General features: G+C 29.0%; 2 protein-coding genes across 2 annotated transcripts; both read right to left on the reverse strand.

Annotated features, from left to right (window-relative positions):
* Positions 1 to 21,598: 21,598 nt before the first annotated feature.
* On the reverse strand, positions 21,599 to 189,492 carry LOC107442483 (diuretic hormone receptor). The gene is made up of 13 exons (XM_087157248.1): positions 189,356 to 189,492; positions 95,544 to 96,546; positions 61,344 to 61,466; positions 57,164 to 57,261; positions 53,406 to 53,506; positions 51,349 to 51,469; positions 40,120 to 40,270; positions 31,057 to 31,138; positions 30,884 to 30,950; positions 30,185 to 30,270; positions 26,638 to 26,770; positions 25,412 to 25,453; positions 21,599 to 23,911 (listed from the first exon to the last, which is right to left on the reverse strand). The coding sequence occupies exons 2-13, from the start codon at positions 95,668 to 95,670 to the stop codon at positions 23,693 to 23,695; spliced, it is 1,350 nt and encodes a 449-aa protein (XP_087013374.1). The 5' UTR covers positions 95,671 to 96,546; positions 189,356 to 189,492; the 3' UTR covers positions 21,599 to 23,692.
* On the reverse strand, positions 103,954 to 105,072 carry LOC122269783 (general transcription factor II-I repeat domain-containing protein 2-like). Its single transcript, XM_043044538.1, has one exon. The coding sequence runs from the start codon at positions 105,070 to 105,072 to the stop codon at positions 103,954 to 103,956; it is 1,119 nt and encodes a 372-aa protein (XP_042900472.1).
* Positions 189,493 to 288,358: the final 98,866 nt, after the last annotated feature.

Genomic DNA, 288,358 nt, shown 5'->3' on the forward strand with positions numbered 1-288,358 from the left:
TTGTTGAACTTATACGAAAAATGCCGTACGAACCGCTAGAGAGCTGCAACTTAAGAGTTGAAATTTGGTATGCTGAAAAAGCAATATTTATTTATGAGTTTTCTGTAGAGTTTTCTTTTTTGAAATTCTAATTTTTTGACAGAAAATTATTGCAATTCTAGGTGTTTTATATATATATATATATATATATATATATATATATATATATATATATATATATATATATATATATATATATATATATATATATATATATATATATATATATATATATATATATATATATATATATATATATATATATATATATTATTTCTTTTATTTATTTATTTATTTTTTTGCATTACGTTACTTTTCGTTTAGTTGCACTAAATTTCTAAGACTTAGAAACTTGAAGCTTAAAGGGTGTCTAGAAAAAAGTACATGGAGTACAAAAGACTAAAAAAAAAAAAAAAAATTATAACACTCGATAATCAGTTTGAGAATTATTCATTGTTGAACTTATAGGAAAAATTCCATGTGAACCGCTTGAGGGCTGCAACTTCAGAGTTGAAATTCGGTACGGCCATCTTTATTTATGAACTCAACTATAAAGTTTTCTTTTTGAAATTTCGATTTTTTGAAATTCCAATTGTTCGAAAAAAAGTTATTCTCATTTAAAGTGCTCTTTTTTAAAAAAAAAAAAAAAAAATTGTCACTTTTTCTGCTTTACGTTACTTTTTGTTTTGCTGCACTAAATTTATAAGATTTAGGATCTTGAAATTTCGAGTGTATGTAGAAAAAAGTGCAGGGTTTACGACGAAATAAAAAAAATTAAGATTCCCCAATTAGTTCGTGAATTATTAGCTATTAAGTTTGTAGGAAAAATAATAACATGATTGGTCAATATGTAGTCCACTGTAGAGCAACTACGCAAGTGAAATTTAATGAATTGAAAAAGCCATTTTTATTTGTGAACTTAATGCAAATTTTGTTTCGAAATTCTAGTTTGCCCGAAGGTTACTGCAAATTTTAGTTCCTTTACGTGAATTTTTTCCACCTTTTTTTGCTTTAAATATTCAACACTATCTACCCATTGTTTTAGAATGTAGATTATTTATATTTTCATAACGAGATATTTATTTCTTTATTTTATAAATTCGCGCTCGAGTAGATGTCAATCAAAAGTAGCCACAAAAGAGAGAGAATGATTACGAGTGCCAGTTATAAATCTTAACTTTAAAAGGGAAATTTTTCAAAATGAAAAAAGAGTGATAAGAACCATTTTCTATTTAAAATGTTATAGGTTTCAACGAGTAAAATTGCTTCGTAATGAGTAACACATTTTGTGTTCTTTTGGTTATTTTATATTTTTTAGGTTCTATTGTTAGGTTAGAGTTTTTTCATTCAGATAATTCTTTCATAAATATAGATGCAGGATTCTTTTTAAAAACACATTTCGTTATTATTAACTTGTTAACAAAATGCTCTGACAGAAAGTTTCAAAAATTGTATATTGTGAAAAAAATATTCTATGTTTTTGTGAGGATATCGATGAAAAAAAAAACGATTATGAATGAGAAGCAATTAATTGAGTTTTATAAGTTTTATATAATAAAGTTTATATAATAGCTTACATAATAAATTAAATGCTCAGCGATTAAAATTTTTAAAATTAATCTTTAATGTCTTCATTATATAAAAGGCCAGTTCATCAGAGTAAGATTAAGAGTTTGAAAATAAAGATAATGATACCAAACATGACTAAAGAAATTAAAACTTCTGAAAAAATTAAAGCAGAGCAAATGTTCCTTTTATTTAAATTTAAATTTATTAAGAGGAAAAAAAAAACTGAAGAGTGTAGAAAGCATTGATGCAAAAAAATTAAATGTGACTAGGAGTCACTATATGAAATAGTCACTAAATGAAAAGTTACTCTATTGTCACATCGCATAATTAAATCTGTATCAAAAAATTAAGTGTGACATTTAAACATTTGATTTTTTTTATTACCAAATCATATTTTTTGGATGAATTTCATCTACGTTGAATGAATTTCATTTGGATGAGTTTCATCTACGCTGAATGAATTAAGTGTTGAATGAATTTCATCTACGACTATTAATTAAATCTCGAATTGTAAATCAATGGGTTTCTTTTGTAAATAAGAATCGACTTTAACACGTGAATCCATCATTGTTAACTATAAAAAATATTTCATATTCAAAAAAATGTGTAGTCAATTCTTTCTAAGGCTTTTCAGAGATTTATTCTTATCTTATATTTTATCTCCACAGAAATTCAAACAAATAATTGTTTGTTTTTCCTTTTTTTTTAAAAAAAAAGTTTAAATATTTTTTTTAAACACAAACTATCGTTAATAAGGAATTATTCTATCTAAATATTTAAATATTTTCAGGCATGAAGCAGTGATAGTGAGAAAGGTATAATTTTTTGTGCAAGCATTACTTTCAACTCAGAGTAATTATGATAATTCATTATCTAATTTTTTTTTTAGCAAATGAAATTTGAGCTTTACTATCTTTAAATATTTAAGGATAAATGAGAAAAATTTGTTTCAAAAAAGTAAAATGATCTACATTTGTTTCAGTACTTTTGATTATCCTATTAATGTTTTTATTTTTTTATTTTTTCTTAATTTATGATTGCAATAAATATCGATTCCATAAAGAACAATGTCTGTAATGAATTATACAAAATATAATATATTTTAATTCTTTTTGAAGGGCTAGTTGTTATTTACTTTTGAACACATGTTATATTTGGTATTTTTAACTTCATTTTTTTAAAGAAATTTTAACCTCTTGTAGTTTAGGAAAGAAATAAAAATTAAAATTTTTTTGCTAATTTAAAATATAAATATTACTCACTAAACTTTTTAAACTTCTCAGCTTTTGAAATTGACATTAGTAATAAGTGGCGTCATCTGTTATTTTATTTTTGAAAGAATAGTGTATTTGAGTTTCTACATTGATTTGTTGGAATAAAAATCTGGAATCTTATTTCAAACAAGTTAGGTAAATAGAAAACAAACATTTTTATGCCCTAAGAAATAATTTATTTCAATTTGATAGTTAAAATTACTTTTAAAAATGCAAAAGTTCGTGATCAAAATACTTATCATGTTTTTTGAATATTTAAAACTGTTCCTATTGCTTTTATTCTAAAATGTTAAACTTTTCTTTAAAGGTTTTCTTTCATATATTAGGATTAAATTATAAAAATTAATCTAAGATCTATAGTTTGTGCGACTTTATAAGAAAGAATAAATGCGAAGTAATTGTCCTCTTGAACGAGACTAACAAATAGGGAACGATTTTTACCCTTCTTGTATTACGTTTTTTTTTTTTCATTTTTGAAATCAAATATTGGGAGAAATTTGCCATCGTGGAGGACGTTTTTGATGGAACTAACCCGCATTTGCGTAACATGAAGAGGAAAACAACGAAAACCTCCCATGGTTAACCTTATGGCAAGGAGACTCCAATCCATGATACGTCTACCACTGTGGTCATTTTTACTTTATTACTATGGTTGCTGCGAACTGGGTGCGAAATTCGTTTCGATCAGTCATCGCTGAGATTCGAACCCGGTTAACTTCATTGGAAGGCGAACGCTCTACCCCCTGAGCCACCATGGCTCTGGTTATATGTGATTGATAATAGAAGAAGTACAAAATTAACGGGCCAGGAATTATCAGGGACACATGCATAGGGCAAAATCAGGAAATTTCGCTACTCTCCTCTGGTCATTTGTAGCATTTTTAACAGCTGCAACTTTTTAATATTTATGGTTACTTTTTTTAAAAATGGAAATTTTAAGTATTAGTAATGCAAGACATTACTTTTGAAGCATGCTTCAAAAATATTGAGCACTATCAGGTTCATTTAAAAAAAAAAAATATTTTTTGAAAATTAAAAAACTGTTAGTATTAATAATGTAAGACATTTCTTTCGGAGCATTTCTCATTGAAACGATTCATAATTATTGAACATTATCAGGTTCATTTTTAAAATGAAAAAAAGTTGAAAAAAAATTTCAGGAAAAAAGCGTGAAATAAAATAATTTTCAATCTTATGAAATATTGATAAGAATTTTTATATTTATTAAAAAAAAAAACAATAATAAAATCTGCAGGTGGTACATTTTCGACAAAAAAAAGAGGTGATTGGGTGGGAAATAGCAATTTTTTTTTTATAGAGGAGAGCGTTGTACCTTGAGGAGAGCAGCATAGGCCTGCCTCAGTTGGTGATTAACAAAAATAACCTGACAGAGTTGTTTCCTCAGCCACCAAGAATTAGTCTAGAGTAGTAACTTTAAGTTGAGATTTGTGGGAGCTAGAAAACAAAAGGAAACAATTGCATCGGAAAGTGAAATTTTATAATTTCACTTCTTTTTTCTTCTATTTTTTCTAATTGGGTACTTGCACTTCAAGAAGAAGAAGATTACGGATACCTGCACAAGTGATTGATGACGTCAGTACTAGCCAATAGTTTATAAAAAAGATTGCGTGTTAAAGTTGATCTAAGTTTCTCCACATAAGTTAGAATGTTTATTAACAAGAAGTTAATTATATCGCTGTATCGCACATCGAATTTGTTGAAATATAATTCTTTCTCGTCCAAGTCTCTTACTAAACTTAGATTTAATTTTTGTTTATGTATTTTATTGTAACTATGTTTTGTTTTGTGTGCCTGGCAATTTCCATGCGTAATTAGTTCATTTATGTTCTACATGGCTTCATGCCTGTCTTTGTGTTAGGTAAAAAACATATAGTGAAATAATTGAAATCTTTGTGAAAGAATAGAGAATGTGGCATCTACGAGAATAGATACTTGACGGGCTTGGCTTCCTTGAAATAGAAAGGAAAGAACAGTTGCTATTGTAAACAAATGCCGCGTTTCAACACCCAATCCGGATCGAGATACCCACACTACCTCACTTGTAGGTATCCCATTGATTAGTTGTAAGAACTAAAATAGTGTATTGAACTTTTAATTATGTTTTACTTAATGGTATGGTTGGTCCATATGAACAACTAACTGCAAACAATTTCACAGGCTGTTTTTTTCAATGTGTTGTACCTTGGTACGAAATTGCAATTGTTACTTAGGACTAATTCTATTCCTTGTTAAAACAGGAACGAACACTTTCCTTTTAAGAAATGTTATCATCTAGGAAGTAGATGAAAGAGAAACAATATGTAAATTGCCTGCACTTCAGCAAGAGAGTCTTCATTGCATCAGAAGCAATCACTCAAGTTCCCGGGGAATTTCAGTGCATGTGACATGTTCATGGACTAATCTGGTAGAAAAAGAAGCCTTTTTTAGTTTTTCTATAATGTTTTGTATTTTATATTCATTAAATAAAATTTATTTACTATATTTTGTTAATTTTCCATTTAGTACCAAGGTACAATACACTGCATCCCAAGTGGTGCTGTACTTTTTGGGATAATTTGCAAGAGTGTAAAAAATTATTTATCGCTCCTTTATAAAATAACACATTTTTAATTTTAAAGTGATTATAGATTCTTCAAATGGTAAATAATAAGTTATTACTTAGATTGCTACTATAGTTTTCAGCCAAGTAAAAATAAAAATATTTGTTTTCAAACTGTTCCAAGGTGTGACCGTTAATTGTGCCACATTGCATGCCCTTCTGCAGTAGAAATTCATGAATATAAGTTTCCTCAAGGAACAAGAAAACTCAAGAGCTACGTGTCATCAAGTATTCTATATTACTTTTATCACATTAATTCTATCAAACATAGACAAAACAGAAGCGAATAAAGTAATTCATATAATTATTAAAAAAATTATTATATGATTAAGTTTATAAATTGTTGCATTATTATATTATTTATTATATTATTGACTAGTTTTAGGATATGAATTTCGTCAGAAGTATTAGGCGTAATGTTACATATCGTATCTATTAACAACTTTGGTTAGATATAACAACATAAAAAAGTGTAAGAATAGTCAATAGTACTCGCGAAATTTGTTTGATAAGAAAGAGCACTAACCTAGTATTCAATAGTACTAGCGAAATTTGTTTGATAAGAAAGAGCACTAACCTAGTATTCAATAGTACTAGCGAAATTTGTTTGATAAGAAAGAGCACTAACCCAGTATTCAATAGTACACGCGGAATTTGCTTGATAATTAAGAGCACAGACCCAGTATCATATTTTCGCGTGGAAGAAATAGAGTTTAAGAAAAATTAAAAAAAATGTTGTGGAACTCACAGAATGACGCGGGAAAGAGGAAGCAATTTCGAACTTAAAAACTCAAAATCAATCACATGAAATCAAAATCAATCAAAGATTAATAAAGTAATAAATCAAGGATCGCCGAAACTAAAAGTTGTATTTAAGAGTGAGTGTACGTAGATATAAAGACATTTGAATGTTGAAGATAGTATTACATGATGTTGACAACTACAAATAACAATAAATAATGTAAGAAATTTTGCCTTATTTACGATTATAATATTTTATAATAATTATCGTTATTATTTGATTGTCCATATCTTTAGGGAAAAGTTAAATTTTTCATTAAAATAAACCCACTGCCTTATAAAAGCAAAATAAACTGAAATCGAAAATAAAAAGGAGTAATGCCAACAGATTTTGATTTCATATTTCAAACCAGCTGTCTCAACTTATAGAAAATATGCTTAACTATCTAAATTTATCGAAATTCGTGGGCTGTTATAGTATTTAAAAAAGAGGCAAAATTAAACCGACCGAAAATTTTGCTTAGTTTGAATTTCTTATTTATTTTAATTTCTATTTTTAAAGCTGCTACCATATGAAGCAGGAAAAATATTTAAGCATTTGTCAGCATTTTTCTATTAAATAAAAAATTGATTTATCGGATTTGAACAAACCCACAATTTAACTGAATCAAACAATTTATTTATTTTTCAGTTACATTCCCACGTTATTGTTTTTTCCAGAAGAATATTTACATATTATTCAGCGAATGGAAAACTTCTAATGTATTTTACTGTTTTCAGAACCCTACAACAAATTTTATATTTTGTTGCAGTAATGCTGAGTATAGAATATTTAAAAAAAAATTCAATTGTTCTTGGTAAACAAAAATTGATTTTGAAAGAACGAATAGATAATGAAAATCTAAGTATTCGGCCTAGAGCTAAGGCAAATATAAAGGGCTTTACACAATTTAGATTTGAAACGAATTCTAAAGAGAATAAAATTCTTCTTCTAAAACAACAAAAGGTTTAATATTATTATTACCTTTTGCATTTTTGGTGATTTGAATTTTCCGAAAAATAAAAGTCCTACTTCAGAAAAGAGAAAAATAAATTTTTTAAATGTTCCAAACGATTTGAAATTCAATGTAGACTAATAAGTTTATGAATAATGGAATAGTTTTTTAAGCTGTTGATAAAAAGTTATAAGTTTACACATAGTTACGAACAAAGTTTTTTTTCGTGAGGGCAAAAATAGTTTTTTTTTTGGTACGGTGAATGTCTTTCTATTAGCGAACACTGTTAGAAATTTCTCGGAAAAAGTGGTTAAATAGCAATTTATTAAATTGTCAATTCACCATATGCAAACAAAATAGTCAAATAACGATACATAAGATGGTATTCAAACTGTTAACTGTGAGAGAAACCGTTTATTAATTGCTTTCACCTAATACGGTAAAAAACCCCCGGAATTTTACTGCACCAACTACGTCCATCTAATGAAGCTACTTAGTTCTTAATTAGATTTGTACATATTACAGCCGAGAGGGTTATTCTGTCTATCTCATGACCGATTGATCGGGGATTCCAGTTCTAGCGTTGATATCACAATATTTTCCCCATTGCCTTCAACGCATGAAGAGTTTTCAGTCTACTGAACTCCTTAATTTGTGACTCTGGAGTATTAAAATACGATACTTTCATTAATGCATAGATGGCGTCCCCATTAAGCTGCTAAACTATCTCCGATTAAATTTTCTATGGTTTTGAAACCATGCTGGTTGTAAATGGCTATAAAACAATATTAGTTTTTTATTCGTAGTATTTTGTCAGTTTATCACAGATGTGGAGAAATTTGATATAGAATGGTAATTAATTGCGCAGTAACTTCACCAATATCATACTACAACTGGTGTTTAACTTTAAAAAAAAAATTATATAGTGTTAAATGAAAAAAAAAAGTTAAAATTTGCCATTTTCAGGTTAGCAATGGCAAATTTTATTTAATTATGAAACGCAAATTAAATTTAATCTCTTGATATTTTCTTAATATCAAGTATATCGTTAATCACTCAAAGACTAATTTAAAAACGAACGTAACAATTAGAGCAAAATGCTAATTTTGAATCGTAAAACGAATGTACAAATACTTAAAAGTAGCTAACATTTCTTTATATTTTCATGTTCGCGAAGAAAGTAGCATAATCATTCATATGAAAGTGTGATTTTTAACCTTTGCACAATATATTAATGCCATTTTGAAGGATTGTTGTTTCAGAATTCCACGAAAGTTTCTTGGATTCGGTTGTTGTAAACCACTTAGTCTATCATATAAAGGACAACATTTTTCGAGAGGGAAGTAACTAAATTTTTACTAATCATTCATGGATTTAGGTTAAAGGGGTTATTCAAACATTAAGAGAGCGAAGTTTGAATAATTTTGCTTTCCTTCTTTTTCTTCTCAGCTGAAATAAAAAAAATATAAATAGTAAATTTTCTCTCTGATACGTACTTAAGATTTTCTTTGAAAATAAAATTTTCCCTAAAAATTTAAATGAATAGATTTTTTTTAATTTGCTGGGAATTTTTTCATGTAAAGGGAATTTAGTGCTTTACGTAAGCAAGCATTACTTATATTCTCCCCCTGTCAGCAGAAATTAGCAAATAGCAAATCTTCGCGCTCCCTTTATAATATGCTTACGTTATATTTTAAGCGACTTAAGAAGGAAATAGCTCCCATTTTAATTTCTTATCATTTACTATTATTTTTTCTTAAAGTTCGATGGTAATACTAATTGTTTATTTGTGGTTACAGCTAAGTTGAACTTTTTTCTCGACTAAATGTACTGAATAAATAACGAATATATATTATAAAAAAAAAGAAATATTTAATAAGTTTCTGTGGAAAAATTCTCTCCCCCCCCATCTCTCTTTGTTCCTTCAGTCACGTGCTTCCTCCATTTTTGTGACGTTGGCAAGGAAAAAGGGCTCCCTGTGACAGTTGAGACGAGTTTTCTTTACTGGTAGATTCGTGTTTTACGTTTGTTGTGACGAAAGTTTAAAGTAAATTCAGAAGCGGAATGATAAGTGAAATAGTGAAATATTGAATCTTTCTTCCACAAAAGTTTGCGAGTTTAAGAATTATTATAGAATTCCATTTTTTATGTGTATAAAATGCGTAACATTGTTTTCATTTATACAAAATTAAGATACAGTTAATTTTTAAATAGCTTTAGGAAGGTAGGTTTTTTTTTACGTCACACTAGAGCTGCACAATGGGCTTTTGGCGACGGTCTGGGAAGAATCCCTGAAAAGGATCCGAAGACATGCCATCACAATTTTGACATGGATTAAATGACTAAATTTAGACATGGATCTAAAGGGGAAGGAAATTTTCTTCAAATCTCTGTTCTCATATTGCCGATCAGCGACCGATCACAGGATTCCGCAGATTTTACGTGCACGGATATCGCATGAACTCGGTGGGTCTTTGCGGAGTTGAGGATCGATCCCGGGCCCTGCTGACCTGAGTCCGATTCTCTAACCACTGGGCTACCACGGTCCTGAATAACTTAAAAACTATAAAAAGGCATCTTTTGATAAATTGACAATATATTATTTGATTCAGTTGTTTTCAGAATTACATGAAGTTATTTTGCAACAGCCCTGTATAATAACTTTTTTTATTGGTTTATCGATATTAAATTATACAAAAAAAAAACGCATTTAAATTGTAATCCAACATAGGTTTTACAATAGTACTCTCATACAGTCGCTGTGGCTCAGGGGATAGAGGGCTCGCCTCCCAATGAGGTCGATTCGAATTCCGTACCCGTCTCGGGGTGCATACACATTGAATACGAATCATGGTTTAGAGTTCCCTTGCCTTCAGGCTAACGGTGGGAGGTTTTCCTCTCCATGTAACGCAAATGCGGGTTATTTCCATCAAAAAGTCCTCCACGATGGCAAATTTCTCCCAATACTTGATCCAGTAGTTCCCTTGTCATCTGGATTGGGTTCAAAATTATAAGGCTACGTAGTTGAACATTAGTAGTCGTAAACCCAATGAATTGGGTTGGCAGTTCGGCAACGGTTATAAAATATAAAAAATAGTACTCGCATAAAATCACATGCATCTTTTCAGGAGTTTGAAATTTTTGAAACATTTACAAGAAATGATTTGTCAAGAATCTATAAGAAGGAGGAAGGAGTAGAGAAATAAAATAGATATTGGAAATTGAAACGAAATTCATCACCTTAAATCATTTAAAAAATATGTTTCACACTTTTAAACTTTCCAATTTCATTTAAGCGTTATATCTGCGATGACCAGTTTTAGTACCACTGCTTGCAATTAAAAAAGGCAGGCGATTTAAATTTAATAAGAACTTATTAGTGTTAAAAATTTAGCCATATTTATCGAATAGTTCTGTAATAATCTCTCATAACCCCTTTTTTCTCTGAGCAAATGTATTTCATTAACTTAATTGCATTCAAAGTAAGTTGCTGAAATTAAGAAAAAAATACTGAATTAATTCTTTTAAAAGAATTATATAGAGAAAAAAACATCATTTCAATCATCAATCAAACATCAAACAACATTTCTGCACTAAAATTTAAAAATATGATCGATTAAGAATGAATCATTATATATAATAATTGCTTTGTGGTTAAGTTCTGTTTTTAGTCGTTTATATTACTTGGTTTATAGTTTTTTAAATAAAAAATTTGGAATTTTTGAATGGATAAAATGGAATAATTGAGATTCATATGGTGTTTTGAGAAAATGAAGATTCTTAAAAGGTTTATTTACATGAGAAATAAAACAATTGTAATTCAAAAAAGTGATAAATTAACTTACCTATGAAATGTATAAGATCCTTCTGAAATTTTTTTGTCTGTAGAGACGAATACAGTTCAATAAATCATCACATTTTAAAATTTCTGACTTTTAAATTTTTAGATTTTTGACATCAAATTTCTTCCATTGAAATAACAAGGAGAAACAGAACGTAAAAAATTTTCTTTTAATTTTCCCTCTGGTTACATGTTTCATTTTGAGGGCAAAAATTATCTTGATGCCCTAGCTCTAATTATATTCCACCTCTATGGGTAGAACAAAACAAGACTAATCAGTTCTGAGCAATAAAAGATTAGAAATATGCAAATGATATGATTGTTGATATGAAAAATGCTTAAATAAGAAATATGCTGATGTTAACCATAGTTTTCTGATGCAATACTTTGCAGTGTGTTCTCATATTTAGCATGTAAATTATTTTATAACAAAGGAGACAATTGGGTACTTGCAATTCAAGAAGAAGAAGATCACGGATACTCACACATATGACCTACGACGTCAGCGCCAGCTGATCGCTTATAAGCAAAATGGCGCGCTAAAGTAGTGCTAAGTTTCCTCACATAAGTTAGTATGTTAATTAACGCGAAATTAACTAAATACAACGCCGTATCGCACATCGATTTTGCTGAAATAAAATTTTTTCTCGTCTATTTTTTTTCTTAGATTTATCATTTGTTTATATATTTCATTGTAACCGTGGTTTAGTTTCATTTTGTGTACCTGGCAACTTCGATGCAAAATTAGTTTGTTTATGTTTCACGCGGCTTCGTGCCGGCCTTTGAGTTAAGCCTCTTTGAAAATATTTTGTAAAATAATTGAAATCTTTGAGAAAGAATCTTTATGAAAGAATTTAGAATGTGACACTTAAGAGAATCGATACTTGACGGCGTTGGCTTACTCGAAATGGAATGGATAGAACAGTTGCTAACCGAAACAAGTGCCACGTTTCAACAACCAATCAGGATCGAGATACTCACGCTACGTCACTTGTAGGTATCCCATTGTGTTTTCTAATTTAGCCAATGATATTGTTTTATAATCGAAGCGAATATAATGTTATTTAGCATTTCAAGATTGTTTAAAATTTGAGAAAACAATTAAGTTCTCATCATGTCGCTAAGAATCTTTTGTTTTACAAGATGACAAAATTGTTCCGATTTTTAAAATATCATTTCTTTTCACTTATGTTTCACTGAAAATTTAAACCAATGAATTTTGAACAAAGTTTTATTTTTACATTCACATTACAAATTTTACAAACACACGATGCAATTACATTACGAGAAAAATACATTTACAACTATGAACTGAAAAGTAAAATAGATTTAATTTTTTTAATCAAATGTCGAAACAATGACAAACAGAAAATATATAAACATTATATACAAATCTTAGACATAACTGGAAATAATTGTCAAACATTGATAATTTTATTTTGCTGGTGTAATTCCTAAAATCAGAGTTCAATCAATATTTATAGTTACTAATAATTTAGAATCTTTTTTTTACAAAATAAGTTAGAGCGTAATATTTTTTTCAGAAACATGGGGAAAATACATTTAAATATTTCAGTTAACTTGTCTTATTTTAGAAATAAAAATAATAATGTCAAAGAAAATTTTCCAGTTTCTTTAGACCGAAGGGCTTTTAATTAGCTTCATTATCATTGACTCTAATTAAAATTCACTTTTTTTTTAAATTACACACATTTCATGAAATCATATACCATAGTTTTTGCCAGAACTTTTTCTCTTTTTTAACAGTTTATGCTTTTATTCATTTAATTCGTAAGGTTTTAAACTTTATGCAGTTAGATTATTTTATTCGCGACGAAATATAATAAGGCGAACTACATTAAATGATAACAATTTATGCTTACTCAGAAATTTATATAACATTTTCTTTTTGTGAAGTTAGAGTATTCTACGCTTTTTACGTGAAATGTAATGAATAGTTTACCTTTGCTTCTAACGAAACTATTTTTATTGTTTGCTTTTAAAGCAATTTAGTTTGACATATTTTAAAATTATTAACGTCTCATTTCGTGAATGAAAGGAGATTAAAAATAATTTTTATATTTATCAATTAAAAAAATTAAATTTGCAGTTAATTAAAACAGACCACCCTGAATTACTTTTGATCTAATGATCCGATCTTTACTTTCCAGGACTCAATCTTAGTGGTTTGACCTCGAACTTAAATATACGACTTTTTCAAAATTTTATTTCTCAGAAACTATTCAATCAATTTAGCTCAAACTTTTATTTTGCCATGTAAAACTGCATTATTTAAAATGATAAAAGGAATTGTATACCTTACATTTTAAATTTTTTGACTATTATTAAATAAAATAATAAAAAATAATAAATATTTACTAAAAGTTATTTATTGTGTAGAATTATCGTCGGATAAATGAATGTTACAATTGTGTACAAAAAAAAATTCCAATTTGCTTAAAAAGTGCTCGAGATATGACGAAATACGCAAAAAGGGAAATTCGCATTAAGGGGTTAAAACTTTGGACCGCTCTCATGATGAAACTATTTTGATCATATTTCTCAGATAGTGGCTTGTCCCTATATTTTGGGGTCAGAAATCTAAAGTTTATTCTGAGAAAGTACTTTTTTGTGTCTGATTTCGTAACTTAAATCTGCAGTTATTAATTAGCATATTTTTTGTTACCCCTTCGAGCTATTAAGATTGAGTCCTGGAATGTGAAGATCAGATCATTAGGTCAGTAGTTATTTAGAGTGGGCCTTTTATTGTTTTTGAACACTGTATACCAAGTCCGTTTTTGTTTAATGTGTCATTTTGTATTTGAGAGCTATTCAAATCTTTTACTTTGCTGAAAAATAACAATAATAATCTGTAAGGAATTATTTTTTCTTGCTAATGATAAATTGAAAAGTATATAATCCCTTAATTTGCAGAAAAAAACAATAATAATCTATAAGAAATTACTTTTTTTGCCTTTGATAAATTAAAAAGTATATAATCCTTTAATTTGCTGAAAATTACAATAATAATCTGCAAGAAATTATTATTTTTTTTCCAGTGATAAATAAAAAAATTTGTGATCTTTAAATTTGCTGAAAAATGACAATAATACTTTGTAAGGAACTACATGTTTTTTTCTAATGATAAATAAAAAAGTATCTAATTAAAATCAGATCAGAAGATTTGTGTTATTTCAGCAAAGGGTGTTTAATGTTTTTAGAAATAATAAAGTTAATATGAAATATGGTATACAAATAATAGTAACGTAATTTTGAGTTATTTGTATAGCACATTTAATTACAATTCTGAATTTGCAAATATAAAATTTGCAGTTAAAATTGAGTTCACACATTTTGCAAGTATAAAGATAAATTCCTCAGATATTTAAGTATTAGGTCATAAGACTTAAGTTAAAATCATATGTTTTACAATGTTTGTTGTAGAATATGCTTTCAATTTTGTTTCACCAATCTTATAAATTTACAACATTGCAATAATTTAATATACAGAAAATAATTCAAAAATGAATGTTAAAAGTGAAAATTGGGAATATATCAATACAATATGAAATTAGATGAAATATAATTGCAAATTAAAAACTTTAATAAGTTATTAATTAGTTATACTATAAAATAAATAAAAATAAACAGAAATATGCTATTTCTTGCGGAATGTAATTATGTGATTTTTCATAGTTTTTCTAATCTGAAAAAAAAACAACAGATTTTCATTTATTTTTTACCAATGTTTCGTACTCTCCAAAACATATTTGTTATTTTCTAATAAATTAATTTGTTAAAAAATAACATTTTGAGCATTATTGAGTAATGCTACTTTTATTTATTTGAAAAGATAAAATTAATGATTCTATGTACAGATAACATTGAGTCCACTAACTTTACAAAGATATAAATCACGGGAAGAGAAACTTTGTTATGGTTCCAGTTCAATTTAAACCTATTTTAAGCTCACAGTGACGTCGTGCATATTTTATAAAAAGCACAATTTTTTTTAATGAAAAAGTGATTCTAGTAGCATATTTCATATAAATTTTACATAATTTTTAAAATTTTTTATAATAATTAATAATTTTTATAATGACATAAATTTTTTTTTAAATGCACTGTTAGAAGTTTATCATTTTTCAGCACTCACAAGGGAAACTAGGGAAGTGTGACTCGCCAATTTTGAAATAAACGAGTGGGATGTATGCCTTATGAGGAATAATTTTAGGGGGCAACATTTGTTTCGGCCCATAGAGGGTCCTATGAGAGATAAAAAATAATTAAGTATGTAGAAAAATCGGTATTTCATTACTTCAATGCAGACTATTAGTTATTGTAATTATCTTATACTCCAATTAATTTTATGGTACTTTCACGTACTATATAATGCATATTTATTGTCAAAATTGATTTCGATAATTTTATATATCTGTAGTTTTTCAGAAAAAAAAATATTGGCATTTTTAAAAAAAAAAAATTTGGCATCAAATTTTTAAAAAAAGTTTTTTTTCAAAAAATTTTCCAATTTTAAAACCAGTAAACAGTAATAAATTTCATTTATATGAGAGTCGAAATATAATACGCATTTTACCAAACTGATGGAATTTTTTCATATTTAATGTGTATCCAAAAATGTGATTTACAAAAAAAAAATTTTTTTTTTCATATTGTTAGATCTTGCAAAAAAATCTGAAATAATTTATGTGATTACATAAAATTAAATTGCATTTATAAAAATGTTTTCAAATTTGTTTGGCGGGAAATTTGAACTTAAAAAAATATTTCAGTTTTCAATGATTTCTTTTTTTCTTGAAAGGTCAACCGTACTATATAAACAAAATTTTTAAGTATTTGTCGCTTTAATAGACACATTTTTTTTCTTGATTTTTTTTATTGCACAACTGGTAAAAAAATGAAGAAAAAAAAATTTCAAAAAAGTTTAAATTTTTTGCCAAAAAATTAACACATTATAAAAAAAAATTGTCCTGTGAATTGTTCAATATTTTGTCAAAACATTGCTATTTTTGAAATATTATTCATACAATTATCTTTATACCTGATATCCTAGCTAATGCCAACTTTTAAAGTTAAATATTTCAAAAATTAGCTAGGATATCAGATATAAAAAAAATAATATTATAAAGACAGCAATGTTTTGACAAAATATTGAACAATTCACAGGACGTAGATATCAACGGATTTTCCACTTAAAGTGACATATCACTTCAAATTTTGTGTATACAGTACAGTTGATCTTTTATGAAAAAAATCGAATTGAAATATTAAACACTTTTTAAGTTCAAATTTCCCGCCAAACAAATTTGAAAACATTTTTATAAATGCAATTTAATTTTATGCAATCACATAAATTATTTCAGATTTTTTTACAAGATCTAACAATATGAAAAAAAAATTTTTTTTTTTTGTAAATCACATTTTTGGATGTTACATAAGCTATACTCACAAAAAATTCCATCTGTTTGGGAAAATGCGTATTACATTTCGACTCTCATATAAATGAAATTTATTACTGTTTACTAGTTTTAATATTGGAAAATTTTTTGAAAAAAAAATTTTAAAAATTTAATGCCAAATTTTTTTTTTTTTAAAAATGCCAATTTTTTTAAAAATTTTTTTTTTGAAAAACTACAGATATATAAAATTTTCGAAATCAATTTTGACAATAAATATGCATTATATAGTACGTGAAAGTAGCACAAAATTAATTGGAGTATGAGATAATTACAATAACTAATAGTCTGCATTGAAGTAATGAAATACCGATTTTTCTACATACTTAATTATTTTTTATCTCTCATTGGACCCTCTATGGGCCGAAACGAATGTTGCCCCCTAAAATTATTCTTCATAAGGCATACATCCCACTAGTTTATTTCAAAATTGACGAGTCACACTTCCCTAGTTTCCCTTGTCAGTGAAAAAAAATAACAGCGCATTTATTGATTAAAAAATTGAGCTAATAACAAAACAATAATAACACTACCAAAATTAATAATATTTAAAATAAAGAAATATCAAATTAAGGTTTTGCTATAAAAATTTAATTTAATTTATTTTTTTTAGCAATTATTTGATATATAATTAAGGTTTCAATTTTTCAGTCAAATAAGCATTTAGTTAAATTTTTTTGATAAATTTAAAACATTTTTTTACTTTATTCGAATGATATATTAAATTCTGCTTAGGTTAAAATAATTTCCCTTAAACCCAGCAACGAAATAGAAGGAATGCAAGATAAAAGTTTTACTTGAGCACACACAATGCTACAATGTTTTTAGAAAGATTGTTTCTCAAATGTTAAAATTTTCATCATGAAATAATTTTTTTCGCTCAAAACGTTGTAGTAGTCACTGGAATAAATAAAATAAAAAGCACGTTACAAGTTTTTAACTTGTGTTTATTTAAAGGTATTAGAATAATTATTTTCGAGCGCTGTTAGTAAATTTTCGGAAGAAATGCTTAAATGACAATTTACTTAATTGTTATTTTACCATATTAAAACATAACAGTCAAATAACCGTAAATAAGATGGTTTTTAAACTGTGAGAAAACAGTGAATAGTGAGAAAACCATTTATTTACTGCTTTCGTCTAATACGGTTAAATAACCAGAATTTTATAGTACCAACTCGTCCCATCTAATGAAGCCACTTAGTTTCTTGCAACTGGGTACATATTATAGCCGAGAAAGTTTATCTCTCAATCTCTTACAGCGCAGAATGAGGATACGAGTCCCAGTTTTGACACCCGGATTTTTCGTCCATTCCCTTAAACACATAAAGAGTTTTCTGTGTCCTGCGCAGCCCAATTTGTGACCCTGGACTATTAGAATACGATATTTTCATTCATGAATAGATGGCAGCACCATAAAGCTGCCTAACACTCTATTTTCATGCTGGTTGTAAACGGTTAAAAAACCGTATAGTTTTGTATTCATGGTTTTTTAACCGTACTATTTGTAAACGGTATTAAAACCATAAAGATAAAATTTGACGCAAACTTTACTGTTAATTAGATGGACAGACTGCTGCTAGCTACTTTACCGTAATTTTAGAATGGAAATTCCAGCAGTGTATGATGCATCACGGGTGTATAGGGGAGTTTTGTTTCATAGCAAAGTATGGAAAAAAGTTTCAGCACTTTAGTTTGGCGTATTTTCTTTGTTTGAATAAAAAACAAAATGAATTAAATTATTTCTCACATGGAACACGATAAACATTCATAAAAAGACAGACATTTTCCACTAAAACATATCTACCATTGTGCACGTGACATACATTTAGTTTATACGCACAATATATTGATAATACTTAGAATTGAGCGAAAGGTCAAATAATACACGATAACAATTTCCAACATCATCAAAAGTCACACAAATTCTTTCCAAAATGTGTCACATTTAAAAAATGCGATTGACAATAATCTGTTACATTTCACAGCGATAACAAAGTTTACAATCACAATTTAATTAAAATATTACACCAGCACATACAAGTATTACGAATTATATTTAAATTATAAAATAATGAATAGCACAGTGTATTTTTTTAAAATCGGACACATCAATTGGACATGTAAGTAAGAATGTTAAATTACATTTGTATGTTTTAATAAAGCAAGATTAGACATAATGTTTGTACAAATATTTACTTAAAAAATTCAAATTATAAAATAATGAATAGCACAGTGCACTTTTTTTTAAAAGTCGAGCACATCAATTATACTTATAAGTAAGAGTGTTAAATTACATATGCAAGTTTTAATAAAACAAGATTATACATAAAGTTTGAACAAATATTTGTTTAAAAAATTGAAGTACAACAGTCTTCATTTATATCCTTCATTTGGATGTGATTTTTTTTATGCCTACAGAAAAATTAATTCAAGTATCCTATTCCTTGGAGTTTTCGAAAAACAAGCCAGTCTTAAACATCTCTATGAATTCATTGTAATGCATTAGTCTCAGAAAGATGATCAAAGATTTTAAAAATAAATTAAACTGATTGGAGATATAAATACTTTTTTGTGTTCTGTTTAAATAGGTGTTTATTCTCACCAAGTTTCAAAACAAGATATACATTTTGTCAAGTGCTGTACAAAATAACCTGTCGGGATAGCCTGGTTTAAAAGGGCGTTTGACCCATGTTCAAGAGGATCGTGATCCCTACCGACTGAAGGCTCCCCGAGTAGTAAATGGTGACTGGTGCACGTTAAATCTGGTGGGTCATAAAATGCCCCAAGTTCCCATAACAAATCAAAACCTTTAGTGATTGATCGTTCTCTGGTTCAGGTCAAAACTAAGATCTGTGAATGAATAAATGGGTGTATGAATGGGTCCTCCCTCTAAACTGGGCTGTGAAGTGTGTGCGTGACTGAAGACGTATTTTTGGTTATAGATGGCGCCACTGAAAAACAAGAAATGCACCCTCTGCCTTAAATTCGCTTGGCTTTTCCAAGCAGACTTGCTGGTATTGGCAAGTGCCATTAGAAACAACAACAAAATAACCTCCACTTCCAGCAAAAGGTACTTGCAACTAATCACATGGTTATGTTCTAATCACGTAATTGTGCGTGGAATCAATTTTCAGTTTAAATTTAAATGGATACCTGCAAGTGTTCATCACGCGTGTGTTTCGAGCCTCATTGGCTAACCTGTGCGTGACGTCACTTGCCAGTATCCAATTACGTCGAGTGAAATCACGGATAATACACACTCAAACAAATATTTCAAGCGGAAGGTTTTGACATACATCAAGAAAACAATATTTAGTAAATTTTCATGGCAGCAGAGCCACCTATTGACGAAATTCTTCAATAGTTTGAAAACTTGGAAAGAATAAGAAAAATGTGGGAAGCAGTACATATTATCTAATTTTTTAAAAGTGGTTTTTCAAATTGTTGGTCACTAATAAAACGCATTGAAATTAGGGATTAAACACATTGTATAGAGGGATTAAACGCATTGTAATATAGGATTAAAGCATTGATATAAAGAACGCATTATTCATCAAATAATTAAAAAACAGAAGTTATGAGATTAGATGTAAGAATTTAAGAGTAATCAGTGAAAATCATTTTCATTCAAAAAGAGTATATTTCTGCATCTATTTTCATAAAGATTTCATTTGAAGATAGTAAAAATGTGACATATTAGATGTGACATGTGACATATTAGATGTTAAATCAGGCATTTTGATAAATCGTACATTTTATCGCTTTCATTTTCTTATCACCTTCTTATACGACAGAAAGAGTGACCGCTTTTTATAGCTTATTAATATACATACTAATTATAAATTGTAATAATAAAATAATTACATATTATTAATGGAATTATTAAAAATGTTTGATTTGATTTGAAATAAATGTGCAGTTTTTATTTATTATTTTTTTATCGTATGCTCCGAAAAATAATATTTTATTGAATTATTAATTCTTGCTTTCATTGCTCATTTAGTTATTGAAATAATCACAGAAAACTTTAAAAATGAAATTACGAAGAGTAGCATTTATCAAAAACTAGAGTACTGGCTATATTGTTATTAATAATTTGTTACTTTTTTCCTCAGTTGTTAAATAATACAGAAGGAAAAACAAGAATTCAGTATTTGAAATTAAAAATTTTGCCATATGTATACACACCTCTTCTTATTCATTTATAAGCCCAAATTCTTAAGATATTCATAATTAGATATTCATAAAGAGTAAAGATATTCATAATTAATTAAAAAAAATTTAAAACTGTGTAAAATATTTATTGACAATGTAAACTTTAATTTTTATCTTAAAAAGAAGTTAATGATAGAATCAATATTATACATCTGAATTAGATTTTTGAAAACCACGGTTTTGAAAACCACGAATGCACTGATAAAATTTTAGTGCAGTTATAACTAATTATCACGTTATCACTCACCAGAAATAAGATTTCTTTGAACTCGAAAACCAAATGTAGGACATTTAAGAAAAAATGTTGCACCAAAAATTTAAACAGATTGCACTATTACATGGAGTGAAAAATGCAGGTTAAATTACCGTACTGGACGGTAATGGCATATCTGGTAAAAAAAGACACAATTCTGGTTAATAAAACCGAAATATAGATATAAAAACCATTCCTTTGATAGTTTTTCCTTTCATATGGTAACAGTTTTCCGAAAAGTCTGTTTTTAAAGATTATAGTTCTTATTAGCAGATATAAAAAATAAAAAATTGGATAAAATAATACAAAATTGGATGTAGTAAAAAATAGAAAATAGGAAAGTAATTTTTACCAAAAAAATGGTTTTTACGCAATGCTCTAAAGTATCATTATGAATTTACCAAATTCTACGACATTTTCCTAATTTATCACAGATTATAAAATCATATTTTATGGTTAATTTTACCAAAAGCATTACCAAAGCACTTCAGTAAAAATTAATGATTTTTGGTGTTCCTATAAAACCAGAAACACGGTAATTTTTATTATATTCTCGAAGTTTTGACCATACTTTTTTTTTCTCGGTGTAGAAATTACAGTTTAAATTTGATGCAACTTTAATATGCGAGCTACGTTGCGCGCGCACGTTGTACCACATTTTCGTAATTCTTAAATTCGATTCCACGACATATGGTTCAACTTGAACAGATACTTGGTCCAATTTAAATCTTTTTTAAAGTAGCAGAAAATTTGCACCTTATTATAGTTAACTGTTGTACTGATTTTTCTAAAAATATAGTTTGGTTTTGAGAAAAATTTGAACAAAGTTATTTTTTCCTCTGCACACATATAGTTGCGGTAGAATCATTTTTCATCATGATTTTTGTAGCATCATTCTTCGAAATTGTAAGAAGAAATTAATCGGAGTTGGACCTTTTAAGTGCAAAGATTGAACTAGGTTTAGATTACTGCTAATGTGTAGCAAAGGGAACCAGTTTTTCTCAATAATATTTTGTAGAGTTTTGTAAAAACTTGGACCGTCTTGAGTATGGCTGATAGGAATTAACTGACGTGATATCTATACAAAATAATTATAATTTTGACATTAAAGAGAAAGATTGATAGCAGGATTAACGCTTTGTTGGTGCGTTAGAAGAATTGTAATTTAGTTATCATATGAGCAAGCTCAAGTAAAATTCTTTGTTATTGAAATTAGCACATGTGTTAAAAATAATTTTTGAAAACAATGCCATAAAATTGACATTTTGGTAGAGTTTTGATAAAATTAATTAAAAGAAAAAAATTTCATTCTTTGGAAATAGGAAATCAAATAAAAATTAATATGGTTTAAAAGTAGTTTCACGTTAACATACATATCAGTTAAATAATTTAATATATATGCTAATAATACTTATATTTAATTATTAGCAATTAACAAATCAGGATGTAAAGTATTTATCCATAAGCTGAGAACCTAACGAAAATGCCTGCGACAAGATGGCGAGGAAGTTTTTAAATTATTCAGAAGAAAATTAATTACAAATAAAAATGGTAAATTTGTTAGTAATAACTTTTGCTTTGAAAAATAAGTTTAATTTTAGATGAACTGTTCAAGAGATGCCCAGAACAATTTGGAATTCATCTAAGGACGAAGAAACAGGCATTTATTTAAATGCAATAAAAATCCTCCAAGGTTAAATAAATAACAGGCTGAAGCATTGATGGCGTACTGTTGTTGTATTGATAAGAAAGCTTAATAGTCAACTATCTCTGTCCTTAAGCCAACTATCTCTGGTAACCAGCTAACAGGTGAGAACCGTATGTGATAAATAAAAAAAAATACTATTATACTTAACTTGCGAATTAATGTTTCAAGATTTCTTAAGTCATTCAATACTGATCTTAAAGGAATGTAATTTTTAAAAGAATACAAATGATTTAATTGAGGACGTTTTTCAAAACTCCATCACCAAGAAAAATGAAAAAGCCACAGTTTAAGCACTTTAAGCTCGAAGAATAGTAATTTTAAACTGAATTACCATTTTGCAGTAAACAATTATCTGGAAGTAACAATTTGATTATTAAAAATATTATTAAATTTTTTTAAAAAAAGGGCTAAACTGGCGAGATTTTGCCTCATGAATGAAATTTATTAAAATCATAAAGTCTCAATTTCTGCAAATTTCTATGAGCCCAGACAACAGCGCAGGATGAACTTTCAAAACGTCAAAAAAATTAAACCACAAAATCTTTTCACTTTAACATAACTGTGGCTTATTTTTATCTCAATGGTCTTCAGCATTTTGATAATTAGTATGGAAGGGGCCAGTTTAGAATGAGTAAAACTTTACCCAACAGTCAGGAATGACTATAATAAATAATAAAAATAACTTATTATTCGCTAAAAAGAGTTACTCCATGTGAGCTTTAAAAAAAACCTTAAAAAATGATATAAAATATATGCAATTAATCGAAGAATATATAAAAAGAAATGTAATGTACAAATAAATTAAAAATGCTTTTTTTAAAATCAAATTTGAGTTTTGATGACATCTTTTAAATAAAATCAATATGAAGATGGTTGTGTAAAATTGAGATGCAGTTTTTAGAAATGTACGTGCATTCCGCGAGAGGCGGGTCTACCTGTCGCGCTGTTAAGTCGTCGTCAGTCACAGCGGTTGCAGTTGGACTGCCAGTTGGTTGTAGTAGTTGTGGTGAAGGACACGCAACTCCCACGATTCTGAGTGCCCCTTGTACTTCTGTAAAGCTTCAGGTTATCTCGATCATACTGTGAGGATCGGTAGGATACTGAATATCTTTGAGATCCATGCACTGTACGACGAGTTGACCAGCGTCTCCACAAATGGCGCACTGATTTTTGCACCTGTGAGAAAAGTTTTTTTATTATGCTTAAATCTGTGGACTGGTCATGTCTATAAAGTTACTTTTGTAACAGATGTGAAATAAAGTTCTTACATACGGGTTTTGATAATAAGTTACTTTTTGTTTTATTTGCAGAAATTAAACGTAGATAATTAAGCACTGGAAATAAAGCATCAGCATGTACCTTGAAGTGTCTCATGGTTGTGATGTTAATGTTAATTATTAAATATTGAAAACAAAGCATCAGCGTGTAATGTAAAAGATTTCATAATTGTGATGCAGATATTAAACGCAGATCATAAAGCAATGGAAACAAAGCTTCATGCACCTTAAAGTGTCTTATGGTTGTGATGTAAATGTTGGTTATTAAATATTGAAAACAAAGCATCAGCGTCTAACGCAAAATATTTCATTATTGTGATGCAGATATTAAACGTAGATCATAAAGCAACGGAAACAGAGCTTCAGCACGCACCTTAAAGTGTTTCACGGTTGTGATGTAAATGTTAATTATTAAATATTGAAAACAAAGCATCAGCGTGTAATGTAAAAGGTTTCATAATTGTGATGCAGATATTAAACGCAGAAAATAAGGCAGTGAAAACTAGGCTTCAGCTTGAACCTTAAAACGCGTCGTAGTTGTGATGCAGATATTAAACTTAGATTACTGAACATCAAAAACAAGGCATCTTAAAGTGTCTCGTAGTTGTGATGCGAATATTAAATATAGATCGTTATGCAGTGAAAACAAAGTTTCAGCAGGAAATTTAAAGTGTGACATACACTGTAAAAACTTTTGGGGGATTGTTGCTTCCGTTTTTGGGGTTAAGATAAACTAAGTACAGAACTGTACTAACCGTGTAAAAAATTACTCAAAATAACAACTGTTTGAAAGAATTAGTGCGAACATATTACTAATAATGAACTTGTTTTTTTAAAGGAAATATTTTTGCAATGAAACCATAAATTGATTCTAATGTGCATGAAAATGTGTGTTGTCAGTAAATAAACAAACAAAAATGGATAAATAATTAAATAAAACTATAATTGTATAAAAGTAAATAAAAAATATAGTTATATGAGCTGTGAAAAATTTTAGCTTAAATCAACACCAGAAATTGTGGCAACTATACACCAAATTTTTTTACAGTGTAGTTGTGATGATATTAAGCGTAGATTATTATACATCAAGAGCAAAGCATATGAATCTAAAACTATATCATTGTTGTTATGCAGATACCAAATGTAGATCATTAAACAATGACAACAAAGCATCAACATGCATCTTTAAGTATCTAATACTTGTGATGTAGATATTAAACTTAGATTATTGAGAGTCGAAAACAAGACATAAGTATGTGTCACAAAATGTGACTTTGTTGTGATACAGATATCAAATGTAGATCACTTAGCATCGAAATAAAAGCCATCAGCATTCAAAAGCTACATTAAGAACATTCAGTATCTATAGTAGTTGAAATTTTAAGCGATTTATACATACCTCTCCATTTAAGAAACAGTACAATATTGCAACGGTGAAACCCTGCAATGAATAAAATGAATTGAAAAAATGACTTTGCAGAAAATTAAATAACTGAAATTTTTACTTCACAATGGTACATGAAATAAAAGAAGGTATATTCATTATAATACAATATTAGCTACTATCATCAACTTCATTTCGTATCATCTATCATTTTATTATTTTATAACATCCATGCATTTTAAATATTCTTACATACGAAGACTTTTAAGCAACGGAATGTTGTGATTAAGAGCTTTCTTTTGACGTAAAACGATTCTACTTTATCGATGTTAGCCTAAGGAGCATATAATTCCTTAAAATGTGTTTTATTGAAGCTAGTTGACAAATTTTAAATTTTAGAGCTATAATAGAAAGTAGAGTAATACCGGGAAAATAAGATTTAAAGTCTTGTTGGCGCTACATTTACATTAATTCCCGCTTTTTACTATGATTACAACTATTTTTCAAACCTTTCTTTAAATATACAAAAATAATAACGACTTTTTAACACTTTTAACAACGAGAATTTTGTTCTAAAACTTAATATATAAACGGCATACTGATTTTGTAATTTCTAAAGTAAAAAAAAAATTATTAAAATTTTTTATAGTTTTTAGAATTTCTCTTTTTTTTACCCTTTAGGAATTGCTCACTCGATTTATTTAAATTTTTTTTTTATTTTGGCAAAAATAAAAAAAATAAAAATCACGTTGATAAATTTGTATAAAAATATCAACATTGTTTTTTTGCAATTATTGACAGATGGTCACAAGACGCAGTCATCCTTTTCGACACCATTTTTATTGACACCATCTAAAAAAAACTTAACTAAACTCAGTGGCGTGACAGCCCATTGAGGGCCAAGGCCTACTGTGCCCATCTTAGTTTTCTTGACCTTGGGCTTTGGGGTGCAAGAGCAGATGTTCTGGTTAGGTGGTCAGCCGAACGCGAAACCCCCAGTGTTTAGCTCCCAAGCATGCTTGGTATTCATTGACACCATCAAAGTGTTTATTTCATAATGCCAACTTGGGGCTGAAATATCCTGTAACTGGGTATACTACATTTACATACATTAGATAATATTTATATACGCTAAATAAACTAGATTTCTATACGCTAGGGAACATTTATTTTCTGTATCATAGTGTCCAGTTATACCATTGGTCACTATATTAGTATATATTGCATTGCATATTGCTTACTTGTGTTGAAAGAAGCACAGCTTGTATGTAGGAGAAAACAACTCTTTCTGTTCCCTGTGAAGGGGTCACAATGACCAATACGTAAGTAATCCCCAGCAGAGGAATCAATACCAGGAGGGCTTTTGCTGCTTTCCTGAAATAACACATGTTAATATTTCTCATACATTTAAAATTTGTCTCTGAGGTAATTAAAATTTACAATTGAAAATAATTAATTATTTAATTAATTATATTCAATTAATAATACCGATTTAATAATGAAAATTTAATTAATTAACAGAAGATAAGAACTTAAACAGCTGAATAAAAAATATATAAGAGTTATAAGAACGAATAGTGAACTCGTATAATAACGTCCGTAACACAACGGCGATAGTAGCGCCATCATTTCTAGTTGGTTGGTTGGTTGGTGTCGTATTGAATCATATCTCATGGTGTGCTTGAATAGTCTTTGCTATCTCTTTGGCATTAAAGTGAATACAAATCCTCTTCTGTGGAGTAGTTTAAGAGGTGAGGGCCTGCAGCGGCTGCAGGGTAGATAAAAACATGATATGGTGTGAGTTCCACATTAAGACAGTTGCCACAGTTTTGATATTTTCTAGTCCCATCTGCAGAGATTTTCTTGTCTGTATGATGTTTTGTTCTTAGTCTGATGAGAGTGGTGACTGTCTTCCTGTCGATGTCAAAATTACTTAACCATTTCTAGTTATAAATGGAAATGAAAAGAAGACTTCGCAATTGCGAGTATCTGATTAACGAGTTTAAGTGAGACAGTTTATAGTGAATTTGAAATAGTGAACTGAACAGCAAAAAATCAAGAACATAACAGCAGAACCCCAAAAACTGAGCATTAGAACATCCAGAATAGAACAACCAGCAGTAGAATCGACTTTAATGTCAGGAGATGATTGGGCAATTTCGTCACTCAAAGTGCTGCACTGACGCTACAAGTCGCATCGCTTTAATTTTCCCTATTTCAAGAAAACAGCATTCAAGAACTGCGCATCCAGTTTTAGTCGCATGCATCTTTCACACGACTTTTCATTCACTTTAAATGCTTTCATGTTAATCATGTTGAACATATCTTGCAATGCAAGACACTTTCCTTCTTATATAACTATGAAAGGTACCGCTGCTGTAGCTGTTGCATTTTTGACCTCACACACGAGCACTTTTAGAATAAGAAACGTTCATATGATGATTTTTTTTAGTATATTACTACCATTAATTATTTGGATCATACATTGTTTAAGTGAATTAAACATAACAAGAAAAACTCCGATGCTTTTGTTTTCACATTTCCTTTGACACATGCCTTTAACCTCCATGAAACTGGTCACTAAATTGAAATTACACGTTTAGAAATATTATGCAAATAACACATTTTTCTTTAAAATGATTTAATTTTTCGTCGAGTACAATTTAAAAGCAAAACTTTTAGATTTGCTTAAATTATATTTGTAAAACCTTTCTCTTTTCTAAATTTTAGAATCTTTAGTTTGCTTACTCAATGCAATCAAGTAAATGTATTTTGTTTTAGATTTAACGTCGATGCAATTGCTTCTGGAATGAAAGAATATTAGATGCCATTTACATACTAAATCCCAGAAATTTCTGTTAATGACTTTTACCACATTTAAAATCCTGGAAGCATTATTACCACGTCAGACTTCAGCTGCAAGAGCCCATTTTACAGAAAACAGATGTTTTAGAATGAATGAATGAAATAACAAATGAATGAAATAAAGTAAAAATTGAACAATTATTAAAGTGTATTCATACAAAAACCATTTTGATAATTTTCCTTTCTTTGTATTTTAAAGTTTTTAAGCTATATATTTTTATTAATACAATAATGAAATACTTGAAATTAGTCGTTAAGAAAAATAATTGGAAAAATAAGTAAACTTTTTATTATAATTATGCGTATTTGAAAAATAATCAATTGCAAAATATTGATGTTTGATGCCCATGCAACGACTATGCATGAAGTATGTCCTTGCAAAGCCTTTGCACATTACAAAAAAGTTACGTATGAGATGCATGGAATTACGAGTGTAATTCCTTGTTATAATATTGAAATTCGTTAAAAACAACGTATAAAATCAAATATGGTGAAATAACCATTAAAACCAATACTCGTTTCAGTGTACCATTGTAACAGTCATTAAAGGGTGTCCACATGCAAAGACTTTGCCCATTACAAAAAAGTTGTGGGTTAAAAAATGAGAAGTAAGTGTGGTTGAGAAATAATTAGTTAGCATATTTTATTAATTAATAATTAAAATTGTATCTTTTATTTAACAAAATATTTTTAATTTTTGAAAATGTTTAATTTTCTAGATTATGTGTCAGAATGATTGTTTTTAATGAAATATAACAGAATTCGATAATTTGTTAAAACATTTACAGGATACTTACGGGTCTCGGAAAATTTTAATAGTGGTAGCAAAAATGGAATGTGTATCAAAAATTAAAACATTTTGTGATGATGACTCCAGATTAGTTTTTAGAGATAATTAATATGAAATATGAGAAATTAATATGAATATGATAATTAATATGAATATTAATATTCTACAGAGTTGAAGTATAAGTTATTCTACATTCATATTGCAGATTATCTGTAGTGAAATCTTAACTGCAAAAATATTTAAGTTATTTTAAAATGTTAGGTAATATCTCAGTAATTTATTTAAAAAAAGTTTTCAGCTATTGCCTATAAAATTACTATAATGTTAAGTCCCTTTAAATTCATAAATTTAAAAAAAACAACGACTCTAGAAATTTTAATTCTGTAGATATATTAAATATTGTAAATTTGAAGTTTTAATATACAGTCATTGTTTCAGAAAAAAATACAGTTATTTTATGTTGTTGTAAAGATGAAAGTCTTTCCAGCAATTCTTCAACCTTTTATAACGTCTTTGTTTGTTTTTTCTGTATTATAAATTTATTTCTCATTATAATTTTTAGATTTATATAGGGATTCTAAACATATATATCGATCGGAGATAACGTAAACTATCGATATTTATAAAAAATATGTATAAAGTACATATTTTACATAATTGTAATTATTTTGTAATTCAATAAAAGTATCAAAAAATTTTAAGTAAGATTTTTGCACAATTTAATTGCTTTTAAAAAATTAGCTCTTCAAACATTTATTACTAATTTTATTTTTATTAACTCATTTTTTATTTATTAATTTTTGTCTTAAAAATTGCTTTTACACAAAAACACTTGAAAAGTAACTTTTTGAGGTTGGTACTGTAGTAAAATATTGCAGTTTACAAACTTCTGAAGCTTTGCTGTTTTTCCACCTAAACAATTTAGTAACGGAGTCATCCAAATCACCATAGTTTTCGAACTGCCATTTTTTTAATAAATTTTTTGCAGTTTATTTTTAGTTGGGCACCTTATTACGTATCTTAATGTTACAAATTATTTTGAAATATGCGTGATTTGGAAATATGCCTGGGCGTATTCGTGATTCAGCCACCACTGTTGGAATTTTCAAAGAGCTGTAGGAATCTAGGCTTACCTGTATTGTTTCGATTCTGCTGTTGTAGCAATACGAAGCTTGGTCATCAAAACCCACATAATCTTACACATAAAAAATATGTTCACCTGCAATAAAAATGCATCATTCTGTTTATACAATATCTGATAATGAAATAGAAAAAAAAAACTTATTCTGTTGTGCTAAACCTAAACAAGGAAATTATACCTTAAACTTATCATGCAGAAATGAAAAAATATAAAAAATCTCAATTTTGAATTTTTTGTCGCTTACATTGATTTTTTTTGCACTACTGCACAATAATACGATATTTACATTATCATGCGATTTATACATTATCAAATGAAAATTGTATTATCATTCAGAATATTTTTAATAATTATAAAATTTCTTATTAGCAAACAAAATATTTTACTTTAAATATTTCTTGTTAGAAGTTTTTTTTTGCAAAAGATAATCAAATTCCAATTCCTTTATGCCGAGAAAGTTCCTAAAATTTTGTATGTGCGCAAATCTAGCTAACACAACCTTATTTGGTTAGTTTTTTAACAAAATAGTTCAAGAATCTTACATTGTTAGAAAGTCCAAGAGTCATAATGATCACTAATTAAGGTGTAAATACCATAGCTAGAATTTTTTAAAGGTTGAACATGTTTTTCTTTCATTAATGTTTGGTCAAAATATTCTTTAAACTTCTAACATATCAGAATTTACACTTACCACAAGAACAACAATGACTGGGCAAATGAATATGTAATCCGTGCTGTCCTTAGTTTGCCAAACACATCTGCAAGTAATTAATCACAACAATTAAGAGAATACGGGAAAAAGTAAATAAATGAAAGTATAAAAAATTGAATTCCAGAATAAGGCATAAATTATGTTCTTCTTACCCATCTGCTAAAGGGTCTTTTGAAAGATGGGCAAAATAAACTTTAACGGAAGCCCAAGAGCCGACAATTATTCCCGGAATTCCTGTAAAAAATTAAAGACCCATTAAAGTTATTGATTTTTCTCTATTATTGCATAGTTTAACTATAAACTATTGCTTATAACAAAAAGAAAATTAAGGTTCCTTTTTTCTTAAAAGTTTTGTTTTTGGATTCACTAATTGCAAATTACTGACTTTGTCAAGTAATTATTAACACCTGAATAAATACTTATTTTCATCTGAAATTGTATTAAAAATAGTTTTTGCTTTTAAAAAGGGAAAAGTTTTACCATGTTTTTATTAAAACTATGTGCTAAAAATATTTTTTTTTCGAAACAATTTTTTTTGAGTTTACTTAAATACTGGAAAATTTACATACTCATAAATAAGAGTGTTTTGCAGTTGTTTATTTCATAAAATATTTTTCTACTCATTTAATGCAAGCGTTGGAAAACAGAATATTTTGGTCATAATAGAATGACGATCTGAATGAAAATCTATATTCCATTTTTAAACTCTTGTAAAAATAATCGAAGTGAACAACTGAGAGCTAGAAGATTTACTCCGAGAAAAATCTAATCAAATTTAAGCCATAAAATCGGTACATTTAATTATAATACACAACAAATTTTCTTCAACATTAATAAAATGTTAAATCAAATTTTAAAATATTTAATTTATACGATAATGTGGTTCAATTTGGTATCACAACTGTAAAAAAATAACGACACAAAATTTAAGAAATTTTCTTCCAAATGAACATTTTATCAAATGGAAGTAATTTATGTTGAGGATACAAATTTAATCAAAGCACTAGGTTTAATGCTACATATCGTTTTTCTCAATGAATTGGAAATATAACTTAAAATAAAAGGAGTATGAGCAATGAGTTAGCCATCTTTATTAGAATTCAAACCCTGGAAACCTGATGGTCAAGGGCACTATCCCGTCATACAGTGCACATGATTTAAAAACTCGATTAAAAAACGTCGGAGCGCTCTCAAATGTACTGAAATGATATATGAGGGAAAAAGCAGTTTAGTCAAATATTTGTGAGTTCACATTTCGAGAAAAATCATGAGATGAAATGAATATCAAAAATAGGCGATTAATTACAAAAGATAGAAAATTGTTATCTCATTATTGCAAACTCTTACTCTTTGGTCAAATGCTACTTGACCAACAGGAGCCTATGCAATTTTGGAGAATGCAGTTCTCAATAATAATTTTTAGATCTGTGGTGGCGAGGGGATGGAGTAGAGCAGTGGTAGGGTCGTGGAGAAAGAGCACTCGCCTCTCAATGAGGTGACCCGGGTTCGAATAACCGCCAAAGCTATTCGATACGAATTCTACACCCAGCTCGCACAGACCAAAGTTTTGGCTTAACATATCCTCCATGGTGGTAGACGAATTATGGGTTAAAGTCATCTTGCCGCCAGGGTAAACTTGGGAGGTTATAGAGGTTTTACTCTCCGTATAACGCAAACGCGGGCTAGTTCTATCAAAAAGTTTTCCACGTAGGCAATTTTCACTCAATACTTGATCCAGGAGTTCCTTTGTCTCCTGGATTGGGTTCAAAATTACAAGGCAACGCAGTTGAAAATTGATAGTCACAAACTCAAAATTGCGTCGGCAGTTCAACGACACTTATAAAGTTATAAATAAAATAATTATTTGAAAACATAAAGTTAAAACTTTTTAGACAAATAAAAATGTCGGTGGTGCATACGAATAGCCAATTTATAATAGGGAAGTGCCTCAAGCTGGGTACGATGTCCTTTCTGGCTACTATGCATCTCGCAAACCTTATGATGCTACCTACCTAGCTTTAGTAACCTTTAGTAAACTAAAGGTAAACCTACTTTTTCTCTGAGTTAGTAACCACTGAGCTGAATTGTCCTATTTGTTAAGTCTAATGAATTTCAGGTTAATTTAGAATAGATTTTATTCAGCATTTAAATTTTTTAGATGAAATAAAAAGTAGTAAAAATTAAACTGAATGTTCTCTGAAAATGAAAAGAAAGCTAAAAAGGAATAAGAAGTTACTAATTATAAATTTAATAAAATAAGGTTTCGTTTTAAGCGAAAAATAAGAAAATTGTTTTAGATAATAATGTTTTTTCTAATTGAATTAAGTTCATAAAAAACTGTTTTATTATCAAGGTTTTTATTCTATTTTTGTAAGAAATATAATCTTTTTTTATAAACTTAAAAAAGTTAAAATAATATTGTTAAAACATTTTACGTTAGCGGGGCGAGAATTAATCAAAATTATTTTTATTCTGAGAATGATTTGACTAAGCAAATTAAACCTAAATAAAAAATGATTCAGAATGACCATCTAAATTTTTTAAAATTATTTTTGAAATTTTTGCCTTTTGAAATTCAACTATTTAATCTTAATTTTTTTTTAAAATAATTTTTTTCTAATGATATAATGCTTTAATTAAATATTAAAGACAAAAATATAGATAAAAAACAAGATAATTAGATTTAAATTAATAACGTTTATAAAAATCTGTCATCATTTAAAAGGATTAAGGGTATTTTTATTGTTTTAAATAAAAGAAAAACATTTTTAAAGTCAAAAGTTTTGATTGAATTAATTTGAAATTTTTTTATTTACTTATTTATAAATTTTTTACTACTTTAACAATTAAATTTTGTCTAATCTAATAATATTATTTGGTTAACGATCACTCGAAATCACTAGTTTAGTTTAAATAACGTATAACTCTTATTTGAATTTCTAATACAAATTAATTTAAGGAAATAAACATTGGTTCATTTGTAAGTAAGGGTAAAATTTTATGCGAAATAACAAATATGTTTTATGTAAAATGCCTCGAGGGATAAGATTCATTTGTTTAAAATACTAAATAAAAAGGGCTAAATTGTATCATAAACTAGCTTTAGCATTAATTAAAATATGTCTCATTAAAAAAAAGTTGTTGAAAAGGGAAAAAAAAACATATGATTCGTTTAGTGCAATTATTATTTATACAGATTTTAAAAGGCCTTACTGTTTCGTAGCAATAGAAAAATAAACTTTATTACTTTAAGACTCAATAAATGAAAGGATTTGCTGATTTATTTTATATGCTTTTTTTCTTATTCCGATTTCATCTATAAAATATTTTCAGTTCCGAAAAAATAAATTTTTTTTTATGGATTATTAAGAAACCGACTCTAAAACTATTACTGATTACGATACTAGAGCTGATTAAATTATTAATAAATATTTTATATAAAATATTTCATGAATAATCTTAATCAATAAAAATTAAATGAAAATATTTTACTCGTGTTTATTTGTCTCAAAAATATTAATTTGCGTTCCCTAATGCATATTATTGATCTTTTTTAAATTTCCCTTTTGAATGGGAGTCTAGTAAAAGTGGTTATAAGGAAAAACGCAATATATCAAAAGGGGTAAAAAGTGGCATTGTCGATTTAAATTCAGGATTTTTTTCTTCCTTTATACTGAGAAAAGAAAATGTGTTCAAAAGTACCAAAATATGGTAAAATTTACCATGTGTTTGGTTCCATGGGAGCATGAAAAAGATCGGTAATTGTTTTCGAAGCTCCTCGGTTATTAATTTGGTAAAATTAACCATTAAATATGGTTCAATAACATGTGATAAAATTTCCCAAATGTGAAAAAATTTGGTAATTTTATCATGATACCTTTGAGTACGTCTTAAAGAAGGTTAAATTCGGTAAAATTTACTTTACAGCTTTGTATATTTTACAAAAAGTGTGGTAATAAGAACAATAGTTTTGAAAACCAGAATTTCCGTCAAACCGTTACCATATAATCGAAAAAATTACCAAATGAATGATTTAAATACCATATATTTTGGTTTTATCAACGAGTATTATGATTTTTTTTTACAAAAATACCATTATCATTCTGTATGTTTTTTTCCAATGATTACCTGGAGAATGACCTTTCGTCATACAGGCATCTGAAGGGTAGATTTGTTTGCCACTCTTTCAGGGGCACTATATTCGGTGGGTCAACGTTGCTCCAACAGTAAGCTCAGATAGTACACAGAATCAAGGAACATACAGAACCTGTCTGATGCAAGGTCAGTTCCCTGAACCCTACGCAGCATGGTCTGCCCATCCTGTATGGTAATTTTACAAATATTTTTTTCCGTGTAGCACATTGATATTTGCATAATAAAGTGAATGTTTTGCTAAACTTGATTTTAAGCTTATTAATTGAGATAGTGTTTTACTTACACACCGACTTCAGTGCATTAGAGGTGTTGAAAGAAGAAAGTTAGAATTAGAAAAGAACTTTTTGTGCGAAAAAAAATTACTTTTCATTTACCGTTTTTCGCTGCTTTTTATTTATTATTTCATAAAAAAAGCACTTAAAATTCACAAAATTTTCTTTGTTTTTAACTAGATGTTTTCCTGCAAACATTTCGTCTAATTAGGAAGTTTCCTTCACTAGTTTATGGATACGGTTTCTGTGGAAAACTTTAAATCTAATGCTTGATACATATTTACACAGATGATTCAGAAATACAGCATAAAAAAGAGGGGTATGCGTGAATGAGTACTTACTCGTAACCAACAACACAGAGCAAGAATTCTTGTTAGACAACCAAACACCTCCTAGAAGAGAAACCTTCGCACGTGTTACCACAAACGATAAATCGGATCTTCTAGTAGTCCGAACATAGTGACATTTTCCTTATTTTTAGTTACTGCGCAGTTTATGTTCGGATTACAAAAATGATCCTTGCAAAGGCATTCTCTTTCATAGGAAGTGTAGATTAATCTCTGTATTCTTACTGAGTAAACAAATTCAAAATCCGTTAAAAAAATGCTGAAGAAATCTCAGATTGCATGGAGGTTGCATAAGTGTGGATGCAATATCGTGAAATATTTCAGAATTCGTGCTAAGTAAAAAAAAATCACACGATTTCGTAATTGTAGAGGAATCATCAGACTGAGACGATTTCGTAATTGAAGAGGAATCATCAAAGAGAGACGCTTTCGTAATTGTAGAGGAATCGTCAAAGTGAGACGATTTTGTAATTGTAGAGGAATCATCAAAGTGAGGCGATTTCGTAATTGTTGAGAAATCGTCAAAGTGAGAAGATCTCGTGGTCATCAAAGTAAGAGCTTTATTTCTGAGAGAGCAGGAATCAGTTAAATATAAATCAAAACAATTATAATTGAAATATTAATGTTATAGAAGATTTAGCAAAAAATATACTCTCTAGTCTAAATATTTTTAGAATTTTATTTCATTTTCTTTCAAATTCGTTCGGGTTCTATCAATACTGTTTAATATTCAATAGATTAGATTTTAGTATTCAATATTTAATATTCTATAGATTTACACAACGAAAAATTTCCTTTTTTTTCGTGCGATTAATTTTTTCGCTAGATTTCAATCATCAATAGCATTTTTTAATTCTTGAAAAGTCACAGTTTTTGGCGTGAATTAAGAAACTAAAGGAAGAAACTAATTTTATTAGACGTCACGTATTTTAAATAATAAATATTTTTTCTTTAAAGCATTTTAGATGAATAATCTTAACACTTTTGAAATATCAATTAAAAATATTACAAATAACAAAATAACTCCAATAACAAAAATTAGTTTCAGAATGAAAGAAGCACAAGTAAAATAATACAGTAATGTTTAGTATAATGAACAAATATTTTACTTTTCAATTATTCCTATTACTTGAAGTTTTATTTTTTTGTTGATAATTTTGTAATTCCTCCTTCTTTTTAACATTACAAATCTTCCGATCAGTAGTTTAAAATTCAATAAAATGTACATTTACATTTCATAAAAAAATGTACATTAAATGTATGTACATGCACATTTCATGAAATTTAATATGACTCTGACAAAAATATATTTAATTCAGAAAAATTTACAAAATTTTTGGAACAAAAATGTTTACCAAATATGAAGGAAAATTAGGTTTTTATCCTGGTAAACATACTGTTTATTTAAATAAATTTTTTTTAAATGTTAAACTGTTTGATGCATAATCTTAACATGCTTAAAATATTAAAAAATTTGATATATATATTTCTAGTAACAAGAATTGTTTAAACATCAAAACAACATTAAAAAAAACTAAAGTTTTTGAAAATGACACGAATCATATATTTTCCATTCTAAATATTCTTATTATTTAAAAGTTTCTCAAGTTCTATTTCATATGACTATGAAATATGACATTTTTAATTTAGAATTCTATGAAATGCATTCTCTTCTTTTTTTTTGTACGATTTTCCATTTACTGATCTCCATTTCCAAGAGCATTACCAATTTAGAAAAGATTAAAATTTTTTTAGGTTGAAATAAACAAACTCTTATAAATCTGAATTAGCCGATTAATAAGAAATGATAAATGTTTCTTTTTCAAGAATATTTTAATGGATAATGTAACCTTTTTTTAAAATACTAAATGAAGAAATATTTAGCCAATGTTATTTTTTTTGAGAAGTATTAGTTAAAATATTAATCAAAAACATTGAAGGAAACTAAACATTTTAAATAAGAAACAAATAAAATATTTTTCATCCCAAATATTCGTATTATTAAGTTTTTTCAAGTTTTTCTGTTCTTATAAATATGAAACATGAGATTTTTATTTAGAATTCTATAAAATACTGAATCTGCTTTTTATATCATATCCCATTTATAGATCTAAATTCACAAGGGCGTTTTTAATTAAAAAAAAGATTACAAATCTTTTTAATTTTTTAAGTTTAAATAATGAACTTTAATAAACCTAAATACGCGATTAAAAATATTTTTCATAATTTTAACTAGTTTAAAATACAGCATAAATTATATTTAACGAATGTCATTTTTATACGAAGTATTAGTTTAAATATTATTAAAAAAAATAATGCTTTTGGAGAAGAAACACAAAATAAATCTTTCATTCTAAATTTGCTTATTATATGAAGTTTTTTTTCTTCAAGTTTTTCCTGTTTCCCAAGAATAGAAAATTTCAGATTTGTTTGTTAGAATTTAATAAAAATCAGTATTTTCTTTTCGTGTGATATGTCATTTTTCCAGGATTCAGATAATATTTCAATTGACAAGTGCTTTTTCAATTCAGATAGGATAAAAGTTTTTTCGAGCGTGAATAATAGAAAACCAATTTTTATCTACGTGAATATAAAGATTATTCTTCAAATGCAATCACATTCCTTAAAATATCATTATTTATTGATACTAGCTCCTTTTCGGAAAAACTTCTTATTGGATAAATCAGGAATCGTTTGCTAGACTTTTCATTGGTACATCCTATTTTACAAACTTACTAGTTTACTTTATTATCGGAAACGATCTATTATCGGTATTTTTGATGCTTTCTGCGCTATAATTTCTAAATTATTGAAATAATTATAGAAATATACATAAGTTAGTTTTTACTTACTAAATCTAAACTGTTTGCATTTAATAAAAATTTTTTTTGAAGTTTTTTTTAACTCTACAATGTTAATGCTGGTCTGGGAGTGAAAGAGTTTTGTTGTTATACTCTTGATGTAACAAAAATGCGGGTTAGTTTTACTGAAACGATAAGGCTAATTTAATCTATTGACAGAGTTAGAACCTTGGTGGCTCAGGGGATATAGCATTCGCTTTCCAATGAGGTGAACTGGGTTTGAATAATCCCAGCTATGGCTGATCGACACGAATTCCGCACCCGGCTAGCACTGACCACAGTGATGACATAAAAATATCCTCAGTGTTAGACGGATTATGGGTTGGAATCCCCTTGACGTCAGGCTAACCATGGGAGGTTTTCTTGTTTTCCCTCTCCATATGTCGCTAATTCTGGTTAATTCCATCAAAAAGTCCTTTACGAAGGCAAATTTCTCCCAATACTTCATCTAAGAGTTTCCTTGTCTTCTGGATTGGATTCAAAATTGCAAGGATATGGAGTTGAACATTGGTAGTCGCACGGCGCCCAGACTTGTGCATCCATTTTGTCGGGTCCCAGAGCCCAAATCCCTGTGTGTTGATCTTGTTTGACCTGTGACATTGCTTTGTTGCCATCTTTTCGTCGCCAAGCCATCCCTACCTTGTTTCAATTACTTCGCTGAGTAAGTACGAGCTCTCATTTCAAGTTATCGGTATGTCCGGTATCGGTATTCGAGTTATCGGTTAAGCTAGTTATTGGTAGTCGTATACTCAAATTAGGGTCGGCTGTTCAACGATGGCTACAAAATAAAATAAAATAATGATGAGTCAAATATGGGTTAGTAGCATCAAAAAGTCTCATTTGACTTAATCATTTAGATTAAATTAGGCTAGTCTGTCCCAATGCACGAGTTCTGTGCTGGGTTCAAAATTACAAGGCATTGATAGTCGTAAACTCAACATTGGGTCAGCTGTTCAAGGTTGGTTATAAAATAAAATAGAATGGAATGCGTGAGTCGAGAGTTTTTTTTCCTCCTAGGTTGAGTTCATTTTCTTTTCATGGAGGTGACCCTGGTTCGAGCCCGGTCGTTAGTTTGTTGATTCCTGTATTACTATAAATTTGCACGAATTAAATTAAAACAGGAATCAACAAACTAACACATTGCTGAAAATATTCTCACTAATAGACAGCATAACGTAACCAATGCCGACCGGGCTGTGTAGGAGGCAGGGAACTGACCTTGCATCAGAAAGGTCCTGGGTTCGAACTCCGGGCAAGACATGGATTTTTCTTTCTCTCTCTATGTGTTCTATGTCTTTTCTCCTTTGTGTGTGAATGTGACCCGCCCTATAAACGGGTTGTGGTTGTGTGAATGGCGTGGCAGAAGTCGAATTCCTGGCCATAGATGGCGCCACGGAAAAACAGGAACAACCACACCCCGCTGCCTAAACAAGCATACGACCAAAAAAAAAAAAAAAAAACGTAACCAACATATTGCAAAGACACGTAACATTTATAATAGGCGCCGTTGCTTCATATTTCGCGAACAGAAATTAATGTAAAAGGGCGAATTCTCCATATTAAAAATATAAATAACTTACCCCAACCGATCACACAGTAAACATGAATTCTAACTACTTCAATGGAAAATGTCTTCACAGCTAGTATGTATAGATAAAGTCCTTCCACAAACATCCAAAAGAAATTGGTTACCATTAAATAAGTCAGACCAATAACCAACAAGCAAGATATCTGTTTTAAAGAAAGGTTTCTGTTTTAAAGAAAGGTAAAGGTAAACACAGTTTAAGCTAATATATTTTATTTTAAAATATTAAAAAAAGAAACAAATATTTATGGAAATAATTATCACTGCCGTAAAATAATTTAAAGCTTATTAAGGTAAGTTAATGGCTTTTCGAATTTGATGATTTAATCATTGAATCTTACAGTCTCGAAATCTCGTCAAACTTTTGCAAGAATTAAAGGTTTTAACGCGTGTTTAATGGCATTTCTTGCTATTAACTAAAAATTAAATGCGGGAATAAAAAATGTAGTTTCCTAAGCTTCTTCAATAATAGTAAAACTTAATGGACTAGAGAAAATATAATGCTTTTTTTTAAATATCTTGCGGTGATTTTACACGAGAAGCTTAAAAATGTTAGTTGTTAATTTCGTTTATAGGCAGTTTTTTTTTAAATTTTAAAGTCAATGCCCTTTAATGTAGAATTGTGCTTAAACATTGATGGGTTTTACTTTTTCTTTCAAAATTTCTGTTTCGAAATTTTTTTAAAATAAACCCATTCTTCACAATTTGCTTTTCAATAGGATTTTTTTCACATTTTATCTCAAAAATAAATTTTTTTAATTGATTGAGTTAGTGAAATAATATGCAACTTGGAATTTTAAATTCAAAGTTAAATCGGTCATAATACACTAGTAAAAACAAGTAAAAGAACTTTTCGCAATAAAAAAAACTAAAAAATAAAATAAAGCTAAACCTGACCAAGATATCATCCAATGCTAGACTAATTTACGGGAATACAAAAATGGGCCAGTATATTTAAAGTTAAAATTTGCTTTATTTCTATTAACGGCTGATTCATACAATTTCTGTAAATACTTCGTTAGCTAACTGAGCAATCCAGATAGCTACAAATGTTACCAACATTTTGTAATGCACTAGGCTAATTAGAAAAGTGTATTTATATTAAAAATATGTATTTTAATATGCCTGATACTTCTTAGGCTTATTACTATTTATAATCTGTCTATATGATAGTAGTTTGATTCGAAAAAGTACAAAGAATTACTCAATAATACTGAATTTGCTGAAGCATTAAATAAATTTATTCACAGTAGTCCTTTCTTACTCTAGGATTATTTCACATTTTTTAATTACAGTTTTTGAAGCCTAAAGATATGTAATTAGGATATACTTCCTAATTGGCCAAAATATGTGTGGTTAAGATGTATATTGTAACTAGCCTAAAAATGTTTAATTAATATATATTATCTAACTAGCCTAAAGATGTATGATTACAATATATTTTTTCATTATCCTAAAGATGAGTGTTTAAGATATAGTTTCTAAATAGTCAAAAGATGCATAAACAGCTGTAGCATAGAAAGGTTTTAGACTCAGTGTTACCCTCCTCCTCAAAAAAATTAAATTAATAAAAACCACATTGAATAATTCGAGCCTGAATTGATTTTTGAAATAAAATGGACTTTAAAGCTGATATTACATTTATAAATTGCCACGATTTTATTATACAGATTTTGAAGTAAACACTCTGGAATTACTGATTGAAAACTTAACCAAAAAACATTATTTCCCTTTATTTTCAACTTTTTACACTATTTACTGGTTAGTTAGGCTGAGTATATTAAAAAAAAAATAGTAAAAAGTGAATTGAATTTAGTTTACACTTTTTTTTGTATTCACAATTTTATAGCGTGTATGAAATTCATGTCTCAATTTTTATCTTTATTGGTGAAAAGAAACGAGGGAATGTCTGGAAATGACTCCATAAAGCTACAAGATAATCTGGAAATAAAATCCAAATGCTAATCTCAAGCAAAATTCGTATTATTAGGTCCTATTCTGTAGTGAGATGCAAATTCTTTTACTCAAGCAACTGTATAGAAATGTTAGACATTTCTTTACAGCATAAAAAAAGAAACGTTATTTCATTTTATTTTCAACTTTTATGCTATTTACATATTACTTAGGTTGAGTTTTCTGGAGAAAAAAAAAACTAAAAATGAATTGAAATCAGTTAAACTTTTTGTTTTGTTTTCACAATTTTACAGAGTGTATGAAATTCATGTTGCAGTTTTTATTTCTACTGGTGACAAGAAATGAAGGAATGTCTGGAAATGACTCCAGAAAATCACAGGATAATCTGGAAATAACATCTAAATGCTCATCCCAAGCAAAGCTTGCATTTTTAGATCTTATTCTACATTAAGATGCAAATTGTTTTACTCAAGCAATTGTTTGGAAGTGTTAAACCTTTCTTCACTGCATAAAAAAAAACTAACAAATTTAACTACTAATTTACAAAGTCGATTAATTCGATACGTTGCGTGAAATACGCATCTAAACCCACATTGGAGAACTCTTGATAGGAAAAATAGAAAAAAATGCTTGTGATTTTCCAAATAACTTGGCTCAGTGCTAAATCCTGCGGCCGCTTGTTATGAACAGCTATATTAAATTAGCCAATGAAATATATATTTCATCAAATTTCTTTTTTAACAATTAACCATTTCCTGAAGTTTTCCGATTTATGTAAAATCTGAAAAGACTTTTTGACATATTTCTTCCGGAGTTTACAAAATTGGTTTAATGTTTCAGTATTAGAAAATGGCAGTAATAAAACCATAGTCAAAGTGAATACTACAATATTTTAATTAACATTTGGCTACCGAATTGAAAAGTATAATACTATGTATTTTATTACATGTCCAGTGAATACGAAACCTCATTTGAACTTTGATGGTGTGCCCGTAAGCTTTCAATTGTAAATAGCTCTGTGTGCATTCCAACTCATTTGAGTTAAAATAATTAGGATGCATGAAAAGGCGTTCTAAAATAATTATCTTAGTTTGATTTATTATCATAATTAGCTAACACTAATTTAGGAACAGGATTTGTCGACCTTTGAAACGTCAGTTTATATGTTATTGAAATTAATGTGAGTAGTTAGTTTGCAAGTTTAATTTAATGTAGTTTTCATTTCAATATCAAAGAGAATGTGATTTGAAAATTTATTAGTTCCTTCCAAACAATAAAAACAAGTTGAAGTTTTAATTTTTATGTGAGATACATTTGGATGAATTTTACTGTGACTGGAATGAATAATAAAAGGAAGTTTAGTTCAGGATCAGCTTTACTGTGATTAGTATGAATAAAATGAAGTTTAGTTTATTGAAGAAAATTAGTATGCAGTAGTAAATTTAATTGCTAGGATTTTTTTTGTTAATTTAAAAGAGGCGATTATCTGCACTCGGACAATGACAAAACTGGAGAAAAATTGTATGGCAATATTTGAGAGAAAGATTTTGTGGAGTATACTTGGTGGTGCAAATGAAAGCAATAACTGGAGAAGGAGATTTAACTTAGAATTGTACAAGATTTAAAAAACAACCTGATGTTATTAAATACATAAAAATAAATGGAATGAATTGGATGGCCCATATGATTCGAAAGAGTGATGGCAATACTATGAAAAAGATATTGCTTTTTAGACCCACTGGAACAGGAAAGTTGGGAAGGTCGCGATTGAGATGGGCTGACTCGTTTGAGTCTGATTTTCTTGCAATTAATGAAAAGAATTGGAGATCGAAGATAATTTGGAAATCGTTATGGGGAAATCTTCAGAGGAAGGCATTGGTCCACATTGGGATGTCTGGCCAACTATAATGATGATGATGATTATCTGTGTAGATAAAAAGCTATGGATGGTGTTTTCAATATAAATGTAAACAATAACAATCTCGAGCTCGGCACCTGCTCTAGTTCCGGTTAAGAAGTTTGCAGCTGCTTACTACATGTTATTCTGATAGGCGATGTTTTCAAACGGATAATTTTGTTTTCATCAAAAGAAGTAAATTCGATAATTTCTGAGCTAAAATCTACCGTATTTCGTAAGATATTAAAGTTATTAGGTAATTCTGGGGAGTTTAAAATGAAAATTTGTTTTAGTTATCTATAAATATACTGTTGAAAAAGGTGACATGGTTGCTAAATTTTGAATAACTCGCTTTTTGGCAGTCCTGATTTGGCTTCTTTCCATTTGTTTATTACTGTTTGTTCTTGTTGAAAGCTGTTTACCATCTTACGTTAGAGTTAACACTTTTAGCATTGTAAACACAAGTATTGTCAGCATTGTAAACACAAGTAATAACTAATCAAATACCACGTTTGCAAGAATCTAAAAACACAATGATGCCAAATGGCTTTAAAATACAACGGAAGCAGTAACCCGGAAATTTACTCGGTATCCAGCTTGCAGCGTTCCCTAGTGTAGAAAACACCATCCATTTTCACTATTTTAAACTTTTTATTAACCCATCTCATTCTTGTCTGTTTAGTAATATTCGAGTTATTTCCGTTACTTTTGACAGTTATTTCACTTCGGAACTCTTAAGTATATGTCTAACCTACTTTTCCACTTAGTATGTCATAGTGTATTTTCAAAGTTCTGCCATATATTTTTTTTTCATACAATTTTTTTTTATTCTGCATGATTGGATTGTTCGGGGCTTTAGTTTTGCAGTGTCACAACTAAACAAAATAAGACGTGAGTTTTTTTTTAAATAATTTTTTTTCAAAATTTATGATACAACTCCACTAGCAAAACATAAATTTCGCAACTAAAAAGACAATCTTTCTTTTTCTTCGTTTTTTTCAAAGCATTGTGAATTGTAACATGAAACAGCATTTCGAATTCAGCTCGAAGAATTTCTGTCAGCTCTGTTTTGATAACATATGCTTTCAGTTACCCACTCGTTCATCAGCAATTTCTGTATTCGAGTCCCAGTGGTGAAAGAGTAGGGGAGAGTGGGGTCAATTGTAACATTTTTTACTTAACTATTTTTAACTAACAAAAGATCCAATATATTATTAGTATTAATTTACAGAGGAGTAAAGTAGACTATCCTCTACTAGAAAAAAAATAAATACCTTATTTTAAATGTTATTATATTAGTTATTAACAATTTTTGACAGTCGTGCACTTGTTACAATTGTCCCCACTTACGGGGTCAATTGTAACAGCTCGTAAATTCAACGAAAACATAGTTAATTATACATATTATCATAGTTGTGATATATTTTTTATTGATCAAAATAGTAGTGATATTTTAGGAGTAAAAATAATAATGAGCAGAGGTTTAAACTTTTAACTTTAAGGGGTTAAAAATTTTAATTAATGCTCTGAAAGGTGACAAATAAAATAATGCACATGCAACATAATATAAATGATATAGGAAACTATTGGTGGTTCTTAAAGAGTTAAGTAATGGTTTGTAAACATAAGATTATTTATTTTCAGCTGTTACAATCGTTCCTTTACTTATTGTTACAATCGTTCCCAAGGCGCCATTTCAGCTTCATTTGTTAAAAACAATGCTAGTTAATTAACAAAACTAATCTTTTTTTTTGAAAAGTTAATTAAGGTGTCCACTTACATATTCGGTTAATAATTTTTATTTGTTTAAACAAAATTAATTTGTTACAATATAATATTCTAATACCAAAAAAAGTTCTTACGTAGCGTGAAAATATCTTTTGTGATGTAACTCTTTCAAAAGTACATAATCATGGTTGCCAGCAGGGGTGTACATGTAGATTTATTAAACAGACCTTGTGCGCCACCTAGGAACCAAATCTAGAACCCGACACTCGAAATTTTCGCTCTGTTACAATCGTACCCTGTTACAATTGACCCCACTCTCCCCTACTCATACATTCATATTCATTATTTTAGTTTTTATTTTCAAATAAACAATGTTAATTCATTCGAAGTACAAAGCAGAACTTCGCATCTTTTAACTAACGGGGTTAGTAATTTAAAAGCATGAAATGTTCGTTCAGAGCGATTTTCCATTAAACTGTTGCGCCACAGAGAAAATTTCGTGAATTTTGACAATCCACTTATTCCTGGGCACAAACATAATTAAACTTATAAATACTTAATCTATAATTTTATTTCCTATTAGGCTCAAAATTCAAGGTGATCTAAAGTTTAAAATATTATAAAAATTTATTATGTCATAGGAAAACTATGCATTTTGTGTATAGATATATAATCATGAAATATTTGAACTGAAATAATGCTATAACAGAGAATTTGTTAATTAAGTATGATTATTAATCTTTTTTATTTCAACCAAATGTAAATTTTCATGCACGGTTTCTTAAAAAAATCATTAAATCCTGATAAAATTTAAACAGAATTTTAGAAACTTTATTTGATAAGAAAAATACTCCTATTGACACTTTTCATTTAAGCTCAAGTTTTGTATACATATACACTATCTAGCCATTAATGACTGGACACCCCTTGAACGGCAGGTGGACTCGTCCTGGCGGAATAAATACGGAACCTGTGGTGGGGGAAAGACCATTCGCAAGCAGGCGACGGCCATACGAGCGTTAACAGTGAAAATGAGTGGACGGAGAGAGCTAAATGAGGCGGAAAGGGGCATGATCATAGGCGCCCACCGATTTGGTCATTCCATACGTGCCATCTCCGACAAGTTTCAGATAGTTCAACAGTTGGTGACGTCGTGTTGAAATGGGAACGAGAGGGAGTGATAAAACCGCAGTCCCGACCCAGCAAGCCCAAAAGTAATGTCCGACAGGGATCGACGATCTCTTCGACGTGTAGTGAAGGCAAACCGACAAATGTCGTTGGACACTGGCGCTGCCAACTTCCGGGCTGCATCTGGCAGTGTTGCCAGTACGCGTACCATTCGTCGGGAGCTGTTTGCACAAGGATTCCATGGACGAGCAGCAGCACATAAGCCAAATATCTCTCCATCAAGCGCCCACCACCGATTTCAGTGGTGCAGAGCACGTCGCCAGTGACAGTAGAGCAATGGAAAAGCGTTATGTGGAGTGATGAGTGACGCTACACGCTGTGGCACTCTGATGGACGGGTGTGGACCTGGCGAATGCCCGGAGAACGGTACCTACCGGAGTGCATTGTCCCCACTGTGAAGTTCGGCGGTGGAGGAATTATGGCGTGGTCCTGTTTCTCATGGTTTGGCCTTGGACCCTTGGTGTTAGTGCGTGGAATCCTGAACGCAGAAGGGTATAGAGACATCCTGGACAATTTGGCGCTTCCTACCCTGTGGCAACAGTTCGGTAATGTCCCGTTTGTGTTTCAACACGATAAAGCTGCCATTCATAAAGCACATGCCATCACGGACTGGTTTGATGAAATGGGGGTGCAAGAGCTTGACTGGCCATCCCAAAGTCCCGACATCAATCCAATTGAGCATCTCTGGGATGAGTTGGAGCGCCGGTTGATGGCCAGACCACAATGCCCCAAAACCACCACTCAACTCTTCGCCATGTTACAGGAGGAATGTCAGGTAATATCTGCTGCCGAGTACCAACACCTAGTGGATAGCCTTCCCAGAAGGGTTAAAGCTGTGATTCGGGCTCGTGGCGGCCCTACGCCCTACTGACTTGATACTAGCACCTCATGTATACGAAATGAGGGGTGTCCGGTCATTAATGGCCAGATAGTGTATATTTAAAGGCAAGGAAATAATATGTGATGCATATTTTTTTTATTTATTTTGAAATAAACTCGTTTTAAAGCTAACTATTAAGCACTACACTGCAAAAATAATTGTAAATTCTACGGAACAAAACATAATTATTACAGAAAAAAATTGTTTAAAGATAAAAACAGATTTTTCTTTTTTTAATCGTTAGTCACGAGCCGCAAATTTTTTTCCGTCTTTTTATCAGACTTTCTCCGTATATTTGATGGTTTAAAGCTGTTTTTCACAAAATTGTTTCTCTCTGTTTTTTACTTTAATCATAAATGGATTAAAACTGTCATTTCAAATTGTAGTTTTAGCCATGCAGTTTAACTTACCGTAAGATAACTTGTATATTTTTTACAGATCCCTTTATAATTATTTACCATTTTATAATTCTTACTTTGCAGTACTTATTTTATGGTTTCAAACATCGCATAACTAAAATTGTGATTCAGCTTTACTGTCAAATTGATTAGCTACCTGATAAATATCTGATTTTAGATATAATTTTTTCGATAAGTTAAATTTTTCAAGCATTTTTATAAGGGTGGGTGACTATAATTGCTAAGTTTTCACAGTAAATATCGCTTCAATAAGACTTTTAAGATAAAGACTGTTTAAGATGTTTCCTTATAACTAAACACTAGAGATGCTGTGGCTCAGGAGGCAAAAGCGTTGGTCTTCCAATGAGCTGAGCGGAGTTCGAGTCCCGGCATTAATTGGTCATGCGAATTTTGCTTTTGGCTCGCTCCGATCACAATGAAGCCATAGTTATTTTGCAGAGTTTTTTTTTTTGCGTTTAAATAGCAGATCTTGAGCCGCGATGGCTCAGGGGATAGACCGTTTGCCTTCCTCTGAAGCGAACCGGGTTCGAATCCCAGTCGATACGAATTCCGCATCCGGCTTGCACCGACCACAGTGCTGACGTGAAATATCCTCAGTGGTAGACGGATCATGGGTTAGAGTCCCCTTGACGTCAGGCTAACCGTGGAAGGTTCTCGTGGTCTTCCTCTCCATGTAACGCGAATGCGGTTTAGCTCAATCAAAAAGTCCTAAACTAAGGTAAAATTTCTTCCAATACTGAACCCAGGAGTTCCTTTGTCTTCTGAATTGGGTTCAAAATTTCAAGGTTACGGAGTTGAACATTAGTAGTCGTAAACCCATAAAATTGTGTCGGCTGTTCAACGACTGTTATAAAATAAAATAAAATAGCAGAATTTTTTTTTAAAGAAATTAACAGTATTTATCTGCTTAAAAGAACAGGCATCCGCATTTAAATTGCAATATTTTTCTGTGAAGTAAATGGTTTTACCGGAACGGTACCAACCTGTTTACATAATTCTCTTGTGGGTTTTTTCAAATGTTGCTTTTACATCGCTAAGTATTGCAGATTTTTTTTAAAATTTAAAATTAAGCAACAAAATCGAGGAAAGTGCTTTCTTTCATATGGTTTTTCTTTCACACATTTTATAAAAGTGAGCTACTTCCCAAAGAAAAATGACCAATATTTCATAAAATGTAGGAAATAAAATTTCGGTAAAAATTGCCTTAAAGAGTTATGATAGGATAGATTGAAGAAACGAAATATGATAATGATTGACAGTGTTTTAGGTTTAAGTAAAAATGGAAAAAAAAACCTTTGATAGTTCCTATGATCTGATTTATGGAAAAGAATAAAGAAATTTAGATGTCTTCTTCGTGCTCGTGAAGTATTTTGCAAATAATATCAGTGGATCAAATTTAAGTACACATTTCTTGGTTAAATACACACTTTCTATTTTGCCGAAAGATTTTTTTCCAAAGATGAGAGTAAAATGAAAGTATTGATAATTTCTGTTAATTCTACTGTACAGTATTAAAAAAATTATAAAGATAATGAAATAAGTAGCTTTTTTCTCTCTGTAATTTAGAAAAACTTTGGGAATTTTTACATATTTCGATACCATTTTACTAACTCAAATGAATAATTTATTTGTAAAATTAGAATCCGTTGAAAAAAGGTATGTTTATTCAGAGAAAGTGCGTTTTCGTGTCTTATTTTGTAACTTAAAATATGGTCTGCACAAATTGATTAGTGTATTTGTGGTCACCCCCTCGAACCATTAAGATTGAATTCTGAAGCGTGGAAATCCGTTTATTAGATCAAAAGTTATTCAGGGTGGTCCGCTTATTTTTTTTGCTCACTGTACATTGTTCTGCATAAATAACGTTTCGCTAATCGTATAGTTTATAATGGAAACGTAATGAATATTGCAACTGTACTGAATGCAATGAAAAAATATGCTGTAAATGTTATATTGCAAATTCGATTTCGAATATGGCGGTAATGTATGGCATAAATAATTTTAAGTGTTATATATAGTGCCGTGTACTGTGCATTATCAATAATATACTATAATTGTATTGAATAAACTGTAAAAAATGCTTGGCATGCCATATGATTCTTTGTTTGGAAGAGAGTTGTGCATCTAGAAAATTGAAAGGAAATTGAATGGAAATAAATTGTTTCATCATAAATTGTATTGATAATAGTTTTGAAATAAATTGCATTGAAATAAATAATTTTGAAATAAATTGTATTGAAATAAATGGCTTTGAAATAAATTGTGTTGAAAAATCTGTACAGAAATTATAAACTATTGTTTCATAATTTATTTAATATCCAACTCATTAAATACAGAAAATAATTCAGATTGCGAGAATAAATCATAGCGTGTAATTTATTCCTTGAATGCCGATGCAAATACTTAAAGTATGTAAAGTACGCAAAATAAAAAACGACCACACTGAATAACTATTGATGCAATGATTGGATCTTCACTTTCAATCTTGTTCCTCAATATTATCACTCAATCTTATCAATTTTAAAAATAAATTAGATTTTTCAGGATTTATCTCAGATTTTGTATTTTGCCTTGCAAAATTATATTCTTTAAAATGATATAAAAAATTGTATATCCTAATATTCAAATTTTCTTTTGACTAATATTATATAAAACAACAACAGTTCTTACTAACATTTATATTTTGTAAGGAATTATCCTCTAATTTTATAATTAGTTGTGTGCAAACTGTTTTGAATTCGTTTAAAAAGTTTTCGAGATACTTTTAATTATCTCGTAGATACTTTTAATAATGTTAAATTTGAAATTAGTATTAAGGGGACAAAACTTTGGATCGCTCTCCTGACCAAACTATTGAGATCATATTTTCCTGATTGCGGTTATCCCTTATATTTCGGGGGACTGAAATCCGAATCTGTCATAAAAAAGGTAAGTTTATTCAAAGAAAGTGCGTTTTTATGTCCAATTTCATTATTAAAATGTCATCGGCACTAGAGGTAATCCTCTCGAACCATTAAGATTGAGTTCTAAATCATGAAGATCCGATCATTAGATCAAAAGTTACTTAGGGTGGTCAGTTTATTTTTTGAACGCTGTGCATTCCACGTATCAAAAATTTTTTGTTGCTTCACATAACTGGCCACTTTTAAAGTGGTAAAATATATTGATCTAAAAATGAGAAAAGAAGAAAACACGTACCTTTGTACCTTCTGCAGTTGGCCATGATTGTAAAGTAGCTGTGATGATCCAAGTGAGATCCAAGAAAAAATAAGTAGCCAAAAGATTCGTGTGGATATTATTTCGTAAGCAGCGAAGATTTCTGAAAAGTATCGTTTTTAAAAGCTTTAGCGTTCTCTTTTTCCCCACAAGTTAGCAAAATACTCCGAAGAGCCATTACATTATGACCACCCTGCTAATAACATGTAGGACCACCTTTAGCCCTCAAAACTGCTAGCACCCGTCATGGCATTGATTGCACAAGGTGCTGATAGGTAGTCTGAGGTATCTGGTACCAAGCGCTCACCAACTGGATCTGCAATTCCCTCACATTGCGAGGGGGTAGCGTGGCAGCACGAATTTAGTTTTCCAAGTAGGACCACAAATGCTCTATTGGATTAAGGTCAGGTGAATTTGGGGGCCAAGACATGACTTGAAAGTCACTGGAATGTTCCTCGACGATTCGACCCTTATGACATGGTGCATTATCCTGTTGGTAAACACCATCCCCAGCAGGAAAAACTGTTGCCATGAATGGGTGAACTGTTGCCATGAACCTGGTTTGCAACTATGTTCAAGTAGCTTGCAGACGTCAGGGATTGTTCTATGAGGATTATGGGTCCTAATGTGCCCCATGAAAACATTGTTCCTGGGCGAGAAACCATGAAAACCTGGGCGAGCCCATTGTTATAGATAGAGGGTGGTCATAATGTAATGTCTCTTCGGTGTATACTCTTCCTGTACTAAAAAAGGAATTGGCATATCAGTACAGGGTCGAAGTCAAAATTGATTTGGAAATTTTTAGTTTTAAATAATTGAATGAGAAGTTTTTAATATTATTCTTTACTAATGAGTGATACACTTGCGAAGTGATTTTTTTTAAAAATATTTGTCTCTAATTACACTGAGAAAAAAAGTATGGCTAAAACTTCAGAAATATGGTAAAATGTACCGTGTTTCTGGTTATATGGGAACACCAAAAAGGTCAGTATTATTATCGAGGCGATATGGTAATTATTTTGGTACACTTAACAATAAAATATGATTTTATAACATGTGATTATATTTAGTAATATTATCAAGATACTTTACAGCATGGCATGAAAACCATTTATTTTTTAGATTGATATTTTTAACTAAATGTGTAGCAATAAAAACTATAATTTTGAAAATCAAAATTTCCGGTAAACTATTCCCATATGAACGGAAAAATTACTAAATGATTGGTTTAAATATATAATATTTTGGTTTTTAATACCATAATTATTGTTTTTTTTAAAATTATTTTTATTTATTACCATGCAGAACGGTATTACTGGAATTTCTTTTCTCCGTGTGGTAGTATATTAGCAAAAAGTGACAACTAGTTGATTTTATACTTAAAACTGAAAATTGCACTAAACCATAAGTTTCTATATAATTCTTACTTTCGTAAACACGATACCAAAACATTTCTAATGCTATAAATGTCCAAAATTGCATATTCAAACATGATAAAGGAGCATGTTATTTATGAAGGGTTGCTTATATTATTTTAATCTCTAAATTTTTTTTGCAGTCATACATAAAAATATATATTTGAAATTTGTGCAAGAATAATACAGAATATCATTGATATATTGCGATTTGGGCATGAATGGGCTAAGTTACTCTTGTTATATGAAAAGTATTTTACTTTTCTATATTGTTTCAAACGTTATATATTTCCTTTAAAATGTAGGATTTATATCATTATATTGGTAAATGTGATTCCCATCATTTTCGAAACAAAATTGATGTTATAAATGTCAAAAAATGTTTATTATGATGAATGAAGTTCTTTATTATTGATGAATGGATTTACATACATTAATTTAACCTGGAGCATTTTTGTTGTAGTCATACATAAAAGTAAATATTGGAAATTGATGCGGAATCAGAAAAGATTTCTTCACTTTTATGAATAATGCGTGACTCTCTTTGCAGTATAAAATGAAAGCAATAAATTTTAACTATTCATAAAATGCACTAAAAAGTTTTTGAGTAACAAAAACACTTACTTAAAATGCAAAAAAATTGAAAGAGCAGCTGTTAGAGCCAGAAGGGACATTCCATATCCTACGTAATAAATTGTGCCTGCTTCTTTTATATCCCATAAAACCTGAAAGAGCAAAAATATGATATTTTATAAAGACAAATTCTTTTAAAAAAAAGAAAGAAAATCAAGTTTTAGAAATTTTTTTCACAATATTTTTGGAAGTTTATTTGCACTCGTGCAATGACAGAGAACCCTTTAAACTAGTCTATGATTATAAGATTAATAGTGCTACCGAATAGAAACGGAACATTTTAATAACTTATTGTTCAATGATTAGATTTTTACGTACGCTAATACTACTAAGATGCAGTAATTCAAAATTATCATTTTAAGTAAGCGCAAAAGATATTTAAAGTTACGAAATCAGACACATCTCTGAATAAACATACGGATTTTTCAGTAGATTCTAAGCTCCTCTCCCTCACATGCAAAATAGCCGTAACCTGGAAAAATCTGATTTCACCCTTATAGTGCTCTCTTGTTAAACGAGAGGCTCACCTATCTGACTTGATTCGTGGCCAGCAAGCCTGACTTTTCCCAGTGTCATTAGAAACAACAAATCTGGTTACAATAGTTGGGAGAGAGGTCAGTAGCTGTGACCCTTTAATGTTAATTTTACTTTTTCCGTATTTCGCCATATTTCTGTAATTGTTTTTCGAATTATAGATATTTTTTTACACACAAGATACTTTTTAATGTTAATTTTCTGGCTGACATTATTTGATTTAATAATGGTGCATGACTTTTTAAAATTTGATAACTTGGAAGCTATTCAACCGATTTCGTTCAAATTGTATAATTCAAAATTACACACTTTAAAATGATGGGAAAATTTGTATAATTTAACAATTAAAAATTTTTTTTCTATTATTATTAAAAAATAGTGAAAAATAACTAATTATAAAATTTTTTTCCCTTAAATGTTTTACATTTGTTTATTTTTGGAGAGGAATTTTTGTAATTGAGAGAAATTTTTTTTATTATTTGATTTAGAAAATCAGGGCATGGCAAAATACGCAAAACGCGAAATTATCATTAACGAGGCAAAATTTTCAATTGCTCTTTCGCCTAAACTAATGGCACCAAGTTTCCATTTTGAGCCTCTCATTTTGATTATTTGAAAGACGAAAACGCCGAGAGAAAATTTAGTTCATTCAGAGAAGGCATGTTTTTGTGCTTAATTTCGTGACTTAAAATATGGTCTATTCTAATTTATTATCATACTTTAAGTTAGGCTCCCGAAGCAGTAAAATTGAGTTCTAATACGCGAAAATCCTATCAGTAGTCAAAAGTTATTCAAGTTGCTTGTTTTTTGATTTTATGCACTGTATATACGCAAAAGAGTTGATATTTCAGAAGCATTTCAATCATTCGTAAACAAAGTACAACTCGTGCATGTTTCAAAACATTTCTGTCTAGGAATATTAGAAATATAACATTTTTGATGGTTTTCGGAGAGAAAAATTAAGCTATTTCATTTGGTTGGAATGTAATCTTGTTTGACACTTTATCTTCAAATGAGAGCAATAAATGTTTTTTTTAAAAGAAAAAAAAAATACAATTTAACAAATGCACAAAATTTCTTTCCAGCACTGTTTGAATTTTCCATCTAAAATTACGGTGAAAAAACCGGAAACAGTCTGTCTACCCAATTTAACTTAAAGTTTACGATCAGAAATTTTTTTGCCTCAGCGGTTTTCAAACCGTTAATAATTGGTATGGCATTCTTGACAGCGAAATTACTTAGTCATGTAGCCATTTACAGCTAGCATTATTTCGAAACCGCAAAAATCAACTGCACATTATTGCTCATTTATGGTTTTTCTTAGGCGATGCACATTGGAGTTAAGTTGTAGTTCAGTTGCGTTTTGTCAAATAAACCGAGGAATGTAGCTCATTTATTTGGTGGTGCCATCTATTGTGACACTTAGAAAATATTAGACTTCTTGAGCAGTTCTGTTCTGCTGTCATCTATGCGTGAATGAAGGTTTGGATTCCTATAATCGAGGGGAGATTTCCGTATCGTGATTAGCGGCAGAATAATCGCGAAGTATTGGAAATTTCCGGGCAGTGTCCCGCGAGAAACTGAAAAAAAAAACATCACAGAAAAGGACTAACTCGAAAGGTATCACTCGTAGCCACCCCCGAGCAAACATTTTTTTTTAAAAAAACATTTGCAAGTTTAAAATCTATTTGACATTTTGGCGATTGTAGTTGGCGAGACAGATCACGATGCGGAAATATCCCCATAATCCAGTTTCACCAATTGATGAGTTAAGGACGCTAGAAACTGTTCATGTGCTGAAGGAATAGAAGAAATATTGTGGATTCAACGCTGGGATTCAAACCCCCGATCAGCCAGTCATGAGCTTGACAGATTAGTACTCTCAGCTACAATATGTATGCAGCTGCTGGAAACTAAGTGGATTCATAAGGTGCTCTTAGTTGGAGCGTAAAAAATTCTCGCTGCAAATGAGCAAGAGTTAATGAACGATTTTTCTTATAGTTAACAGTTTGAACACCATAATTTTTATGGTCATTTAATTGTTTGGTTGAATATGGTTAAATAATAATTAAATGAGTTGTTATTTAACCATTGTTTACAAGAAATTATTGCCCAGAATTGTATAGTCATAGCACTGCAAAGAACGAGCTGTTATCTTAATTCGTTTTAAAATCCTGCGCTTAAACAAATTGATGTATGGAAAAAAAATAGATTTTTTAAATCTTACAAAAAATGTCATCCCTCTATTATTGTATTTAATTTTATACCATTTTGCTTAAGATTTTGTCAATAGATGGTGCAATATCAGAAGGAGTCTGGATTGTTTTAAAGATTATTTATTGCTATGTTTATTTCCATCGAATAAAATACAAGTTTCAGAATGTTAACTGAAAGATTTTAATACTGATTTTAGAAAATAGGGAACTTTAAATAATGTAAAAAAAACCCAACCTAGTTTTATTTTTTTAAAACATTTGATTAATATTGATAATACTTTAAAGGGAAAATTATAGAACAATGCGCTATTTCCCAGTTCTGTGTAGCAAGTGAAATTATTCATGCTTTTTTACTAGTTTCAAAATAAATTCACTACTGCTTACGAACTGCTAGATGAACTTATTCTGATTACAGGGAATCATAATGGAAGTAAATATAATTTTTTTTGTCTGCATTATATGGCATACATGATTCAGTAAATTCAAAACATCAATAAATTGAATAAATTTATAATTGATAATTTAATCAATTTGAATAATTTGAAGAATTTAATGTGTTTTTAGAGAGCATGTGATTTTTTTCATCAAGCTTCAGTTTATAAAAATTAGGGAAAAAAATACGAGAAATAGCTATATCATTATTAAAATATTATTATAACTAAAAGAATTAATTTCATTTAATGAATAGAAAAAAAAACAGTATTCCACTCAACTAAAGCTAAAAAATATTTTTATATAAATATCTGCAGCATTTGTTTATACAAAAATTATAAATATATGTAAATAGAAACGTAAGCGGAATATTCCTTATTCACATAATTTACACAAACTGAATCACGTCTGTCGGAAATAAAGTTTGATGGATAGCTATTCTCCTTTTGCAATCGTTTGCACTCTTGTCAGGCGTAAAATTCTCACTGAAGACAAAGCATTGTAATGTATCATTAGTGATACATGCCTACTCTTTCAGGTAGCACAAACTGCTCTGGGGAATGTTACCTTGATATGGGGTTCCTCTTCCTCTAGGGGTTTACACCTTGAGTAGTCAGATCTCTCCGCCCAGCTGCTGTTTTCGCCGCAAGATCTTGTGGCATTCTCTGTAACAGAAAATTAGTTCGGTAAAGTGTTCCTCGAGAAATGGAATTTCTGGGAATTGTTTGGTTTGAATCTTTGAGGAATGTACCACCTTCTATCTACTTGTTATGACATTATATTTGATTATTAATATATTGGTTAGTAACTTACCAAATATTTTTCAATCTTAAACAAGTATAATTTATACTATCATACGATATTTCTCTTTTTATAATCGAATTGATTGTTTCCTCATTTTAATTATAATATGAAAAAAAATCAGCTCTGGTAAAGAAATTGAAAAAGAAAAGAACACATTTAGCGCATTAAACTACTTAGAATTTAGTAATAAACATTTTTATATTTAGATCTACCAAAATACGTAACATTTAAAAAGTGTTTTGCCAAGTGTTGCTGTTATAAACAGAAGTGCAATCCGATAAAAATATATGGAGACAACTATTTATGAATATTGTTAGTAATTCAAATTGCTACCCTAAAAATTTAGTTTCTAAAATATTATATTAGTTTTTTGTTAATTTAATTATGAAAGGATTGTGTTTAAATTTTTGTATTTAAAGTTTTGAGTACTTTTAATTAAATTAATGAGAGGAGGAATTTAAATAAATGGTGTTACGTGCAATGAAAATTTTATGCCAATCTTGATCGTAACATTGCTAGCTATTACAAGACGTTCAAATATTTGCACAAGATTTGAATTAAATTAAAAATTAATAATTTAGTTTTAGCCACAAAAAAACAAACAAACAAAAAAAACGGTTAGACAGCCGACAGTTTAGGGTTAATAAAAATGTAGCAATCAAAACTAAACAATAAAAACTACGCGTTCAAGAATAATTTCAACAATAAAAACTACGCTTTATTGTTGAAAGACCATGAAACAATCCAAATACTGCATGAGACAGTTATTGGTCATGTATTCTCGTGTCTCGGTGGACAGAACTGGCCCTCTAGATTGCGTAATTTAACACCATCGGAATTCTTTTCATGGGTTTATTTGAAGTCAAAGGTTCATGCCCGCAAGCCTCCATCTAACCGTGTATCGAAAGAAGAAATTCAACGCTCCGTCAATGAAAATTTGCCATATTTATGCAAAGTGATCACGGAAAATTTCAATAAAAAATGCGATTTTGTGCCAGCAAAGTCTCGGAGGTCATTTGCTCGATGCTATTCCATACATAATCCTATCCTATGCATTATTGTTACGTTTCAATAAAAAATATACACGGTGGAAAGAAAAACAGTCTTTTCTATTTAATTCAAATCTTGTGTTAACTTTGGTATACTCTTTATATTCAAGAGGAAATTTATATTCAATATTTAAAATAATAATTATAAGACTTGAGTCACGATGACTCAGTGATTAAGGCACTGCACTGTTTGTGATGAAATAGGGTTTAATCCCCAATGGCGGCTTGAAGCCCATCCAGCTCCTGGTCTATGGGTACCAGCTTGTCTGGGAAGTAAAGGTGGCTTGTGCGCTGTGCAGACTACATTGCCACAATCATGCCGTTGGTCGAGAAATTTTAGAGCCGTAACCTCTATGACCCCCATGGTCCACAATGAGCTGCTGTGGGAATGCTTTACTTAATTATAAACCTGCGTGTAATTTAATCTTTTTTTCCCTCTAAAGGGGTTGTTGGAACATTTGCGTGAACTAAATTGGCAATTGCTAGGTTTAATTTGGCAATTAAATTAAGCATTTAAATACGTACAGGAATGTGATATTTAATATTGTAAAAATGACGCACATGAGTGTTAAATGTGAAGTTTACAGATACAATAAAAGCGCAGTTCCTTCCGGAAAATTGATTCTCGTTGGAAATAGTTAAATGTCAACCAGACTTCGTGTTTCTATCTTTCACTCTATGCTAGGTTCCCTCGAAGAAAGTTATTCTTCTCTATCATTTTAGTTATTTTTCCTATGATATTTAATATATATATATAATTGCTAGCCAGTATCACTTTGGAATAATATATGGACAACTGAAAATACACCAATAAACATCCTTTTCAACTTATGGCTAATACGTCGAGCATTTTCAACAAATCAAAATAATTCCCTAACAGTTGTGTAACCAGAACATTAAAACAAATAAATCGCTTAACGGGAAAACAGACTTGCTTCAAAATTAATCTCAACTCATCTAGTTTGCTTGCGAAGCCGGAATTCCGGATAATATTGACAAAGTAATATCAGGTAAAGCTGGTTTCAACCTTTAATTATCATGCTTCACTCTGCTGATGTTCATCAAGCCTTCAGATATTACCACACATTTCGTAGAATCATGTAGAAAGTAATAATAGGTTGTTAAAATCAAAGATTCATATATGCATTATGCATGGTTTCAGTGAGTTAACAATTGCGGTAGAAGAGTAATTAATATGCGTTAGTTGCCAAGGTAAATCTATGAAGTAGCGTATTATAGTAAGATTAAAAAAACAGTCATAAATTTTGAGTTGGCATATTTTTGTATCTTCTTGGAATTTTCTTTAGCATTTTTAATAGTTTCGTGGATTTTTTATTTAATTAATTTTATCCCAAAAAACAGAGATTGTTTTAAACATGTTATAGCTTTTCTTTTCTTTTTTATTAACCCTTTAACGCAGATGGGGCACCGGTGTCCATTTTTTATACATTTTCTTGATGCTCTAATTTAAAGCAAAAATATTTTTTAGATTTTTTTATTTATAAAAGCAGTTTAATACTTACTAAAAAATCTGCTGAACTATCAGAATTATATTTGTATGACAAAAATGTAAAATTAAAAAAAGAAAAAGGCAGTTTTAAATTTTTTCTCACTCATATTCAAAAATTATCAATAACTGATATTGTTAGTTAAAGAAATTTCAATAATGAATATCTGTTTGTTTTAGATCTAAATAACTGCAAATGAGTACAAATTTGAAAAATTATTGTTTGGAAGTTAGCCGTGTTTGGAGGATTTTACTCTTAACGAGGAAAAAGACACCGGTGTTGTACGCTGTATTTCATAACTACAAATTATTAAAATGTTAAATACGATATTTTTCACTTACTTTGACCTAAATAAATACGAAATTATGAAAAAAGTAAATATAAAAAACATATGTTTATTAACAATTCTGCGTCCAAGGGTTATGAGATACTCTTTTATATAAAAGTCGCATTATTTCTAAATGTGCTTTTTATCATTGATATTAAAATTTAATTTCAACCCTTTATAAAATCGCAAAAAGTATAGTTCCCACCAAATTCATTGGTTTTTAAATGTGGATGGAAAGCTGTTTTACCTCCAGTGGTTTGTGTTGCCATCTGTTGATAACTTCAGAAAATAGAAAAAAAAATGTGTTTTCTTAAATGTGGATAATAGTAAAGGTTAACGCAGCGTCAATAAGAGTTGCTGAAATTGGGGAACTATTTGCGTTCGTTAATTTGCCCATTTTTCATCGAGTTTATTTGAAATAATAAGCACAGAATTTAGAAATCTGGTTATTTATAAGCACGGAAGTTCAAGTTTATGGCCAATTCCTTAGTGTAAGCATAGGTTTTAAAAGTTTACACCGATTGTTTCATTAAAAAATGGTCTTAATCAAATTAATTTCAGGTAATGAGATAAATTTTTTAAAATATATAAATCAATCTTAACATCAAAAATATTTTAACAAAACATTATTTGAAAAAAATTTTCCTATAAAAGGTTACAGTAGTAAATGATTAGAAAAAAATATAAAACCATGACATTAAGAACTCAGATCAGAAAAAATAATATTTTTTATTTGGTTTCTGAAATATATAGTTAAAATGATTTCAAATAATTTTGTATGCTAATTAAACTATTTTAGCAAGATTCAACTAAGCATAAGTAAGCTAAAATATGATTAAACTATTTTAAGTTCAATTGTTTAATTGTTAATTAATGCTAAAAAAAGATTTACCCTTAAGAAATATTTTTAAGGAAAAATATTTTATTATCACCAAAATGTTGAGTTTCTTTTAAATTCAAATTTTACCTGCAATTAAATGTTTTTCTAATTTTGAAAAAACACAAAAATCTTAACAACCATCAAGCAAAATAGTAATCAGAAATATATTCAGACTTACCTAATGTATCATAAAGTACTCCATTAAATTCATGAAAACAGGGTACTGTAGCAATTGATCCTGCTTTGACTGGAGGCCAACATGATAAGCCATCCCACGTAGCATTACAGTAAGCTTGTTTATCTAATAATTGTAAAAAGAAAGATAAAATTGTTAGTAGATAATATTTTATTTCAATACAAAGCTTCATGGAAATGTATAAAACTCTATTTTAAAAGTATCATAAAATATTCATAGCATGTTAACAAGGCAAGAAATACAAGAAAAAAAAAAGAAAAGAAAAGAGAGTTCTGAATTCGAAATTACGATGAAAGGTGAAGTTAGTTTGGTGTAAATATTTTTTGCACATCTCTGCTTATTTAAATTTAGTAAAAAGTGCTGTTCTTTTCCATTTACTATGAAAAAAAGTAATTTACCATGTTTCTGGCTTTGTAAGAATACTAAAAAGCTCGGCAATTTTCACTGAAATGCTTGGGTAAGGATTTTGGTTAAATTAACCATAGAATATAATATTATATTTGGAAAAACTCCATTAGATGTAGCAAAATTTGGTGATTTTATCCTGATTTCTTAGAGCATGAGATTAGATGAGAGCATGTTTTAGAGAGCATGATTTTAGAGAGCATAATTTTAGATCAATATTTTTAGAGCATGATTTTAGATCATGATTTTTAGGGCATGATTTTAGAGCATGATTTTAGAGACAATAAAAGCTATTTAATTGGTTAAATTTACTTTTAAGTTAGTATTTTTTATCATATGTTGGGTAATAAGAACTATAATTTTGAAAAACCAGAGTTACCGGAAAGCCGTTGCCATATGAACAACAAAATTATCAAATGAATGATATACCATATATTTTGGATTTAGTATTGTAATTATGATTTCGTTTTCATCAGAGATGACACCACCACAATAAAAGGTAATTTTACCAGAATTGTGAAATTTAGACATAATGTGAATTATTCTATATGTGAAGTAATAACTAATTTATATTAATATTCATTTCATTCATTCATTTCAATTAGCATTCATTTGTGCTAAATGTATAAATATATTTGTGCTACTCCAAATATTTATATCTTACCTACATTGGATAAAAATAAAAATAGGAGTAATTCATCTGTTTCTTCATAACAGACAGGATTAACTTAAGTGAATAATCGAATTTTAAATATTTATTTTGTATGTATTCAAAAAGATTAAGCATATAGTAAGTGATTGTTAGGACGAATTGGCAGGAGGCGAGAGTATCTGCGTATGACAGGCGAGAGTGGAATACGAAACTAAGGGCCTTATCTGCCAGTGTAGGTATATAAATAGAAGATGATGATGTAATACATGAAAACATAGAAAAATAAACTTAGTTCATTTTCAGATATTAATGTTTGTGTGATTCCTCTTTTGTTTCATGGCAAATATCAATAATCAAGTTCGTTCCCTACATTTGGTAGCTTTACAACGTCATTGGTTCTCAATGATGTACAAACGTGTCCTTTCAGGTTGAGAAGAAGTGTTGTAGGCATGCGGATGACAAGTGCTTTACTCTTAATCCTATTGCAATTAAGACCCCGCTGTGTGCTATCATTTTATGGGGTTATTTCAAGCACACTGTTTATGTACCGGTGATGGTGAAAGCACTTTGACGTCTTGAACACATTTGTGGAACTTTAGGAACGTGTAAGAGCATAAAAAAATACAAAATAAATGAAACGAACTTAAGTACAGAATATTTAATTGTTGTGTAAAAAAGAACCACACAGTGAAAATTTGTTATACAAAAACTTGGTATATATTTTTTATTTAGTTTCATGCATCATTTATTGTAGTGTGTGTAATAGTTTCGAAAATGCAAATATTTTAAATCCAGTCATTCATTTCTGTTAAGTCTGTATTCTATATCAAATACACACAAAATACAAAAGGTTATTCATTATATATCACACATTTTACAATTTTTATTACAAATTGTTAGTTGACAAAGCTACCTATCAAAATGACAGGAGTGAATTTTAGGTACTTGTTACCATTTCAGAGTAACTAAATTGGTGTTTAATTGAAAAGCACCGTCAATGAGGTTGTTTCCAATAGTTAAAACCGTTGCTGTTCATAAAGAGTTGAAAAAGTTGATAGGTTTAAATAACGATACTTCTGACACCTTTTCTCAGATAACATCCCGTGTTCATTCTTTACTTTGCATCTTTGAGACCTTTCTGCACCTTTTACTTTGCACCTTCTTTACTTTGAGAAGATCAGTGAGACTATTTGCCCCATCTGGTGGAGTAATTCTGAATTTAGTATCTGTAGCTGATAACTGTGATAATAAGCAATATTTGATGTTCCTGGCCTGTGCTAATGAACTTTTTTTAATTTTACTATTGCTAAGTAAATTTTCTCATTTTCATTGGAAAATTGTGCATTTATTGTACTTACATTTGGAAACAAAATAATAATTTCAATAAGCTAAAATACAAATTTTCTAAGTGGAGTAACTTCATTTTGCTAGGCCTATCAAAATGAAAATTTTTTTTGTTGTTCCTTGAGCCAGTGTCAGAACTGTATCACAATCCGGACAAAGTACGCATAACCTTTGAGTTTCAGTGAGCAGAAAAAAAAACTTCCTTTTGAATTTTGCCATGTAAATATTTTTATTCTCTTAGTAAATTTTATTATTTTTAAATTATTCTAATAATTTATATTTTTTAAGCTAATCTAATAAAATATTATTTGGTATTTCGTTTGTGATTAGTTAGATTTTTATTTTAGCTAATATTGGCAGCTAGAAAACTTTATTAATAACATTTTAATGCAGGAATATCACACAACTTTCAAGCCTAAAAGACAAAAACTAATGGAGAGTGCTGTCCATGGTGAAACATAGAATTTTCTAATGTCGAACACATGATGGTTAAAGGTACGTTACCATGTATGTTGGATCAATTTTTCTTACCTTAAAAACTTTTTTCCCAGAAGAGTAAAGAAGTATACGTCTATAAACAAGTATTTCAATCGATAAACATGTAATGTTTTTATCACAAAATTTTTAAATAAATTAAATTACCAAATTGTGCAAAAAAAAAAAAATAAGTGAATAAAAATATTTAATTAATATGCAAATGTTGAAGCTTCTTTAGATTTTGGCTGTTTTCTTATACAAATCAAGAACTAGACATCAATAAGCATTAATATTTTTTTTTGAAGAACATGCATAACCTTCAACACCAAACCTCAATCACAATGAAAATATTAAATTAGTACTTCAAATAAAAACTAATGATTTTTTTTAAATAATGTTATGGTCAACAGCTTAGAACTAATAAAACAGTTATGTTTTTTTTTATGTGTACGATAAAAAAATTAAAATTAGCAGAGCTTAAGTAATAAAAAAACTTTAAGCTATATTACTTTCAAAGAAGATAAAATGTTAGAAACGACAACGGAAACTATTTTTGGAACTTTGTTTTTGAAAAAGATTTAAGAAGCTGAAATTTTCAAAGCTTATAGCTCAATGATAAGATAAAAACTTTTAGCAGATATTCTTTGAAAGGATTAGCGCTTTTCTTTGGTGTAAAGTATTTTTCTAAGAAAAAGAAAGTACAGAGTTATTTTCTAGAGCATTTATTGATAGTTTTGTTTTTTGCTCAATAAAGTGAAAAATACGTGGTTGAATAGATATATACGATTAAGGATTAGAAGCATGATACGTAGAGTAATGGGTTTGATATCACCCAAAAAGAGACTGTTTTTTTCGGGGGGGGGGTAATAAACGAAACTTTAGTTAGAAAATTACGCAAAATAGGCGAATTGAAGGTAAAGATGTTTAAGTTTTAACTTTTCTGCTCTTAAATTTTTTTCCCTACTATTTTAAATATAGAGTGTTTTTATGGTCTCCATGGTAAACATTTGAATAAATCTTGCAATGACAAATATTTTTGTTTAATTCTTTAAAAGATTCATCTCATTCTTCAGAGAACGCGTTTTCGGTTAGCTTCAGTCAAGAAAGTATGTAAAAAATTTCTACTCTTTTTTCTAAAGCACGCAAGAAGTCGAAGCGTTTTTTTTTCTTTCCTATGCAGGGTAAAATGGAAACTCTATTTCATCATTTGGGATCAGCGCCCTACCCATATATGGCAGTACTTTTACTTTCGTTACTTGTACCGCCGGTACAAGTAAAAAGTACGTACTTTTACTTGTACTTCGTTACTTTTTAAATTTAGTACTTTTACTTGTACTTTCGTTACTTTTTTTGGGAAAAAGTACAAGTATTTGTAACGGAAATGTTGAATGAAATCGTTAATTTTTTCTAAAACTCGATAACTTTCTAAAGGAAAAAAAAAAAAATTTAAAATAAAAAAATGCTGTCAAAATGCAATTATTTTGCAAAATGAATAAAAATATTAATTTGGAAATTATTTTCATTCATTTTCGAGTTATATGCATTTGTTTAATACATTTTAAATAAAAAGATGTTGGATTTTGTTATTACGTTTTTCAATTTTCTTTTTGGACTCACTAATAATACATTTTTGTCTTAATACATTTTTTACTAAATACATTTTTACCTAGTACATTTTTTACTAAAATTATGTTTATGCCCGACCTTGTCAAACAACGCCCAGTCAAATCTCTAAGAACTTCGGAACTATTTGTGCTACTGAAAACTATTATAATTACTATTTTAACTCTTGAAAACTCGAAGGTATTAATTTAGCCGCATATACTAAAATTCGTTTACAAATTTTAATTATTCCGTTTGGCAGAAATGTTCGGAAAATGATTTTCTCGCAGGACTTCAGCATTAGCCATTGTTACAAATAAAACTGTAGACTGTTCTGTTTCAAATTATACTGATGCACATTCAATTATTTTTTATTAGCTCAAAGATCACAAAGCTATCTGAAACCCCGTGTTTGCTTTGTTTATGTTTGTGCTTTTAAAACGCGTTTCTATAGAGTAAAACAATTTTAAATCAATGGTAATTTAAATAAATTAAGATAATAAATTAAAAATTAAAATCAATAGATAAAATTTCTTTTTCGTGCAAATCCATAAAAAGTTTCATATTAAAATTATACTTGATTTTAAAATTATATTATACGATTATATCATAAAATTATATTATAATATTCCTCCGAATTTAAAAATAAATTAATGCCCATAACTTTCAAAATTAAAAATAATTAAATAAATAAAACCAATTTTGCAAAACCATTGAAGAACATAAGAATATTATTCAATAAAATTTTAGGCTACTTTGAATTTTCGATTTCCTAGAAATGTACTTTTAAATCGTTACTTTTTTTGTTTAGTACTTGTACTTTTACTTGTACTTTTTACTCGTTACTTTTTAAAATAAGAACTTTTTACTTTTTACTCGTTACTTTTTTTAAAAATACTTGTATTTTTACCCGTTACTTTTTAAAAGTAACGTTGCCATATATGGCCCTACCACGATAAAAAGCTAAACTACTCTTTAGAACACGTTATCGTTTTCTTACACTATTTTTGATTGGATTTATAAAAATCTTTTTACTGGCTTGGTCATTTGCTTTCGTTTTAGTTCTACAAAATGCTTGGTTGTTTTGGATTTCGTCTTTTTGAACAATTTGTCTTAACGCTTAAAGTAAATTACGATATGTTTTGAATATTTTAAATTTTCTCTATTTCTCTTTTTCTGAAATTTATTTCAACGCTGAATAAAATACAAATTCATATGATGGACGTTGTAATTATTATTTATCCTTATAAACTAATAAAAGAATAAATGTGGATAAGCGTTATGGCCTTATAATTTTTACATAAAGGATTTGCGAGAAATTACACTGGGAAACAAATTTTTTGTTGCATTTATAAAATACTTCATCATGTCTAATTCAGGTGTGATGATTATAGCTCTCATGTTAATTTTCATCCTAAAGCTACATTTTTTTAAAAATGACATTTTTAGTGTTTTTCTTTTTTGTTGAAAAGTACAAGTATAAAAAATTTATGTATAACACGGGGTCACATAAATATTGCGACAAGCTTCTAGTGGAGTTAGTGCAAATCACTAGGATAAAAATTGTATAGGAACTCATGCCTGGAAATGTCGGAAGAAGCGAGAGGCGCTACCCTATTGTCTTTAGCCCTGATCATGATCACCAGCTCAGAAGCATACGAACAACTAATAATAGAGAAGAGCTCCTATAAGAGAAGTGAAATAAATATTCTTAAATCAGAATAATCCTAATTTTTGTTTTTCAAAAGATATTATTATCTTTGACATCTTTTTCTTAAAAATTATTTTAATTAATACGATTGAAAAACGTCAAAACATGTAACATGTATCGTCAAAATATGTATCGCATTCGATTTATATTTTGTGGAAATAATATAAACTAATGTAAACTGAAAACTTATGTTAGAGCAAAGCAAATTGTATTGCTCCAACATTAGTTTTTAAAATATTGGTTATTATATAAAATTATACAAAACTTTCACATGCGAATTTTTATTTAAAATGGACATTTATACTACCTTTTTGTTTTTAATTGTTTTTTTGAATAAGCAAAAAAATTATCATGTCATATAATTAAAAAAATAAAAGTTAATTAAAAACTTTAAAAAAAATTGAAGCGTTTATGGGTTCGACACTTTCATATGCAGTTCTTTTAGGGTAGAAAAACACTTTTGTAAAAGTTTTGATTTGATGTACAGCAACATTCCGATAATGTTTATTTTTTAACTCAAGTTATCATTGAATTGATTTTTTTATTTCATTTCATTCCATTTTTTAGATGATTGAGCAATCACATCTTAAAAGGGAATAAATTTTTAAACAAGTGAAAACAATCAGCAATTCGTAAAGTAATAAACAGAGAAGTTAAATTATAATATGTTCAAAATTTCTGGCAGTGACAGTAAATCTATTAACAGTTTTTGATTTTTATTATAAGGTGTGAAACATTTATTTTATTATTTTAGTTTTTAGTGTTTTCATAAATAGGTGAAAATAAATTATCTAATAACGAAGTAAAAAAGAAGCTTAATCAATAAATTTTTTAATAATTTATTCAGTGAGAGTAAGCCTAATTAACCCTATTCTAATAATACCTTTCTTAAGTTCGAAAAGAAATTTGCTTATTGTTTTGGTTTGCCATTAAATAATATACGGAAACAATATTTTTAAAACATGCTCATTCCATTAGTCTTTTACGCTTTTAATTGTTTTTTTTCTAAAATGAATAAATTAAAGAATTTAAGGAAAAGCTATTTCTTTATTTTCATAAATAGATAAGAAAAAAAATATTATTGTGATGCCACAATAGGCATTACATATTTTCTAGCTTTTAAATTTTTTGAAATTTCTGTTAAGATAGATATTCAACCGTTGGGACTGAGAGGCCCGAAGGCGCCAGTTGCCAATGATTCCAAATTGAAAGTAAATGAATTGTTCTTAACGGACAGTTAGGAGCATGGGAAGAGATCCATGGTTGGCAATTTATCGAAAGATAACATAGCCAAAAATAAAGCCATACCCCATAATCAATATTAAATTTGAAAATAATCAGGCGTAAGCGAATTGCCGAAAAGACTGCGAGAATTAGTTTGGAAATGTTAACTGAAACATTTTTGTGGAAAGAAATAAAGCATAAAGAGTTATAAAAGATTTTTGTTTTCGATTTTGTCGCGACAGTGAATTCATGAGTCTTACACTAGTATTGAAATAAAAAGTTAGTCGTTAGATTGATTGCTAAGAAAGGAATAAAATATTTATAAAATGTTTTAAATGTTATAAAAATTTTTAAAATAATTTTTAAATGTTATAAAAATTAAATAATTAGTTAAATTTAATTAAAACTAGATTGAGAATGATTAAAATAATAAGTTTAAGAAATTACAGAAATTTTAAAAGCTAGGAAATACATATATGTAATACCTAGTGTTGCATCACAATAATCTTTTTGTTCCGTTAAACAGCGAAATGACAATTTTTATGAGTTTGCTTTTTATCAAATAATCTCAAGAAACACCATTTAAAAAGACTGCTAATAAGAAAACAATATTAACATATTGGTCAAAAATATTCATAAAAGCAACCAGGAAATTTATAAAAATCCATCAAAGTTGTTTTGAAAGAACAGCAAGCTTTTAATAAAATTTTAGAGAGTGCTGAACTACAATACTATTCAACTTTATTGCTGTGCTAAAATGAACCATATTATCGCTCTTCCATGTTTAATTGACTATAGAAGGGTTTAATCTGATAGAAAACTTTGTTCAATTTAACATTTTATTAAGGCTGCTGAAAATATACATAATATTTTAAATAAAGTATCGATAATATGGTACAGCTTTGATATAGGATATATGCATCATGTGTAATAACAAATATCGATACATGATAGCGTAAAAGCATATTTCTTGAGAGTTTATCTATAAAAAGATTAAAGTTGTTATAAGATTAAAAGTCAAAATTCTAATTATTTTAAAGCTGCAAATGTAAAATAATGAAAAACAACAATGCAATAGCCTATTTGCATTTCATATGTTATTCAGTTCTTAATTAAGAAATTCACGCCGCGAATGAGTTTTTAGCTCTTAACTATTTGTTTATGTTTGCTTCAAGCTCCTCTTTGTATATGACTGAGAAAGAGAAAACCTCTTCGCATGCTTCAGAACCTGTTTTTGGTTATGTTTAGAGCAATGATCAAGCAACAGTATGAGGAAAATATTTAAGTTTTAGCTTCACGCGCAGTCAACAGTTATCTTAGCTACGTCGCAAAATGCAAATTTGACTAGTTGTCCATTGATACAAAAAATTGTTTCAAGAGATAAAATCTAGTTCAGATTCGGCTTTAACCAAAGACAAATTTATTATACAAATGAAAAAAATCTGCTAAGTATTGTATCAGATATTTTCTTTGAAGAATGTTGTCTTCTTAGGCAGTTAATGTAACATTAATAAATTATTTATAGAAAAAAAAGGATTTGCTGATAGTAAAAGCTTACTCGTTTTTTTTTTAATTACGAAACCAAACAACACAACCGATGTTACTATTCCTAACTTACAAAAATATGCGCTTACAAGTACAATTCTTTTCTTATTTTTTTCAGTCAAAACTGACATTTGATGTGAAACTTTAATTATGGAAACTTGTCACTTCTAATAAGTTTTCTTTGAGAATGAAAAAAAAAAAAAAAAAAAAAGAGTTACGTCTATGTAAGTTTCAGTCTACGACAAAGCAAGCGGAATCTTAGAATTGTTTCCCCTCCGAAAAATACCAAAATACTTTCTCAAAAGAGGAAAGTATACTTTACTTCTTTACACCTAAAATCCCTTTACCTGTCACGTAGAGTAGTGTAACTAAAGAGTAATGGAGGCTTCGTAAGAAAGTACTATCGTGGAATGTGAAAAGATGTTAGTTCTTCTTTTTTCTCTTATTTTATTTTTGTCCTTTTTGAACTTGAAAAATGGTGTGTGATGATTGTAAATTTTCCAAGAGGCGTAATGGCAAATTAACAAGTACAATCTTGTCACTCAAAATATACATAACATACTTTTCTAACATTTAAAAACTAAATTATTATTTTACTTAATAATTTTTTAATAAATAAAAATCATTAGTATAATCGGTAATGTTTTTATGTATCAACCATGAATTGAGTGCAGAAGAATTAGAGATTCAGAGAAGGAGAATTAGAGATTTAGAGAATTAGAGATTCGCAGACAGATTGGAGTGTAAAGGAATAGAGATGAATTAGAAAAGAATTAGAGATTCCCTCTACGTCTGCCTAACACTTAAGAATAGAATTAGAAAATTGTTATGTAGTTGCTAAGTGCTTTGATTTTTATTAAATTTCCTTGTTATTCTCTCACTTTTTTCTCTCTCGAAAACACATTAAAACATGTAAGAAAAGAAGCTTTTTCAATAAATTAAAAAAAATTCATAGCCAATACACGGATTCCTTAAATTTTCTTGCCGAAAACTATGCCAATGTATGCATGACACTAGCAATTTTGATTGTTTGACCGACGGAGGTGTCCTGTGAAGCTTGGATCTGCATCTTTACCCTCCACGCTCTTTTCCAATTTTATTATGTTTAATAAACACATGTACTTTAAAAATGAAAAATTCTTTTCTACTTTGTAGCTCCATATTTTTTAAAATAAAAGATATTTACTGGCTATCATAATTTAATTCTTCAAATAGCGTTTATCATCATCTTCAAGATAAATATTCCACAAATACTGCCTTCCTCAAACATCTTCAAAACTATTTCACCAAAAATATATGTTTTCAAATACTTTTCAGAACATTTCAGTTCAGATTGTCAGTTATAGTGTAAAGACGTAAAAGTTTTTGCACTTGACAAGCCACCGTGGATTGTGTAAAGTTGTTAGAATATTCTTCCTCTAATTTTACTTTTGTCCTCTTTGAACTTGAAAAATCGATATGATGATTGAAATTTTAATTTTTTAAGTGATGCAATATCAAATTAACAAGTACAGTATACATTTTTGAATTATTTTAATGAGTATTAACACATTTTAGTATCTCATATTTTTATGCGCATTCGAATCAATTTTGGCTGTATTGCAAAAATATATCGTACAAAAAACGAGCATATATGTAGTTATAGATTCACTTTAATTCTATCAAATTATTGTTACTTTTTTAAATTTTATATAATGTTTTGCATGATTACTATTGTTCTGTACTTAAAAACATATTCAATTTACCTCGACATCAAAAATAGTGTCAGCTATACGCAAAAATGTTTTACAGTGAAGTGGCAAAATATATATTTTCAATTATTTTTACATTATTTAATTTATTTGTGCATTATTTTAAATGTTTTATTACTCTATTTAAGTTATTTTAGTTAAGTTATTTTAGGTAAGTTATTTTATTTTAGTACACCTCTGAAATTTAATCACATAAGTGTAAGAAAATTAAAGAGTGGAGTAGCTTAAACATAAATGAGTCAGAAGAACATTGTTAAGCGGAATAATATTTTAGAATGTAATCTAAGTATAAAATAAAATTTTTTTTTGCTGTTATGTTAAATTCACATAACTTGAAATGAACTTCCTCACGTGAGTTTCCCTACATGAATTAAAGGCTATCTAAATTGCTAGGATTGCTGGGCTATGAGTTTGTGCCTGGAAAGGTTTGGGTTTCAGTAGCAAACTAAAGAGCTGGTGCATGTTTTTTCTGAAAGCTCTCTTATTGGTTATGACTTTAAAGTTTGAAGAAAGAAATACCAGCTCAGGTGCTATCTGCGTTGTTTGACTGGGTTCAAAATTATGTCCTTTCCTACCATGGTCTGAAAAAGTTAGATTCCTGAAAAACTGGACTAGGTGCATGGCCATGTTAGAGTGATGTGTATGAAGTGTTAGGAAGGATAAGGAAAGATTAAAATATATATAATGTGTGTTGTAGGAAAATAATTGAGATAATTGAACATGAACAGTTAAAATAATATGACGACGTAGCCTAAATGATGCATTTTCGATTGTGGTAAAAGAAATAAATACTTGAAAAACTTTGCAATTTGAACAAAAAAATATTAACATGTGCAATCGATAGTTAATTATGTTACGTAAAAATGTAGTCTGGTGATATTAATATCAAGCAAACAATCTAAAATGCATTTTGATCTCAAAAAGTGTTTATGCATTTAACATTAATCATAAGTTTGATGAATAGATTATATACCGAATAATTCATAAAATGAAAAATGTTTTTTGTATAATATTTTAGGAAAAAGGATGAAAATATTTATAAACTTATGTATAAAAAACATGCAAAATAATGAAGAAAAACTTTCAACCGATATGACATAACAGAGAAATATAGCATTAGCATTTTGCTTTATGTATGCCATTTTTACAAGAAAATCTTCGGCATCTGCAATCCTAATGAAACGAAATACAGATAGATACAGGTATTACGAAAAAAATACGTAGGATATATTTTATTCATCTTTTAAGTATATTTCTTTCTGGGTGTTCTCCTGCCATTTCACTGATTGGCTACTTTGCTTTTGAGATACAAAAAAGCTCACTGCTCTAAGCCCTATACATAAAACGATAAATGGTAAACAGCAAATGGGAATATAAGACATTACCATGCAATACTTTCATCTCAGAAACCAAGATAAAACCTTTTTAGAAGTTTGGCAAACAGACAAACTGTTTTTTCTTCTGAATGTTCCTAATTAAGAGAACCCATTTCAAAAATTTTTTTTATAGCTAACGCAGATCAACAAAGAATTGTAAATGATCTAAAAATTTATGACCCACCTTGTTTAGAAAAGAAAATATTAGCTCTAAGCATTACAAACGGAATGCGCATTACTAAGCTACTTATCTCCATTTAACTACAATTTTATAACAGAGAAAAATTTGATACATGAGGAACCCTTTTGTGCAAAAATTTAGATTACCAGAAAATTCCTCTCCGTTTAAAATCGCAAGACAACGTGTTCAGAAGTATGTTCAGCACTTGTCGTGAAGCTTTGTGCTTAAGATCAAGTATATTTCCTTGGTTTTCTTTAAATACTATACCCTTCAAGCGCGTGCTAACCTAAAAATTATGTAGATTGAGGTTTGGGTTCAAAAATTTGGGAAATAGCATTTGCATTTTATAATTTTTTGAAAATTTCATAATTTTTTTTGAAAAGTGATTCTGCTATAGAATACTTCGAGTATTTTAGCTATGAGTATTCAGTATTTCAAGCGGTATCAATATGATTTAAGAATGTGCAAATACCATTTGTCATTAGAAATACAATTGTTTATCAGTTTTAGTTATTTTAGATTTTTTTTTCTCATAAATATTTTATGCTCTTATTAAGAAGAACTGATAGTAGATATGGGCATATTGATAATAATGTGAAATGTTTTAAATATTCAATTTCCTCCAAAATTGATACACTGAAGAAACCTGTAGTCAAAACTACCAGAATATGCAGAAATTTACCGTGTTATTGGGTCAATGGGAACACCAAAAACCACAGCAATTTTTTTCCTAAGACTTTTGTTAATAAAAATGGTAAAATGAACAATATAATATGGTTTTATAATAGGATAAAATTTGATAACTTGATCATGATACCTTAGAGCATGGCATAAAAACCATTTATTCGGCTAAGTTTACTTTTGAAATTTGAACCATGAAAACCATAAATTCCGACAAACCGTTACCATATAAATAGAAAAATTACCAATATTTTAAGTACCGAGTATTTTGGTTTTTATTTTTAGAATTTCATTGAAATGGATGGGAATTGCAGTAGTTTGATATTCTCCTGCAAAAATATTACTTTATAATTTAGGTATTGTATATTTAATCTATTACTAAAATAACTCCTAATTATGGGAGGAGATGATTACTTCTGATTATTTCTTCATTGAATGCATTTTCTGAATGCTGTCGTCATTGTTAATTACGAAATTTTGCTATAAAGTTTGCTGCAAGGCAACAGGTTGTGCCAGAACCTGATTTTAAATTTGACATGGAATTCTAATTTTTCTGCGTTAGGTATTATTATTAGGTGTTGGTTTATAATAACTTTTAAGATAATATCAATTTTTAGAATAATAAAAATGTAGAATTTAGTTTGAAAATATTAAATATACATTTTTAATTTTTGGATTTTCTATATTAAATAGAGGGTTTAAGAAATGTTACTTAGGATCAACAGTCTGTGGCTGAATATTTGCAAAAATTTACCAGAATGAACAATAGTGATAATTTTTTCCGGATTGTGTTTATAATCTACTACCGAAACACTGTAAAAAAATTCGGATCAAATTAAAGTAAAAAGTGCCGACAGTCAAGGCACAGATACTTTTTACCATAAAATAATTTTACAAGATCACGTTACTGAACAAAAAAATTTATTTACCGTAATTTTTACAATAATAATTGTCTTGAAATCAGTCTAATTAAATAAATATCATTATAAAACTACGGTATAATATTTTACGAAAAAATTAGATTTTACGGCAAAATGGATTTTACGGATGGTGCACCCAAAGTGCCGGTATTTGATACTGTAATTTGTTTGGGAATTTTTTGTAGCGCATGCTTTGAAAATCAAAAATCTAATCTCCTTTAAACAATACGTTTATTTAGAGACAGTAAGTTTTAAGTTCCTCCAGTTTTCGTAATTTAATTCACAAGTGGCATTAACTATTTAGTGTACTAAAGTTTACCTTTCAAACCTTAGTAATCTTAGTGTCATATAGAAAGAAACAAAAAAACAAGTATGAGAATTTCATTCGGTTGAAAATTCTAGAAAAGGATATAAAAATTAGTTAACTCGCCCAATTATACAGTGAATTCATAAATACTTTTAGTTAATAGTTTATTATTTTAAGAATTATGAATTGACCATTTAAATAAAAAGTGTATAATGCAATTGAATGGATTTCAGATATATATGGATGGATTGTGCAAGATGTTTATTTGTCATAATGAATTGCATTGGAAGAATTAATCAGATTATAGAAAAATATTTTTTTAATTAATTAATTTTCCCTCCAGTAAATGCCGGGTTCAGTTAAAAAGATAGTTTAAAGCATTTAAATTAAATTGTTTAAAAATCCAAGCTACAAATCCTGAAAATAGCCATCGAAGAACTAATTGCTTTTTACAGAGGAGTAATTAAATTGCTCGAAGAATTTTCCTGTTTCTTTTAAAAATTTCAATTAGAAAATTAATCGCTTTATTGTAGATAAATAAAGTTTTATTTTAACAACGCTTTAAATGCTTGAATTACTTAGGATTCTTATTATCTGCGAATGAGTAAAGATTTTAATTAATTGAATATATTTATGATGTTTGTTTATTCATTATAAAATCTTATTTTTCGGTTATAAAATCTTTTAATAGGGAATAAAATTTAAATAAGCAACTAAGTATGACAAACAAAACGATAAACAGTTCATAAAATTTTAAAAAATTATACATTTAGATAATTTTAAGAAAAATATTTTGCAATTTGTTACTATAATCTACAGAATTATTTTAAGATAATTTATTTTGGATTAAAGTGCAGAATTGGGTGACCTTTACACTGGACAGTGTACCTTGGAGATTTATACAAAATAACAAAACCAAGAGCGGCACCCAATTGAAAATTTCTACCTAATTTATGGGAGAGAGAGCTGTTGAAGAACACTAAAATCATGTAAAGTTAATTAGGTATTTAATGCTGGTTTCGATATCCAAATCGAACATTATTGTGCTCAAGTTCATAATTTTTGTTTCATGTTCATAAATTTGCAAAAATTAAATAAAAATACGTGATTTTTCTTTTGTCTATTTTATACAAGTTAGAAAGTTTTAGGTTAATTAAGATTGCAATTTTTACAACAAATATTACGTCACTCGCTTGTCAGCCTCAAACCACAGTTTTTGCTGTAAAATGTGTTGCTTATATATTAACGCAAGATCTCTAACGGAAGAAAAATTAACTTTATATATAAGCAAACGATTAAAGACGCAATTTTGTATTCATTTTCAAACTATATACTTTTTTGAAATTAATTTTGAGTTTTATTTAACAGTGGGTAAGAATGGTGTAATAAAGTATTCTTCAGAGCATTGCTTACTTAACAGGCTCTATTTTGAGCGGCTTAGTGAGTGATGCAGATTGTTGGTAGAATAACCATAATTTGGCTATACCGCATCTTAAACTAGATTAAAATCCAAGTAATTTAATTAAAATCTAAGCAACTAGGTTAAAACTGAAGCAATCTGGTTAAAATCAATATGATTAAGCTAAAACAAGGCATCTTGTTTAGAATCAGAACTAAATTCAATTGTGAAATCCGATGTCATTAAGTGGCCCCTACCCGCGCCATCTTGGATTTTAGGCTAAAATTCTATATTTCGTTTTCTTTTCTTTTTTTTTTTAACTTAATTAAGAAATTTTTAATGAAACAGGCATATCCATAGTATTTTAATGAAACAGGAAGATATTCGGCTGCACAATATCTTTCAAAAGAGGTAGAAAATAACGGGGAAACTTTATTAAAAGAGGAGAAATAGAGTTTGATAATATTTAGACTTTCTGTAAGATTTTCCTCCAAACTTTAAAGTAATAATAATATGATATTTGTAATTTTGAATCAATAATTTAATACTAAACATTTGTCAATTCTCAGATTTCTTCAAAATTTTTATTTTATTACAGTTGAAACTGGTAAAAACAGACTTGGATGATTCTAATAGCGTACATGGCACAAAAAGATATGTATCAAAAATTTAAAAACAGGCAAATGTATACTTTTTAACTATCTTTCAAAAAGTACTGATTGTAAAATCGTATTGGTATGATTTTGTCAGGAAAAATTAAAAGGGAATCTAAATTACCGCTCTCTTTATGGAAACGACTCAAGTGGTTGATTTCTGAAGGTGACGGCTGTTAAATACGATGATTTCGGGGTTTTAAATCACTACATGCACCATTAACATAATATATTTAATGACAAAAACATGAAAGATGTTCACGATACAGTGTCATAGAGGAAACTGATTACAATTGATGATTTTACTTTACTGCGCAGAGCGCCATCTGTTGAGTTATAGAAATTATTATTAACATTGAGAAATATTATTATGGGCGTCAGTGTTAAATACGATGATCTCGGGCTTTTAAATCATTACAAACGCCTTTAACATAATATATTTAATAACAAAAACAAGGAAGATGTTCACGATACAGTGTCATGCAGAAAACTGATTACAATTAATGATTTTACATTACTGCGCAGAGCGCCATCTGTTGTGTTATAGAAATTAGTATTAACAGTATTAACATTGGGAAATATTATTAACAACGGCATTGTTTTTTTGCATGCATCTAACGATAATGACAAATAGAATAAAAAAGTTTTGTCAATTTAAATTTGTAACCCCCGGGTCAAAAAATGATTTCCCAGAAGAGGTTCTTTGCAACGTCTGCAGATGGCTCATTTTAAATGAGATGTTTGTGAGTAAAACAGGTATGGCCAATATGCAATCTGCTGATGATAGCCTGTGATTTTTTATTGCAGTTCTATGGTATGAATGGCTTAATTTCGCTTGATTTATTGTTTTTTTCAGCATCTTTTAATTGGAGCAGAAAAGTTTGCGAAGAAGCTTCGGACACCATGTAGACAAGCGGTTCCCATTTTTTTCGTCTACGGGACCCTAATTAATTAACCTTATTTCGACGGAACCCAGACTTCATAAAAACAGTTTATAAAGGTAATTGCAAACGTTATAACCTATAGAAGACTATTTTTAAAATATTTAATTAGAGGAATGAAGATTTCTCATTGCTATACCATTTAACAATCTTAAACTTGTTTTTATATCTGGCAGTTAAATTTGTAATTCTTGTGCTCTATCTGGTCTAGTTATAAATTTGTCTTTGGTGTATATACATAAGCTGAAAATGAATAAAATAATCCAATTTATGGTACTTACAAAAGCTGCTTAAACGTTTAAAATGTTTAATAGGGAAACATATTTATTTATTTTATTTTAATTTAGTTAACTTATTTGAAAGCGTGATAGGAAATGCTAATGCAATATTTTAAAACTGCTAATTTTTTTCATAAGTTGTTCAATGTATCGTTATTAGAAATATTATACTTTCTATTAAAAAATGCCCTTTTCTTTATTGGCCTTTTATTTAAAATAATTTCACGAAAGCATCTAGAAGATGAAATAAGTTATAAATTACAGGTTTGATCTAAATGTAATTGAAGGTTTAAAACTCATCACTGTTCATAAAAAGTGTTGACTCACGGAACCCTTTTCACTCTTCCATGGTACCTCAAGGTCTTGCGGAACACCATTTGAAAACCACTGATATAGACAGTGTAGCTTATTCAAGAGACTGTGAGTTGACTTGGTCATAAAATTAGCTTTTTCATTACCCGAGATTCCCACATATCCGAGAGGGATTTGAAGTGATTTGATAACGGGGTGATTTGAAAATTAAAGTTTTGGAAGCCTTTTCAGTTCATGATATACAAACGTATGTTTCTGATAAACCCATGTTCATAATTATTTTGAACGATTTAAAAGACTACTTTCGTAGAAAATAATGAATATTATCCTCTCTTTATTATTTCAAAAATATTTTGCCTAATTAGTATGCAATTGAAATATTAAACTTGATTCATCATCATCTTCTTCTTTGGCTCTACAGTCCTTTGTGAGTCCTGGTATGCTCCACAATTCAATTTCATACAGCCCTCTGTTTTAACTTCTTCTTCCACTTATGGATCTTCATTATTTCCAAATCGTCAATAACGTCGTCCTTCCACCTTTTCCTTGGGCAGCTTTTCGGCCTAATTCCCATAGGCGTCCAGTTAATGGTCTTCTTGAAGTCGTAATTATTGTCTCTCCTCTCTATGTGTCCATGCCACGAGAGATGCGTAGACTTGTTAAAGCGAACAATATTTTTTTTCCTTTTATGATTACCCGATTTATAGGTTCGATCTAATTCTCCATTCGCCTCTATCATTAATGGGTCCTATTATACTCATCAGGACCTTTCGTACAAACACCATTAAGTCCTTTTCATCTTTTTTGGTCATTGTCCAGGCTACACTTTTATATGTCACAATTGGTCTAATAATACCTGTAATTTTATAAAGTAGCAATTTTTAAGAAACTTAATTCATATATTTAAAACATTCTATTTCAATGTTAAATTTTAACATTGAAATAAATTTTAAATTAAATTATAAATATTAAATTAAAAAAAATTAAATTACATTAAAAATATAAATGATAAAAATAAAGATTGGTAATTTAAGATATTTCGCCCCATATTATTATACACGGAAATATGAAATTATTTAATAATCAAGCATATATTATATCAGAGTCTTTTTATGAAAATAAGAAAATAATTGAAGCAGAAAATAGAAAGCAACTTTTGAGGAGGTACTAGAAGTGTAATCTATCATGTTTCGAAATTGCTCTGAACAAAAAAATGTGTTAAATCACTTGCTGTTACTTGTATAAAGTTTCTTTCGGTAATTAAAGGAGAGTATTTTTATCCACAAAATTTTTATCAAAAAACTTGAAGTTTGATATTAATATCTGAGGCAAAGTTTTAAAGTAAATATATTTTAATTATTAACACTTAAATAGTTTCAAACCTGCCTATATTAGTTGTTGAACATAATTTAACAAATTAAGGTATTTTAAAATAAAGATGTTTTAATCATTAGTTTTTGCAAAATACAAAGGAAGATACTAAAAACATATATGCTTTAATCATTAGTTATTGTAAAATGCTAAAAAAGTTTTTGCATTTTGTTTCTGCTTAGAAGTATAATATAATCGAGAAACGAATACCTTATGACAATATTTGACTTTATATAAAACAAGCTTTATATAAAAACAAGCTGTAAAGCCAGCTTTGATTGGATAATACATAATGCATTATTGGTTAAGTTATCTGTATAAGTAGTTTGCGATTCTAGAAAGTAAATACTTGCTCTGTTATTAGTTAACCAGTTATAAATAGTTACTACTCTATTACCATTTCGGTGAATAAAAGAATACGGTATTATACACAGCAAAAAAATTCCGGTTCAAATAGCGGTAAAAAGTAACGGAGCCTTGGATGTTGGAACTTTTTTTTCCGTAAAATCTATTTTTAGTGAAAAATATTACTGAACAACGAATTTGATATGCCGTTAATTTTATATAGAAGTATTTACTATAAAATCATTGCATTACTGTTATCAAATAAATATTTTAAAAATTATGGTAAAATGGACTTCACGGATGATGTACCTAGGGTAATTTTTAACCGTAAATTGATCCAAAAGTTTTTGCAATGAATTGTAATTTATAGTTTGTCTAATGTAAGAACTATTCATCTGGACCCATGGTGGTGACTATGGTAACGAGGTATAACTCATTTAAGTAGGGGTGAGGGGTCATTGTTTGGGACAGGTTTTTCCTCTGGTCGGTGAGAGAAAGGGAATCTTCTTCTTCCGTCTACTGTGTTAGTCCTAGAGTAAAGAGAAGCTACAGTGCGGCTTTCAGGAGAACTCCTCCAGACATCAGTCTTGCGTCGTGGCGGGTACCATGGTTACGAGGGAAAGTCACTTCGAATAGGGGTGAGGGGAGAATAGTTTTGTCGTGATCTTTGCATAGGTCAGCGTGAGTAAACCTATTGACACCTTCATTTCTCCATTTCACCCCCATTAGAAATGTGCTCTCGCTTGTTACCATAGCAATAGACAGCTCCAAACTTTTCGTCTCGGACAGTTCTCCTCAAAGCCGCACTGAACCCTTCCTGAAATGTGCTATTCTTGTTTCCATATCAGCAGACAGCCTCAAACTTGCGGCGGGGGGGGGGAGTTCTTACAGTAGACAAACTATATATATATATCTAATGTAAACATACATTTTTGCACTAAATCGGTGTTTACTAAATAATTTCGTTTACACCCTTTCAGAAGGTTTTATATTATTAAATTTTTAAAAAATGCATTTTATAAGGGTAATTATTATTTAATATGTGGTTGTACATGGTTATCACAATACTAATTAGTAACAGTCAAGATTCTCCACAACCACCATCTTAATTTTGAAGAAATAACTCATGACACTAATAATTTTGGCAATCTAAGCGTCATGGTATTAACGCCCTCTTTAAACTCTGCTCCAAATTATATCGCTGAATTGGCTCCTAGAACTGAACATTCATGTTTTCATTATTATTATTTTTTTATAATTTCTAGTAATTTTACATTTCTAAGTTCATCAGGACTGAGGTTTTAAAAGCTCATTTCACCAAAATAGAAGTTAACTATACGTTGTTCTATATAGCACAAAATAATGTTAATGATCGAGTTAAGTTTGTGGTATGCAACGTTTCATCACATCTATGCAATTTTCTTTTGAATTTAGCACTTAACGCGTGACACTTCTCCCTTAATTTAAAAACAAAAAGACTTTGAATTTATCGTTGACTTTACATTACTTATGTATATAGAAAATAATGTGACTGAAAATAATATAAATTGGATGAATGGTTAGAACATTTTACGAGAAAGATACTCATTCAGTTTTTTATCAATGAAAGATTTGATGTGACAAATAATTAATTTTTTATGAAATATTTAATCGAGGCATTTTAATCTTTAAGTTTTGTTATGAATGATGCACATACGTTGTCCTTGATTACATTAAATTTTTGTATGTAGGAAATGTTACAATTAAGAGATGATATTTTTTAACAGCATTTTATTGGCGATTTTTAGAGGGATGCAGCACAATAAGTAATGGGGATTATTATATTACAGAAGACATTCAACGTTCTCTAAATATATTGTTAAAAAATTTAATGAGAGTTGAATCCCAACTTGTTTATTACAGTATTTTTTTACAGTTTTTGCTACAGTAACTGAATCATAAGGTAAATCCTATTCTCATATTTTTTAAAATTAATATTGATTTGAAAATAATATGTTTTAACTAAAATGGAAACATGGTTTATTTTAAAAATTTATTGTGGTTACCCCGTTAGAGATCGAAATATAACCTGTATGTGGATAGGAATTTCCTCGCCATTCGACTGGAGCAGCGGCAGTGACTGTGTTTACAAGGCTTAAATATTTCAAGGGTCAATTAAGATAAGTTTTGATTTGTGTCGGCAAGAGAAAGGGTATCAAGGAACAATGAAGTTTTCTTTGAAATGCTGCATTTCTTGTTTCCACAGCAGCAGACGGCCTTAGACTTTGTAGTGAGAGGAGTTCTTTCCATGAACAAACTATACCAACATATTTGTTCGATGAGGAAACAATTTTTTGAACGAATAGTAATCTTAGTCTAACATTATGGAAAAATAATGGAAAAAAGTATTTTTAAAAAATATTTACAAATATATTGGTATTGTGCAGTGCGCAAATTTGTACATTGAACAATGATTCAGAAATTGATGAGAACTTTTACAACGCACTTATATTTGGTACTTTAAAGAAAAAGAACATCAGCCTAAAATCAAAGTAAGAAAATGTACAACTCGTTCATAACTGAACTATCAGCAGCTATTGAAGTACAACGTAGTGGGCCAGGAAGAAGAGAAAAAAGGTTTGAATCTGAGATTGTTGCCAAAGAAATATTTGTAATTTTTAATTCCAGATATTTATGAGCTGGAAGTCCTCCGAGAAATTTGTAACGGTTTAAAATAAAAGAAAAAAAACTGAGAAAAACTGCACTTGAAGTGAATATTGTATAACGGCTTTTTGCGTGGGTGCTAGATTTGAAATTTTGCGAATCTACGGTTTCAGACTATTACATTTGTATTCCTTTTTTAGGTTCGCACAGGTTAAAATCTAAACTGTATTAAGTGTAAAAGTTTTCAAAAATAATTAAAATTTAAATTTGTTTATAAAAACTGTTCAAAATCGCTAAATTCAAATACCTTTAAAAACTATGGATTCAATATTGTACTTTTTATAAATTACATTGAGAAATTTTTTTTTTGTCACATTCAAACGAATACTTAATCTTGCCTGATTCGGATGAGGGGACTTCAAATGCAAATTTAGTTTTGCTGCTAAAGCTACAGATTTCTTTTAAAAAATGTAATTTTTATGCTATTTTTCGTTGAAATGTACAAATTTGAAAACGTTATATATAACAAGGAAATTCATTTAAATATTGTAACAAACTTCAAGGAGAGTTAGGGCACATCATCATGATTAAAATTGCATAGGAACCGATGCCCTGAAACCATATCCATCCTCCGTCATCGTACACGGCTAGTGAAGCTTCTCTTTATAACTTGTTTAAAGGCACATGAAAAAAAACCCAAACTAACGCAAAGGATTTGCACAACAGCCCTTTGTGGGCCAAGGGTCATGAATGTTAAGGCTCCACAACTTCGTGACCAACGGTATTGTGATGCCATAATTGGCATACACATATTTATTTTCTATCTCTTAAATATCTCTTATTACTTAAGCTGATTTTTTTATTAATAGAATTATATTTAAAATAAATCACAGACTTAATCTTTTTAAAACAAACATAAAATATTTATTTCTTCTCTTCTAGATCAATGTAACGGATACTTTTTTTATTTCATTACTAATGCAGACTTATATATTCGCTGTCGCCTTTAATCGAAAACAAAAATCTATTTATGACTTTTTATTCTAATTTTCCAACGGCTAAATGTTTCGGTTGCATGGTTATAATAATTCACATAAATTAGTTGGCGACTCGTGATCGCCAAGGTATTATTTTAACTCTATATTGATATGCTGGTTGGCCTTGTTTTGGCTATGCTATATTTTAATAAATCGCCAATTTTGGATCTCCTACCCATGCTTCTGTGTCCATTGGGAACAAATTACACGTACTTTTAATTTAGCTTTTGACTAGGCAGGTTGTGGGGGATTCGTCTCCCATGGCCTGACCTATTTTAATATTACTATGCAAAACTGATTCAACTGAAATTTATGGATATATTTAGTTTTGTATCTCGAGCTCTACAAATACTATACTAGAATAAAATCCTTTTTTATTAATTCTAATCCGGCTCAACTATTATTTTCATCACTCTTCTATTTTCATCATCCCCTGATTTCAGCATTAATCTTCAATTTGTCAATACCCTACACCCTCCTACAGCACCTGCCTATTCCATCTTAGCATTATTGGCACTCTAACTCAATAATCTTTCTCCATAAAAATGGTGCCTAGTTACAAGGAGCGATATTGGGTTATCAACGCAAGTCTTTAAAAGCATCTACTGATCTTCAAATCCATAATTTTTTATCTTCACGGCTACTTTATACTTCATACTGGAGCTCATGCTTAGCGGTGAATTTGCAATGCTGCGAATGGAATTGGAATTATGGAACTGGATGAAACTTGACCCTAGAATGGTTTACGATGCTCTATTTCGTCTGATGTTCGACATTCCCCCTCCTACGCTACTCGAAAGAAATATCTATTAATTTATGATTCATCATAAAGAAGAAACTAAATTTGTGTTTCCTTCAACTCTCGTCTTGCTTTTGATTTCGTTTTCATCAGGATTTCATCGAACAGTCATCCGTTACGTATCCTTTCAATTATTTATATTTTATGTTTACAACATATAATTGAATTTTAATTTTTGTGTGACAAATTGATAGAGCATTTGACTTAAGAAATTTTTTTAAAAGTTAAAAATATAATAGAAAATTTTTAATTTTATTTAATTACAACCTGAAATTTTGTAATTTATCCAGTTAAGCGGCATATTTGATTTTATTATTAGCCTTTTGGTGATGTTTATACAGTTGAAGAATTTATTGAAGATTGAATTATTGTTGGAATTAACTTAAATTCTGAAACGAATATATTTTCACAGGATTTGAATAATTTAGTTTATATTTTTATTTCAGTGATAAGGATTTAATTAATTAATATACAAAAGAAGTGATGTGTAAAATCAAATTTTTCCATATTTTATTTTCTATAAAAATAAAAAAAAATATCGAGTGTTAATTTACTTGTCATCATATTTTATTAGTGAACATTAACGATGTTTTCAGTGATTTTAAAGAATTTTTGTTTATTCTTAGCAATAACATTTAAGAGTTTTTATTATCCACATTTATTATTCTATAAAATGATATTTGAGTTAAGATTCAAATTGCTAACGCTTGAATTAAACTATTTCAATGTCTGAACAGAATGATTCAAATATACTTTTGTTTTCAAAGAAAATGTTTTTGGTAAAATAAGAAGGAATGTTTTTAGACTTTCTTACGTTTTGTTTTATGGATGTTATGGGAGCTTTCGTGTTTTTGCACCTGATTTTACCAGTAAGCAAACTTTGTTAATTTGAAAAATTTCTTCAACTCTTGTATTCATATAACAGACAATTTCTTCAAAGCAAAACAATAAATGATTATAGTGTTGGTTAGGTGTGATTTGCATATGAAGTTTCTTTAGGTATCTTGTATTTACAGATCGTGAGGTGTTTGACATTCTACTTATGTATAAATTTATTTTCAAAGATTAATTTCTGCAATCAAATTTTGCTATCTAATTAAGAATAGCAGAACTTAAAATATTCATATAATATGTTGGTTTATAAAAAGAAATTCAATTTTGTATGATTTAAATGGTCATTTTAACATTATATATGTTACCGTTAATATTTTGGGTTGATCATTATCAAGAATTGCAATATTACAATAGAAATAAATTGATTTTATACTGTTTCCCATAAATTGATATACTATATATATATATTTCAAGTGAATTTTTATAATTATTGTTGTTGATTTACAAATGTTATTAAACTAAACCAGAAATGTATCTTAAATAATACTGATAATAATAATGATATATTTTATAAACCCTTATGCACACTTAAATTTTGCAATTTAAATTAGCTTCAAGCTAATTAAGTTATTTTGAAGTGCTCATAAATATCAATAATTAACTATCTATTTTTTTGAAATGTTGAAATTTTCAAATAAGATAACTGTACTTAAATATGGAATATTGACATCTACACAAAAACACAATAAGGAATAACATGTTATTAAAATGTATTATAAGGATTAAGTTATCTCAAAGTGATTCTTAATCAGTACTTATAGTAGTGTAACATAATTTCACCCAGATTTTTTTAAGAATTATGAAGTCAAATAATAAACACACAATTACACACTTTTGTTATTTTATGAAACCGTGTTAGTCTGATATTCCAATTCTTTAGAAATTAGGCTGGTATGAGTGTTTGAAAATTAAAGATTTCAGCCTCTATTTTTTTTCTTCAATTAAAAATTTCATGTACTGTCTCATTGTTGCTGTTGTTTTGCATGGAGGCATCCGTGCGGAATAATTTAAAGTGATTTTCTTTACTTAGGTGCCAGGTAATTAAAATTCATTAAGTGACATAGAGATATTTTTATAATAAAATGAACATAGTACTAAATAAATTCTTCGAATATATTTTTTTTAATTTTGCAATAGCTATTATATTTATCACAAATAGTTTTTCTCTTACATAAGTAAGCCATTTTATTCATTGCAAGTGCATATTCAACAGGGTTAATTCAAATAGTTACTCACGAATGTTATGTTTCATCAAAACATAAGTAAATTCAGAAATTTTATTATTATATATATATATATATAAAAAAAGAAATTCTATTGATTTGAGCAATGCAATTGTCAAATATTTTTTTAATATTCGAATTTCTATTAAATAAGTGTCTAACTGAGCTAAAAATAAATTCATGAAATTCAAAATGAGAATAATTGAGCATTTATATATAACATGACAATATTTTCCTTCATTAAAATGAAGTGAATTTTTACAGATGCAGTGAAAAATAAAATAAATAAATAACTTTTATCTTCTTGAATATAATATACAGCCATGATAGTATAAATGTAAATACAATGCATCAAGTATGCAAAAATTCAGGTTGGAATCCTGATCATAGGCATGCTATAACATTAATTCAGAAGTTGATAGGGTTAAAAAAAAAAAAAAAACTATAAAATTATTTTACCTTGAATTTAATACTAGATAGCTGTGATAGTATAATTGTTAATACATTGTGTCACAAAGATTCAGGTTGGAATCCTGATCACATGCTTTTTAGATCATATTAGTTAGTTCAAAGGTAAAAAAAAAAAAAAAAAAAACGTTAAATAAAAATATAGATATACATGCTGCATTTTTAGATAATTTTGCCTCTTGAAATATAAGAGATGAAAATTTTGCCTCTGAAATATAAGAGATGAAAATTTTGCCTCTTGAAATATAAGAGATGATAATTTTGCCCCTTATGAAAAAGGGATGACTAAACCTAGGTAAATAATGTAGCAGTCTGATCAACTGTTTACTTAGAGCTAAAATAAAAGCTCATATTTTTTTTGAATGATATGCTCTGCTCAGTATGTTTTTAATAATAAACTAAAGAATTTTTATTGACACTTATAATTATTTGAATATTTCATAGTAATAAATATTTCATTAACTTATAATAAGAAATAGAGAATGATAAGTTGCACTTATATGTTTAAATATTCTAGATTGTATATGTATATCAATGTGAAAAAGTATAGATAATAAGGAAAGTATATGGTAAAATGAAATGATTTTGCAAATTGTATTGTTTGTAACTGATAAAGTTTTCTCAAATTCGAGAGAAATTAGAATATCCTGTCCAGGTGAGGACAATGCCCAGTTAATTTCACATCAACATAAGATTTAATAACATGAGTATTGAAAAGATATATTTGAAGTATAACTTTATGTCATAATTTTTTTAATAGTTTTACTTTGAAATTTAACAACATAAGTGTATATTATACGTTTCATGGATATATTATGTTTCAATGCATAAAATTTTTATTGTAACATGGGGGAGATCCATTAATTTAAAAAAAAAAATCTGTATATATATACTATAAATACATATTTTTTCTGTGTTCAGCGGGGATATATGTGATGCCATAATTGGCATACACATATTTATTTTCTATCTCTTAAATATCTCTTATTACTTAAGCTGATTTTTTTATTAATAGAATTATATTTAAAATAAATCACAGACTTAATCTTTTTAAAACAAACATAAAATATTTATTTCTTCTCTTCTAGATCAATGTAACGGATACTTTTTTTATTTCATTACTAATGCAGACTTATATATTCGCTGTCGCCTTTAATCGAAAACAAAAATCTATTTATAACTTTTTATTCTAATTTTCCAACGGCTAAATGTTTCGGTTGCATGGTTATAATAATTCACATAAATTAGTTGGCGACTCGTGATCGCCAAGGTATTATTTTAACTCTATATTGATATGCTGGTTGGCCTTGTTTTGGCTATGCTATATTTTAATAAATCGCCAATTTTGGATCTCCTACCCATGCTTCTGTGTCCATTGGGAACAAATTACACGTACTTTTAATTTAGCTTTTGACTAGGCAGGTTGTGGGGGATTCGTCTCCCATGGCCTGACCTATTTTAATATTACTATGCAAAACTGATTCAACTGAAATTTATGGATATATTTAGTTTTGTATCTCGAGCTCTACAAATACTATACTAGAATAAAATCCTTTTTTATTAATTCTAATCCGGCTCAACTATTATTTTCATCTTCTTCTGTTTTCATCACCATCTTCAATTTGCCAATAATCTTCAACTACCCCACTATACGAATACAAACTCCAACCTCACCTGCTATATGCCTATCATCATCAACATATAAAATCGACACCCTGAATCATCCTTCTCCATAAAATGGCACCCTTGGCTTCCTTTCTCCATAGGTATGATGGTGGGAATGATCAGCACTGCGCACAATCCGTCTTTTTTTCCTATACCTGCTGGTACTTATCGATCTGAAGTTGGATAGGTTTCAATATGCCACTGGGATTCAAACCCCAGTTCTTCAAAATGACAGTTCAGTGCCTTAACCACTGAGCCATGGTGGCTCAAATAGGCTAAAAATGCTATCCAAATGAAAAACTCTTGAGAAACCGATAGCAGATTTGAAATCAGCGAAACTAAAGTTTTCTAAGAATTGTTAAAAAATTCGATGCAACAGAAAACAAAAATATTTTCCTCAGTGCTATCTTACCAAACTTAAATGTCTAATTTAGTCTTAAATAAAAGTATCAAAAACATAAATTGATATTTTTTGAAATTTAGTGCATATTTTGAATACGCTAATCAATATTCATGCACAAGATAGCTTAAAAAAAAACAAAAACTTTTAATGAAGTTCTTAAACTACAAACTGTAAAAAAATATATACATAGAACTTATTTTTATTGGAAAGTGTAGCAAAAATAAGTAAGCGAAGGAATAAAAAATGTCATCTACGTTCTCATTCAATTAAAAAAGTTTCTTATTTTACGGATAGTTTATTTCAGAGAGTTTAAAAATTCCAGACGTTGCCATCGTTGCGGAATTTTATGATGATGCTTTAGGGAAAGCAACTGTGAAAAAATACATAATTCCTGGCTACGGATCCGTTAAATGCAACCATTAAACTTTCTAAAATAAATATTATTTGAAGGAACTCTCTTTAAATGTTTTTATGACTAGTATAATTATTAGAAGCTTCAAAAGATTTGGGATGAAATATTGAAAAAAATGTGTCATGTAAGTGACCATTAAAGATATTAATATCTATTATAGATTAACAACCTATGCATCCATGAAAATTAGAATTTTCAATTCAAATACGTATCGGTGATATATTTAACGGAGTGAAAAGAAAAAGGTAGTGTAATTACTGATAAAGGAACCGTATAAAATGAAAAATATGTTTTGTAGAGTTAGAACTCTTAAAATGTTCATTTTAGAAACATTCTTGTATTTTACAGAGATTTCAGACCATTCTTTTTTTTTTTAAAAAAAAGATCTTATGTATAACATACATACATATTTTTCTTCACTCTAAATGGGAGTATAGGGCTTCTATCATAGCCTTCCATTTCACTCTATTTGTGGACAGATATGTTGCCTCTCTCCATGTCTTTCCCATTTTTTCAATTAGTTTAACATCGTCCTACGCCAAGTATATTTAGGTCTTCCTCTTTTTCAATTGCCCTGAGGGTTCCAATCAAAAAATTGTTTTACTTTGAAATTTTTAAGAAGGAACAAGAACATGACGAATTCATTTCCATTTAGGATTTTTAATTTCGACGTCAATCGATTTCTGTTTTGCTTCTATAAGGTCTTCTGCATTATGAATTTTATGGAACCACTTGATATCCATTCTTCTTCTTAAACAGTTGTTAATAAATACTTCAAGTTCTTTCATGCTTTTTCTATTGCAGTATCGTGTTTCAGACGCATATAGTAAAACAAATTCAACATTATCTTATGTACAAATAGTACACAAAATTCACTTCTAGACTTATTCATTAACATGAATCGTAATTTATTATAACGGAACATTTAATGGAGTTCTCGCTCAGGAGAAGGAAAAAATTATTTTATTTTAAAGTATTAAAAGAAATCTCATTCTTCCAGCTACATAATATGAACTGCAAACTAAAGACTTCAAAAGCATGGGAAGGAAGACGAAATTTAATAAATATAACGTAATTTTTAAATCCCGTTTTGTCAAATTTGATTCTTGTGAATCATTCTTACGAAAATAATGCTGTAGAAACTGGTATGTGTAAAGCATAAAGTGAAAGTTCAAGTAAAGTTAAAATTTAAGAAAAATAAAGTAAAGCGAAAGTTAAAGTAAAGTAAAGTTAAAGTTAAGTAAAAGTAAAGTTAAAGTTAAAGTAAAGTAAAGTAAAGTTAAAGTAAAGTAAAGTTAAAGTAAAATAAAGTAAAGTAAAGTTAAAGTAAAAGTAAAAGTAAAAGTGAAGTGAAGTGAAGTAAAGTAAAGTGAAGAAGTAAAGTAAAGTTTAAGTAAAGTAAAGTTTAAGTAAAGTAAAGTAAAGTTTAAGTAATGTAAAGTTAAAGTTTAGGTAAATTAAAGCAAAGTTAAAGCTCAAGTAAAGTCAAAGTTTAAGCTTAAGTAGAGTAAAGTTAAAGTTTAGGTAAATTAAAGCAAAGTTAAAGCTCAAGTAAAGTCAAAGTTTAAGCTTAAGTAGAGTAAAGTTAAAGTTTAAGTTTAATGATCATTTGAAACGCCTAGGTGCATTCTCAAAGTTTGTCTTCTGGGTTTTTTATGTTCACTTGTGCCGTCGCTTTAGATGTCTATGATTAGCTTCTGAAACATCAAGCAAATTATACATTTTCTTACGGCATCATCTCTGAGGACGAGAAATCAGTTGTCTATAATATTACGTCGTGTCTCTACAATTTCTTTTATGCAATAGAACCTTTATTTCAAATGAGGAGGTCAAAAATCACCTGTATCAGTTTTTTGCAAGTAAAGAACAAATATTTTATGAGCTAAGAATCATGCTGCTGTCAGAAGGATAGCAAAAGGTAATGGAACAGAATGGAAAATGCATAATTCAATAAAATATTCATTCACTATATGAAAATCATCTTACATTTTCATAAGGAAAAAAAATTACTTTCCGAACAACCCCATAAATTACGATATATTCATCAAAATTATCTCTCTACACATACATGAATGTGTGTGTAGGTGTGAATGTTCTTCATAGACTCTTAAACCATCCAACCGAAATCGATGAAACTTGGCATACAGATAGTTTTAGGCACGAAGAAGGTCACTGTCAACATTATAACATTTCACAACGAACCGTTCGAGTGGGATGTGCGAAAAATGTAATGGGATTTTCTGATTGATTAAACGTTAGCCATTGTTTTAAATTTAACTGTAGACGATTCAATTTATCACATATTTTAAAGATTATATCAGAGTTAATTTTTATCTTATAGCTTCATTTGATTAAAAAATAGTTTATTGCAGGTATTTAAGTATTTAATTATTTTATATTCGTGATCGCAAAGCTTGAGTACGCCCTCTGGCGGGGCCTGAAAATATCAGGCAAGTTTTATTAAGTTTCTATAATTTATTATTCATTAAGTTTTCATTTAGTTCTATCATAATCATTGGCAGATTCGGACGTTATTTTCAAGCAGCAAATAAGAAGGAAACTTTCCCTAAGGAAAGGGCAGAAGAACTTGAAAAAACTCTCCAGAACACTAGCAAATCTTTCAGAAATAGAACACGCCAAATATTTGAAGAAAAAGTTCTCAACAATTTTAAACTTCTATTATCAACAAATTTGCAACTGATAACTTCCGATTTTGGGATCGCATACGGTTACATATGTGTGTATTATGGTTAAAAAAAAATTTTTGTCTTCAATTTATTACAAATTGAAGTGAAGTCAACATTGCTTACTTCATTCCAATAAATAAATGTGATTTCAGAAAGTACGGAAATGTAATAGTTATAGAATATTCTTCTTCTTTATAGAATAGTATATATTTTTGTATCTATATAATTCAAAAAGCAACAGTAAAGAATCATCCGAATTACTTGAAATAGTATCATTTGTGTTGATTATTAATAAACTTTTATCGTTTTCTTGGTAAGTATTTTTTTAATTTTGAATGATAAATTTCAACTAGAATTCAGCTGTTGGTAATATGTTAATTGATACAAAAGAAAACCTATATACTTAAAAGTAAAAATAATGGTGAAAAATTACTTACTCACTTTAAGGAGCCGTAAAAAATCGCTATATTAATATTGACACTAATGCTTTATTAATATTGATAATATGCATTAATTGAAATAAAATAAAAAATAAGCTATTTACTACAAAAGGAAAGTTAAAGGAGAAAAGGTTAATAGAAAATTAGCTTAGGAAAACCGCTGAAAATCACTAATTACAGCTGACGCTTAATTTTTGTGTACTACTGACGGTAATACCTACTACTACTATTATCGTAATTGGTGAAACCTTTGAAAAGCATCAGTCACAGATGACGCTTAATTATTGTGCACTACTGACATTAATATCTACTACTAGTATTATCGTAATTGGTGCAGTTTTGATAAGAATTATACTACGGGTTTTCCGTAAATTTCAGAAATTTTTTTTTCAATGGTGACAAAGATAGTGTATTAATATTTTAATGAATTAGAAATAAAATAACTCTTTTTCACCACTATTTATAAATGCTTTAAACAGTGAGTTAAAGATCAGATAGAGAAATGGTCATGCTCCAAAATTCTTATTAAGTTCTAATAATAATTCCATTTTTTTAAAATTCAGCTTTTGTTGCAGACAAATGTATACTATTTCACAAAACACAAATTTTGAAGGGCTATGTAATAAATACCAAATATACTGATATAGGTATGAAATATTATATTGATATATTTGGTGATTATTAAAACAGCACATATGCGAAGCAAATTTAATACTTTTAAAATAAGTATTTTACGGCCTTTCGAAATGGATATGTACTGGAGAAAATTACTTAATAGTGGCAAAGTTTGACTATCATGAATTGACCACGAGTAATGGCATCCTGCCAAGTGATGCTAAATACATTTTATATTTATCCTAATGGGATGAACTACAAAAAATCAGTTCTGCTTACTTTAATAACGTAAAGCCACCGAAAAGGGCAACGAATTAAAAAAATTGAAATTATTTTAGCTATATCAGTTGAAAAATTTAGTGGAAGAACCAGGTAAGTGACATTTTCAGAAAGAAAAAAATTGTTGTATCCGAACTATTTTTTTATCAATTCATTAGAAGGCGAGACAAGTAGTAAATAAAATAAAGCAAATTCTTGCTTTATTTTATTTACCACTGCTTAATTTTGTAATAAAAATCATATAAACATACTAAAAACTGATGTGGATTAGTTACGTTAAGGTTAAAGTGAAGGCAAAAATAGTTCTGTTATATTAAACATGCTCATACTGATGCAACCACTTTTTGTTATTTTCTCTGATTCCTTAATTCCCTTAAAAATTTCATTTACCTGGTTCTTCGATCAAGCTCTTAAATTGTGTCGTTATATGCATTTCAGTTTTAAGCTTGATTTCGTAGTTTCTCAGTACTGATTTACTTATTTTTCATTCACCCCGTGCGAAGAACGGGTATTCAGCTAGTTTTAAATAAAATTTATTTCAGTCATTTTCATACCATATAAACTTGTTTATATATGGACATTTTAGAGAGCACTGCATACTCCAGTTTTTATCCTACCATAAAAATATTTTTAGCCATTATTTTTGCGAGAAAAACTGTACGAAGTATTTCTTAACTACACTCATAAATTATGTATAAATAATAAAAAAAAAATCTTAATGGTTAACCATAAATGGCAAAGTTCGTAAATGTTGGCTTATGGCAGATTTGAAATTGTTCCGCGAATACCATCTGTTACATCAGCAAAGAAACATAATTTATGATTTATAGAATCAACGATGCTCGTTTATTTGAAGCATGGTAAGAACAACTTATTTCGAAAGAGCGAAAGATAAAAAATAAAAAAATAATTCCCGAAAAGAAAAATTGAACGTCTTAAGAAAAGTCATTCTATTGTATCTTTTTTAAAGTACATCTTCCTGGTGCATAAGCTCATTAAGAATTCTTTGAAAATGGTGTTGCGCCATTTTGTTCTTCAAAATATAAGAAATGAAAACTCCATCAGAAAAGTCGAAGAAAATTGTCAGAGAAATTCTTTTCTTTTCAGTGCTAACAAACAAAAATAATAAAAAATTTACTTACCTTTGAAAGTCTGAGTTACATTTTCGTAGTTACCGATGCAGTTTACTTTTTGAGTCACGTCTTCTATGGTATTTTCCATGTTTATAGCATTGGTTTCATTAAGTAAGCCTTCCAGAGAGGACTCCATTGCAGTTTCTTTATTTAGATAGTTGGAGGCGATTCCTTGGTCTGAGGAAATTGTCTTTTGAGAGTTCTGAGCTGTTGCAGTCTTAAGGTTTCTTTAATCCCAGTTTCTGGTTTGTTTTTTTAAATTAAGGTGCAAATAAATTGCAAACATGGATTCCGAGAAAAAGTTGTTTCGTTTAATTAATAGACTTTTAAAGGTCATTCTTCATGCTTTTTAAGATTTTTTGAAACACTTTTATATTTTACTTTCAAACGTATGTCTAATAATTAGACAAAATAAAATAAATAATAACATAAAGGCAATTTAAATAGTTATTTTCAAAAGTCGTATTATAAATGTGTTATGATTTACCAAAATAACCAAGTTTAAATTTTTTTAAATCTGTTCAAAGGAAAAAAAAGAGGCAATCTTCACTTCAACAAAAAATATTTAACTAAATAAATTTAGTATTTTGAAAATAATTAAATTTTTACTATTTAGGAAAGGAAAGAATTTAAAATTAGCTCGAAAATTAATAAACACGTTAATATTCTAAAATTGATAGTGCAAACTATTGAAAAAATAATTTTGTATTATTTCTTTATGTTCTCGTTATATGATGATTAATATTACTTTTTTCCTTAAAACATTATCGAATACTTCAATAGTTGTCAATAATTGCAATAATAATTTTTACAAAAGTCACGAGTCAATGGCGTGAGTGACTCCAGTAACTATTTAAATGTTTAAAACACATGTGTAAGGTACGGAAAACGTGGGCTTTATTGTGTATTATTATACATACAATGATTTCATTGTAGAATTTAATGCTTATGTGTTTTGTTTTTAAAACCAGATCTGGATGCTTCTAATATAACTTTGCTAGCAGTCAAACATCTGTAAAAGAAAGATAAATTAATTATTTGCAGCAGTTAAAGAAAATAGAATAATCTTTTCATTTGTTAAAAAATAATTAGTTTTTTTTCTGCTTCAAATAAGCAAAAGTTACAACTTAAATACACTTTATTTAATGCTGTATAAGAACGAAAATAATCAAAGATGGTAATTCAAAAAACAATTCGTGAAAATAATCAAAGATGGTAATTCAAAAAAAAATTCAGATTGTCTTACAATATTTAATATTGTAATTTAATTTTTATTAATTTATTTAACTTTAATTCTTATTCTATATTAATATTCTTAACATTCTCCCAAATATAGATTACAGCACTAATTTTCAAGTTCTAATATATATATATATATATATATATATATATATATATATATATATATATATATATATATATATATATATATATGTAATATGGAATTCCTCATAAAGAGTCTTTCTATATTAACTGATAAGCTTAAAACATATGTTTCTTATCTAGTTTAAGATGTAGAAGTCGGTCTCTCACAAAGAGCCATAAAAAGTCGAGATGAACTAGATAAGGCCAGATAAAAGATTATTTTCTGAAGTTAATGGGCAATAATTCGTAAATAAAGTACGCGTTAAGATAGTCCCAGAAACTTCTCACCGTCAGAGCGACGATATCCTTTTAGCGAATCAAAATCTCTAAATTTTATCAACTGAATGACGTTTCATTGAGATAAGAAGATGCTTGCAACGCCCTCCCTTTCAGGACCTCTCTTTAAAAGCTCGGGAGAGGCAAAAAAGCGTGTCTTTTTCATATTTTCTATGGCTAGATAAAGCTGGGCCAAATTCAAACAATCCCTGAAATGGGGAAACCTGATGTAAATATCCCACTCATAATGTTTGCAATACTCCATCTAACGTAATAAAATGCCTTTTTATCAGAAGCCGCCTAACTCTCTTCAATTATCTAGCCTTTAAAGGCATATATATATATATATATATATATATATATATATATATATATATATATATATATATATATATATATATATATATATATATATATATAAGTGGAGAATGGAATGATAACACATAGCCAATCTCAGAAGACTTCTGGTTAGTAACGCACAAGACAGTCAATCAAAATTGAGAGCGCTTGTGTGTGAAAAGGTAATAATTTTTACTACTGCTGTCTGCAGAAATGTTACAACTAAACTTACCAGCTAAATCTTATTGCGATTTTTATTTTGTATTTAATGCGTGAAATATATTGAACAGAGTTTAGTTTAAAAGACTTATATCTTTTATGAAAAATGGATCGCCGTGAATATCTTAGGTGATATCGCAGCGACATACGGCTTAGCATAATTTAGCAGCACAAAATTACCGGGAAAATAATCGTAGTGCTATCAATACGTGACAGCAGAAAGCGCGGCGAAGAAACGTTGAAGACTCAAGCCGTTTAAATGAAAACGAATAATATGGAAAAGAAATTGATAAAAAATTTTGTATATAAGGAGGATAATTTTTAATTATATCATTGCTTTTCCTTACTTTCAATTGTTTTTTACTTACTTTCAAAAAATCGACCAGCCAGAAATATTAATTAACATTTCATATTTTTTTGACATATTTACAAAATGATGTGAAAAGAAAAATCAATAAAAAATGTACATAGCTAGGTTTTGTGAATATTCAGAGATCTATTGCAAATAATTTTTAATTTTATTGTTTTCACCTTATTTTTTTATAATAATTCAGAAAAAAAATGTTTATTGATCATTGATAACATAATTATTTCATTTTACATTTGTTTTTTAATTAGTATTCAATATGACAAAAAAAAATTAAATTGCTTAATTTAATTTGTCGAATATCAGTTACATATGTTTTTATTATATAATTTGCTTTTTGTCTGATAGAAACTAAAATATTTTGTCAGTTGACAGTATTGTAGTTAATTGGGAAATTATTTGCAATGGTATTTGCTTTTGAAATATTACTTAGCATCAACTTATTAATATTATATGTTTCAATTTGTTTGCCATATTTCAAAGTTTTTTCATTAGGTTTAAATTTTTTTTTAGTTTAAAATTTAAATTACTAGGAGGAGGGGGGAGATGAATCACCATATAGGGAGCGTCCGCCATCCTATAAGATCAACAATGATTTCAGTTAGTAGGAGTGAAAATGTACTTGAGGGTGCGAGGGAACCCCTTGGCGAAATTAGCGACTTATGTTTGGCCCCATTCCTGTTTGCGCGGAACACCGTGGTAACAGGAATAGCTGCCAAAATATAATGATATTTCAATAAAACATTGGAAAATTTCAACAAAACATCGGCTAAAACTTTATAAAATTGGTGGGATCTGGTGGGAACCATGTCTTAACGATCAGTCCACTGCGGAACACAAGGACCTCTGACATATTACAATCCTATCATATTCTCTCTATGTGATGTTGGTGCAGAAAAACTGCCAGCTAATCTCCAGGAAGACGATTTTAATTTTGTTCTCAAAGCGAACAAAAATGTAATTGCGTAGCAGTTATCTGGGGTTGGCGAGCGGTAGCGAGCAGGGGACGGAGCCCTCTAGTATATATATATATATATATATATATATATATATAAAACAGCTTTCAATCCATGAATGTAGGCTCTGACTTATAAACAGTCACCCTAATAAGGAAGTAGTAAAACTACTTAATAATTTTAATAACTTAAATAATTTTATTCCTAGTTGTCGTTGTATCACATCCAATCCAAAATGTTTTTTTCTTTTATTTGGGAAGTCAAAAAATTTAACCAAATTCAATTACTACGCTTGTATTTCTTTATATTTAATTAGATCAAAGTTTCTTATAATTAGCCTGGAATTATAATTAAATTGACGATGTATTTAGTGTTTCAAATTGCATTTTCAAATAGTATTGAATTTTTATACTTTTAAACGCATTTTATAATACGTGAAAAAATTCTGAAAATTACACATCATGCTAATTATATCAAAATTTTCAGCTAAATTTGCGCTGAGTAACTATTACGGCTACTTCTCCTTATGAATCACGTTAGAAGAAAGATCTGGGTGTGTACTCAAAGATCATATAAAAACTTTGATAACTACATAAATATAAAAATGTAATAAAACTAATCAAACAAGCGATTTGCATTTGGCGGAAATTCCCTTGGTAATCAAATTGCTCATCGTTAAAGTTCAAGTAATTTGCCTACGTAGCTCCAAGCTCAGTATATGATTTATCTTAATATTCTCATAAAACTCCGAATGTTTCTAGTGTTTCTTCAGAATATGCCCTTCAGAATGATTAGTTTTTTTCCTTGAAAACCTCAACAGTGCCATAAAATTCATTGAAATGATTCACGTTTTCTTGATTTTTGTATCTTTACAGACATTAGAGCGCAGTAAACATTTTTTTTGTTTTCTCTGGAAGTTTAATTCCTTTTCAGTTTCCAGAAAAACTACCAGAATTAGGCTCTTTATTCAAAAATAATAGTTGGTAAGAATTAAAATTTGATTTAAAAAATAATATTTAGACTCAACTTGAACCAATTAATTAACTATCGACTTTTATCTTACTTATGCAACATTTAAAAACTTATCCACTTCCTATTGTTTATTAGTGTTCAAAATCAAATTCTCAGTAGAGATTTTTTTTGACACAAAAGGCAGACATGATAAGCATTCTGGAACGATTACTATTAGGTTTTTCTTGATTCATTTGCTAGGTGTTTGCTAGATGTAATAACATAAAGAATAACTGCAGTAGTTTTAACAATTTAAAAAAAAATACTATACTTGCGGCTGATGCTAACTTTTAAGTATTACCAAACGACAACCGCTCTGGATCATTTTACAGAGTTTTTGACAAATTACACTTTTCATCGCTAAATTTGGTGAATTTAAAATTAATTATTTTTAATTTTGATTAGATTAAGTTAAAATATAGCATTTTTACCAAAAAATGATCAAATATGCATCTGCATTCCCTACTCACGGTTATTCACTTCTACTATTCACTGGAAACTGAACTTATATAGGTTTATGGATAAGGGTTAGATTAATAGAAGAGAACATTCAGTACCCGTAGCATGACCATGCATTATAAAAAGAATTAAAATGTAGGAACATGATTCAGCAGTTTTTAGAACTAGTTATGAAATTTATCATATGATTGAAATAGGCAATAAATAGCTTATTATATAGTTTTAAACTGAAAACCAAACGAAAACTATAGTTTAAAAGTTAAAAGAATAAAAAGTTTTACTAAAAAATGCATTCTGAATACCGCACCAATACATAATCCGCAAAACAATACTAATGAAAACTATTTATCTTTTATTCTTTTGCAATGACATTCGTGGAAGAAAAAAGAAGTTTAAGACTTAAATTTGTAAAATAATTATCTGATATTTAGGAGGGAAATATCAAAATTTTTCTGTAGTTTTCAAATTTATAAAAATGTTTACGATATTTTTAATGAATAAAAATTAAGAAGATGGATTGGGCAAAAGAGAAATTCTAGCAAGTTTATGCATTATTTGCTACAGCGCGCATTCCTCAACTTTTTTTCATACTATAAATATGAAGAATATTGTTGCTCTTTCTGATTAAATTCAGCATAATTATCATTATTCTATCCGCTAGAATTGGTCCTTTTTTGCTTCCTTCCCTTTTAACAAGGTAATAAACAATATTAATGCGAGCTATTTTTTAGTGGCGGAACATTAGATATCTCAGTGTAAACAATGCTTAAAGGTTATTTTTGCCGTTAGTATAGTAACACACTTGATTTAATATCTAACTATATACGTATAGACACGGGAATCTGCTGATAGTCAAGATTAATACTACATTTGCAACGTTAAACTCCACACAAATAAAAACTAAATTATTAGAAAATAAAATTTTATTAAAAAAGATTGCTTCTAATTCTAAGTTAATGAATTATGGGATTAAGAGATTAATTTGAGAAAATAGATTGAACGAAGAGTCATAATTGCCATTGGATATCATATTGGTTGTTTAAAACTTAATACTTCGTTCATTAATTATCAAAATACTGCGTTTTAAAGGATATGTAAGCCTGAGTTGCTCACTTTAACCAGGAAAAGTATTTACTTTACTTAAAGTACTTTAACTTGAAGAATTTATCGGTTTAACATATATATCGCTTTATTACTATTGTTTTATTATAATCAGAGTACATTAATTTAAATCTTAAGAGATGCAAGACATATGATACATTTCGTATTGTTCCAGTCAATTGCATTTGTTAGTTTTTTTTAAAATCACATGTTATGTTTACTTAATGGGTATCGAAACATTTTTATAGGGCGAAATTGTTTTTTGTGTAACTCAACTATAAATAATAGACTATAATTTATAGATTAGACTAAACTAAGCTAGGTTTGAATTATTTTTAACTACTTCATCGTTAACCCTAGTTCTTTAAAGAGCAGGTATTTTTGTTTCAAAAATATCAGTTTAACCATTCCCTGTTATACAATGGAAAAGTAATGCGTATTAGACAATAGCAAACAGTATCGACACTAGAAGAGATTTTTTACCAATTTAGGTATCCAAATCAAATTAATTGTTGCAGGGTATTAGTTACGTTATGCAATCAGGTAAAAAATCATATTTTTTACTGTATTGATAGGATTTCAAGCTCCTATTTCGAAACATGCTCTGAATAATTTAATTAGGTAAGTGACTGAGAATTTGGTCTTTGTTATGATATTTTTATTATTTATTTCCGTATTTCGCTACATCTCTGTAACTGAGAAGAAAAGCTAGGGTATATAATGCTTTAGCTCTCTTTTAAGATTCTTTTCTAATTATCAGAATTCCAAATTGTTTGCACACGGACTGCTATCAAATCAAATTCAGATGCAGCGTGTATAGCGAAAAGAAGGAAAAATATGCGAGTTTTTAAAGTAAAAAAACAAACAAACAATAAAATGATTTTCAAATATCGAACACATAAAAATTACAGTTACAAACTTTGAACAGTAGTTGAAGCTGTATGTATTTTTTAATTTAATGTTTTTTTTTGGTTATGGACAATGCTAGATGATTAAAAAAAAAAGAGATTTACAATTATAATTGTTATAAAGTGAAAGTACAAGATTCAAAGAAAGGGACAATTTATTAACTTTTGATCCAATTATCGCATTATATTCTTATCTTTCTTTATATGTTCTGTATAATTTGTGCACAGTACATGTTTAGTTTTGACAAACAAAAGTGTACTTTTTCTGGATAAACATATCTCTTTTTTGACGAATTTCTATTATTCTTTGCAATCGTCTAGATCAGGAGTCTCCAAACTACGGCCCGAGGGCCACATCCGGCCCGCGGACAGATTCTGTCCGGCCCGCGGAGAGCTAGCATACTTGAAAACTCCTTTTAGAGAACATATTTTTTATAGCAAATTAAATTTAGTTTACTGAAGTGTTCTAATTTTATGTTGAATAATTATTAATATGATATCTATATTGATATGGTCATGGGCTAACTACTCATAACATTGTTGTAGGCTTATTGTTATTGTTTTTGTGATAAGTTGGATAAAGAAACACAGAATTGTAATGAGTAAAGAGATGTATAATATGCAGAAAATTTAACTTCAGTATATAATAACTAACAAATTATTGAAATGAATCCAACTAACATTTTATGCATTTTAAATAAAAACATAACTTATAACAAGCATAATGACATATGAAATACTAATGAGATTTATGTAATTGAGATTTCCCACTGACAATAGTTTGTAGTTGTGGACTAATTTTACTTGTACCAATTATTAAAAGAGATTTAAGATGCTCATCAGTTAATTTAGATCTGTAAACATTTTTTGTGTACTTCATTTTGGAGAAGGTCTTCTCACACAAATAAGTAGTACCAAAAACAGAAAATAGCCCACGTGCAAATTTATGCAAATTATCAAATTGTGTAAGTGGAAGACTCTTATAAAATTCCAACAAAGATGAGTTTTGATATTTGTTCTTAATTATATCACTGCACTGTAGATCAATCATCTCCATTTGAAGTTCCGGGGTTATAGCTTCAATGTCAGTATCAAAAGGATTCTGAAAAATCTTAATTTGATTCGCAATGGCATCAAAGTCCGAGAAACGAGTATCAAAATTTATTTTCAAAGCACTCGATGTTTCGATTGCAAAATCGATAGGAAACTCAGTCTCAGTGGTGTGGCTGAATATTTCACATGTTTTAAAATGTGAAAAACATTTACTTCGTAGTTGTGATTGAAACAGTATCAATTTCTTCCTCGAATGATTTGATATTAGTGTATAAATCAGGAAGATGCTGGTTTTCTCCTTGCAATTTCAAATTCAGTTCGTTTACATTTTTTGTCAAATCAACATAGAATGCTAACTTCCACAGTCATGCGTTGTTTTCTAATTCAGTAAGAGGGCGATGCTTTTCATTCAAAAAAATTTCGATCACTGCTCGAAGTTCAAAAAAGCGCTGAAGGACTTTCCCACAACTAAGCCAACGTACGGCAGTATGATAAGGTAAGTCATATTCTCCTATCTCTGCAATAAATTGTCGGAATTGTCGGTGATTCAGCCCAAAAGATCTGATAAAATTAACAGTTGATATGACTGGTTTCAGAACTTCAGACATATCCAAACATTTTCCGCACAAAGACTGTTGATGAATGATACAATGTAAGACTAATGGTTTTGAACCACCGTCATTTTCTACAGCCTTTGACACAAGAGAGACCACTCCTTTATCTTTCCCACTCATGTTTTTGCCTCCATCAGTTGTAATACATTTCAAGTTTTTCCATCGAAGGTTCTTTTGATTAATGGCCATTTCAACTCCTTTAAAAATATCTGTACCAGTAGTTGTACCATGAATACTATACATATCAAGAAGTTCTTCATGCACTTCATAGCTTTTATCTACTCCTCGAATATAAATCAACACCTGAGCAGTATCTGACACATCCGTTGACTCATCCAAGGCCAAAGAAAACCACTCAACATGTCTATTTTTGTCGAACAATTGAGAGGATATATTTTCAGCGATGTTTTCTGCCCTTCGAGCCACAGTGTTTGCTGACATACTGACAGTTTTTAATAAATTTACCTTTTCAGGGCACATTTCTTCGGCTACTGCAATTATGCATTCTTTGATCATTTCTCCATCTGTGAATGGTTTTCCACGTTTTGCAATTTCAAGAGCCCCACGAAAGCTGGCACGAGTTGCAGCCTCTTGTTCAGTTTTTAGTTTTGTAAATGAAGATTGTTGCGATTTCAATCCGCGCTTCATAGCTTCGAATTTTTCTGTCCGCAAACTTCCTGTATATTTTGAGTAATTTTGAAAATGTTTTGTTTCATAATGACGTTGAATGTTACATTCTTTGAGAACGGCTATGCTTTCATTGCAAATCAAACATAGCGCCTTGTTACTGGACTCAATTACGAAATACTGAATGTTCCACTGATCTTTGAATTTTCTGCATTCAATATCAATTTTTCGCTTCTTTTCCATACTACTAAATCACACACAAAAGCAACAATTCAAATCAAAATACTGTTACAAAGATGTCTTAAACTTAAACACGTACAAACACGTTTTAAGGAGGTACGCACTATTTTATTTCACAACAGTGTCATAGGAACTGACTTGTGGTTGCGCCACTAGCCTTCTTATATATTCCAATTACTGCCATCTAGAAGTGAGTGGAAGACACCAGAACTTTCTCGAACCAACGAGATTATTCTGTACGTGCTATTAGCGCCATCTGTTAGCGATAGAAGGTACTACCTATTTCCGCTTGTGTCCACCAGATGTCGTGTCACGTTACTCCTCATGGCTCGTACTCTACCACTAATCTAGAAATTACAGATAATGACAGGAAAATTAATAATATGCAGTGTTGCCATTTTGCGGACTTTAGTCCGATTTAAACGTTGCGTACTTTATCGGACTTTTTTTTTCATCAGTGGACTATTTCACTTTTTACCACCGGCAACAATGATAATATGATTTTGGCCCTCGGAACTTACTGGAGTAATCAGTATGGCCCTAAGGCTGGAAAGTTTGGAGACCCCTGGTCTAGATAACCAATAGTTTCGGTAGTGGCTCAAATGTTAATTTCCCCTTTTGGGGTATTAATAAATTAAAATAGGTATGTCGAAAATTGCAAAGCTTAAAGATAAATTCGCACAAATTAGCTCTTTTTAAAAACTTTTTTTTATATTTTTTTATATTTAATCCGATAATGGACAAAAATATTTTGAATTATAAGGCATTCAAATTTTTGCTTCATTTTGTATGTAATTTTAAGAAATCAATTTAAAATATGATCTGCATTAATTAATTTGAATATTTTAGGCCAATCTGGGGAAACACTAAAGTTGCAAGTTGGTACGTAAAAATTTGATTATTATGTTAAAAGTTATTCACACGGGATTTTATATTACGCACTGTGCAAACACTAAAAATAAACTTTTATATATCTTTTAACTACTTTTAATGCATACTTTTTTTATGTTTGGGAACTGTATAATTGTTTTTTTTTTCGAGGAGATTAAAATCTCAACTACCCAAAAAATTCATTATTCAGAAAAAATTATAGTCACATTGCTTAATCACATTTTTTCATTATTTTTAATTTAATGAAGTATTTTTTCTTTCTCCCGGATACGAGTGATTTCATAAAAAAGAAATATTTAGTTTGAGTTAATTTTGCTAAGGGAAATTTTCCTAAGAAAGCCTTCTTTAAGTAAGAGAAAAAATTAACAGTTTTTGCATTGATTTTTGTTAAGTTTGTGTGGTCTTGACATTCTTCTGTTTTTGGAAGATAAATTCAAACGAAACTTATAAAATTATAAGGTAAGTTTTTATGTGATATATGCTTTTAATATAAAAATTTAAACTTTTAAACTGCTTTTAACATTCTCATTGAAATGGAAAACATTCGTTTCAGGATGCAACAAAAATGAAATATTGTCTTTTGTCTATTTAGAAAATATACGCCCCATTTTTTTAAGAAATTAAACCAAACTTCTTTAAATTTTCGACATTTTTTGTATTCAGGAAAGCAAATATATATTATATATATATATATATATATAAAATAAATACACAGACGCACAAAACTACATAAATGAATCAACTTTTTCTTAAAATTAAATTTGAATTTTTTTGAATAAAATTGAATTAAAATTTTGAATTTTCTTTCTGAATTTAATTTGATTCAACTTTGGTTTTACGATCTGATGAAAAAACGCTAATGTAAAAAAAAAATTAAAGCATATTTACTAAAATTATTTATACACTTCATCTCTATTAAATTTTAAGATAATTATTCTTCTGTTACTTTGAATGACAAAAATCGGATGTCAAAAAATTTATTTACACAATTAATTATTTTCCTGATTTACAGTTTTTATTCCCGTTGCTTCCATATTAATAATAAAAATAAAAGAACAATTAAATGCCAGTAATACAGTCATTGAGAAACTAAATAAAGAATAATAAGCGCTAAATAAGTTTTGATACGCTGTAAATTAACAATCTGAAATTTAAATTTGAAAAAAATAAAATCACCAGTTCATTAAAACTAACAGAAATAATCGAAACAACATCACGTTCGTATAGTTTAAAATTTATCCTCCCACAGACTTGCATTCATATTCAAAAATCTCACTCATTTAAAAAGTGAACGGAATTAACGAAGCACAAGATGTATGTCCAAATCAAAGGTTGGGTAGAAACTTTCTCACTTTTGCCAACAGAATATTTAAAATATTAGATCACAGCTTCTAATTCTAACATTCAAAATTTTACATTTTGTATTCCAAACGTTGTTCATTATGCGTGTGATTTATTTCTATCACTTTGATTTATGCTTTAAATTAAATTCTTCACTGCAAGTAGTGAATAAATAGCTGTGCTCTTTCCCATTAAAGATTAATTTGATTTTATTTGGCTTCAAAAATATTTTAGTTAGGTCAAGGAGTTTCGCTAAGTTAATCTAAAAATTTTAAAGTTTCACAATGATATCATGTAATTGTGTAGGGAATTTTCTATTTGCAACGCAAGAAAATGTGCCCTCATGTTCAATTAAGTATGTTGATTAAGTTCAATTAAGTTCAACTAAGTATGTTAATTAAATTCAATTAAGTTCAATTAAGTATGTTAAATATGTTAACGAAGTTCATGTTCAATGTATTTTTGGTTACTTTACTAATTTTAATTATTTCCTAAGTTAAGTTTATTTCGCTAATTTAGCAATTTCCAAAATTTTATGTCAGCATATATATATTGTCAACACGTATAAAAGTTAAAAATTGTGGCATGAAACTGTAATGTTTTTGATATAAGTATAACATAAAATGTTTAATTAGATAGCTTCATACAACACAAATGATCCAATAATTGCAAAAGTTATAATAATATTTACAAAATATAGGTAAGCAATCTACAAAAATATTTAAAGAAATTACAGTAAAATTTTTAGGTCTCCTCCTGATTTATCTCAGAATTTTTGTTTATAAAAAAGAAACATTTTAAGTCATTTCATGCATTCTAATCCGAAATAAAGATGCAAAATCTTCAAATGTGATATTCTCACATATTTTATTTTGTTTTATCCCCTTCCTAAAATTACCAACTTTTTTTGGGTGTACAGCAATCGGTTTTAAACCCAGTAGCTTTATAATTTTAAACCAAACCAATTAGAGAGAAAATGTCTTAAACAATCATTTAGACACTCTCTCCATCACGGAGGACTTCTTGATGGAGCTAATCTACATCATAGTTGCCTAGAGGGGTACAAATAAGAACTTCCCTTGGTTAACACAACCAGCAAAAGTTTTCTGATTTCTTATCTGTCTACCACTGAGATATTTTACGTGAACACTGAGGTACAATATGGGAGTTGTATACAAATCGACCAGCAATCACATGGATTCGAACCTGGGTCAACTCAATGGAATGCAAGCACTTTATCCTCTGAGGCTTTCCAGACTGATATGCTTAAAACCCTCTAATATTTGTAGACACATTTTAAAGCAGTCCTTTGTATTATCTATTGGTTAGTTTTTATCGAATGAGAAAATTCGTAAAACCACTTTCTACTTTTCTTAAATAGATGGAAGATGGACTTTGCTTAGTATCAATTTATCCAGATTTTGGATTTTAATATAGTTTCTTACCACAAAAAAATAATGATAAGCAGAATATATAATTCATTTCCTGAGTGTTACTTTCGAAAAGTTGAAATTCCGAAGAAATTTAAATAATTTTTGAAGGAAATTGGGATGAATAATTTGTCAATTATGAAAAGCGTATTAAGTAAACATGATTATCAAAATATACGAACCGTTAATGAATTGATTTTCTTAGAAAACTAGTATATGTTCACTACATACTTTAGTGCATATGGGATAAAAGAAAGTTCAGAAAATAAAGTTTAGCAATAAAGTGATTCAAAGCATTTACTCCAAATGTAAACCCTCTTTGGTATTTTGACCGCATGGTAAGAAATTGGGAACCCTTGGCATTAAAGAAGAGAATCTATTACACAAATTGCTCTCTCAGGTCATTCTCTAATCAACGAGGCAGAAACAACTTCTGCTTTTATCAAACATTGATCGAATTGTAACTTCTATAAGATTCGATAAGAGAGTGTATTTTATGCAACTTATACATTAAAAGTCTGCACTAACTACAAATGGTTTAATACTTTTCTTTGTCTTTCTGTAACTGAATATAGAACTATAAAATATAAATTCATAAATTTTTGTTCAGAGAGAATCATAATATTATGGACATAACTTAATCACTTCCTACTTTTTTTCCAAAGTATTATTTAGAGTAAATAACTAACGACGTAGTAATATAATGGAAGAAACTTTCATTGATTTTGGAGTCGAAACCAATAATCTCTAATTTACTAAACATATTTTTGACTATCATGCAGATTTTTGTTATTGGCAACAAAAGTAAAAGGATAACTACAATTGAATTGTAGACATTAAATGTATATAAAATGGATGGAAAGATTTAAAGAAATGTGATTCATTTACTCTTCTAGTTAATATTTAATTGACATTTTTTCGGAACTGATTCTTTAAGGTTTCATTTAATTCATCAATCCATCATCAAATTAAGCAAATAGACTTATATTAAAACTTAATACATGATAAGTGGAATATTTAAAATAAAATTACTATTACCGTTATGCTTAGGAATGCTTAACATTCCTGCTTAGTAAAATGGAACCCCTGCTTAACAATGATATGCAATCCCTGGTATATAGTTTTAACCTGCTAGAGTTGCTTTTTTGTATAAAACAGGTTAAGATTAATTATACATTGAATAGGAATCAAGGATCGAATTGTTTCATTTCTGAGCCTTTAGAGTGATATGACCATTTCAAGAACTGACCAATGGTCTTGAAGTTTATTAAAGTTTATTTTATGAATGGCAATCCTTAAACGGAGCAAGGAGTTTGAGAGATATTTTTCCATGTTTCGTAATCATTTGCAATATCTCTCTGTCGTGGACAATTTTGAAGCCGTTTGTTGCGATTCTCCATCTATACTAGATATAGGTAATTTATCAAACACAAATTTGAAACACTTGATTTAATTTTTTTTATTGTTTTCATAAATCGAAGAAAATTTCGTGGAATCATATGAAAATATAGATAAAAAAATTTCGCATTCATGAAATGTTTGACGAAAAACGGTGGTTCATTTACGACTTAGAATTACAATTTTATTCTATGTTAGAATGTACAAGAGTTATGCTTTAAATATGCCTTAGCTGATATAATTCATGTCAAATTTTGGGACAGTAGTAAACAGTAGTAAAAGTTTCGGATATTTATGTGACAGTGGTAAACACATTTACATTCTTTTAAAAACTTTAAAACTTGTTTGAATCTGTGAGCCATGAATTTTAAACTATGTTACACACAAGGCCTTTATTAAACACAAACTTGGAACATATAATATAAATTATTTCTTTTTTTAAATTTTCTTTAATGTATTGAGAAAAGGTTCGTAGAATCATAAAAATATAACGAAAAGTTTAACATACACGAACATGAGAAGTTTTAACAGGAGAAGAAAATTACGGGTTTATTTACCTCCTAGAATTAATTTTTGTTTTTTATGTTGGAATGTTCTAGAATTATGCTTAAACTGAAATAATTTGTGCCGAAATTTGTTAAGTAAAAATATTTTTGTAAAAACAGTAAACTCATTTATTTCCTTTAAAATATTCTATATATTGCTTTATATAGTTGCAACAAGCAGCTTGTTTTAACTCTTTGAAATGGTAATATTAGTTATGTCTCTTGTGAACTACGTTAGACGCTAAAATTCGCTAAAAAACACTTTAAACATTTAATATTTTTTTTCTTTAATTCATGAATTAAGGAAAATTTCGTGGAATCAGGTAATGAATAAAAAATATATTTTGCACAAAGAAAAAAGCGTGATGCAAAAGATAGGTTCATCTAGGTTCGAAAAAACACGAATTATATTTTAACTAAAATCTTTATTGAAAAAGTGAATGAAATGTTTATGTATAAGCAGTAAACACATTTACATCCTTTTAAATATCGAAAAAAAAAACTGTTTTAGAAAACAAATTAGAGAATTGAATTTTCTTAATTGCTTTTAAGTACTAATCTTTCATTAATTTTCCCATTTTCAATTTAGGGGCCGGATTTAACCCTTAATTGTTTTAAAATCTTTTAGACGATCATTATTAAGTCACTGCTTTGTGCATGAATAATGTTAGTAATTTGTCTCACTTAAGTATTATAAAACTATTATAATGAGTTTTCCATATTAATAAGTATCAATTTAGTTGATAATTCCGTTAAAACAAATTTATTTATTCCTGAGCTAAGAAACAAAAATTTTTTGCACTTAACCTTTTTCTTTTGTTCTGTATGAAATAAATATTATTTTGGTAAAAAACAACAACTTACAATTAAAATTTTTTTAGAATATCTTCATGTTTTACGTTGTAGAAAATTTAATGTCATATGCTGGTAATTTCAAAATTCGAAATTAACGACGTCGTGAAATTCTGTTAATTCATACTTCTTTTATCAGTGATTGCTATACTGCCAACTACTTCATTACTACACAGAGAAGAAAAGTATGGTCAAATATACCGTGGAATAAAAAAAATTATTCGGTTAAATTTACTTTTCAGTTTTGTACTATTTACTAAGTGTGTAGTAATAAGAACCTAAGTGTGTAGTATTTTATGAACCAGATCTTCCGGTAAATCATTATCGAATAAATGGTTTAACTAACGCATATTTTGCTTTTTAATATTCGACTTATAGTTTTCTTTCCACCAGAAATGTAATTATCATACAGAACGGTAATTTTACCAGAATTTTTTTTGAATGTAGAACAAATGTAGCTTAGTATTTTAAGCTTCACTTGTAACATTGGCATATTACTTTAAACTTTCTTTAAGTTAAAAGCATTTAGCACTTCACTGAGGAAATTTGAGGTGAGATATGTCTAAAGAGACCAATCTTAAAAGAAAACTAACTCCAAGCTTTTTTGAAAAAAGAAGGAAACATAGAAATCCTTTTTGCAATGAGTCAAACAGCAGAGAGAAAAATTAAGTTCGAAATCTCCGTCACAATAAAAGTACGCTTAGTACTTCATATGCTGGTCAATGAACTTCAAAAAACAAAACCAACTATATCTTGCCTAAGATTGTGTGATATTAAATGGAATAACATACATATGTAGATAAATGGAATCACTTGGTATTATTTTAAACAAAATTATTTAAAAGAATAAAAAAAACTTTCAAGAAAAAGAAAAATCTATCGGCAAAATGTAAAGCTATTAGCTATATATTTAAAACTATTATCCATATAAATAAAGCTATATATATTATTTAATGCTATTAAATATAAAATGCTCTTTTTTAAAGCTTTCAAAGGTCCGTTACATCTAAGCTACTAGGTAGATAACAAAGGAAGATAATTATCACAAGTCATTTTTTCTCTCGTTAGTACAAAATCATAAGCTCCGACGTGTGGGTGTTTTACTTTACAATACATTTTACTTTACAACGCAAAATCTATGAAACTTGGAAATATAAAGTTATGAATGCATACAGTAAAGACCATGGAATAAAAAGATTTAAAACTCGATAATTTGCTCGAGAGCAATTAACCGTTAAACTTGTGGTAAAAAGTATTATGTGGGCTACTTTGAAAGCAACAGTAATGTAACTATAGCGTTGGAACTTGATGGGCTGGAAAAGCCATTTTTGTGCATACACTTTACAAAGTTTGTTTTTAACTTCTTTTAACGCCTTTCCTCTCGCTCCCGTCAAAATTACGGGTTGAGCTTTCGTCTACTATTTCTTGTGCTCGTGATATTTCCGGGGTAGAGCATTCAAAATTAATGCATCAAAAAGGGTTAAATATATCCATCTTTTGAGTCTGGAATTTTTTATTTTTTATTTTACAGACTAGATGGCTGTGCACCAGACTATTTTTAATGTAACTGGATATAGTTAGTTTATGTTAATGTAGATAGCTTAGCTACTATGCTCTTTGTGAATACACATGATTTTTGTTCTGTTATAATATATTTTTTAAAATTGTATACATTGTAGAGTTAGATGTCCATGGACATATGGAGTATTTATGGAGTTCAAAATTTCAAGCTAAGAAAAATTCCAAAATTAAAAATGAATTCATATATTGTACTACATGCACCTCTTTTTAATTTTCCTAAATAAAAAAAATAAGCACTTTTATGATAATTTTTTTAAAATAATAAGTTTGTTATGGGGTTAAATTCCAATTCGAAGGTAATTGCAGTTTTAAGTGCTTTTTTGAGAATTTTTTCACGCTTTTTTTCATTTTTTATTTTTTTGTTTTTTAATTTTTTTTAATTTTTATCTATTTGACCTAGAAACTCGAAATTACAAAGGTGTGTAGAAATTTGTCCAAGTAATGCTATAGAATTAAAAAAAAAAAGAAAGATTTGATTATTAGTTCGAGTGTTAACAGCTGTCATACTTACAGTCTGTTACAATCTATTGCCCACTGAAATGCAACATAGTTGAAATTTGATGAGCTGTGAGACAGGCCTCCCCAACACTTTATTGTCGCTGTCTGGTCAACGCTTTATAATTTTACCACTGACCACTGATGGGGGAGGGGGAGTTTGATTGCTTATATATTGTAGATTGTTTCGATTTGTTAATTTTAATTTAATTGTATTTAAACATGCCTTCAAAATAAAATGCAATTGTATGCGTGGTATAGTTGCGGTGATTGGTCCTGAAAAAAACTAATGAAAATTGCTTTAATATTGAATATTTAGATTTTAAAATTGATATTGTTAGCAATTTTATTAAAATTGGTGTGTTTGATAAAAGAAAAGCCTTTAATTTTAATGTTATTTTTTTCTGCAACTTTAAAACTAATTTGTGTAGTAAAATATTCAAAAATCTTGTTTTTTCGCAATTAGTTAGGATCAAGAAGATTTGTAATAATGTTGAAAGTTTTCGGGAAGCTGTGGATAATTTTTCAAATAATTTGAGTAAAAATGATTTTCCTTTTAATTTTTGTAATGTTAATTTTTTAATTAAAAAAATGATTGATGGTTTTTAAGTTTTTATATATTTTTTCTTTTAACAGGGCGCAATTCTAGTCTTAACTGAGCAGCCCCAGTTAAGCATTCTATTAATTTATCTACGTATCTCCTTCTCCTGACCTTTTCATATCATTTTTAAACTTTTACTGCGCATTATTATAGGGGGCGTTTTTTTTCAGTTTTTAGTGTTTTCTTTTCCTCCGCTTTTGAAGTTGATTCTTGACCTGTGACTGTGAGTTTTTAATTTTCTGATGATTTTTATTGATTTTCTTTTCGTAATTTGTTTATTCTTTTGAATGTATCTTGTTTTTCCTGGACCTCTATACAAAACCATCGGGGTACTGAGGGAGATATTTTAAGCTTTTGCTTCTCCCTCAAATAGAAATGGTTTTGTTTTTAATGGCTACCGGGGCCGGTACCCCCTGAAGACGTCGGCTTCGGTGGTCATATTTTTATTTTATTTCATTTGTTTTGTATTGATACTTTTTTCTGAAATTTCTGCTGCTTCTTAGCGCGTTTTTTTCAAAGAAGTTTTATCCTTTTGATCTTAATTATTTGTGTTTTCTTTCAGTATTGTAATTTTCAAATTTGGTTTATGCTGCATTTGCGCTTTTCTTATTTGAAAAATTATTTTGTTTTTATTTCTTGCTTTAGGTGTTTTCTAATTAATTTAAAGCGTCAAAGGGTTTTGTTGGATGTCTAGGTTTTATATGTCTAATTTAGTATTTCCTTTTAGGTTAATTTTAAAATAATGCAAAGTACAATATATAAATATTTTATGGCGCCTGGCTCGTCGCGCGCCCAAACAAGGAGCACTGAAGTTAGTCTTGACTTAGGGATTACTTCGGACAAAAAGTTACTAAGTCAAATATTTTGTTTAAATAAATTTAAAAATATAAAAAAATTTAAAAAGTTTAAGAAATGTTGTAATAAAAAATGTAAAACTTGTCCTTTGGCTGATTGTTCTCAAATTGACAGTCATTCTAATGTATTTTTTTGTAAAAGTATTAATATTATTTATTTAATTCAGTGCAATTGTTGTAATTTGTGTTATGTTGGTCAGACAGGTCTTGAATTTCATAAGCGGATTAATTCCCACAGATCAGCTATAAAAAATTTTAATAATAGTAATTGTTCCACGGATTATGAAATTTTACATTTTCAATTTCATGATTTTAATAATGTTACTCTTTTTATTTTGGATTTTATGGAAAATTTAGATAAAAGACTTGATTTAGAAAATATTTACATTGGTAGTCTTAAGACTCTTTTTCCTTATGGATTAAATAGTAAATTTAATGGGGAAGGTATTGTTAATACTGAAGATTTTTGTATTTATAATAAATTAAAAGTTTTTGATTTTCCTGGTGTTTGTGATTCAAAATTTAGAAGTAAAAGGGGAGGTGGAAAAGGTAAAGGTAAATTTATTGAGTTTGATGAGTTTTCGAATTTTTGTAACTTACCTGTTAATTTGAATAATATTTTCACTATTAGGAAATATATTTTTGGTTTTAAAAATAAAATTTTAAAAAATTTCCTTATTAAATTTGGTTCTAAAATTAAATTTGATACTGAACTTGTTAAATTTATAGTTTTGGATTTAATTAAATCAAAAATTGGTGTTAATAAAACTGATTTGCTTTTTAATAATGTTTCTAAAGTCGAAAGGGTTTTTTGTACGATTAATTTTCATGATAAGAATTTTGAAAATGCTAAGTTACCACAGATTATTCATGGTCTTTCTGATTTCTTTCCTTTAGAACAAATTAGGGTTACTGCTGCTTTTAAATATTCTTCTACACTTAGGAAAAAGGTGTGTAATTATAATTTTTTAAGTCGAAATCTTAATTGTATTTCTAAATCTGATTGTTATTGTAATGAGGAGGGTTTTTCAAAATTTATTGATAATGATTATGGACATGATATTACCGGAAATTTGGAAATTGTGGGTGATCAAGATCTAATTAGCATTTTAAGTAAGGGTTCAAAATTTAGAACCAGAGTTAAGATGAAAAAAGAAGATTTTATTTTATCCATTAAAAAAGATCTAGATTTTTTTATTGCAAAAATTTCCAGAAAATATCATTGGCCTGTTGAAGGTTTTTCTGAGTGGAAAGCTAAAATTATTGAAAGGGTTAGATTTAATTTATTTAATACCAGTTTTAGTTCATTTCCTAAAGGTACTTTTATTGATTATGATTTATCTAGAAAAATTAAAAATCTTAAGGATAAATTCATTGTTACTGTTGTAGATAAAGCTTCAAATAATTTCTGTATTATGTGTAAATATTTTTTTAAAAAATTTATTATTGGGGAATATAATGCAAATAATACCTATTTAAAGTTAAAAGAAGATAAAAAAGTTATTGAAAAAAGAATTATTGCATTTAGTAAAAAATTAAAATTTAAATTAAATAGGATTACATTTCCATATTTATTTCCAATAGTTAAATTTCATAAAAATCCGATTAAATTTAGGTTTATAGCATGTGGTACTAATAGTTATAATTCTGATATTAGTAAAAGGTTTTTTTGTTTTTTAAAAATTATTTTGCTTAAAATTAAAAAAGAGAAAAATATTATTATTGAAAGTAATGTTGAAGTTTTGGATTTTATTAAAAGTAATGATATTTCCAGCATTAACACTTTTGATTTTGAAAATTTGTATACCAGCATACCACATGAAAAAATTATTGAGATTTGTGAAGGTATTTATGACAAGTATTTATTTGATGAAAAAATTGATAGGTTTAACTGGTTAGATTTATGCAAGTTTAATCTTTTTGAGAATGTTCTTTTTAATGGTTTAGATTTTTATAAACAAATTATTGGAATTCCACAAGGTAATTCCTTTTCTGGGGCTTTTGCCAACATTTTTTTGCACTTTTTTGAGGCTAAGTTTCTTGAGCATGGAGTGCTTGATGCTTTCCGATACATTGATGATTTGATTTTGTTTAATTGTGACGATTATAATTTTATTTATACAATTTATCCTGGTGATTTGGTCCTGAAAAAAACTAATGAAAATTGCTTTAATATTGAATATTTAGATTTTAAAATTGATATTGTTAACAATTTTATTAAATTTGGTGTGTTTGATAAAAGAAAAGCCTTTAATTTTAATGTTATTTTTTTCTGCAACTTTAAAACTAATTTGTGTAGTAAAATATTCAAAAATCTTGTTTTTTCGCAATTAGTTAGGATCAAGAAGATTTGTAATAATGTTGAAAGTTTTCGGGAAGCTGTGGATAATTTTTTAAATAATTTGAGTAAAAATGATTTTCCTTTTAATTTTTGTAATGTTAATTTTTTAATTAAAAAATGATTGATGGTTTTTAAGTTTTTATATATTTTTTCTTTTAACAGGGCGCAATTCTAGTCTTAACTGAGCAGCCCCAGTTAAGCATTCTATTAATTTATCTACGTATCTCCTTCTCCTGACCTTTTCATATCATTTTTAAACTTTTACTGCGCATTATTATAGGGGGCGTTTTTTTTCAGTTTTTAGTGTTTTCTTTTCCTCCGCTTTTGAAGTTGATTCTTGACCTGTGACTGTGAGTTTTTAATTTTCTGATGATTTTTATTGATTTTCTTTTCGTAATTTGTTTATTCTTTTGAATGTATCTTGTTTTTCCTGGACCTCTATACAAAACCATCGGGGTACTGAGGGAGATATTTTAAGCTTTTGCTTCTCCCTCAAATAGAAATGGTTTTGTTTTTAATGGCTACCGGGGCCGGTACCCCCTGAAGACGTCGGCTTCGGTGGTCATATTTTTATTTTATTTCATTTGTTTTGTATTAGTATTTTAAGCTTCACTTGTAACATTGGCATATTACTTTAAACTTTCTTTAAGTTAAAAGCATTTAGCACTTCACTGAGGAAATTTGAGGTGAGATATGTCTAAAGAGACCAATCTTAAAAGAAAACTAACTCCAAGCTTTTTTGAAAAAAGAAGGAAACATAGAAATCCTTTTTGCAATGAGTCAAACAGCAGAGAGAAAAATTAAGTTCGAAATCTCCGTCACAATAAAAGTACGCTTAGTACTTCATATGCTGGTCAATGAACTTCAAAAAACAAAACCAACTATATCTTGCCTAAGATTGTGTGATATTAAATGGAATAACATACATATGTAGATAAATGGAATCACTTGGTATTATTTTAAACAAAATTATTTAAAAGAATAAAAAAAACTTTCAAGAAAAAGAAAAATCTATCGGCAAAATGTAAAGCTATTAGCTATATATTTAAAACTATTATCCATATAAATAAAGCTATATATATTATTTAATGCTATTAAATATAAAATGCTCTTTTTTAAAGCTTTCAAAGGTCCGTTACATCTAAGCTACTAGGTAGATAACAAAGGAAGATAATTATCACAAGTCATTTTTTCTCTCGTTAGTACAAAATCATAAGCTCCGACGTGTGGGTGTTTTACTTTACAATACATTTTACTTTACAACGCAAAATCTATGAAACTTGGAAATATAAAGTTATGAATGCATACAGTAAAGACCATGGAATAAAAAGATTTAAAACTCGATAATTTGCTCGAGAGCAATTAACCGTTAAACTTGTGGTAAAAAGTATTATGTGGGCTACTTTGAAAGCAACAGTAATGTAACTATAGCGTTGGAACTTGATGGGCTGGAAAAGCCATTTTTGTGCATACACTTTACAAAGTTTGTTTTTAACTTCTTTTAACGCCTTTCCTCTCGCTCCCGTCAAAATTACGGGTTGAGCTTTCGTCTACTATTTCTTTTGCTCGTGATATTTCCGGGGTAGAGCATTCAAAATTAATGCATCAAAAAGGGTTAAATATATCCATCTTTTGAGTCTGGAATTTTTTATTTTTTATTTTACAGACTAGATGGCTGTGCACCAGACTATTTTTAATGTAACTGGATATAGTTAGTTTATGTTAATGTAGATAGCTTAGCTACTATGCTCTTTGTGAATACACATGATTTTTGTTCTGTTATAATATATTTTTTAAAATTGTATACATTGTAGAGTTAGATGTCCATGGACATATGGAGTATTTATGGAGTTCAAAATTTCAAGCTAAGAAAAATTCCAAAATTAAAAATGAATCCATATATTGTACTACATGCACCTCTTTTTAATTTTCCTAAATAAAAAAAATAAGCACTTTTATGATAATTTTTTTAAAATAATAAGTTTGTTATGGGGTTAAATTCTAATTCGAAGGTAATTGCAGTTTTAAGTGCTTTTTTGAGAATTTTTTCACGCTTTTTTTCATTTTTTATTTTTTTGTTTTTTAATTTTTTTTAATTTTTATCTATTTGACCTAGAAACTCGAAATTACAAAGGTGTGTAGAAATTTGTCCAAGTAATGCTATAGAATTAAAAAAAAAGAAAGACTTGATTATTAGTTCGAGTGTTAACAGCTGTCATACTTACAGTCTGTTACAATCTATTGCCCACTGAAATGCAACATAGTTGAAATTTGATGAGCTGTGAGACAGGCCTCCCCAACACTTTATTGTCGCTGTCTGGTCAACGCTTTATAATTTTACCACTGACCACTGATGGGGGAGGGGGAGTTTGATTGCTTATATATTGTAGATTGTTTCGATTTGTTAATTTTAATTTAATTGTATTTAAACATGCCTTCAAAATAAAATGCAATTGTATGCGTGGTATAGTTGCGGCTTTAGGTTTCTTTCAACTCCCGATTCACCACTCGTCCATGGAAAGTCGTACAAACCAGAAAGAAATATAGTAAATAAAATGGAAATAATTTGATGTTCTTTGGGTGGCCTGGTACCATTTGATCCACGTACCGGTGCCGGTCCACGTCGGAGGAGGTGATTGGAGCTACTCCTGTAAGGGATATTTTCATTTATGAACTTTAACGCGTTATGATATTGTAACTTATTCACATGGTAAAATATTTATTTCAAATTAACAATTTATTCGAAAATTATTGCAATTTTGAGTTTTTTTTTTTGCGACTTTTTCTCTTTTTTGCTTTAATTAATGATTATATTCATTGCGTAGAAAATTTCATTTCTCTTTCGAGATATTCATTTTATGATTGCATGGTTGATTTGATGTCAGAAATAACAGCAAATTAAATTGTACAATAATTATTATCATTACAAAGAATAACTTTTATATCGACTACAAACCTTAACCTTTATATCGAGATTTTTTAAAATATAAAAGGCACTAACGAGAAGAAGAAAGCTGTACAGCTTAAGCTGTTACATGATGTAAGGTTGTCGTTATTTATTACTAAATATTAAAATTACTTCTCCTTTATTACTTTTTATTGAGTCGCACATTTTGAAATCTTAAATTTAATTATTTTTTTTAATTACAGTTCATTACACAAGTAATCTTTCATTTAGTTAGGATTAACAGTTTAACAAAATGGTCTTACATAAAATTATAGTAATTATATATTTCAGCAACAAAATTATTTTCTTTGAGCTGCTGGCAAGCGGAGTGAGATGACAGTGGAACCTCGTTGTCATTTGAAAAAATTAAAATACAGTTTATATTTTTTCAACTTTTATGTATTGTTAAAAAAGGAATTGCAATTTATTTACGTTTGTGTTCTAAATTTAACCACGGTGAGTTAGATCTTCTAAATCGATCAAATAAATTAAAAAAATAAAATTAGACGGATTCATTTCAAACTGAAAAAAAAATTATAACAGCTCTCTATAAAGTAAATCATTGCATAGTACAATGACCTATAGAACAGAATTATAAAAATATTGCTTTATCCAAACTAATTTCCAACTTACTTATAGAGTATTATGTAGTTATAGTAATATAAATAGTTTATAAATATATTATTAATATTTATTATATACCTATAGAACAGAATTATAAAAATATTGCTTTATCAAAACTAAATTCAAACTTACTTATAGAGTATTATGTAGTTATATTAATATTAATAGTTTATAAATATATTATTAATATTTATTATATATTATTAATAGTATATAAGAGATTAACCCAGGCAACTATCAAGAAAACCTTTATAACTGAATAATTCTACTATTAATCTTTTTTAATATTCTTATCGCATTTGACATAATTTGATGAGGGGCAATGCAACATTCAATCTATGTTACAGATACTCAGTTGTAACCAGGAGAGGCGAAGAATTTTGTGGGTTTAATTAATGTGCTGTGAAACTACAGCACTGTTGCTATTGGATTTCTTTCTTGTTGAATGCGTGTACCGGAACAGTGGGAATGCCGCTCACGAATGACTGATGATTAAGTAAAAAGAAAATAATATCCATACAGGTGATAAGGATTAATTGACAAATGAAACATTGATAATTACCACCATCTAGCAGGCTTAATGAATGACATGTTATATTAGAAATATTTTGTAATAATTAGTTCTCTGAATTTACTGTAGTTATAAAGCATAATTGTTTACGATTAAACTTTTGCGAATAAAAGTGGAAGCATTAAAATTTAGATAGCATAACTGACAATGTAAGTTTGTATTTTAACTGCGCTATAAAACTATTAAAAGAACGGCATTTAGGATGCATAATCAGCAAAATTCATTTTTACAGTAATTTTTATTTAATTAAAGTTATTTAGTGATTTTGCAGTGATTTTAACTGTAAAAATTACGGTATATCAGATTTTTCGTTTCGCAACATGCTCCGATAAAAATGAATTTTATTTAAAAAGTGCACACCCTGAGTATTAGTACTATTTAACGTAATTTGATCCAAAATTTTACAGTGTATATTTTCATTAATTTTTATAAGTAATGAATATGCCTTAATTAGTGTAATTAAATAATTTTTAAGAATAATATAATGGTTTATTTTCAAAAGAGTTTTTTTAATATAAATCTATAAAGTGATTCTTTGGTTTTGAGTAACGTATAGTCCAGCTGAGTTTGGTTGTCTGGGCAAGAAAAAAAATGAAGCAAATATTTAAAAGCTATAAACTCAAAGTAATATAATTTAAATTTTATTTATTTTATTTTGCCGAAAAAATTAATGGTAAAAACCATTTTAGACATTTAGAATACCAGTAATTTTTAATGAAAATATCAAATTTGGTGAAGCTTATTTACCCGACAACTCATATGTTCGACAGTGCATTTGTCAGACAAAAAATGTTTAAAAAACAAACTAATTAACAGATATAATTTACCGTATTAATCATTAATTGGCGAAAAATAACTAATGAGTCTGCGCTCTTCCCATAATAACGAACGACATATAAAATATCGTTTTATATTTCACAGACGCAATGTTATTCTAACGTCTATTAGATCGTTCACACTGAACCGTTCGTTTTAATATAGCAACCGGACAATTAGTAACTTGACTCAGCAAATCTTTCTATCTTAACTGTCCATTAAATGGGAATCGTTTTGAAATCCTTTTGAATAAAGGAAAAATGATGCGACCATTAGATTCTTATTTCAAGTGGTCGTAATCTGTAGTCAAAAAGTTAGTGAAATATAGATTACTTCGCATTCATAATCGAAAGTGTATGTTTAACTGTCATGTGTAAATCTGCATAAAGTGTCGTTTGGGGACAGTAAGAGGCTTCTTAACGACATAATCTCTTAATGTCAGAGCCTTTTTCAGATATTTACAATAAATACAAAGTACAAAAATACAAAAGAAATTAAATTAAAATACAAAAAGAGTGAAAAAATTATAAAACAAAAAGAATAAAAAATAATAAAGAAAGGAATAAAAAGCGAAAAAATAAATAAATAATAAAAAAAATGAATAAAAAGCAAAAAAATAAACAAATAAAAATTTAAAAAAATGAATAAATGAAAATTAGAAAAAAAAAAGAATAAATAAAAATTTAAGAAATATATAAAAACTAAAAGAATAAAAAGGTCCCTTAAAAAGCAGAGGAAGAGGTTTACAACATAAACAGTCATTTAATATCGCTTGCACTTTCGCGCCATAAGTAGCAGTACCCCAGCTTTATTTATAAGATTAATCAGTTGCTAACAGAGTATCTTATGCATATTTTCTTTACATGCCAGCTCCGTCGGTTGACCTGTTACGATTAAACATTCGTAAAATTTTTTATAATTCACTAAATATAAATGCCCTGAAGTTAAATGAACACCCTGAACTGAATCCTAACTAAATGTTGAATTTTATTTTGAGTTATAATGTATTTCTTTTATTTTAAGTCATTTAAAACCCCATACAATTTCTTTAATTAAGTATTTAATTTGCATTAATATTGCTCAATAAAATATTATTTTTTTAAATTTTAATTCAAGAGCATTTCAGTTAAGTTATTTTAAAATGCACTTTTGCGCTACGTGCAAATATATTATTAAGTTGACTGATAAAAAAGGGAAAAAAATAATTAAAAGAATTAAAATAATAAAAAAATAATTAATTAAAAGAATCTAGATAATAAGAAAAAGAATTATAAATATTAATTTCAATATAATTAATATTAAATATTAATTAATATTAATTTCATTTTAATGTGTTAAGTCGGTAAGTGTATACAATTTTCTAATTTGGAACTTTTTTAAAATTCCGCTTTTACATCACAATTCATTTTTAATTTATAATGAAAAAAAATTAAATGAAAGTATCTGAATTAATATAAATTAAAATAAAGTGTATTAATGAATGAAATGAAATGTATAATTAAATAAGTTAAATATTAATTTCAATATTGTAAGAATCGTCGACAATAGATGGCGCTGCGAGATACGAAAAAACTTAAGAAAAAAAAAGAAGCTGGGGGCTGTTCTCTAGCTTGGTGAGAAGACTGGAATGTTCTATAATGGAGCGCGAAGTTTCATCGATTATGTGATTAATTACTATTATTTTCTATATACTTAATGTTTGTGCCGTGGCATAAGTATGCATCTAAATAAAATCGTTTATGCCAAGAAAGGTTTATGGTGAAATCATTTCACATTGAAAAATCTGAAAAAGAACCTGCGAAATATTACTGGCGCAGCCGGCAGGATGATGCAGAACCAAAAGCCAGGTGAGAGCTCACTTTATATTTGTAAATGTATGCTCCCATAAATAAGTAATTATAATTATTTGGGCGAAAATTATACAAAATGGAAATTAAATGTTTGTGTTCCGACATGGAACATTAATTTAGTTTACTCGTCAGAGTACGAACACGCCAGTGTTCTAAAGTGAATTCTTTTACTCGCCAGAGTACGTAGATAGCATATTTCTAAAAAGAATTTGGTTGTTCTTGTTGTTTTGATTTTCGTCCCAGATAATTGAAAATTTTATTTCATTATATTGAATTTATTGTGGTTTTTAAGTTCTGTTTTGGAAATTGTTGGAAGCACGCCAGTGCATAACGTATAGCGTGGTATCGTAATTGAAAATTTTATTTGATAAAATTGAATTTATTGTGGTTTTTAAATTCTGTTTGGGAAATTATTGGAAGCAGCATAAAATATAATGTTGCAATCGTATTTCGAAAAATAAAGAATGCTGAATGATCTATTATTTATATCAAATAAGATTTATTAAACCAAACAAAAAAAAAAAGCATAGGTTGTATCAAATAACGGAATATAATTTGGCGTCAACCAACCTTGGAAGTCTCATTCTAAAACGATTGTTTTGTTTCTTTTATTTTTGCATAAAATGTTTTTTTTATTTCTGAAAGAAGAGGCAAGTGTCTTTTAATAAGAAAAAAAATACAAAACTGAGTTTGTTTTATTCTATTTGATTATTTTGATATTGAATTGTATCATTGTTGAATTTTTTTTATACGTATGATATAGTGGAACCTGTCTAAATTGACCACCCTCGGGACCAAGTCAAATGGTTACTATATAGAGGTGGTCACTTTATGAAGAGTCTTTAATAAGGACTTTTTAAATAAAACTTGCAGAAAATGGTCACCTTACTCAGATTCTCACTTTAACCAGGTGGTCACTTTTACAGGTTCCACTATTTTGTTTTCGTACATTTTAATGAGAAATTTATACGAAAGTTATTTATAAATTTCTTATCGCATTTAATGATTTAAAATATTCAGTTCAAGTTTTCATTCTCACGTAGAATTTGATTTTTGTTCTAAGAATAATTATTTTGGTTAAAATAATTTTTATGTTTTGAATTTGTGAACTTGTAGGAAAGTATGTATTATATCTAGTGTAAACAAAGTATTGATTTAAAATGTTCATAAGTGTTAAGGTTTGTTATATAAGGTTTATTATATAACAAATCGATAACTGAATATTACAAAGTATTCTCAGTATTTTGAGGTTGTTAATTTCGTTTTGAGGTTGTCAAAAATAGACATTTTCTATAGATTTGTGAATGATGTTCATTTATGTGTTTTCTTTTAAGAAATTATTGGAATATTAATTAGGAAGTAGTAAATTTTTTCCGTTAATTTTTTTTTATGATTGAGAATTATTAAATTTAAGCCATGGCATTTTTGGGAAAGGGTAAGAAGGAGGATTTGTTAACGTTGGCCACCGAATTAGAAATTGATTTGGAGCCAAGTATGAAAATTATAACACTAAAAAACAAAATAACACAAAGTGACACATATGATGAAGCGTTTGCCAGAGAAATGTTTTTCTCAATTGTGGAAGAGAGGAAAAGGAAGGAAGAAATTGAGGAACAGCGAAGGAAGGAAGAAATTGAGGAACAGCGAAGGAAGGACGAAATCGAAGCTCAGCAGAAAAGAGAACAAATGGAATTTGAGTTGAAAAAACTTGAAATTGAATCCCGTACTCAACTAACTCAAACTTCATCGCCCAATGGAAACGGACAACATAACGTTGACTTAATTAAGCTCATTCCTAAATTCAAGTTAAGGGATGATGATATCGTGATTTATTTATCTTTATTTGAAAGACAGGCTAAAAGAACAGGGATTGATTCTAAAGACTGGGTGTCATGTTTATTAACTTTATTGCCTTCTGAAATCGTTCAACTAATTGGTAGAGAATCTGAAGAAAAATTTGAAGACTACGAATACATTAAGACCATCTTATTAAAGAGATTTAAATTGAATCCTGAAAGTTTTAGAAAAAAGTTTGTGATGCACCAGAAAAGCACTGAAAAATCGTGGAGGGATTTTTGTTATGAAATCACGAATTATTTCGAAGAGTGGATTGATGGACTTGAAATAAAAGACTTTGCCAGTTTAAAAAAATCTCATTATCACTGATCAACTTAAGGAAAAGGTACCTCATGAAGTAAGAGACCACCTTCTTGATGAGTAGGCAAATTTCGTTTCTCCAACCAAATTAGCGGATAAGCTTGACGAATATGACAGTGTACGTAATGATTCAAGGAAAACTACTGGAATTCCCTCAAAAGACAAAACTAATGAAAAGTGGCGACCTCGTTCTCCACCTTCAGAAAGAAATTCAAGAAACAAATCATTCTACAAACAGGGCTCATCAAGCGCATAGAGTGATGAACTACAGAGGTCGTTTTCCAAACTATCTTGTTATACTTGTGGAAGAGAAGGCCATACATCCAGATTTTGCCTTAAAAATCGGCAACCTAGAAACACTCCTACAACTGCCCAAAACAATCTAATCCAATCGTCACCACTCCCTTTAGAAAAAGAAAAACCAGAAGTGCTAACTGCCAAGATCTCTATTCCTGTCTCAAAATCCGTGGATATATCTGGAAACATAGATGATTTAAAACTCGTCAGAGTTAAATGCGGAAACGTGGTTCTAAATGGCATTGTAGACACAGGAGCCCAGATATCGGTAGTCCGCGAGAAGTTAGTCGCCGACATACCTTGTGAAGGAGAAAGTAAAATAGAGATATCTTCTGCTTTCGGAGAAAGCGAAGTCACTCCACTGAAAATTTTCCAAATGAAAATAAATGACGAACTTCATGGTAGTGTACCTATCACCTGTGCTGTTTCAAAGAAGCTGGTAACCGATTTGCTGCTAAGTTCTTCAGCTTATGAGATACTGTGTGAAAATATTGAGCTTTGTCACAGTAATCTTCAATGGAATACCTTTTCAGAGGGGGAAGACTCTAGCGACGGACCATCACCATTGAAAGAAAATACTTCAAATTGTGCTGTCATTACCCAAATTTCACAAAAGGACATTAAGAATGCAAGAATGGAAAATGACACTAAATTGGATTTTAAGACTCTTCAAGAACAAGATGAGAGTCTAGAAAAATGCTTTGAATGGGCGAAAAGGAACAAAAATGCTTATACAGTTCAAAACGAAATTCTACTTCACTCGGAGAATATTTGTGGCGAAAACATCAAACAAGTTGTGTTACCCTTAGAGAAAAGAACAGAAGTTCTGAGAATGGCTCATGAAATTCCTCTTGCTGGTCACCTCGGTGAGAAAAAGACAACTCAACGAATTAAATATTTATTCTTCTGGCCTACTATCAAACAAGACGTTAAGAAGTTCTGTGAAAGCTGCAAGGAATGCCAATTGAAGCGAACAATCACATATAAAGATAGAATTCCAATCCAACCTATCGTCAGACCAGAAACACCCTTTGAAGTATGGAGTGTTGATTGCATTGGACCGTTAGAACCACCATCCAGAAGAGGTCATCGGTTTGTGATATGTGCAATTGATTTATGCACTAGATGGGCAGAAGCCATCCCTGTTAGAGAAATAAGTGCAAAGACCACATGCAACGTCCTGATGAAGATTTTTTCTCAAACCGGATTTCCAAAAATGATTTGTTCTGACCAGGGAACTAATTTCACAGCCAAACTCACACGATCTTTTGAAGATTTACTTGGCGTATGTCCCCGATTTTCCACTCCCGGACACCCCGAGAGTATGGGTGCTGTCGAAAGATGGAATAGGACTTTAAAAGAAATGATGAATAAAAATATCCAGGAACATGGAAGAAATTAGGACCTACACCTTCCCTATCTTCTGTTTGCCTACAGGGAAGTGCCACATAGCACCACTGGTTTGTCTCCCTTCCAGATGGTGTATGGAAGACTGCCACCGGGACCTTTATCCTTATTGAAAGAGATCTGGACAGGCGAACGTAGCGTTCCAGTCACTGCATCCCGCTCAATTGAAACTTACCTACATGATCTTATCGGAAAAATAAGAAAAGCTCATGACATTGCAGCTGAAAACTCCAAAATCTCTCAAGACGGATACACATCAAGATACAACTTACGGTCTAAGGATAAGACTTTGAATGTTGGGGACAAAGTCCTCGTGCTAATCCCATCGTCATCTCACAAATTGCTCAGTACTTGGCAAGGACCAGCTACTGTAATCGAACTTACCAGACCTCACTCTGCCAAAGTCGAAATGGAAAACGGGAGTATAAGGGAACTCCACATAAATAAATTAAGGCCTTATATTGTTCGAGTGGATCATATTGGTATCATTTTCGACCAAGATGAAGACTTTGGAGATATCCACTATGCACCAGCGGATCTTATGGACAAATCTACTGAAGACTTATGGACCCACTTGCAAAATATGAAAGGTGACCTAAAATATTACCAGCGAAAGGAACTATTTAATGTGTTAAAATCATACACCGATGTTTTTAGTAGCAAACCAGGTCAAGCCCATGTCGATGGTCATGACATAAAAGTTACAGCAGACTGCAGTCCGAAGAGATTAAAACCCTATCGTGTCCCCATTTCGCTACAAGACGAAGTTGATCGCCAAGTTAAAGAATTACTAGAATGGGATCTAATAGAGCCCAGTGACAGTGAATGGGCACATCCTGTGGTATGCGTTGCAAAAAAGGATGGTAGCGTTAGACTGTGCATTGACTTTAGACTTCTGAATAGCTTCACAGTTCCTGACGCATATCCAATGAAGATCGCAAAAGACCTACTTTTTGAAATAGGCAAAGCCCACTTTATAACAGTAATCGATTTAACGAAAGGGTACTGGCAAATCCCGATGAAGGAAAGCGCCAAATCATATACAGCATTTGTCACTCATGCTGGCCATTACCAGTGGAAGGTCCTTCCGTTCGGTTTAAAGAATGCTGGAAGTACCTTTCAGAAATCCATGGATAAAGTACTAGCTCGCCATAGACGCTACTGTCGCTCATATATTGATGATGTGGCGATATTTTCTAGATCCTGGGATGAACATCTCTACCACATCGACCAGGTGGTTCAAACTCTGCGAAGTGTTGGTCTAACCGCAAATCTAGAAAAGTGTGATTTCGGAAAGAGTCACGTGAAGTTCTTAGGCCATATAATAGGTTCTGGCACTCACTCTCCAGATCCTGAAAAAGTAGAAGTCATCCAAAATTTGTCTAAGCCTACCACCAAAAAGGAAGTTAGAAGTCTATTAGGGCTGGTGAGCTATTATAGAGAATATATCCAAAATTTTTCCGAAATAGTTCTACCTTTAACGAATGTTCCGAATAATATTTCATGGGACTCGAAAGCAGAAGCATCCTTCAACAAACTTAAAGAAGAGCTGATTAAAATGCCATCACTACATACTCCAGACATCGATAAACCCTTTCAACTCTACTGATGCGTCTGCGTTTGCAATTGGAGCATGTTTAGCTCAAAATAATGAACAAGGAAAAGAGATGCCCATCGCATTTTTTAGCAAAAAACTAAATCCTTGCCAACAACGATGGTCAACCATTGAGAGGGAAGCGTTTTGTGTCATCGAAGCCTTGAAAAAGTTTGATACTTGGATTTTCGGTGCCAAGGTACAAATTGTATCAGACCACAATCCCCTTACTTACCTGACCCGAAGTACCCTTCATGGGGCTAAACTCTCTCGGTGGGCCTTAGCCTTACAACGCTACAATATGACTTTAACATACCGTAAGGGCAGTTCACATGGAAATGCCGACGCATTATCAAGGTTAACAGTTAATTCCTAAAGAAATCATGTATATATATTTGTCTTAAACTCGGAACAAAATTTAAATGTCAGGGTTGTTTAAAAGAAGAAAAAAGTGTTTTTTTTTTTTTTTTTTACATTGATAACGTGTAAAAGGAAAAAAAAAAAAATAATAATTTTTTTTGTAATATTTTGAATTGCTTATATTTATGTTTTTATTTATCATAAGGAATATAGTTTTTTTTATATACTTATATATATATATATATTTATGATTTTTGGGAGCTGCATATTTTGGAGCTCTCACTTGAATTTCATCACCTGAATAGAAGCTGTGTTGCTGTTTTTTTTTTGTTTATTGTATTTTTCAGGTTTTCTCTCTCTCTCTCAGCAGCATTGTCTCTAAGGTGACGAATGTGCTTCCTTTGGGGGGACTTGTAAAAATCGTCGACAATAGATGGCGCTGCGAGATACGAAAAAACTTAAGAAAAAAAAAGAAGCTGGGGGCTGTTCTCTAGCTTGGTGAGAAGACTGGAATGTTCTATGATGGAGCGCGAAGTTTCATCGATTATGTGATTAATTACTATTATTTTCTATATACTTAATGTTTGTGCCGTGGCATAAGTATGCATCTAAATAAAATCGTTTATGCCAAGAAAGGTTTATGGTGAAATCATTTCACATTGAAAAATCTGAAAAAGAACCTGCGAAATATTACTAATATAATTAATATTAATTAATATTAATTTCATTTTAATGTGTTAAGTCGGTAAGTGTATACATTTTTCCAATTTAGAACTTTTTTTAAATTCCGCTTTTACATCACAATTCATCTTTAATTTATAATGAAAAAAATTAAATGAAAGTATCTGAATTAATATAAATTAAAATAAAGCGTATTAATGAATGAAATGAAATGTATAATTAAATAAGTTAATTATCAATTTCAATATAATTAATATTAAATATTAATTAATATTAATTTCATTTTAATGTGTTAAGTCGGTAAGTGTATAAATTTTTCCTATTTAGAACTTTTTTAAATTCCGCGTTTACATCACAATTCATTTTTAATTTATAATGAAAAAAATTAAATGAAAGTATCTGAATTAATATAAATTAAAATAATGAATGAAATGAAATGCATAATTAAATAAGTTAAATATTAATTTCAATGTAATTAATATTAAATATTAATTAATATTTATTTCATTTTAATGTGTTAAGTCGGTAAGTGTACACATTTTTCCAATTTAGAACTTTTTTTAAATTCCGCTTTTACATCACAATTCATTTTTAATTTATAATGAGAAAAATTAAATGAAAGTATCTGAATTAATATAAATTAAAATAAAGTGTATTAATGAATGAAATGAAATGTATAATTAAATAAGTTAAATTAAAATATATACCCGAATATCCGCGTTTCTCTTTCCCGGATATCTCTTCATTGTTTCATACTACAATTTAAAAAAAAATTGTCTTACGTCTAGGATTTTTATGCCACTGACTGCACTGATTATGTACGCCACTGACTGCAGCTTTCGTGGGCCCAGCAAAATCTCTTTCTTCATTGGATCCACCATTTTTTTCAGTTAAAATCTAAAATATATCATTTCGATATAACAATAAGCATTTGAAGCGCGTTTATAGTTATCAGTAGAAAATCATCAAGGATTTTTTTTCAATAAATCTCTTTTGTTATGTTGATTTTTCCTAGACTTCTCTTTTTGGTAATTTTGGTTGCACACTTTTCTTTTTTATTCATTCACTGCAAAACAACTTTCCTTTTTTTATTAGCATATGTTTTTTCATATTTTGTTCTCTATCTCCTGATATTCTAAGAGATTTTTATGTAGTGCTGTTAGTACCCAATCATCTCCCATCTTGGCGTGCCCGGTCATAAAAACAGAATTTATCGAAACCGAAACAGAACCATCCTACTATTGAACTAAACCTCTATTGTTTGATAGGGTAAAAATCCTAAATAAACGGATAATAAGTTGGATTAAAAAATACTTTTTATAACTGTAATGTCCAATAAAAAAGGATAGCATTTATTGGTCATTACAGTTATAAAAAGTAAAGAGGAAGCATAAGGAAACATTTAGAGTCAGTCCGACAGAAAACAGAACTATTTTCGCCAGAATCAAGATACCCGGTTTAACCCCAATACCAAGTCGCGATTTTCCAATCCAGCGGTCTTTAACGACGAAAAAAAAATTGATTATTGGCATTTTTTTATTTCAAAAAACAAACTTTAAAAGAAATAAAAGGTTGAATTAAAATTGGAACCAACTACAGCCAAGAGGATAATCTCAAAAAAAGGGAGAGCTAGTCGTTAAAGTCAGCTGTATTGCAAATTAACTACCCGGTCTTTCTTATAGGTAAATAGCAAATGACTTCTTTTCTTTATGAAAATGATATCACATGTAATTTCTCTTTGTTTTTACTTGTAAATGGTTGAAACATAAAAAAAAATATTCTGATGATGTCTTGATACAATCTCATCAGTTAAATATGCTCGAATATGAAAAGGGACTAACCAACTCTGAGGAACATCTTCCATTGTATGATTGTTTTTTAAAATATCATATATTATTTTTAAAATTACCTATAATTAATACTGGTACACTTAAAATTTATGCTACTAAGTGACATGAAACACATTTAAAAATTGATATTAAGTATTTGCTGTAAATTTAAAGGTCTGTTGATTTCAAAACAATACCATCAAAAATATATAACGTTTATTGAAGTTTGGCAATTGCTTTGAGTTTTTTACCCAACTGTTGGATTCTATAAACGACCTGAGTTTATAAATTTTACTAGAAATCATGAAAAATGACAGAAATGATGTTGATTGTTGGTCATATATCAATAGGAAATGGTGTGAAAGAGGAAAGAGCTGACATATCCCTGTCATAAAAGTTCTTCCGGATTCAAGGACATCACATTTCACACGTTCGAAAATGGAATTTTTTTTTTTTTTTTAGTATTCTTTTTCAGTTTGATTTCGTTTTTCGGCAGACGAGGTGTCAGACGTTTTATTTGGAGCTTAGCCAGAAAGTTCTAAAACGGACAATATTGTGACAGCTTTGAGAAGAGGTGCGATTCAGAACGAAATAAAAAAAGACTGCAATAAAGAACAGAAAGGAACCAATTTCAATATTGGTGCAACGATTTGTATGGATTGTAAATTTTAAAAGATTTAGACATCTTATTACATTTATAAGAAAATCTTTAAAAGGTGTCTAAAGTTACACTTTTATTTTGTCTGTCATGGAACATGCAAGATATAAACTTATTGTATCGTTGAGGTTTTATTTTCTGAAATAATAACAGGTTAATGAGATATTGTTATGAGGCAAGTCTTAAATTAGAATACATAATAATTAAAATAGGAATCGCCATAGTAATTATATACAAAAATCTTGTTAATTCCTTGGTCAGACCAAAAGCGCATGTTCACGTAAACGGTAAACAAACGAAAAGTTGCTCTGTGCATGTGCATTTGTACATCTAACGAGGGAATTATTTATAGTACTGTTGAATTTTTAGATACCACATTCAAACAGCTACAAGAACCTCCTGTGTCGTATTTTAGCGTATTTGTTTTCACCAAGTGGCCATCTGAAAAACAGCTTTTGATATTTTTTGGCAACCAAAACATGCAGGATGTTACTTGAACATTTCATTTGCTTTTTTGAAGGAGTAGATAAAGAATTTTTTTCTCCCAAGAATGGGTGTAATTAAAATTTAAGATTCATAACATCGTTAAACACCAGAAAACTTCAGCCCTCCGAGCCCAAACTATTTATAAAGACCAAATGCAGCAAAATTGCCCACAATGCAGCAACATACTGCGCATGATGGAATTGATGTTTTCTCTGTCTGGGAGTACTGCAGCGGTTGAAAGGGGCTTTTCAGCAATGAACTTACAAAAAAACACATTACATACTGGTCTTAAACAAGAAGCGTTCAAAGTAATAATGAACATCTACCTAAATGGAAAACCCCTTTCAGATTTCTGTGCAGAAATCTCTGTAAATCATTGACTTGATTGAACTGGCAAACGTCATATTTAAAAAACGCAGTGCTCTCGGATAAATTGACGATCCAGATAACTTGACCTTTGTCATTTAAATTATTTCATAAAAGAAATACTAGGTTGCTACTTGTAACCTAATATTTCTTTTATTACTGTATAATGTAATCCTAGTGTTTGTAATCCTAGTAACTACTAATTCATTGTGTAATTCATATAAATGTTTGTAATAAATAAGAGAAAATTATATTTTTATTTACTTAGAAGCGACGGGTTAGTTTCAAAGGAGGACGGGTACGTTTATAGAACTCGTAAAAGAGAAGACAAAAATGATTGAAATAAAAATAGTTTTAAAAATATTTAAAAATGTAAAGAGGACCGTCTCTTTCAAGTCTCTTTTTGTAATGGAGAAAGTTCTTAATGTGAAAGCACACATGTAAAGATGTGCTGCTTACAGCGCTACAACTGAAGAATGTTCCTTAATGCAGAAATAGTGGATAAAATAAATATAAATTAGCTGTAATAGTGAATGGAAGCAATAAATATTTTTAATTGATCTCAGTGGAAGTAAGGATTGATCTAGAAAGATCTCTTACTAAATTTTGTTCACATTCTTATAAAACTTTTGTTTAACGAACCAGTAATACTTAATTGGTCTTTTATTATTTTTTACTATTACTTTGTTATAAAATTACATTATATTGGACAAAATGCAAAGTTTAAGCAGTTGACGAAATTTCATCTACGATAGTGCGTCATTTCAGTGTGATCAGGTCTTACGTCAACAACTATTTATCCAATTATAAAACCCTTTTCTGCATATAATGAGATTGTACCGGATGTTTTTGATGTGAGGGAATAATGATGCACTTATAAGCCGCGATGGCACAGGGGATAAAGCTTTGGCCTTCCAATGAAATGAACCGGGTTCGAATCTCAGCTAAGAATGGTCGATACGAATTACTCACCCGACTTGCACCGACCACAGTGCTCACTTAAAAATATCCTCAGTGGTACAGATCATGGGTTCGAGTCCCTTTTCTTCAGACTAACCGTGGGAGGTTTCCGTGGTTTTCCTTTCCATGTAACGCAAATGCGAGTTAGTTTCATCAAGAAGTATTCCACGAAGGCAAATTTCTCCCAATACTTGATCCAGGAGTTTCCTTGTCTTCTCGTTGGTTTCAAAATTACAAGGCGATGGAGTTGAACAAAAGTAGTCATAAACCCAAAATGAGTGTCGACTGTTCAACTATGGTTAAAAAAAACAAAAAAAAAAACAACTATGCACTTATGAGTCGGGGAGGACTCAGGAGATATAGCGCTTGTTTCCCAATGAGGTGACCCGTTTTCGAATCCCAACGATGGCTGATCGACGCAAATTCTGCAGCTGGTTCACATCGACTACTGTGTAGACGTAAAATATCAAAATAGTGCAGACGCTACATCAAAGCGTCCTCCCTTAAGGCAAAATTTCCCCTATATTTGATTCAGGAGTTTCCTTGTCTTATGGATTCGGTTCAAAATTACGAGACTGCTGAGTTGAACATTGGTAGGCGTAAACTCAAAATTATGTATTTATCTTTCTTATATTTTTTGTTGAATTTTCTAAGCAATTGTGTTTATTGAAGTATTGTATAAAGCCTAATATCTTTGAGGAAAATCCGATTCTCAGAAAAGTAAAGACTGAGAATTTCTAAATTTGATGAATCGTTCCTACTAGCATTTCCCCCGAAACAATTTAATAAACAGAAAAAAAAAGAAAGTGTCACTAACTTTCTTTGCGTGTTTCTTACAGTTTGTTCATTTACGATCTTACTCTTGAAAATTCAATATATCTAAAATGAAATTCACAAATTAGGCAACTTTAAGCATATTATCATTACAGCTAGAACAAACAAAAGACAAAACAATTTCGCATAAATCATGAACTTTAAATATCAATTTGAAATAATTAAATTGTCACTGTGTTCATAGAATGTTTTTCAAGTGACAAAAAAAAAGAGTAAGAAAAGAAGTAGGGTTTTTCTATTATCTTATTCTTTACGTTTTTATCAAAACAACATTGCTTGAAATTGACTAAAATACGATATTTTATTTAACATAATTATTATTTTTTTATAAACAATATTTTGTTTTTAAAATAATTAATTTATTTGTACCGACAAAAGAAAGTATTTGTTTTTGCATCACTGTAGTCTCTTATAAATTTGCAACAAATATTTTCTAACATCTTTGTAATTTTTTTGTAACGAAAAAACATTTCACTCACTTAACTGAAAAAAAAGAGAGGAACAAAAATATTGCTTGACATAAATATGTTCTAAGAGTTAAAGAATTTAAAATATTTTTTTTTTTAATGGCGGGCACTTGGGATGTAGTGTACCATTAACCAGGAGTGCCAAAACTGCTACTCTCTTCTCGTTACCCAGAGGGCACCTGCGGCGAAGCCAAGGCGGTGGAGCAGCATCGTCCACGTCACACAGCCACAAACCCGTTTACAGGGCGGTTCACATTCACACAATCACACAAAGGAGAAAGGACATAGAACACAGAGAGAAAGAAACATCCATGCCCTGAGTGAGATTTCGAACCCGCATCCATCGGCTCCGCAGTCAGGCACGCTAACAACTCGGCCACCTGGTCGGCGAATTTCAAATGTAAAACTCACGAATTCTGACTGTCACAGAATAGCAATAGTTTTGCTATTTTCAAATAATCAGAAAATGCCAATTGTCTTGAATATTTTAAACAATAGAAATATATTAGTTTTCAGATAAAAACAGTGAAACTATGTTTTCTGATTGTTAGTGGCAAACAGTCGATAACAGCTGAAGCAAATACGATCACTATGCAAGATGACTCATTTATTAGACACGCTCTAAGACTCTATGTAAAACCTTAGTTAACAGATGATACTATACAGCTTTATTGTATTGTATAGTTGAACTTAAAAGCGTGACAGAAACCGGTTTGCATTTGTTTACGTTCACGTACCTATTGGTTTACATTGTAATGTAATAACTTAAAAATAAATGCAAATAGGAAGAATATTCTGAAAATCTCCTGAATAAGAGCCCATTACACGTATGTTTAAATATAAAAGTATAGCTAACAAATTCGTGCAAAACACGTAATTATTAAAAAACTACAGTGCGTCTAATAATTTGATCTAATTGTTATAATATACTAATATAATACCTGATGTAATAAATATTTTATATTTATATAACATATCGTCTAATTTATCAAATCTTCAAATGTATATTACATATCGTCTAGTTTAACCAATTGATATACGAACGTAAACAACTACAAACTGGTTTCAGTCATGCAAAAACGATAAAGCTGTATAGTATCACCTGATAATTAGGATTTTCCTTGAATCTTATAGTGCGTATAGTAATTTGGACTGGGACTGATAATGGTTGTTTTAATTTGTACAAACGATAAAAAAAGTTATAGGTCAGCGATTAAATTTTGAGAAAAGCTTACCTTTTTTGCAAGTGAAAAAAATAATTAATTAATGATCTAATTAAATTTTAACGAAAAAAATCATCGTCAGTTCATAAAAGTTTCCTCTTTTATAATAAATGACTGCCATATTCTAAATTTGCTATTTTTACATCTTGTAAATCGTTTGCAATGGCAAACATTAGGTAAAAAACTTAAGACTTATAGATAGTTAAGGTACGTTTTTAAACATTGAGCGTGTGCTTGTTATAAAGAATAACAAGCTACATCAACCATGTAAGCCCACTTTATGTAAAATATTACTACATAAAATAAAAAAAAAGCTAAATTTACTGTGCTTCAAATGTTTTCAAGGAATAAAACAATTGAATTATTAAATTTCGAAGAAGAATATGATTTAAACAATGAATTAGAAAAATATTCTTCTTATAATAAGCATTAATGAATATAAAGTTAATGTATGAGTTATTTGTGCAACTTTTTTTATTATTTTAATATTTAAAATGAAATATTTTATTATTTATGAACATATAGTTCATTATATTAATCCATATTATTACTTGTAATTAATATTTCACGAATTTTAGTGTGTTAAGACCTAACTTCTAAATAATGGTATACTCGTAACTTTTATACGTGAATTTTTGATTAAAAATAAAATCTCTAGACAGCACAGATTAATTAGATTTGAGAAATAAAATTTAAAATATAAACATTATTGTTTTTAGAAAGTCAATTGTATCTTCTAAATCATTTGAATTGCTTGGTTTCTGCATATTTTATTAAATTAATTTTGAGGATAATAAATTTTGTTCAAGATATTATCTCAGGAATTTCTGAAAATGAATTCATGATGCAAGTTATGGTTCCATTTTTTTTCATATGAATAGCATGAAAAGCCAGAAGCAATTTCCAAGAGAAGGTCAAAAACATTATTTTTACTTACTGATTCAATTTTTTTTATGCAAAGAAATGAAAAAGTTTATTTATTCGTACCAATTATTTTGTTGCAAATATTACTAATGTATAAACTGTTTGTATAATTAGTTTATATCTAAAGTAATATTTTTGTTTTGTGTCTCATAATTTATAAACATTGTAAGATGTAAACAAAAGAAAGATCATAGGCTTAACTGTAGTTAAAAATTTTTTTTTGTCAGAACAATTATTTATTGTTAAAAATAGTACATTTTAGAAACTTATAACATTACCAAACAATCAGAGGTATGTCTAAATTTAAAAAAAAGCCAGCTTAAAATGCTTTTTAGAATATTATTATTTTACGATCTGCAATGTTATTAATCGTAATCTAAAAATCTGTGATTAAATTTAAATCTTGCAAATATTTTGATATTAAAAGTTCTTGAATTAGCTTATAGAAATAAACTTAACGGAGATTTAGGTGTTTGCCGTGCAAGTGCAAAATTTTGTAATCGCATACCCAATTTGGAACATTGTTAGAATTTTTATTCTAAATTACGGTAAAGTAACTGGCCATGAAAATTACGGTAACGTAACTGGCAACAAAAGTCTGTCCATCCAATTAACTGTAAAGTTTACGATGAACAACATTTTTTACCTTTACGGTTTTGAAGCAGTTTACAACTAAAATGGTTAACAGAACATGGAAACAAAACTATACGGATTTTTAACCATTTATAAGAAGCGTAGTTTAAAAACCGTAAAAATGAAATTTAATTGGACATCGGGGTCTTATGTTAGGCAATGACATTGGTATTTGATTGAATTGTGTATTGTTAAAAGAGTCGTGAAATGCGGCTTATTTAGTTTATGTGGTGTTAAGCAGCCTTATGGTGCTGCCATCTATGCATGAATGAGACTATCGTATTCTAATAGTCCAGGGTCACAAATTGGGGAGAGGGCGGGACACTGGAAACTGTTCATGTGATGAATAGAATGAAGGAAATACAGTGGAGCCAAAACTTGAATATATACCGAGTTGCAAGGAACTAAATGACTTCATTAGGTGGGCCTAATTGGTGTGATAAAATTGCATAATTAGTTTATATGATTAGTTTATATCTAAAGTAAGATTTTATTTTTATGTCTCGAAATTTATAAACATTGTAAGATGTAAATAATTTGCTTACCCGTATTAGGTGCAATCTGTTAATAAACAGTTTTTCTCAATGTTAATAGTTTGTATACCATCTTACTTATGGTTATTTAATTGTTTTGTTTGAAAATTATTAAATAAAATTAAATAAATTTTTATTTAACCATTGTTTCCGAGAAATACCTAGCAGTGTATAAGTAATAATTTGTAAATCATAATGTTAATAAAATATATGTCATTGTGAAAGTCTGAAATTTGGTGAATGACGTCATCGCATAGTTGCTTTGGTGTAAATCAGAATTAGTAAAATGTGAGAAATACATCTGTAGTAGTGAAAGTGCGAAATCTAGAGAATGTCGACATCAAATAGTCAATTTGGTATAAGACAGAATTAGTAAAAGCAAAATATTATAAATGGATCTGTGGTAAGTCCGACATCTGGAGAATTTTGATATCAAATACTCATTTTAATGTAAATTTGAATTAGTAAAAGAAAATGTTGTAAACAGATATGACACAGTGAAAGCTCGACACCTAGAAAATGTCGACATCAAGAAATCAATTTAGTGTAAGTCTGACTAAATAAAACCGAAATGTTAGAAATCCATTTGTGACAGTGAAAGTTCGAAATCTAAAATTGATGACATCGCATAGACGATCAGGTGCAGGTCAGAATTAGTAAAAGCAGAATATTATAAATAAATATGTGGCACTGAACGTCCAAAATATAGAGAATGTCGACATCAAATAGCTAATTTGATGTTAGTCAGAATTAATAAAAGCAAAGTGTTAGAAATTTAACATAAAAGTTGATTTTACTTCCATCATCAATGCATGCTCATTATCGATATTTTCTAGTGTAAGTAAGAAATTGTGACATTTAATAGATCTGTTATAATTTCGATCTTTCACATTAACATATACACTGAAGAGCCATTACATTATAACCACCCTCCATATATAACAATGGGCCCGCCCAGGCTTTCATGGTTTCTCGCCCAGGAACAATGTTTTCATGGGGCACATTAGGACCCATAATCCTCATAGAACAATCCTTGACGTCTGTAAGCTACTTGAACATAGTTGCAAACCAAATTCACCCATCCATGGCAACAGTTTTTCCTGCAGGGGGATGGTGTTTACCAGCAGGATAATGCACCATGTCATAAGGGTCGAATCGTCTTGGATTGGCTCGAGGAACAATCCAGTGATTTTCAAGTCATGTCTTGGCCCCCAAATTCACCTAACCTTAATCCAATAGAGCATTTGTGGTCCCACTTGGAAAACCAAATTCGTTCTACCACGTTACCCCCTCGCAATGCGAGGGAATTGCAGGATCAGTTGGTGAGTGCTCGGTATCAGATACCTCAGACTACCTATCAGCACCTTGTGGAATCAATGCCATGGCGGGTGCTAGCAGTTTTGAGGGCTAAAGGTGGTCCTACATGTTATTAGCAGGATGGTCATAATGTAATGGCTCTTCGGTGTACACTTCCCTTTTAGAAAAATTAGTTCCACGTTTTGAACCTTAATATTAGCATCTTGAAACATACACCGAAAAAAAATATGGTCAAAACTACTAAAATACAGTAAAATTTATAGTGTTTCTGGCTATCTCAGGATCACCAAAAAATCGGTAATTTTGTGCTTTAGTGATGATTCTGATAAAATTGGCAACAAAATTAGGTTTTATAATAAGTGACAAAATTTGGTAACTTCATCATGATACCTTTGAACCTGGCATAAATTTAATTTTTAGTTTTGTATTTTTTACTAAATGTGTGGTAATAAGAACTATGATTATGAAAGCCAGAATTTCCGGTTACCAATTAAAATATGGTAACCATTAAAAATTACCATATGAATGGCTTAAACACCGTATATTTTTGTTTTACTAACCAAAATTGTGATTTTATTTAAAATCAGTATAGTCATTGCCATAGAGTACGGTAATTGTGCCAGAATTTTTTTCTCTGTAAGTGATACATTGTTGCAACCTTAATACAATGTTACATTTAACAATAGTTGAAGTCATTTGATAGCAATAATCAAATATAATAATGTTATCAAGCACAAAAATATTACCACATAATGTTTTCAAAAAATTTTAATGATGGAAGGGTTCAAAATTCCAGTTAATCAAATAAAATTATGATATTATAACATAACATATTTTCAAAATAATGCATTACTTTAAAAACAAGAAAAGTAAAGTATTTAGTCTGCTAATTCCTAATTTTAAGGGGAGTGTATAACATTTTTGTAAAACATACAGCTTTAAATATTAAAATTTGTTTTAATTTTGTTACAAAGAATAAATGGGCACACTAAATATAGCTTATACAAAGCTTCCACCTAATTCTGTTTTCAAAAAGCAGCTTAAACTTTGAATTAAAAGATAATCCTCTTATTGTAGCTTTATGTCATAAATAGTTTTGACACAAAATCTTTGAAAGCAACAAAAGCGATGGGGTATAGAGATATAAAAGCTTTAAGTGGATTTTACAAAGATGTTGTGAAAAAGGAAAAATAAACAACACCGACATCTAAAAGAAGCAAGAAGTTATTATTTTCAATTTCAAAACTTTATGCAAAAGAGAAGATAGTAAAAAAAGAAATTTTACGAGTTCTATTACTAAAAGTATTAGAAAGAGAAATCTTATATTAAATCTTCCTCTGAAACTTTGTGTCTACACGCAACTCAGCACACTAGAGCTTCTTTTACTTACGTTGAATGCCTAAAAAATTACAGTGCAGCGAAAAATTTTAGTTATATATTTGAAAAGTTTTTATTTTATTTGAAACACGGAAAAAATATCAAATATTTATTTTTAACATTTTCAGTAACATAATTTGTAAAATTATTTTCAATATAAAACTTTTAACCGCTTTGTATCGAGAATTTGTAAAAATGGAACATAATTGCTTATATAAACCACTTTGATCCAATAATGCACATGCATGAAATTTAAGTGTTACATTTGAATCACAATAAAATGATGACTTTTAACCTTTAAAAACATTTTTATTTGTTGCACAATCACAAATCAAAGGTTGTCTTAGAAACTGTAATTTATTTAAACTTGTATAATGCGAGCTTTGAGTTTCCAGAAAAAAGGGAAAATCTGTGCATTTTTCTGTGCATTCTATGCATTTCTTATAAGTCGCGTGTTACATCGTTTTCTAAATGTTTTAACGTTTAAAAAAAAGAAAAAAACTTTTCTTAAATAATGGATTATAATGAAACCTTTCACTAACCCCACATTAACTTACACACAGATATATGGTACTTTATAAATTGTAGGTAAAAAAGTTTTTTTTATTTCAATAATAGTGCGTAAAATGCTACTTTTTATTCATTAAGTTTAGAAAACTAGTCCAGTTTAATTAAGATGAAGAAAGTAAATTAAATTTTCTCTTGTCATTGCTTCTAAACACTAACTTGTCTTCTCTTATAATTACTTTACTAATACGATACACGTTTTATAATGTAAATAAGTAGCTCAAAACTTTTTTAATATATTGCGGGAAATAAAACTATAATAAACGGCCAGTTATAAAGCATGAATTCACTTAAGATTATTAAAGTTATAAAAAGATAAATTTAATAACATTGTAAACGCCAAGTTTATGATAGAAGTACATTTCATTATTGTGTTATTTTGTTCTGAGGGAATAAAATATAATTCTCTCTGGGAACTTTTTTGAATGTTAAAATAAAGAGCATCTATAATATTTAATTTTGTGTTTAGAGAGAAACTTGAACGTGAGAAATTGAATATTACATCGAAACTTTTTACGTATTTTTTCAAATCGCATGAATTGAGTTTTATGTAGTTTTATAAACTTTTCATTTTAAGATATTAGTAGCACTATAAAGTTTTGTGTCTTATTTTATGATCCCGAATCAGATACTACAAATTTTGACTCTAACTTTATGGGGCCGTTGTCTACAGAAAGCAAATAAAATTTTGAAATGTACTAATAAATTGAAAGAAATACAAAGTTAATACATTAGTTTAATTGCTTTATTCTCTAAGGAATAAAAAATAATTAAGTTTATTTTGTTAAATTAATTACCATTTTCAGAAATAATTTTCCATTAATTAAATGGGTCATTTATTCATATATTTATTTAGTCATATTTTAGAATGTTCAAAAATGTTTATACAGTTTAAGGATAATCTTGAGTTATACATTAGTTTAATTGCTTTATTCTTTAAGGAGTAAAAAATAATTAAGTTTATTTTGTTAAATTAATTACCATTTTCAGAAATAATTTCCTATTAATTAAATGGGTCATTTATTAATTTATTTACTTAGTCATATTTTAGAATGTTCAAAAATGTTTATACAGTTTAAGGAAATTTGTGAGCTATTACTTAATAAGTACACTGAAATTCGTTAATTTTATAGGGGATATTCATTTGAATAAAATTAAGAAAAAACCTTTTCAAAACGAAAATTCTTATTTTTGATGTAAAGGAAAACACAACGTTTAAACAGTAATACTTTTATTCATAAAATAATCGAGCATTTTTTGAGAAGGCAAAAGAAAAGATAACAGTAAAAAATTTACATCGGGTAAGATATTTTTATAATTTCAAAATCGTTTTTTTTTTATCTAGAAAGAAAACAATAAAGTAAAATATGAAAAAGTAGATAATTTTTAAGTTTTATGTAATTTTTTATATAGTTTTTGAAAACATGCTGGCGCTGAGATGTTTAATTTTTATTGTAAAAATTTAAATGTATATAAATATATTTTATTTTTTTAAACGACTTGAAAAAATAAAGGACAAAATGTAAAAACTAAACCTAAACGTAATAACATGTCATTCCTGATTTTTTTTGTGTTTTAATATTTTAATGCATTAAAAGGGCAGTTTTCTGATAATTAGTTTTATAATACAGGCATTGTTAGAATTTCATTCGAAAATTATGGTAAAAAAAAAAACCGGCAGAAGTCTTTCCATCCAATTAACAGTAAAGTTTAGGGTAAAGAAATTTTTTTTATCTTTGCGGTTTCGAATTCGTTTACAATTTGGTTAAAAACTATGAATGCAAAACTATAATTATTTTTTTAACTATTTATAACTATTTATAACATGCATTACAACATAGCATTGTTTTTAAGCAGTGAAAAGGAAATTTAACTAGACATTGAAGATAATTTAGCAGCTTTATAGTGCTGTCATCTATGCATGAATGAAAGTATTGTATTCTAATAGTACAGGGTCACAAATTGGAGAGTGCAGGACACAGGTAACTTTTCTTTTGTTGAAGGAAATGGAGGAGTTTTGCCAACACTTTGACTCGAACCCTCATTCTATTGGTCATGCGATTGACAGATTAGTCCTCTCAGCTATAATATGTATCGATTTGCAAGGAACTAATTCATTGCTATCTCAATTTGGAAATGCCACGATTCCTTGAACCAATGAGAATAAAGAACTTAACTTAATATTTAGTTTTTTTCCCAAGCTTAGTTTTGTACAGATAGGAAATTTCTTTAAATTATTTATAAACGAAATTTCTAAGTAATGTTAAAATGTATTTAAGTTTCACGCAATGTATATAAATTGTTTAGAATCAGCACAAATCAATGGTTTCACTGGACAATTAATATTTTTTATTTTTAGAACTTCATTTTATAAGGAAACTAGCAGTGAGTAGAACCTAAAAGAATAATGTCTGTCTATGGAAGAAACTCCCCTCAGCATTCATCTGGAGCAGTGGGGGTGATTATGGTTACGAGGTTTTAACTATTTTAAGTTGGTTCAATATTTAAGACATGTTTTATCTCTGGTCGACGAAAAAAAGAATTAGGGGAGAGAGAGAAGCTTCCTCCTTTGAAATGCACTGTTTTTTGTTTCTGCAGCAGCGGATGACCTTATAGTTCACATTGTGTTAAGGGGAATTTTTTGCATAGACAAATTATATCTTTATCTTACAGGTATTCTTGATGTTATTCATTTTTGATATCTTGAACATTAAGAAAATACTGATTTAATTCCTACTTTTGAAATAGTTTGAAGTAAAAATTTTTTTTATCTTCACATTTGTGCTTAAACAGTTTCGTCAGAATTTTGGGAGCAACATATAATACCATTTTCTAATTTCTTTACTTTATTGACATATGATATTTTAACATATTCTGAATAGGTAAAATGAGTTATTAACTGAAAAAAGATAGAGCGTGGAAACTCAAAGCAGACGCTTTGGTAGTGATTTTGGTAAAATTAACAATAAAATACAGTTTTATAATATGTGATGATAAATGATTAGGTAAATGTGGTAAAATTTAATAATTTTATCATGATACCTTAAAGCGTGGCATCAAACCATTTGTTCGATTAAATTTACTTTTCGGTTCGGTATTTTTTGCTAAATATGAAGTAATAAGAATTATAATTTTGAACACCTGAATTTCCTGTAAACCATCCACATATGAATGGAAGAATTTACAAATGAGTTGTTTATAGTTGAAGTTCATTTTTATCTACTTTTTAAGAGCCAACAACAAAACTAAATATATTCTGATCTTTCATAAAAATTACATCAATTCAGAAAATAATTTCAATTTTCTTAAGTAATTATTTTAAAAAAATGACAACTTTATATCGAATTATTTCGAATGTTTTTATGGATAATTAACTTTCATTATTTTTTAGTAATCTCGCTAAACTATTTGTTACAATCATTAATTTATCAAAAAACAAAAACAACTTTTAATTTCAACTTAAAGCTGTCCCCATTCACCTAACCTTCGTATTGTTTTTCATCCGAGTTTTCTCAATTTTCATTACATTCCTCGAATTTTCTCAGTCACGCGAAAGCGATGATCAATAGGTTTCGTTCTAAAATCAATAATTCTGTTCCTTGATTATGTTCCGTATTTCTTCTTTAAATAAGTATACGTATAATATGACTAGATTGTCAAATTCTTTTGCAAATAAGCAAAAAAAATCACTAAGCAAATGGAAATGTCAAGGAAAAACTTTGTGTAGAAAAATTATGAAATAAATAACTGTTGTATAAATAAAAAATGGTCACAAAGTTTTCGAAATTTTTCATTTTCTACGAAATTATTTTTATTGCACATTTCATATACATTTTTTAATATAGTTTTATAATGTTTCATATAACAGTTTTTTTTGCGCGATATTATTTAGATAAACTCTCTGAAAATTTGAAATCTGCTTTTTCTATATATGTTGACGGCAGTATACTTAGAAAGAGGCATTTCAATTATTTCTTGCTATCTATAGTATGACGAAAATTAAACGTCAAATAATGGATCGATTATTATTTCATGCATTTCCTAGTCATTACGTGCAGTGTCAACAGGCCGAAGGCCACCAACTTGCAAAATGACCCTGCTTATTACGTTTCTAATTCTCTCTGCGTCTAAGAACATATGTTAAATGCCTGTGGTTATTATTCTACATATATACACAGTGAAAAACGATCTAGTAATATTACCATACTGTATGTTAATGACATTTTTGGTAAAAAAACCCCCTCCATTCTGGTTAATGAAGTCTAAATATATGGCATTTAAACCATTCATTAGTTCTTTTTCATTTATATGGCAATGATTTTCCGGAAATTCTGGTTTTCAAAATTATAATTCCTATTATTACATACCCAATAAAAAATACGAATTTGAAATGCAAATTTATCCAAAGAAATGGTTTTATGTCATAAGTACTGTTATTTTAATTTAAAAAAACTCGGTTGTTTTCAATAAAAAAAAAACTATGTTATTTAGAGAAATTACCATATAAAATGACAATGTTAGCTTGCAGCTGGCGCAAGCCTAGCGCAACTTTCGTACGACCGGTCGACTCTGGGTTTAAACCTTGGATATTTTCATTGGCATGTGAGCGCTTTCTCCTATTAATTATCAAAGCTCTAGTGTCTAATTATGACCAAAACACTTAAACTATTTTATCCTGTAAGTCTTACTTTTTGAAATAATAGTTACGAGTAAAAACTTTTACTACTTATAGAAACCTACCAGTATAAAAATGTTTGGCAACTTAACTTACCAAAGAAATTGTATCTAAAGCTATATAATACGGTATCTGAAGCTATAAAGCTGTATCCGGCAGAGTATCAATTTGACAAAGTCAAATCACAGTTCAAAACAATTAAATAATTGCTAAAAAAATAAGTGAAAGTAAAAAAAATTATCGTAAAATGATTTAAAAAAAGTAGGGTAGAGTTATCGTACTGTGATCAAATCTATATGACAAATACTGAAATTTGAAATGATGGTTTTAATCCGTTTATGATTAGGAGGAAAAACGGGGAAAATCCGTTTAGTCAACAAAACTGCTTTAAACCCTCAACTATACAGAGAAGGTCTGTAAAAAGAACGGAACTTTTTTACACTGAATGTCTTGAGACATAATTATATAATATAAACATAATGTATTTTAGAAATTATTTTAAAATAATATTTTGATCAAAAAATATTTTCGTTAAAAGTTATTTGTTATTAACAACAATAGTTTTTCAAATATTTTGTTTGCGTTTGATGGTTTTAATCCGTTTATGATTAAGATGAAAATCCGTTTAGTCAACAAAATTGCATTAAACCCTCAACTATACAGAGAATGTCTGTAAAAAGAATGGAACTTTTTTTACACTGAAAGTCTTGAGACATAATTATAGACGTAATACATTTTAGAAATTATTTTTAATTAATATTTTGATCAAAAATGTTTTTGTTAAAAATTATTTATTATTAAAAACAAATGTTTTTCAAATATTTTGTTTGTGTTTGCAAATACTTTAGACAATTATTCACTATAATGTTTAACAAATCTTTATTCTAGAAATCTTTAGATAGTTTTCAAAGGTTGGAAATGAATAAATAAATTAGCATCTTGTAAAGGGCAAAACTAATTACGAATCATTCCCATACATTCTTTGAAGTTAGAAAATATTTGATTGCAATACTCAGAGTTTATCTTTAGAGAATATTATGTTCAAGTAAAATATTTCTTTAAATGTTGTAACGCTACGTGGATTTGATTTAAAATGATTACTATATTTATTAAAAGTTACAAATTACTATCTTTTGCGTTTTATATTGAATCAAATATATTTCAATTCTAAATTGGTAAAAAATAAGTTTAAATTGTCATTTAAAAAATTCCTTTAATGTTGCAATGATTTTTTAAAGATTGGACATTGGTATGTCCTAATTAAATTATTTTTGTTTTTAAATTGTTTTCATATTAAGTAAAAAGTGTAAATATACGTAATAAAACAAAGCTCTACAATGTTTTAATTTATGGTAGATAAAGTTAGAATAGATTAAAGATAAATATGGTACAATAAATTTTATTTAAAATAATATTTTGAAGTCGCAACAAAGGAGTTGGTTCAGTCAACTCCTTCGTTGAGCTACCTAATTTAATCTATAGTTTTTACATTTATTGTTTAGTATTTTTTATGAGGTTTGAAAATCAACATCGTGACCGTAATAGCTTACGGTCACGATGTTATTACGGTCAGTTAAAATTCAAGTTTAAACAAATTACATGTACAATAAAATAAGAATTTTTTGCATTTCTTCGACTTTTTGAAAGGAAAAAATTATGGATATTAGTGAAACATAATTCCATTCAGTTGTTACTGATAAGATTTAGAACTCCGTTTAATGTTTTATCAGAGTTAGTCAGTAATTATTAATAATGATTATTTACTTTGTTATGAGACAATTTACGAACGTGTTAGATACCGATTGTTAGTTGTCTACGAAGAGTAAGCCTCATTTGCTATAAATGGACAGGTGATCCACCCGTTCTTACATTAAGTAGGAAAATTTTTGGTGGTTGAATTTAAAAAAATTCCATTGTGTCTGATTTAGAACCATTTATCAGGAATAATTACATTTAAATTAAACAAAAATCTAATTTATTAATTCCAGATAGATGCAAACATATAAAAAATTTCCGACATTAGCAATCAGTCCAAAAAATGGTATAATTATAATCTAAAATCACATAAGTACCATAATATATAGAAACATTTTACTGATTTGTATTAAGATAATACTTAATTTACAATTTAATTGCTATTTAATAAGAAAAAATAAAAAACTAATGGCTAATTCTTACGAATACCCTGCCCCAAAGAAGACCTATTTTTCTCAATGGGCTGATAACACTTAATTTTAATTTTGTAATATGTTCTTACAAGTTTATATTTATGATGTCTATGGATCAAAATTCGTAGTAAAGAAATTAATAATTAGATAAACATATACAAAATTACGAAGATGCCAAAATCAATTGCTGAAAGTAAATACCCCAATGATAGCAATCTTTCCATAGATATGTAGATTTTAATTAAATTAAAATAAAATAACAACATCAATATATTTAATTTTTTTAAACGAAAGAAAATTTAAATATATATTTATATAATAAATTTTCCGCAAGGAGATAATTACTATACTTAAAAGTCAGGTATAATATAATACTTAATAACCAAAAAATATAACAACCATCTATATAATATTAAATTAAAATAAAGTTTTAAAAAACTTCAAAAATCAATTTTTTATGCGAAAAATTAAGACAAAATAATTATACTCGTTACTTACAATCTAGTTATACGGTAACAAATTAAATAATTCACTAAACTCAATTATTTGAATGGAATTTAATATAAATAATGATTTCACATACTTGTTTAGAATAATAGATAACTAAACTAATTGCGATTATTTTACTAATAAAGCGAAGAGTTAATTAACATTAAAGTTAATTCCGAACCAGTTAGATAAGATCAGACAAAATTCTCTGCAATCAACCACTCAGTTCGAAGAATCGAACCCTAAGACATAGAAGATTTAGAGTAAACCCACTTTTTTAGACTAGCCACCTGTTTCTTGAAAAAAGATTTTTAATAGTAGAATGTAGAATTTATTTATATTGAATTGTAGGTTTGAATTTGGAATAGATATCAATAGATGAAATGCCAAAATATAAAGAGAAATCAATATTTTCATGCAAATTTAAGTAATTATAGTTTCTAGACTGAAAACAAAATCTGGTAAAACTATCATACTCTATGGTAATGGCATTTCTGGTTTTAAAAAACATAATCCTGGTTAATGAAACCAAAATACAAGGTATTTAAACCATTCATTTTATAATTTTTCCCTTCTTATGGTAACGGTTTACCGAAATTTCTGATTTTCAAAAATTATAGTTCTTATATCATACATTTAGTAAAACAAATATAAAACTGAAAATTATATTTTACAGAAAAAAAGGGCTTTTATGCCATGCTCTAAGTTATTATAAATAAAAGTATTAATCTTTACCACATTTACCAAAGTTTATCACATTATTTTAAAACCGCATTCTACTTTTAATTTTACCAAAACCATTAACAAATTACCTGGAAAAAATTACCTTTCTGGTGTTCCCATAGAGCCAGATAAATGGTAAATTTGACCATGTCATAATAAAAATTACTCTGAAATATGACCAAATGACCAAATTTCATCACATTTACTAAATTTTATCACACATTATAAATCCGCATTAAATTGGTAATTTTACCAAAATCCTTATCAAAACGTTTCGGTAAAAGCTACCGAGCTTTTTGGTTTTCTCATAAGGCCAGAGTCACGGTAAATTTTACCATGTCTTAAGGAAATTACCTGCATTATCATGTCATAGTAATTTTACCATAGCATATTAAATTTTACCTTATCATAAAAAAAATTGCTCTAAGATATTATTAAAAAATTATCCAATTGACTTGATTTTATCACATATTATAAATCCGTTTTCTATAGTTAGTTTTACCAAAATCATTAAAAAGTACGGTAAAAGTTCCGGAACTTTTTGGTGTTCCCATAATGCCAGAAACACGATAAATTTTACCGTATTCAGATTGTCTTGAGCATAGTTGTTTTTTCAGTGTAAAAAAAGGTAAACATTGAAATTGTTAAAATATACCAACCAAAATTACTGCAAAATTAAAAATAGTTAAATACGTTTGAAAGAATGTAAACTTTCAGAGCAGTTGAAAGGGAACACAATATAAATGAAACAAAAATATTTGTTTTATTCTTAAAAAAGGAAAACTTCAAATTCATTCAAATATTTAAATTAAATTCAAGGACTTTCATCAACATTCATTATTTTTCGATCAATGAAGTAGACCACCTATTTCTTTTTTTCAATTGAAGAATTTGTATATGAAGAATTTCTGATGACGTTCCATTGTTTGCTATAGAGGAAGTTTCTCAAACTTTTCAAAAGAAAAATGCCGTTTAGCTTTTGGGTCTGAGGACAACTAAACAATTTAAACCAAAACTTCATTTCCAAATTTAAGAGAAAAATTGTCCTTAGTATTCAATTTATTGGAAAAGTTTACACCATTGATTTTAAAAGAGTCTAAATAATCTCGAATTTCTCAGTTTTCTGATAAGATTATATTATGTGTTCAAAGTGATTTGCATATTAATGCAAAACTGAAGATTAAATTAAAGCAATAAAGGGAGTAAACTAAAGTTTAACGTAGTTCTTACGTTACCGGAATTAAATTCATACAAAAATAATTTAAGACTATGTTTAATTTCAAAGCGTTTCATATTCGAAGTTGAAATTTTATATCAAAAGGGTAGATAAATCACAATAAATAATAACTCCATATTTTAGTTCTTATTCCGTATTCCTTTAAAAATAGTTTATTTCTACAGTAAACCCAAAATATTCAGTTGAAAATGATGTAAAGAAAAGGTAGCTCAGATTGAAAAACATGATTTAATTTGTTTCAATTTTTTTTATTATTAAGTTAATTAATTACATTTATTATAAATTATAATATAACTTAAAAATAATTAATTATAAAATTATTTAAGCACAATGAACATAGAAATGACAGGTTCACTCATAAAGCAAGTTATATAATGAAATGTTTATATAATGGAAAATTATATAATGAAAAAATGTTTTATTCTGTGCAAATTTTTATGAACTATTTCACTTATAAATGAAGTGAAAGAATGATATACAAGTCATAGAAATTCTAAGGAATACAAAAGGTATGCCTAATAGTTGTTTTAAAAGATAAGTTAATTGAACAAAACAATAAAATAGTGTTTAATTGATAAGTTTTTCCAGTTTTTTTCTAAATAAACTTATAAGTTATAGATGGCATATTTTCTTTTTTTGTAAGCAATTAGTCTTGATATTTGATAAATTGTAGAAAATAGCTTTGGTCATCTGAATAGTACAGTTGCACTGCCTTTCGTCTACATACACTGCTCTTGTTAGTACGGTCACATATCTTCTTTAAAATTTAGGTTGTAGCTTCTTATTTTGGACGAAAGGAAATATTTTTTTTAAAATTCATCTCTAAGAAATTAATGCATATTCTCATAAATTTTTGCGTTGTCGTTTAAAAGTGCGTAACGTAAAATTAATTAAAAATTTATAAGCCTTACAGCTCAAAAAGCTTTTTTCTGTCAGTAAATAATTATAAATGATTTATTTATTCCTTAAAAAAACGTTATTTCGAATGAAATAATTTTTGGACAAACGAAATGCTTGCTAAATACTTCCGATTCGCTTAAGATTTATACAAAAAAGATATACGAAAAATACGGAAAAATTTAAAGTGACCTCTACTACCTAAATTAATAGGGACATATTGCGGCTAACCCCCATATTTATATTAAGACTAAAAATTCACAATCATTCGAAAAACGGATGTTTATTCAGAGAAAATACATATTTGGTTGAAATTTCGGAACTTAAAATACCGTCTTCTGTAATGAATTAGCTTATTTAAGATAAATATCAAGGACCATTAAGATCTTATAGTAGTACTTATTATTTGGATGGAACTATCTTAACAAGTGATGAATAATTATATAAAAAGATATTAAGGGGTTACATTTTTATTTTGCTCAATGCGTGCAATATTGAAACTAATTTTACTGATATATTTACTAACTGCTTGCACAATTTATTAAAGGGAAGAACTCAAAATGTTAACCAATCTTAGCGAAAATCAATGCCAGAATATAATATAATTATAGAGCGTGGGAGAGTTTTTTCTATTTCCATCTGGCTATAAAAATACTAGTTTTTGAAAAAAACAGAAATAAGTTTTAATTTCCATAGATGACTCTAAAGTTTTTCGCCATTTAACAATGCAAAGTGAGCTAAACAATGCTGTCGAAAGCAGCATGTGTCTCAGTAGCAAGCACATTTGAAAGGCTAATCAGTTGGTTGGTTACCATAATCGTGTTATTGCAAAACACCTTGAGGATTGTGACACAGTATAATAGAGCTTTCACCAAAAGGCACATTTGACAGTTTAACATGTTATGGAACAGTCAAAACAATGTTACAGAATCATGGCTTTGTATTGTGAAGCACGCCATTATAGAGACTGCTGTGAATATTTAAAAAAAACATTTCAAATAAGTTTTTTATTATTATTTGTGTTCGTATTAAAATAATGACTTTTTATAAACTATATTATATGAGACCAAACAGATCCTAATAAATATGTTTATACTGTAAATAAAGATATTATCGGGGAATTTATTTTGATTTATTGAAGGTAAAAATGATTTATGATGAAAGGCTTGAATATGCTGATAATCTAAAGATTCTGTTGAAGAAGTTAATGTATTCATTTTTAAATCTCCATACTTAATTCCAAAAATCAGATTTGATAAACAATAAAAAAATTTTTTTTTGAAAGCTGTGGAGCTCCATAGTAAAGGTGAACCTTCATTTTTCATGGACATCTAAATTAATAAAACAAGTTTAGAGAATGAAACAGTGAGTGGGGCTGCAGAATTAGAATACCTCCGACCCCCAAGAAATCAAAAATGCAAGCGTAATGTATACGTCAGCACAGTTTTCACCAAGGAAAGATAAGGAATCCATGTATGGCTATTACCGCTGTTTTTCAAAACTCTGTCGCCATGGAAAATAAAAAAGCTCAAGCTTAAGTGCCTTCCTTACACGTAAAGCAATGTGATTTTTTTGCCGTGAAGAATTATCTGGGCTTTCGAACAGACAAATAACTTAGATATTTTAAAAGTTCTTAAATTTTTTAAAAAATCGCCAATTCGGTGACATTTTTTTGCCATGATGAAAATTATCAAATATTTGCCTTATTCTCAGTTTTTGCAACTTTTTCTGAGCAAAAGTAATGCAGCATTGGTGAAAGCTTTTTAATAGTAAAAAATTGAACCTGAAATGCTTTTCCTTTTCACAAAACTGTGGCTTTCTCCATATTGGCGTTTTGTTCCATTTTCAAAATAAGCGTAGACAGCGCTGGCGTTAGATGCACTAAACTTGACCTAACAGACTAGAGTAACAGTTGCAAGAAAACATCATTTCATATTACGACGGAGCATTCAAAAAACAGCCTTAATTGGTTTTATCTAATGCCAAGGCTCTTTTTCTTAGCCTTACGCATTCAAATTTGTTTGCGGATAATCACGAATTTTAATGAATTCAATACAGTAGCAACCATACAACTGTATATATATATATATATATAGGTTCGAATCCCAGCGATGGCTGGTCGCCGTGAATTCCACCCCCGGCTCTCACCAACCACAGTGCTAATGTAAAATATCCTCAGTGGTGGACGGATCTTGGGTTGAAGTTCCCTTGCTGTCAAGCTAACAGTGGGAAGTCTTCGTGGTTTTCCTCTCCAGGTAACGAAAATACGGGTAAGTTCCGTCAAAAAGTTCTCCACGAAGACAAATTTCTCCCAATTCTTGAACCAGGAGTTCTCTTGTCTTCTAGATTGGGTTCATAATTACAAGGCTACGTAGTTGAACATTACGTAAACTCTAAATTAAGTAGACTGTTCAACGACGGTTATAAAATAAAATAAGTATGGTAGGATATTTATGCTTTTCAAAAAGTATTATTCATTAGAACATTATAAATAGTTATGTAAAAAGGGAAATTCTCTTACCATTTTTTTTTTACCTTTAATATTTTTTAGGCTAACAATAGATTTCGTTACCATTGTTTACTCTTTTTTAGCGGTTAAGATCGTCTGCCTTTTTTTTTTCTCGAGAAACGCCTTCTACTTCATCAAAACCCATCAAAATATCATCAATCATCCACCGTAAATAAACTGATCTTCGAAGCGAACTTTCCTCAAAAGTGGCACCGTGTTCTTAATATTATTAAATTTAGCTGGATTAACTCATAAACGGATAGAACACTGCTGTTTTTACACTGTAATTTTATAATAATTTAAAGCTAGCTAATTAGTTGCAATCATAGCAAAATTTGATATGAACTTACTATAAATAAATCAGGATAAAAATAAAGCCTTGAACTTTTTCTATACTTCAGCAAATAATTAAAATTTAAATACATTAAATATAACTTTATTTATTTATATGCTAAATTTTTCTTTACCCTGTTAACTTTTATTTTCAATACTACCTTTATAAAAATGAAGATTGTTTAAAAAATATTCGAAAGTTGTGCTTGTTGCATACCTGCCAACTTTTAATCCCTTCCATTATTATTTTTCCCAGTGGTATTAAAATGGAATTAAAACTTCAATTTTAAGCTAACAAATACGTTGTATATGAGCAAACTTAAGCTGAAAACCATGATAGTAACGCATATTAATATATGTCCTTAATTTTTGTAAGAATAGTGGTGTTCAAAATCATTTAAAAATTAAGTTTATAATAGAAAAAATAGTAAATATTTACTACCACTTTAAATATGAAAGCAAAATCTTCCGGAAAATCCGGAAGAGTTGGCAGGTATGTTGTTGGTTAAAGGGTTAATATATTCGGTTGTTTATTACATTTATTCTTAAAATACTCTTTATAATCTTAAAGCACTCCGATAATCTTGTTTAAGAGCATTATATAATAGTATGAAATATGATAGGTAGGAGAAAGTGCAAATTCCTGTAAATTTGATTAGCATGGTTCCCGAGCTGGTGTGAATATTTATGTTCCTTAGAGGAGAAATTCAGGTATATGCGCTTGATACTTGCAACAACAGTAATGTTACAGGTATCATATTATCTACTGCGTTAAGGACATTTTAAAAATTACCAGGCATATATTAAAGAAATTTATGGGATTTTCCTGCTTTTGAGTGACTTTTTTCGAACAATTTGACAAGAAAATAAAATCCTATAAAATTTACGCTGAGAAAAAAATGGTCAAATTTCCCTGTTTCCATTGCTTCATGGAAGAACAAAAGCTTGGTAGTTTATTACGAAATGCTTTGGTAATGATTTTGGTAAATTTAACAATAAAGTACTGTTTAATAATGTGTGATAAAATTTGGTAAATATTGTCAAATTTGCTAATTTTATCATAATATTTTAGAGCATGGCAAAAAAGACCTTTTATTCAGTTAAATTTACCTTTAAAGTTTGTATCTTTTAATAAATGTTTGGCAATGAGAACTATATTTTTGGAAACCAGAATTCTTGGTAAACACTTACCGTTAACAGGTAAACCGTTACCATATTAACGGAAAAATTAACAAAGGAATAGTTTAAATATCGTATATTTTGATTTTATCAATCAAAATTATTTTTATTTACCAGAATATCATTACGAAAATTTTACCAGATTTCTCTCCTTGTACATTCGAAAATAAAACAATGTGTATAAATACGAAAATTCCGTTCTTTATCTGCCAAGTACTAATTGTCTATGAAAAATTAGGCCTAACAAGGCCAAGCAGTGTTTATGTTTTTTATGCCCGTCTAAGTTATATGCTACCTAAATTATTACGGACGCAATTACATTACAACGTGCAAAATGTAAAAACTTCATATTTTTAGCAAATCAATACATTTTTCAAATAATCTAATAAAATATTTAGAATTAAATTTATAAAAATAAGAATCTATACATAATAATAAACGCGGCCGTGTGTGTGTCTGTCTGTAATCACAATATATCGCCCCAGAAGCCTCGCCCAGGCACGAAACTCGGCACATAATTGTGTTTTGACATAATGAAGAAGTATCTTTTTTCTTTTTCAAAAATTTGGATTAGTTTTTTAGTTATCAGTCATTTTGTAAGAAAATCTATGCTTTTTCGTCTTCAAAGAGCCACATTTAAAAAACTATTAAAGAATGCATATACTTTTCTCCACTCTTATAAATGTATGCTAATGCGAACCTTACAATTGAAAAATTCATTTTCGACCACTTAAACCAATAATATACGAAGGAATTAATAATTTAATTGTAAGGTTCGCATTAGTTTACATTTATCAAAGTGGAGAAAAGTTTAACTTTTGTATTAAAAGTGTGGCAACATATTCGATACGTAAATAGAACGCTTCGTTTTGATATATTTGTCGCTGTTCATAATTGTTATTCGCGATCGCAACGAACTATAGGGGGCGTTGTTGTATGAGACGCATACCTGCGATTTCTATATGAACCGTCATTCAGTTACTCTGGAGACGTCGTTAATGTAGCGTGTAGCATTGCAACGTTCCTTCTTTAATGTGGCTTATTAAATTTAAAAAAGAAAAATGCTTGATCTTCTTTCTTGTACAACCGAAAACAAGATGGTATCTCTTTTTATTAGAGAAGGAACATCCAAAACACATCGGAAAAATATTTGTACATTAACAGAAAAAAATATGTATATTCTTATAAGAGTAAAAACCTAATGCCCGAGAAATAGTATTTCTAAATTTAATGATATAACATGAAAGGCCCATTTAAACTTTACATTCTATAGTTTTAAGAATCATATTACTTCAAAAATTAAAATGAACAAAAAGTATACATAAGCCTCATAATTTTATGAAATTTAATTTTGTAAACAACGTTTTTTGACAACAATTTTTATCAAAAAATTTCAAGTTTCAATAAAAATCATTATTTAGAAACTAAGAAACGTAAAATAAAGAATGCTGACGAAACAAAAACAAAAAAAACAATTCTTTTTTGTCGCCATTTTTAGTGCTACGAATATTCGTCTTTGGGATTTGCCAAAAACAAAACAAGATGCAATTTTATTTTTTCAGGAGGGAAATATTTTACCGAAAAAACGAAAATGTACCAATTCCCACAACATAAAACTTTATCTTGGTAAACGTACGTTTTGGAAATGTTATTTCATTTGGAATCTTATTCATCAGAGTTCATATGGCGATATGATTGTTTTGAATCTATGCTAAACTCTATATCGGCTCATTTTCCACCGAAATCCGATTAACTATTTTGATTTTAAATAAAGTGTTTTATTTTATGAATTGTCGCAAAAATTTTAAGTGTAGATTGGCGGCACTTAAAAACCGCCAAATCTGTAGCGGCGGTGGCGTTAATACGTAAGTATACCGAATTTTTATTCCATACTTTTCTGAATCATATTATTTCAAACATTGGAATATACAAGAAGTATACATAAACACATAATGTTATACCATTTAATTTTTCAAAAGTATTTTGAGAACAATTTTTATCAAAAAATTATAAACTAAAAAACGGAAAATAAAGAATTCTTAGGATAAAAAAAACGATTTTAAGAATTCTTAACATTGAAATAAAAACTTTCATATTGTTTCTTTTTTTATTATTCTTATAGTTCTTAATCAGACGTAAAAAACCATTCTGTAGAGAACCATCATCAAATGAAAAAAAAATATTTACAAGCAAATTTTTTATTGTAAAAATCATTGCACTTACCTGATTTATGATTCCCGGAGAATTCCAAAATGATAAGTTCCTTGTTTGAAAACTTTATTCTCAAATAATAGATACATAGTTTATACCTTCATTACTTTTAGATAACATACTACACAGCAAAATTTTATAATTGATATGAATTTGAATATGTAGCTAAAAACAGAATTAAAAAAAACTTACCAAGAAAACGATTTAAATTAAGAATCAGCACAAATGGCACTATTTCAAGTAACTTGGATAATTTTTTATTGTTGTTTTCCGAATTATATGGATACAGAAATATATACTATTCTATAACGAAGAAGAATATGCTATAACTATTACAATTGTGTATGTTCTGAATTCATATTTATTCACTGGAATGACGAAAGCAATGTTGACTTCACTTTAATTCGTAATGAATTGAAGACAGAAGAAATGCATTTTACCTTAATACACACATCGGTAACAGTATCCGAAATCGGAAGTCATCAGTTGCAAGTTTGTTGATAATAGAAATTAAAAATTATTGAGGAATTTTTCTTCAAATGTTTGGCGTGTTCTGTTCCTGAAAGATTTACTAATATTCTGGAGATTTTTTTCAAGTTCTTCGGCCTTTTCCTTAGGGAAATTTTGTTTCTTATTTGCTGCTAAAAAATGGCGTCTGATTCAGTCAATGACTTTGATGGAACTAAATGAAAACGTGATAAATTAATGTCCGATATTTACAGGCTCCCGCTAGACGGCGTACTCGAGCGTTGCGATCGCGAATAATAAGTTTTGCTTCTTCTTTCCACGCTCTATTTTTTTTTCTTAAGCGAAGACGATAATTTTTGTAGCGATATAGGAATAGAAATTGATACCATAAAAAATTATATAGAAATAGAAATTGATACCATAAAAAATTAATTCGTTTTCGTGTTCTTTTCATGTATTTAGCATTTTAGTTTTTTTTTCTTAAGCGTTGTAGCTATATAATATATAAAATAGGAATTTAAGACAAAATTGCAGGACAGGAACACTTTAATTGTCCACTAATCTTCAGATTTCCTGCTATGTTTTAAGAAACTTTATTAGTGAAAACCTTTAGCGTGGCGGACAGCTGGCCGCCTTAAAGGCGGCTTGTCAGAAATAAGTTAGGTTTGCTTTATAAATTTTTGATTTATAACTAATAACAGCTAAATCTAACTTGAAAAGACCTTTCCAAAATTAATTTTTAATTATATGGATGTATTCAATCTCCGTTAACTTTAAAGTCTAGAAGACATGAACTCAAAATGAGGATTGTTCAAGACAACATTCTGTGGTCCACAATACAATAACGTGTTGTATCTTTGACTAATTTTTCTTTCTAATAATATATATATATTTAAATTGTTAAGCGCGGAAAAAGAGAAGGAAAAAAAATGGCCAACCCGGCACAATTTTTGATCTAATGATCGGATCTTCATGTTCTTGTACTCAATGTTAATGGTATGAGCAGTTAATACTTCATAAAAAAATTACATATAAAATTACATAAAAAATTATATAAAGAACATAAAATTACATGAAAAAATTACATAAATACATCACAAATACATTTGAAAAATTAAAATCAGAGATGTCTTAAAAATATAGTATTGAAAAAATATAATCATAACTAAAATAGACAAGTAGGTAAATATTCTTTCTTCAAATTTTACGGTAAATAATGAAATATTTAAAATAAGCAGGGTTTCACTAATTGACCACTTTTTATACGTGATACGTAAACATTTTAAGTCAACAAATTTGCTCATCAAGTTGAAAATGATAAATTAAGGTTATTTTTAATGGTTTAAGTGAGAAAAAGTTCCAATCACTGAGACCAATCATTATCGATTCTCAACGGTAAAAAAGGGATATATTTCGCTGGTCTGAAAGAGCGAGTTCATCTATCTTTAAGTAACCTCCTTTTGCTTTTATAATAAATAATTATATAACTTAATTTTATTGAGATTAATTTTTGGAGAAAATAAATCAATAAATCAATAAAATAAATTAATGAAATCAATTTCAAAAATAAATTAAATTAATTTTTGGAGAAATTAATATTTATTTACACAAAAAAAGCTTGACAAATCTCAATGCGCGTAGTTATTTCTTGGCTAAGTTTGTGCAGTTATCAAATTTATTACAAAAATCCTCCTTAATTCTTTATAATTAGTGAATACTGACAATTCGTGGAGTTTTCTTGCAAATATAAACTGGACTAAAGACTTTTTCTTTCACCTAAAAAACTAAAATAGCATAAGATATGCGAATTAAATAAAAAGAGTTGTTAAAACAGCATTAAATAACTATAGTGTTTAAATGAAGTGAAATAGACTTTAAATGCTGTTGAGTCAAGTTGAAATTGAAGTATTGTACAAGATTTAAGGAAAATAAAATTCAAAAAGTAGTTATATAAAACTTAAAGAACTCCAACAAATTATATAAGCAATTCTCAGAGGACCCAGCAAATATTGCTTTAGTTGCTACAAGAAATTCACTTTTTTAGATTGCATATTGTTTTCTTACAGTCGCAATTTCCTTATCTATGAATCACAAGAAAGAGAAGATCCAAGCTGTTCGTAAACACTTTTTTCTTCTTTTTTGATTACACGCTTTTCGTCTTTTTAGTTTCTTCACGCAGTAGGTACTGTGATCTAATTAAAGAAGGCGCAATCATTGATTGATTTTTTCCTCCGTCGATAGTGCTATGTTTCGATTTGAGAACGGTTTTTTTCTTTGGTGAAAGCATGGCTAAACTCGTTTCTAAGTTCTAATTTTTTATCTGGTTGGATATATATAAGAATAAAATTGTGACAAGAATACTTTTCCAAACATTAACCATACCTTCTCATATATACAGAGATGCCAACATGCTCCGGGCAGCGAATAAATATTTTCGAGTGGTAGTTTATTAGTTGTGATTCTTGGTTTAATAAATTAAATTTATTAGGTTTTTATCCACCACTATTTCTAAATAATTCGAAAACCTACATAATTCGCCGCATTGCTAAAGTTCAGACATGCTGAACCTACTTTTTAGTAAGCAAAATGTATCAAATATTTTCAAATTTTAGTGTGAAATTATTTACCGTTTCTTAAATAATTTTGGCATGTCCGGAGCAGTTGGCATCTCTGTATATACGTAAGAAATTTTTTAGCTAACAACTTTTTCATTTGCATGATGTTACTCAATATTAGTTGAAAAAAAAATACTGATCAGTTCTTAATTTTTCAGCCTAATTTTTTTGTTGATCAGGTTGATTTTTTTAAAAATTTGTTTGCCTAACATTGAATTGTACACACTGTTTACGAGTACATGCATTGTTTTCTCCTGAAAGAGCAATGAAAAACAGTATGTCAGATTAGTTGGGGAGATGTGGAAGATTGGACAAAAACTTGGATATTTTAATCGTGAATAATACAAGTATGCGAAAAAATTATTTATTTAAAAAAACAAAAACAAAGTTGTGCGGAAACTTTCAAGTACTAATAATTGTTTTACTCATTAAAGTAAGCACGTATATTTTCTTTACATTTTTTGCCACACAAGGGACACGATGTTTAAGATGCCAATATTTAGGCTAAAATCAATAAATTCCCGCAATGCTGGTTTTGAACATGGCTAAAATTGAGATAATTTCTTATTGAAAATTGTTGACTGATTCGAGTAAGAAGCGGTAGATAGAAAACGCTAGATCTGGAGAGTATCAAAGATGAAGCACGAATTTGAATGAAGTTTTCCAGTGATCATCTGTACATTGTTTGGTAGAGCGTCACATGCAATGTAATAAGAGTGGATCTAATGATCAATTTAGGTCGTTCTTCTTTAGGTTTTTAAATGAATTCATCTATTTTATTGCAGTATAGTCATTTTGAACGATGACCTATGATTCATCATTGATCTTTGATTCTGGGCTATCATGTGATTCATTTGTAAGATAAATTTACTATCCGCTCTGTAGTAATATTAAAGCCAAATACGCTTTTGAAGTTTTGCGTGATCTGTGATATTGTGTTTTCATATACTTCAAGAAAATTTTATGATTTTTAAAGCTTATAATGAATTGTTTAAACCTTAAAATATTAAGATATTAAGTAAATCCTAAGTCAATGCTGTGTGTGTCTTCCTTCCCAATGACTTTACTTAATTAGATTTAGCAAATTTTAAAAGTTTATCTCATCAAAATAAAGAATTACTATATACAAAAGTATGTGACAGGATTTTAATACTCAATTCATGGCAGTTGAAATTTATCACATTCAAGCAATTTTCTTTGGTATTTATTCTTTTCGGAGGGCAGCAAAAAGAATATTATCACGTACCTGTAGAAGGTATCTTTAATAGTATATTGAGTCATAGAGCCCCAATTTACTGCAAATTAATACCAGCACTACAAATTACAAGAATTATTTTAATATCATAAACGTCAATAATAATTTGGCAATTCTCCACAGCTTTTTTAAACGAAAAAGTACATCTTCTTCATTGATTTTGCATTTTAGTACATAGCTTATTCATTATTTTATTTCAAGTGCAATTGCTTTTAACCTATTTAGTTTTGCGGAAACGTGTTTGAAAAGTGCAACTGTAAGCAAAATAAATGCGTGGTTACATATCATTAATACATGTAAGATAATACAGGCATACAAAGATAATATGAATAACATTAGAAGCACCAATTTGGAGATGTAGATCTTGCATGATATCCACCTTATTCTTTGAACTTAATTAAGGAAACGTATAAAAATAATCATACCTTGAAAAACTAGCAATGAACTACTTTTTTTACTGAATGGTGCAATAAGTTAGAAAACACGTTAAAAAAATTGAAAATATAGAATTGTCTGCAATATAACTTAAATCAATGGATCATGCTAAACCAATAAGAAAAAAAATCAAATATAATTTCTTTCCTTGAAGATATAATTGAAAGTTTTTAACGATTTTTCAGATAGAGCCTAAACATTAACTTTTCCGTTGAAAACTTAGGGTCATGGAACTAATCATTCTGGAAATAAACACACACACAAGTTCTTCTTTTTATTAATATATGCATAGCTAGAAAAGAAGTGAAGTTACAATCCGTGAAATTATAAAATACAATTATGCGATTTACCAAAGCTTTCAGTTAGATAAGATGAAGAAAACCTTTGCGGGAATACACAAGTTCTTTTTAATGAGTTTGAAATAACTCTCTTTTGGTAAAAACCAGTAAAATGTAGAATGAAGGTTTTAATTTAAATCGCATATATTTATCGAAATGCAAGCGTATTTAAAGCTATCCACGTAAGCATTTTTAATACAAAAGCCTTCAGGTGAGTAATAGTATAAATGGGGAAAAATGTGTAGTCAAAACTATTAGAATAATGTAAAATTTACCGTATTTTTGGTTCTATGGGATCACCAAGAAACTCGTTAATTTTTACCAAAACACTTTATTAATGATTTTGATAAAATTGACAATAAAATATATATTTATAATATGTGATAAAATTTGGTAAATGTAATAAAATTTGGTAGTGTGACAAAATTTGGTAATTTTATTATGATACTTTAGAGCATGACATAAAAATAATTGATTCAGTAAAATTTTCTTTTCAGTTATATAATATTTACTAAATGTGTGGTAATAATAACTATAATTTTGAAAACCAGAATTTCCAAAAAACCGTTACTACATAAATGGAAATATATCCGAAATAAATAATTTAAATACCGTATATTTTGGCTATATTAGCCGTAATTGTATTTTTTAAACCAGAAATGCTATTACAGTACATAATAGAAATTTTACCAGAATTTCTTTTTCTTCATGCAGTAATCATCATCATCATTATTAGTATTTATTAGAAAAGGAAAATTGTGGTTTGATAAAATCACATGTTGAGAGGTACGAAAAATTCGTACTTCTCTTCAGCAAATAAAAGTGTAAATGTTAACAGTAATCAATTATTTCATGGTATAAAATTTAAATTACTGCAATAATTGATTATTTTTTAATCTATACTATACACGCAATTAAAATTGCATCATGCAATCACGATTACTTGTACACAAAATTACAATCGCAATCAAGATAAAATTTAGTTGTAATTATTTGCAGTCGAGATTAAATATTAACTGCACTTATTACTTTAACTGCAGCCATAACTTTCAGTTTCTTACAGTTACAACTAAAACTGTAAAAAGTCATAATACTCTTAACCAGTTGCATTTTCACCTGTCTTTTCGCCAATACGGTCACACAGAAAAATACTATATTGCTTTTAAATAAAGCAGTTTAAAAATGAAACTAATAAATAGCTACTGAGGTACAAAATATAAAATCATTATAATGTATTGCTGATGAAAGAACTATAAAATTGATGTAGTTTGTTGCAAAGATGCAAGAAATATGAAATTTATATTATTTAAGATGCAAAAACGATGAAATTGCTTTAGTTAATTGGCAAGAGCAGTAAAATTTCTGTAATTTATTGCTTAGAGGGAAGAGCAACAAAATTGATGCAATTCAGTGCAGTGAATTCAGTGCTACACAAACAATAAAATTGCTATAATTTATTCCTAAGACAGGAGAGCAAAAAAAGCAATAACATGTTGCTTAGATGAAAGAAATTTCCATAATCTGTTGTTAAGATCTAAGAACTATGAAAATAATATAACGCTAAGATGTAAGAACTATAAAATATCAAATTAGCAAAAACATTACAAGTAAAATTTAACTTAAATATTTTATAAGTTTATCCACTGCATCTAAAACAGGAACTGCATATTTTAATCAGATGCATAAAATGTTAACATTATATATTGTTAATATAAAAATTTTTATAACTCAAAAAATTAAAATTGTATGGACCACAGACCATAAAAATTCTTCATTTTTTAGAAGAAAAAAGAAATTATGAATTTTTTGCATAAATGATTTTTTTTAAAATTACATAACATGAACAATTGTTAAAAAATGCGTGGGGATTAATTAACTGTCTTAAGAAAATAGTTTGCAAAGTTAGATCTGAGCTTTTAAGTAAATTTAATTAGCTTAAATAAATTTAGAATTCAATTACCTTTAAAAGATTGTTATTAAAAGAATAACTGAAATAGTTAGAAATATTTTTGGAAAACCTTCATTAATTTAATTAAATGTGCTAATTAGTACTGATAATATATTCCCTTATTAATTAGCTTGACATCTGTCATACGGTATTCATAGTTTTTACATAGTTCTAAAATGCGCTATTCTTATGCTTAAAACGAAGACGAATTTTAAATTTTATTCATTAAACGTATCTATGGTTTGATTAAACAATTGCAAATTAGAAAAAAAACTCCTTTTTTAAGTAGTGTCAGTTCAACGATTGTTTTAATTAGAAAAGATTTTGTTTTCTAGATAAAGTATGTTTTCTAATAATTTTCCATGATTTAAATGAGAACTATGTAATTTTCGTTAAAATAAATTGAAATAAATATCCAAACATCATCTAATATATATTAAATTAAATAATATGTATTGAATTAAACTGGATATAATAGAAATTATGTAATTTAACGTGAATTTATCAAAATTTAATCAGGAATTTCGTATACCTGTAAATTAGGAATTCAAATTTGATTCTGCATAAACTTTCCAAGGAAAATAATGCTTTATTTATTTAGGAGAATGTAAGTAGTTTTACTCATTTGAGAGTTTTAAAAGGTGCACAATTATGATAGCATTATCTTAAAAAAATAACTATTGAGGCAATAGTTTCAATTGTATTATTTTTTCTATAATCTTTCTACTAATAGCACAACTATGTTAAACTCACGGCGGAGCTTCATTCTTAAAAAAACAGAAAAATATTAGTAATTTTAACAAACTTTAGCAAAACTCGCAAATTTGGCCACTAAATTTTCCAGATAATTCCCCTTTTTGATAAAAAAAAAAGCCATATACCCGTAATTGAACTTCAAAATTAGTAAAGTTGACCTTTAATTTATACGGTTACTGAAGTTTCTTAGAAAAATTTGGTGTTGCATACTCGGTGTTGCATATTCTGTGTTGCATAGCGGATGCAACATCAGAGTACGAAAATGAAAATCCCGATTTTAAAGCCAGTCGACGACAAAAAATATTTATCTCATATCCCTCTATATAGCCGAGAACGGATAACAAATACTTAACTTTCTCGCTCAACGCCAGATGTCAGTATTACACTATTTCGCTTTGTTCCACGGTTTGCCTTTATTCGGTAAGCAAATCGCATAAGCTTCAACCAATGTCAAAGTCCGAATTAATGTTAACTTTCATAAGTATATCGTTAAGTTATGGCCAGTGGCCATATATTGTAAAAGAAAAAAAAATATGGGCAGAGTTGGATTATTATGGTCATAATAGCTTTACGGCAATAAACTTAACTTTTACTTTCAGGGATTCAAACATTTTTGTACGTTACTGACTGAACTTTTTAAGATATGGTTGGTTCTGTGGTTGCAAAGATGCGTTTGATAACTGTAAATGCCGGATATTTTAACTTTTATTTTTGAATTAATTTTAAATTTGAATTTTTCTTCTGAATATCAACGTCCTACAAAATAAGTAAATAAAAAGCCCCTCTCTTCATTAACTTTTTAAAACTATCGTTCAATAAATTTCAATAATTAAAAATTGCAGGATGTATCGTAATGACTATAATTAATGTGTATTTTTTGAATTCTTTGTCAAAAAAGGAATGAAAGAAAGTATATTTATTTAGAGTAGTAAATTAATGTTCAAACTAATGTTGTTATGATCTAAAACATTACTACTAAACAAGAGAAACATAAAAAGACAGAATCTATTTAATTGCTGAAAGAAACAGAAAAGAGTTGAAAGGCTAATATTCGAGAAATATTTAAGTATCATCCAGGCAATTAAACTAGTTTTGATTTTTTCAACCCATCTTTTTTAAAAAGGATTCAGCATATTTAGATCTAGTTTTGTTTTCCCCTTACTTAAGTATTAATCTGTGAATCCTAATCTAACTTCATCTCTTTTTTAACTGTATATTAAATGCGGTGATTACGGAATATCCTGTCTTTTTGGAAAAATTATTCGTTTTAAATTTTAAAATAAATAAGATATTTATGAAAATTAAAATCGGTTTCATTAACAAAAAGTTAATTGATTCTCAAATTTAGTTAAAGCATATCCTACAAGAAAATAACAGAACGATAAGTGAGTATTGCAGCTTACTCCTAGAAAGCTAAATAAATCATGAATTGAATCTCAACTGCCTTCTCTCCAATATATATAAGTATACTTCGGTATTACTTAACTTCCTCTGAAGTTATCTCAAACAAGATTAGCGAATCTTGTCACGAATTAAGACAATAACTTAATGACCTCTTTATTTCATCCATTTCTAATGTTCAAGATTCTCGATTAATGGCAGAAATCACTTCAACTCCTTAGTAAGATGTATTGCGACGTTTAAATTAAACAGCTTCGATACATAGTTATAGCTCTATTAATTGACAAAGTACTCATGCACTCCTAAAATACAGGCAGTTTTAGAGGATTATGTGAATTACGAATTGCTTTTAATGAGGATTACTTTCATGAGTAACAAGCGATTTAATATTTATATCAGAAATCAATTTGTGGGGGAAAACTAGCATGAATTAAACTAACATGAGCCACCGAATAATGAAATAAAACTAAATTGCGAAAATAAACTATTTATTAAAAACAGGCTTAGAACATATTTGAACTTCCAAAATAGCAGGAAAAAGGAACTATTCACCCTGAAGCATGCATAATAGTTAGAGCAATAAAAATAAAATAAAACTTTGAAAAATTCTAAGGAAAACACGTTATACGAAATCGCTAATCCAACTGACAAGCAGACAAAATATTCCAGTTAGCAAGAGTTTCAGAGCGCATGCGTTACAAAGCAACAAATAAGAAAAGGTTTCTTCTAACAAGTTATTGTTAAATTATTCATCTACGGCTGAACAAAATTGAAGTTAGAATGTTCCAAAAAATAATAATTAATATTATAATTTAAAAGCAAATGAAACCAAACATCGTTTGTTTTCCTTACCAACATCTTCGCTAAATGTTCAGTGTAATTAAACATGGTCAAGAAAGTAATTTGGCTCTGACTATTACAACAAACGATGCATAAAAAGAATTTAATGTTGTAAACTTTTTTTAAATGTACTATCATTGCTTATAAACTATAGTTATACATTGTTAGTTAACATTAATCGGAAGATCAAATGTATTTATAGTGAAAATAAAGTTTTCAATTTCAAAACCGTTCGAGCTTTTGGAAATTTATGACACAATCAATACCTTTGATGACAATATTAATTACGATATCCTTACATGAACTTAGGAACTGATTTTTGGGTTTTTGTGATGGCAGTCCTACAGGAAATGCGTATGATTGAAAGATTCTCATAGATATTCAAAAAGAGAATGAACTGTGCAATTTGATCTCCTTACTAGTTAGACAGCAGCGAAAAGGGAAAAACAGAGAATAGATACTTTCCTGCTTTTCATTTTTTTGCTGCTGTCTTAACTTCATGGGGAATGTATTTGCATAGTTAATTGTTTTTAGATTTCCGTCTAGTCATGCTTACAATAGTTAAATTAATTTAAAATTGTTTTCGCTTCATCTAAATTAGATCTTTGGAGTATGTGCATAGGTAGGTCCTAATAGCCTGATTTATACTCCTTTTATCACGTAATTGTTAAAATTAACCCTAAGTCCACTCCCTTTGACTCATTGAAATCTATGGTAAAACAAATTCTCATCCTTAAAAAGGAGAAATACGCATTGATATGAATTTCTTCTACGAGAATAAGATCTAGGTCTCGGAAGCAGGTGGGTGAATAACATAATAATTATGGGTGGATGAATAACATAAAAAAATAAAGACTCCTACTAAATAAAGTTAATGCATGATTGGTAATTTTGACGCTGTAAAAGTCACCTTGAAAAGAGGATGACGAGCAAATAAGCTTATGATTGTGGTGAAATATGCAATTGCTGCAGCTTATCTGTGAGTTTTCAAATGATACTGTAAGGGATATTCATGCAGCACAAACATTGGACTTTTTGCAATCACCTGGGCACATGATTTTACACGAAATTCATAAATTATCTTTACAGATTATTATTGCAATTATTGTTCATCTTTATCATATGCACGTCTTGCTGCAATCGAAACCGCAAGATCAATCTGTACAATTTGTTTTGAGTTTTTTTGACAAGAGTTCAAGAGAATGACTTCTAGCCATTATATATTTTATAAATAAATGAAATTCACCAATCATCATGCCTACCAAAAACAGTCAACATTTCCCACACTGTAAAAACTGTGGTGTATCATCTCTCCAAATATGATGCTGAAAAACACTCAAAATTTAAAAAAGAAGCATCCTTTTTCTTCAATTTAACACCTAATCAAAATTTATGCGCAATTTAAAGGGTGTAAATAATTCTTAAGTTCTTATAAATTGGAAAGTTTACTCCAAGACTACGTGCCTTCACACCATGCTTAAAATATTTTCGCTTCCGAAAACACTCTCGTTGGCGCACTTTATATATCGTTTGTGGATTATTACATTTGAATATAAGTTGGCGATAGTTTGTTGTAGCCTATATATTTACTGAAATTAAAGTTCACCTCTAAAACATGTATAAATGTTTTCAGTTGTGTAATAAGGATATTTATCCTTAAGCCATAGCAAATGAAATTAAAAAATTTTATCATCTATAATTTTTTTTTCTGTTTAGGTTTTGTAAAGTTTAGTTCAAATTCGTCTTAATATTCTCTCAGTGATACGCGTACACTGTAAAAAGTTTTAGTGTACCTCAGCATTCAAAAGGGTGGTAACAACATTACACTAAAGTGGCGTAGTAAAATAACTAGATAACTCTTAGACCTAGTGTTTCACTAAACCAATTATTTGTTACACTATTTGGTGTAAAGTTAACGCCATCACTTTTGTTATTCATTAACATTAAAATGTTATGTGTTCATTAACATTTAAATTTACTTAGCGTTTCTTGAGTTTATGAGACTCAAAGCACACCAACATTGGTGTTTTCAGATATGAAAATAATTCTCGCATGGTATTAAAAAGCATGAGAGTTTAATACAAGATCATTTAAATTTAAGTGCTTGGATTTAAATTGCACCTTCCAAATTGCCACCGTGGTAGAGTGCAGGAGGAAATGTGGTTGGTTGCCCTCAGAAAATACACCAGGGATGCTTTAGTTCGTTGCAGGATGCTTTAATTCCCATGGAAAATGGCATACCCATACCCAGAGTTAGGAAGTTTTATGTAGTTGCTGCTGCAATATTTTAAATTTATTTTCTGCGCGTGAAGTAAAAAGTGAAAAAAAAACTATCAAAATAGTCAAACCAAGGCATAAAATTGCAAAAGATGGTAATTAGCCAAATCTGCCCGGGGGTAAAATATATTACAATAGTGACATAAACTAATAATAAATAAAAACACGACGCTTTAACACAGAAGAAGGATGTAGAAATTTCAGATCTGTCATTGCTAACTATCTCGTAGCAGAAAATGACGAAAGTTATGATTTCGATGTTCTATATGACTCCCAGCTTTTTCCTGAGTTTTTCAGAAACCTGGAGCAATGAGGCGAAACTATTCAGAGAAAGATTGTGGGGCACTTGTTTATATGCTTTCGGGCATCATTACACTCCTTGAGTTTATCTTTGACGGCAAAGGAGGACCGTTCATAAATAACTTCGTCGAAGATATTTATTTATCGCTTTTTTTACGCGTCTATCCCACATTTTTATCACTTAATACATAAAAAATGAAGAAATAATGAGCTCACCTTTATCTATTAAAATTGTCAACGTTTTAATTTTGTCTGTTTATTTTTATGACTTTCACCAAATTTTTCCTGTTTCAGTAAGTGATTTTTTAAATTACTTTTACTATAAAAAGTCATAAAATTAACCTATATTTTTTTCATAGGCTCAATAAAAATTTTTTTACTCAATTTTATGGAAAGATAATTCAAAATATTTTAGAAATGTAGAGTTAAAATATAAATTAGGTAAAAAATGTCGTCATTTTTCGCGCAAGGTGGGAATCAGATTTTTTTTTCTTCTTCAAAACTTAGAAAATGCTTTTGTTAACCTATGTTGAGTAAAATGGGTGCTTTGAAAATGTTAGGCACAGCTAGAATAAAATATTTAGAATTATAACTAATCTCAACGTTTTTATTTCGTTTTTTTTATTCCCTTTTTTCCCCATTTCTCATGCTTTAGTACTTGCTTTTTAAAGCTACTTTTTTCTAAATACAATTTTCTAAATATTCCAGCCGAAAATATTTTACATATGTACAATAAAAATTAACTGCTATCTTTTAAATAAGTTCAATACAACAGTTTCGAAAACTCAACTTATTGAATGATTAGACATTAATTTTTTTTGTTTTTTTGTCGTATGCCTGCTTAGGTAGTGAGGGGGGGGATTGTTCCTGTTTTTCAGTGGCGCCATCTATTGCCAGGAATTCGACTTCTGCCGATTGAACACAGAGAGAGAGAGAGAGAGAGAAAGAAACATCCATGCCTTGCCCAGGATTCGAACCCAGGACCTTTCTGATGCAAGGACAGTTCCGTGCCCCCTACACAGGCCGGTCGGCATTTTTTTTTTTAATCTGATGCCCAAATTCTAATTATATTAAAAATAATATAGACATATATGAAAAGTAATTTTTGTGAAAACTGAGAAAGAATATTTAAATCTATAAAATTTCAGATCGGTTCGCCGAAAAATAGTTATATTGAGACTTTCACGCTTTCACAATTTTTTTTAAAAAATTCATGTGATTTTATGAATTTTCTCCAGTTTTAATAATATATAGACAATGCGGCGCTGTGGCTCAGGGATAGAGCTTTCGCCTCTCAATGAGAGGTCTTAGATTCGAACCCTAACTGTGGCTGGTTAATGCGAATTCTGCTTCCAACTCGCTTCAGCCGCAGTGACGTAAAACATCCTTAAGTGGTAGATGGGTCATGGGTTTGAATCCCCTTGCCATTGGGTCAACTGTGGGCGGTTAAAGGGGCTTTTCAAATTCATGTAACGTAAATGCGGATTAATTCCTTCAAGAAGTCTTCCACGAAGGCTAGTTTTTCCCAATGCTTGATCTAGGCGTTCCCTTGTGTTTTGGATGGCGTTCAAAGCTTTAATGCTACGGAGTTGAACATTGATAGTTGTAAATTCAGAATTAGGTAGGATCATCAATGTCGGGAATAAAATTAAATTTATAGATAATAAATCATATTTTAAAATTTAGTACTTAGCTAGCCATTTCCACCAGTAGTAATTTGAAAAGATTAAACAAAATTTTAAATTCATGAATGTATTCACGAATTAAATTTACTAGGTGAGTTGAACATGCTTCTAATGTACCTTAATCTTTTTTTTTCTTTGCCATGTGTTAAATGAGAGCATGCTATTTTTCATTCAAATTATATGTTAATACTATGGAAAAGTCCATTGATTGTAAGCGTGTTTTCAAAAATAACAGGTTCATAATTGCTTAAATACTGATTATGTAATATAAATTCAATAATAGTCATCTTAATTTTTGTTATAATTAAAATTCTACTTAAACATTATGATTATATATTTCCTTAAAATTATAACGTTCGTAATCTTGCTTCATCAATTAAAAACGTTGCATAACGTTTTTAATTGATGTAGCTAGAATTTTTTCTTCTTCTTTTCAAATAGTTTTAAATTTTCACAAACTCTTTACACAAATTCTTGTACATATACATTTGAATTCTTCACTCACTATGACTTAAACATTTTCATTAGAATTGGAAGGTATTTTTTTCTTTTTAAATACTTTCTTTAAACAAATTCTTTTACCTACGCACTTTAATTTTTTGCTTAATGGGAATAAAACATTTACAACAGAATTAGAAGATATTTTTTTCGCTTTAAATATCTTCTTTTGAAGGTTCTTTTACAAATGCATTTAATTTTTTTTCTCACTATGACTAAAACGGTTTCAACAGAAACCTAAGGCATTTTTTTTTAAATATTTTGCGTACGCAAATTCTTGCTATTATCAATGTTATATTTTATTATTAATTACTACTAAAGAAATATTTTTGTAAATTATCTGACCCAAATACTAAATAGAAATAATTCATTAAGATAAACATTCAATAATTAAAATTTTTTTAAAAATTCTATTGCCATATGAGTGTGAAAGAATTTGTTTTATGTTTTTTTAACTAATTGCATACTACGTTTATTTAGTTAAACTTCATTTAATATTTAGAAGGTAAAATAGCTCAACTTTTGAATATGTAAAGTTTAACTATTATTAATTATTTATATTTTTACAAATGATAAGATTAAGTAAAATACAAATATATTTTATCAATCAAGGAATATTTTAACAAATGATACAATATTCTTTGATATGTAAAAGATTCTTTTATTGATTTAGCTAACAATGCTATCTATGCAAATAAAAATTAAGATGCTATTTAAAAATTCGAATGTTTAAAATTAAGAAGACTTTTAGACAAAAAATAATGAAACTAGGGAATCATTAATTTAAGGCATAATCGACTTTAACATATTATCGTAACTTCAATTAGAAAGAAACCGTTTTCACGTTCACAGTTGATTAAGTCTGACAGTAATTACGTAATTTAAGACTTCCGTACCAAATGTCAAGTTAAGAATATTATGTGACCTTAAAAAGGTAAAAATAAAAAAGATGGAAATACGGTTAGTGTCCAATCAAGCGACGAATTTCTTTTTTTATATACTCTTTTCGAACATAAATGTGTCATGAGTTTCAGAATTGTTCGTCATTATTATGACAAACTATTTTACGAACTCTTGGTTTTTTTCTGAGCAAAGCGTTTAAAATTTTTAACGAAATTTACCTATCGTATATTAGATTTTAAAAATCTGTTAATATGCTAATTGCTGTTGAGAAATTCATTTTTTTAAAAATAAAATTAACGCAATATGAATTTATTTGTTTAAATTCTGTTGAATAAGAGATGCTGTTTAAATAATGTTGAGAGTATAAATATAGGGGATTCTTTCACATATTTTAATAATTGTTTATGAGAAAAATGTGGCCAAAATGAAACGGTTTGAATAAATTATTTATTCTTTTTAGATTTATGTATAATTGCTGAAATATAATATATTACCCCCGTGAAGTTAGAGTCCTAGTAAAACTCACACTTTTGACGATTCAGCAATCTTTAAGTTGTATATGAGAATCGCTTTGTCCCGAAGTCATGTGACTTGTGATGAAATCTGAACTCTCAAATATATGACGAAAAGGTTTGCTCAACTTGAAACTTCATCTCCCCCACACCACCCGAAAATAATTTCACTACATGAAAGTAATTCTTAATTTGACGAAACTAGAATGACGAAATACGAAATATTTCTCTACTTTTGACGAAATTCGTTTCCTCGAAAAAGTAACGATTGTTATTTTTTCACTTTGACGAAATGTTCGCTCGGAGCATATATTACTAAATAGTCTAGTATACCAGTAAAAGAAGAAAGTTTCGTGAAATTTGGGCATCCAAATTTGCGTTACCTTTAAATTAATACAAAAATTCGGGTATCTGCGGGAAATTACCGAATACTTTGTAAACGCAATGCTGAAAAAAGTAATTGACAGGCAGTTTAAAAAAAATTGAGGAAAAAAATTTATGATAAAAAAATTAAACATAAAAGTTTTCATATCATAAATGCTTGACAGATTATTAAAATGATGGATAAATATCACAAATAATAGAAATTTTTACCGAAGCGCTTTAGTAATGATTTTTCGTAAAATTAACAAAAAGTAAAATTTGGTAATTTTATTAAAATAATATATAAAACCATTTATTGAGTTAAATTTATTTTCCAGTTTTGTATTTTTTACTAAATGTGAGGAACTATAAATTTTAAAACCAGAACTTTTGGTAAACTGTTACGATACAACAGTATAATTGAATGGATTAAATGCCATATACTTTGGTTTTACTACCAGAATTACGGTTTGTTTCGCCAGAAATGTTGTTACCATATAGTACCGTAATTCTACTAATTTTTTTTTCTCCGTGCGTTATTTTTTGTTCTACTACTTCCACACTAACTATTAAAACATGAGTCGAGGTGGCTTAGGGGATAGAGCGTTCGCCTTCCAATATAGAGAACCGAGTTCGAATCCCAACGATGGCTGGTCGATACGAATTCCGCCCGTCGGTAGCACCGACCATAATAAAACCAATTGAGATAATCAAACGAAAAAAAAAAGCTTTTACATTGAATTTTTTTAAAACAAAATTCTAAAATATTTAACTGAGAAAAGTTTGTATTGAATCAGACGAGCTTTAACAGGGAGAGTATAAAAACAAGGTGATCCAAAAAAACTACTAACAAGACTCTTCCTCTATTTACAGCCCTAGAAATTCTCTGATAAAAAGTTCTCTGTCAGACAAAAAAAAGTTCTTTGTGACTATTCCATATTTCCGTAGTAAAGACAAAAGATCCTGGGATCATAGTTATCTATGATCCCAGCTCTTATGAGAGAGCAGTTTAAAAAAGCAAAAAAAAATTTTTCATTGTGTAAAATGAGGCGGCTATTCTAGAATTCTGCAGGTTATAAATATAAAGGCGGGAGTATTTTCATCAGTGAAGGGAGCTCTTTTAGTTAAAAATGTAAAGAGTTATAATTGCTTTGTTTTTACAAACACTTCCATTTAATGTTGTATGAAAATGTAAAAAAGAAAACAAATTGGGTATCAGGGAGCCTCTTCAAAGAAGGAAAAAAGAAAAGAAATAAGAATGTATTGGTTTGTTCTCTGTTTGTTCTCGGGGCCCTCAGTTGCAGTCTATCCAGCTTATACGTAATTCCGGCATTGAACATATGGCTTGTGAAGAGTTCGATTTTATTACGATGTTTAGAGGCCAAGTCTTATTTTTCTCGCGAAGTCCTATAACTGAATATTTAAATTTTGGTTCTTAGTTGAACCATAATAAGCAAAATTCAACTTCTTTGAGAAATGCCTTATTTGAGCTATTTACTTGCTTTTAACCACAGATATTTCAGTTATTACTAAAATGGATTATGAAGTATTGATTCTTTGTTTCGGTTGTAATGGGGTTGCTTTGCTTCAATAAGTTTTTTTAAGTGTTTTTTATGCTAAATATTTATAGTTTTTTTCGATGTCTGCAGCTAAGTATAACTAAAAATTGGGAAAAAGCAAGATGAATAGGCAAATATTTTTAGATGTTTTCTGTCTTCAGAGAATAATATTTTGAGAACGATTAAAAACCAAATGTTTAACTACGATAAGATAGCGATAATAGTTTGAAAAATACAGAATTTACTGCAACAATAAATGAATTGAATTTTTTGAAATTGAATGAACTATCTTAACTAAGAATATTAATTTATTATTATATTATTTGACGCTAGATGTTTACATTTGCATTCTCGATGCTGCATTATACGGTATACAGGATGTGAAGATAGGATTTACATATATATTTCATGAATAAAATAAATTAGTTTTTAATAATTGAAAAAAAAATTCTGTTGAATATTTTTCATTTCATATATTTCCACATCTATTCTTTTATTATTTTATTTCTTCTTTGATTTTGCTGATCTCAGGGACCCCAACATCCATAGTAGCAAAAAAATTGGAGAAAATTGCCTTTTTGGTAATAGCAAGCAAAAATATGAATTTTAATGAAAATATGAATTTAAATTGGAGGTGAAACTGAAATTTCAGTTGGATTGGATATCAATTGGAAGTCTTTTCATTCTCAAAAAAAATATTCAGAAAGATTTTATTTTACACTGCAAAAACTCAAATTCAGTTTCATTTCGTTAAAATTATGCGCCTGTTAAAATTAATATTATAACAAAAATAATTAAAAACGCGTCCTTAAAGGATTATTTTTCGATAATTAATTAAAACGTCAGTGAAAAATTTCCTTTGAAAACATTGAAAAAAAGGGACTTTTCTTTAAAAAAATTTTTTTTTTAAAAATTATTTATAAGCAACAAGTTTCAAATATAGCATTCACTATCTGAACTGTTTCTAAAAGATAAAACAAAGTAATCAGAACTGCAATAGTTATTACAGAAAGGAGAAAACGTGTAGTTTTTATTGAAAAGTTATTGTACTAGAGATATTTTAAAACTCAATACTTTTAAGATGATCATTCAAACAATTATGTTTATTCAGATATTTAGTGTTAAAAACGAAACGAAGATAATAGCTTTTCATTTTATAAAGTTATTTTTCTTTATGTGTATATAAAAGAAGTTACTTATAAGCTGTAAATATTAGTAAATCTTATAGGTATGAATAATAGTAGATTAAAAACTATCATTTAAACACTTATAAATTTTGAAACAGTCGTATTTTTAAATTAGATTTCTCAGAATTCGACTGATTTCGTCATGTAAAGTTAAGTTGCATTCTTCAAAAGGATGTAAAAAAATATAATCTGCTACTCTAAATTTCTTGAACCATTGCCTTGCTGAAATATGCATAACATATTTTCCAACATTTAAAAACCAAATTATTATCGTTTGATCCAATTAATTATCATATTTCAGATCACCCTCTCAATCTTAATATTGTGTCCTAGAATATGACGATTCACACATTAGATCAAAAGTTATTCCGGATAAACCGATTCATATTTTGCGCACTGTACATAAGAATATTGTTTTTAATTTGGGTACGAGAATATATCGTAACAAAAACTTACATACTATACTAAAGCAGAAATGAATTTAATTCACTTTATTTATGCGTTATATAAAAGTCATTATTTTTGAAAAGAAATAATTATATTTAAAGTATTAGCATAATTTAACAAACCTACTACATTGTTCGATTTAATTTCTGAGCATTAAGTCTTCCACGAAAACATTTCAATAAGATGCATTAAGCTTTGAAATCAGATATTACATATAAGAAAAATAATAATTTTCCAGACAGTGTATTATTTCTCATAATCATGTCATTATTTTAATTAAATGTTTTGTTCCATCTCTAAATTTTGCAATAAAACAGCAATAAACTATAGCAAAAGTCTAACGAAAACATATTTTAATTGAAACATTTATTAAAAAATAAATAAAATGGTCTTTCAATAAATATGAGATATTTTTGTTTAAAAAAGTAAGCAAATCCTGAGATTTTACTGAGAATAATTAGATGTTTTCAAGCAAAAATATTTCTAAATTAATGAATACCTAATTATGGTTTCGCGTGATCATATTTTTTCTAATAATAAAAACTTAAATTTTAGATGAGCTAGATGAATTGAAGAAAGTTATGTAGTTGTCATTCACGCATGTTTTATAGCGAGAATAATTAATAATTTTTACAGATTAAAATGTTAACAGTGTGTTTTTTTAAATTAGATATTTTCATGCTAGATATTTTCATAGTTATTTTTTGGACCTCATTTAAAATTAAATTTCGTAACTTTTTTTAGCTAAGCAAATACGCATAAAATATTTTTTATTTATAGCAAAATTAGTTATTTTCCAAGAATTTAATTGATTCCCAGAAGAATTATAAAATTCCAAATGAATCCATTTTTTCAACATAAAAATGGGAAATGTTTTCACTACATTCTTACAAATAATTTTGATTTTTTCCTTTTTATATTAAGGTTTTGAAATGCAATTTGTGCAGAAAATATTAATTATGCTTCAGTAATTCAAAAGCAGATTTAAACTCCAATTGTTTTGTAAATACACCCAGTATAATACGCATGAATCTTCATACTCCACTGCAAAAAGAATTTATGTATGAAAGTAACAGAATATGTTAAAAATTAAAGCGTTTTCTAGCTTTATAAGAACCCAAAAGGATAAGATAATTTTTACCTCAGTGCTTTGGTATTGACTTTTTATAAAATTAGATATAAAATATTTTTTCCTCGTCATGCTGCTTGGTATTAAATATTGTAAAATTTGGTAATTTTACTGTAAGAAATCATCTAAATTTAAAATATTTAATTTAAGATGCTGCTGAAAAGGTTCAGTTTAATCTTATATATATAATTCTCTTACGTGGCTCCCAAATTTTGGCTGTATTTCTTTTCCACCGGTAGCAACGTTTGCTTTGTTTTGTTTATGTTACTATTTCTCTTGCACGGCGAATCGACCAATGATTGCCGCTGAAAATGTTACATACCAAATCTAGTTGAGGTGGCTCGACATATAGCGCTTTCAAAAACGGAAACTGAAATAACCAGAGAGCATCAGCTGCGGCAATCTCATACTATTAAGCTAGGCAGAAGTGAGTAGTCTTTGTCGATAGATCTCTATTTTAGTATTTTGTCGAAAGCGCTTTTTTCACGAATTTATCTATTACGAATTTATCTGACGATTTTTGATTTATATCACGAATTATACAATAGCACATTTCTAATAGGTTTAATGAATTACATGTCATTTATTTGAATTCAAATTTATTTTAATGACTTAGTATTCACTAAAAAGATGTAATTTTTTTTTAAAAAAAAGTTTTTATATGGATTTGAATTATTATTTTGAATTCTTAGAATTTTGTGCATTTGCAATGTACCTAAGTTAGTAGAGGGCGAAGCGAGCTTGATTTGCGAAGCAAACCATATAAGATTGCGTAGCAATTTTCGGGGGTTGGCGAGCGTTAGCGAGCAGGGGGCGCAGCCCACTTGTAATCTCTATAATATTTAGAAGCATGGAGGTGGCGGGTTCGAATCTCTCATCAACCCTGGATGTATTCTGCATGATGTCCTTCCCTGAATTGTTCTATCTGTCCTTCTACTTTTATCTGTCCTTCTCTTTCGACTTTTCCTTCTACTTTATAAGCCTAAATTGAACACACAGGCCTGCAAATGTCTATAATTTCAATAAAGCAATATAATATTTAGTAAACGCTTGTTACCTCTATTTTTCGTCGGTGCTCGACTTTACGTACAGGTCGCCGGAATATTAAAGCGGGGGAGCCATGCCCTATGCAAAGAATCAGAATTGTGATAGCATGTTTTCGGATCATCGTCAAGGATATTTCCCAGACCGTCGCCAGACCGTCGCCATAGCGCAACTCTAGTGTGACGTAAATTATCTACCTATCATTCGACTTGACTAGGGCTTATAATAAATCGTACTTTTTAATAAGCTAACAAGCCTGAATAAGTAATCTTTATTAAATAAAGAAATACTTAGAATAGTATTGTTTATTCTTTAGTTTATTCGTTTTACATGGGTACTCAATGGAGCATTAGTTCCACACTCTATGCAAAATAGGGGTAGTGGGTTTGAAACCTCCCTGAATGTGGAACAACAAATAAATAAATTTGGCCTAGGTACATATGGTGTGCTTAATGCAAAGAATTATCTGCCTCGTGCGTAATTGAAAAACAGCCCAAAATGAGAAAAGCAGATTTTGAACCCGTTTGGTGGGGGTACAATACGCCAAACAGAAGTCCTAGTAATGTTTAATGAACGGCTGTTTAACTTGCAATAAATCTTAGGAACTTCGTCATGCGATATCACTGATCCGGTTGTCACTCTGTAGCGTGGTTGTAGTTGGATCAAATCCAGATACAGTCCCTGCTGCAGCGCCAACTATTGAATACTTTTTAAACTTAACACAAGAATTCTTATAAGACAATATTGTTGCTGCATTTTTAACTTTATACGTTTAGGAAAACCGAAACTGATGCGTTAGGGCACATCACAGTTGTCTGTGTAATTTAGGACACCCTATAGCTTTATAATTATTGCATAAATACTCAGTTTGATCAAGCAGCGATTGGTTATATAATTACGAATAAACGAGTCAGAAAAAGAAAGTCAGATCCGATTTGATGCCGAACATGAATCTTCTAAAGTCATATTTACGCTCAAAATTAACAACAAAAAGCGTGAATTGACAGTTTGCATTCATTATACCGTGAACATAGTATTACAGTTGGATAACTTAATATTTTTCGATTTTTATTTATGTATATGGGTATTATCTAGTTCTAATTTTGAAAAGCTTCTAATACAGGACATAGTTATTAAAAACAACAACTATCTTTAAAAAAATACAAATAACGTATTTGAAAAAAAAAATAAATGGACAGTAATAAATATATATAATAATAGACAACTAACTGCAAACCCCAGCAGCTGGTGTTAAGGTTGAAATTATTACTGAAATAAAAAATATTATTTAAACTATTGTTTTTTTAATTGGTTTATAGTTTTTAAAGCATTTTAGAATTATGTAATTTAGCTTTGCATCATTCCAATGTCGAGTATTATCGCATTGGTCATCCTAAATGTACAAGTAATAGTTTTGTATCACGTTATTACATTATCGAAGAAGCGAACTCGAGACAGTTAGGATATTGCGCCCCTCCTCCTTGCTTAGTTATCAGTCGCTCTCCAATATTTTACTGTTCCTTCCGTTCGCTTTGCAACCCGCCTTAATGCCTCAAACCTGCCGACAATGTACAGCAGCACACCACTTCTATGATTGGCGTGATGGTATAGGGTGCCATCGTATACGACTCATGATCACTCCTAATATTTATCCCTAGTGTCATGACAGCTCAGGGATATGTTCGTGACATAATTTTGCCACATCTGTTGTCTTTTATGACATAGCTCTCAGGGGCCAATTTTCAACAAGCAATGCTTGGCCACACACAGCAAGGTTGTCACAGACCTCCACCACATTATCCTTCTTGCCTGAAATGGTCGATTTCCAGATTTGTCACCGAAGGAGCAGATCTGGGACCACTTGAGACGGAAAGTTGGACAGTCTTCGAGTTTAGTCGATTTAGCTGTGTTTTCACAGCTACAGTGGAACGATATGCCGCAAAACACCATAAAGGACTCGTATGCTTCAATACGAGAGCGTATCGTGACCTGCATTCTAGCTAGAGGCTTCCCAAGAGGGTACTAATTGTAAAAAATTGTTTTATTTTGACATCTCTTTCTAATCAACCCATTCTTGAACAAGTTAACGAATATGTTTTTTTAATATCCAACATATTTTGTAGTTTAGATACATTTTTGCGGGGAGACTAAAATTTTATATTTTTTAGTATTGATTATTTTTTTTTACTTTTTAAATAAATAAAAAATATTTTTAAAGGCTGTCTCTTATTATCGTCCAAACGATATTTAATATTTATTTACAAAATTTAAAAAAATATAGGATTTATGCTTTCGGAATATAGCTGTTTCCAAATGTTTTACAATAGTTTGCAACTTTCACTATGTTAAAATCACAAATAAATCTTTTATAGAAATATTATACCAATCAAATATTTCCATGGTGATGTTTAAAACAGTACGCTGTAGTTGACGAATCGAGTGTTAGCATCAGCTTGCTATTATTTGAAACTATGGTCAGCTTTCATGGCTTAAAATCAAAGTACTTTTTATTTAAATTTTTCTGCAATCAATAAATAAGAATGTTTTTATTTTGCCATTTTGCTTTTGCAAAACAATTATTTTTCATGTTTGCTTCAAATATATTCAAAATTAATTTACACTGATGAAAACAATTAAAGGAACGAACGGTAGTTTTCTTCTTTTTTAAAAAAGAACAATATAAATGACGCGATGTGGGGCGTGATAAGTGATGCTAATAGATCAGATGAAAGCTAAGCTCTTCCCGTACACCTCTGCCACATAGTGGCCTGTGACATCATGATCGTGTTCTTGTTGAGGTACTTCATTAATTTATTCGCCGAAACTGGTACTGTAAGGACATTTAAACATCGAAGCCTAGTTTGATCCTTGCTTTTTGAATTTCTGTGCTACCCATCACTAAATGGGTTGGACGTACGAACATTAGTCTTTAGAGCTGCCACTTGTATACCACAAAATGACAGAAATTTGGAACTCTCGAGGCGGGCCAATCACAAGCTATATGTAGTAGGGACATCGGAAATTCGAGAAATGTGTTGTCCATTCTGTGGAAGCAGTTCGCGGAGATAGGAACAGTGGTCTGCCACCTGTTCAATGCCACGAAAGTGCAACAACGCCGTCTCAAGACCATTATTTTACACTTCTATAGCCAAAACAGATAGGTTTGGGACAACGACACAACTGTATCACAACCTGAATACTGCAACAGAAATATCCATTTCACGGATAACAGTCACCGAGAAACTTAATGCACGTGGCCTGCATGCCAGGAGCTGTGTAGTCTGCATCCCTTTGACTGTGGACAAAAAAAAATCCATCTAGCATGGTTCCAAGAACACCCGTCTAGGACAGAAGATGATTGGGTGAGGAATTTCTTCCGTGGTGAGTCCCGATTTAGTCTGGAGTGTGACTCGAGACGCCTTTTCACCTGGAGAGATTTCAGGAGTCGAAATATGCCAGCTAACATTGTTGAGAAAGATCACTATAATCAAGATGGTCTGATAGTATGGGCAGGCATCATTGCAGACTGACATACCGACCTTCACGAGCTCGATAGAGGTACTCTGATAGGTCAACGGTACATTGACGAGATCCTTCACTCTATGCGAGAATCTTCCCCAAGCACATGGATCAAATTTCCTCTTCATGGACGATAACCACAGCCCATACAGGGCTGAGTTGACCGAAGAATATCTAGTATGGGAGAATTTCCCATTATTTTAATCCCATCGAACACGTATGGGACGCAGTTGAACTCTCAGTTGTATCTCAAAGACCATCTCTATTGACCGTCAATGAACTTAAGGGTGCCATGGTGTAAGAGTGGGTATGGTTGCCCCAGGGATTAATAAGAACCCTGGTAAACAGTATGAAACACCTATGTGAGAGTCGTGTAGCTGTTACAGCCAATTATACACCCTCTTATTATATAATTTTGTAACTGTCGTTGAACAGATGAACCAATTTTGTGTTTACAACTAACAATGTTGAACTCCTAGAAATTTTGAATCCACTCCAGAAGACTACACTACAGAAGATCCACTCCAGAACTGCTAGCTAAGGTATGTTAGATAAATTTGCCTTTGTGGAGTACTTTTTGATAGAGTTAACCCACATTTGTGTTATATATAGATTAAAACCACGAACACCTCCCACGTTTAACCTGACGGTAGAGACTAACCTATGATCCGTCTACCACTGAGGATATTTTACGTCAGCATTTTGGTCAGTGTGAGCCGGGTGCGGAATTTGCATCAACCAGCCATTGCTGGGATTTGAACCAGGGTCACGTTATTGGAAAGCGAGTGCTCTATCCCCTGAGTCACCATGGCTCATACACATGTACGAGTACATATGTTAAACCCATAGGAAGATGATCAATACTAGAATTTCAGTATGTAAGTCGCAAGCATTACTATTTCATACGACAATGTAAAAAAAAAAATTACGCTTGTAATAGATATGTTATGTAGTCAACGCCGTACTCAAGGCAGGTGGCAGGGAGAGGAACCATTGTCCTGTGGCTCGGTACTGTTGACCTTAACAAACTTTTTTACAAAAAATATAGTGTTTATTAGTTTCTTTTTTTAAAAAAAGGAAAATTGCAGAGGATTTCCTTACATCTAAATAATTGTTTCTGGCTTTTTATATAAATTTTATTTCCGTGTGTTTCACCTTTAACCTATTTATGTAAATCAAAATATTTAAGCGTACAATAACGAGACTTTTTATCCTCAGATAAGGCTATGTAAATATATTTTTTAAGGTTTTTTGTTATTAATTTAAGTATGGTCAAGAAGTTTCTGATTTTCAAAGAACTTGAGTTTTAACACACATTTCAATCTATAAAATTTTGAATAACAAAATTTAAACAGATTCAATATACTAGTGTCTGAGTAATTCACGTTTATCAATACGACTTATTTAAATCTCATTACTTAGAAATTAATAGTTTAATTTCACTTAAATTTTCTTTTTTGTCATTTAAAATTGCTTAGTTCAAAATGAGATGAAAATTCGCATAATTTCCAATTCAAAACTTTTTCGACCATTCTTAAAATTAATAAACTTTAAATAAATGTGTTCTATAATTTGTGTACAAAAATCTTTCGCTTCTCTAAAATATGTCAATTAATGCAAAAATTTTACATTCTGGGGTACAAAATTTTGTCTGCTTTTCCAACTGCACTATCATAGCCGTTTCTTTTAGATTGCGTTTATCCTCCAAATGCGTCGATATACGTCAAAGAAAGAACGTACACTGCAAAAAATTCCGGATTAACTTGCGATTAAAAGAAACAGACTCAGAGTACCGGTATTTTTTGCCGCAATATCCATACTGTAAATAAAAGCCTGATATACCGTAATTCTTACTGTGATATTTATTGCAAAATGATTGAATAACTTTAATTAAATAAATAATATTGTAAGAATTATGGCCTAAAAGTTTACGGTAAAATTGGATTTTATGAATGCTGAACTCAGTATGTACTTTACTATAATTTGAACTGGAATAGTTTACAGTGTATATTAAAAGAAAATATGCTCTTTTTTGTCTGATATCGTAGCTTAAAATATTATCTGCACAAATTAATTCGCATATTTACGCTCAATTTCTGAAATTATCAAGATTGCAGTTTAGTCCGTGAATCATTGCATAAAAGTTAAAGTGTTCTGTTTTTCTTTTTCTTCTTTTATTTTGTGCACTGTAGTCCATAAATAACAAAGAAAATTATAAGATTACGGCTCAAAATGTATTTCATTCAGGATATTTCTTCCTTAAATTGCTTATCCACTTAAGTAATTGCGATTAATTTTACGTGGTTTGTTTATGTTTCCCCATCGGATATTTCCGCTTTTAGATTTGCTCTTTATATTTGTCGCTTACAGTTTGTTATCTTTCTTTACTATCATAAATCAGTCGAACCTTATTTATGAGACACATTAATTAATTAATATTAAAATCAGTTTGTTGCATCAAAAAGAAATAAACCGCTCGTTAAATAAAATGCATTTTTTAATTTTATATAGTTTTATTTGGTAATTAAAATTTCATAAAACCTCTTTCAGTACTCAAAAAGTACTCTTAATAAATCTAAAACATTGCATCACAGCATACAACTGACATATTCTCAAATATCCCCAAAACATTTCAAAGCTATATCATAAGTAGTTTCTTAGAAAAGGTACATCGAAAAAAATCAGTTTCATCATTGCTGATATATGCCCTTCTGACTTCCCTTAGAAAAATTATTTGAGCGAAAATGTTTAAATTATATCGAACTTTATTGATGTTATAGGCCAAAAATAGGGCAACCAATTTTTACTCTAAAAAAAGTAGTTTGTTTATATAGTTTCCCCCGCTACTAAAAGATTTCTTTGAGAAATTAATTATTCTGTAGAGCTCTCAGCAAGTTATATTAATCAAGTGCCTTATAAACGCCATACTCCAAGTCCATAAAAGTATGGAAAAATGGTTTTCATGATTAAAATCGGCAACCTCAATATTAATTTAATCAGTTTAAGCATATTCGGTGTAAAAGGTTTGGGGAACTTCCATTTAAATAAATCCAATTCTTGAATGTAACAACTTAATAATATGTAAAAATACATGAAATATACGAGCAAATACGTGTAATTGATATGTCTTCATTGTATTTGTATGTTATAAAGTCATTTAAAAATAAATACAGTAGGTTTCACAATTTAGTACACTGTAAAAAATTTCGGATTTAATTACGGTATAAATAATCGACACTTTCAGTGCATCTTACGTAAAATTTACAGTGTAATTTTACACATCGACAAAATATCGACAACTAATTAAAAATAAAACAAGTACTAATAAAAATACAGTATTATGAATAGATGTTCAATAATTTAATTTTTTTTAAATGCCAAATGTTTTTCAAAACTATTTTTTAAAAATTATTAAAGAATTTATATTTTATTAAAATAATGATATGCATAACTCGGAACTATAGGAAGTTTCAGCCTGCAACATTAGGTTGCAATGAAAAGGCAATAAAATAGGGAACAAAATTTATTGTATATTAAACTACATAAAACTTTTCTTTTTTTTTTTAAATTTTTGTGGAACAGAAAGTTAGGAGAAAGGTAAAAGAATAATAACAATAAGAAAAGAGACAAAATCATGAAGAAAAACATATGTTATGCAACGCCTACTAAAACGTACGTTACATTAAAACGTAAAACTTTTATAAAAAATAATTTTGATAGACAAACATTTTTTCAAACATCATCGATAAACACATAGAGGAAGTTTTACCAAATGTAATATGGAAAGAAAGAGAAAGTTTTCGATTAAAGTGTTACGTTAAAAATCCTATCATTATTTAAGACGTAGTTTATTTAAAAAAATATAACAAGTTTGTTAAGTAAATTTTAAGTAAAGTTAAAGCTTTCGTGAAAAGTTTTCTTTTTAATACTAGAATAGTTACGTTTTAAAATTTATACTTGTTAGTTTTTTTTAATATATTTGCAGTATTATTAGTTTATGATAAGGCAAGGATCAGTGTCAATTTCTCATAATAGTCATAATTAATTTAAAAACTGCTATTCTATAATAAGCAATTGGATTTAATTTAATGAAATGTCGTAAAAAATTTTTTTCACAGAAAAAAATTATTATAGAGAATTCATGATTGTAACAGGTAATAAATACGTAAGGAGATATAAAAAATACATCTATATAGTTATTTTGTATAAATTTAAAACAATTGAAACTCATTTATTGATTAATGCAATATAGTTACCAAAAATATAATTTTTTTTCAATATTGGAACTTTTAAATGTTTATTTTCTTGTAATTTAAAACAAAAACCAGTATATTAATGATACTGATAATTTTTTAAATCCTAAATATGTAGAAGTAAACATTAATTTTTTTATATAAAAACACAAATAATAAACCGTTTTTTTACATATAAATAATAATTAATTTTTCTCCAATGTGGCACATTTTTTTTAATGATAATTGGAAATTGTTTGCAAATAATAAAACTTATCTTAAACAATAAACTACACAATAAATAATAGCCTTTTTTAAGTAATACATTTAAATTTAGGGTAACATACCTTTCTTCTTCGATAAATTAACAGGTGAAGGTAAGCGCTGTTCGGTCAATCGCAAACTTTTCTTCCCTCGTAGAATAGTTTAGCAAAGAAAATCAGCTAGCTGTGAGATAGCGGGAATCGGAGTAAAAGCTTACCCCGTGTACAGAGGGGTATGAGATCGCACGCTCCTTTCTGCCTGCTCAGAGCTCCACCTACAGGTCTGATTGCCCCTCTTAAAAACTTGTTTTCTTTCCAAAAAGCAGGGATAATTTTATTTCCTGACATAAGAAAATATTTGGATGAAAACTTGTCAAAAGCAGAAGTCCTTTTCACGATTTCTTTTTATCAATCGGAATTGGATCGGGATGGATTTAATAAACGCCTGCGAAATCAATCTGTTGCAAAAACAACGGAAGTGTTTTGAGTTATAGTTCGCTAACTATTTTAAATAAAACATTGCAGCGTTGATTTTAGAAATTGGAACCGTGAGAGATATTTTTTTTTTAAAATCAGATTTATGAACTATTTTTTAACTATTAACACCATAAGCAGTTAGAATTTTTTTTTATAAATATAAATATTTGTTTTAAAATTAGAAATATTTGTAGTGTAAACAGTGGGTAAAATTACACAGCGAAACAATTCTTGTAAAATTACCGTACTTTATAGTAATGACCGTTTTGGTGAAAAAAACAACAACATAATTCTGGATGATAAAACATAAAGATGCGGCATTTAAACCTTCATTTAATAATTTTTCGTTCGTATTATAACGGCTGAAAATTCTGGATGCAGTCCTTATTACCATATATTTAGTAAGAAATACAAAAGTGAAAAGTAAATTTAACCGAATAAATGCTTATTATGCCTTGCTTCAAGACAGTGGTTCCCATTTATTTTTGACTACGGAACCCTAAATATTTGATTTTCTTTTAATGGAACCCTGAGATTTAACGAAAAAACTTCATAAGCCGTTGTGGACATATTAATCAACGAACGGCTATTATCATTATTTTGAAAATAATTAATGATTTCATACTTTATTAATTATTTCAAGAATATTTAATGAATGAATGAAGAATGAAATATATTTTAAACGTGTAGTTTTATCAGCCGATCGACCTGCGCAGAGGTTAGGTAACTGCTCTTGCATCATAAAGGTTCTGGGTTCGAATCCCGGGCAAGGCATGGATGTTCTTTCCTTCTCTGTACAATCTGTTCTTACTGTGGGTGCAACGTTGGCCCACCTAATATGGTGGCCCTGAAAGAGTGGCCAACAGATCTGCCCTTCTGGTGCCTGTATGACATAGGTCATTATCCAGGTGGGCATTGGAAAAAAATGTAGTTTTATCAATACTAGTCTAAAAATTGGGTTTAATGTTAGACAGTTGAATTTATAGGCCTGGAGTGGCATCAGTATAATTCTAATTTAATTTTATTGGTGCGCAAAAACTGAAAATAAATAAGAAGGAAAAAGAACCAAAATAAATGTTGATAACAGTTATCCGATTAGTATTTAAAAACTAATGGAAAATTATTGGATATAAATTTTATTACAGATTTTCATAAGTAATACTAATGATTCGTAAAATTATAGTTGATTAAAAAAAAGTCATTGGAAACCCTGTGAATTTGCGAATAGTGGAACACTATTTGAGCACCGCAGCTCTAAGGTATCATGATAAAATGACCAAATTTAATCACATTACCAAATTTTATTACATTTACTAAATTTATCACATATTATAAAACTATATTTTATTGTCTATTTTAGTTCCGCAGTGGACTGATCGTAAAGATACGGTACCCAGTAGAACACCGAAGTCAAGCATCACTGACTGCGATCAATAAGCCGGTGGGTGACCACTTTGATCAGCCTGTGTAGGCATCGAGGGTGCTCCGGTGCTCGTCAAACTGTTCTACAGTAAAGTGTTTGACTTCGTTCGCAAGTCGTCGGACTACCAAAGCAGGGAAGCCATCTCCTCTGAAGAGGATTAAAATTGCGATGGCGTGTCTTCGGATCATCCTCCAGACCGTCACGTATAACCCATTTTGCAGCTCTTGTGCGACGTAATTAAAGTACCTGCCTACCTGTTGTCTATTTTTTAAAATCAAAATCATTGACAAAGTGCTGGGATAAAAACTATCAAGCGTTTTGGTGTTCCCATAGAAAAGCGATATATTCTGGTAGTTTAGACCTTAATTTTTTCACTGGTAGAAATACTGTAGCGTGTTCCAACATAATATCGTTTACATTTATAGAAACTTTATAAGGTTGCTTAGTTGATCCACGTTATCTTACTCCTTAAACTAGATCACACAAATACCATGATACAACTTAAATTAATTTAGTTTTCAGTTTGAAGCCACACGTGAATTTGTTTGCTACAACTTTAAAAATATTTCCAATGCTTGCAGATGGTATTCGCGATCGCAACGCTCGAGTACGCCGTCCAGCGGGAGCCTGTAAATATCAGACATTAATTTATCACGTTTTCATTTAGTTCCATCAAAATCATTGACTGAATCAGACGCCATTTTTTAGCAGCAAATAAGAAACAAAATTTCCCTAAGGAAAAGGCCGAAGAACTTGAAAAAAATCTCCAGAATATTAGTAAATCTTTCAGGAACAGAACACGCCAAACATTTGACGAAAAATTCCTCAATAATTTTTAATTTCTATTATCAACAAACTTGCAACTGATGACTTCCGATTTCGGATACTGTTACAGATGTGTGTATTAAGGTAAAATGCATTTCTTCTGTCTTCAATTCATTACGAATCAAAGTGAAGTCAACATTGCTTTCGTCATTCCAGTGAATAAATATGAATTCAGAACATACAGAATTGTAATAGTTATAGCATATTCTTCTTCGTTATGGAATAGTATATATTTCTGTATCCATATAATTCGGAAAACAACAATAAAAAATTATCCAAGTTACTTGAAATTCGCGATCGCAACGAACTAATGGGGTCGTTGTTGTATGAGACTAATACCTGCGATTTCTATATGAACAGTCATTCAGTTACTCTAGAGACGTCGTTAATGTAGCACGTAGCATTACAACGTTCCTTCTTTATTGTGGCTAATTAAATTTAAAAAAGAAAAATTCTTGGTATTCTTTCTTATGCAAACGAAAACAAAATGGTATCTCTTTTTATTAGAGAAGGAATATCCAAAACACATCGGAAAAATATTTGTACATTAACAGAAAAAAATATGTATATTCTTATAAGAGTTAAAACCTAATGCTCGAGAAATAGTATTACTAAATTTAATGATATAACATGAAAGGCCCATTTAAACTTTACATTCTATAGTTTTAAGAATCATATTACTTCAAAAATTAAAATGAACAAAAAGTATACATAAGCCTCATAATTTTATGAAATTTAATTTTGTGAACAAAGTTTTTTGACAACAATTTTTATCTAAAAATTTTAAGTTTCAATAAAAATCATTATTTAGAAACTAAGATACATAAAATAAAGAATGCTGACGAGACAAAAACAAAAAAACAATTCTTTTTTGTCGCCATTTTTAGTGCTACAAAAATTCGTCTTTGGGATTTGCCAAAAACAAAACAAGATGCAATTGTATTTTTTTAGGAGGAAAATATTTTACCGAAAAAACGAAAATGTACCAATTGCCGCAACATAAAACTTTATCTTGGTAAACGTACGTTTTGGAAATGTTATTTCATTTGGAATCTTATTTATCAGAGTTCATATGGCGATATGATTGTTTTGAATCTATGCTAAACTCTATATCGGCTCATTTTCCACCGAAATCCGATTGACTATTTTGATTTTAAATAAAGCGTTTTATTTAATGAATTGTCGCAAAAATTTTAAGTGTAGATTAGCGGCACTTAAAAACCGCCAAATCTGTAGCGGCGGTGGCGTTAATACGTAAGTACCGAATTTTTATGAATCATGTTACTTCAAACATTGGAATATACAAGAAGTATACATAAACGCATAATGTTATACCATTTAATTTTTTAAAAAGAGTATTTTGAGAACAATTTTTATCAAAAAATTATAAACTAAAAAACGGAAAATAAAGAATTCTTAGGATAAAAAAGCGATTTTAAGAATTCTTTACATTGAAATAAAAACTTTCATATTGTTTCCTTTTTTATTATTCTTATAGTTCTTAATCAGACGTAAAAAACCATTCTGTAGAGAACCATCATCAAATGAAAAAAAATATTTACAGGCAAATTTTTTATTGTAAAAATCAGTGCACTTACCTGATTTATAATTCCCGGAGAATTCCAAAATGATAAGTTCCTTGTTTGAAAACTTTATTCTCAAATAATAGATACATAGTTTATCCTTTCATTACTTTTAGATAACATACTACACAGCAAAATTTTATAATTGATATGAATTTGAATATGTAACTAAAAACAGAACAGCTGAATTCTAGTTGAAATTATCTATTGTTTCAAAACTAAAAAATACTTACCAAGAAAACGATTAAAATTAATTAAGAATCAACACAAATGGCACTATTTCAAGTAACTTGGATAATTTTTTACTGTTGTTTTCCGAATTATATGGATACAGAAATATATACTATTCTATAACGAAGAAGAATATGTTATAACTATTACAATTCTGTATGTTCTGAATTCATATTTATTGACTGGAATGACGAAAGCAATGTTGACTTCACTTTAATTCGTAATGAATTGAAGACAGAAGAAATGCATTTTACCTTAATACACACATCTGTAACAGTATCCGAAATCGGAAGTCATCAGTTGCAAGTTTGTTGATAATAGAAATTAAAAATTATTGAGGAATTTTTCTTCAAATGCTTGGCGTGTTCTGTTCCTGAAAGATTTACTAATATTCTGGAGATTTTTTTCAAGTTCTTCGGCCTTTTCCTTAGGGAAATTTTGCTTCTTATTTGCTGCTAAAAAATGGCGTCTGATTCTGTCAATGATTTCGATGGAACTAAACGAAAACGTGATAAATTAATGTCTGATATTTACAGGCTCCCGCTAGACGGCGTACTCGAGCGTTGCGATCGCGAATAGTGCCATTTGTGCTGATTCTTAATTAATTTTAATCGTTTTCTTGGTAAGTATTTTTTAGTTTTGAAAGAATAAGTTCAACTAGAATTCAGCTATTCTGTTTTTAGCTATATATTCAAATTCATATCAATTATAAAATTTTGCTGTGTAGTATGTTATCTAAAAGTAATGAAGGGATAAACTATGCATCTATTATTTGAGAATAAAGTTTTCAAACAAGGAACTTATCATTTTGGAATTCTCCGGGAATTATAAATCAGGTAAGTGCAATGATTTTTACAATAAAAAATTTGCTTGTAAATATTTTTTTTTCATTTGATGATGGTTCTCTACAGAATGGTTTTTTACGTCTGTTTAAGAACTATAAGAATAATAAAAAAAGAAACAATATGAAAGTTTTTATTTCAATGTAAAGAATTCTTAAAATCGTTTTTTTATCCTTAGAATTCTTTATTTTCCGTTTTTTAGTTTATAATTTTTTGATAAAAATTGTTCTCAAAATACTTTTTTGAAAAATTAAATGGTATAACATTATGTGTTTATGTATACTTCTTGTATATTCCAATGTTTGAAGTAATATGATTGAGAAAAGTATGGAATAAAAATTCGGTTACATTACTAAAAGAGATACCATTTGTTTTCGTTTGCATAAGAAAGAATACCAAGAATTTTTCTTTTTTAAATTTAATTAGCCACAATAAAGAAGGAACGTTGCAATGCTACGTGCTACATTAACGACGTCTCTAGAGTAACTGAATGACTGTTCATATAGAAATCGCAGGTATTAGTCTCATACAACAACGCCCCCTATAGTTCGTTGCGATCGCGAATTGAAATGGAATTAAAATTTTTCACTTCAAAAAACACAAAGATTAAAAAGATTCTTCCCTCGATATCCTTGCTTTCAGGCTACATTTAATATCTTGGTCTTCTAGTTCTGCTATTTGCTCTTAGTAAAATAAGGTTTCGGATAATATATATATGCATACATACAATACCTTGACATCGAATACGTAGGACAAATACTCTCTAGGTAAAACAGAAACCGGAAATATGAGAGAAAGAAAGGAGAAGCTCAATTTTTTTTCGCTATCTTGTTTTAAGAAAGTATTGCTGAGTTGAGGATCAAAGAAAAATAGCATATTCTGCATTTAATAAGTCAATTTTTTTGTGAGGCACAGATTTTACTTTAAGCAGATTATTCAGTTATTATTTGTAATATCCAATTAGAAAAACATCGTTTCATGGGCAATGCTGAGGAAGAGTATACGTGACAATCTCTCTTACACATAAAAGAAAAAAAAAACATCATTTAGCCTAAACATCGTGACAGACTCTCTTGTTATCCGTTTTCTTATAATAATACTTTTCGATAACTAAAAACATTTGTCTTTCTTTTTTAAAGAAATAAAATACATGTAAATCTGCTTTTTCCACCAAGAAATTGTTATGAACTCCGACAAAGAAAGTATAGTTATTCTGATTAAAAGTATTAAATAACCATATTTCATACTTTGCTTACTCGTCACTTGGCATTGTATATAATGCCAACATACAGCTTCATTATTTCCGATTGATTTCGTCAATTTTTAGCATTGTATACAATGCGTAAGTATTGCGCACAAAATAAGAAACTTACATTTTAAAATGAATTCGTTTAGCATACAATGTTCAGATTGAGTTTACATTTTCAGCAAATGCAATTATAAGTTCTCATGACGAGAGATGTTTATGCCACCACTATTAGACCAGCATTTTCCCATTTCATTATCCCCATCTACTTATCTAGTTTAAAGCAAGACAATAAGAAAGAGCAACCTAGCGATTTGTTTTAGCAATTAGTTTAATCAAATTATAGGATTAGTTTTGTCAAACAAAGCTCTTCTTAATATGGATTGCCCAAATTTTTTAAAAGTAATGTTAACTTGGTTTGTTTCTGACAGACAAGAAAAGAAATTGGGAATAATAAAGTCAACAAATCAAGTTAGACCAACCTACAGTGATGTGACTCTCTTAGAAAGAGCAGAAGGTAGACCTAGAAATTCATCCATATCGAGGTCAAGGTCAAAAAATCACCACAAAGAACAAATTATTCTTATTCATCAGATACTTCTGATAACACCAGAAGAGCAAGTGAAATAAATGTGGATCCACGAAATATTAAGATCGGTATTAAAAATTAGGATCATCAAGAAAAGAGGATTCTGATAGAATCCATCACTAAGCATTTAGAAAATGCTCTTGAAGGAAATGAAACATTTGAATCTGCAAGAAAAGTATGAAATCATGAAGCCTGACAAGTGGACTTCTCAGATGATTTTCCAGGATATATCATATGAGGTGACTAACGAAGAATTTCTCTTGCTGACTAAAAAACAAAATGATGATCTTAAGGAGATTTAAAAATCTAAGTAAATGTTCTCCTATATAGTAGGACATCAGGCCATTACTATTTCCCTTGAATCTTGCTACTAGATGGTAAACAAAGGGAACATTATCACAAAGGAATGTCGAAGCAGGCTGAAATATTTCTTGAGACTTACGCATTGCTGTAAGTGCAAGTTGGGCTCATTGTAAAAAAATCTTTCACAAATAGAACAAGATGTGTGCTCAGTTTGAAGCATGATCACAGTTGAAAGAACAATCGATTGGAGTATTGATATATAAACCTCTAGAAGCAAAATTCAAGTGCAAATACAAACTTAATCGCCTTTCATAACTCCATTTTTCTTCCCTCTCTGATAAGCTGAGTATCCTACGTAATGTAGAGGGGGGATCGATCGTTAGAGGGAAATCAACTATACAACAACTGTGCAAATGCCTGAGTGTGCGGTATTGTTAATTCTATGTTCACGTGCTTAGCCAGCACCGTGTGTGCGTTATGTTTTCACGTTACACTAAGTGTGCGAGATGCATTTTACAATTTATGTTTTAATAAAATTTTATTGTTTTAACTGTTGTTCTCAAGTTCAGCAAACAAAACTTTGGATTTACAATGCACACACTGCAAAAAGGTTTGGATCAAATTACTGTTAAAAGTAACGACAATCAAAGTGCCGGTATTTTTTAACGTGAAATCAATTTTTTCTGGAACATGTTACAGAACAAAATAATATCTGCCATATCGTAATTTATAAAGTAATAATTACCGTAAAATTACTGAATCACTTTAATTAAATAAATATTATTGTAAAAACTACGGTGGAGTATTTTACGGTTCAAATGGATATTACGGACCATGCATTCAAAGGGCTGGTAACTTTATACTGTAATTTTATTCGGAGTTTTTAACAGTGCAACATATAATGAGCAAACCAGTTTTTCACTCAAAAAGTATAGATAATGGCAGCTAGTAACATACAATGAGACATCAAAAGTCAGCACTCTAAAATTAAAAGTCATAACATCGTAATAAATAGTAGCCGCATCATTTTATGATTTTTAAAAAATTATGTAAGAATAGGGGAGAGTGGGGTCAATTGCAACAGGGTACGATTGTAACAGTGCAAAAATTTTGAGTGTCGGGTTCTAGATTTGGTTCCCAGGTGGCGCACACGGTGTATTTAATAAATCTGCATGTACACCCCTGCTGGCAACCATTTTTATGTACTTTTGAAAGAGTTACATCACAAAAGATATTTTTACGCTACGTAAGTACTTTTTTTGGCATTAGAATATTATATTGTAACAAAGTAATTTTGTTTAAACAAATAAAAATTATTAACCGAATATGTAAGTGGACACCTTAATGAACATTTAAAAAAAAAGATTAGTTTTATTAATTAACTAGCATTGTTTTTAACAAATGAAGCTGAAATGGCGTCTTGGAGACGATTGTAACAATAAGTAAAGGGACGAATGCAACAGCTGAAAATAAATAATCTTATGTTTATAAATTATCACTTAACTCCTTAAGAATCACCAATAGTTTCCTATATTATTTATATTATGTTGCATGTGCATTATTTAATTTGTCACCTTTCACAGCATAAATTAAAATTTTTAATCCCTTAAAGTTAAAAGTTTAACACTTTAGGTCTCTGCTCATTATTATTTTTACTCCTAAAATATCACTACTATTTTAATCAATAAAAAAATATATCACAACTATGATAATATGTATAATTAACTATGTTTTAGTTGAATTTATGAACTGTTACAATTGATGTAAGTGGGGACAATTGTAACAAGTACACGACTGTCAAAAATTGTTATTAACTAATATAATAACATTTAAAAAAAAAGGTTTTTTTTCTAGGAGAGGATAGTCTACTTTACTCGTCTGTCAATTAATACTAATAATATATTGGATTTTTTGTTATTTAAAAATAGTTAAGTAAAAGATGTTACAATTGACCCCACTCTCCCCTACTGTATTATGTATTTTAAATGATTTAGTGCTTACATTAGTTCAAGTAGCCTTTTAAAGCATTCGGAGCACAAAAGATTAAAAATATTATAAATATAAAGGTTAAATATATAGCTTACAAAAACTTGAGAAATTCCGAAACATCAAGCGCAGAACTTGCAGTTGACATGAATACTAATAAATACGATTTTATCTGAGTAAACGAGCTATGCTTTAATAAGCAAAAAATGAACAAAGTCTTAAATATGTAATGATTGTTTTCGTGTTCCATCATCTATAGAAGAAATATTTCTATCCTAATAAACGTTTAAGCAAAATAATCTTTCACATTTAAGTAATACTTACATTGATTACATGGTTATTAATAAAATTATGACTTATTAGAATTTATGGATATTAATAAAGCTGTAAACATATTATTTCTGAAGTCAATGGATTCATGAAAAAATAACTATTTTACGCAAGTTAAAATCTAAGAAGGTTTTTTCAATTATTTATGTTTATGCAGTAAGGGCACACAATGCTGATAAATATTCAAAATCTAACACTGAGTGAAAAACATTCTTTTTTTTAAATTTGAAATGTATTATGTTTTACTTTCTACGATGCAGTTAAAGATACCATTTTTATCGTTGAAACTGTTTCATATTTAATTTATATTAATAGCATACTACGGTTACAGAAAATATTTTCTTTTAAATTGAAAAAGCTACTACTTTTGTGAAAGAAGGTTTTTCTTTATTCATTTTAATTAATCTTTGATTTGTCTTTAAGATAAATGTTTTCAAAATATTTTGATAAAGATGTAAGAAAAATAGTAGAAACAAGTATTTAGGTTATCTTTAATGTATGGTTAATACATAGATTTAATATTTGTACACAACTCAACTTTGGACAATGGTATTTCGTTTTATAAATTTCACAACTACTCTCTAAGCAATTTCAATGTATACCGCCAAAATTCCACGCCAAATGGTGACAAAAACTTGAGACCAAAGTGGTGTGGTGAAAAGCCACATCTGACATTTGGATCTTGTGTTTCACTACACCAATGTTCTTTTACATGTGGCTGGGTGGCGCAGTTGGTTTGTCGTCGGCCCTCTGAGTCCAAGTCTGCGGGTTCGATCCCCGGCCCAGGGCTGGGATTCCAAACAAACGACGAGTCGAAGTAGACCTTCCCCGAGTGACGCCTTCCCCTGACGTCACACCGTCCACTGTTTAGAATTTCGGTATTCTGAACTCAGTGGTCAGTGGAGGAGACTTGCGGACTGGTCTACCTTATGAGAAGAGTAGGGGTGAAACTTCTTCCGTGTTATCAGCCAATAAAAATGCTCGAAGCAATGTGATGCACGACATTCACGCGCGACAAGCTATTGAAAAAGGCATTTTGAGTATCTATTATGAGATAAAATATTGTCTTTTGAGATTTATTTTATTGCACTAATTTTTGATACTTACATTTATTAAATAAAATTTATATACATCCCTGAAATGATAATGTTTTTTCTTATTTTTGATAATAATAAACATTGACCTATTAGATAAATTTTATTTACAAATCTGATAATTAAAAATCTAATATGTACTATTATTATAAGTATATGTTATTGAGTTGCTATCAGATCTTTGGTTTGTTTATTCCAATAGCGATTAAGACACTAAATTTTCGTACATCGTATTGACATATCACATGCATGCTTTTTTTTTTTTTTGAGAAATAAATTTTTAATTGCATTTAATATTACGTGGATAGTAGAAAAGATCCAGAAAAAAAATTTTCAAATATTTGAATTTTTAAATGTTAACAGCAATTTTGCTACATATCACTTTATGTTGCTAAACAGATGGTTATCACATTGCCTTTTGAAAATTACGAATTTTATTAATTATGATTTAATAGAGGTAAACGAAGGCTTATTTTATATTTAAGAAGGTAGTATTTATATCACTTCATTTGTGTTGATAATAAAAGAAAGTATAATTTGCAGTTTAAATTCTATTTTTAAGTAAGCTTTTTATTTTGTGCTTCATTATTCTTATACGGGTGAAATTTGATAAATACCGAACAAATGATGAAAAGATATACATTACATTTCATTATATGGACCTCTTTGTTACATGGAAAATGTTTTGAACTCTCCTTAACAAAACTTTTATAAAATTTTAGCTATAAGAAAAAAATCACTTTGAGAGATTCGAAATATTTAGTTAATAATTTGTCAAGCAATTTATGTACTACATACTACAATTATCCCGTTCAGCAATATTAGTTTTATGTTAAAAAAGATTTTTCAAAAATTTTAAGTATAGTGAATTATAGTATAGTTTCATAGTTATAAAATACTTTATTATTCTTTCAAGTATTCGTTTATATCCCATTTTCAGTTTTTATGGTAATATTAGAATCATTGTAGATTTGATTTGAACCTAAAATCTGACAAAAGTGTTTAAAACTTTTTCATTTTGTTGATTGTACGTAAATGCCTTTTTTGGATAGTTGCAAAAAATCTTAATGCGCATAAAACCTACGAATCTAATAAACAGTTATGTAAAGTAGATCTATTTAAATACACATCAGAAGTTGAAGTAATTTAGTCTTAAAACTTATCTTTTTTACTGGAAATAATGCAGACAATATCTACAAGAAATACAAATTTAACTATTTGAAATTTAAAGAAAATTGAAATTTTTTGAAAAGAATTCAGAAAAAAGTTTCATATAAGCATGTGAGGTAGTAAAATCTTAATTTTTTTTTTTTTTTTTTTTTTTTGAAATTTAAGTTCAAAAATACTTTGTAATCATATCTTTTCCATATTGATTAAAAAAGGAAATACTTCTATGTTAAATTTTTCTACTTTGTTTCAGAAATGAAAGAAATTACTTTTTATTACATATAAAGCTAATGAAAATTACAAGTTCTTAATTAAAAAAAAAAAAATTAAAAGCGTAATTTAACACATTCTATCTGCAGTATCTTTTCGAGATTATAAAAAGTAATTAAAAAATGACACACTTGTTTTTTAATGGAGTAAAAGATTTGCGAAGAAAATTGAGACAATTTCTGGTTATTAATCATCAATATTTATTAATTACAATTTAACTTTAGATAATCTATTAAAATAATAAAAAAATCTACAAAAGTTTTAGTCAGAAAAAATTAACATTTACAATTTTACCTATTAAGTTTATCAAATATACTATTACAACCCCAAAAATACCTATTTTTTCGCATATAGCAAAGAAAAATTAAATTCAATTAGTTAAAAAAAAAAAGATAAATATACTAATGATATTGAAAATAAACTAAATTTAACTTGTGTTTCTACTGAAATCACATTTCCTCGCCGTGCTTCTTTTTCTAAGTCCACACTTAGTTTCATGCATATATACAGTACAAGATTATTCGTTAATCGAAAAAAATCTAAAAATACATCGTCATGAAGACTAAAAACATTTTCTCTGTTTCGATATATCGGTCTCCTCCGAAGACTTAGCCGTGTAAAATAATTAATTATCAATGCATTCCATTTGCTCACCATTACTCTACTGAAAATACCAGTGGTTTTCGCGTCGACCGAAAAGAGCGCTCAACATCCACTAAAACTTGCTTGGAATACCAAAAATCGAGCGATGGACGGAGAAAGTAGAATATAAGGTAATGTGCCCCCTGGTGCAGCTTCCAAAAGCTCAAATCGACGGTCGACTGCGAGCTCAGAATACTACCCCAGACACCGGATTTTCGAAATGCAGAAAATCCACAGCGGCCATGTCGTATGATTGTGCGGCATGTAAAAGATCCCAGGAGTGCCTTATTGGCTCTTGGCATTTCCGGCAAAATTTAATTCCCCGTGCACTTTAGCATCCAAATAGAGTCTCGGTGCTGCCATCTAGTGTGGCAGAAACTAGACGTCCAAATTAACATGACCAACGGTGTCTCTCCCATTGTGGTGGTCCTGAAAATGTGGATACCACCTCTGGAGAACGCACTAGGTCTGCTCATCGGCAAGACCAATTGTGCAGCTCATTGAAAATTAAAAAAAAAATGTTCTTTTAAACTAATTGATGTAGAGTAGCCATCACCATTCCTGTTATTCAATAGCATTAAAGTTCATCATTACAGTCAGATAAAATACACATGAGTTAATAAAGTTATTTTTGAAATACAATATAAGGAGTCACGGTAATTCAGGTGATTGAACGTCCGCCTCCTAATGAGATGACCCAGATTCGAATCCCAGTCGTGGTTGCTTAGTGCGAACTCTGCTCCCAAATCGCACCGATCACAGCGCGGACGTAAAATATTTTCAGTGGTATCATGGTTTTAAATCCCCTTACCGTTGGTTAACCGTAGAAGATTTTCGTGATCTCCACGTAGTGTAAAAGTGGGTTAGCTCCATCAACATAGTTTTTCCCAAAACTTGATACATCAGCTGTGGTGGGTGAGGGGATAAAGCGTTCATCTTCCAATGAGGTGAACCGGGTTCGAATCCCAGCTATGTCTGGTAGACACGAATTCCGCATCCGACTTGCACCGACCACAGAGCTGACGTAAAATACCGTCAGTGCTGGACGGATCATGAGCTAGAGTTTCCTTGTCGTTAGGTTAACAGTGGGAGGTTTTCGTGGTTTCTCTCTCTATGTAACACAAATGCGGGTCAGTTCAATCAAAAAGTTTTCCATGAAGGCAAATTTCTCCTAGTACTTCATCCAGGAGTTTCCTTATCTTCCGGATTGGGTTCAAAATTACAAGTTGAACATTAGTAGTCGTAAATCCAAAACATTTGGTCGGCTGTTCAACGACGGTTATAAAATAAAATACTTGTTACTGGAGATTCATTTTCTTCTGGGTTAGGTTAAAAATAAAAGTCGACGGAGTTGAACATCGGTAGTTGTAAACTCAGAATTGGATTAGCTGTTCAACGCCAGTTATGAAATAGTATTGAAAAATACAGTCTAAAGTAAGAATAATTTATTTAGAATACTTATATACACTAAATCATAACACAAGATTAGTTTGTAAATCATACGTAGCAAAGAAGGAATATTCTAGAGAAATTTCAACTAGATTTAACAGAACGGAAGTACATAGAAAATATTAATTATAATTTAAGTTAATACAGTTCTCTGAGATACAAAAATTAAAATACAATTATCCTTATTATACAATTAAAACTATACATACTTAATTAGCAGCGAACTTTCGTTCCTATTGATGAAAATCAGTCTTGAAAATGGCAACAGAATCTCGGCAGCTCATTCCAAATTGTAAACAACTCGTGATATTCTACTTGCGCTTCCTGAAATTCAAAGCGCACCAATATTGATGCTTTCGAAAGTGAAAAAAGAATCTAATAATTTGGCCAGGGACTGTATATCTATGCCCGACAAGAGATTCGAACTCCGGGTCTTCCTGGTACAAGGTACCATACAGTCTGGTCGACTTTATTCGTCACTTTATTTTCGAGTGTCTAATCCTTATTCGTGTTTAGTCATTGTAGTTAACAATCTGGCACAATGCACAACGATGTTTCGAATTGAGGAAACATTTTCGTCATATATTTGAAAGTTCGTGTTTCATGACGAATCACGTTATTTCGTATCGAAATAATTCTTAGATTTAGCGAAATATTACTCAAAGATTGCTGAATCGTCAAAAATGAGAGTTTTTTCTCTTATTAAACAGTATTCTTTCGCGTAGTTGCAAAATAACTTATAAAAAGAATAACATGAACATGATCAATTCCATAGCCATTAAAATAATGAGGTTTAGAAAAATTATTTTAAAAAAACCTAATTGAAGCAAAGATATTATTTTCCATAAATGCAACATTAGTGCACTGAAAAAAAATTTTTTTTTAAACAAGTGAAAAATAAATTAGCTAATTTCACCAAAATTTAAATGTCATCTAAATTGGGAATAATAAAATATTAATGATCATTAGCAATAATGTAAAGAGAAACAATCAGTATTAAGCGATTACTACTGTTCCATAATGCTGATCCCAAACAACCATTGTTAGTAAGTTTGCTTAACATCAAAATTCAAAACTGTAAATACTTCGAATAAAAGCTTTAAGAGTTTCAGGAATTAGTTTTATCTCATTAAAATTAATACAATAATTTTTTGTTATTCAAAAAACGGATTTCAAGTAATGGGGATTATTAAATCTTTCCTACATTTTATTTTAATTTTGAAAGAAGTTTTCTCAAAGCACATCTTTAATTACAATTATTATCTTAGATCTTACTTTATCTTAATAACAGAATATGAACTAAATAAGCATTAGTTTTATAAAGTAATTTAAACTGAATCATTAAATAAAATGAATAAAGTAGGGTTTCTTAACTTTTATTTTTTTTTCCAGAGTGTTATATAAAACCCATTTTCTAAATCAAACAATTTTCAAATTGTGAAATTGAAAAGTGTACATTAAAAGTAAATATTTATGCATGCATGTTATTGCAATACATTATGATATATTTGAATGAATAATTAATGTATTTGTGAAACTAAAAATAAAAATAACTGAAAATGTTAAATTAAAAATAATGAAACTTCGAGTAATGCAGAGAATATTTGCTTCTGATCGCATGTTAGATCCATTCTTCTAAAGTATTTCCTTATTTGCTCTTGTTATAAAGTGCTTATGATGGTTTTCTAAAAAAAAATCAATAAATCTTTTTTTACACCTCTGGGGTTTCATTTAATCACAGAAGTGCTTAGTTGCATTATTAAGTGTTAAAAATTTAATTTGCAAAACCTTTTGAAATAAGTACATTAAGCAGTTTCGATATTGGTAATTGAGAAAAGTAAGTGTTTCAATTAGTTTAATTTTTTATTAAAGATTTTTATATACTTTGAAATTATTTCTTTTTTTTCCTTCTTAAATTTCAATGTTTCATTCACTTTATCTCCGCTTTATTTAATCCCTTTGTAGTGATTATCTTAACTTCTTAAAATATTTTAAAATGAAGAAAATGTCTCAACAGATCTCAAATTTTAATTAGATAATCATTTTTCGAAAAAAAAGGCTTTTACAGCTTTAATTCATTGAATATAAAATGAATACATTCAGAATTTTGGTAATTTTTCGAAATTTAAATTGTCAAAGAAAGAATTTTATTTTATTATTGAATTTTATTTTTATTGATATTTCCTTTCTTTTACATTTTTGAATCTCCCTGATTTGTAAATGCTTTAATTTAAAGCAATTCCGCCTAATAAATGAATAGTTTTAATAATTTCTCTATTAACAGTAATTTAAAAAGGCTTAATGTTTCTTCGTATTAAACTAAAACATGATTAGAAAAATTTATTCAATTTTGAATAGAGTGTAGCAAAGAAAACAAAAAGGTTATGATGATTACAAAGCATTTTAGTCGCAAAAGCTGTATCTTCATTTTCCCCAAAAGATTTAAAAATGAGAAAATTTTCACTAAACAACGAAATTTTGAAAATTCAGACAATTTTTAAAAGTTTAAGGCTAGAAACAAATTACCTCATGAAAGTTATATATTAAATTAAGTATTGCTGGAACTTTCAGAATTTTTCCGTAATACTTTTATTTCCTGAAGCAACAGTAAAATTTTAAAGAATTAAGACTCAATACAAAAATTTAAAATATAGTTGAATTTACAAAATTTGTCAGATTAAATCAAACTACCTTAGAAAAGTTGAGTATTTCCTGAAATATTGTTCATGAAGTTTTTCGAAGTTTTTAAACTTCATTTCAGTACTGAAGTGTTTCCCTAAAATAACAGAAAACTTTTTTAAAAAAATAACGGAAAATACAAAATTTTGAAATATGATTTGAAATAGGAAATTCTGAAATAAGAATTTGCAAAAATTGTCAGATTGAATTAAATCACTTCGAAAACGTTGAGCATTTACTCATGAATTAATTCCTAATTTTTGTGCTTTATTTTCTTCTTTCCTAAGTACCAAGCACTGAAGCTTTTTCCATAAAACAGGAGTGAAACTTTAAAAAATTCAGGAAAAAATACAGAATTTGAAAATATAGCTGAATTTACAGAAGTCGTCAGACGAAGTTAAACCACCACTAAAACATTGAATATTTAGTGAATTTTTACTCATGAATTGTTTCGAAATGTTTATGATTCATTTTTTCTCTTTCTTCAGTACCAAACACTGAAGTGTTTACTATAAAAAATAATAATGATAATAATAGTATTAATAATACTGTGAAGTCAATAGAAAAGAAGAAAAGGAAAACCAACGAGTACGCTATAGGATCACAAGAGCAGCCTCAATTATTGATTAGCATTTGATATTAAACTACATTAGGGCATATACTCCCATAATAAAAGATAACTCGATTGAGTTGGTGGATGGATCCGAGCTATTTACGTCAAATAATACAGTTTTTGAGTGGACATTTACATAAACTGAGCATTTTTACAATTGCCTTGTTTTTTTAAATTTTGAATAAAAGCTGTATTCTATTTTGCGTACAATTTGACTAAAACTGATTCTGATAGCTCTTCTAAGATTATCCATTTCAGGGATAAATGTGGACGAATACTCAATAGAATGCGACCCATTTTGTATTAAAGTATACACCGAAGAGCCATTACAGTATGACCACCCTGCTAATAACATGTAGGACCGCCTTTAACCCTCAAAACTGCTAGCACCCGTCGTGGCATTGATTCCACAAGGTGCTGATAGGTAGACTGAGGTATCTGGTATCAAGCGCTCACCAACTGGTTCTGCAATTCCCTCGAAGCATTGCGAGGGGGTATCGTGGCAGCACGAATTTGGTTTTCCAAGTAGGACCACAAATGCTCTATTGGATTAAGGTCAGGTGAATTTGGGGGCCAAGACATGACTTGAAAGTCACTGGAATGTTCCTCGAACCAATCCATGACGATTCGACCCTTATGATATGGTGCATTATCCTGTTGGTAAACACCATCCCCTGCAGAAGAAACCGTTGCCATGAATGGGTGAACCTGGTCTGCAAATATGTTCAATTAGCTTACAGACGTCAGGGTTTGCTTTATGAGGATTATGGGTCCTAATGTGCCCCATGAAAACATTGTTCCTGGGCGAGAAACCATGAAAACCTGGGCGAGCCTATTGTTATAGATGGAGGGTGGTCATAATGTAATGGCTCTTCGGTGTATGTTAGGATCACACGCTCTTAGATTTCTTAAATAATCTGTAGTTTGAAATGCATACAATAATAAGCATAACATTTAAAATTTAAGTTTACAAATTTATCTAAAGTTCAAAACATTTTAGCTATCACTTAACATATAATCGTCCGTAAAATATATGTTATCAGATTAAATTTTTTTTATTTGTGTTTCATTGAAATCTCAAATCTTGTTATCGAGTATCGTCAAACTTAAATATCTCGCTTTTTTATTTTTTTCTGAAGAAAAAAGCAACTCTTAGTGCCTAATTCTTCGTATAATCACTTTATCGTAGCAACTATATACGTAAGTCAATGTCACTAAACAACGCAGGAAGGACAGTTAGAGCATTAAGATTCATTTCCCGGCTATCCCAAGCGGGATTCGAATCCGGGAACTTCCTAGCACGAGGCATACACCTTGATCACCATACAGCCCGATTCCAAGCCTGTAATTTTAAGAAGATTTGTGCTTTGTGGTGGTTATTTCGAAAGCTGAAAGTGATTACTCAATTTAGCAAGTTCCGCTTCGTTCTGGGAGAAAAATTAGTGCTTGGTGACACAAGAAAAAAGTATAAAAACATATAAAAGGGAAGAGTCCTATTTATTTTGTTTTCCTAGAGACAAACTCTTAAATTAAAGAATTAATTAGTACTTGTTAATTGGAATAAGTTAGACAAAATATTGATATGTTTTTAGTTCCTTTCCGATTTTTTTAAGTTCATTTAATTCTATTGTTTAAAGGTTCTTTTGTTTTCAAATACTTATTGGGTGCATTTCAAAAAGGACCACTAGTTTTTTAGTTTTCTTTTCATATATATAATAGTGCACTCCAATCATTAGTTTTAAATCACTGATTTTTATGGTTTTAAATTTCTAATTTAGGTTGATTGATTTTGTAAAGTAACTAATTTATTTGCACATTTAGACTTCCTTCCTTTTATTAAATTCATAAGACTTCGAATAGTTATGAAATTAAAATATTTTAAACTATATTCCAATTCAAAATCTTAATTTTTAATTAGCAGTTGTGAATTGCGTCCATCCAGAATTATTTCAATGGTTTAATTTACGACATTAATAGAACTTACATTGATTCTTAAGAAATTTATTTTTTATAATAAATATCAGGTGATAGAATTTATTTCTTTTTCTGAGATGCACAAATTCAATAAAACTTACAATTGGAAAATATTGTGATTCACTAAATCAGCTTTCGACATTCATCATGTTAAATGGCTTTAGTTACTGTAGTTACCGTAATAGTTTAAACACTATCCTAGATGACGAAGCCTTTTAATCTGGACTAAAATTTAAATCATGGGGCTTTTATTTTGCATTTTTGATTTTAATAGCTCTGTGACAACTGGTCCATAATTATTTTCCCTCTTTCTTTTTAATCTAATCTTAATTGTCATATAAAGTCTGTTTTAATCAGTATTAGTTAATATTGTTTAAAATTCTTTTACTGGATCTTTTTCAATACAACTGCTCTGATTTCAATACTTTGCAATTAAATGATAATTAAAGGAATATTTGCCTTTCTATACATGAATTTCCATTATATTTCTGACTTTTGCAATAATTGTTATATTTTAAAAGTGTGAATGTCGGTAGTTTAATCAAAATATTTTTATTTTTTTGAAATCATTAAAAGAATTCTTAATCGTTGAAACATTATTGTTTCCATCACAATTTTAGTTAATACATGTTTTTAAGTTAAATTTGAAGTTAATACGTGTTTAACATGTTACACATTAAGTTAATACACTTTTTAAGTTATTACGTGTTTAACATGTTACACATTAAGTTAAACACTTTTTAACTTAATACATGTTTAAATCACTTGTTATTCTCAAATTTAAGCTGGTTAAAAAAGGATTTTTCAGCTTCAGATCGAGGAGTACTCTAGGAATTAAAAACTGACCTATGCGCAATGCTGGCCACATTTCTATAATCATGCTGTTGTTCGTGAAATTGTGGAGTCATGACCATTTACTGGAAGGAAAACATCCCTGAGGATAATCCGAAGACATGCCTTCGCAATTCTAATCCTCTGCAGAGGGGATAGGCCCTGCCTTAGTTGCCCGACGACTTGGGCGTGAAGTCGAGCACTTCACGATAGTACAGTTTTACGAGGACCGATACAGCACACCCTCGGTCCCTAAGCAGGCTGTTTAAAGTTGTCACCCACCAGCTTATTGACCGCAGCCAGTGATGCTTGACTTTGGTGTTCTACTAGGAACCGTTTCTTTACGATTGTTTCTTTATGTACGAGGTAAAAATGGATTTTATGGATTGTGCACTCAAAGTGCTGGGGCTCATACAATGATTTTATACAGAAATTTTTACATTGCCAAATGAATTGATCATACAATAGTAAATAAAAAAAAGTTTGAGTGATTCAGTATTTAGTCATCAGCAGCATTTGAACCCTGGTGAACCTGCTTGACGTGTGAGTAAATAAACAACAATTTAATGCATTCACACAATGCAAACGGTCCTAATACCTGACAATATATTTTTTGGGAGAATTGCACGAAGATGAAATTTCGAGTGAGAATACAATTTTCACTTATCCATGAAAGCACGCGTTTTTCGGAAATTACATGATTTCTTGACTAAATATAATTCAAACATTGTTGAATCGTACAAAAAATAAGTTTTTTTTTCTCTGGGGTGTATTTTAAACACTTCTTTATGGTTCACGGTATAGGTGTTTTTTCAAGTGTATATTTAATTGTTAAGCTTCAATTTATCAAATAAATAATTCTAAAAGACTGAAGCGGTAAGATATTAATTGATTAAAACTTCATTCGCTTCAAATATATACAAATAGAAAATAACAGTCGACATGCTTCAAGTGCTCAAAAATAGGTGCCTATTTTTAAGACTCGCCAGACGTTAAAGAGAAAAAACAAAATTAATTTGAAAAATAAAACGGGAAGTTTTTGACATGGAAAAAGGGAAAAATAAAAGGGAGAAACGAAAATAGAAAAACAGTAGCCAAGAGAGAAAAAAGATGAAAAACAAAATAACAAAACCACACCACAGTGTGTGATTTTGTGTAAGTGGCTAAGACCACAATGGCCAAAACTGGCAAAACGCAAGGGGTAGGTGTTGCGGAACTAATGTCCTTAACAAGGTAATCTGCATTTATATGAATGAACCAAGATTCTAGGGGATCAAAATGAGCTGATGTGATTTAAATAATTTTCGCATTGTTGAGATTGAATTTATGTCCCAGATTCCAACAATATGCAGCAAACTCCAATTTCTCTTATTTTTGTTAACGGATATATCTATCTCGTCCTTAAGTCTAAATTTTAAAGCACATTAAGTTCGTCTGATGTAGCCAAGGTCGCACTGACAAAGAATGTGGTAAATGCCCCAACGATTACCAAAACTGATAGAATCTTTAAATGACCTAAACTTAATTTTTTTTGAGAATGTAATAAATGCCCCAAAGATTATCAAAACTAATAGGATCTCTAAGAGACTTAAACTTAATTTTTTTAAGAATGTGATAAATGCCCCCAACGATTATCAAAACTAATAGTATCTTTAAGAGACTTAAACTTTATTTTTTTAAGAATGTGACTTAAACTTAATTCTTTTAAGAATGTGACTTAAACTTATATTTTTTAAGAATGTGATAAACGCCCCAGCGATTATCAAAACTGATAGGATCTTTAAGAGATTTAAACTTAATTTTTTTAAGAATGTGATAAACGCCCCAGCTATTATCAAAACTGATAGGATCTTTAAGAGACTTAAACTTAATTTTTTTAAGAATGTGGCTTAAACTTAACTTTTTCAAGAATGTGTTAAATGCCCCAACGATTATAAAAACTAATAGAAACTTTATGAGATTTGAACTTAATTTTTTTAAGAATGTTATAAATGCCCCAACGTTTATCATAACTAATAGGATCTTTAAGAAACTTAATCTTAATTTTTTTAACAGACCTAAAAATGATTTGAAAAACCAAAATATGAGAGGTTATTAGTAACTTTATATCAAACGGGAGAAAAAAAGACGGTAAAGTAAAAAGTGCTCCGTAAGGATTAGAGCGCTTGAAACAAGGCCACTGTTATTTCCAAATTTTTATATATTTGTAGCGTATAAAGTCTTCAATCAAGTAACGTCAATTAATTAATTTATTCTACTAAGAAACTTAAATATTTCATTAGTTTAGACAAAAAGATTTGATAAAATTACTTAGAAATTGTTGATCAGGAAAATATATTTTCTCGAAATTATTAAAGGGCTAAAGATTTTTAAAATAAATAAAACAAATTATACGACATAAAGAATCTTGAAAGTCTATTATAGAACATTTTAGTACATGCTTAATTACTCAAAGCGATTTCCTTTAAAAAGCAATATTTTCACATTAGATAGAATTTTCTACGTTGAATTGCTTTTAAACTAATTATCACATCTTTCATTGGGTAAAAGCATTGCGGGTCCTTTAATTATTTCAAGAATCACAGTATCTTGGATTCAAAGTACAATTTTAAATTAACTTTGAAATGCTTTAATGGTTTTAGCGAAACTTCTACTAATTCATTGAAATGTTAGCGAGAATTAGATTGCAATTTTAAAGTTCTTCGAAATTTTAATTAAAGTTTAAAAATTTTTTGCTGAACAAATAAAGTGACTCTTAAATATTTAAACTACTTATACGAGAAGTATAATAATTTAACAATGTATCTAATGAGAAAGGTTTTAAGAGTATTCAGGCAAACATAAAATTTTATTATTTTTATATTTTATCATCTATCTATAGTAATGAAAATCATATTAATATAATTTAACAGATAGCTTCAGCGATAAAAATAGATTGAAATTATTTTTACGTAAAGTTTTTAGCTTTAAAAAATTCAATAAGATTTAAACCTGTAGTTGATAATAAGTTAGAATATTTCGCGGAGTGGATTTTTTCAATGAATTTGCTAAACTATTTCCTGAGTACAGTTAAATTTCCTTTTCATGGTTTTGAAATCATGATAGCTGCAAATGGTTAAGAAACTAGTTGTAAGCAGATTCAAAATAGTAAAGGTAAAGAATGCTCTTTACTCTAAACTTTACGGTTAATTGCATGGAAAGATATCTTCTGGTTATTTTACCATAATTTTATTACAATGAAAATTCTAACAGTGTATCCATCTAGATATTTTAAACCACGGGTTTATTTATTTTGCTCGTGTTTTTCATTATTATAAATATGTTCTTAAAACATGAATCTACAAAATTAAGCAATTTAAAATCAACTAGTTGGCTGCGCCCCCTGCACGCTAACGCTCGGCAACCCCCGAAAATTGCTGCGCAATCTTATATGGTTTGCTTCGCAAACCAAGCTCGCCTCGCTCGCTACTAACTTAGGTACATTGCAAATTCACAAAATTCTAAGAATTCAAAACAATCGTTCAAATCCATATAACAACTTTTTTTTTAAAAAAAAAATTACATCTTTTCAGTAAAATTACATCTTTTCATTAAAATAAATTTGAATTCAAATAAATGACATGTAATTCGCTAAACCTATTAGATATGTGCTATAGTATAAAATCTTAAGATGAAATTTTTATAAAACTGATATCTCTTTAAGAAGGTTAAAATTTTGGCTATAATCAAGTTTATTAAAAATTGAAATAAATGAATTGTAGTGGAAAAACCTGCATAAACAAATAAATTCTAGTAAAACAAATAAATTCGTGATGTAAATCAAAAATCTTCAAATAAATTCGTAATACATAAATTCGTGAAAAAAGCGCTTTCGACAAAATACTAAAATAGAGACCTATCGACAAAAACTTATGCTCTCTCAGCTCACTTCTGCCTAGCTTATGCTCTCTCTCTGGTTATTTCAGTTCCGTTTTTTAAAAGCGCTATATGTTGAGCCACCTCAGTCTGATTTGGCATGTGACATTTTTAACGGCAATCATTGGTCGATTTTCTAGCGTTGCCATTCGGGGAGTTGTAATGAGGCTTTTTTTTTCTCGCCGTGTAAGAGAAATATATATATATAGATTGTAAATAAATAAAAAATATTGATAACGTATTGAAAAGCAAAATTAATGGCATAGGAGAAACGTACACATTCATATAGAAGAGTGAAGACTTATTATTCCCGTTAGTTTTTGTTAAAATATTTAGTCCAGTTTTATGGGAGCATTGGTGGTAGTTGTGGTGGTTTCCGGCACATCTGTGCCTTTTGTGAAAAAGGGATTTACTCCATAGAATTTGAACAAAAATTGTATTACTCTATCTAGAGAATATTTTATGGAAGATACAATTATCACCATATGCCTTTATAGAGAGGAAGACATCCATTTGAAAGAAAATTATAATAAAATTTATTTTGTAAGTAATTAATGGTCGGACTTAGGGGCCCTTGGCTCTCAAAATCTCCAGTCCTAATGCCAAGAATTTTAAATTAAAACTGACTGAATTATTTCCAACAGACACTAGAGAGCATGAGAAGAGATCCATCGTTGGCGATATTACGATATATTAGATAGTTAAAAACAAAGCTAACACAACGTTATTCAAAATAAATTTCAAATAATTTGTTGTTGTTGTTGTTGCACTCCTCCATTGGTAAGCAGGGCTAGATCAGGACCCTGACGTTATACACCCTCAAAAAATCCAACACCATCAATGGATCATCTGCTAAATCCTGTTTGGTGAGCCCCAGGCACGCGAGGATGTGGTGAGGCGAAGCCTGGTCTGAAGAGCAGTTGGTACAAATTTCAAAGTTCTTGGATCCTTTTTCCCGAAAATTTCATTGATTTAAGGTAACCACTTTGAAAGCGGGGCAAGAATAGTTTGTTCCTGTCTATTAAAACCTTAGGCCAGGGAGCCTCCAGGTCGAGAATCACGGGTGCTTTGGGGGGACATTCCAAGTGGTCTTGTTTTTGTGTTTTATTTTTGAGAAGATTTTCAAAAAGGTGATGGGTGCCGGCAGCACAGAGGCCTCGCAAGCACCAGCTTTAGCCAAAGTGTCCGCATTCTCGTTTCCTTCAAGATCGACGTGGGAAGGAATCCACTGCAGATGAATCTGATGCGAAATGGAAAGTCGTTTTAACTTTTTGAGTATTTACACTCCATCACTATCTCTCACGCTTTGCCAATTGGTCAAGTGTTGTATTGCACTTCTGCTATCAAATAGAACCCATATCTCGTTTCCACGGGGAAGAAACACAAGGGAGTCAAGGGCTTCATCAATGGCTATTAGCTCACTGCGAAATACTGAGCAGTAGTCGGGATTTCTTTTCTGAATTTTTAAGTCATGTGACAACCCTGAGAGCTATGCCGGCGGTAGTTTAGCTACCAGTAGGGTCTCCCAAGCCGGACAGGTCCTCGTAGGGTAGGAGCCAAGCTAAATGGGATACCACCAAGAGCTAAGTCGGTCCTCTGCCTATTCTGTTAGGTGCTCTGGTCCTAGGGACTAGCAGAGGCTGCAATTTTTCCCCATCCATTCAGATTCTTGACCTAGCACTAACCGAAAGAATTCAAATTATAGCTTTGCAGGAAAATAATTTGTCTACAGCTTAAATCACCAAAATGACCGTGAGAATTAATATAACCCTGTAGCTGAAACACTTTCTGGTTATAGAAATAACGTTTTTTTTTATTTCCAATGAGCAGCACAATCAGTCTTCCCGATGAGCAGACCTAGTGCGTTCTCCAGAGGTTGTATCCACTCTTTCAGGACCACCACAATGGGTGAGATACCGTTGGTCATGTTAATTTGAATCTCTAGTTTCTGCCATACTAGATGGCAGCACCGAGACTCTATTTGGATGCTAAAGTGCACTAGGAATTTTAATTTTGCCGGAAATGCCAAGAGCCAATAAGGCAGTCCAGGGGCCCTATTACCAACTCATCGAAATTTATTCCGCTCGGAAACGATTCCGATCGGAAACTAGCTTTCATCGGATTGCCAATTTCGAAAAACCATCTTTGCCGTAACATGAGCATATCGGAATCCGGAATCGAAATCTCCATTTCACACGATTCCGGTGAAATTGAAGTTTGTAGGCGGGGCTAACTTTGACCAATTAGGAAATTACTATAATTCTAATTTATTAATCTGGCAGCGATATGTTTGTATTCTCTACTTCTATGCGAGTTAAAATCGCATTAACTTAGAACTGAAAGCTTAAAAATTCATACATTTTCAACAATTTTGTGTTCTAAAAGCCAAGTTTGTGTTTATTTGAACTACAGAGAGCAGTGTAGAGTAAAATTACAACGCAGTATTTTCAAATGGCTTCACGTACAAAAATTAATATTCGCCTGTAAAAAATGATTGTGGAATACCTAGAAAACAATCCAGATTAAAATAAAAGAAGCCTTACCGGCATATCTGGCGTAATTACCACTATAAATATTAAATACCAAATCACTACTATATAAGACATGTTAACTTGCATCCATCTTAAAGTACCATAAGATAGCTGAAGGATAACACAGTCGATAGTAAAATCCCCACACATGCATATTTCAAACAATATAGGAAATTCTAATAGCTAACTTTGGTAATTCTTTTTTTTAGCTAAGATTCTATTGTTTTTTGTACATATTTTTTTTTATGTAGCTTTTGTTATTAATTTCCACAATCCGATATTATTCATTTCCACTAAAATTTCGCCTATGAGTAACACCATTTTAAAAAAAACTAATTTCCAATCTAAATTAACTTCTAAATTTTGTTGTCGGGATATTGGAATACCCAAAATCTTTTAAGCCGATAGATCTTTCTCTTAATAGTGTTTCGATCACTCTCTTCAGCAATAGCTGGCTATATGACGGAAAACAGCGCCATTTTGTTCACTGAAATAAACAAACTCTTATCGGAATCTAGATTTTGCTTACTCTTAAACCTGCCGGAATGGAATTCGTAATAATTTCGCATCGGAATTTAGTTCCGAGCGGAATCAAGAACTCGTAATACGACTTAACTGACATTCACGGATTTATGACGTCACGAGAGCTTGATTTCGATCGGAATCGAAAAAAGCTCTCGTGATAGGGCCCCGAATCAAATGTATCGAATGAAGCTCTCGTAATAGGGCCCCAGGGATCTTTTATATGCCGCATAATCATACGACATGGCCGCTCAGGATTTTCTGTATCCCGAAAATCCGGTGTCTGAGCCGGGGATCGAACCCGCAGACTTGGGCTCAGAAGGCCGACGACAAACCAACTACTCCACCCAGTTATAGAAATAAAGTAGCTTAATAAATAAAGAGTTAAAAATAGATTTTGATGCTCGATTTAGTCGTGACAGTGAACTAATGAGTTACATATTTGTATTGAATTAAAAACAGTTAGCCGTTACGTTGATTGTTAAAAAGAGATTAAAATATTTATATTTGCTCATTATAAAGTTTAATAAAAATTAAATAATTGGTTTAATTTAACAAAAAATGCATTAAGAATGATTAAAAGTTTAAATTTATGAAATTAAAAAAAAATTTTAAAAGCTGGGAAGTATGTAATAGTGACACTACAAACGTGAAGAAAAACGTATTTAAAGAAAAACGTGAAAAATCGTCATACTCTTATTGACGCTAATAATGCTTGATTAAATTTGTTGTTATAATTCATTTAAAAATTGATGCTCCAGAAAACAAAGTTAATGGAGAAAAAGCATATAATCTTTTAAGGTATTATTGAAAAATCTCCATACTATTAATTTTATTTTATAACCGTCGTTGAACAGCAGACCCTATTTTTGGGTTTACGACTACTACTGTTCAACTTCGTAGCCTTGTAATTTGAACCCAATTCAGAAGACAAGGGAACTCGTGTATCGAGTATTGAGAGAAATTTGCTTTCGTGGAGGACTTCTTTGATGGAGATAACCCGCATTTGCGTTACATGGAGAGAAAGACAACGAAAACCTTCCACAGTCTTTGGAATTGATTTGCTTTTTTTAAATTTTTTTTTGATGGAACCAACCTGCATTTGCGTTACATGAAAAGGAAAGCCACGAAGACCTCCTACGGTTAGCTTGGCAAAGGGACTCTAACCCATGATCCGTCTACCACTGAGGATATTTTACGTCAGCACTGTGGTCGGTGTAAGCTGGATGCGGAATTCGTATAGACCAGTCATCGTACCCCGGTTCACCTCATTGGAAGGCGAATGCTCTATCCCCTGAGCCATCGCAGCTCTTCGTACTATTTTATTTTATTTTATAACCGTCGTTGAACAGCCGACCCAATTTCATGGGTTTACGACTATACTTACGTTCAACTCCGTAGCCTTGTAATTTTGAACCAATCCAGAAGACAAGGAAACTCCTGGATCAGTACCCCCAGAGGTAACATGGAGGACTTTGAGACTCGACAGATTTAACGTGCATCAGTCACCATTTACTACGCGGGGAGTCTTCGGCCGGCGAGGATCGAACCCATGACCTCTTGGATATGGGCCCAGCGCCCTACCGACCAGGCTATCCCGGCCTTCTTCCTACTATTAATGACTCCAACGAGACTTACCTAAATTTGGTAATATGTACAATCTAAAATAAAAAATAAAAATACTGATTATAACTTAGCACTCGCACACGTTTCTAAATCAGAAAATGCTCCTGATGCCGAAAAATATATTGAATACATTCATTCTAACTATCCATACTTGTCATTTAACCCTTAATGACGCGTTTGGCATAAAGCCCTGTCTTCAACCACCACATTTTAAGATATATTTTCAAAACACATACCAATAAATAGGCTATCGTCAAGAACTTTTCAGTATTTCTGAAAGTTCAATAATAAGCTCTTAATGCGATAAAGAATTTTCAGAATTTTGCTATTTTTAAAATTTCCAGGTACAACTTATTAAGTTGTTTTGTACTCAAAATAATTGGAAAATATTTTCTTTAAAGTGTATTTGTTAATAATGATTTCCTGATTCTAAAAATATCTTGCTACGTGAAATTCCATTTTAGATATTTTTATCGGCACGTGTTGTAGTTCCTAAAATGTTCACTTTTGGAGTATTATTTGATTTGATTTAGAGTATTATTGAATTAGAGTATTATTTGCGAATTTGAAATGAAAACAATTTTAATAAAATGTCAATAATTGCGTTTATTCTCTACCGATAAGACTATTTGCGTATGTTTCTAACTTGGCATATGCATTTCTTTAATCATATAGTACTTCCGCTAAAAAATGCTTTGATCATTTTGCAATTAAAGATATCATATGATTTAGCATAAAGATATGATTTGGCAAGAAAAGATATGATATTATAAGTAGAAATATAAAATAAAAAAATATTTATAAAAAGTTGTGATCCCCTTATTACGATCACTGGTTACCCATTGGTTAAATGCTTTTTCCTTCTGGATTGACTCCATTAAACGCCGAAACATTTCAAACCATGGATTGCAAAAACTGTCTCAATTGATGTTCGTCGTCGGATTGGTTTTCATATCCCGCCTATGTACGTGTTTCAAGACGTCATAAAATACTTTTCCTTCTTCAGCGTTCATATTTATATTGAAATCACCATCAAGCCAGTAATTATAAGTTACAATTAAAAAGAATATAAAAATACTTTAAATTTTTATTATGTAAATACATTAAAAATACCTGCTAGTTAAAAAAAAAAAAAAACAGCAGCGTTCACCATTGCAACGTATGCAATGACGACGCATGTGCACTGTTTACTATTACTCTTGAACACAGAAGTGTGATGACGTCCAAATAAGTTGCGCACGCCATCAAGCCCAAAACACGACCAATTTTGCCAATGGGTAAAAAAAAGTTTCGTACTAAAAATAAAAATTAATGAAAATATGGTACTCATTCATTTAAGAAAAAATTTAAAAATTAACTGTTATAGACGACAATGATGCTTCATTAATTTTGATAATAAGTATCTACTGAATAAATTGAAAAAATATGCCATGTACCATAAATCAAAACTAATAGAGAAATAGTGCTAAATCATTTAGGAAGAACGTACAAAATCGCCATATTATTATTGAAGCTATTTATGACAAGTTAATTTTGATAATAATTACTTATTGAAATTAAAAATAAGCTAGTTTTGAAAGTAATTATTAATAGAGAAATAATACTATTCCGTAAGATTAGTGTTAAAAATTGCCAAACTATTTTTTAACACTTATGACGTTTACTAAATTTTGGTACTAAGTACTAAACGAAATTAAAAAAAAGCCATTTACTCTAAGTACTATAAATCAAATATAAAAGACAAATGGCGTAAATGTGTCAAAAAAATAGCCATATTATTTTTGACGCCAATGATACTAAATTAAGTTTTGGCAGTATAGGTATTACTTGTATTATGGCAGTTTTAATAGGTATCAACTGTATTGATATCGACGCAATGTATTATATTAGTATATTTGATAGCTATTGAAACTACATCAATACTGGAAGGCTTTAATATAGATATTGCGAATAGAATTTTTTTACAGTCTCTCTAATGGAAAAAAAAAGAAAATAGTATGATTATGGCTAATTTTTACCATGATTGCAACAACATCATGCCAAATGATTCTTAGCGTAATTAGTCCTTATTTTGATGGGATGAACTACTAAAAACGGGTTTTGCTTAATCTAATAATGTAAAGCCACCGGGAAGGATAAAATGCAATAATAAATTTAAAAAAAAAATAGTATTGTAATAGCTTAAATGTGTTTTTATATGTCTTTTGTTTTGTACTCGATTTCGTAGCCATGGTTAGTACTAATATATTGATTGTTTACATTTTTCCACCAGATACAAAGAATGGGTGTTCAGCTAGTAGTAAATAAAAGAAGAAGATCGTGACAATAAAAATATAGTTTTGCGCAAATTAATCTAAAGTTACTAATATAATTGTTATAATATCTAAAAAAACAGTTTTATTCGCCAAAAAAAAAGCATCAATATCACACAAATTTATTTTATATAAATTTTTTCTTTGAAAAATTGAAGCTTTCTTGGCTTTATTCCCATCAGTAAGGAAACAGTTTGATTAAATTGATTCTAATACAAGCAAAAATAAAAATTCTAAAATAATTTTGTTTTTAAAATAAACTGTATTAATACAAATATGGAATTTCTTCATCAAATTGAATGATATATAACTCAGAAACATCCATTCTTCTTCAATAAAATTATTATTAAAAATCAATATTTAATATGTTTTTCAGATGAATGCTTTTTTAGTTATATTATCTAGGTTACTGCGTTTTGTAGTAATTTTAAAATTCAATTTAAAACTCTCTGTCTAAAATCCACAACTTCTAAGAAATAAACTAAAAAAATATCTAACTTAAACTGGAGGTTATTACTTTTCACTAAAAGATTTTATTGAATTTTATTGAACTATTTCTAAACTTCTAAGACGCTTAATATTTTTGAGGTTTGTTCAAATACCAGAAGCCCATATTTCGTAAAATATAGAAGAATTGAGAGTGATATCCGACTTCCAACTTTTGAAGTTATAGATTTTCAACTGCATTCGTATCAGTGTCTTGGAATTAAATATATTGAATTTCTATAAATATATATTTTATGTAACATCTAAACTGGTAAAATTATTTTAATTATAATAAAGTTTCTTATAATGCAAATTATATGACCCACACGTATAGGATTAGATTCATTTTCATCAATTGGAAAGTGTTTAAAGAATATGTGCATTCATAGATTTATAGAAAACCCAAAATATTGATTATAATATATTTTACTATATTGACAATAAATTCAGCAATACAGACTTTTAAGAAATTGTGAGACAACTTGATTTCTGTAAAATTAAGAAAGTTCTAATCATAATCTAAACCCATGAACTATGATATTTCAATATATTTAGAACAAATGAGTTTCAATTATTTTGAAATAAGTAAATAATTAAAATGAGTAAGAGACAAAAAATACAATAACAACAATAATAAATATAAATATCTTAATAAATATATAAATAAATATATAAATAATAATAAATATTGATAGTTAATATAAATGCAAAAATCAATTTCTCAAAATAAAAGACAGAATATAAAAATTAATATTAAATTGTTTCTCATATTTCCTGATAATCTGAAATATGGCGCCAAGTGGTAAATTATAATCTTAAACTTATTGTGGCATTTTTACACAATGTTTTCTTTGATTTCATTGTTTTTCTTCTATAGCTCTACAGCTTGTTGTAAGCCTATGCTGCCTTAAAAATGATCTTCTATCTGGAATTATCCGCATAAGGCTGCTGTAGCATTGAAAAATTTAAATGCTGTTTTTTTAGCATACATTTTGTGATAAAATTTATTCCAAATGTTTTTCCTTCTCCTCCTCATCATCAATGGCTTGACAGCTCAGGGTGGGCCTTCTCAAGAAGTTTTTTTCCCGACCAACCTTTTTCTTGTTAGCGTTTTTTAGCTTTTAGTTTATAAGCCCAAAAGGTCTTTCCCTAGACCATCCATCCATCTTAAATTCGACTGCCTTTTTTTCGTGTGCCTACTGGTCTGGTATTAAAAGCTCTTTTTGTGGGATGTTCTTCATTCATTTTGATAACGTGGCCTGCCTATTTTATTCTTTGTCGTTTAATGAAGTTAATAATGTCAGGCTCATTATATGAGTGATGAAGCTCTAAATTTGTACACACAATAAATTGCCACACACCACTTTTTTTTAAAATCTTTCACATATACTTCTCAAGGTCTTTCTCTCAAAGTTACTCAATATAACCTCATCCGTACAAGACATGGTCCAGGTTTCCCAAGCATATGTCAAAACTGATCTTAAAAGAGATTTATACAATAAAACTTTCGTATTTCGATGAATTACGTTAGATTTTATGTATTTTTGAATTCCATTGAAACATCTATTGTGATGTTTTCACGGAACATTTCACGGTATAGTTCAAATGTCTTTCATGGAATATTAATCTATGCTTTGACTTAGTTATAAGACTGGTTATATTGTAGAGTTATATTGTGGTTGAGTTGCAAAATGCATCAAACTGTTTCTAATCCCCCATTTAGTCAACTCAGGCTTACTTTTGGTTAAATTCGCAAGTCAGGCCGCACCATAACATTCTCTGAAGTAAGTTATGGTAAAAAGTACTAGCAATCAAGAATATCGGTACTTTTTACCGTAAAAGTCATTTTTACTGGAAAATGCCATGGAACGAAAAATCTGATATACGATAATTTTCAGAGCAATAATTATCATATACTTCCCTTTAGTTAAATAAATATAACTAAATCTAAAAATTTTACATAAATTAATAATAATAATAATACGTGAATAATGATAATATTTCATAATATTAATATATTATTAAAATTAATAATAAATAAATTTTATATAATTTTGTTAACTGCGAAATGAATTTTACACTGATAAACTTTTCACAAAACAGTCAGAATATAGTAAAATTTAGTGCATTTCTAGTTCAATTCAACACCAAAATTTTCCAGATTTTGGTGCAAAAACTACCAGAACCTTCCTTTTCTGGTTAATGGTAACAAATAAAATGCTCGCTAATTTCTTCCCCATCGCTTTTGGTAATGATTTTGGTAAAATTAACAATAAGATATATTTTTATAACCTATGATAAAATTTGCTAAATGAGGTAAAATTTGTTAATTTCATCATATTACCTCAAAGCATGGCATAAGAACAGCTTTTTCGGTTAAATTTGCTTTTAAATGTTTTTAACTAAATGCTTGGCAATAAAATTGTAATTTTGGAAACCATTTTGTTTATTACTATTATTATTATTATTAGAAATTTATTTTTTTCTCCGCGAACAGAGCAGGAATATTTGCATCCATTGTATCCGTTTATATTAAAAAAAATTTCATAAAATTTTAATTGTTTCTTGCCACCAATGCACGATATGGTATTTTTAAACTATTATAGTATTAAGACTATTCAGTTTAAAAAAAACAGTTTGTAATATTGCAGTTCAGTTTGTAAAAACAATAGTTCAGTTTGTAATATTGCAGAAAATCTCTGGTAGCAAAGTTTGAAGAAAATTTCCGTGTGCTACTGAAATACAAGTAGGTAGAAATTCTCTATGACAAAATGATATTGAAAACCTTGAAATAAAACAGAGTCTTTGCATGGCAAAAGTTCAGCAGTAGATGCCAAAAAATTAGAAATAGATTTTGAAGCAAGATATTTTATTAATTATGTCAAAGCAAATCATAGAAAGAGGCCATGTAGCTGTCGAGGAACGAAAGAGTTGCGTATTCATTGTGCGTGGTCATCAACCCACTGGACGTGGACATCGAACCGAGAAATGTTAGGTTTGTCACTGGATGTATTAGATTGCTCCGATTGAATTTACACATTGGGAAAGAATATACTGTACACCCAAAACCTAATTTGTGTTAGGTAGCTTCATATGGTTGCAGCGACAGACTCATTGCAATGATTTCCTTATATGAAGTATTTCCTGTAAAATAAAACTGCAGAAATATTTTTTATTAGCAATATGTTTCTTTACATAACATTAAGAGGAACTTGATAGGAGAAAAAAAAACAAAATGTTCTGTTGGTTGTGGTTTTGACATTCAAGTTTATTTCGTATTAGTACCTAATAAACAAAATCAACATATCTAGGTAAAGGTTACAGGCTAAAAACTGTCTCTTAACAGGTTAAGATATAATTTTATGCTAAATTTCTGTTGTTTTACGAAACAAAAATTTCCCGTAAGCGAGCATTGCTTTTTACGTTACTTTTTTCAATGATAATTTATGTGTTTTAATTTCTCTTTCTTTTTCATGCATTTTGTATTAGAATCCCGTTTAAGAGACTTTTCAAAATTTCATGCCAAGTGTTTTCACTAAACGTTTAGAAAATTATTTCGCATCGAAAAACTTTATTTAGTTTATAGTCGAAAAATTTGCGCCAACTTTGTTATTAAAATTTTTTTTATCTTCCATGTAATTAATTTTTCTCGAATTATTACCCTTTAACTATGTCATCGTGAATGGTAGGTTTAAAGCATTTCATTAATAAAGCTATTTTTCTTTCCAATTTACTAGAACCCTTGTAAATTAAAGTTTTCCCACTTCGCTTTCAGGTAACTGTTTACTCTACAGCAGCTTTAAAATATTAGATTGCGAATTAGATAAAGCATTCAAAGACCTAAAACCTTGCCTGCCAGGGAGTGTAAAAGTTTTATAATAATTCCGATGAGGGTTAATTATAAAATGCAATTTCTGTCAATGGTCATATAATTTTTTACCATAAACTAATACAATTTTTAATAAATGAAAGTATTTTATAAGCATTAAAGTTAGTTTTATATTTTTTTGTAGTAAAAATTGTTACATGAATAATATAAAACACACATAATAAAATGTTAGTATTAGTCCGTTAACGGAAAGCGTAAATAATCATCAAAATATAGCAATTTTATAGCCGGCGTTAAACAGCTGGCCCAACTCTGAGTTTATGATTATGACTGTTCAACTCCTTGGCCTTATAGTTGTGAACTCAACTCAGAAGACGAGGGAACTTCTGTACCGAGCATTAGAACAAACTTACCTTCGTATGAGACTTGGCGGAGGTAACCTGCATTTCCTTTGCATGAAGAGAAAAACCACGCAAATCGTTCATGGTTAGCCCCATGCAAGGTGATTCTAGCCCATTATTCGTCTATTACTGAGGATATTTTACATCAGTATTGTGGTCGGTGCAAGTCGGGAACAGAATTCGCACCAACCAGCCACCACTGAAATTAGAATCTAGAGAGTAATCTGGCGTATCTGGGCGAAGCTCTGGAATCCCCATTGGGAGTAAAACGCTCTATTTCCTGAGCCACCGCTGCTCAATGATTCTTAATTGCGGTAATAGATATCAACGGTATTGTGGTAACAAACGCATACATTGATATAGGTACTGTGGTTATAGTTGTTTTTCGGACAGTCGAAATGGAGTTGTATAAAATTTTCGATATCATTCTTTCATTGCGTCAATTTTATAGTATCTTTATAATTTCTTAACGCCTGGTAAATATTGGACTACAAACAAGTTAATAATTTCAGTAAGATACTTATTTGATATTCAATTTTAAAGAAAGTAAAAATCTTACAGACGTGATTTTTTTGGAAATGAATAAAAGAATCCTTTGTACAACAATTTTCTACCTTTTTATTCATTTATTTATAAATCACAACTGAAATCAGGTGAAAAAGAAAAGAGAAAAACGTTTCCACTGATATGACGACAGATTACCCAAGCATTATAGAGCTCTAGTGTAAAATCAATCCCCCCTTGTGCTGTAAATAGTATGAAAAAACATTATTAACTTTTTTATTTCAATTTTGTTTGACCTTCTCGAATTTAAACTTACAGTGCGAATATTTCTATTTCAGAAAATAAGATTTCGAAACTATTGTTGAGCTTGCAATAGTAAATATTCGAATTCTAATCTCAAATAGCAAATATTAAATAGTAAAAATAGCCGAGTTCTAACCACATTCTCAACCTTTAAATTAAAAAAAGTTAAAAAATATCTAATTATTAATTTTTTTTAAATATTGTCAGATATTTATTCATACTAATTGTGTCAAATGGTTGAGATTATTAGAATAAAATATTTAGACTATTATAAAATAATTGTGACTATTTAGTATTACAATAAAAATTATTCAACTTATTATTAATATGCATATCTGCTATTGAATAAATCACATATAGAATGATCTTAAGTGAATCTTCAATTTCTTTCTTTTACTCATAAAATCAATCATATTTAAAATTTTTCAGTCCCGAACAAAATTCTGTTGTGTGTTGAAATATTTCATTAGTATTTATTAAGATTGTACATAGTAACAAAACACGTATAAACAAAATAAAGTTGCATACCTATTTGTGAGCTTCAATTTTATATGGATTAGTTTTTGATGATATTCTATAATGTTTGTCAAGTTACTTACATCATTTTATTAAATAAGGAATAATGTGAAATCAAAATTTGCCAATGAAAAGTAAATATGTGCAAAATGTTATAAGATCTAAAGGGTAGTTTTGAAATTTCTAAAAAGAACATAAGAGTTTCGTCTACTGTCAATTTACTTACATCATTTTATTAAAGAAGGAATAATGTGAACCCAAAATTTGGTAATTTAAATTAAATATTTGTAAAATGTCATAAGATATAAAGGCTAGTTTTGAAATCTTTAAAAGGATCATAAAAGATTCATTTAGTGTCAAGTTGCTTACACCATTTTATTAAACAAGGAAGAATGTGAACTCAAAATTTGACAATTAAAAATAAATATTTGTAAAATGCTATAAGATCTAAAGGCTAGTTTTTAAATTTCTGAATGGACGATAAAAGTTTCGTATTTAGTTCTAAAGTTTTAGAACAGGTTTGTTCAACACTTGTCGTAAAAAGTAAACCCACACATTATTTTTCACTTAGTCAGAATTTAAACTAATTATTGTCTTCAACTTAATCTTATTAACTGAATGCTAAATAATAAATGAAAATAAAATGCTGACTTTAATACTAATGAAGATTTAAAGAGCATGATGATAAATAAATTAGTTCCGGTACTCTAATTTTTTTTTGTGTTCTGATTTTTTCACGAAACAAGTTTAATTGCTTCTCTAATTTGTTTTTACAGAAAGTAGCTTAACAGAATGAGATTTCAACAAATCTTCTCAAAAGACTCTCGAGAATTCATTTAATTACAAAAGCTTGGTAGGTCTTCTGGGCACAAAAAAATTAACAGCACTCGTCAGAAGAGCTGAAAAAGTATTTCTTGAAATGAAGTTTTTTTCTAAAAGAAATAGGCAAACAATGTGCTTCCAATTATACGTACCCTTTGTGATTATTACTCTAAAAGTACTTATTAAAAACACATTTTTAACAACTATTTTTATTCTTTATTATAATTACTTTAATGATTAAAATTTATAAGCCAAGAAACATAAACGATACTATTTTAATGACATTTTCGAGAAGTGACAATAAATGGAATAAAATGAAGGTAATTATAGATTAATTCATGAAATGAGAAAAATTTATTTCGCAGAATAACTTTCGCAAATATGCAAAGAGCAATGTTTTTTCGATGATGTAGTTTTTTCTTTATATATGATATACCATAATTTCTGTACTTAATATCTATCGTATATTAGTCGACCCGTTGTATAAGTCGACTCCCTATTTTTGATTACAAGATAACAAATTTCTGATATGCCATGCGTATAAGTCGACATCTGAAAAATCAAATTTAAAAAAAAATATTAGGTATAAAATATTTTCTCAAATTCGAAGTATTTTTCTCTTTAAACATTTAGACATTCTAGACTTTAAAATGTACATTTATAAATTGAAAATTTGATTGGTTCATTTTAACTAGTACAATCAAGTAGTATTAAGCTAGTACAATACATAAATATATTCAGTAAGAATGTTCTCTAAGTTTGTAAAATCGTGAATTGTATTTTATTCTTCTTCAAGGTTTCACCTTTTTTTATTTCAGTTTAATTTTCTGCACAAGAAATATTTAAAATCGATCTACGAATTATTATTAAATAAAGAATTATGACGCCAAGTGAAAATTATGAATGGAATCAATTGAAAACTTAACCGTTAAATGATTTGCAACAGTTAATCGTAAATGATAAACGTCTTAAAAGTCGAAGAAATTTTGTATTCTTCGACTATATATATATATATATATATATATATATATATATATATATATATATATATATATATATATATATATATATATATATATATATATATATATATATATATATATATATATATATATATATATATATTGTAATTTATCATTGCATTTAGCATACAATTGTGATGTTGACACATAACTTAAAAATAAACATATCAAAAAAATTTTTTTCTCAGTAATTAATCTGAAAATAGTTTACTTAGATACATATTTAAATTCAAAAATATACCATTTTCAAAGCTACGTTGCAACACAAATTTATCAAGATCTGCATCGAATTTTAGTTTTGTAAAAAAAAAATTAATTATACACATCTTTGCTTTGTTTTTCTGAGTAATTGATTATATTTAGAAACACGCATTATGCTCGAGACCATTACTCAACTGAAGTTTATCTCAAGTTTGTGCTTTAGATGCAGATAAAGGGATACATTTAGAATTATTTAAAATGGAAGCAAAAAAAAAGTTAATTACAATGATTTATACTTTATATTCTTGTTTGCTGGTATTGCAAACCAAAGGCAGATGAACCCAGAAGTTTCTTTTGCTGCGAAAATATTTTTCTTTTGTCGGTTGCATTTATCGTCGGGAATAGAGTTGTCATTGAGCTTGAACACGCAAGATGAAAAATTACCGCTATTATTTTCTCTACTCTCAATTTTTTTTAAAAATAATATAATTTCATTTATCCACAGCTCAAGTTTGCTTTGAAAAATATGTTTCGTTACAGTAGAGTTGTATTATTTAATGTAAGCTAGATCTGACAGTTAAAAAAGCTAATAAACCAACCATTAAAATTATTTCATGATATTAGTTATTAAATCCCATTGCTAAAATAAAGTTTTTTTTAAAAAAAATAATAAACCTAATTAAAACAGGAAAATACAAAAATAATCGAACTTTTAGCAAGATTTTTAAAAAAATAGAATATTATTTTCAACTTTAAATTACAAAATACATTATTATCCCATCTAGTAAATGGTGAATGGTGCACGTTAAATCAGATGTGTCAGAAAGTCCTCCACGTTTCCATAACGCATTATACCTCTGGAGGTTCTGAATTTGAGATAAACGATCTGTGGATGAATGAATGAATGTATGAATGGGTCCGCCGTATGATCGGCTGTGACGTATGGGTGAAGCTGAAGTCGAATACTTGGCCAGATAATGGCACCACTAGAAAACAAGAGCAATCACACCTCCAATGCTTTAATGTCCTATGACAACAACAGCAGGACATTATTATAAAATATTTTAAATTTTATTTGAATTTTCTGCATTGTAAAGCTTTTGCTTTCAGCTTTCTCAATAGTAAAGACATGAAGTACAATATTTCCAATTTTTATTTTTCATTTCTTCTTATAAAATTAACTTAGATACAAATCTTTAAATTCAATTATGTTGAGTTAAGATGTATATTTAGTAATTCATTTACATATTTTTAAAAGTTATGAGAAATATATTTTATATATTCGACCATTAACTTATAAATTTTTGTAGATTTATTTATTGCTACTTTGTTTTGGAGTATAATATTGTTTGAAAATGTTATTGTTTTGCTATTTTTTGATAAATTTAGAAGCTCTGCCCTCTCGCTCCGCTCATTTATGCCATGGTGATTGTCATTTAGTTTTGTTTTTCTTTTCTTAGTCGATATTTTTTTAAAGACAATTTTGTTTATAAAACATATTATTGTTATGTAAGAACGCATTTTGAAAATTTTAATTGTAACAAAATGAATGATTACTTGAGTTTGAAAAATAATCAACTGTATTTGAAGAGATATATTTAAACTTACAAATACAGAATGTGTGAAAATCTGATCATTAAATCAAAAGTTATTCACATTGAGAAAAGAAAGTATGGTTCGAAACTACCAGAATAAGGTAAAGTTATCCGTTTTTTTAGTCTATGGAAGCACTAAAAAGCATGGTAGTTTTTATCGTGGCGCTTTGGGAATTACTTTTGGTGGAATTGCAAAAAAAATCACGGCTTTATTACTGTGCTGTTGGATAGTAAATGTGGTAAAATTTGGTAATTTAACTATAAGAATCTGTAATTTCACAACTATATATAGTGTAATACTAGCACCATACTAGTACTAGTACAATTTCTATACAATGGAAATATGTTCAGTTTTATAACCTCTATTTTATTTAGTTAACGCTTGTTAACTTTTTTTTGGTCGGTTAATTTTGTTTTCATTTTTACTAACTAATATTAATTAAATAATTAATGTATAGATCCATTCTAAATAACTGATTCTTACTTTGTATTGAAAAATATATTTACTTGCTCTTATGCGCCTCTCATCTTATTGTAATTAAAAATTTTAGTGTAACTGAATAACAAAAATGGTTGTGGCTACTTAACACCAAAAAGTGAAAAAGAATATTGGTGTAGGGAAGAACTATATCCAAGGTATCACTACACCACTTTGGCGTAAAGTAGTTTTCAATAATTTTATCGTTGAGATACACTTAAATTTTTTACACTGTAGTTCACATACTTACAATGCTATATTACATATTACATGAGCCGTAGTGACTCAGGGGATAGAGTGTTCACCTTCCTATTAGATGAAACGGGTTAGAATCCCAGCGATGACTGGTCGACACGAAATCAGCACCCGGCTCGCACTGACGTAAAATATTCTCAGTGGTAGATGGATCATGCGTAAGAGTCCCCTTTCCATCGGGCTAACTGCGGGAGGTCATCCTCTCCATGTAACGAAAATACAGGTTAGTTCAACCAAAAAGTCCTCCACGAAGACAAACATTCTCCCAATACTTGATCCATGAGCTCCTTTGCCTTCTGGATTGGTTCCAAAATTGCAAGGCAATGGAATTGAACATTAGTAGTCGTCAACTCAAAATTCTGTCTGCTGTTCGCCGACGGTTATAAAATAGAATAGTTATTTAGCCGTTTAGACAAACCTTTTGCTCGCAGAATATACCAGAAAACTGTATATTTTATAACGGTATATAAAGTTTGTATAGATTCATTTACATTTTTGGGAAATAAGTGGGGACTGAAATAGCAATATTTTTATAATAAAGTCTGTTTAGGACGCATATACACAAATTCATAGAATAGAATTAATTTGTAACACACACATAACCGAGAGAAACTTAAGATAAATCCAAACTAGGCTTAATCAATAGAACAGAAACAAATGCGGATAGAAATTAAATTCCATTAAGTTATTTAGCACAATTCATCAATATGTATATCTATATATATATAATTATTACACAGCCAAAAGTATACATAACCTTGTATAGAATAAAAGTATTTTGTAGAATTATCGATGTTTTCTAAACAGTAACAAACCAACCCCAACCATTTTGCGCTTGATTAAAAATCAAACCTAAACTGGGCACATCTGACAGTTTCCGAAAATTCGTCGAAATAGGTGTCTTCGGAGGCGTAAATAATTCACGAAAGGTGTGAATGACTATGAGCATTTCCCTCTATTGATGTTTGGATTTATCTACAATATTTTAAGCATATATGAGCGCTTGATTTGATTTTGATTTGAAATAAAGTGTTTGTTCACGCAGTATTTCGAGTTGTTTAATACGGAATACGAAAAAGTATTGCACAACTGTTTTTGTAACGTAAAAACAAAACATATCGAATCAATCCAAAGGTTATACTCCGATGTTCTATTGTTTCCATGATGATATTTAGTGATGTTATTTTGATCACAGGTAATTTATGCTTACGTCTTACAATCGAAACTATAAACGATTCACTATAAATAGAATCGAAACTATAAATAGAATCACACCGTAATGTAAGGAGTAGACGATGTAAGACAGAAAAAAAAACGATTATTATGTAATAGAATCGCACCGTAATGTAAGGAGTAGACAATGTAAGATAGAAAACAAACGATTATTAAGTAATAAAATCACACCGTAATGTATGGAGTAGACAATGTAAGATAGAAAACAAACGATTATTAAGTAATAGAATCACATTAATACAGTAGACAATGTAAGATAGAAAACAAACGATTATTAAGTAATAGAATCACATTAATACAGAAGACAATGTAAGATAGAAAGCAAAAGATTATTAAGTAATAGAATACCACCGTAATGTCAGGAGTAGACAATGTAAGATAGAAAATAAAGAAGAAAAATGGTGAAATCGCGTGCTTGAGAATGAAATACTCAGAGAATGCGAGAAATTTCTCAGTTAGACAATTTGTCTCTCGATATTCTTTTCACATCTCTAGTTTTCTTCCTCCATTGTCGGATTTAAAAAATTGCTCTAGAAACAAAAAATTAAAAAAAAATCTTTTCATTTTTTTCCCAACGGGATCAGTTTTTTAAAGCATTTCTCCAATTATTCTCAGAAAAAATTTGTTTATGCCGAAACTTTTCTTGAATCAGTATTCAAATAGGTTATGTTTATTACATAAACTCAATTTAAGAGTTTATATCTTTATTTTAATCAAAATTTATGTGCTCTCTATAACTATAACGAAATATTATTTACATTGGAAATATTCTTTATTTATTGTGCTGTCAACATTGTTTTCGAAAAAGAAAAGTTTTGAAATGTTTGTCAATCCATAAAATTTTACCAAATATATAGGCATTAAGGAAACTTGAGTCGAAATAATAACTATGTACTATCTGTTTTTAAATTTATGAACAATGTAAGTTATAAATTCTTTCTTTATATACATAAAATGTTGCAATTAAAGGTTTTTCTGGAAGAGTTAAGTATTTTATAACAAAGTTTGTACGTTGTTATGAACCGTAACTAACTTGATGAAAAATGTACTTATATTGAAGCAACTTCCTTAGTCAAATTAATTATGCTATTCAATTTTTAACTAATAGAAATTTGTGTAACATTTTAGGTAAAACATGCAGTCTAAAGAGGTTTTTTATTAAGCTTTTCGATTCCAAAATATATTCTTATTTACTTTTTTCTTCAAATGAATAAAATTTAATAAACTTTTCGAAATGATTGGAAAAAAAACTAATTCAACATTACAATTATTTAAAAATTATTGAATTCGGCTTGAAGTATTTCTTTATCAAAAATCAAAACAATTTGCTGTTTTTTTAAAAAACAATATTGTATGATTTAAAAATTGTCATTTTTAAACATTGGTAGATTTTAAAATGCCTGTATGTAAATTAATTTAAGAATGAGAAATTAAATTTTTAAAATTTTTCATAGAAACAAGAAGAATATTTTTACACACATAGTTAGCTCGACAATATTGTAAACTTAAATTGTAAAATATAGTAAAAAATCAAATTCAAAAGTTACACAAGTAAAACAATAGAATGTATCTATAAATATTATCAAAATTCCAACTATTTGAATAAAATCAAATAAAAATCTAGATAAAATGACAACTATTTTATCCAGCTTCGATAACATGATTTGAAGAAGGATGATTTTACATACTTCGGAAAAAGTTTTCGACTAAAGTTGCATTTTAAGAAGCCCTTTAAAGAAGTTAAAATGAAAAATTTTTAAAAATCCTTTTGCAATTTAAATCTATTTTGTTGCATCCTAAAGACGTCTTATGTTGCCAGTTTCAGATGTTGAGTTCGAAGTGCGGATATATTTTACTACTGTTATTCTAAAATTTATGTTGTCGTGAGTTTTCTAGTTTAGAATGAAATGTATTTTATTGTATAGTTTATATCTTATGGTTATAGTGCTTAAAGATCAAATTCCTTTATTCTTATTTTAATTAATACTTGACATTGACTATGCTTTATATAAATGTTTAACTGTTTTAACTATTCAGCTTTTCATAATTTTCATAGAAAAAAAAGTTTTCTTAAAATTATTTTTCTCCTAATATATAAAAATTGTATAATATACAATAATATATACTAATGATATAATACGCAATGTATAATAATTATCTAATACGCAATATATGATAATTATATGAAACACAATGTACATTAATTTATAGAATACTAAGGACTTTTAAAAAAAAGAATATTTCAGAAAATGATTGCATGATTTTACATGAAACAAAATTTTATAAAAGTGATGATTTATTTCCCAATGAAAATTTTATTGATTACAAAAGATAATTAGTGTATAAAAAACTAGAATATTTTAATAAATAATTTTATATCTTAAGTAATCGAAATTACCTAAAAGTTACAATTTTTTCCCAGTGTTATTTATTATTATTATGACTTTTAATTTTTTTAGGAAAAATATAAACATTTTGAAACATTCAATGCATAGTTTTCATAAAAAAATATTTAGAAAATTTATGACTGAGTTTTTATAATAATTTAGTGGTTTTCATAAAATTGAAATTATATATTTGAACTAGCAAAATAAGTAATGATGATATAAATTCCGCAGAAATAATTTTTAAAAATGTCAGAATAATAATATTTTGCATATTTGCTGTAACTTTAATAAAGTGTCAAACTGAACCATGCTTTCGTTCAAAATTGAACCATGGTATTAAGTAATCAAGATGGTTCCACCTAATCCAAAATTTTAAAGGTGATTATCTCCTACTTACAATACACGCTTATTATACGTATCACGTACTTCTTCATATTATAATATTGTACACTATCTCTTTCTGAGACAAATTTGTTTATCATTTAAAGCTTTTCTCAATAAGATGCAATGAAAGGGGGGTGAAGAAGCCGTTCATCTAAAGAGAACAATTTGACATTTTAGTATACTGAACCTTTATAAATTATTATTATTTAACAGATTATGACTCCTGTTGTTGTTTCTAATGACGCTTTGAGAATTCAAATTACCTTGCCATTGGCATTTTGGGAATTAAATTAGGAAGGGGAGCCTTTCGTTTGACAAGAGAGCACCACAAAGGGGAAAATATGTCTTGCCACAGATCCCCACTGATAGATAGCAGCACACTTATTCGTGAAGCCACTTCCTCAATTTAGTCATATATCTGAAGCGGAAGAAAGTTTTCTCCTGATCCATTTACCAATATGCTCAGCGACAGACCACAGGACCACAGATTGCACAGATTTTACGAGCACGTATATTGCATGCACTAAATGAGTCTTAGCGGTGTCGAAGATAGAACCCCGGGTCCTTCGGACCGAAGTCCGATTCTCTAACCGCAGTGCTACCATCGCACTTTACCCCGTTTAAGAGATAAATATTTGGCTTAAGGATATTTTACGCTAAATAATTTCCTCGGTGACTTTTTAAATTTGGACAAAGCTTAAGACGAAAATTAACACAGCTCGAAATGCGTGTTTACGAAAATGAGCGAGGCTACTTAAGAAAATTGACTGTGATTTATTAATTGATTATTGACTATGTTTTTTATTGATTAATTGATTGTGTTTTTTAGTCAGAAATTTGCATGGTTGGAAATCTATTTGTATAAATCACATCGCTTCATATTAGATAGCAAAATTAATTTTAATTAACGATAAAGAAATATTACCAAAAAATTAACGATTTAATTTCTTGATAACATTTCATTTCGGTTACAGTTCAAGAATTTTCGCATATTTTTAAATTGTATCGTATTAGTGAATTTTGACGTGAGCTTAGATTTTCGAGTCTGTAAATAATAATACAAGTTCAAAGTATTATATTAGTATATTTGTTGCCAAATAAAACTACACCAATACTGTGCAAATATAATATACATACTGTAAAATGAAATTTTTTTTACTTCCCTTAAAAAATAATTAGTAACAGAGAAAATCACTTGATTGTGGTAAATTTTGACTATTATGACTTGGTCTCGAGCAATAACATCATGCCATGTGATGTTATCTGATAATGCTTATTCTAATTACATTAAATCACTGGAAAGAGCAAAAAATCATAACAAATAAAAGCAATTAGTTTTAAGCTTTATCAATAGTGTCGATATAAGTTTTTTAATTTCTTGCAAAATTCCGTAGTATTGATAAATAAAAACTTATTCACCTCATGCGAAGAGCGTGTATTTAGCTAACATTTTAATAAATAAAATTATTCATTTATTATTGGTTATTTTGCTAACATGTTTCGGAAAGATGCATTTGTTTACATTCATACAAATTCAGTAAAGTAAAAGCATGTTTTTAAATTAAGGAAAATATAAGTTGAAACTTACTCTTGAAAAAGGTAATTTCAGCGGTAAAAAAAATAATTGAACTAATGATAGAAATTTTCATTTTTATTTTCATTTTCATTTTATTCATTTTTCCCTTCTAGAAGATGATTGTTTTTGACTAACCATTGAGCTTAAAATTTTATATTCTGTAATAAATCTCTTGAGGGTTAATTAAATCTTTATTTTACTTTTTACTCGGTGAAATAAATATTCATTTCAGGTTTATTTTCTAACCGTTTACTTCCGAAATAAATAAAGGGTTTAAAAATAAACAGTTCTCATTTAGTATTTTTAAAATAACGTGATACTTTTTTTATTAAGTGAATAGAATTTTTTTTTCGTGAATAAGAATATTTAAAGAATTAACAGTTATTAATAATTATTCAAACACTCTTTCATCAAATGTAGTAAGTTTGACAGTTCATTAGGATATATCGTACACAATAAATTAGTTCTAGGATAATGATACTTATAAAATATTCTCTTTGGATATTAATGTATTTTGAGTTATTTTCACATATTTTGGTTTCTTCTGCTGTCTAGTTAAATAGGGTAATTAATTAATTTTGCTTAAATGATACTTAATAATAGTTTTGAGTTTGGAACCATAATTCAAAATACAATTGAAGCATTAATAGCCGTGGTGTCTTAGGGGATAGAGCGCTCAACTCCCAATGAGGTGACAGGGTTCGTATCCTAGCAATGGCTGATCGATACGAATTCCCCACCCGGCTCGCACCAACCACGGTGGTAACATAAATATCTTCAGGGGTAGACGGATCATGGGTTAGAGTTCCCTTTTCATCTAGCTAACCGTGGGAGTTTTTTGTGGTTTTTCTCGACATGTAATACAAATTCAAATTAGTTCCATCGAAAAGTCCTTTACGATGGCCGATTCTCCCAATATTTGAACTAGGAGTTCTTTTGTCTTTAGGATTCTATTCAAATTTGCGAGTTGGAGGAGTTGAACATTCGTTGTCGTAAACTCAAAATTGGGTCGGCTATTCAATAGTGGTTATAAAATAAAATAAAATAGAATCATTAAGTTATTTCTTTTTTTCTTTACCAACAAATCTACTAAAAATATATAATATAACTATTTTCTTTAGCAACATTATTAGTCCAAGTTTATTAACAAAAATGAATGCAATAGAGATTTTTTCATTTGATTAAGAAAGTAGTAAAAGCTACAAATAATTAATTTTCATCAGTAAATTTAATTTATTTGATTCATTTTAAGCGTATAAGGTTCATCTTGTGTTAAACTAGCAATTTACTTAACTCTCTTGCGCATAAATGTTAAGGTAAAGATTAGAATCAAAGATCTATCTGGATTCAACTGCTTAAAGATAGAGCCCGTTCAGTTAAGGCATGAAGAATATCCTTCTCTTTCACTTTAAACCGGATAAAACCGGATCAAATTCATCATAATTGTCTAAAACTTGAAGACAATATTTACAATACATATCCCTACAACAGCAAAGGCAATTAATCTTAACAAAAATCGTTGATAACATCATGTAAATTTATACCGGTCGATGGAATTCAATTTTAAAAAAAACATAAGCTTAGAGACTACCGCATTTTAGCTTCCATAATTCAGCAGAAGTGCTTTACAAGGGTATATGGGCAAAGGCCACCATCTTAATAAAATATCAGTTTAGGGAACATTGGGAAAATGTATACTGGGTATTGATCCTGAACCTCAAAAATGACGTCAATTCTTGTATTATGTGTGTGTGTGAGATTCGAAGGCATTAATATAGAACAAATTTATGTATGTTTCTACTTAAAATTGAAAGAGGATTATTGTATTACCGGTTCGTATATTCATTGTTTTTCTCTTGTCGTCTTTTTGGAGAGAAAAACTATATGAAAGGGTCACAAATGAATTCAAAAGAACCTGATAGCTTCGACTGGAAACAAAAATTATTGCAGCATTTGCATGGAAATTAATTTTTTATTACTTTTTTAACGCATTAACTAGTAATATTTATTAATCATCCATTTTAAGTATTCTTTATTGTTATTACGTTACTGTGCTCGATTATTATTCTAAATTTAAGGTTAAAAACTGAAAGTGTAGCTTCTTTCTTTGCTATATTATAAAAATATCGCATGATATTACCTTAAAATGATGCATTATATGAGAAAGACATTCAGCGACAGTTTTTAAAACTAAATAAATAATATATTATATTTATTTTTATTATAAATTTTATATAAAGCAATATTAAGAAATAAATTTTTTAAGCTATTGCTAAGTAATTTAACAAATCTTTTAGTTGCTAGAAAATAAAGGAGAACTTAGAAACAGTTTTGTAGATGAAAGTGCATTAGTAATCGTGTCAAATAATAAAGTTTGAATTTTTCCCTCAATAGAATCGGAATCTAAATCAGTGCAACCAAATATTAATTTTTGATATTACATCTTCTTACCGGGAAGAAACAAAGATGACTGCAAAACAGTCATGAGAGCTAGGGAAAAAGTAGTAGTACTTTATTTACGTCGTACTAGAGCAACACACTGGATTCGCGACGGTCTGGGAAACATTCCTAAGGATGGTTAAAAAAACATGCCATCACAGTTTTGGTCCTCTGCTGAAGGGACGGCTCCCCTCTTTTTTGATAGCCCGACGCCCCTCGCGCGAAGTCGAGCATTTTGCGATAGAATAGTTTAAGGAAGACCAATGTGGTTGGTGAAAGAAGCAAAGAAGGTGTAGAGTTTTTTAGTAATATCTGATGATATTGATTTACAGATAAATTCCATATATTGTTATGCATGTGTAAAACATTGATAATAATGGTCATCACTACCCGGTATCACATCTAACTTAATTCCGGGTTTTAACTAACGGTGATTGATTAGAACCATAAAAATAGATGCGTTTGTGATTCTTCGCGCTTTTATAGAACGACTGGAATCGTTAAATCGCTGTATCGCTCTCTAGTTAAATCTAGGTTTATCTTTCAATTTTGCTTTGTCTCTAGTATGCAATATATGCATATTTTCTAGTATATTTACCATATAAGAGAAATCTGTTTCACGTGTATTTGACCTTTTTAGATCGAGTTAAAAGTTTTTTATTTTTATTTTATTTCCAATGAGCTGCACAATCGGTCTTGCCGATAAGCAGACCTAGTGCGTTCTCCAGAGGTGGTATCCACTCTTTCAAGACCACCACAATGGGTGAGATACTGTTGGTCATGTTAATTTGGACGTCTAGTTTCTGCCACACTAGATGGCAGCACCGAGACTCTATTTGGATGCTAAAGTGCACTAGGAATTTTTTAATTTTGCCGGAAATGCCAAGAGCCAATAAGGCACTTCAGGCCAAGCGCCAATAAGGCACATAATCATACGACATGGCCGCTGAGGATTTTCTGCATCCCGAAAATCCGGTGTCTGGACCGGGGATCGAACCCGCAAACTTGGGCTCAGAAGGCCGACGACAAACCAACTGCGCCACCCAGCCACGATCGAGTTAAAAGTACGTAATGTTTTTTTTTCTGGTTATAAAGTTTTGCTCTGTAATTCCCATAGTTTATTTACTGCAGTAGAAAAGTAGAAAAACTAAAACTCATCTTGACTCAGAATTTGATATATTCGCTACCAAAACTTTTAATTGTTTCAATTCGTTAATTCTTCCTTTTATGATTATCCCGAATATAAAATAATTCGCTGCTCGCGTATTATCCGGCTGACTATTTTCGACAGAATTGAAAGCGGTTTAAATTTAATTATTTTCTAATTTTTTGTCTTCAATAAGTTGTATTTTGTTAATTTCTTCATAATCAATTACTTTGTAAAAATAAATTTAAGAGATACCAAATGACTTTAGCACGGTGTTGCAGAATATGTTTTACTGGATAATGCGTAAGTAACGATAATTCCTGCCCCTAATTGCTCTTTAACTCTTTCTCTGTCTGCTTCGTATGCTATACAGCGAAAGGAAAAATTGCACGATTGAAATTAAATTTGTCGCTCCTTACGGAATAATTTTTTTTTTGTATTTCTGAATATTGCTAAAAGATAGCCCCATTTTCTTCACAATATTTGTTGTGAGATTTCCCACCTTTAATTGAAATCAAAATCATTTGTATTTTCAGTAATTTCGCCTTCATTAGCGTTACTGTTGCTTGTCAAAACAGTTGTAATAGATTCAGAGAGTGAGTCCGAGGACAGTGAATTTATTATTTCTCAGTCGGAAGAATATTTTTACCTAATTTTCATAATCTTTTTATGCAGATATTATCTTAAACACCTTAAGGCAATAACTTTAATAAATATGTTATCACAGTGTGTTTTTTTAAGATAAGGCATGAGTGCATTGCAGACTGGAGATCAGTGGATGGAACATCACATATTTCACTTTCAATAGGTCAAACAAAAAAACTGCTTGCTGACAAAAATATTTTGCCTTTTTGAATTTAAAATAGAACATATATTAATTTTCAGCAATAAAAGAAGGCTTTTTTTCTGGGGGGGGGGGGGGTAAAATTTGAAGAAAAATCCAACAGAGAAGGTGGTTTCTAAGATCGATAGACGTTCAGTAGTTCATTGAAATGTGTTTGAGAATCCTATTTTCAAAAGAATCAATTAGACATCAATAAACTCCTTTTAATTATTATAAAATAGCTTAATTCTTGAGGTGACTTTATTCCCTTATTTGAAAACTATATTTAAATTTTTCATGATAGCTGTAGTTGAAGACAAATTTTAAAAACTTTGGTGTTCCGTAACAATTTGTTTTCATAAATACAATTTTGAATTATTAATAAATAGTATTTGATATTTTCGATAATTAAACTTATGTTGACAATGAGTAAAAATAACCCATTAAAAAAAGATTAAGCTGAAATTGAAAAAGTTTTGTCGAAACAGCTAGTTATTTCTGACTTAGAAGATTTAATTACTTGTAAATAAAATAAGTTAACTTTGTAAGTTAAAACATCATATTGATGTGAATCCTGTATTAAATTCTGTAATGTCACTTTTTAGCAGATAGATGGATAATGATACTACATTTTTATCTAAAACTATTTTATATTCCATGTTGTTGTTACCATGAAATATTCATTCCATTCACGTGCATTTTTAGCATTTTCAGTAGGTATATCCAGGTCTACAATACTCAATTGTAACATTTCAACAACAAAAAAAGTTTTATGAGACACTATTCGCATGTAGGAGTTCCGCAAAGATAAACAATAGATTTTACATGTCATTGTAACTCGAATTGTATGTGACGTGCATGGATACAACTCAACTCATATATCATTTATTCTATCCCTACTGGGAGCTTTTATTTGTATGTTTTAAAACATAAATAGGTGAAGGAATATAGTTGTTTCATATTCTTATATAAAAGAAAAATTTAATTGTACTGAAAAATAAAATAGCAAATAAGCGTTTGAATGTTTTGAAATGGTACCTTTTTTTATAAGTGAGGAGAATTTTTACTTGAGAAATTTTAAAACCAGAATCTGGCAATAGAATATTTTTTTTAAAATTTTGATTATAGAAATAAATAAAACACTAAAGCTCTTAAGTAAAAAATCATTCATTCAGCTTCATAGAATTGATTCTTTCTTTCCTCATTTGGAATTTTTAGTTTAAAATTTTCAAACAAATGAGAGAAAATAAAATATTACTGCTTTTAATTAATAAGGTAAGTCTAAGATAGATGGCCATAGTTTATTCACATCGAAATGAAACTGCTGAGGATGGAAGGACGAGAAATGTTTATGCATATTTTATCAAAACATATTTTAAGCAAAAATAATGAAATATAGAGGACAAAATGTGAAAAAATTATTAAAATTAAATCGGCAAGTGGCTATCTCTTTTTAATGTCGAGGTGATATGGCCATCTAATACAGTAAAGGAAAAACGAAGTTGAAATATGGAAAAATAGCAAATTTCTTACAGGTAAGCATGAAAAACTTATAATAAGCTGTATGAAATGAGCTTTATTTCGGAAAAAAGAGTAAAAAGAATCAAATAAACAAATCTAATTAACAGATTTAATCAATCATTTTCAAAACAACTTTATTACAGTTTTGGCTAATATTTTTAAAGCTTTTACGTATTTCATGAAACCTTTGTGCATGCAACTAACACATCTCCTCCTGTCATCTTTTTTATTTTATTGTACTCTTCTCCCCAGTTAACACACTGATATTCCTTAAATTTTGTAGCTGTAATCTACTTCGTCACACTAGAGCTGATCAATAGGCTGTTGGCGACTGTCTGGGAAACATCCCTGAGGATGGTCCGAAGATAAACCATCACAATTTTGATCCTCTTCTGAGATTATGGGCCCCTTCTTTTCGGTAGCCCGAATACCTGATCCCGAAGTCGAGCACTTTACGCTAGAACAGTTTAACGAGGACCAATACCGCACACCCTCGGTCCCTCTGTAGACTAATCCAAGGGGTCACCCACCCACACACTGACAGCAGTCAGTGATGCTTGACTTCGGTGTTCAACTGGGAACTGCGTCTTGGCGATCAACACCCTGCGAGACTCCAAATACTGAGAGTGTAGAATTGGATAATGCGTAGGGTACTGTCAAGCTGGTTATAGGGTTCCATCGGTTAATATGTTCGGAATCGTAATATAATATGCAGGGTTTGTAAGGTTCTCAAATTTAAAAATGTAGTTACGAAATTGTAATAAAAAAGCCAGGGATTTATTTTTATTAGCGTGCATCTTAACAAACTAAGTGAAAACCACTTACGAACAAAAGACTTTGTAATTAGATTTATTTATTTCTAGGAATTAACCGTAGAGGTAAATACGAATATATTAAGATATTTTTATTTTCTTACTTTTGCAAATACTTTTTAATGTTTTTAGGGGCCTTGCGATTTCTGACATACCAATACGTATCAATGAAAAGTGGCTATCACTCCTCGATTTTTGTTTAACCATCCCTCCTGAAATTGATGATGGGATGACCTCCGAATTTATAGCGTCACTCTGCCATTATATTTCTTTGAGTTTTATTCAGAAACGAGGATTAAACTATATATGTGCCTCAAAGTTTCAGCTACACTGTTAGAAATTTTTTGGATAAATGGTTAAATAACAATATATTTAATTGTTACTTTAACGTATTTAAAGAAAACAGTCAAATAAGCGTATATAATATGGTATCCAAATTGTTAGCTTTGAGAAAAACATCTTATTAAAGGCTTTAAATTAATACTGTTAAACAACCAGATTTTTATCGCACAAACTACACTGCTTGAATTTCTATTCTAAAATCATGGTAAATTAACCGCCAGCAATCTGTCCATTCGATTAACAATAACGTTTACTGTAGAGAACATTTTTTACCTCTGCGGTTTTAAAACCATTTACAACTAGTATTATTATAAAATTATAAACACGAAACTTTACAGCTTTTCAGCCATTTACAACTAGCATGGTTTCAAAACCGCAAACGATTTAACCGGTGACAGGCTTTCCGTTAGTATAATGGGCATTGGAGAGTGCAGGACAATAGAAATTCCTTAAGTGTTGAAGGGAATGGAGGAAATATTATGGCTTCAATGCTGGCCATGAGACTCTGACAGGTTAGCCTTCTCGGCTATAATATGTACACAGTTTCAAGGAGCGAAGTGGCTTCATTAATTGAATTTAGTTGTTGCGAAAAAATTCTGGTTGTTTAACCGTATTAAGTGAAAGCATAATAAATGGTTTTTCTCACAGTTAACTGTTTGAATACTATCTCATTTATGGTTATTTAACTTTTTTACGGTAAAATAACAATTAAATAAATTATTATTTTACCACTTTTCCATGACATTTCTAGCAGTGTAGGACCACCTAATGAAGTCACTTAGTTTCTCGCAGCTGGGTACAGACTAACTGAGAGGGCTAGTCTGTTAACCTCATGGCCGACAGAACGGGTATCTCTGCGTTGACACAATAATATTTCATCTAATATCTTCAACACACGAAGAGTTTCTAGTGTACCACACTTCTCGATTTGTGACTCTGGACTATTAGAATATAATTTATTTAGTTTGTTATTATTGGCTTTATTGGTGCTGGGTTATTAGATAAATATTTATTTGGTTTTATTAAACTGATTCCTTCTTTCCTCATTTTCCTCATAGATAGCATTTTAAGAAAGTTAAAAGTGTTAAAGTTTTGTTGAACTTATTTAATATTATTATTTACTAGCTGAACACCCGTTCTTCGTGCGGGGTGAGAAAAAACGCATAAATCAATCAGTACTGAACACCACTACAAAACCGTACACAAAAATTTCAGACAAATGCCAACACAAATAATAAAGTTACAATGATTCCAATGTTTTTCATTTATTCATTATTATTTGTTACCCTTCTCGTGCAGCTTTACATTAATAATTAATTTTTAGTCTATCCTGTCAAAGTAAAACGCTAACTTTATTCAGTATCATCTGGCATAAGTTGCTCAAGGCAACTCAAGAATTCAAAATATTTTAAATTTGCCACAATCAAGCTACTCTCTCGTGTACATATCTATCTATATAATAAATCTATCATAAAAATGTACAGTATTGTTGCAGAGGTAATTGGCATCAAATTTACTCTAAAATACGTTGCACATATGTAAGAGTATATTTGGTATCAATCAGAACTTCACTGGTTGCCATAATGCCAATAGTGCCCATTACTAAAATTAAGCATCATTGGTGTCAATAATAGTATATAGTCGGTAACCCGGTTTTTTACGGTATCCCGTAAAAAATAAGTATATTTTCTCCATTTATTTTTCTTTTTAGCTCATCGCTATTTTTATGTCATTTAGTTTTTATTATCAAAACTGATTAAGCATGATTTAACATCAATAATAGTTTGCTGATTTTTTACACTCTCTTATACGAACTGAGTAACATTTCTCCATTAATTTTGCCTTTTAGTGCATAGCGTATTAGCATTAATAATAATATTGGTATTTTTGCATGTTTATTCCTCAACAAATAAGTTCCATTTTCCCCCTAATTTTGCAAGGTGCAAAACTTTTGTTTTAATTTCAATTATCGTCAGTTTTAAATTGTTTAGTTTTGCAAAATCATGATTTAAAAGTATAACTATAAACAAAATAGACTCGTAGTTTCAGATAAACTTAGAAATAATAATTTGGCGATGCAGTTTGCTAATGCTACCACGATAACATTGCTCATTCAGGTAACCTGGCATAACAAATAAAATATAAGTAACAGGAAGAGCAAGAAACAACTGAATCGCAATAAACAACTGAATCATCCATAGCTTATTCCAAAACACTGGCTCGTACTAAATTAGTAAAAAAATTATTTTTTAATTGTCTCTGAACTTAAAATGTAATTTAAAGAAATCAAAAATCGGACATTGTAATTCGATATTAATTTTACTTATTTAGATCATTTTTAATCTCGTATTTTTAGAGTTTACGGTGTATTCGCAATTTGGTATATAGTCACACAGACACACACAAATTCTAAATTTTTTTTTATGTATAGACTATTTGTTACCCTTCTCGGTTTCTTAAACATACTAGATAAAATAAAGCACATTTTTAGTAGCTCTTCCCTCCAAAATAATGACTAACTGCATACAGTGTCATCTGGAATAATGCTGTTGCGTAAGACAACTCATGTCATTTCAAATTTATCACAGTCAAACCACTTTCTCCTGAACTTATCTATCTTTATAATAAATCTGTAATAAAATGTACAGTATTGGTAAAGCTGTAATCGGCACCAAATTTACTCTAAAATAAGTTGTCCCTATATAAGAATATGCTTGAAATCTATTAAAGCTGCACGAATTACCATGATGTAGTGCTCATTACCAAAATTATGCATTATTGGTGTCAACAACAGTATGGTACGGTTTGACGGTACCCCTTAGCGAAATAGTTCCATTTATTGATTTTCAGTACAAAACATTTTTTTAATTTTTTATTTCTTACCATTTTTTTATTTTTTACCATCGATTTTAAATTATTGAAATTTATAAAAATACGTTTTAAAAACATAACAAACGAACACGGAGGTTTCAAATAATCTTAGAAATATTAATTTTCTGATGCAGTTTGCTTATGCTGCTTTGCTTATGCTTAATCATTTCGTTAAACTTGCATAATAAATAAAATATAATTAAGCATAAAAGAGCTCGCAAACATATTTTTTGATTAAATACATGAGATAACAAGCATAGCTGATGACATCTTTAAAATGTTTGAAAAACTGAATCGTGTATATTGCTTATTTTTAAACACTAGCTGCCTCTAAGAGAATGAGAATATTCCATTTTTTAAATGTCTCTGATTTTAAAATATTATTAAGAAATCTAAAATCGGGCTTCTTAATTTGTTTACAATTTTGCTCATTCAAATTTATTTTGAATCTCGCATTCTTAGAGTTTACAGTATAACCTTAATCCAGTTTGCACACAGCTAGGCGGACATACACAGAAATTCCTCATTTTATTACATTTTTAAATTATTTTTTGCCTTTCTCGATAGGTTTACGTTATGAGATTAATCAAAACACATTTTTAGCATTTTTAGCAAAATGAAATAGCTACTTTTTACGGAATCCCGTAACGAATAAGTACATTTTCTTCATCAACTTAGCCTTCTAGTACATAGCTTATTTTTTTTACTTTAATTTGTACTTATTACCAAAAATAATTGAGCATCATTGATATCAATATTAGTTGATCGATTTTTAATGACGACTTAAATGAATGAGTAACGTTTCTCGATTAGTTTTCCTTTTTAATACATGATTTATTTCTTACTTCAAATTGTAAATTATTACCAAAATTAACTATCATAGACGTTAATAATAATAAACAAAATAAACACGTGGTTACAAACAACCTTAAAAAAAATAATCAGGTGACGTTATTGGCTTATGCAAGCACGATCACTTTGAGCTTTCTGATAACCTGGTATAACGAATAAAAAATAATTAAGTATTACGGAGCGCGCAATAAGCAACTTTTTCGAAAATTAAAATTAACAAACAAAGAAATAATAATAAAAATAAAATAGGTGGGGTAAGCCTGTTGGTAGGGAGCAGGATCCATGTCCCAAAGTTCGTGGGTTTGATTAACGCCGGCCGAAGTCTCCCCGTGTAGTAAATGGTGACTGACGCACGTTAAATCTGTCGAGTCGCAAAGTCCTCCATGTTTCCATGACAAATCAATACCTCTGGGGGTACTGATCCAGGAGTTCCCTTGCCTTCTGAATTGGTTCAAAATTACAAGGCCACGAAGTTGATCATTAGTAGTTGTAAACTCAAAATTGGTTAAGTCAAACTTGTAAACTCAAAATTAACAAACTAATTGGGTAAAATGATAAATATTCATTTAGTTTAATCGAATTGAACAGTTAAAATGTTTCATTTTATTATCATTTATATTATATTAGATAGATAAATGATATGAAGATTGAAAATCTAAAATTCTTTTGAGTCGAAACAGTTCGTTCATTTTGAAGGAGGGAAAAACGAAAATAGCTATTTTAAATTGTATTTGAAATAGTGACATATACGGTTTATATTAACTCATTCCACACAGCAAGATGTAGTATGAATCGTGTGTGTTTTTGAAATATTTTTTATATTTTCAGAAAGAAATGCTTTAAAAAAATGTTTCTGTGGAGAAATTTTAATACTCTGAAATATGAAATATTTTTAGCATGTTTTTTTGAAATATTTTATTTCTTAAAATCTGTTTTTACAGCCAAATAGTGAAAACAATTTCTAGAATATTGAAAATTTTGTCACTGTTACTATGTTATTAATATTATATAAATAACTTTAAAGTATTAATTGAAATATTCTAAATATTTAAAATATTATATTTTAATTATTTATTATTAAATTTTTATTAGTTTGTAAATAATTATTATTGAAAAAAAATTTTTTTTAATATTACGTTTTTTCTTAATCTATAAAGTATACAGAAAAACTAAGTTTCATCTACAACATCGACTTTAACAAACTAAATGTTCTAATAAATCCAAATTAATTTTTAATGCTTATAAGAAGTTTTCTACGCAAACTAAGTAAATAAAAAATCGAAAAGAATTTGAAAAAAAAACAAATTAATTTTCTTAATACTTATACGAAGTGTTTTATGTAAACCAAATGAATAAAAACTCAAAATTATTTGACAAAAAAAATCCAAATTATTTTTTAATAGTTATAAGACGTTTTCCATGTAAACCAGATAAATAAAAACTCAAAATAATTTGGAAGAAAGAATTCAAATTATTTTTTAATACTTATAGAAAGTTTTCTATGTAAACCCCCCCCCCAAAAAAAAAATACAAATAATTTGAAAAATCCAAATTAATTTTTTTAATACTTATAAAAAGACTTCTATGTATACTAAGTAAATAAAAACTCAAAATAGTTTTGAAAAATTCAAATTAATTTTTTAAAAATTATAAGTTGTTTTTTATGTGAACCAAGTAAAAAAGAAATCAAAATAATTTTACAAGAATTCAAGTTACTTATTTTACTATTTATAACAAGATCTAACTGTCCATAATACCTAATCCAAAATATCTAATCCAAAATAGCTAATCCAAAATATCCAATCCAAAATATCTAAAATTCACTGAAATAAAATACAAAAAAAAAAATTCACGAAATAACGTAGCAAAAATTTACCTTTACTAAAGTTGAATACTAGAAAAAAATTACAAAATCTGTCCCTTACCTATTTTTAGTAACTCTTCGTTATTAAATTATAATTCATTAGCAAACTTTCATAAACTGTTCAGTAGCAATTGGATTAATTTGTACTTTCCAAAAAACTTTTCTCTTTTTGTTAAAAAAAATACACTTACAAGTAAGGTAAAGAAAATAAAACTATTACATTTCAAAAATAGCAAATTTGATTTAAGTAAAGTACATTAAAACAGGAAATGATTTTTTTTTGTTTACAGTTTCCAAGAACTAACAGAAATTAAATAAAATTAAATAAAGCACTCCATTTCTTATCTACTCTGGATTATCCTTTACATAGATTTTCTTTTACATAAATCTTTAAAATCAAGTAAAATAAATTCCATTAAAATGTTTAAGTACTAAAACATGTACGTCTTAACAACGCAAAAAAAATCGTAAATGCTACTAAAATATGTAAAAAGTTTAACAATCACATTAAACTTAGAGATTTGTTGACTCTTATAAGATTTTTACATTATGTTCACCTCACTTTATGCATTACATTAGAATTGCAAAGAAATCCAATCTTTCGAGTGATATTTTCTGTTGCTTCGATAAATTTGTCGCATGCCTTCGATGGAAATTCGGGTCCATCTTATATACTAAGCAGATAATGTAATAAGCTGTCTTCTTTAATCTTATCACGCATCGATAAGTCCGGTCTGTTAGAGCCAGATTATGATGACCGTGGTCCAGCATCCAATAATTGCAGGTCATATGCCGATTATGATCTTTTATTTATTTTTCAGTACATGTTTCGATCAAATAATCTTTGCTTTCATTTTGTTTTTACTTTGACATAAACATAAAATTGAACTGTATGAATTCTAATAAGTATGAATGTATTAAATATATGATATTTTGTATTTGTATGCATTTTAATATGGCACTGAGAAAAAAAATATGGTCTAAGCTAGCAAAATATTATGAAGTTTACAGTTTATCTGGCTCTATGCTCGGTAATCATTCCTGAAGCGTTTTGGTAATGATCACAATGAAATTAACAATAAAATATGGTATTATAATGTGTGATAAAATTTGGTAATTTTACTATGAAGCATTAGAGCACGGCTTGAAATCAATTTATTGGGTTAAATTTACTTTTCAGTTTTGTATTTTTAATAAATGTGTGGTTGTTGTTGTTAATTTACGTCGCACTAGAGCTGCACAATGGGCTATTGGCGACGGTCTGGGAAACATCCCGGAGGATGATCCAAAGGCATGCCATCACAATTTTGATCCTCTGCGGAGGGGATGGCACCCACGCTTCGGTAGCCCGACGACCTACGCGCGAAGTCGAGCTCTAATAAATGTGTGGTAATAACTCTAATTTTAAAAAACCAAAATTTTGAATTAGCCGTTTCCATATGAACGGATAAACTGCCAAAATAAAGGTTTAAGCACCATTCATTCTGGTTTTATTAATCAGAATTATATGTCTTCTTTTTACCTGAAAAGTTACTACCACACAGTACGGTAATTTTACCATGATGTTTTCTCCAAGTTGAGAATAAATTATAAATATTTTGATATTATAAATTAATTATCAACAGTTTATAAAATTAGATTAATTAAAATGGTTTGCTATATACACGTGAAGATAGTATAAACATGACAGTTAGAAGAGAGATATGTTCTATTAGCTTTAGTCTAAGCATAGAATAATCTTTGGTAAGATTTTTAAATCTACATTTGAATGAATATTTTAAGCCAAATATAACTGAATTTTTTTTAATGTTTTGCAAAAATTTTTTTGTCATAAATTTCTCTAAGCATCTTGATGATAAATTTGTATGAGCTTGGATAAATTAATTTTATTCAAGCATTCGAAGTGGCGTGCCCTCATACAACATGGGTAATTCCTACATGGAGAAAAAATTCTGATTAAAATTACCTTACTGCATAACAATTACATTTCTCTCAAAAACATAATTCTGTTTTAAAAAAAACAATGAATAATATATGGTATTTAAATCATTTATATTTTAATTTTTCCATTTATATAATAGCGTTTTACAGTAAATTCTGGTTTTTAAAATTATGGTTCTTATTATCCACACATTTAGTAAAAAATGCAAAACTGAATAGTAAATTTAACCAAACAAATGGTTTTCATACTATTATGTAAGGTATCATGATAAAATCACTGAATTTTACCATATTTATCGAATTTTATCACATAGTATAAAACCATATTTTATTGTTTATTTTATTAGAAATCATTATCAAAGCTCTTCGGTTAAGAAAGTTGGTGTTCCCATAGAGTTAGAAACACGACCAATTTTATCTTATTCTGGCAGTTGTAGTCATACTTTTTTTCTCAGTGTAATATGGGATTCCACAAGTTGCCAAATATGTGATTTATCTCAATAAGAAAAAAAAATGGTAAATCCTTATCGTTCCACTGCATATAGGGATAAACGAACAACAGATAAGTATTTCCCGTTTGAATCTTCAACTATCTGTCTGGTAGGCTTGGGGCAAGCAGTGGAAACTAAGATCGAATAGTCACATTCCAGGCATACATTCTAAGAAGAGAGGAATTAGGGTGTATTGGTTTAAAAGACGGCCTTGTAAAAATTATGGCATTGAGATCAACAATTTTGTGTGCCCGAATTTTGGGATTGAAATTTAATTAAAGGGAAATAAAGAAAGAAGAGCTTGAATGAATATTTTATATTTCTGCTTAAGATTATAACAATTAGATTTTTACGTATATAATATGTTTTTGATCTACCTTGTCTCTATCTCATATGATGGCATCTTTTCTACTTATGAAGCAGTGTTAACATTTTTTAAAAGTAACATTGCAGTGTTTTTAGGGTGATAAAACGTGACTGATCTTTAATAATTTTTGCTCATTGAATATTTTTTTGTTTCATTTTTTAAGTTTTTCAAATGAGGGCCAGCAATTTATTTATTTGTTATATGTTCTTACTGATTTGGCAATTTATATTTTATTTTGATTTGGTTACTCTAACTGTATATTTTTATAAGTAGGCGTATCATTTTTAAGTTTTACTACGTGTAGTTTTCAGTTGTGTTTGCAGGTTCATTTTTTTCTGTGTTTTTCAATTCTTATAATGATTTTTTCTTATTTGTCTACCCATTATGAGGCCGTGGGGCACTGTCAGTTTTGGTTTTTCCACTGACAACAGAAAGGCTCCTGTGTGTTGGCAGGCAGTGCGTCCCCTGATGAAGTGCTGTCTTGCCAACGCGCATATCGCTTATTTTTATTGCTTCTCCTGCTTTAATTGTTTGTTTTTTTAATATGTAAATTAAATAAAGCAAATTTGGTTTTAGCTTTAGGGACTTTTCCATTTTAATTTAACGGTTCAATTGTTAATTTGTTAATATATATATATATATATATATATATATATATATATATATATATATATATATATATATATATATATATATATATATATATATATATATATATATATATATATATATATATATATATATATATATATATATATATATATATATATATACATACATATATATATATATATATATATATATATATATATATATATATATATATATATATATATATATATATATATATATATATATATATATATATATATATATATATATATATATATATATATATATATATATATATATATATATATATATATATATATATATATATATATATATATATATATATATATATAGGGGAGAGTCGGGTAGCCCCGCTCACCTAAAGAGTATTGCTAATATTTCTGTATAATATTGAGTAATAATCAATATTTTTGTATGTTTCTATTGTTTGACCATATAATTAAATAATGCAAAGAGAATAAACCAAAAAAAGAATAGTTTAACTTAAAAAAATAGAAATTTAAAAAAACATGTTTTTCAGCTCTTTTCAAAATGCGTCGGGTAGCCCCGCCCAGTTACAAAAATTATGTTTTTTGGCTGTTTTTTCAGGAGTAAATGAAATTGACCAATGTATTTACAATAGATAAACCTCATTTATCATTTTTATCAAAAAATTATTTTATTTATTACATATTTATGTACTTTTAGTGAATTCTATCATTTAATAACAATCATTTAATAATAACAATCATTTAATAACAACAATATTTGCTGTTAAAAATGCATATAACATTCAAATTTGAAGCAATAAAATAATAATCTTTGCAACCGTACATTTATCAACGAAATAAAATTGGGCGGTGATACCTGACATCCATGTCAGTGGGGCTACCCGAAATTCAATTTTTTTATAAATTTGTAATTACTCGAACAATTTTTCAAAAATAAACTTCTTTCTTCATGCAAATGAAACCTAAGACTACATACTTTAATGCTGTATGCATAGAAAAAATTATTTTATAAGTATTAAAATGAAGTTTAAACGAAACATTCAACCAATTTTTCTTAACTTCATAAATACTGTATTCAACATATTTTCAAAACTATTGTTTACCATGTTAACAGCTGCATAAATACTTGAAACTTTGAAAATAATCTCTTTTTAATATAACAATAATGTCCGATGGCACATTGACTTGAGAAAATATTCTATATATATATATATATATATATATATATATATATATATATATATATATATATATATATATATATATATATATATATATACTGTTACCCAAGACTTAAATTTACACTTAGTTAAAACTTACAAATATCCATACTAATATTTCCTTATGAGATTGACGTTGCATTCCAATGATTTTCTGCTTTCCGGTCAAATGCCCGGCAGATCTCTGATGTCTAATCCTTGTCTGCATTGAACCAGATTCCGAAAGTAGGAGCAGAACATGTTATAACCCGTCTTCTGTAATTTTCTCACGCACCGATGCGTTTGTTGCATTGCTGCCGGATTAGGAAAACCGCTGTCCGGCATCCGCTAATCTCGTTTAGACTGCCTATTGCATTCTTCTACTTATTTCCAAATCAACTGCCACTAGGTTGTTATGTTTCTTGATGGCTTCTGGATGTTATTTAGTTGCTTGATTCGTTACTTGGGAGATCATATTTGTATACATCTGTGTGTATATCCACATCGATTCGGTAAGGTTATTGAAACATATTTCCAAGTTAATCGACGTCTTAGGAAAAGTAGTTTACCTCCTATGTGTAGGAAGTTCATAGTTACGTTTATAATTATTTATAAAATAATCTGAATCAAATGAAATCAATTCTACGCTCTTAAGTTTTCAAGCGCGTTAACTCATTGTCAAATGAATTTGCTGCAACCTAAATATGAGGCCAAAGTGAACCACATTTTCCTGTACACTGAACCCTATTACGCTTACACATTATAACATGGTACCATTTAAACAGAAACATTACTTGATTTAATACCTCTAACATTTGCTGCATATTTGAATAAAATTATTATTCGGCAAGTTTCACCTTATTCTAGTAGTTTTAACCATACTTTTTTCGCAGTGTAGATTTCATTCTTGGCACACTAAACTTTTTCAAATATAAAATACATACATTTCAAATTATTGTTTTTTTTTTCTTTTTGAAAACTTGTTTTGAAAATTTAAAAAAAAAATTAATTGTAGTAGTTAATAACAGAAATGAATTATAAATTTGTTTGGCTATTGTTTTTATTCCCTATTTATTAAGTTGATTGATGACGATTATAAGTCCCATTACTGTTTGAAATTGTAGAAAGAAACTTATTATAACACTTAAGTACTTGTCTTATCACCAAAACTTACAATTCAGTTACTAACGGGTTTCGACTAAAAATTTGTGAAACGTTATTCTAATATTTTTGTATTTTTGCGTTTTTTTCTAAATTTGAAGTTTTTTAAAATGGAGATCAATTACTTGTATCTTTAATATATCATATATAAATACTTTCCTTGACATTTCATTCGCACAGTTTTGGTACCATTGTCATTTTGGTCCCGTTACCATTTTTGTCCTTTTCCGACACTAATTCGATTCTTCTACATTGATGCAAACATTCAATGATGTTTCTTACCGTTTTTTTTACAGTATTTATGCATCAATGACCCTAATTATGTATTTTTTTAATTTGTTAAATTATTTATTTATTATTTCCATTGACAGAAAATCTGGAATATTAAATTGTTAATAAGCATGTAAAAATTCCACTTTTAAATATCTCTGAATTTAAAATATAGTTAAAACATCAAACATCGGGCTTCGTCATTTGTTTACTATTGTACTCATTTAGCTTCATGATGAATTTCACATTCTTAGAGTTTATGTAGGGTGGATTCTAGAATAGCAAACCCCTTGGCGATTTTTTTAAATCTCGCTAAACAAGTTTTTGAAATTTCGCCAAACTAGGTTTCCGGAAGATATCTCGGGGAGATTATTTTGAACGTAAGATCACAACACCAAAATTATTAAACCTAATTGGTTATAAGTAATAATTAATGGTATTATATTTGTATTTTTTTAATTAATTTTTAATAAATTTGTATATCCATACATCATTTAATCATCGCATTCACTCATCCATCTCACGCCATTTTCTACCGGTACAGCACAAAAAAAATAAAAGAAAAAAATAAGTGAATTAAAAAAAATTAAATTATAATGGTAATAAGTGAAATAAGGTTTAAAAAACGCAATAATAACTATGATTCTAACAGCAAGAGAACAGAAGCATAAATGGCGAAAAAATAAATTCTTTTACCTCTTTTCTAACGAAATCCAACTTTCACGTAGGTATATATATATATACAGTGGTGGCCAAAAGTGTGGACACTTTTTGAAAGTTTCATGTTTTTCAACTTTGTGTGTTTGTTGAATATATTAATTTTCACTTAAATACAAACGTTTATATATCAAATTGAAGGTAATTTAATGTAGAATTTCATAATAAATACAGTATTACAATATCTGTATTACAAAAAAAGTTATGCAATTAATAGCAAGATCTATCGTAGATTTGAATTTTTTTAAAGTGATACTTACACAATCAATACTTAGTAGGATAACCCTTAATTTTTAAGACAGCTTCACAGCGTCTTTTCATCGAGTGAACGAGTGCTTGGAGTTCATCTTTCGTAATCACATGGTCCCAAGAATCAATTATAGCTTCACTTAGTTGTCTTTTATTGGATGGACGTTTTTTTCATACAAGAATTTTCAAACGTCGCCACAAATTTTCAATTGGATTGAGATCAGGGCTGTTTCCTGGCCATAGTAATATATCTATGCCTTTATTTTGAAACCATGCTTTGCATACTTTTGTTGTGTGGCATGGAGCTGAATCCTGCTGAAAAATAAATGGTACGTTGTTGGAGAAGAGATCCCTGATGGAAGATATCAATTTTGGTTTCAGGGCAGTTTCGATGTATTTTTTGGCATTCAGGATGCCATCAATCACTTGAATTTGGCCCACACCATCTGCAGATATACATGCCCAAATCATGACATTTGTTGGATTTTTAGTAGTTGCTTCAAGGCAATCGGGATGAAGCGCTTCACCTACTCTACATCTCACGTATTTTCTACCATCACTTCCAAAGAGCGATATTTTACTCTCATCACTCCAGATTACTTGCTTCCATTGATTTTCTGACCATTTAATGTGTTCTTTTACCAACTTAACTCGTTTTTCGCGTTGCTTTTGATTTAAATATGGTTTTTTCCTTGGAATTCTAGCTTGTAGTCCAAATCCTGATAAGCTTCTTATTGTTCTTGAACTTACTGCAATACCAGTTGCATTCATTTCACATCTAATGGCATCTGATGACATTTTTCTATCTTGAAGGCATAGCCATTTAATTTTTCTATCGGCAGTAGCACTTGTGCATTTGGCCTGATTTGGCATCCTGAATGCCAAAAAATACATCGAAACTGTCCTGAAACCAAAATTGATACCTTCCATCAGGGATCTCTTCCCTAACAACGAACCATTTATTTTTCAGCAGGATTCAGCTCCATGCCACACAGCAAAAGTATGCAAAGCATGCTTTCAAAATAAAGGCAGAGATATATTACCATGGCCAGGAAACAGCCCTGATCTCAATCCAATTGAAAAGTTTTGGCCACTTTTGAAAATTCTTGTACGAAAAAAACGTCTATCCAATAAAAGACAACTAAGTGAAACTATAATTGATTCTTTGCACCATGTGATTACGAAAGATGAACTACAAACACTCGTTCACTCGATGAAAAGACGCTGTGAAGCTGTCTTAAAAATTAAGGGTTATCCTAGTAAGTATTGATTATGTAAGCATCACCTTAAAAAAATGCAAATCTAAGATAGATCTAACTATTAATTGTATAACTTTTTTTGTAATACAGATATTGTAATACTGCATTTATTATTAAATTCTACATTAAACTACCTTCAATTTGATGCATAAACGTTTGTATTTAAGTTAAAATTAATATATTCTACAAGCACACAAAGTTGAAAAACATGAAACTTTCAAAAAGTGTCCACACTTTTGGCCACCACTGTATATATATATATATATATATATATATATATATATATATATATATATATATATATATATATATATATATATATATATATATATATATATATATATATATATATATATATATATATATATATATATATATATATATATATATATATATACCAACGTGAAAGTTGGATTTCGTTAGAAAAGAGGTGAAAGAGTTTATTTTTTCGCCATTTATGCTTCTGATCTCTTGCTGTTAGAATCATCGTTATTATTACGTTTTTTAAACCTTATTTCACTTATTACCATTATTATTTAATTGTTTTTAATTTACTTATTTTTCTTTATTTATTTACTTTCTTTTTTTGTGCTGTACCGGTAGAAAATGGCGAGAGATGGATGAGTGAATGCGATGATTAAATGATGTATGGATATACAAATTTATTAAACATTAATTAAAAAATGCAAATATAATATCTTTAATTATTACTTTACAAATATAATATTTTGAGTCGCGATGACTCAGGGGATAGAGCGTTCACCTTCCATTGAGGTGAACCGGGGTTCGATCCCGGCGATGGCTGGTCGATACGAATTCTTCATCCGGCTTGTACCGACCACAGTGCGGACGTGAAATATCCTCAGTGGTAGATGGATCATGGGTTAGAATTCCATTGCTGTCAGGCTAACCGTGGGAGGTTCTTGTTATCTTCCTCTCCATGTAACGCAACTGTGGGTTATTTCTATCAGAAAGTCTTCCAAGTAGGCAAATTTCTCCCAATACTTAATCCAGGAGTTCCCTTGTCTTCTGGATTGGGTTCAATACCACAGGGCTGAGTTGAACATTAGTAGTCGGAAATTCAAAAATTGAGTCGGCTGTTCAACGAAAATAAAATAAAATATAATATTTTAATAAATTAAATTGCTCTTTTTTATTTAATAATTAATAAGCAACGTTGATCTCAGTAATAATTGCTAACTTGGCGAGATTTCGAAAAGTCGCCAAGAGGTGGGCTATTCTAGAATTTTACCCCTACAGTTTACCCGCAATCCGATATACACACCCACGTTCTTCATTTTATTATATGTATAGACAGATTACCCATACAGCACATTGACTTCGCTATGACATCCTAAAGTTGTCATCTTTAGGATTCTGTGACTTCCAGAGGAAGTCCTATATTTACCGCTAAATGTCCTACGGATGTCATCTGCGTATTAGAATGTCCCACCTGCAGATATCTTAATGATGTCATAACTAGGACAGTTTCAGGATACCTTTAGAACGCTTTAGGATGGCATTAGGACGTAATAAGACCTGTTTAGTAAGGATTGAGGTAACTTGTGGGATGCATGTTGGAAATGGTATGATAGTAATAGGAGGGTGTCTTATTTTGGAAATAAATTTCATCTTTGAAATTTTTATTAATTTTAGCAGCTTAAATAAGGTTTTTCTTTTAAATTTACTGAATTAGAGGTCAGAAAAATGTTTTCTAGATGAAAAAAAAGGTGATAGTTTTTAATTTGTATACCACTCTATTTTTCCAGAAAAATGGGCTATTCCTCTACTATTTTTTTTAGGAAAATTAGTAAAGGAAAAGGGAGTAAAACAGTTAATAAACAAACGTATCTAAAGAAAAGAATAATGTATCATTTGAATACAAAAATATGCAAGATAATTGGATTTCACATTTCTATTGCTTGGAATAAAAATTTGGCCATTATTAAAAAGTCTAATTGAATGTACCCTTTGAACACCAAGGAAGGTTACCATTCTCCTAATTAGCGTTAGTTCTCTGTAAAGAATATTTCTCATTAAATTAAATTATGAGACTTATTGAATCTTTTATGTACATTGTAATTTATGATTGCTTCATTATTGCTCATATTGTTTAATGTAGTAGATATATTAAATATCTTATAATAAAATAATGAATAATTTTTATTTTAATGTTGCTCTAATACTGAGAACTTCGCATTAATATTTAAATTTCTCGTATGATCAGTTGAAACTAGTTAATTGGCAAAATAATTCTCATTACATTCTTCTGCAAAATTTACTAAAAAACATTTTATATTATAAATAGTTTAAATGAAGTTGTGACTATTTTATCAAAAACACAAAATAGATGTTTATGGATCACATACTTTATTGTTTAGTTATTGTGTCAATGATGCAATTTAAAAAAACAAATAAAATTAGAAAATTATCTGTTTTTATATACAAACTAAAACAGCTGTTGCCATGTTTTGCTGAAGAATTGTCAGCTGAAGGCATACTTAAATCAGTATCTTGAAAATATTAAAAATAACTTGTTTTAAGGATTTATCTATTTTTTGCAGCATAAATTTAGTGTATGCAAATAAATATGAGAATAGAAAAAAATAAACAATATTAGAATCACATAAGTGAAACTTTTATTTACACTATTATTTCCTTAATTTTGTTACAGAATAAACTCTTCTTTCTTTAGCATCGCGCAACCAGCCTCTAATAATGCTTCCAACTTCATTTACTTTAGTGTATGTGAAAACACTGCAAACAGCTTCTAAAACATAACAAAAAGAAAATATAAACAAACCAGTAGGTATTTTCATGAATAAACATAAAATTATTTCAGAACCTATTTAAAAGGTATCTCAAACTAAATTAGTAGAAGCCCAGATTTCTGTTACTCTCAGGCAAAATATTATGGGGTAACCTTGTTAAGCTGCTTTTTCAATTGCCCATCATACGTAACTTAATACTAGTTCACAAAAAATAAAATGATTTGATACATGTTTGATTCATTCTTATAAGAATAATCTAGTAACAACAACTGTAATAATGGTAAAGCTATTAGTACAAACACATGTAACAATGATCAGAATATTTCAAAGTGCAAGTCAAAAAAAGTGTTGGATAACTGAAGTATCGTATGATTACCATTCTACTATGACTGGAAAAGAAGATGGTGATACTAATAACAATATTATTTCAAACAACACACTCATAAATTATTGCAATGTTTGAAATTTGTAAACTCATTGAAAATTCATGGAATACTGAATTTATAGTATATTAAAAAGTTTGGCAACTTTAGCAACACAAATTTTAACTATATACTGTCAAACTACAAATGGAATAATATATATATATATATATATATATATAAACAGGGATTAAATATTACCAATAATTGCACCTGACACTCTGTAACCAAAAAATCTTTTTTTTCATTATTGCCCATCCAGCTTTAGAGTTCAAGAACATCATCAGGCATGATGTGACGAATAGCTTGTCTTGTACGTTCTTTAAAATCAGTTCCATCAAGACTTTGCAATCTAGAAGACTATGAGACAGAAAAAAAATTATACAAATAAAAATATTTTAAAAAAGCAAATTGACATGTAAATGATATAATTAATAAAAATTTATTTTAAAGAAAACAAAATTTCATTCTGAAAATAGTTTATCGTAAATCTGTCCTTGTAAAAGAACGAGCTTTTGGAGAATCAAGAAAAGACAAAACTAAAATTTAGCATACAATTTTTTTTTGTAAAAATACAAATATGTAAATACTAATTAAATGTTTCAACCACAATTATCAGTTAAAAATGTTAACAAAAATTTAATAATTGAGAAAATATGCAGATCAACTACAAGTAAGTTTTATATGCCTTTTAAAGCACTAAATATTTTATCTTAAGAGATCATTGAATATTTTTTAACCCCGTCAAAAAATACATATTATGAAACACAAGATACCTACCTAAAATATATCTATAAAAGTAAACTAAGAATTAAAATGTAAACACATATATTTAAACCAGCTTCACAATGCAAGAGGTGAATAATGACAAATATATTTACAAGAACTTTTTAAAAGAAAATAAACTCCTTACAGATTCAATAACTTTTTTCAATACTTTTATTAACTTTTCAATACTTTTATTAACTTTTCAATATTTTTTTTAAAAAAAGTATTTCTTGAAATACTAAGTAGTGAGCATGAAACTAAGCATTAAGCTGAAGAAATTCTAATAACTGCTTTTGAAACAATGACATTAAAATGAGAAAATGTAGACACTATTCTGTATAAAATTAGTTACACATATAGACATTTTGATCGCGTCCATATGATTCTTTTTTAAATAATAAACTAAACTAATATTAATATAAATATAATTTAAGAACTATTTTTAAAAAGATATGAATTACTGAGATAGTGAAAATAATGTAATTATCTTCAGCAGTTAAAATTGATAGCCTGATTAAATTTAATATAATAGTTAGATAACTTTGCAACTTTTTATTAATTTTAAGACAGATTGATTATGAACAATCATATAAGGAGAAAAATTGAATTCATTGCAGCAAATGCTGCAATTTACTCAGACTAGGACGAAAAAAAAAACCTGCAGCCCTTTTGCCTGGTTATTTACTTGGCTAAGTATCTCTAATTTTCAAAATCCCTATGGACCGCATTTTTTACACAAGGGAACGCTGCAAGCTCTATACGCCTATACTTCCAGGTTACTGTTTCGGGTGTATTTTAAAGCCATTTGGCTCACAACGCGATCATTGTGTTTTGAGAACTTGCAAGAGAACATTGTGATTCTTGCAAACGTGGTATTTGATTACTTATTACTTGTGTTTTCATTGCTAAAGGTGCTAACACTAACGTAAGATGATGCACAGCTTGCAACAAGAACAAACAATAATAAACAAATTGAAAGAGGCCAAATCAGGATTGCCAAAAAAGGGAGTTATTCAAAATCTAGCAACCATGTCACCTTTTTCGCAATACATCTCTAAAGAAATAAAACAAATTTTCACTTCTTACTCACCAGAATTACTTATCGTTATTATCTTATGAAATACAACAGGTGTGAGCTTAAAAATTATATAATTTATTTCTTTTGTTAAAAACAAAATTATCAGTTTGAAAATATAGCCTAGCAGAATAAGCAGCAGCAAGTATTGAGTTGGAGATTGTTATTGTTTACATTTATATTGAAAACACCATTCATAGACAATTTATAGACAAAACTTTGTAAAAAATGGTAAAATAACAATATACTAAATAATGAAGATGAATAGCAACATTGAAATAATTTAAATGTCATTTCATTTGTAATTAGAAGAAATGATTAATTTAGAGTTACCAAAAAAACATGCCAAATAACAAGTTGAACTTAAAGGAAGAAAACAAAAATAATAGAAAGAATCAGAACAGATAAAAATTTGCCTCACGAAATAATAAAAGTAAAACTTCCTCAATAATTATGAAAAAATTAAATAAACCACGCATTTAAACATTTAGTAATGTATGTAAACATTGCAAACATGCATGTAAACATTGCAATTGAGATATTAAAGATAATGACGGGGTTCAAGTACACTTATAAATCAAATATATAAATAGATTATAAAAAAAAGAAAGATAAACAAAAAAGAAACTAATAAGATATTTGAGCTTATAAATACCTTATTGTTTAGATTTCACTAGCAGAATTGCTCTTGTCACTGGATAAAAGATGTAACATTAACGGCAAAGTTGAAGTTAACACGCATGCGCTGAACGATGATCCTACAAGACTCCTAAAACACTCCTTTGAAAGGCCTGTCATATTGCTGTCTATTTGTGACATCCTACGAAATTCTTTCTTCTGACACTTTACGGATATGACTGTTCCAGGAGTGTTCGGAATGTTTTGGGATGTCTTTAAGTCGAAATTTGCTGTATGGGTAATTGCTTATTGGTACAACATACATTTGCAGGCTTGTGTGCTCAATTAAGGCTTATAAACCTTTGTCAAGTAGAAGAACAGATAGCACAAGAGAATGACATCACAAAGAATTCATCTAGGGTTACGGCGTGATTCGAACCCACCGCCATCCACGCTTAACAGAGAGTTTGGCGCGCAATACCGCTCGGGCAGGGAGGCCCCGACAGATTAATGTGATAATTAAAATTTGTCATATTATTTACTCCTGAGATTAACTGTGACTTTCGATGATTGTTGCTTTCCTTATTATTTTCTTCATACTTAGTTGGGCTATTTCTTGAGTAGCGATAAGTTACCAAAACTATGCTTTTAAAAGTGTAGGGAATACATAAACAAAATGCTTTTTATATAAAATTCAAAGACATATTTTGCAAATAGTTTCTATGGTGAGAAATCAAATACTCACATTTATCAATACCTATATATTATTATAAGAAGATTATCTTTTCAATTATTTTTAAGAAACTCTCCAAAAGTTTTTTACCCATTGGAAAATATATATTAAAATATATATAATAGCAAAAAATCCGATAAAATATACAATCTGAAAAACTTATTTCAAGGAACCTAATTCATGAAAAAAATTACGGTATGATTTCAAATTTATTGGTATTTCTTAGAATAAGTACTTTCATGTGATTTGTATTTTCAAAACTGCGTAGCAACACAATCTTTATATTTCATTTTAATCAGCGCAAATATAAGAATATATCTTTCATATTCTTTTTTTATCTGACAAATTATATCCATTTTCGCCATAGTATAAACTTTTAACAGAGCTAATTTTTGAAGAATTACACTTCAAAGAATAGCTAAATCATTTATACCTATTGAGTACAAATGATTTACCTATACCTATTTACTTATTGGGTATTGTGAAATTTGCAAGAGCTTCCAATTTAAAATAAAGTTTCATTTTTCGATGTAATCGTGTTGCACTATATTTTTGATTTTTCATCGACTTTAACAAAGAATTTCGTTGAAAGCAATTGTAGTCTTTACGTTTTTTAAATCTTTAATGATGGTCTCTATTTTCAACTTGGTATTTCAAATTTCGAATTTATAATGATATCATTAGAGTATATAAAGATATTTTTTTAACATAATATATTGTATGGTTCAATTAGTTTTCAATGAAAAAAGGTTTCCTATGTTTTTAAAAATATCAATTTACAAAACAATTAAGTTAATTAAACTTAGTCAACAGTTTCCTTCAGTTTATTTATAAATTTTATTTTGCTTTAGTTCATTGTTCTGAATTTAAATGCTTCAATGCATTATTTTAGATTTTGTGATTAGTTGAAAGCTACATATAATTCCTCGCGTCGAGAATAATTGAAAGAAACTAAAATTACAACATTAATTACTTTTGATTTTAAGTAAAAAAAATGAAAGTTCAATTTTAGGCGTGTTTACGGGATTAAGTCAGGTTACAAAATTACTGCATATGTCAATCTTTTCTTATTTTAGAAAGCATTTATCTATTTTTCGTATAGTCAACAAAATATTATTCTAAAGAAATTTGAATACTGATCTCATAAAAGCTTTTTTTTTAATTTTTAAAAATACCATTATTGCACTGAGAGAATGGTTAAAACTACCAGAATATGGTAAAATTTACCTCGTTTCTGGCTCTAAGAGAGCACCAAAAGCTCGGTAAATTTTTACCGAAGAGGTTTGCTAATGACTTTAGTAAAGTTTACAATAAGTGGTTTTATAATTTGTGATAAAACTATGTAAATGTGGAAAATTTGGTGATTTTATCATAATACCTTAGATTATGTAATAAACTATTTATTCGGTTAAATTTACTTTTCAGTTTTGTAATTTTTTACTGAACATGAGGTAATAAGAACTATAATTTTGAAAACCAAAATTTCCGGTAAACAGTTATTAAATGAATGGTTTTAATAACATACATTTCAATTTTATTACCAGAATTATGTTTTTTTTACCATACAGTAACATAAAAATAATTATAGACCCACAAAAAAATAATATGATCTACTTTCATTCCTATGACCTATTTTCATAATGACCTATTTTCATATGACCTATTTTTATAAATTTTCTATATTTTTTTTCTATATTTTATTTCTTTATTTTTTACCATACAAAAATGTCATTACCATACAGTAGTGTAATTTTACCAGAATTTATCTCTCCGTATATGTTCTTATCGTTTTTGCTCCACCTTTAGTTCAAGATGTAGGTAAATGTATCCTAAAAGCAAGATAATAAAAAGAAACGGTAAGTGTGATTCTGTCTAGTACCCTTTATTATCTCGCTGCATTGGACAAAAAAGCAAAGACATTGCCTTCTGTCAGCATAATATGAAAATAGCTCATCCAAAGATCGAGACAATAATTTGAACTGACACAATGTCATCATTTGGCTTCAGAGTAAAAAGAGAAGTTAAATATATTTCAGTACTTTTGTCGCAAAACTTTCTTATCATACTATTGGCTTAGTGTGGCTACTCAGCATATATCAAGAATATCATTTTCGACAGGCTCGCAGAAAATATATTCAAAGTTTATAACCTTAAAAATGAAAATGGTTTAAAAAGTACAACTACGCTAAGAATTTAAAATTGTCTGTTTTATTTAGGAGTTGTAATGTATTTTATTTTTATTATGTAAATAATATTCTTTTTATTATTTTGTTTTAATTGTTCATTATATGCTAATGTTTTTTATTTCAAATAATTTTTAATAAATCTAGAGAAAAAAATAGACTTCACACTTCTTTCTTTATAAATAATGAATCAGAACAGGCAATTATAAAGGTAGTTATAGTTTTATATTTGTATTAAAAGCAATTAAAATTACCACACCTATGCTAATTTTAGTTTTTTGTCTTTTAAACCGTATATTCTTCTTACTTGAATGTATTTAATTTTCTTCATTTCTTTTTTAATTAATTTCTACTCACCTAATCTGAATGATGCTGTTGAATTCACTGTAAAAATAAGACTTTTCTTGTATCTGAACACCAAGGATGGCAACTTTTTTTCACCAAAGTAGTGCTCCACTACACCAAAATCAATGGTAATTCATGATTTAGTGGAACACTTGGAATGCTCTTTTACACAACTTGGTGCAGCTACACGTTTTGCATTCAGTTACTCTAAAATTAAGATATAATATACATAATAATCAGTAAAGTTGTTTTTACGAGACAATATGAAGTAGCAATTAATAATTTAGGTTAGGTTATTACACTTCTACAAATGAAATTATTTTGGAAATCAAACATACTCGTAGCACAGAGAGATTATTAAAACTAGTTCGATCTGAACATAACAGAGCAAAAGGGGATAGAAATTATGCATTACCAAATATTTAATGCAGTTTACAGAGACTAAATGGATTAAAATATAATTATCCTCATTACACAACTTAAAACATACATACATATTTTAGTTTCTGTAAAGGGAAAGCTGCCTTGAAAACAATCACAAACACTCGTCAACTCGTTACCTATTTCAAGCAATTACAAAAAAATGTTCAAAGCACAACATGGAGTTTTTGGAAGCGAAAATATCTAACGTATGGTGTGAAGGCCCGTGATGTGAGTACAGGCCTTTTAAATTTTAAGTGTTTAGGGATTTCCTACACCATTTAAATTATGAATGAAAACTTGATTCAGTGTTAACTTTAAAAGAAGTATTCATTTTTTAGGGTTGTCGGAGATATGTTGCACCACAGTTTTAACAGTGTACAAATTTATATGTACTCAAAATAAAGAATAAAAATTTTTAAAAAAGAAACAGATTTTTACATTTATTTTACCTCTAAAAAATTAACTTTTTTAAATAAATAAAAGTAGACAGAAAATTATCTGAAACATTGAAATGTTTTGCTGCTATCATTATAGTAAACATTTTATATAGCTTGCTATGTGTTCACGTTTAATTTAATTTTACTGCTGTTACAGTAAATTAACTAATTCCTTTGGTAACAGATTGAAAAAAAATGTATTCGAACAATTTCAAAAATTTTAGCATATCTTTACACCAACTACTTTTCACCAAATTAGATGTATGGAAATAGAAGAGATAATGTTTGGTATAATCAATCATTAAGTTTAGTTCTGGGTGTCTTGAAACACCAGGAATGATCCTTTACACTGTTGTTCACCAAGGAGTTGTTCTCGCCACTTTAGTTGTTTTTATGATACAATTTAACATAAGAACACTTAAATTGAATCATAAAAACAACTTAGTTTAGGACGAATGCACATTCAAATTCTTAAAATAAAAATAACTTGTAAATCGAAGTAGACATACTCATTGCAAAAACAATATTAAAACAAGTTCTTAGCACACTTAAATATGCTTAACACAATAGAAGCTGATAGAAATTAAACATCATACAGAAATTAAAGATATAGGGGAGAGTCGGGTAGCCCCGCTCAGCAGGTACCCCCGCCCACAGTCAATTTCATGTGTATAGAATATTTTTTCAAGTCAATGGACATTAATTGTTATATTAAAAAAATATTATTTTCAAAGTTTCAAGTATTTGTGCAGCTGTTAACATGGTAAACAATAGTTTTGAAAATATGTTGAATACAGTAGTCATGAAATTAAGAAAAATTGGTTGAATGTTTCGATTAAACTTCATTTTAATACTAAAATAATTATTTTTTCTATACATACAGCATTAAAGTATGTAGTCTTAAGTTTAATTTGCACGAAGAAAGAAGTTTATATGTGAAAAATTGCTCGAGTAATTACAAATTTACAAAAAAATTGGATTTCGGGTAGCCCAGCTCACATGAATGTCGGGTATCACCGCCCAATTTTATCTCGTCGATAAATGTACGACTGCAAATATTATTATTTTATTGCTTCAATTTTGAATGTTATATGCATTTTTAGCAAAAAATATTGTTGTTATTAAATGATTGTTATTAAATGATAGAAAAATTAGTGTTTTTCTGGAAGCGATAAAATTTTTTCGAAAGAAGTGAATGCGTGGAAACTTGGCGCAAGCCTTCTCCTTGTTTGGTGATTAGATTTAATTACACTTCTTTAACTATGAGCCAAATGCTTGATTTGGAGTTAGTGTTCCTTAATCCAATTGCTTAGGTTTAGTTTTTCAAATTGTTTGTTCAACATCATATTTTGTGAGATATTACACCACAGTTTTGTATGATAAAAACCGGGAAACTTTTTAAGATAAAAACTGTGTGATTATTCAGAAATACTTTTAGCGACAAAAGTAAAGTATTTACATACAATCTGTTTCGTTAATTGTTACAGTTTAAAGTATAATTGTGAATTTTAATACCCTAAAATACTATTTTTATGCTGTTTCATACCAGCATCCCGGAACAGTTGCTTAAAAACATATTATTATATATATGCTGCAGATTATATACGCAGATTATATATACATACTAGAAGGATTCGACCCCTGCTCGCTAGTGCTCGCCAACCCTCGGAACTGCTTTCGCAGTTCATTTCGGATTGCTTTGCAATCCGATGCTCGCTCTACTCGCTCATTGGATACGTTCTTAACGTCTAGTTTTTGTATACTTTTTTGAACACTGAAGTTCCGAAAACTTTTCACTGTAGAAAATTCTAAACCTGTGCATTTCAATATTAATTTGAAATTGCAAACAGTTCACATATTTTTCTTAACCACACTATTCTAAATTTCAGTTGTTGAGAAAAGTGACTTTTGTAAGTTTTGTTTTAAAGTCTTTCCCACCTGAGGGCTAAAACCATGTGTTGTAAAGCAATATGAAATAGTACTGAAGCATCGGCTTCGATGAAGATGATTTTGTGAGAAATTTTTTGATAATTCGATGAGAATTCACCCGATTAGACATATGATTCTCATTACGTGCTCTTGCGCACCGTAGCCTATCGATTAAATCGTATTAGCGTTTTATATAATATAGATTAGCCATATGATGCTCACTACGTGCTCTTGCGCGCCGAAGTTAATCAATTAAAAATGAAAACTGTTGCCAACGCGAGAAAAGAAATATCATCGGTTTTATTGATACATACGTATTAGCGTTTTATATAATATAGATTATTATACATGCTGCAATCAATTGAAAATATTTATCTTAGTTGGATTTGTTGCGGTATTGGGGCAGAGTAGAAAAAATTTATTCGGATAAAAAAAAATTAATGCAAGGTAATAAAACGTTTTGAAAAAATTAGAACGAGAGAGAGAATAAAATTAACGTGTCCCTGTGTTGAGATTTCAGAAATGATTTCATGTGTAGAATAAAATTTTCTTTTATAGCTTTTCTAGTCACCACAGCGACATCTTTTAACGTACTTCGCAGTTATTTTTGAAGTTTGCTGAGAATAAATATCTAAGCAAAATGCAATGAAGCGTATATTTCTCTTCCCTTCCACATTTTTTTCGTTCATTTCTCAAATAAACGGTAGATTCTCAAACATTTGGTGCAATCCTAACCTAATAATGCGATTAATGATGATTGAACTGTACGAATGAAATTTGAGTTAACTAAGAAAATAATAATTTTTTTTTAAAAGCCTGTATCTGTTTTACAATGTTTAAAAGCGGTACGGTGAAGCATTCAGTTTCAAAACTCCAGCAGACATTTATTGTTGAAACCATAAGCGTTTCCATTATTATATCTTCTTTATCTGAAAATACTGATATTATATAAGAGTAAGTAACCATAACAAAACAGGAAGTTAAATTACATCAAAATAGCTAGTGCATATACGTGCCATGATTCCCTAAACATTAATCGGATTACAAGCATGCCAAGAAAAATCACCGATATATTTTTTATTTAATATGTTTTCCAGTTTATTTCATTTTTCGGAGCTACGCGAATACTCTTTCAGATGTGAAACAGCTAAATTTTACTTTCATTCTTTTTTTTAAAAAAAAAAGAATGGTTATGGTTTTATTTTTTTAAACTTTATTTATTTTTTATTTTTATCTTTAAGAGAGGTCATTTGTGTAGATATATTGTTTCTATATTCAATGTTTTCTGTTAACATTTTTACTGCATGTCACATAAAAGCAATTTTTCCCGTATGGAATTTAGAAATAGAAAATCATTTTTAAATTTTTGTTCATTGTTTCAAATAAAAAAAATTATAATATTGAACTGCTTTCTTTTTCTTTATAATTGCCAGTTTTCATTTCTTTAGAGAAATACGTATAAGACATTTAAATAAATCAGGAAATTATTGGCTGATTTTGAAACTGAGTTTATATAGATATGTTGATATTTACTATATTTAAATCGGTCGAATTTTACATTTTGAGAAAGAAAGACAAGTTTCGTGCAATCATATACATAGATGTCGTTTGCCGGCGAGTTTGGTGAATTGAGTATATTTTAATTGACTATTTTTAATAAAGAAAATTATTTCAAGCTATAAGGAAACGCTTTTACGCGAGTTAAAAGCTAAATCAAATAAAAACAATGAACACTAAACTCTAGAGAAATTCCTAATGGGATACCTGCAAGTGACGTAGTGTGTGCAGCTCGTTCCTGATTGGTTGTTAAAATGTGGCATTTGTTTACGTTAGCAACTGTTCTTTCCATTCTAGTTCGACTAAGTCAAGTCTGTCAAGATTCAATTTTCTTAAGTACACTTAATAAATTTTAAGTAATAAGTCTTAAGTACATTCTATATCCTTTCACAAGGATTTCAATTCTTTCACTATATATTTCTTACTTAACACAAAGTAAAGAGATGATGGTTATTATTAGCAGGATGTGTTTTTTTGATGTCTGGACAATTATAAACTGTAGTTTCATGCAGGATTATGCGTGAATAAAATTGTTTTCATGTATTCATATTTTGTACTGATATATGCGTTATCCTTAAAATCCATTTCACCTTACTGCCCATTTTTACCTTAAAATCCATTTTTAACGTAAAATATCATACCGTATTTCTTTCAGTAATATTTGTTTAATTAGAGTGATTCAGTTTTTTACGGTTGTTATTAATATAAATATAATGGTATATCAGATTTTTTTTTTGTTCCTTAAAATTTTACGGAAATTACGGATTTTATGGTATCTGAGTGCCGGTTCTTTTCTTGATTCGGAATTTTTAATAATGTAGTGTTCTTATTTTGCTAAAAAATTATTTTATTTCAATCAAATAATTTAATTCAGTTTTGACATTTGAAGAACAGGTTTTTATTGATTCATAAAGTGCACAGTATTAAAGTTATGAAGTAATATATAGAACACGTTTGCACTCTTTTGCTGAAATTTAATGACCATTTTTCGTACATATGGTTGACTTTCGTTGATTTTCTCCATAAAATTGGGGTGGGTTCGTAGACTTTCTGGTATGATAAACCTTAACTTCTCAAAAAATGATCCCTCGACGTTAAACTGTATGATCTGGGAGGCTGATTTCGAGCATCAGAACGGGAAATAAAATAACAACGGAATAATTTAATGTTGCTTAAAATATTGCTCGATATTAAAAACACGCTGTTGTTTTGTGTAGCTCTTTAATTTCAATAACCCTGACTTGACAGCTGTCCCGCTAAATTTATTTTTCATAGAAAAAATTTAATTGCACACTTCGTGCAAAAATCATATCTTAAATGAATTCATGACAGTTTTTCAATGCATAGAAATTATCTATTGCGCGTGAAGTCTTAGAAAAATTTTGAATGTTACAATTACTACAAAAATGAATTAAGCATTAAGTGAAAAATAACCCGTAGTACAAAAGATAAAAAATTTCAGGCTACTGAAACATATTTTATAAATAATACAGTACGGTTTTGTTCAACATTAAAATTAAGATAACATTTTTAAAAACATTAGAAATTTAATTCTATTCGAATAAGCTGAAATGTTTTATAAGAATTTTTATTTCCAAATTACTATTTAACTTATATTCTTTTACTTCTGAAAGCAAAGAATAAAAAAGTTGGAAATTTCCTAATTTAAAAAGAAAATAGATAAATTGGTTTGTTTTCTCTGTTACATTTCATTCTTTCAAATGAAAAGTTTCATTTTAAAAAGGTATGTAGAATTACATATATTTACTTTTTCAATCACTTAATATGAAACAAAAGAGAGTTCTGTAAACAAATGAATTCAATGAAGATTTTTATCTTAGCTATTGGGAGTCATGTTTATTTTAAAAGCTTTTGAAAAAAAATCTGTTAAATTCCTGCTTCAGGTATCATAGATTAGTTCAATGCATAAAAGACAGGGAGATTACTTTGAGAAAGCTATTTCGTTTCAATTCGTTTACCAATTCTCTTCAGTTCCTAAAAAGTTCAAATTAAATGATCGCAAGCTTACAATAGTAAGCATTACTTCGTTTTTATAGTTTTTAACTTCACTCGGTAAAAAGGTAATATATAAAATAAATGATTATAAATTGATTATGTTAAATATTAAAGGATTACTTTAAAAATAAGGATGCTTAACTTATTTAAAATTTTGATTGCATACACTGTAAAAAATTTAGATGAATAGTTGCCATCATTCTGTAGAGTTGAAGTAAACTAAATTTTCTTAGACTGCAAGCAGTTTAGCATTTTTTATTTATTTTTTCATTTACTTTTTTATTTACTTTTTTATTCATTTTAGTTGTTTACTGGCAACATATATTTTCATACGCATTAAAATCAATTTATGACTTTATTGCCAAAACAAAAAAAGTTCACTTAAAGCACAATTTTAGTAGTATATTCGCACTAACTCTTTTAAACTGTTATTTTTTTATTTTTCTAAATAATTTTTGCACGTTAAATACAGCTCCGAGCCTTCAAATACATTAATTCACCTCAACACTAAAATTGGTGGCAAATGTACTCCAAAAAATTTTACAGTATAATTAACTATACATTTATATTTTTGTCTAACAATCAACTAGAATAAAGTAGCAGTGAAAAATTTTCCCCATCTTTTCTTAGCAATATTTCAGAAATAAAATATTTAAGTCAGGTATATAGTCTTACTTACGTAGATTTGCCGTTTTGTTTAAGTAGAACAATTTTTTGTCTCCCCAAATTTTCCGGTACTTAAATTATTTTTTTTTTCTTTCCAAAAGAAATAGAAATTTCTTTTTAAATAGAAAATTTGTTTATTTGCGTGTATGGCTATAATCCTTTGCTCAAGTCATATTAGAGAATGGATTTTTTCTCTGCTTTCAACACAGAATAAACAACTCTCATTCAAAGAAATTGGGGAAAAACATACAATCATCTTTGCTTGCTTCTCCTGATGCTATGTAATACAATTGGAAACAAGAAAACTCCATCCTTTAATCTATTACTTACCTTTTCGTAAAGAAATATTTTTATAGCTAAATATTATGCAGATTTTTTCAACTTCTGTGAATTTTTATTTCTTTTTTTCTACCAACTTATTCCTGCTTTTGGTGTTATCTTTTAAATTAAGTGAAAAAACATTTCTTCACTAATTTTTTATTTATTTTTTGAAACTTTATTTTAGAAAGTTTATTTTGTTTTTATTAGCTTCAGAAAATAAAGCAAACTAGCATTCGAAACAAAATTTATTTAATAATGTCGGGCATTAGACTTCTAATTTCTAATTAATTATTAAAAATAAAATTCAATTAAATTTAAAATAAATTAAAAAATAAAATAAAATAATAAATTATATATATACTAGGAGGCTTCGTACCCTGCTCGCTGGCGCTCGCCAACCCCCGGAACTGCTTTCGCAGTTCATTTCGGATAGCTTTGCAATCCAATGCTCGCTTTGCTCGCTCATTAGATACGTTCGTAACATCTAGTTTTTGTATACTTTTTGGAATACTGAAGTTCCGAAAACTTTTCACTGCAGAAAATTCTAAACCTGCACATTTCAATACTAATTTGAAATTGCAAACAGTTCACATATTTTTCTTAATCACACTATTCTAAATTTCAGTTGTTGAGAAAAGTAACTGTTGTAAGTTTTGTTTCAAAGTCTTTCCCACCAGAGGGCTAAAGCCATGTGTTGTAAACCAATATGAAATAGTAGTCTGCCACTGAACGCCGGATGTAAAGCATCGGCTTTGATGAAAATAATTTTGTATTTTTAATTCTCAGAAGGGAGCCACCCTAATAATATGGAACTTGTAAAATAAATCTATATATTTTTGATTGTTGATGAAGCCCATCATTTTGTGTTTTCATCAGTGTTCAGAAGCAGAACAACTATAAGTTTTTTATTTTATCACAAAAATATAAAATGTATTAAAAACAAAGAAAAGAGTAAGAAAATGGTTATAGTCATAGAAAAAGTTAAAATTATAATATAGTATTTGTCAGTTGAAATAAAACTTTTTGCTTAAGTCATTGCTAACAATTCAAATTTCTCCGAGGCAATTCTAAAGTATAAATTAAGGTAGTATTGTTAAGTTGAAACACAATATTTTTAGCTTTGATGTCAACAATACAATTCAATTTTTCACAAAAACGATTGTTTCTATTGTTAAATTCAATGTCAACAATTCAAATTTTTCTGATGCAACTCTTAACCTCCAAATATTATTTTTTTATGTACACATTTCTAAATGTCAGTATTCAACCACAAAACAACTTAAAGTCCTCAAATTTAGCATGAAGTTGTAAAATATGATGAAAGAGGGTCATAATGAAAGTAGAAGTAAAGTCAGTACTGTAAAATTAAAACAATATTTTTTATCAATTAGCCAAGTTCTTCAAGAAGCAGTTGTAGAAGTAGGTTGCTTATTTAAAACTTTTTATAGAATTTCTTTAAAAACACAATTGTTAATTTGGGCATTTGGCGATACAACACTTATAGAATTGAAGGATTTGTTACGGCAAGCGCTCAGGTATCATAATTTTGATCTAGTTGCACTTCTATGTCATTTTTATTTATGTTGCTAAGTTAACTTTCACAAAATTCTATGGCTGGCAACAGCATTTTTATTTTTTAAGTTGTTTATTTTTATTTCTTTTAAAGATCGTTCTTTTTTTAGCGAAATGTTTTTTAACCTAACAGAATTCTTTGCCGACTGTTTTCTCTATAAATGAAGAAAGTGAAGTAAATATTTAAGTGTTGTGAAAAGAATCTTATTTAGTTGTACAAAGTACTTCAGCCAAAATTTGGGAGCCACGTAAGAGAATCTATATATATATTTCTCTTACACGGCGATAAAAAAAAGCCTCATTACAACTACCCGAATGGCAACGCTTGAAAATCAACCAATAATTGCCTCTAAAAATGTCACATGCCACATCTAGATTGGGTGGCTCAACATATAGCGCTTCTAAAAACGGAAACTGAAATAACCGGAGTGTAAAATATTATGTGCTTATGCGCATCGTATTTTTTGTTAAATAATTTATTTATTATATATCAGTTTATAGATGGTAACGAGAAGAGTTTGGTGGTTGCTATGGTGACTAATTAGAATGTAAATTGCTTTTTTGAGGGAGTGTGAGATTTGATTTTTGGAATTGCGATGCTGTAATTTTATTGTTTAGTTAATAAATCTTCCTTTTATATTAAACGTGATAGTAGTTTCCTTAATTATTTGATTCGAAGTCCTTGGAGTTTTATTTGAGGTCAGTTTATTTTGTATTTTTTGACAAGAGAGAGCATTCTCACCAAATGAGATTTCTTCCGATAGTCAATGTTTTGTTTATGCAGGTTTTTCCATTGCAATTCACTTATTTCAATTTTTAATATACTTAATTATAGCCAAAATTTTAACCTTTTTAAAGAGATACCAGTTTTAGAAATTTTATCTTAAGATTTTATACTATAGCACATTTCTAATAGGCTTGTGGGGGAATTAATTATCGACTATGTCAACCTTCATCTATCAAAAGGTACCTCGTGATAGAATCGAGTTAACATGTCTTATATACTAGTGATTTGGTATTTAATATTTATAGTGGTAGTTACGCCACATTACTCCCCTTCCAGAATTGTATCTGTGATAGAATTCGATGAAGAATTACCACTAGTTGATTAATGCTGTTTATTTTAACATCAATTTTTGCTCATTATATTTTTATTTTTTATAGCTTTTCGCTATTTTTTCCCATCATTTTTTTTACAGCTTTTCGCTATTATTATTTTTTTGTGTAGCATTTCGCTCATTATTATTTATTAACCGGGAGACTTTATTTACTTCACCGGATTTCTTTTTTTTTTTTTCTTTGAGCAGTTTAAATTGAGCATATCAACTGTTTAATGTGGATTCATCCATCAATATTGACAATTTCTTATCACGTCCGTAGGTCACCAATGTGGGGGAATTAATTATCGACTATGTCAACCTTCATCTATCAAAAGGTACCTCGTGATAGAATCGAGTTAACATGTCTTATATACTAGTGATTTGGTATTTAATATTTATAGTGGTAGTTACGCCACAGGCTTAACGAATTACATGTCATTTATTTGAATTCAAATTTATTTTAATGACTTAGTATTTACTAAAAAGATGCAATTTTTTTTTAAAAAAAGTTGTTATATGGATTTGAATTATTGTCTTAAATTCTTCGAATTTTGTGCATTTGCAATGTACCTAAGTTAGTTGCGAGCGAAGCGAGCTTGGTCTGCGAAGCAAACCATGTAAGATTGCGTGGCAATTTTCGGGGGTTGGCGAGCTTTAGCGAGCAGGGGGCACAGCCCACTAGTTATATATATTAGATCAGAAACACATCATTAAAAGGCAGAATGCTTTGGTGTTTTCAAAACGTAAGCAAAACAAAGCAAACGTTGCCAGCGGCGGAAAAGAAATACAGCCAAAATTTGGGAGCCACGTAAGAGAATTATATATATTAGATAATTGTGGTAAATTTACCTTACTGTATGGTAATGACATTTCCGGTAAAAAAAATCCTTAGCGCTGGTTATTAAAACTGAAATATATGGTCAGCTATTCATTTGGCAATTTCTCAATTCATATGGTAAAAGTTTGCCAGAAAATCTTGTTTTCAAAATTATGGCACTCACTTAGTAGAAAACATAAAACTGAAAAGTAAATTCGCTCGAATATTCAGTTTTTATGTCATGCTCAAAGTTATAATGATAAAAATTACGAAATTCAAAATTACAAGGCCACGGAGTTGCTCTACAAATCTAAAAAACACATAGAAGAAAAATCTGGTAAAATAACCGCAATTTAGAGTAATGATATTTCTGGCAAATGAAAAAATAATAATTCCGGTTAATAAAAAAAAAACATGCGGTATTAAAACTCATAATTATAAATTTTTTCTACTCATAAGGTAACGGTTCACAGAGAATTCTGGTTTTTAAAATTATAGTTTTTATTACTACATATTTAGTAAAAAAATACAAATATGAATAGTAAATTATAAATTGCATTATTTCTAAATAGGTATATATACCGAGCTTTAAGGTACCATGATAAAATTTATAAATTTTACTACAATAACCAAACTTTATCAGATATTTTAAAACCATATTTTATTTCTTATTTTACAACAATCATTATTATAGTTCTTCGGGAAAAATTTCCGAGTTTATTTATATTCTATAAGTCCAGAAATATATTAAAATTTACCATATTTGGTAGTTTAGACAATACTTCTTTCTCGAAATGTAAACATCTTGTATTATGATTGCTGGTTGGAATATTTCCCTTCCATTTAATAAAATAATTTATGTAACTTAATTCTATTTATTAACATAAAGTTAATTACATCATAACTTTAATATTTACATTCTTGCAAATTTGCATTTTACAATAGCATATCCAGGAAAAACGCTCGACGTTTCGCGTTGGTGTGATGCTCCGCACTTTTTCTGGAAAATTTCAAATATAATAAACGCTTAATAGAACTTGCTATTCTAAAAACCAAATTTTTAAAAAAAGAAAACTTCATAAAATGTTCTTACAGTGAAATTAATGAAATAATTTAACTTAATGAAAATGAGTATGCAAGCATTCAAAATATATATTTACCCTTGTGGAACTCGCTTTTTTTTCGAAAAAAAAAGCTTCTTGTTTTAGAGAAATAAGGTACTAAATTTTGAAACATTTATAAAAAAAATGTTGAAAGCTTTACTGAGTCATAAAAAATCTTATAAAAGTTGTAATTACAATAATAGCAAGCAGGATTTTTACTTACTATACCTGCTTCAAGAAAATTTTTTACGCAGTTCTATGATTCTTGCTTTCAACTTATTTTTCAACTAAAAATTACTTTCTAGCTTTGAAAAGTTCTTTAACATAAAAAGATAAAGTAACATAAAAAACATTTTTGAAAGTAAAAACCTTTATTAAAATTCTTTCATAAAACTAAATGCATAACATACTTCATTTTTAATTACTTCATAGCAATTTAAAATAAAGTTTATTAAGTGTTTTTTCAAGATAATTATTTTATCTTCCTTATAAAAGCTAAAGAAAACATTTATATTAATTTAAAGAAAAAATGCATAGTTTTGTTAAGAGTTTTTTTTTTTTAACGAACATTTACTTTTAATAAACTTAGTTTTAATTTCATCTAAAATTAATAGGTAAATTACAAAAAAACTACATTATACTTTGGTAAATAATAAATTGTTTTTTTTTGATGAAAAGCTTAAAACTTTCTTGGTAATTAAAAGACAACGTAAAGCGTAATGATAATTTTAATTAAAATTATAGTTTTTAAATAAGGGAATTTAAATCAGTTGAAATTGTTTATAAAATGTGTATATTTCTTTACTTATGTCTTACACAGACATTGTAAAAACATTGAGTATCGTTTCGAAACTAAAAAAAATCGTGAAACAAAAATCTTTCTTATTATTACTGCGCTGCCGTTTATGTTTATTCTAGCTACTTTTAACAACCAGTTTGGTTTTTGTCTATGGACTAACCATTTCCTAATTCCCTTCTGATCTATGTGACACCTCAAAAACACAGATCACTTATTTAATTTTAAATCACAAAAATGCCCTGAAAGTTTGATTTACAGATGTAACTAGCCTCAGAGTCTGTGTTGCCTTCATCTGAGTTTCTCTAAGTATTTGGTCTTCTTTTTACCTTAACGGCATACTTCGTTTGGAATATCGAAATATGAATACTTAGTCTTGGAATATTTTAACAATTACTTCTTGATTCATTGGCTCTCTCGTATTTTATTTTATAACAGTCGTTGATCAGCTAAACCCCTATTTTGAATTTACGACTACAAATGTTCAACTCCGTAGCCTTGTAATATTGAACCCAATCTAGAAGACAAGGGAACTTCAGGATCAAGTACTGGAAGAATTTTTACCTTTGTGGAAAACTTTTTGATGGAACTAACCTGCCACAAAAAACTAACCAGCACGGAAAACCACGAAAAACCCCCATGGCTTGCCCGACGGCAAGGGGACTGTAACAACTGTCTTGACAAGGATTCTGTCTACAACTGAGGATATTTTACGTAAGCACTGCAGTTGGGGCCAGCTGACTGCGGAATCCGTATCGACCAGCCATGGCTGGGATTCAAACCCTGTCCTCCTCATTGGGAGGCATTTATCTCCAGTATTACTGTAATCTCGAATATTCCTGTATAGTTAGAATATTTGTATCACTTACGTTTTTGGACTGAATTATAACGTGTGAAACAAATCCACCATAACAAAGAGTAAACGTAATAAGTTCTTAGTGATTCTTTATAGACTCTTTCATTCATTAAACTGCTTTAAAACAATACATTTACTATGAACTAAAACACGAGTTTTTTGAACGAATATTTATGTTTCTTGACTTAATTGCAAAGAAGCAGATGCACTATCAGCTTTTATTATTACATGAAAGATACGGCTGCAACGTTTACTGACAACTGTAATGAAAAGTTTTTACGGACATATACAGTGCGAAAATTAATAAACAGACCACCCAAAATAGCTTTTGATCTAATGATCAGATCTTTACATTCTGGAGCACAATCCTAATATTTTTAGGTTGTGCCCTCAAATATGCTAATTAATTAGTGCTGACGATATTTTAAGTAACGAAATCTGATACAAGAATTTTTTCTGAATAAACATACCCTTTTTGTCACAGATTCGGATTTTTAACCTCCAAAATATTGGGAAAGCAGCAATCTGGTAATTATGCTCCCAATAGTTTGGTCCTATTGTTCTTAGTTTGTAACCTTTAATGTTAATTTTAATTTTTGCGTAATTCGCCTGATCTCGAGAAATTCTTAAACGAATTAAAAAATTTTATAACGAAATTGTAAAATTCATTTATCCTAAGATAGTTCCATTTAAAATATAACTATTAGGAAATATTTATTATTATTTTATCTAATTACAGTAAAAAAATGTAGAATTGTAAGTTATATCCATTTTTATATAATTTAAAAAATGTAATTTTAAATATTTACCTATTTACCATTTAAAATTTAATTCTTTAAAATGAAGTAAAAATGTCTAGATCTTAGTTAAATATTTCATATTTTTCGAAGTCAAATTGAAAAGTCGAAAATATTTCAAATTTTTTCGACTAATATTAAGTATAATAATAAATATTTACTAATAGTTATATTTTTCGAATGGATTTTTCGAATGAGCAGAATCTTTGAAAAAGCGAATTTCATTATTGAGTGTAAAAAATTGTAATTCGCAAAAAAAGTTCTCGAGATATGCAGAAATACGCAAAAAGCACAATTCACATTAAAGTGTCCAAACTTTGTACCTCTGTCCAGACCGAAAGATTGGGACAAAATTTCCGGAATTGTATTTCCCCCTATATTTTGGGAGTCAAAAATCATAATACATCACCAAGAAGGTATGTTTATTCAGAGGAAGGAAGTTTTTGTGCCTGATTTTTTTATGTCTGATTTCGTAACCTAAAATATCTTCTGCAGTAATTAATTAGCATAGTTGAGGTTACTCCTACGAACCATTCAGATTAAATCCCAGAACGTAAAGATCCGATCATTAGATCAAAAGTTATTTATAGTGGTCCATTCAATTTTTACTCATTGTACATTTCTTGATTAAAATGTTAGAAGAATGCGAACAATTAAAGAAGAATGATATCTGCTACCAGAATGCTCATTGTAGGAGACGTATTCAATTTTTTTCATCATTCTTTATCTGCTTTTATTAGTAATTAGGCTATTAAGATAACTTCAATCTACAACATAAAGCTTTGGAACGGACGCGCGTATTTTTAGACTGAATTGTACAAAGGAAAAACATATATGCCTCTCTTATTGGTTAAAGCCTATTCGATTCTGCATGATTCTTTGCCTACGCTTTTAATAATTAGATTGTGTTAGGATATTGTATTTATATACAACTAAAATGATGAAGTATTTTTTAAAAGACATTTGCGTTTTTTTTGACTGGAAGAAATCTCTTACAAGAAAACAGATCAACAATCAGCAATTCTCACTTCATGAAATGTACATGATTCCTTGTGATCTTTCATTGGTTGAACTGTATAAGGCTATTACGTTTACTAACTGTGATGGTGGGCTGCCTCAGACACGTGGTGTATGGTGTAGTTCAACTCAAGGATCACTGGTCGGACAAAATCGAAATAATGACATAATATCTTCAGAATCACTTGTCTTTCATTTCAAATCAACTTCAAAAATTAGAGGCCCTATACCTCAGGAAAAAAACACTGGAACTGATCCATAGTTTTGTTTCATAGCCTTGAAGAACACGTGTATCTTTCTCTGCATGCTCAATTGTTAGTTTTTCAAAAAATCAATGTACAAAAAACCTATTCGAATTACCGAATTCTCATAAATGCGCAATTGACCATAATAATAATAATATAAAGTTTTTGTAGTTGTAGTTAATTTACGTCACACTAAAGCTACACGATGGGCTATTGGCGACGGTCTGGGAAGCACCCCTGAGGATGATCCGAAGACATGCAATCACAATTTTGATCCTCTGCAGAGGGGATGGCACCCCCGCTTCGGTAGCCCGTCGACCTGCCCGTGAAGTCGAGCACTTACGGTAGAACAGTTTAACGAGGACCAATACCGCACACCCTCGGTCCCTACGCAGACTGATCCAAGTGGTCACCCACCCGCACACTGACCGTATCCAGTGATGCTTGACTTCGGTGATCTGCTGGGAACCGTGTCTTAATAATCAGACCACTGCGTGACAATAATATAAAGAATAAACTTATCTCCTGAGCATGCAGAGAAGGAAAGCGAATCTTGAATGTTCTCGCTCACCTACTCAGAGCACCAACACAAATCGAATGATAGCGTCCATCCGGGCAACCGGCTTGGCCAAGCTCACTGTTGCATTCTGGCTTTTGACAGGTGGTCACATTAATGTGACTGGACTGTATATATATATATATATATATATATATATATATATATATATATATATATATATATATATATATATATATATATATATATATATATATATATATATATATATATATATATATATATATATATATATATATATATATATATATATATATATATATATATATATATATAAACACAATAAAAAGTCAAAAAAGGATAAAAGGTAACAGAGATTAACGAAGAAAATTAAAAGAAAATAAAAATTAATTTTACTTACTTCGCGTAGGCTGTAATTTCATAAAACCCATAAATTAGGTGAAAATACAAAGGAAGCAAAGAAAATATATTTATAAAAAAAAATCTGAATAAAACGAAAAAATAATTATTAATAAATAAAACGTTTTTAAAAAAATGTAAAAAAGCCGCCAAACAAAATTAGGCAAACCTAAAATCGCGTAGTGAGCTCAAAGTAAGGATTATATCCGTAAAAAAGAGTATGTTCTAATATTATATTAACATAATCACAAAGCAAAATATATCTACTTTCTTTGTAATTTTTCCTTATATATATATATATATATATATATATAAAATATGAACATGTATAGTGACTGTGAATGTTTAACCTAAAACTTACTTGAAGAGAGAGCTCTGATCACTTATGAATGATGAAATGGAGTGGTTTTTTTCCCCTATTTGTATTAAAAAATTTAATAAGGAATAAAGAGTACCTCTGATTCTAGTCCAGAGATATAATTCGGGATTGAAAAATAAGGCTATTTTAGAAATATTCACCAATGAACATTTAACTACTCAAAATTGAAGAAAATTGAGCATATTTTAAGCAATTGCTTATATAAGGCAAATATCTATGGATACTTTTCCTTGGTAACAAAATCGTCAGAAGTTACAATCATACATGGCAATACTTTTTCGTCACTTGTAACGAAAGTAACGTAAGCTCTTTTAGAGTACGGAAGAAAAAAATACATTCCTTTACTTGTTTTTTATAGCTCTTTTACTTTTTTAGAAAAAAAAAATGCAGGTATTTGTAACGAAATTGTGAAAAGAAATCTTTACTTTTTTTCTGAAATTTTTAAAAACTTTTCCTCAATAGATTCCAAAATTTTTTAAAACTTTTTCTTTTTCGATATTTTTGAAATTAATTATTTTTGTTTAAATTTCTAAATTTAATGCATTATGTTTTCTTTATCAGCTGATTTCTTTAAGCTTACAATTCCTTGAAAAAGAGAGGATGGCTCATTTGAACGCTTGACTATTGCAAATTCGTTCCAATAGTTCCATTTTTGATGTGCGACGTGAATACCTGCAGGGTTTAGATGAAACTCAAAAGATTCTAAAGAAAAAAATTTGCATTAAAATTTTGTAAACTAATACAATTTTCAGATAAATTGTTTGTTTAATTGTTAAATATGTGAAGGCTATAATTGTTCTGACATCGGTATGTTGACTAGTTTGATGTCCTTTTCTATATGAATTATCTGTGTGCACGTGAGATTCGGCGGCTTAATTCCACAAACGCTCTTACGTTCCTCTTGAAAATATTTCAAGACATAACTTTTCTAGAAATATTCTTAGAGTTCGGTAAGCCATGAGGTAGAGAAAACTATTGGTCTGATGAATTTGGATCTGTGGCGTTATTACCTATCATCTTAAGCCAGTGATGAATATTTTTGCTTCGTTTTAGTATGGGCACGTTTATTTTCTTCCTTGGTAAACAGCTTTGTTTAGATAACAAATTCGATGTATCTGTGTTTTTACTTTCGCTACGACCCTTGAAAAGAAGAAGAAGAAACACTAAGACCTAGGGATAAGACTTAACACTTTATGCAATAAGACCTAGAGCATAGGTTTAGGTTCCATGTCCATTGTCAACATTTGTTTAGCTCGGTTTGAGACAAAACATGCAAGCAAAAACTTGAAAGCCTAATTTCTTAAAATAAGGTAAGTAATATTAAAAAAATATTTTTTTTACTATTTGAAAAATGCCTTAATTCATTTATTCATTTAAGACAGTAATATTTTGCCAAATAATTTTGTCAATTTGAAGAATGCCTCAATCCATTTATTCATTTAGGACTGTAATATTTTGTCAAATAATTTTGTCAATTTGAAAAATCCCTTAATCCATTTATTCATTTAGGACAGTAATATTTTGTCAATTTGAAAAATGCCCTAATCCTTTTATTCATTTAGGACAGTAATATTTGTCAAATAATTTTGTCACTCTGAAAAATGCCTTAGTCCATTTATTCATTTAGGAGAGTAATATTTTGTCAATTTGAAAAATTCCTTAATCCATTTATTCATTTAGGACAGTAATATTTTGTCAAATAATTTCGTTAATTTGAAAAATCCCTTAATCCATTTATTCATTTAGGACTGTAATATTTTGTCAAATAATTTTGTCAATTTGAAAAATCCCTTAATCCATTTATTCATTTAGGACAGTAATATTTTGTCAATTTGAAAAATGCCCTAATCCTTTTATTCATTTAGGACAGTAATATTTGTCAAATAATTTTGTCACTTTGAAAAATGCCTTAGTCCATTTATTCATTTAGGAGAGTAATATTTTGTCAATTTGAAAAATTCCTTAATCCATTTATTCATTTAGGACAGTAATATTTTGTCAAATAATTTCGTTAATTTGAAAAATCCCTTAATCCATTTATTCATTTAGGACTGTAATATTTTGTCAAATAATTTTGTCAATTTGAAAAATCCCTTAATCCATTTATTCATTTAGGACAGTAATATTTTGTCAATTTGAAAAATGCCCTAATCCTTTTATTCATTTAGGACAGTAATATTTATCAAATAATTTTGTCACTTTGAAAAATGCCTTAGTCCATTTATTCATTTAGGAGAGTAATATTTTGTCAATTTGAAAAATCCCTTAATCCATTTATTCATTTAGGACTGTAATATTTTGTCAAATAATTTTGTCAATTTGAAAAATCCCTTAATCCATTTATTCATTTAGGACAGTAATATTTTGTCAATTTAAAAATTCCCTAATCCTTTTATTCATTTAGGACAGTAATATTTGTCAAATAATTTTGTCACTTTGAAAAATGCCTTAGTCCATTTATTCATTTAGGAGAGTAATATTTTGTCAATTTGAAAAATTCCTTAATCCATTTATTCATTTAGGACAGTAATATTTTGTCAAATAATTTCGTTAATTTGAAAAATCCCTTAATCCATTTATTCATTTAGGACTGTAATATTTTGTCAAATAATTTTGTCAATTTGAAAAATCCCTTAATCCATTTATTCATTTAGGACAGTAATATTTTGTCAATTTGAAAAATGCCTTAATCCTTTTATTCATTTAGGACAGTAATATTTGTCAAATAATTTTGTCACTTTGAAAAATGCCTTAGTCCATTTATTCATTTAGGAGAGTAATATTTTGTCAATTTGAAAAATTCCTTAATCCATTTATTCATTTAGGACAGTAATATTTTGTCAAATAATTTCGTTAATTTGAAAAATCCCTTAATCCATTTATTCATTTAGGACTGTAATATTTTGTCAAATAATTTTGTCAATTTGAAAAATCCCTTAATCCATTTATTCATTTAGGACAGTAATATTTTGTCAATTTGAAAAATGCCCTAATCCTTTTATTCATTTAAGACAGTAATATTTGTCAAATAATTTTGTCACTTTGAAAAATGCCTTAGTCCATTTATTCATTTAGGAGAGTAATATTTTGTCAATTTGAAAAATTCCTTAATCCATTTATTCATTTAGGACAGTAATATTTTGTCAATTTGAAAAATGCCTTAATCCTTTTATTCATTTAGGACAGTAATATTTGTCAAATAATTTTGTCACTTTGAAAAATGCCTTAGTCCATTTATTCATTTAGGAGAGTAATATTTTGTCAATTTGAAAAATTCCTTAATCCATTTATTCATTTAGGACAGTAATATTTTGTCAAATAATTTCGTTAATTTGAAAAATCCCTTAATCCATTTATTCATTTAGGACTGTAATATTTTGTCAAATAATTTTGTCAATTTGAAAAATCCCTTAATCCATTTATTCATTTAGGACAGTAATATTTTGTCAATTTGAAAAATGCCCTAATCCTTTTATTCATTTAGGACAGTAATATTTGTCAAATAATTTTGTCACTTTGAAAAATGCCTTAGTCCATTTATTCATTTAGGAGAGTAATATTTTGTCAATTTGAAAAATTCCTTAATCCATTTATTCATTTAGGACAGTAATATTTTGTCAAATAATTTCGTTAATTTGAAAAATCCCTTAATCCATTTATTCATTTAGGACAGTAATATTTTGTCAATTTGAAAAATGCCCTAATCCTTTTATTCATTTAGGACAGTTATATTTGTCAAATAATTTTGTCACTTTGAAAAATGCCTTAGTCCATTTATTCATTTAGGAGAGTAATATTTTGTCAATTTGAAAAATTCCTTAATCCATTTATTCATTTAGGACAGTAATATTTTGTCAAATAATTTCGTTAATTTGAAAAATCCCTTAATCCATTTATTCATTTAGGACTGTAATATTTTGTCAAATAATTTTGTCAATTTGAAAAATCCCTTAATCCATTTATTCATTTAGGACAGTAATATTTTGTCAATTTGAAAAATGCCCTAATCCTTTTATTCATTTAGGACAGTAATATTTGTCAAATAATTTTGTCACTTTGAAAAATGCCTTAGTCCATTTATTCATTTAGGAGAGTAATATTTTGTCAATTTGAAAAATTCCTTAATCCATTTATTCATTTAGGACAGTAATATTTTGTCAAATAATTTCGTTAATTTGAAAAATCCCTTAATCCATTTATTCATTTAGGACTGTAATATTTTGTCAAATAATTTTGTCAATTTGAAAAATCCCTTAATCCATTTATTCATTTAGGACAGTAATATTTTGTCAATTTGAAAAATGCCCTAATCCTTTTATTCATTTAGGACAGTAATATTTGTCAAATAATTTTGTCACTTTGAAAAATGCCTTAGTCCATTTATTCATTTAGGAGAGTAATATTTTGTCAATTTGAAAAATTCCTTAATCCATTTATTCATTTAGGACAGTAATATTTTGTCAAATAATTTCGTTAATTTGAAAAATCCCTTAATCCATTTATTCATTTAGGACTGTAATATTTTGTCAAATAATTTTGTCAATTTGAAAAATCCCTTAATCCATTTATTCATTTAGGACAGTAATATTTTGTCAATTTGAAAAATGCCTTAATCCTTTTATTCATTTAGGACAGTAATATTTGTCAAATAATTTTGTCACTTTGAAAAATGCCTTAGTCCATTTATTCATTTAGGAGAGTAATATTTTGTCAATTTGAAAAATTCCTTAATCCATTTATTCATTTAGGACAGTAATATTTCGTCAAATAATTTTGTCAATTTAAAAAATCTCTTAATCCATTT

The sequence above is a fragment of the Parasteatoda tepidariorum genome, chromosome 2 (genome assembly GCF_982258835.1).
Source record: "Parasteatoda tepidariorum strain Cologne lab strain chromosome 2, Ptep-v5.0, whole genome shotgun sequence".
NCBI lineage: Eukaryota > Metazoa > Arthropoda > Arachnida > Araneae > Theridiidae > Parasteatoda > Parasteatoda tepidariorum.

Excerpts from the sequence above, each read along its gene's own strand:
- LOC107442483 (XM_087157248.1), bottom strand. The coding sequence starts at position 95,670 with ATGGAGTCCTCTCTGGAAGGCTTACTTAATGAAACCAATGCTATAAAC. Across the intron at positions 53,507-57,163 it reads AAGAGGAACCCCATATCAAG|GTTTTATGGGATATAAAAGA; the intron begins GTAACATTCCCC and ends TTGCTCTTTCAG. Across the intron at positions 23,912-25,411 it reads ACTGTTTCTTAAATGGAGAG|GTGCAAAAATCAGTGCGCCA; the intron begins GTATGTATAAAT and ends CTTTTCTCACAG.
- LOC122269783 (XM_043044538.1), bottom strand. The coding sequence starts at position 105,072 with ATGGAAAAGAAGCGAAAAATTGATATTGAATGCAGAAAATTCAAAGAT.